The sequence below is a fragment of the Strix aluco genome, chromosome 1 (assembly GCF_031877795.1).
Source record: "Strix aluco isolate bStrAlu1 chromosome 1, bStrAlu1.hap1, whole genome shotgun sequence".
NCBI classification, from domain to species: domain Eukaryota; kingdom Metazoa; phylum Chordata; class Aves; order Strigiformes; family Strigidae; genus Strix; species Strix aluco.
Window position 1 is genome coordinate 151,641,065 of NC_133931.1, and position 246,942 is coordinate 151,888,006.

The 246,942-nt window shown below is 41.0% G+C and overlaps 2 protein-coding genes across 7 annotated transcripts; both read left to right on the plus strand.

Moving 5' to 3' along the window:
• The first annotated feature begins 43,929 nt into the window (after window positions 1-43,929).
• TMEM108 (transmembrane protein 108) lies at window positions 43,930-217,721 on the plus strand. 6 transcript variants are annotated; one of them, XM_074849673.1, is made up of 5 exons: window positions 43,930-44,052; window positions 127,816-127,897; window positions 205,461-206,573; window positions 215,787-215,941; window positions 217,380-217,721. In XM_074849673.1, the coding sequence occupies exons 2-5, from the start codon at window positions 127,858-127,860 to the stop codon at window positions 217,500-217,502; spliced, it is 1,431 nt and encodes a 476-aa protein (XP_074705774.1). In that variant the 5' UTR covers window positions 43,930-44,052; window positions 127,816-127,857; the 3' UTR covers window positions 217,503-217,721. The 6 variants fall into 6 exon arrangements, with proteins under 6 accessions (XP_074705774.1, XP_074705766.1, XP_074705780.1 ...); XM_074849665.1 differs by lacking the exon at window positions 43,930-44,052 and adding an exon at window positions 52,589-52,719; XM_074849679.1 differs by lacking the exon at window positions 43,930-44,052 and adding an exon at window positions 69,435-69,513.
• Window positions 217,722-221,256: 3,535 nt separating this feature from the next.
• Window positions 221,257-241,249, plus strand: BFSP2 (beaded filament structural protein 2). Its single transcript, XM_074849712.1, has 7 exons — window positions 221,257-221,712; window positions 230,104-230,186; window positions 232,108-232,264; window positions 234,569-234,730; window positions 239,454-239,585; window positions 240,069-240,289; window positions 241,101-241,249. The coding sequence occupies exons 1-7, from the start codon at window positions 221,257-221,259 to the stop codon at window positions 241,102-241,104; spliced, it is 1,215 nt and encodes a 404-aa protein (XP_074705813.1). The 3' UTR covers window positions 241,105-241,249.
• Window positions 241,250-246,942: the final 5,693 nt, after the last annotated feature.

Here is a 246,942-nt window from a genome sequence, read left to right on the forward strand (position 1 = left end):
GGCTGCAGCTACCCAACACAAAGCAGTGCTGTACGTAGGTATCTGCATTAGATCAAATACTAGAAATTATATAGTTGCATTCACCTAAAGGAGGAGCTGTGCTAATTACCACTGCTGAGACCAGTATAACATATCTATAGCCTGAGACCAATAAAAATGTCAGTCAGTAGGAACTGCAAAATTAATCCAGTCAGGAACCTGCCATTAGCAGTCAGAGGCCCCTGTCAACTGTAACCAGTAAGTTCCTGGAACTGATCGGTAATTAGCCAAATTGGCAATCTGTTTCTTCATAGGACATAACTGTGCAAGGCAGCCTGAAAGACAATAAAGAGATCTTTTACTGTGCATCAGTGCTTGCCATTCAAATCATACTTTTTCAGTATTTTCTAGCACTATATTTTATAGCATTGTTTATTCGCACTTCACCATGCTTTTTTATTGTTTCCATTTGCAAAAGCCCCAGAACAGTAGTAGAATTACTTAGATTTTGTTCTGAGAAATAATATGAATAATAACTCAGAAAAGGAGAATAATTTACTTGGAAGATTTTCTGATATTAATCAGGGGTGGAAACACCTTATTGGATCAGTCAGTTTGTCCCTTTCCAGATACAATAATTCCTTATCATATAAATACCAGTGTTGCAGCCATTTGAATTATAAATTGCTTTTATCTCTTCCCTGGATAGACTATTCCATGCTCTGGGAGAGCCCATGAACTGAAGGTATGTCCACTGCAGGAGGCTGACAAACCTGGACTCACAGCAGGATAATCATTAATTTAAAGTTGTATGAAACGGATTTGTGAAAGTATGATTTTGACCTGGATCTAGACCAATTTAAGTTCACTGAACTGAATGGAGTTACTACTTACCATGACAATGAAGAAGAGACAAAACAGGAAGAGAAGGGGAAGAGAGAAGATGCAAAGATAACAAACAAAAAGAGAAAGAGTAAGGGAGGACTGAAAGGCTTTTTAATCAGATTTTGAAACTGTTAATATCTGGTCCTAGGTAGAGAACATGCTTAGAGAAATCAGAAGGAGGAGGTCATTAAACACAGGACACTTCTAGGACTTTGTAAATGCAAAATTAAAAATCAAGCTGAATTGCAGAATGTGTTCCAAGTTTCATGGTGCTCTTTACTATCATGTGCTTTAAGCCTAGGTCAGAACCCAGCTGCTCAGTGCTCAAGAGTTCAGAATATTCCTCAGCAGTTGGTACAAGACTGTAGAAAACATCATCACAAATAAATGGAAATAAAAGCCAGAGCTTAAAAAAAAAGCCTTTTGTTGCAAAAACCTTTCATTCTGAAAGCTCTCAGAGACTGAGATGAGCCAGAGAGATGACAGAAAGCTCGAAACAATATAAATTACACTCTTCACAATTAAGAATTAAAACTGTGTAGCTCCTTCTTCAAGGCAGACGTAGAATGGTTCTAAATAGGGCATTTTTGTTCCACATAAAGTCACCAAGCACCCTTCTAACTAGTGTCCCCACTGGCACATCAGTTCAGTGCTTAAGAGGATAGAATGTTCAATTCTTAGAATAGTGTGTTATTGCACAATTACATTAATTGGGAACATCCATATTACACTTTAAAAGTCTCTGGTTTTCTAAGTCCTTCTGAAATGGGAACAATCTGTTTATAAAATGCAGGCTTCATTAAGAGAGATGACTCTTTGTAAAGATGTTTCCTAGAAATCTGCATCTTCCCTGTGGCAGCTTAATTGCAGAACAGCGTACTTAGTTATAACTAATTTCTTATTTAAGAATGAGGACACAAAATTAAACTCACGCCAAAATAAAGACAATTTGCATCTGGCCCATTTTCTTCTTAAGAGGTAAGAATTCACAGACTAACTAATAAACTTTATTAGAATTTCCCACTCTGTCGCTAGAAAGAAGGAAGTACTGCAAATAACTAATTGAAAAGTAGCGTGACTGCTGGTGAGTTATTTGTCTCCATAGCACATATCACATTTAAATATATGGTCTTTCAGCAAAGACATGCTCCCACAATGAGCTACATTATAATCCCTTACATGGTAGGTGGACAGAAAGGCTTAAAGCTAAGTTAGGATTTCCTTGTGGAAGAGCAGATGCTGCAAATATGCTAGGTGTCCTCATCCCCTAAACTCAAAACAGGTGAATGTGGTCATGTCTTCCAGGAGATCTAGTCTGCACTCTGACCTGTGAATTCAGTTCCAGTTAGAAAATTCATAGTGACTTTCCAAAAATGTTTCTATGCCCCACTGGAAGGGGCAAGAACAGAATTAAGGGTTCAAGATGGTAGAAATCTCTGACCTAAAACAGTAGGGGAAAGTTACTGCAGAAGCAACCAAGGGTCTGGAAAGGAGTTGCACTCAGGGCTCCTGGCTTTTACACCATGTCCATCCCATGATTAGTTACTGCTCTTCTGTAGAGTTAATGAGAGTCAGATGCAATTTCCCACTGACATCTCTGAGACTTCTCAGACTTCAATTAATAGGCTTTGTCCTATTGATCATAATGGGCTTAAAGCCAGGTGGTTTGTTTTTCTGAATTTATATTTTCAAGCAGGAGCCAGAGAGGCAGATCCATCATCACTAATCTGCAGAATACAAGAGTCTATGGAGAACTTTTTCCCTACCCTTTAGGTCTCTTGTAATCACCGGCAATGCAGATCTCAGGACACTGTGATATGATAATTGGTGCTTTAAGTCTCAGTTGCAAAGTAGACACCAAAAAGTAATGTCAACTAAGATAAATTGGGCCCAAAATCCCAATAGAAAATAAATGTAGACCAAAGGTTTCAGATAGATTATTTGTGATTTGACATATGGATTTTCTTCCATTTAATTATATAATTTGGAAATCCAAATATATCCAAATGAACCCCAAACACATATATTTTCAGCTGCTGAGACTTAAGAATTCTGTATCTTTGTCAACTCTGCAGCAGAGCCCATTTCTAAAGCTGAGCCTGATCACCTCTCTGTCACCTTTCTGAGGGTTTGGAAACATCTTCCAGGCATTAATTGCTGATATCCTGGGTTTTTTTGTGTACCACTGGATCTAGTGGCACCACATCTAGTGGTATGCTGTCTCCTGTCAGAGCTTGGCTGGCCTTAAAAATAGTAGAATCTTAAAATATTTTACGTTAGAAGGACTCTGGGAGGGCATCTGGTCCAACAGCTCCCACGCCAACAGCTTTCTTACAGCGGGGGTAACTTGCTAGCAGAAAAGATCTTGTGTGGAAAACAGTTTATATACACTGTTTTGGAAAAAGCATTTTGGGTACAGCCCTCAAGAAAGGAAGGTGCTCAGCATCTTACAATATTAGATCTAGAACTGTTACAGAGAGTGAAATTAATTTCAAGGGAATATGTTCATAGTATCCCAAGAAAAGTGACTTTCTACTCACATTAAAAATTTCATTATTTTCCATCAGTAGATGATGCTGGATTTCAAGTAAGTGTTATAAATATAAACTAGTAAGTCTGGCAGATAGATCCATCTTGGGAGTATAGATGAAAGAGATCCCTAATATTTTAACCACATGTGATATATTGAAAAAAAGGGGTATCTGCAAGTTTCTGAGCTACAGAATAATTAACTAAAATACAGAAGTGAACAAGAACTATTATCCAGCATTAAAAATATTAGCTATTTTATTTTCTCCCTTTGATATGTTTATTAAAATAATCCAAGGTGCTGAAATGGTTGTGTAACACTGTAATTCTCAGCAAGATATCTGTATTTTGTTATTAGTTCAATAAATCTTTATGCTGTACACTTTTAAAATGTTTTTTTCATAGACTACAAATAAACTCTGATTTCCTGTTCCCACTTCTAGACTTTAAGAAATCTCAGTAATGGTCCAAAACAATGAGTTGATAAAAATGGAATGCAAAGACTATTCACTGTATTATCATATGATCAAATTGGGCATTCATAATCTCTGCATTTTCATTAGGACTGGAAGAGAGTGAGTTGATTAAAAGCTCTAAACTTGTTTATAGGAAAAACCTGTACAAAGTCTATTTTCCCCCTCAGTTTATGTCTTAAATTAGGCAGCCAAATATAAAGCTACTTTCCACCCTTCCTCCCCAGCATGAATCTTGGGATAGCTTAAATACATATATTAGAGTTAAAATCTTGTCTAGTTTGTCCTTCTGGAAGGGGATGATTGTGATTCCATCTGAAGATGTTCAGACACTAGGGGTTCTCACCAGCATAAAGCTTTTGCTAAATGCACATTGCACTTTCAGCGTCCATACCATTCTGCTTGCCAGGACAAGTGGACATTTGTCGTGCAGCAGTTGTGTGTTTGTATTGCAGCAGTGATGGTCTTGTGAACACAATGAAATAGTTATAAATTAGCTAGTTTGTCTATCGTTGCCAGACTCAACACACAATGACAGTTTAGGTGTTTATTTTATTTACTGGGTGCTTTTTGTGGCACAAACTGAGCTCCATGTTATTACAGTTACACATTTTGAAATTTCCTACCAATCTTAAAGTTAGTTAACTGATTAATTTAAACTCATTTATATTAATGTACCTAAGCTGTCATCACCATCATTACAGCACAGAGGTATCTGCACTGTACCTATCTTGGTTTGCAACTATATTGATAGGTTCAGGAGACGGTGTGGAGACCATGACCTAGAGTTGTGCCATAGGGTTTCACAGGAGTTGTTCACCAGAACATTTGGGTACTCAGGTTGTACTGCAGAGCTAACTGGCTTTGGAGCAGGCATGGTCTTGCAGAGTTGAACACGTGCATTTGATTTCAAGGGTACTTACAACTTTCGATAAATGATGCTGTGGATCTATGACTCTCTGTAGGAGCCGTATCTGGGAACGTTTTCATATCTGAATAGATCTTATCCAGCAGAGTGTTATTGTGAAAGTAAGTCTTCTGTAAAGATACAGAAATCTCACCTTTGAGTACTGTTTTACAAATCTGAAGATCACCTGGAGATATTACATCATATTCTAGGTGGGTTATGAGGTTTTCACCATTGTATGCAATCCTCCCCATCTGAATTACATAGTCAGAGAAGAAAGAAATTATGTCATCCTTTTCTCCTTGGTAAAAACTATTGTAAAATGGGTTTTGTATGTATGAAGCGTGTTCTCACATGTATATTTTAAGCCTAAGAAAATAACTGCAAAACAATGGTTAAGCAACAGGGATTCAAAACGTGCTTGCCTGCAATTTGTAATGATTAATTCACAGAAAAATTGACAGACATTTTTGGAAATTCCAGAGTTGCCCTTACATCGATAATTTTTCTGTCTGAATTTGCAAAATGTAATTTCTTTTAAAATCTTTACATGAAGAGGGGAAAGTGATTTCTGATATCATTTTAAGGGAATGATATCAGAGAGCCCTTAAGTAGCTTTTTATACCTACAGTTCAGACTACAGTTCTATACATCTCAAAATTTAATATGGTTTTAATTAGGGTTTTAATTTCAGAGCATACATACTTTCTTCTTGCAAATTAGCCATTATTAGTGAATCATTTTCTACAGAGTATGCATTATAAAACCTGATTTTTGAGAATGGGTGATTCTGACTTTCTGGCTGCAAGCTTTTCACCTTCCACCGTATTTACTTATTCCTGTGGGATGCTGAGAACCCTCGCCTCCCCCTGTCTTTCACACAACCAAGCTCTGAGCATACTTAAATTCTTTGATTAAAAGTTTGTTCCTTTGTTTGCTTTGTGCTCCCAAAGGCTTTGCTTCCAGACAGCTCACATTCATTAAAGACTCTGGAAAACACATGGGACAAACTTAATTCAGCAGTGCCAGTCCAGAATAGCAATGCATGTTCAGTAAGAACAAGGTGCAAGACAGTTGGCTTCCTGGGAATTGTAAACCATCACCAAGGTCTTCAGAGACAGATGCATTTGCTGGAGACAGCACTGCCTATCGGGGGATAATGGATCTCTCTTCTGTAGAAACACAGGGATTTTAAAGGTTACTGTATGAGGTGAAATCACAGTGTCTCTTTACCCATTACAGATTATCACACCACTCTTGAACTATATACAGTATACAGTGCAGTCTTCATTCTATTGCTTATTTCAGATAGTTTGGGGTTTTTCCATTGTATGTAACTGAAATGAGCTTTGGTCCTGTTTCTGTATTTACTGAGGTACATGAAGTTTTGCCATCCACTTAAGCAAAGGGCAAACTGGATTCCAACAAAAATAATGTGTGTTATTTGGTGTGCTTAGTACTATATGTACTACCTAGTGTAATAAATACCTCATTAATAGCTAACAAGTACTTTTACATGTAAATTAGGAATGAAGGATAATGCAATTATTCATCTCTGATCTAAAATATTTACATTTCTTAAGTGAAATACAACTACAAGTGTGATTTGCAAAAAGCTGTCATAAATGTTGCTTAATTTTAAAAAAAGAAGTAAGTGTCAAGTAGATGTGCAGATTTCCTAATAAGGTGATTCAGAGAAGAATATTTGATCTTGGTGAAACAAATTCTGCATCTATTGCCCAAGTGACTTTAAGGAACTTCAGAATTAGTGTATTTAAATGTAAATTTTATTGAAGTTTTGTATTTTCCTTTAAGGGCTGGAATTTCTTCTCTGTGGCAAGAAGTCATAGAATATGATATATTTTATAAAAATACCTGTTCTAAATAGTTACATTAGAAACTGCACAGCTATTTTTAATCAATATGTAGATACCTAAAAAGTATACACAGTATACCTAAAAAGGGAAATTAGACATTCATATGTATATGTAGAAGATTTTGGTGTAGTTTTTCCATGTTTGCAGAGAGAGAGATTTTTGCAGCTTGTGACAGGGCCTATTAACCTATAATCCAGCCTTCCATTTTCAGCCTGGATCCTTGGCAGCATAAGATATGGCTCAAAGTGAAAGCTGCAGGAGTCCAGACTCATGAGACAACAGTCAGCAAATAAAACCCAAAGTCAGAAAAATCTTGAAGTATCCTAAATGCAAAAAAAAAAAAAAAAAAAAGTAAAAAAGAAAGGAAAATAGCTAGTAGGGCTGCTGACAACCACTGGTGCTACTGGGGCTGATTTGCCAGTTGGGTCACTGCTGAGACCTCTAGTGCATATTTTTTAAGCTTTATTTTGTTTCATAGGGTTTTTTTTACCTGTTTTCCAAAGAAAGATGGATTGAGAGACTACTTTTCCTTCTTCCCACAGAAAGGAGAGTGATGGAAAAGGTTGTTTCAAGACGTTTTTGAAAGAGAAGGAATTTGAGTTTGGTGTGTGTGGTTTTAGGACCAGAAGGGATGAAGTATGAAGCTGAGACCTTTCTGGAGTCTAAAAGATCTTGTTTAATTTTTCATCTTAAGACATGTGTTGCTTTTCTAACATAAAGAAATATCCATTAAAGAGCACTGCCCCAAATACATAAGCTGATCTCTGGAATTTCCAGCATCTATACTAAAAACAAAATTTGCAATGAAAAACACAAATATCACATTGTTTCTACTCTGGAAAGTTTTTCAATATCTATGGAAGCCATTCCTCCTCCCCATGTTACTGAACCAGCTACTAATGTTTGATGGATTAGGCATACGCTAGTGCCTTTGTCCTGCTGCTCTACTTGTAAAACTAGGAGTTGTTTGGAAGTCTATTCCATTTTATCTGGATTTCAGAGACGTTAAGAGTGATTTTTTTTTTTTTTTAATCAGAAGTTGTATCACCACCACAGTGAGTTTAAGAACAGAAATAGCAAAAGCTTGGTTGGGTGGCTATGCTTTAGAGGGATCCAAAAGCCATCTGTTGTGTAGGCAGTGCTGGGTGACTTTGATTACAGGTAATATTGGCAAAGGATAAATATGCTGTTGAGCATTTCACTTCTCGCTCCTCATTCTACTACCAGGAGTCAAAACCTCAGGAATAAGTCACAGAAACTTTTTATATGTTGTCAGCTAAACTGAAACCAGTACTGCCTTTAAATTGCAGGGATGATTGATATGGTCAGTTAAATCATCGCATGCTATATGCAGCTGACATTTTTGAAAAATTTCTCTGCAGTCCCACATTTGTCCTGTTCTCAAGAACAAACTTATAACTTTCATGATCTTGGACATGACATAAATAAAAGGAGAGAGAGAGCTTGTAGGGAGAATTGAAAATAACGTAAGTAAGTGTGCAAAGCATCCTGCATGGAGAAATTATACAGAATTTAAAACAGGTGAAGACAATATTCTTAGAATTTAACTGTTTCATGCATTTCTGAGTGGGGAATGACAGCCTTTGAATAAACGACTAGTGAACTTTTTTCTCAGATGTCAAGGCAAGAGTGTGATTTTCCATGAGTGAAACCTTCAGACTTTCAAGTTTCTTTGCTCAACATGTGTACAATTTAAAAACACATTTTCATCAGAAGTACTTTTAGTGGCAATAAAGGCAGAATAAGAATTACGTAGCTTGAACATTTAATCGCTTTCTCAGAGTTATTATTTAATATTGAAGAAAGTATGTAAGGAGTCCTAAGAGCCCTTTTTAGCACTTCATTGGTTTCTACAGTTTATTTCATTCCTTTCAGAAATTGCACATGGTTTTGCCATTCAGTTATGTTTGGTGGTGAGAATTTACTGTGTTCCTAGGGCATAACTTGCCTAAGTGAATATAGGTGAAAGGTCTTGCTTCCATGACAAGAAGCTGTTTTCTTAATGCTGTGGCTTTGCTGAGCCACAATGTCATGATATGTTAGAGGCCAGTAGACCAATGAAGATCTGATGTGGCATAAAGCTTGTAAAAGCAGTACTAAGAAATGTTTCTTTCTGCAGCAGATGTGTGTTGTTGGATACTTCAATGATCGTGACAAAGATTCATCCTGTTGGAAGTTTCAAAGTGCAGCTGGGCTGCAATTGTCATCTGCATTTGCTGCTTTCTCAACTTTCAACATCTTTCTCTAGTAGAAAAGCACTGTCTTCTCTGAAAACACTGACTCAAGTCTCCCATGGCTGGTCATTTGATGAAATGGGTTTATTATGTGGGCTTCTGAGTGAGAAAACAAAAACAGCAATAAAAAGCAAGCAGATTGGCAGTTGCTATGGTAATTCCATCTTTTGTTAGGGTTTGATATAAGTCTTAGGAGCTAGGGGAAATGCTCGGAAATGGTAATTAGTTTTTTCAAGGGAATGTAATTTTCCATTGTGAACAGAGATTATAAAGTCAGCAATTTAACTGATACAACTGGATTAAGGAATCTAAATTTTATATTCTCTGTTTCTTAAGGAGGGGGGACATTTTCTGCAAAATAATTGTATTGTTATCTGTAATTCTAATTATATAGTGTCAAATTTTATTTCAGAATATTGACTTTTATCAAGTGTATATTGGTTACAATTATTAATAATATTATCTGAGCAAACACAAACCCAATAAAGTGTGTTATTTGTTGCAAGAGGTCCATTAATTTCAGTATAAAACATGGTGCTAAAATAAGTTAGATTTTCCCAGAACCTGAGAATAAATCATTATGTGAGTTTTGGGACACAGTTTTGAGGGATGATCTCTGGTGGAGTTCCTGAAAATGAGATAAAGTTGCAATTATGTGGTATTTATCCATACCATACATTTAGTAGATAGTAAAGGACTTCCAGATTAGAAGGTTGATGCCAAACCATTTTTTCTGGAGAAAAAATTTCTGGTGACAATGTACATACTACTGCTGCTGAGCTTATGAAACACCTCTGGATTTTGGGTAGACTAATGGAGTATGTAATAATACTCTTCCCCATTTATTATTCCAGTTACACTGGCTACAGCACAGACTTCTAAAGGCTCTTGTTTATATATTGCTTTCTTACTCTGAGACTCTCCTTATTAGGCCTTATTAAGCATCTTCTGGTGATGGAATTTTTGTATTTCTAAGGATGAATATTGAATAGATTTGGTGGTTATTTTGAAAGTGTGATACCCAAAATTCTCTGTAGAACCTGCAGCACAGCCACAGCACACTAGTTGTATATCCCTTGATATTTTGATATCTGATAGAGTTGAATCTGTAGAAGATAATGTTTGTTCCCAGGAAGAACAATACATTCCTACTCTCTCTTTTAAAACCAGCACACTTATAAGAAATTTTAATTTTTTATCATTTGGGAATAGCTGCAGCCAATACCCTGTATTTTCTAACACAGATGTAACACTGAGAAACTTCCTCGAAATGAAATTGTCTCACTGCTGTGGCTGTAAAGACAAAGAAGACATTCTGGGCAAATGTGCTAAGACAAGAGTGGAGAAGACAGCCACTTAAAAATACTCACAGAAAAAAGCATCGAGTCTAGCTAACAGCTGAGTCACAGGATAGGCTGAAATGAACACAAAAATTCAGCCAAATAATCATATGGCTTTATTTTTCTTTCAGGTTCTCTGTAAGAAGATTTTACATGAAAGTACATTGAAGTGGTAAGTTAATAGTAATTTTAGAACCCCATTTTAAGTAAACTGTCATTGCACTTTAAATTATATGTTTTACAATATATGACAGCAAAACCCATTAAAATTTTGAATTATGCCTTTGTTTCATGCCAGATTAGTATTCTGAAAGGAACTTCAAAGGAGAGGGATACTATAAGTCACTATCTTCCTATTTTGATCCAAGAGATTATGATTTGAAAAAAAAATCCAACAAACAAACTGCAACACAAAGGGGAAGAAATTAATTAATTGCAAGGAAGAACACTTCAAAGGCTGAACATGATCTCTTTCTTGTTAATACTACTGCCTTCTGATTCACATAAATGAGAGAAAAAGCAATATTCTTGTGTGCTTCAGTTAAGAGGTACGTAGGAGTATGGTCACCTGTGTGGAGAGAAGGCTCTTTATGCATGTGGATACATTATCTCTCTGAAGAAGTCTACCTCCTATTATCACCAAATGTGTAAGGAACCTCAACCCTTTAGCTAAATGGTTAAAAAGACAGTGTAAATAACCTCCAGGTGCTGCACAGAGTCATATTTCTGAAATTAGGGGATATTATCCAAAAATCCCCATATACTTGCAGCATACTTGGAGGTTTTCAGTGAGGACTAGACAACATTCTTGGAACAACTAATACCCACTTTGTATTGATTATGGGTTATTAATTAACCTCAGAGATGACCCAAAGACGTGCATAACCTGCTTACACAAGTTTCCATACCCTAGTTTGCTCTGTAAGGAAGGCCCAAGCATAACTGAGGGCTGCACTTGCCTATTAACTGACCCCAAATGTAAAAGAGCAGATGTGTTCCCTCCTGGGGACTGTGGGCTGGCAGCAATGAAGGTGTTATATTTCACTTCGCAGCTCTGAGAATCCATTAGGAGATCTCACAAAGAATACTTCTCCGAGAGATCATCTGGCCAGAAACCTGCAGCAGAGCTCTTAGAGCTCCCATGGAATTACTTTGCATGCTTATGTGTCTAGACTTTTTTTAATAATTTGTGTTGTAGAGAGACACCTCCAAAATGAGTCTAGAGAAATATTTTCTCAAGAGTTTGAGGAGGAAAGCATCTATTCAATTGTGTTGATTAGCATTTTATTAAGTTTTCCTGGTATTACCAGCCAAGCAGTAAATTTATATTGGTTATATGCCATACTCCGTTGAAACAGCTTAGTACAGCTAAGCACACAATTGCCAGTATCAGGGAGAGCACTTTGTCCTCTGGCTGTCAGCATTCCGGGTTCCTCACGAACTGGAATATATATAGAAGAATGCAGATTTTCTTTCTCTGGCATGGTCACAGACTTGAATGTGCTGAACAGACAAGTTTGAAATGGTCTGCAGTATTCACACTAGACACAGAAGGGCATCCTTAAACCTATACAATTGTACCAGCATTCTTTGCCATCTGTCCCACCTGAAGGTGCAGAGGTGAAAGAGGCCAGTGATAAGATAGGACTGATCTAACAAGTAGAGTATACAAGTAACTGTAAGGTTGGAGAGTGAGCTTTCATCTCCACAGTCTCTGGCTCGACATGGAGGTGACCCTGAGCAGTAATCTAGACCAGGTCCTGATATTGAAGACTAGCCTAAACCTAGTAAGAGGCTGTGCTCTGCAGAGGTACTCAAGTCAGGGTTCTAAGACACTTGGCAAGAAAGTATTGAAAGTATTGAGTCTTCTCAGCCAAATGCAATCAGCTGCAGAGGTGTGTAACAATTATTCCTATCAGGAACATGACACATTGTCATCTTCCTTAGGGTTCTAAAATCTGGCAAAGCAATGTTCCCATTCATTGAGCTTGACCCTGTCTGCCAGGACAAGGGATGGAAGCATTCGGAGCTGTAGCCTGCATAAGCAAAGAGGCTCAAATCCTTCTGGCATCCTCTGTAATGGAAAAAGAGATAGAAGGATTAACAGTGGGGGAAGTGAAAGAGCCAATGGATGGAAGAAAACAGAGCAGTGGGAGATGTTATGGAGCATCTAAATGTATTGATGCAAGAGCATCAGCACCATGACATTATCTTTCCTGCCTTGGATAGTGGAGGTTGCCAAAGTGAGACATGGATTTTAACAACATTGGGAGAAACAAAGCAGGAATAGGCAGCATTTGCACACAGGCACATACTTTCTGAGCTATTAAACCTTTTTGGTTCTGCAGGTTTCTCTGTGATAATGTAATGCTGATACAGTTTGTCATATCTTTACAATGTGATAAACTTGGAGAGAACAGGGATTTCACGGTACATGGAGGTACAGTGAAAGTGTCTTGTAAGGTTCACACCCCATATATCAATGTATTTAAAAACCTAAGTAATTTTGGATGATATCTTACATTTTAATGTATTAGTTAAAATATGGTTCATGGTCTAAAATTAAACAGCCTAGGGTGATCATATGGTAGAGGATAAAATATTCATCTCATTATAATTACAGAACTTAAATATAAAAGATTGAAACCTAGTAATGTTGTATTTTGAAAAAAAGATTGTATTGTAAATCTGGAGGGTCATGTGAGTAACATCCACTCTAGGATTTTAAAATATTATTTCCTAGCCTTAATAAATGCATTTTGTGTTGGATTCAACTTTTTCCTCAGTAAAACAAGCAAACTAACAGTGTCCTTTCACTGAGTGGTGGCATCATGGTACAGAGAATTTCCACATTAAAATGTACATTAAGATTGATATATTTGTATACCATGTATACAGATTTGAAATACGGTGGGTTTGCAATAATACTATATAAGTAATGGAAGCAAATACTTTCCTCCCCACCAAATACATGCACACAGCAAAAAACTCCCTTGAAGTCTACACAAGGAGGGTGTGAAAAATAGCCTAGAGAACAGTAATCAGAGGCAATGTAATATCAGTTTTCAAACAGGCAAAAGGTTGTTACAAGAAGGGACATTCTGGGTCCACCCACTCTGTTATTCTAAATGTAGTACCCTCAGAGGACATAAAAAAGCCTGTTATTTGACCAAGTAACAGCAATCCACCTTGGTTATGTACTCCCTCACTTGTTTAGTGGACACCTTAGATTCAGCAGTTCTACATTATGGTTAGACTATATGGCTGGGAGCTATCATGGAAAGAACATTGTTATGAGAGAACTAGAGAACCTGCTTAACTATAAATGAGGACAGCTCCCATTCTACCTGTTCTTTACTCTTAACTGCAATGACATCAAGGTTTCCTGACTCAATGGCTTCTGAAACACAAGTTTCTGGCCTATATATGGCCATAACAAGCCATAATGACATTATAATAGGATTTTAGATTGGAGAAAGGAATATAGGAAGCAAGTTCAAATACCACTGGGCAGGTTCATCATAAGAGAACATATGGCTATAGGCAGAAGATCGAAACAAAATAAAATATACATAAACATAAACTTAATTCTGACTTCAAAAAATGTTTGTAAAGGAAGGGATACAGTCAGATAAGTATAAAAGAAACCTAAAGGCAGCTATTGCCAAACTCCTCAGCCTTTTGCTGCCTCTTCAACTCCAGGAGGGATGGTTTAAGCATCAGCTCTAGTAAAGAAATGAAAATGTTAAGGGGAGTTAGAAGTACATCCCTTCCCTCATTTTATCTTTCCATTACTGCAGACAGAAGCTGTTCCCCTGGAGCACACTTGTTTAATTTTGTTGCATTTATGATGCTTCCTTTGAATTTTTTTGCAATGTGAGCAATTCCTTCAGTAATAGTATGAGCTTCTGGGTCTGTTTTATACTCTGAATCTCATTAGAGAGGTGACACATACCTGTGTGGGAGGTCCAGATCAGTGCCCACTTAATAATGTATTAGCATTTTAATGGTCCTTTCTTTCACTTTGCAGTATTGTTATTTCATGGTTATAGCACCCAGCAGTGCTAAAGATCAGCCAAGCACAAGGCCCCGGCAGGAAGAGGTCTCTGTTTATAAAGCATTTTGATTATAGGATGCACCAAAAACTTTCACGAAAAGGTCCAGGTCCGTGCCTAAATTTAAGCATAGTGAAATTTGTGTGGATGGCACGAGGGTAGAATGAGGACACACAGATGATAAGGACTCCTCAGATATTCAGTTTATTGAGCTAATTCATGTGACAGAATCATGTAGGTGGATTTTCCCTGATCATCTCTGCGTAAGGTATTTCATTAGCTATGTTTGTGCTATTTTTGTTAACTTCAGAATGGTTCTTATATACAAAGGTTGGATGACCAAACCTCTAGTAATTTACTCTTCCTTGCCATGTTATTTAATTTGTTACCATTTCAAAATACAGAGGAATGTTAGATCTATTGAGCACTGAAACGATTTCAGCTCTTGTGAGAGTTACTAATTCACTTTAGCTTTGTAATGATGAAGGAAAACCTCTCCAAAAAAGTAAGGAATAAATTATTTTTAGTGAAAGAAAACAATTGTTCTCTTTTTAAGTAGGAAAATAAACACAATTATTTAGACATACCTGCGACATAGAAGTAGTGATCCATGATATCCTCACAAAGTAATTAATGTGAGTGATGCAATAATTTTTGAAAATCTTTTGATCAAGTCTGCAGAAAACATGTATTGGTCATATTCTACCTGGGTTTTCTTATGTTATATTTTTTAATTTGCTCTTTTGTTAGAGCAAACTAAGGTTATTTGTACATCTAACGTCAAGGTTTGGGGAATTTCAAGCCCCACTCAGCCCCAGCTGAAGACATTTCTAGTCTTCTGACAAGATATCTTGGAAATACCTTTTCCAATTTTGAAGAAGAAATGTTCCATAAGAACATATAAAGAAACATATATGCGTATATCAAATTTTGAACCTTTACAATAGCTAAAACATGTTGGTTTCAATCGGCACTGAGTATTAGCTTCTGGTTCTGCAAATCTATAATGTTATATTATACATACATTTAAATAAACCTGCAGAAAGTAATATATGTATATTGCTTTTTGTAAAAGTAATGTAAATCAGAGTTCTGACTTGCTTTCTAATTGGGGGGGGAGAAGGATCGGTTTTTGTTGTGGTTTTTTAGTATTTGATATTGGCTGTCAATCAGATTGTCATCAAATGTAGTCAAATATGATGATCTTTCCTTCAGTCTTGTCAACAAAGCAGATGGCATTCTACTCTTCATTGTTTCTCTAGTTTTCTGTTCAAAATGCTGTAAATTACGTGAAATTGAACATCTTCCTTGTATCAAGACTGATTCTTTTGGTAATTAGATATTTGAAAAGCCTCCAGCAACTTTGATTCTGTTCTCCTTTCCCTCCTTGTATAAATCAGCACAAATCAAATTAAAACCTACACTTGTGTCACAGGCTGGCACTGAAGGTCCTAAGCTGTGCTTTTCTGGTGTCATGAAGAACAGGAGAGTTTAAGGAACCCTTTCCCTCCTAACAGGAAATAAGTCAGGCTTTTTTTTCCTTCTGGCAATGGATTACTTGCTAGGTGAGGATAAGTGAAAGTGCTCTGACCTAACTACCAGTTCATTTCATGCAACACATTTGAACCACTTGCATTTTCTGGAGTCAGGAAGAGGTGTTAATGGTGCACACCCCAGGTGACAGAGCAACTGTGCACAGTGGAGTTCTGTAGCAGATGTGCATGTGGCAGTATTCCTGCTTCCCTGCCTTCTCCATAATGGTTGAGGTAAAACTTGATCCTGTGTCCGTTTAAACACATCCAGCTGTTAAATAACTAAAAAATGGCAGTTGTCAGAGCTGCATCCAAAGCTATGGTTGCAGCAACAACAGCAAGAGGGAAGAGATTGCACAATCTCTGTTTATAGACTGTCCTTTGGCTTTTCCCCATCCGCATACCAAACCAAGTAAACTGCTGTTAATCTTAACATCAGCAATCTGAACCGGAAATTAGACCTTGTCCATTATTTATGAGGATGGGTGGAAAGTAAATAATCTTTTTTAGCATTAAATTGCAAATTCGGAGAGAGATGTGCTGGTTTTGGAAGATATGACACAGAGAAATAAATCTTACTGCTCTCCCAATTTAACACATCAGATGCTAAAGGCATAAAAGTTGTTTTATTTCCTGAATCCCCTTTGATTACGTCCCTCTTTTTGTCTTACATGTTAATGCATTTAGTCTCTGTTGTTTTGCAAGAGACCAAAGTAACTCTTGGGTATACTATCAAGATGGAAGAAGGAAACTATAGGCCCTCAGCCTCTCTATTACACCAATGTAAAGGAATAATTTAATTGAAATCAATGACATTTCCTTGTTGTGAAACCTGCTGACAGTTATAAGCCCTCTATTAAGAATCTAGCAAAGTAAAAGATAGTTGATGGGTTTGTTGTTCACCGTGTGCAACAGCAGCACCTGCTTTTCCATTGCCAACATCTAAATACTAGGCCACAATAAAATCTGCTGCTTATATGGCTGCCATTGCAAATCTGGTGCTTTGATATAAAGTAGAAAATAAAATGTGACAATAAAGTGGTTGTCACTTTATTTTATTTGTCATTTTATTTGCCACTGGCAAATTTTAAGGATTTCTTATTTAACAAGAAGATACTTTCTTTCCCCACTCCTTCATGGTGTTTTTGGTTCCCTCCTTCACCCAGTGTCACTTTTAAAGCCTTGTTTCCTGAGTGATGGTAGGAAGATTAATTCTTCTGCAAAGAAATAAGGTCAAGTTCCCTTAACTGTACTGCAGGATGCTTTCCTTGTTGCCATCACTCTGCAACCACTCTGTATGAAATGGTCCATATTCAGACAACTTTCTGAATGTGTTGGAGACTATTGATCTTAGAAAAATAGGCTAGCACTTCCATTTAACTACTGCCCTGGAGTCTTCTCATTTATGTGTTATGGATCATTGCGTGCACAGAAAATCAAGCTTAAAAAAAGTAATACAGGAAAAGAGCTTCTTGCGTATCTCAAAGTGCATTCTGGGGATGATGATGTAAACTTAAACAGAAAGTCCAGTTTTCTAAATGTCAGTGGTGTAGCACACTCCCAACTATGCCTCCAATTCTAATTTTCGTAAGTAATGCTTGCTTCCTTCTGCCCCCTCCCCCCCAGATGTTTAGTTTTGATCCGGTAGCTTTTTAACTCAGTGTTTTCCCTGTTTGCTTTCCTCAGGGAAGCTAGACTCAGGAGTGCAGCCTGGAGTCATTTAGTTCTCTTTTACAAGATGATGCCTGTAAGAGTATATTATTATCAGGAAGATTTTTTTCTACTCCATGGCACACTTTTCCCTATGCACTACTTCCATTACGGAAGAATTCATTAGCTGATTGACTCCTATGTTTTTCCTCACAGAGGCTGGTAATGTTATCTATCAGCTCTCAGTCTAAATCTCAGTCCAACTCAGTGTTGTATGGTCATGAAAGAGCAGGCTAAGGCTGTATCTGTACTGAAGGATAGTGAGAACAAGCAGGAGAAAATTGAGTCTTTATTCAGGAACTACAAATTCCTTATGTGCAGCACTATCTCCCTTTGAGAAAATAAGTTAGTAGCACCCTCACACACATAGTAGGGCATATCTTCTGGTAATGAAAATGGACATTGATCCACTGATATTACTTGAGTTATTTGGATAAAAACCAGTTAAGGACCTGGCCCTGTAACCCTGCTTTTCCATGGTTTTTCTCATGGAGAGGCTTCCAGTCAGAATCCACTGGCAGCAGAGATGGTTTGTCATCACTGCTTAAAACAGAGACATCTCTGTGAGAAGCACTAACCAGAGCAGGGCATACCTGAGCTGCAGAGACCATCGATACAGGCTTCAACACCCTTGCTGTGGACGTGCATGAGGTTAAAGACCTGTTCCAGTGCCATATTATGCCTCTGTAAGGTTTTCAGAAGCCAGTTGCTATCTCCACCAGAGACTAAAGCCTGTGGAGCTACCAGCTCAGTTAGAGCTGTCATGGGGAGTGGTGAAAGTAAGGGTTACATGGCTGAGGTATACTATGCTTATCTAGCATTTAACTGTGATGGGGCATTACATATCAAGGAGGGAATTATCTTTTCTCCCACTGTCTTACTGCTGCTGTGAAGCAGCATTGAAAAGTAACTGCTAAGAGGTTTGTTTAGGCAAACTGCATATAAATTTCCCCTAAAATATAAAAGAATGGTGGTTGCATTAGTCCTTCTAAGAGCTGAGAATCCAAGGACAGGTGAAAAAAATTTCATGCAGATTGCTTAGGAATAAGCTTTTTCTGCATCCTTTGTAGGCTTCTGATCTCTAAAGACAACTAGGATTGCCATACAGTAGAGAAGATGTGGTTCTGTTGCTTTCCCATCAGAAAGGTTTGCTCAACTTCATTCTAGTGGGTTTTTTGCCCCATGTCTTGGGCCTGTTCACCAATAAAATCAGAGAAATTCCAGAAACATAATCAGCGGATTCATCTTTTATCCACTTTCCGCTATGCAGTCTTTCACGATCAACAAACCATTTGCATTTGAAATCTTCATAAATTCTTAACCCACGTGCATAATTTTAGACTGGCTAGAGGGTTACCAACTGCAACCTTTGGTATGCACTTGGACTTCAAACCTATGTTGTTAGTGTCATTCCTTCTCCAGGTGTATGCAAGTTACTGAACTAGATCTATTGGTTTAATAACAAAAGACAGGTTATGTGTGACTATCATCGATTTGCAGATGATGACACAGAGGATATTAGCTGAACTCTTGCTTATATTTACTGCTTAGCAAATATATTCTGCTGTGGATTGGAAATATCCTTCTCCTTTTAAGTTTTCTTTATTGCAGCCACAGCAGATCTAGGCTGATAAACATAAAAGGCAGACTGCAGGATGTTAAAAGGTCTTGAAATAACATTTGGAATCTGTATAAAATTATGCTATAACTATCAGATATAATGTGCCATATATCCATTTTTTACACAACTAGTTTATGTTTCATACTTAAAAAGTCCTTTAGCTAAAAGTTTTTAAAGTGAATGCCTATAATCTGACACTTACACCAGTATTCAGTCACATAAATAAAAGTACCTGACTAAATACATAAATAAAGGTATTGGCTTGGCATTCCTTTAGACTCACAGCTTACATGATGACTGGTGATTCTGTAAATAACATTCCTTACATAGAACAGCTACAGCAGGTCAGTCAAGAAAGCAACCTTCCCCAGTATCTTTGGTGATGTCTAATAATGGATGCTCTAGAGACAGCATTAAAAAATGACAAGCATATAGTGACATTTCTATCAGTACATCCTCCCAACTTCTGTCTGTTTAACACATTAAGGGCACCTCTTGGGTTGGAGTTTGCATCTGTAATAATATTTGATAGCCATTTAAGGATTTTTCTTACATGAATTTATCTAGTAATCTTTTCAATCTCTTCATAAATGTGTTCTCCTGTGGCCATGAGTTCCACTGCTGAATTATTTATTGTGTTAAATTGTTCTTCTCTTTTGTTTCTTATTTAAGTCCCTAGCTTTAAAAATAGTAGTCTGGCAAGCTCAATCCCTCCTGGTCTCTAATTATTGCTTCAATATTTTAAGAATTACTTAAGAGTGCAATTTCCGCTTGGAAAAAAATATGGTTCTCTTCTTTCTAGTAGTTCTTTAGTACTAACTAGGCTAAACTTTCCTCTCATGTAGATACCCTCCATTAGCTGCCAGGAGGCAGGCAATGACAGTACCATATGTCAGTTTGTAATGTTCCCAGGTGGTAGGTAAATGATTTCCAAACACAGGAACAGATTGGTGATGTTTTAGACTCCTTGCTTTCTAAGGAAAAACACTTCCTATATAGCTCATTGTTGTAAAAGCAAGTCAATTTCTTCAAATATTCTTAAAAAGTTGTTTCTCAAAATGCTAAAATTAGAACACACCTGAACGTTTCAGATAAACTACAATAAAGAAATGAATCCTCAGTAGGAGAATGTATTGCAGAAGCTCATAGATCTCTTCCCTTTCTAATTTCTGTTATACTGTCATTCATGGTTTTTAAAATTTATGTTTCTGACAAACAGGAACCCTCTGATGCCTATTAGAGATATGTAAGCAGCCTCTTCAAATGAGAGTGGTGTTTGCTATTTGTACACCAATACCTTTGAAAGTTTGCAAGGATTACCTGTCCAATCTACACAGCGAATTTCAGCACTAGGTGAGAAATACATTTGCTGCTGGTCTCAGTGTGCCAAACCTACTGTTCCTCCTTAATGCATCTCCTTCACATTTGTGCTACTATTTCAAAGTGCTTGTTAAGGAAAATATCATTATGGCACAAGTATGTCTTCAAATTTTAAACTATCAGTTCTTTCTGCTAGGGAAAAGGCACATTTGGGTAAAGCTGAAGATAAACAGGATTCCAAATTGACAGGTTATGATTTTCCTCTTCTTAAAAATGTCACAGCTGGCTAAAAACTAGATCTCTATCAATCTTACCACGCTAAAAAGAGAGGTTGAAAGAATTCCTCATCTCTGTATAGAGTTAACATCACTGCAGTTAGTCAACAAGTTTTTATTTTTGGGGGGGTTGTTTTTTAAAATTTCTGACTTTTTGACAGAGAAACAGTAAAATAGAGATGTGCCAGTTCTGATGAAAAAATATTTGGAGTTTTTTAGATTCAGGATATGGGCTTCTGCAACAGGGGCACATGTGGAGAAGAAAGATCACACAGCAGCTAATAGCCACTAACCAAGGCACTTGTTTGGGATAAGAACAGGTCTGGTTAAATCATCAGTATGCTGAATATGGCACAAGGACTCAAGCAAGTGCTGACATATCCTATGAGTGTCTTCTACTGACATGGCTGGCTTTCCAGGATGGGAGTCTCTCAGACTCTCCGGATTGAGTTACTGTGCTTTGTGTAAGAACTCCACCGCTCTTGGAATCAGAGTAACAAACCCTTGTGATGGATGGTTAGATTTCTCTCTTGTTTAGAATATGGGAAACTCAAGTTGATCTTCAACTCAAGAAGGGCGGACAGTGGAATTGTGCCTCTCACATGTAAGGTGTTGTATGCCTTGACATAAATAATCTGTGTTTGGTGTGTCTCTCATTCTTCCTGAGAAAATATTGGCAGTTCTCTATAACGAGAGCAGCCAAAGACTGAAATGTCAGAATTTTTCATGCGCTTTGGTTTCCTGACCAGCTGTACAAAAGCATTCATTATAGAGCCTCTGTTTGTAGAATCAATAAGTTTTAATTCTGTGGTACTTTTAAGAACGAGAAAAACACTGCAGTTTATTGGAGAAAAAGACCTGAGTATTGTCCTTAAACTTACTGCTGCATCTAGACAGAAATGTTTTACTCCCTAAAAAGTTTTCTAAACAATGCGATGAACATGTGAAAATATTTTCTGTAATTTGTGTGGCATATGCAATATGCAGTATGGCATGGATGTTCAAGTGGTTCAATATGGGATGACACTCCTGACTTCAGCACTCCAGAGTAACTAATCCTTCCCCTGTTCCTACTGCTTCTTATCACATTGTCAATCACATGTTCTTTCTTCTCTGAATGTAATACACCAAGATTTTTTTTCTGCTTCTCTATCAATCTCCTTTAATCAAAATATGAAAACAATATGGTTACAGTCACATTTTCAATCCATTGTATTAATGGGTTACAATTGTTCAGCACAGATTCTGCCCCTTCCTCCATAATTTAAACTAATCCTTAGGGGAGATCCAGAATATACTCGTATCTTCAGTAAAATGCCAGTGATGTCTGCATTACACAATGATGCAACAAGGAATGAGAAATGAATGATACATAATCATCTTCTAAAAACAGCACTTGGCATTGCTCAGAATTAACTGCTGACTGTTCTGATCTTATGATTTGTACTGGGTACAGTAGTGGAGGTCATCATGTTTTATATTAGTGTCTCCATGACCATGAGATGAGAGAAGTATAATTTGGCATCACTTCATCAGAAGGACATCTGTCCTGGTTTACAGCTATTATTTCTGTCCTGTGATATATTTTTGAGCTTTAAGGTGATCAGATTTCACTTAGTATGTAGACTAAGGGAAAATTGGCAGCTTATAGTCAGTGCACGAAACACTTGGCATCTACTGAAAAAGAAGTAAAAATGAATTCCTTTTTTTTCCGCTGCTAGTCTGCAGATGGAAAATTCATTTTTCAAAGTATTTCTGTGTAAAAAAATTCTGAGATTTTATTTACTTATCTTTCTTATTTTACTTATAATGCCTGTGGGACTTAGTCTGTTAGATATTTAAAATAGAGAGATAAATTAAATGAAATTTTATACCAGCCATGCACTGTGATTTGGGCTGAGTTGAAAAATCTGAATCTGGTTTCACATTCAACTCCCCTTATGAGTCAAAGACATATGATGGCACTGGAATCACAAATTCTGGAACAGCACACTATAAATGAGTGTGAAAATATTAAATTTAGTTTCAGAGTTTGAATCAGATATTTTGCTTCAGGTCAAACTCCCTTTATCTCTCTCAACTTCCAATTCAGAAATGTAGGTACTGTGATCCTTTTGTTAGATTCCCAGAAACAAAGCAGTTCCCACTAGTTGCTTTCCATTTTTTCATGCTTTGCTTCCCGTCATCATTTTCAATAAATCTGCAATGCAAACTGAAACTTGATATTTAATGTAGGGGTAAACTTGTCTATTGCTACCAAGATACTGAATTTAAAGCATGGAAAATTGTGTAGTCTCAATTCAGTGCATTTTGCCATTGATGCTATCTCTCAGTTTACACCTTAAATATTGGTGGTTGCTGCAAGCTGGATCAGAACCTGAAGTCAGTTCTCATTTTTCACCCTTACTTGGGCAACCTTCTCTGGAAATCAATAAACAAGCAGAAATTTAAGCAATACTTCATAATTAGGTTTGTTGGAAAACTGAGCAGTGTCTGGTAGCAAAAGGCAGTGCTGGTTTGTGCTATCTCTTAGTCTGATCCTGGCAAAGCTACTCCAAGGGATGACACATCTCTGTTAGTCTTATTCTCATGCAAAGCCAGTGGAAATGCTGTATGTTGTATAAAGCAGTGAAGGTAAAGATTACAATAGAACTGTGTAATAAAGCAGTAGGCCAGGTGCTGAGAAAACAGTCTGGTTTTACTTCATTTGTAGATAAAGCTGTGACTTACTTTAATCATTTCACTTGTACTAGGAATTAATTAGGACCTTAAGGTTTGACCAACACTGAATAATCACTCTAATAATCTACAATGTGCAACCTAGTTATACCATGGAAAGGGCAGTAATAATTACAGGTTATAAATAACTTGGCAGACAAAACATGGAGACAGAGAACTCTCATTGTGTTTTTTATATGAAATCACTACCTTTTGATCTTTTCCCTTTGATTTCTTATTGAAGAAAAGATAGTAATCTCACATTAATATACTGCCTTTCACCTCTAAGCACATCAAAAAGGTATACACACAGAGTAGCATGTGTGTATACTGTCTCTGAGTTTGTGTCTTACATAAATATAAGGTCTTTTATTTAATAGGAAGTAGCAAGGACATGGAGCCTTAGAGGATGAAGTGGAAATAAAGCCCAAATAACTATTTTAAATCTACTGGGCATTTAAGTCCCTAGAATATAATTATCCAGGTTGGACTGGTTCTGGGAAAGGGACTCCTGAACTTTTTAGGCCATGTAGCACTCCACATTTCTGGTTTCTCAATGCAAAGCCATCATCTTCATGACAATACAGTTGCACAGATTGGACACAGATCACTTACTGTGGCTTCCAAGACACTGGAAGTAATCTCATCAAAACCACTGGGATTTTCAGTGATCTGCAGAGGCCAAAAGGATCAGTTTTGTTTCATCATCCAGATGACAATCACACCCGTTGCCATGGTGGGCGAGGAACTGTGTAGGTGCTGATCTGGCACAGTAACTGTTGCAGGTCCTGTGGCTTTGGACTGGAGCTCCGCCTGTCAAGTACAGTGCTGGCCTGATTCTCCAGAGCTTGTGAAAACCAAATCTATGCCTCAGGTCTACTGTAGAAGAGAAGGGTAGAGAATAAAGGAGCAGATTCTTCCTAGAAGCAGCTTTCTAGAGCTGATTGCTGTGTGGCAGTAGACATAGCATTTAGGAAGAATTTTGTCATTCCTTACCTGCAATAAGCATTATACAGGGCAACCAAAGTAGAGCAGCATCAGATAGCTCAGAATGAATGGCCTGAGAGGCACATGCAATTATGCTAATGGACAGAAAAACCAGCTATTGTGTTCCTCATGATAAGAACAGAAGCAACAATGCATCATCACTCCAATAAATACATCAGAATATAGAAACTTTATGTCATATATAATAAGTTTCCTTCTTACTCTTCTTCATATATTAGAAATAAGCAGAAAGGAGAAGGCTGTGTGGAAATAATAAATGGAGAACTTTGCAAAGGTTGCCAATGCATAGATTTAGAAGACAAACTTTGTAATGGAAAATGATGTAATAGTCTGAGGCAAAAGGAGGAAGGCAGAGTCTAAGTATGTTTGGGGAAGGAGGGAAGGAACACCTTTCAGGGTGTGCTTTCAGGAAAGCAACATCAATGTGCATGGAACACAGGCAGGGAGTTTACAGTTTGATGAAATCTGTCCAAGCCTTTCTTCCTCCTCTGGACTTCAAAGAAAACATCATGTGTTACTCTAATGAATAACGGGGCTAGAAAGGTGAGCAGTAAATAGCATTTTTCTATTGTCCTATCATGTAAATCATGCATTACAAATCCTTTTAATCTTGGCTATGTCTACTGCATTATTGTGGAAAGGTATAAGCCCTGCCAATGTCAACCTTGGTTACAAAAAGCATTCATTTTCTCAGATGAGCCATTTCCTTTTGGCACAGGCAGCAGCTGAGCCATACTGGTTTCCCCAGGGCCCAGAGTAACTGTTATCTTTGGACTACTTTTTCCAGTTGGTAATTTAGCCTGATCCTATAATCAGAATAGCCAAGTTCTTTGGTTTTGGGTTATTTTTTTTTTTCATTAACATCATGAGTATCTCCCTTTGTTCTGTAAAACCAACAACCTGGGACCTACTTTGGAACCACTAGTCCAGTGGTCCAACAACACACCACAGTCTTTTGCATACTAAATATCTTCTTCCTTTGGTAAAACCTCTGCTTTAATCTGCATGGTAAACATAAGATAGAGATAAGATGCACTCTGTCTCAGACTGACAAATACAAAAAAAAAAAATCTTCCCTGGCTTGTCACCTACCCGGACAAGAATTTTGTGCTTTCACCAAAAAAAACCATTATCAAAAGCAGTGGGCCTTCAGTGGTGACAACTTCTCTGATGTCTGTGAGGGTACAGCCAAGTTTCTTGAATTTTATATAGTCACACTCAGAAATAGGTTGTATTCAGACACCTCTGGATCTTCTCTTGAAAACTGAAAACCATTCTGAGTACAATAACCAGACAGTTTTCTACCAGTGTTCCAACTGTCTTTTTCTAGCTGTGAGTACAGCACTTTTAGAGCAAGAGGTTGTGAAATAGGCCATGTATGTCTATCATAACTGAATTAGATGTCCATCTCCTGCCTCCCTAGTTACTTCTAATACTTTAGCACGTGCTTGTTTCTTGGCTTGCTTTCTCCAATCTATCACTTTTCTTCTTCAGAAAGAACCTTGGCTTTCATCCTCACTTCACAGGTCTTTTCTTTTTCCAGACTAGTTTCTTAACACTTCCAACACTTCCCATTTATTTCTCCCCAGCTGTCACACCATACCAGTCACAGAAGCATACAATACCAGGTTGGAAGGGACCTCAAGGATCATCTGGTCTAACTTTTCTTGGCAAAATCACGGTCTAGACAAGATGACCCAGCACCCTGCCCAGCTGAATCTGGAAAGTGTCCAATGTTGGGGAATTCACCACTTTCCTGGGGAGATTATTCCAGTGGCTGATTGTTCTCATTGTGGAAAATTTTCTTCTTGTGTCCAAACAGAACCTCCCCAAGAGTAGCTTGTGCCCATTACCCCTCATCTTTTCCATGTGACTCCTAGTAAAAAGGGAGTCTTCGTCTTCTTTGTAGAGACCCTTTAAATACTCGAACATGGTGATAAGGTCTCCCTTAAGCCTTCTTTTCTAAAGGCTGAACAAACCCAATTCTCTCAGCCTTTCCTCATATGACAGGCTTCCCAGTCCCCTGATCATCTTTGTGGCCCTTCTCTGGACCCTCTCCAGCCTGTCCACATCTTTTTTGTATAGCAGGGACCAAAACTGAACACAGTATTCCAGGTGTGGCCTGACAAGCACTGAGTAGAGTGCGATAATGACTTCTTTATCTCTGCCGGTGATGCCCTTGTTGATGCAACCCAGCATCCTGTTGTCTTTCTTTGCTGCAGCAACACACTGTTCACTCATATTGAGCTTGTGGTCCACCAGGACTCCCAGGTCACTTTCCACAGAGCTGCTCCCCAGCTGCATAGATCCCAGTCTGTGCTGCATTCCTGGACTATGTTTTCCCAGGTGCAAGACCTTGCACTTGTCCTTGTTGACCCTCATAAGGTTCTTGTTAGCCCAGTTTTCTGAAGTGTCCACTTCCCCACTCAGTTTGGTATCATCAGCAATCTTCATCAGGTTACACTTGATCCTGTCATCCAGATGACTTATGGAGATATTAAACAGCATTGGGCCTAATATCGATCCCTGGGGGACCCCTCTTGTGACAGGTTGCCAATTTGAAAAAGAACTATTTACCACCATCCTCTAGGTGTGGCCTGTCAGCCAGATCCATCGCACAGACCACCTGTCTAGACTGTAATGCATCGGTTTCTCTAGCAGAAGGCTGTGGGGAACTGTATCGAAAGCCTTGGAGAAATACAGGTAGACAATGTCCACCACTTGCCCCACACCAACCGAGCAGGTTACTTTGTTGTAGAAGGTGATCAGGTTTGTCAAGCACAATTTGCCTTTGGTGAATCTGTGCTGGCTTTTCCCAATCACATGCTTCTTTTGACTTGTGATAGCACCCAGGAGGGTTAGTTCCATAACTTTCCCAGGGACTGAAGTAAGACTGATGGGCCTATAATTTCCTGGATCCTCCTTTAAGCCATTCTTGTTGATGGGGGTGACATTAACCTTCTTCCAGTCTTCTAGGACATCCCTTCATCTCCACGACTTCTCAGAGATTATGAGAGCAGCCTTGCAACAACATCAGCCAGCTGTCTTAACACCCTCGGGTAGATAATGTCAGGGCCCATCGATTTGTAAGGGTCAAGCTCCTGTAATAGTTTGCATATCAACTCTTCATTCACTGACAGTGGGTCTGTGTTTGCATTGACTGGATTTTTGTTTCCAAGGCCTGGAGCCCGACAGTGCTGAAGAAAGTGTTGAGAACCTCTGTCTTTTTCAACATTGTTGGTGACCAATTCATCTCTCCTGTTCAACAGCGGGCCAGTTTTTCCCTTCTGTTTCTGCTTGTTATCTATGTACCTGAAGAACCCTTTCTTGCAGTTTTTGACATCTCTGGCCAATTGCAATTTGAGCTGAGATTTTGTTTTTCTAACTGCATCTCTGCACACCCTGGCAATGCCTATGTAGTTCTCAATGGGTTTTCATCTACTTTTCTGTCTCTGGTATGCTTCTCTTGTGGTTTTGAGCAGACTCAGAAGGTCGCAGTTAAGCCAGGGGGGTCTCTTGCTCTGCCTACTTCCCTCACCTTTAAAGAGGATGAACTGGTTTTGTGCTTCCAGAAGAGCATTCTTGAAAAACTCCCAGCACTCACTAACTCCTTTATCCTCCATGAAAGGTTCCCACAGTATCCCTCCCAACTAAGCTCTGAGTGAGCTGAAGTTTGCTCTTCTAAAATCTAAAACCTTTGTCTTAGTACTAACCTTCAGTGTGCTCAGCAGGATCCCAAACTCCACAATAATGTGATCACTGCAGCCAAGGCTAGCACTAAGGCATTACAAAGCAGGTTTTCTTGGTTTGTGAGTAGCAAGTCCAGCAGCGCCTCATTCCTGGTTGGCACATTGAACATTTGTATGAGGAAGCAGTCCTCTACGCATTGCAGAAACTTGATGGATGATATGTGAGCTGCTGTATTGTTCTTCTAGCAAATGTCTGGGTAGTTGACATCACCCATAAGAACCAGCTTCTGTTGACCCAAAGCTTGCTTAAGTGACCCAAATATTGCTTCATTGGCCTTATCGTCCTCATAAGAAACTAAATCTATTGTTCAGTTTCAGAGAAATGCAGTGTATTATCTCTTAATCATTTTTCTTACCTATTCCCCCACTCCCCATTTCCTAGATAAAAAACAGAAATGCCTTGCCAATAAATCCTCATTTGAAATGATTGTACAAGGCACAAAGAAATACTCTGTGTGTGTGTGTATGACAAAGAGAAGAAGCATTTGGAGAATGACATTAAACCAGCTAATACAGTTGGGACAAACAATTAGGCTTCACATGTTTGTACCCGGAAACTTGTCCATTTTTCCTAACTGTATCATTTGAGCTAATAAAAGGATGTGCCTGTCCTACAGCCCTAGCTTTATCAGATCTATAACAATACTATTTTTATGCATCATAGTTTCCTCAACTCATGACTTGCTAGCAAAGCCAACTCATATGCAGTAATTAATCTGGCACTGCAAACCTGTCAGCACAGGGGAAGTTTGAATGACATGAAGGAGTGGATGTGAGAGACTGAACTCAGAAACATCCAAATGATTCACTGAAAACTAAATGAAGATTTAAGAATACACCTGTTCATCAGCCCTGAAACAGCAGTGAATAAATGTGTTTCAGTAATGATCCAAAGAAACAACAAAACACAGGCCTCTATTATGAGGACTGACAGGAATAAGAGCAGAAGAAAAAATGCAGTGAATTGCTTGCTGCCTGTATTGGATTAACAAGTGAGTTATCCAAACAAAGATGGGAAACAAAGTGAACTGATACTTCTTTTTACCTGATGGGGCAGAAACTACATGCTTGACTTATGCTGAGCATGACCTATTTATAACCATGCTCCTGCAGACTTAGTGGAAATTCTTCTATAATCAGATGTTCATCACAGCATCTGGCCTTCAGTCAGGATGTGCCTTTCTCTTCTCCTTTAGAGCAATGGGTACAGTCAGGTACTTACAATGTGAATAAAAGAACTGTGACCTTTATTTTTAGCAAAGTGGATAAAAATTAGGGATTTGAGCCATAGCAACCTATTTTTATCTGATACATTACGTGCAGTTGGAGGTCAGTGTATTTCCTCTCTGATTTTATAAAGGTTTATGTAAATTCAAAGTGGGATTACATAATTCTATGCGTTGAAATCCACTACTACTTCTTTCATGCTGGATAGCTAGCAAATTGATAATAGCACTGTGTGTGCAGTAAATAATTCAAAATTATTAATGCAAACAATGACTAATATAACTATCTTCCTTTTGAATACAAAATTCCTCAAAATTATTTTCCCTTAAAATAAAAATCCATTCTTCTTGTGAGATAACTCATTCCTATTTCTTTTTAGTATTACTAATATTTTGCTCCAGATCTTTCAAAGATAAGACAAACAGGCAGCATTCACAGAAGCACGCAAGTAATAGAAACATTTAAATCCTGTCAGATAATTTCTGAAGAACAGTTTTTTAAAGCAACATAAACAAGGCAGACTGGGAGGGCAGAATTGTGTTTTAACAGCCAGGATATAGAGGCTGACAAAGTTAAAATGAGAGAGATGGAATTGAACTGCTTCTGGCTAGTAATGCAGATGGTAACTTACCTGTATTTTTCTGTTAAAGAAATGCATAAAGACTGCCTCACTTTATCAGCATATTGCTCTTATTTCCAGTAGCATATACTGTACATTGGATTAGACAGAATCTCATACTGAAACTATGAGCCTCTAGACTCCCCCATGTCTTCTTGCTGTACTACAACTTTTAAAATAAACACTCATTCATATCAATGTTTGTAAATCTGTCCAGGTTTTGAACAAACCTAGGTCTGTTTTTCAGTTGTGTCTTCCCTCACATTATCCATTCAAACAAGAGTAATGTGCAGAAAAACACAAGTGTGCTCATTTATATTTTAGTGAACTTGGGGAGCTCTTTAAGTAGGAAGAAACAGAATCCTTCTAGCCAAAACCATACCTTGTTGAACAGGAAATCCCTTCCAGATCATCCCCTTGAATCATCCCAGTTGCTAAAAAGAGTGGTTGTAAGACCAGGAAACTTAGTATGACCTGTGTCTTATCTATTTACTTTTGTAATCAGGGTGTCTGATGAAAAAGGGTAAGTATTGTTTGCTAGATCATACTCTAGGTATGCTTTCTTAGGTAGCTTTTTTCATTAAAAAGGCCTGTACACAAAGATTCACATCTTTACTATTTCAACATTTTCTGGTTTTCAAAACAGTCTTAAAAATAAAATTTGATTTTAAGCAAAATGCAAGGAAAGCTAATTTCACAAGAGGAATCTGTCTACTTCAAAACCAGTACCAAACACACTTTTTTTTGCAAGGGCATAATGTCCTTCCAGACGAAAGTCTGTTACCTTACAAAACTTGGGGGAATCTGCATCTTCTGAAGGAATTTCTTACTCTTTCTGCACAACACTTAGCACTGTTGGTCCCATGACCGACTGACACAGCTCCATGCTATTTTTAGTGTTTCCTTAGACCTTCATTGCTCAGTTCTCTTTAGTTTTTTCACATTATGGACAAAAAAACCTGAATATTTGTCTGCTATAAAGTTATTAACCAAGGCTGTTTGTGTCATGTAACAGATATAACTTCAAAATTAGGCGTGAACTTTAAAGCCAGCCGTTTCCCTCCCCTGATTTATATTCCTTTTATTTCCTACCTCTTCCTTGCCCTTAAGTCACAAAGTTGGCCAATTACAATTATACTCCAAAGGAAACTGTCCCTAACAGGCTTTGATCTAATGCAAAAGATCTCTCAGTTTTCATTTAATTTCCCCTTGTATTCAGGGCCATTAGTTATTTATAACCAGGTAATTATTTTTAGTCATTCTACTGAACAAGATAGGAAGAAAGCAACAGGTAAAGAGAAGATAAAACCACTTTTGAAGCTAAGAGAAAATATTGTTTAGAAAGCAAAATTCTGACTTGTGTCTGAAATAAAGTTTGTGATCCTTGGAGTCAACAGCAGGGCTTATACTGATGTCAGCTGGACAGCACCAGTGCCAAAGGTCTTGTGATGCCAGTGCAGATGATGAGCACACTGCTCAACAGGTTAGAGAGGTTGGAGGGAGACCTCTATTATTAACATCATGGTGTTTCTAGCCTGTGCTGTATAGCACAGTTAACTATGGTGACTACTGAGACGTCTTAGGGCATCAAGAGCAGGAGCAAACTTGCTTACAATACAGCAAGAAGCTATCTTTCTTTTTGTTATATTCTCCCTCTACAGTAATGGATCCATGCAGAAGAAGGAAAGAGTTTGATTTTTTTAACGAAAATGAAATCAAGCCCCCAAATCAAATCTGATTTTTAACTTTCTCAACTATACAGTGCATAGAATTGTGCTCCAAGCCTTTTTATCTGAAGCTCAGATCTGAACTTTGGCACAAATTTTACTGGCAGATCCAAAGGAATTTGTTCTGGAATTTACCTTGGGTAACAGGGCAAAATGCTTTTCAAGAGCTAGAAAAATACACTTCTCTAAGTATATGTTCTACATTAACATCTAGCACATTTATAAAGAGTGCAAAGGCATGAGAAAGCCAGTAGCAGCAACAGAAGTAGAAAAATACTGGTAGATCAGCATTATGTAAAGCATGACTGTGTCTTTAATTTCTAATTTATTTGTTTTTGATGATTTCTGGTGGTGTTCAGAAAGACATTGTCTCTTTAGACTAAATTTTCTTTTGCCTGGGTGTATTCTGTTTCTCATATACTCTTTCTTGCCTTGGCTAGGAGAGGAAGGAAATAAAAATCTGGAGGAAACAGGAGAATCAGTTCTAGCTTGCATTAATAGTGATGGAGTCAGATCTGACTTTAATATGGGTAATGTGAGCACAGGTTTTTCCTGACAGCCACAATAGAGAAGCTTTCGTGATTGGAAAAACCTGTAGTGAGTAATGAAAATATATGTATGTGCATATATGTATGTGCATGTAGCTGACAAAGAAAAACGGGTTCCTTCACTCCTTACTTTAAGAAATGGAGAATTGCAGCTGTCCATTAGGTAAAGCATTTCTTGGAGGAGATGAATAAACATGTGCCTAGCAAGGTGAAGGTTGAATAGGGCTGAGATGAGGCAGGTGCCACACTGAATGACATTATAAATCAAAAGGTACCAAATAATAAAATCAATGGTTGGAAGAAGTTGATTATAGGTTGGCTAAAGTTTGACTTTAGTCTGTGGTGAGGCTGGGGAGACCCATTGGAGGCTGGAAGGGCAGAGGAAAAAAGGGGGTTTGAGATTTCTTATTGAAGAAGTAATGGAGGATGAACTTCAAAGATTGAGTTGTCTGACACAGTGGTACTAAATAATTACAGCTGGCAGTTATCTAGGTTGAAAATGGTTACATCAAAGCTGAAATGTGGTCACTGTCTCCTAAAATAAATTCAGAAAGAAAAGGGGAAATCTTAACTTTTTGAATACAAACATGTGTTGCATGAGTGCTAAAATTCCATGGACAGATTATATTAGTCGGTCTTTTACAAATGTCCTTTGTTTTCTGTCCATTTCTTCATTTTTTCCTTCAATCCTTCCAGCATTAACTGCAGTGGGAAAAACTACTCATGATCCTCATTAAGACAAAGCAAATAGGAAAAAAGAACAGCACTAACATTTTTTTTTTTTTGACTGAATACAGTGTTGCATTTACTTTTTCCTTAACTGATTTTATTTTTGAATGGCAGTTTAGGAAAAATAAATTATATACTGAGGTACTACTCACACAAGTGCAAAATTCAGCAAACTGTTAACTTTGTGATTATGTTAAAATTTTGCCTGCTTCACTACATGCACGTGACTTAAGTTGAAGCTCAGCATATTTAAAAACTTGGACATAATTGTGCAATCCTGAGGGAGCAAGGCTTAATAAGTACTCATACTTCTTCCCACTTTGTTATTACTAGATTATTGCTTTCTCATTCCACTATCTTAACTTGTATGGCTTGACTGTTCAAATAGAAACTCATTGACTTGAAAATGAGCTGCATTCAGTTGGCTCTACAACTTTTGCCTCGGAGGATAATTTTTAATAATGTAAACCTCATGAAACTGCAGACATTTGCATAGGAAGAGAAAAGAATGAGGCAAGTATTTCCACTTTGTCTTCAAGAGAACAAGGGGTATGTAGGGACATTGTATTTTTTGTTTCTGTGTCTGCAGTTCTTAACCAAATGTTTTAACATTTCTGAAGTCCTTATTCAAGCAAAATTATTAACTTCAGAGTCTCAGAATATGGCCACAGGCCTGTGAAACCATTAGGATCATCTTGGTTGATGTGCTGTAGGGCTGTGAATTGCTAGAGGGTGGTTAATAACAAGGTTGAATTTAGCATTTGAAACAGAACCAGATAAATAGATTGGAAACCTCCATTTTCCATGTGCAGTGAGGAAGTTACAGGACAGATGGGAGCACTGTAAACTCTTAAATGGTCTTGGAAAAATCCCTTGCTTTCAAGATGAGAAACTTGCCACTAATGCCGAAAAAATAGTTGAGTCGGGCATACTGATGAAAGAGGACACAGACGCTACATTGGGATTGAGCTGCAAATCACAACATTTATTTACTGCTGCATGTGTGTACATACACACATGGACATAACTTGCTCTCTATACTTCAAATTCAAGACATGGCACAACACCCCTAGCGAGGGATTCCCAAGTCCCACTCAGGTTGGTTATTTTGAGAGAAAGGAGCCCTGCTCCTATCAGTCCAGGCTCAGCATCTACCAGCCTGACTTCTTACACTGCTGCCACAAGGCTGGGTGAATCATTACTCCAAATTCCACAGCCTGAATACATCTATTTTGTTTCCAAGGATTGGCCCGTTGCCATCCCAATGCATTGTGTTCTGTTCATTTCAGAGCATGACCAATGTTTGGCCAAATCCCTTGAAGTGTGACACATTATAAACAAAATCACCCACACTTAGGAACTTCCTTTTTACTGGGGGTGAATAAGAAGCCAAAACATTTGCTGATCCATCCTTTCCAGGAAAATCCCTACATGACTTTCTCAAATATCAGCAACTGTACTAGATACACTGAGTAATTTGTGCTTGCTTTAAAACCAAGACAAGGTGGATGGTGTTCTTGCTTTCTGTATTGTATCTTCAGAGGTGATGGAGCTTGCCAATAGGCTAAAGACCTGCTTACAGGCGTCTGCAAACCCGTCACCCTGCAGCTGCATCTGGTTGGCAATGGGAGGGTTATTATGAGTCCCCAAGGAGTGGCCTGACAGTGCATCACCTGAGCCCAGCGCTCTCCCCAACATGCAACCAGGGAATGGCACTCTTTGAGACTTGTTTCTCTGATCATAATGCTGTGTCTGGCAATTAATGTCAAAGTTAATTAATATAGCTAATTCATACACATTAGGAGATAGATAAATATCCACTAGAAATGCAGCTGTTTTCACCATCCTCTTTTATGCTACTAAAGATCAGCTGCCAATGTCGTAACAGTTGTTTCCGATCTGGGATGATATATAAAGTGTAAACTGGGTCTTAAAACTTCTATTATTTTTCCTTTACCAACTCCCTCTCCTTGCCACTCAGTCCATCTTCACTCTGACAAATGCTCTCTACCAATGCCAGGCATGCCCTTCCGTTAACAACTCCTGCCTTCTGTAATATTAACAGTCTCAGACAGCATAATTTGCACAGTGCTTAAGAGGGTTTTGTTTGTTTGTTTTATTGACATGTAATAGAAATAGATGAATAAAATCTGGCGTTGACTGATCAGAAGCTTCTTGTACAAAACACAGCACAAAATACAGTGGAGTCTGGACTGCCTCCAAATTGAATTACTGTGTTTCAGAACAGATGAGGCAAATCTAGGATTTGATGGAGATTTGTATCGCAGAGCTATGGGCTGGTCTTTCCAGAAGTTTGGAAGAGTCAAGGGAGAAAGTCAAACACCTGAACCCATTGGGAATTGATGGGCACAGATTTTTTTAGGAGGTTGGTCCTGTAAAAATGGCTGAGAACCTTTTGCAAGCAGGGATGAAGGCAGCAAATGGTAGGCAAAAGGAGAATGGCAAGTGGATGGAAAACAAAGACGGTTTTTTCCCTCCAGAAGACACTAAAAGAAAGGAAAAGCTCTCTCTGAAAGTCTTTTTTTTTTTTTTTTTTCCTATCTACGTAGTAAACAAAAAGCTAACACTCTGTGGACAAAAGCAATCAAAACAAATCAATATACTATAACAGAATTCACATGCCCGGTTTCAGTTGTTTCAGTGCAATACATATTTTTACTTCTTCTTTCTTCAAAGAAAACAGCCTTATTCTATTTTTTTGTCAACACTCTACATGTATTTTTAATAATAAGTAAAAGGCAGATACCTTGACCATATCTTATATTTAGCTGAAATCCTTCCATACTTCTATTGCAAGTTGTATTTAGAAAAAAGACCTTCTTTTTCTTTTCTTGAACAAAGCGTGGAAAAAATACTGTTGTGAGGACACGGGGGCTGTTGTGGAACCCTTCTGGAAAGCTGCTTTGTCCAGGGGATTTCCAGGAGTCACACCAGCAGACAAGTAATGCACTAGTGAATCAGGATCTTACAGTATGTTTTGCAACCAAATGCACTTAAAAATCTCTACAGAACAGTGACTTTTACAGGGCTGAATGAGTAGCCCTTGAAAAAGACCCACTGTATTGTTTTGTTCCAATACTTTCATCCAGCTATAAAGAGGAGATGCAGTAGGCTCTAACTGGTTACATTTTCGTAAAAACAGAAATATACTGCCATGATGGCAAGGAGATAGTTCTCTAATTGGATCAGGAAAAGTGCAAACAATTTCTATCAGACATTTTTTTTTAAAGTCTCACTTCCTAGACTTGTAAGTTATGTGACAATTAATTTTCATTACAAATCAGTCCCAACCTTTGAGGTTGAAAACACATGAGTTTTCTTTTCCTTCTCTCGCTGAAACGCACAATTCAGACAAAAATAAATAACATAGCTTATTTTAGTTTTTTCAATTTGGAGAAATATAATAATGAGTTAAACCAATCCCTTGCTAGTTTGGAACCTGATTGTAGTTTTAGAGATTTTTACGTTTAGGAATAAGAATTACACTATCTTTTCAGGGGAACTTTTAGCTTAATATAACCCTTTGCAATTTACTGAAAGTCTCTGACATTCACTGTACATTTAATTTCTGCTTCTGAAAAATTTTTTACAAATAAATGCATCCAAGCAAAAACTGTTGTGTGCTACTCTAAATCTGAACAGAACAACTCCAAAGGAAAAGAAAGGTAATTTAGGAGGAAAAAGCAAGGAAAATTTTACTTTACCTGTGTTTACATGACAGATGGTGAGCAGAATCCTGGGTAATCTGTTAGTCCTTGTGAGTGAAATCAATTAAGTTTAGAAAAGCTATTTATTGCCAGGGAGATTAAAAAGTAATTAGCAATTATAAAGAAATCTGCAAGGGTCCTAATTATAATGAAGCAATGAGTTTAGTTTCTGGACAGGAGGGAGATTCTAAATACAAGGGAAGTTTGTATCTTATCTGTTGTTTATTAAGAAAATAGCAAGCCCTATCTTTTTGCTGTTATGGTGATGATCTCTGGAAAGGCCTCCTGGATTTTTATCACGATGCTGACACAATAACAACTGCCCTAATATCAGTTTATTAAAACACAGCTGCAGGATTAAGTACTTCATTAAGAACATTTAGCAACAGATAGGAAAAGAATTGAAGAACTTGCTACTGTTGTATCTCATATTCTTTCATAGTTAATCAAAACTTTTCCTGCAGTTGCTTTTAGTTTTATTTAGTCATTTATTTGTACCATTACAATCATGGTTTTTTCCTCTGTTTCTAAAAGCTGGGCTTAAGATACTTCTGAGAATAATTTAATTGACACCACTAAGTTTCCATGAGGTGGCTCCCAGACAATGACTCAAAACTAAATTCCACCTATTTGAGCCACATAATATTTTGATAAGTTCTTGCAGTAAGCAAATCTTTTTCTTGTTTAAGAAATCCATTGTTTTTAGGTATGCATATCTTTTTAATGAAAGCACTCACTCAAACTTACATGAAGAAAACTTGCTTGCAGAGGGCTCTCCTTACGGAGGATGGCTGGATGATACACAAACACCCAAGCAGCTGTTTTGGGGTGCAAGGTGAAGTGGAACCTCTGCAAAGATGCTCTGAAGCTGTTTCCAGTGCAAAGCAATTTGCCAGGTGACCACCAGGGATCTTTGACTGCTGGAAAGCCCATATGAAACCTCAGCATAAAGGTGGTCATGGAACATTTCTGTCAATCATACAGATATAAATTAAGGAAACACCTAAGATGAAGGAAAAGACAGCAGCAACAAATGCTGGAGTTTATGGGGCATGCGAAGATGTGTCGTTTGTTGGAGAGGCTTAGACATGCCATGAGGGAGGTCATCTTGGTCACTTGCTGTCCAGAGTGCCTGAGTTTCTTTCCTGTTGTGCCACTGTTGTTATTCCTGACTCCGATAGACAGATGGTAAAATGGAAATTTAAGCCTCCACTGTTTTGGTGTGATGTGGTAACCCTTCAGGAAGACAGCTCCTGCCAGTAGTGACTGCTCAAACAGTAGTAGGAATTCTTTATAGCTGAGGCCTTCCTTAAACTAGATTTCTTTGCTGACATGTTGTAAGAAATGCTTTTCTTCATGCAAACTATGGCTCAGATGGCTGTGCTGAAGAAAATACCCCTATTTTTACTTCTAGTTACCCGTGATCATCCTTAGAAATGTGTTTCATTAAGATATGGATGAGGAATGTATATATCCTTGATATATCCATATATCCATATATCCACATCTCTGGTTTTGAATAGTATTTTCAGCACATTTATAAGAAAAACATCCGTATTTTGAAGCCTGATATGTAATATTTAGAGGAGAGAAATAAAATAATTGTGACAAGCAATGAAAATTTTATATTCTAGTTTACTCTTTTCAATGGTATACTCCATGCTTTTCAGCAGAATACCTAAACAGCTGCAGTCTTACCCAAGGAACAGTACTCTCAAAGTCTTTTGAATTCTTCTGTAAGGCTTAAGGGGTTTTCTTCCCTCTCTGAGAACTTTTAAAGCTTTGGTATTTTTTTTTTTTTTTGTTGAAGATTTTGTATTTTCAATATACTGCTTCTTTTCCATCTTTAAGATATTACTTGCTTAATGAAATGCTTGGGGACTCCTGGTATGTTCATGCAAGCAGCACAAGAACAACTTTCCCCTATTAACAGCTACCTTTTTGTAAACCCATCTTGATTAATATGCATCAAAATGAAATCTGTGAATGCTTTCCTCAAGCCATTCAGTATATAAGCATGTCCTATGTGTAAATGACTTTGGCATTCATATCTGATCATCTTTTCGTTCCTCTGTCCTTCCCTTTCTCTTTTTTACAAATTCTGGGGTGTTATAAGATGATTGTGAGAGACAAAAAAGGATAGAAAAACCCCAGATATGAAGTTTAAGGTTTTTGAAGTTTGTAGGCTTAATGTTAGACTTCCAGGACCATTTACAGAGATTTAAGTAAACATTGCTCAGTCTTAGAGCTGCTAGGTATTTATAGCTCCTATGACTGTCAGTGAAGCATGTGAATGTTCAAGATGCCTGAAGAGCGGACTAATTAAATATTTCAACGATGGATTCGGGGCCTCAATGTTAAACACAGGTGTAAATACAAAAAAAAGGCAGTGGTAAAAGAACACTCCACTGCCTGCTGTTGTCTGAACTCCCCATTAAAACCAGTCCTGTGAATGCAAAAGAAGCATTATTTTTAAAACTTTCTAAAATGGCACAGGTTGATGTTGTGGTCCTGAATGAATGAAAGTCCAATATTTTCCATATTCTTCCCAGTACTTCTACTGTTACTTTTATTGAATCTTCAAGAGGTCTTTCCTTCTTTCATACTACCTTATCCTTCGTAGCACATGAATAATTTCATGACTTTGTAAAGACCTAGAGATGAATTAAATTTGAGGTGAAAGGAAAATAGATTAATAGTGAAAAGGAAAAAGCTTTCTCCTTTAAAAAAGTGACTCTAATACTACAAATTCACTGCCAGTGCTTTTCCGAGAACTATTTATGATCACAGATGTTTATGAGCCAAGACATTTTTGTAAAAAACCTATGTGTTTAAGGGATAGTTTTATGCATGTAAGGAACTCATCTCCAGATTTTATTTTTAGAACAGTACCACAATATTTTAGTATAATTTATTAAAAGCTTAATAGGCTGTTACTCTCAAGTTGTAAATGAAGCATGTAGGAGGAGAGGGATTACTACTGTACAGCTCCTGCAACAGGGAATAATTATAGTCCTTCTAGAATAAGAAGGGGGTGGAAAAATACTGTGTAATAAGTTTTGTATACTTTTTCCTTCCGGTGACAGAGTGATTCCATTTTTAAAATTGCATATTTCTAAGCTCCTGCTGGATGTTTGCTACCCACTATGTGACTGGTCTACAGAGAGAAGGAATGGTTACAGTTGTAGAGTGCTCATCTCTGGTTCCTCATAGCTGTAGCTCTGAGAGTTGGCAATAGAATCACTCCTACACTGTTCAAGGGACCAGCCTCACTGGGGCACACTTTCAAAAGGAAACTGAAAAATTTGGAATTCATAAGTTTGCTGGCTCTGGTTCTGTAAATTTGGTTGTTTGTTTATATTGTACCTACTATAGCTAAAATTGGAACATTTTTGAGTCAGTGTGCTGTTTTTAAAGACTGTGTCTATACCAAGGAGCTTGAAGTCAAGTTGGCCAAAGACAGGAGAGAAAAAGAAGTGCCTGAGAAATGACCTGACTTGTCAGAAAAATGTAATAGCTTGGTGGCAGGCTCAGGAAGAGAAACCCAGCTTTGCCTGGCTCCTACATGAATATCTTATTCACAATGGATCGGTCTTGCTTGTGCACCTCATCCTGACCCTTTGAAGCTGATGCAGATGTATCAAGCTTCAGTTCTCTTGAGTGCTAAGGAGTACTTCAAGGACAAAGAATTCATGTATATATCCTTGTTCATCCCGCTTTACAACTTCCATCCATTTTACACAGACAAATTTTACTTTGTATCTAAACCAGCTCAATTTGGATTCTCTATACACTGAAAATTGCCATTTATTTTGCTTTGGAACTCCCTTTTTTATTTTTCATTAGGTACAAGGATGAATAATGTCTTGTGCTTTTACAAATCCTGTGAGGATTTTGAAAATTTCTTCTAACTATAGTTATAATATCAAAATTAATTTTGTACTAGTGAGGAAGAAATTCCAATCCTTCTCATTTGTTCTTTATAATTACTTATGAATTATAGTGCCTCAAAGGAGCCAAGCTTGCTGACTTTTGGCCAGAGATAAGCCATAACCTCTTTTTAAATTGTAGATCTCTGAAGAGGCTGAACCTTAGTCTTCTTCAGAAAACATCTTTTAACCTGTGAATAACTATTGCTGGCTGCTTAAAAACAAACTACTAAACTGCCTTGAAGTGGTTAACCTCAGGTATGTTAAACACAGACAAACAAGTGATTTCTCTAAACATGGTTTTCATATGTGGTCTGTGTGAACGCTAGGATAATGTTTTCTCAGCAGCTGAGATTTCCTCCTGAATTGCACTAAGCAACTATAAAAGAAAAGGCTTTTACAGAACAAGATTATTTTAAAAGGTTATCAGAGTTGATGGACGTTCTGCCAAACAAATCCTCTCTGTGTGGAGCATAGGGGTGCTTTTTAACTTTGGACCTTATTCCGTATAGGGCAGCAGGAAGATTAGGCAAACTGATGTTCCTTTTCTCTTTGAATCTGGACTGAAATTTAATTTCTAGCAAAAATAAATCTGTTCTTCTTGAGCTAAGAACAGTTACTCCGTTTCCAACACCACCTCTGCATCAGGTCTACTCTGTGAGACAAGCATACGAAGCCCTCTGTTATCCACCTCCAGTAATACTCCTGCTACTACCAACTTCACTGCTAGCAAAGGTACAGTAAGTGCATAAAACCTGGAAAAGGAACTTTTAAAGGATTTGTAGCAAGGAAAGCTTCCTCAGGGAAGACATGCTTGATCCCACTGATTACCAGAAAGCACTGCCTATTGCAAAGCTGAACTGGGCATTTACAGCCAGGATTTTCACAGTCCTTGATTGAGCACTTAATGTAGATGGAAAAGATTTATTTTACATATGCAGATCCTTTGTTGCCAAAAATTGGAGTACTAATTCTCTCTCCTCCTCTATAGCTCTAGAGGCTATTGACTATGTTATGGAGTCTATAAGCTGGTGATCAGTGTACTTAGTTTGGGCATTATAAACTAGAGTATCCACAAACTGGCAGACATAACTGAGTATGCTGATCTGAGAAATTGTCCTTATATCGCTTTGCTCCTCATATAGGAGGATGGGAATCTTACACTTCCTAGTTAGTAATGGGTTACTCCATTATTACAGCTCAATTAGCACATTTAGCCTAACTATTTAATATCTGTACTGTGATTTAAAAACATAACTGACTACAGAATTTGTTAGTTGTTGGTGTGTGACATGGACTCAGACATTCATTTTGTTACAAGTACGCAGCAACTCGAAGGAAATATCAGGCAAAAGAAGAAAAGAGACGGGAAAGCCATAAAAACAAGACAGTGGTTGATGCTCTTGCACTGACAAAGGCAAGTCTCATCACATAGTCCATAGGTTCAATGTTGGTAATATTTTACCAGCAGCAACTCTTTCTTTAGTCAAAAGGAAGACTGCAAAGATTGCAAAGCCTCTGGAATGAAATGCTGTGCGACCAGGCAGCAGGGTCCAACTCACTGCTATGACCTACCATGTACGTCTGAAGCTGTGTGTACCACTTTCCACTCTTAGGTCGTGGATTTCTGACACATTCCACATTTTCATTGAGGAGATAAGAAAGAAAAGGTAAGACAGCCTGCAATGGCAGAAGACAGATGAAGCACGTTTGTATTGGCTGTTAATAATTATATAGCAACAGAAAACTCAGGATGAAAAGGTAAGTAAAGAAGGTAGGATTTTTCCCTCTATTGATGAATATAGAAAAATACAGACCAATAATGATCATGATTAATGAGGGAAAAGGAACGAATGCTTAAGATTCTCAGCAAGCAGTAGTGTGTAGGATAGGTAAAAACTGGAAGGGAGCCAGCACTGTTTCTGGATCTGCACCTCCTGGGCCCGTTTTCTCCCGGAGTAGCCACACTGACGTCCTGCCTGCAGGATAAATCGTAACTCAGCAGTGGCAAATTTCCTCCAGGGGTCTCTTCCAGCCGGGTTCGGGATCACCAGAGCTGCCCTGCAAGCACACCGGCCCCGCTGTAAATCACAGCGGTAAAACACTGCCAGAATTTGAAACCACCCAGTGCTTGTGGCAAAACTGTAGGAGTTTCAATAAGGCCAAATGCCGGGTGCTGCACTTGGGCCACAACAAGCCCCAGCAGCGCTACAGGTTTGGGGAGGAGTGGCTGGAGAGCTGCCAGTCAGAGAGGGACCTGGGGGTGTTGGTTGACAGCCGGCTGAACAGGAGCCAGCAGTGTGCCCAGGTGGCCAAGAAGGCCAATGGCATCCTGGCTTGTATCAGAAATAGCGTGGCCAGCAGGGACAGGGAAGGGATCTTACCCCTGTACTCGGCACTGGTAAGGCCGCACCTCGATTCCTGTGTTCAGTTTTGGGCCCCTCACTACAAAAAGGACATTGAATGACTCGAGCGTGTCCAGAGAAGGGCAACGAAGCTGGTGAAGGGTCTGGAGCACATGTCGTAGGAGGAGCGGCTGAGGGAACTGGGGTTGTTTAGTCTGGAGAAGAGGAGGCTGAGGGGAGACCTCATCACCCTCTACAACTACCTGAAAGGAGGTTGCAGAGAGCTGGGGATGAGTCTCTTTAACCAAGTAATGAGCGATAAGACAAGAGGTAATGGCCTCAAGTTGCGTCAGGGAAGGTTTAGACTGGATATTAGGAAGCATTTCTTTACAGAACGGGTTGTTGGGTGTTGGAATGGGCTGCCCAGGGAGGTGGTGGAGTCCCCATCCCTGGAGGTGTTTAAGAGTAGGGTCGACATAGCACTCAGAGATATGGTGTAGTTGGGAACCGTTAATGTTGGGTTGGTGGTTGGACTGGATGATCTTCAAGGTCCTTTCCAACCTAGACGATTCTGTGATTCTGTGAAAAGGCACTGCCGGGAGCGACCCTCCGCGGCGCCGGCGGCAGCCACCTGCAATTCCATTTTAGCGCCCCATCCCTGCCAAGCAGCTTTTGTTGGGCGTTTAACCTCCCCAGCCTGGCCCCCTAAACACCGGACTTCCCCTTTCGGCGCAATTACCGCTAATCCAATACAGCCCTTGTAAAGCCCTGCCCCTAATCTCCCCCGCTGCCAAGGTACCGGCTCCTCAGTCACATTCGCTGCCCGCGCCTCGCCCGCCGCCGCCGCTCCGCGCCCCCGCGGCGGGGCCGTCCCCTCCGCCGCAGCCGGGGACCCCTCCCGGGGAGGCCGGGCCGGCGGGAGCCCCGCCCGCGCCGCCGGCAGAGCCTCAGCGTGCGGCGGAGCCCGGTAAGCGGCGGCCGGCGGCTCCTTCTTCTTCCCGGGGCCCGGCCGGCGGCTCCTTCCTGGGGCGGGCGCTGCGGGGCTGGGTCCGGCAGCCAAGCTGGGGAGTAAGGGCTGGGGGGTGGTGGCGGGGGGGGGGTAGGATGGGGCTCTGCTTCCGAGACGCGCTTTGCTTACGGATTTTCTTCTTCTTCTTCTTTTATGTGATGCGATCCGGAATGGCAAGTGCCTGGTGGTTTGCGGTGGTTAGTTTTAAAAGCGTGGCGTTCTAACTATCCTCCTGCCGCTTAGCGGGCTCGGTTATATGTGAATAAGCAGTTTCAGGGGCAGGCACGTAGTGGAGATCGCGTAGCGATGGTTTCCACTCTTTTTGAATGGGTGGGAGCTGCGAGGGAAGGTGACATTAATATCGGTTACTGCATGAAAAGCATCATATCTCCTCTAGAAGACAGAATATATATGTTGGGGGTTTTTTTAAGCAGGAACTACAAGGTGCTTGTCACGACCAGTGAGCGTATGTTTGCTGGGATGCACACTGGTAATATACAGCCGAAGGCATGAGACCGCTCCATATCGTAATGAACTGAAAGCCTGTGGCTTTGCATGTTGTATTTAAAGTAGAATGCTGCAAGAGAGACCTGTAAAAACAGGTCTTGAAGCATAGCCAGTTGAAAAAGCCTGTTGTAGTACCGTGATAGGCAGTACCTTTTATCTAGGCAGTTTACGAGAGATAGCCTTCATATATTTCTCTCAAATAGTAGGAGGGGCCAGATGACTGTTTCAGGAAAATATTTTAAAGCATAGATTGAATGCATGGGTTACAACAGAGATAAAGCAGCTATGGATAAGTAATTAGGGATTGAACTGACTTCTACAGGAAAAATTGGGAAGGAAGCTGGACTATGCTATGAATAAATGGCCGTGCTTGTGCAGCAGAACTACAAAATACATAATCTAACAGAGAAAATCCACCTCTCTCAACTGCAGAAAGCAGTCGGGCATTCAAGGTCTGTGGAGGGAATCCTTTATATGGAGAGGCTTCTGTGGAAAAAGCTGCTAATTAAAGCAAGTAGGATCAGTCCCTCTTTATCCTATTGGCAATTTAATGTTTAAAAATGACCCTTTGACTGTCTCGGGAGATAAATTAGCAATCGGAATGTTCTTCTGATGAATGAAACTGTCATTTTACAGGTGACTTGCAGGGGGCAAAATAGTAGATTAAGGAATGCAATTCAAAAGCGAATTTTAAGAAAGCTATAATTTTGTCGTAATGCTTTGCAGCAGTACCACTGTTCAAATCTATATTAAGTTCTGGCTCTTAGGTTTGCAGAGCAATTTTAACCAGATAAATTCCGGGAATAGATAACAGTATAGTAACAGTGATGCTACCTGTATCTGAAGATATTCTAGTGACTTTACTTAAAAACTATATTAATTAGACCTACACGTGCAAGCAACTGGCTATTGCCTACTGTGCTGTTGTCCCAGAGTGACCTGTCCTCCTTTAGTTTATGTAGCAGACTTACTGTAAGTACTAATCATAAAGTAATCTTTGGTGCAGTGAAATTATTATGGTGAATTTCTTACCAGCTATTCCAATTGTGGTGGACCATGCTAATCAACTGTGTGAACATCACCTATTCCTTTAAAAAAATATTTGTTACTTCTGAGGATTTGAAAACTGCAGAAATACCTTTAATCCTTTTAGGACTGATGGCATTTACCCTTGTAAACTGATGTTCTCTAGATTAATGCCACATATGGAACAGTTTGAACTTCAGTCTTTCTGCTGGAGAGATTAAAGAAAGAGGAAAGGCAATTACAAGTGGTGCAATGGTAGAGATGCAATTATGCGATTGTATACAGGATCCACGGTTACAGTAGCATAATGCAGGATAAAAACTCGAGTTTATTATTGACAAAGCCTTTTATTTCTGCTAATAAAACGGATGTGCCAATATAATGCTAAAATAGCTGCAATAATGTGCATACATTAAAGACTTACATATTGACACTAACTGCTTTAAAAAGTTTGGAAACACTGGGCAATCTTTCCTTTCCTGGCAACAGGAGGCAATATTCCTAAGTGCTTGTGCTGTAGCATCTGCTCTAGTGCTGCCTTCCCTTGGAGGTCTTGCCAGGGCTGAGTTTTGCCTTAACAGATAAGCTGAATCAGCACAGATTGCATGTCTTCACAGCCTGCAGCTGCCCACAGCAAGAGTTTAGCTAAGCCGAATCCCTCGGTGGGCATGCAACAGATCTCGGTTGCATCAACAAAACCCGACCAACTCATGCTCCAGTCTAGCTCATTGCAGGTAAACAAATTCTTCTCTGAGGACTATAGCTAGACCAGAGGTTTTGGCCATGCTGTAAATTGGATTAATCAATTGCCAGGTAAATAGAGGCAATTAATGTACACACAAATTCTAGTGTATGTACTTGCAAGTTGTTTATTCTGGTCAGAGTTAACAGATCTGTGTAAAAACTTCCACTGAATTGTTTCATGGCATCCTTGTTTGTGGAATATATGAACTGGAATTCCTGGCCATATTTACTAAACAACTAAATGAATTAATAACCAACAAATTTATGAATAGATACTAAGTTTTGTATCCAAAGCTCAGCTGTGTGGTGGAGCATAATTAAAGACAATGTGGTGTCTGCAACAGATCTCCTTTGAGTGATAGGGTGTGAATGTATGACTGTGATACTGAAGATGGTTAACTTAAAATCAGTAGAGATTAAGTGAGCCAAAAACTATCTCGTCATTCCTTGAATTATTCCAAGGAAACTGTTGGACAATGCAGTTACTGTGGTGTAACTGCAAATAACTCAGCTGGAGGCATGGTCTGGCCACAGTAAATATACAAAATAGGAAAAACTAAAATTGCTGTTAAGTTTCTAGTTTAGCATCCACAAAAAGAAAGCTTCATAGTTGACTGACTCTCTTGGCTGACTCAAGACTGAGTTCTTCTTCAAAAGAAATAGGAATGAGACCAGACTGTAATTGTGGACCTACGTTGTAACCTGTTGTAAATAAAGCTTTTCAGACTTGAGTTTGAGGTGCTAGAACTCAGAATGTTGAGGTTAGATATGTTACCTGTTAGGTAATTAATGACAGAAATATAGTAACTGTTGCAATAAGGAGCGATGAGCCATCTCTTGCTCCTGGCTGACCGAGGAACTGGATTATGCAGAATACTTAGCCACCTTTCTGGCTAAGAACATGATGCATCTCTGCTTGGTACTGCGTAGTCCTTGCCACTGATGACAATATATGTAATCCATAGTTAAAGCACTCATTGTGACCTTTGGTTTGCTGATAGCATTCCCTGAAAGAAGTGTATGAGCTGGCACACTTACTGGTTTTCATTTGCAAAGCTCTCTTGAGCACTGGGTAAGGATCTGATTTGTTCCTTACTATGGGGATGAATTCTCTATGGTCTCTCATCATTCCTTCTGCATCAGAAGGCAGGTTTTATCCAGTATGCTGTGATGCTGAGGAAAAGATTTGCTAACTAAAATTGCTTTGGCAGTCTCTGTTTGGGAGTGTGATATAAAGGGCAAGATATAAACATAATGCCACAAGTGGGCAATGTGTTAAATGCTGCAAGCAGAACTACTGCTCTTACTGCAAGCAGTGGTGACCACTGGAGCTTTTTCTTCTAAGAAAAGCACAAGAGGAGTTGTGTGATTCTTAGAGTAAGGAGCATCTCTAACATAGTTTAATTTTTGAAGTAATTGTTTCATCAGTCCATTCCACCCATAAAGTGTGGAGATCTCAAATTAAATTCTTGTCCCACTGTTCAGGATCAGGTTTTCAACTTGACCATGTCAGTAACATGCTTGTTTAAAAAAATAAATAAATTAGGGAACAGAACTCTGTTTACAGGCTCACGGAATGGCTGAGGTTGCAGGGACCTCTGAAGATGGTCAGGTTCAACCTTCTGCTCAAAGCATCTAGAGCAGGCTGCACAGGGCTGTGTTCCGCTGGGTTTTGAATATCTCCAGTCTCCGGGGATGACTCTGCAGCCTCTCTGGGTGACCTGTACCTGTGTTGGACCACCCTCACAGTGAGAGTTTCTTATCTTTAAATGGAATTGCTTGTGTCTCAGTTTGTGCCTGTTTCCTCTTGTTCTTTCACTGGGCACCCCTGAGAAGAGTCTGGCTCCATCCTCTTTGTCACAAGGATGTGCTTATGGTCAACTCGTTGTCCACTGGGGCTTCCAGGTCTTCCTCTGCAAAGCTGTTTTCCCAGCCAGCTGGCATCCAACCTGTACTGGTACAAAAGGAGAGAGAGGACAAAACAAGAAGGGAAGAAGAAAAAGAAAAAATGACAAAGAGAAGAGGGGTGGAGAAGGGGTTGGGGGTGGGAGTGTACAGAGGAACGCAGGCAACTGGAGCCAGTATGCTGACTGCAGCAGGCTGGTTTACCTCAGCCTCGTTATAATGCTGTTGGGAGAAGACCACAGTCTTGAATGCCAATCCACAAGTGCTCCTATGCTTAGTGATTTAAGCAGGATTTAATGCATCCTGCAACTATAACCAATGACATTAGTATGAATCAAAAAGAATGTGTGAGTTTTGTTCTGAGGTTGGTATATACACTTCCAGGATAGCCAGGATACCTTCCTTTTCAAGGGTCTTTGCAATGGCATAGTTCTGGCAGTTTAGGTATGATTTAATAAAAAGTTTGGCTGGGCAGCTCATGCTGCTTTATTAAGCTCTGTCTATTAAGTCAGACTTTTCCAGGAAGTGCCTTTGAGTAAAGCATCGTGATGCCTCAAAGGAGCAAACATAATTTTATGACAAGACAGTAGTACAGTATATTGGTTGTGGAAGACATAGGGGAATTGGTGGTGAAAGAAGTCTTCTGTGGTCACTTAAAGGATCACTGGCATTCAAATTGTAATCCAGCAGTAGTCCTCTAGAATAGATGATGCTTTATGATGGTCCTAAAATGGAGGTTGCATAATAAGATTGGTTGTGGGGTTTCATAATACATGTATGCATGTACATTTGAGCATATAATTCTTTCATGTTTGGAAATAACACGGGTGTGTATTAGAAGTTTTTCGTATCTGAGAAATAGTTGCAGCTTTGCCCTTTTCATTGGTCCAGATCCACACCCACTGTAAACAGGTCAATCAGCGTTAATGGAGCAGAACCTGTCTGCCCTTTGTGTACCTTCCCTGTTATGTTTTTTTCTTCCAGAAGATTGAAAGTCACCCAAGACACGTAAAATAGAGGGATTTTGCCTGATCAATGGTGTTCCTATTCAAAGACTTCAGAGGTGTGATCTGTGCCAAGCTGTTAAAGCAATGGTTTATAGCATGTTCTGCAACTTCAGATTAGAGAGGTGCAGGTAGAGTACTCTCTGTACCTGAGCACACACTGAAAAACTACGATCAGCTTTTCACATGGTAGGATTTTGAGAGGTAGAGTTATCATCTGTAAGTGGAGCTGAAAGCAATGCAATCACTTCCACATATTGCTAATCCTCCTTTGTTCAGCTTCATTTTTTTATACGTATGTAGATTAACAGTGTAACTGAAATCAGGACAGTAGCTAATCGAGATGTATGTTATCTCTCAAACAGCTCCCTTTGCTTTAGTTTCTGAGTAAATAGTTAAAGGTGTGTCATGTAACCAGACGCTTTAAAGACACTCTAAGAGTTTTGTTAATTAAACTGCACTTTCTGTAGTTCATGCAATGTCTATCATTATGTAGGAAAACATGGTAAAAAAAATAACAGTATTATATACAAAGGACTAGAATTAGTATGCATCCAAGGTTTGAATACAAAATAATACTGTAGCGTTCTACTTCTAATGGTAGGTTCAAGGGGATCTCCTGTGCATTTCTGTTTCTACCAGCATTTGAGCAGAGCCTGTGCATTGTGAGGGTAATTAATCTTAGTGATCAAGCAAGAAAAAACAGTTTTAGATGTCTCTTCACTCTTTATCTTGCTTGCTGCTGTTGACTTATTCGTCTTTGTTCTCCAGTGCAGGCTACCTCATATCTATCCCTGCAGTCACACAGTTTACATGATTACATACACAGAGTCCTTATTCTATAGGAATTTGGCACATGCCAACCAATTTTTCCCTTGAACTGTAATCAGTTCTTCAGTAGTGTTGTGGGAGTGGTACACCATCAGAGTTCTCTTTACTTACATCCAGGCACGTGCCAAAGCCTCTGTCCCAAATGTCCCTTTCCTTAACCTGCTGCCTCGTCCTGCCAAGTCAAGTGATCGAGTCCATGGCTCAGTGATGTGCCTCTCTGTCCCACCATCCAAAGAACAGCAGCCACTCACCTCTGTCTGGACCCTGCTTGCCTCAGGTCTCCTTGGTGCTACAGGGACAAGGAGATTGATCACCTTCTCACTGAGATAGTTGGCCACGTAATGCTAAAGAGACTTGGTGGCTGCCTGTCCTCACCTAGAGGCTCTAGTCTATCCAACAGGTCTGAGATGGCAGGAAGGTTTAATGTTGTAGTACCAGATTTACATATTTGAAGATGGCTGACATTATGTTGGATTTTGATTTAGAAGAGTGATACAGCATTAGGTCAAAATCACAACACCAGCATGATCCAGCCATTGTAATATACAGTGGAATTGCAATGCAAACTGATTCCCCGTGCCAGTCTCTACATAGTTCACTGTCACAAAGAGGGAGGTTTTGTCCCAATTAGAGAGTCCCAAACCATAGATTGAATAAAAATGTAGTCTGGAAATGTTCAGATAGCCTGCATAGTGAGGCATTCTTAGTATTATTTTCCTAGCAGTTTGCATTCTGCTGCTTAATTTGTAAGAGTGAATGTTGTAGTTTTTTCCATGTCCAGTCTTGGCTGTCATTTTAGCCAGTACTTCTGAAGGACACATATTGTGCTTCACTGAAATCAAGTCCTGAAAGTTGTCAGGGGGAAAAGGAGAGCCCACATAAGGTTGGGGGTTACCTGGAGATTCAGAGTCAAGGACTCTAGGGTAATTGTGCGCAACCTTTCAGGTCTGAGATCTGTCTGTATCAAGGAGGAGGCACAGCTCGCTTGAAACATCTCCCAGGATCAAGGCCTTTTCTGGCTCCATCGGGAGTTTTGGGTTTAAATGGCAATTAAATCAGATATACCTTGTGCCATCAGCCTGTGACATGCTAGCTGTGCCGTGTAGGGACAGGGTGGCCTTATGTGCCATCCTTTGCAGTGGGAATTTATACCAGGATGAAAGGCTACAAGTGGTTAATATAGTATAAAATGTCATTGCTGATGATTTTTAGGCATTCTGACTGAAGTGAATTCATTTTTCAATTTCCATGGTAAAAAACAGGGAGGGAGAGAGCAGCCTAGATAAGATGTGTATACTGCAAATCTTTGAAATACTTGTAAACAGTTACTAGAGAGCAGGGGCAGCTTTTAAGCAGCAGGTGTTGTGCATCCCATTTTCTGTGCTGTGGTACTGGAGCTGGGGGTGTCTGGTGAAATCTCATAATGAAACAGACAAATACTTTGAGAAGTTGAACACAGCTCAGCAAAGCAGATCTGAACTAATGTGAACTGCCTGTCTGCCAGTAAACAGATAACTGCACTCTGTTGTTTAATTGAACTTTCATGAAACTAAAATATGTTTTTGTAAAATCCACCATGAAAATGTGTTCTGCTTGTGGATCCTGCATATGGGGATCAAGATATTGAGGGTGGGGAGGGGTATCTGTCAGGTACACAGGTAATGCTCTATATGCTGAACAGTCTGCAGTGGGGAGTCAAGCATATTAAGTGGCTCTCTCATAGCTTTCACAGATGAAAACTGTAGTGCCCAAGCAGAGAACCTGTTGCTTGGTTTTCAGAGTTCTTTTTGGTTTGGATGACCAAATTTAAATACCTGGAAGGCACTGCAGCTATAGATACAATTGAGGAATCTCATTGTGATTCCCTGAGTGGTTCTACCAAAAAAATCCCTCTGACTGAATTTTCCTGCTGTCTCACTAATTCAGTCTGCTCCTGAAAAACTCTGAACAGTGTTCAAATTCACTTTTTTAGAAGGCATTTTTTTCTTTTTTTGTTACTTTAATTGCTGGCCATAAATCTTGGCCACTTTGTCAACCTCCAGTTTCTCATATTAGTAGCATTCCTATTTCTGTACAAGTATTTAGATGCAACTCAGTCCTTTTCCATAAGCATCAACCTTTAACAGATAAATTGACAAAGAAATTGACAATTCAGGGATGCAAGTTATGCTATTTTTTTGTACAGTAAAGTGTCTGAATTTCATAAGGTGGGAGCATGTTCTCAAACATACAAGATACACACATATGGAATGTGATGTTCTGGAAAGTCTGCAAAGAAATCCTAAAGAGTCCTCTACTTATATTCCCAAAAAATCAATAACCTACAGAAACATTGTGGTCTGTAATCCATTACACTGAAAGCTCTGGAGAGCAATAGAAGCCACATGGCACAGAGCCATATGTATTTAAATTGAATGCCATGTAGAATGAGATGAATAAACATATTGGAATAACACACCCACATCTGTAAATTTACAGGTTGCACCAGCTGGCAGATTAAAAATAAAAAAACAAGAAGCTGGAAGAATTGTTATTACCAGGAAGATCCGAACCAATGGACTGTATGGATATAGATATGTTTGAAGGCATCTGCTCTTCCCGTTACAAGGTAAGACACAAAAGGATTTTTCTGCTGGTTTGTTTCTCTTTGGTGCAGTTCACCCTTCTTTTGTGGCACTGCCCAAGATGGCAGTGGAGGTGTTCTCCAAAGTTTGTTCAGTCTCGTGGCTCACTGCTAATAACTGTGGCTTACAATTAATGTGTAACTGGACTATCTTCAGACCCAAAAAGGCCTCAACTTTCAAAAGTCAATGACAACTGTGGATCCTCAGGGCCTGTAAAATGCAACTTTTTATTATGTAAAGTATCTGTCAGATAACTCTACAGGTTGTCTATTTTTAGCATGTGCTAATAGGAGACCTTTCCACTCATCTAAGGCATCTTTTTCTGTGTGCTTATTAATTGCTGTAGATTGAAGTCGACTTGGAACCTGTACTACTTAGTGCAGGATCTTAATCAGGAGAAAATGTCTCTAAACTGGATGCCAGAAAATGTCTCTAACTGGAGATGCAAGCTATGCCATTTTCTTTTTACAGTCCTAGTGTTCTTTCAGGATTGTTATGTTATATGGCTTGTTCACAAAAACTGCTGTATTTTTCTTTTTTCTAGCTATTCCAATAAAAATTAATTACATATTGCTCTAAGCTGAGGGTGGTGAAGAGCTTGGTACATTTTCTTGGCATCTTTTGCATAATGACTGGGGATGCTGACACTTATTCTGAATGCTTCCTTAGTTTTCAGGGAAGGTACAAAACACAGATTTTTCAAAAACTTTTTTGAAACTGGTAGAAACACTTGAGAAAGACATGAAGCAAATTAATTGTAAAGTAAAATTTCTCATTTCCAAGATGATGTAGTTCTGCATGGCTGTGGGTTGGCTATGTGGGACGTCTTTGTGGTCTAACAATTCTGATCAACACAAGATTGCTGCTGAGAAAATGCAAAACCACAACACCAGCTCTGTGTTACTCAGGAGCTCAAATCAGGCAGCTGTGCCGTTGCAAAAAGGGGCAATTACAACTGGTCTTAGCTGATGTTTGCTTTAACCCAGAGAGGACTTTCAGCTGTAGTCAGTGTGACACTCCATTTCTCCATTTTCACCATCCAGTGTTAAATTATGGGGGAACCATCTGTGCTGGGGCAATGCACTGCCATTGCTTCTATTCTGTACAGAAATACTGGCCACCAGTGTCCAGTGTTACCAGTCTGCCATTTTCACAAGCATAAGATACACACCTCTCATTCTTCTCTTGTGGAAAAACTAAATTGAGGAGAGACCTCTTCCTAAGGTGGGGAAAGTAACAGGCTGGCACTGCATCCTCTAGAAACAGGAGTGCTCCCTCGTATGCTCAAATAACAGGAATGAAATGTGTGAAGTATGTAGAAAATGTGAAGATAACCAATAGCAAATACAACTTGCGAGGAAAAACGCATTCAAACTCTTGAGTACTTGGGACATTCCAGTAATTTTCCCGTAATTGTTGTTACTGAGGAATGTACATAGACCATAAAAATCTGTAAGATCTGATCTAGATAGCAGACACTTCTCAAGAGTTTTATTTCCCCTGCCAGATGCTTGTGTGACCACTGGTGTCCACACACAAGTGGTCCAGTGGAATCTGTATTGCCACCAGTTATTGCCAGCTTCCACAAGTATAAATGCTAGCCTGGTCTGTGCTTTCTTGTTTGAAGATATTTACATTTGCATGTTATGAAATCCCTAGCTTTAGTGCAAATAGCTAATATAATGGGGGGAAGGGGAACGACACCTTTGGTTCTGCATATGCAAAATAAGAATACCATTTCGTGTTGCCACTTTGCCTGTTTAATTGTGTTCTTCTCTGAATTGGAGCTTCTGAGTTTGTGCTTCTTGGCATGGGAGGGAGCCCGGCCTTGGACAGGGCCTCTGGCTGTTGCGTGGCAAGTAATCCTTCCAAATAGGATTTGCATTCTTGCAGCAGCCATTCTGGGGATAGAGAATGAATACATGGAGGCAAATTCTGCTTACACAGACATAGCTCAGGTCCAGTCATTCAGAACACGAGTCAATGACAAACAGAGTTGCACATAAATTGAGTCCTTTCTGAAAAGAACTGGTACTAGTGGCTAAGAAAAATATACAGAGTCAGAGCATCTGCAGTGTCTTAGTTAACTAGATTTATAGGCACTTATTCACAGCAAAAATGCTGTTAGAGCCCCGGAGTGGCTTTGTTAGTTTTCCTTGCCAAAGGCTGTCATCCCTGTAGAGTTGTTGTGTGGAAATGAGAGCTTGCAGCCCAGCTACTTCTGTGTATGGTCTTGGTCTCCACGTAAAACTTCCTTGCTCTTTCAGTGCTGTGTACTCTCTGCTTTAAAGCACCTGAGATGGTCTAATGTAGTGACTCTTCTATTTGGGATGATAGCCTGCAGCTGTAGGATAGAATAAATTACTGGACATAATAGTGGCTTAAATCAAAGCCAGACCTTGAATCCCTGAACTTTTATATTGCCATTTATTTGTGGGCATTACTCTTGATAGCCTTCTAGGTGTGTTTATCTTTTTTTGGCTGAGAAATTATTGAAACATCAACAACGTAGAAAGTGAAGAAACAGACTGCCTTCTGGTTTATACTCAACACAGGTATTCCAATATTAACAGAAGCTACGCAAGTTTCAGTTAACTTTTTTCAGCTATCTAAGTCTTAAATGAAAGCCTGAAGAAGAGGCACCTGAAAACTTCTGGGAAGTCATGTATTAGAAAAGTTCAAAACTGAATAAAAATTTCCTTCCACTCATGAAGATGTTTTGTGGCTCGTTTTTTTTCTCTGCAGAACATAAAGATGTGTTTGTTCTCTATATTGAAGCACTGGTAACTTATAATTGAAACATTTATTTTCAAACTTCAGGATAGCTGAATCAAAACCAGTTCATTTTGCTAGGAGATCACAGTTCAGTGAAAGATTTCCTTATAGTTAAATAAAATAAATTGATTTTGCTTATGACTTAGTCCTGTCTTTCTCCTTTCTGGTGCACTGAATTTGATGTTCCTATTATTTACTTTTACTAGTAGTGCTGAGGGACCAACTAGCGTTGGTGAGACCTCAGTTGTGCTGAGTACCACGCCAGGTCCAGCATAAATTGTAAATACACCTTTCTGCAAAGAGTATATGATCAAAGAGGCAAGAAAGATTAGATGGGTGCATACCCAGGAGCACAGGGGACAGTGAGATATTTTTCATCAGCATGGTAAGCATTGGTTTCAAGAACCTGCAGGCATCCATTTATATATGCAACTCTATAGCCTTAAGGTGATTGTGTTTTAAGGTGGTGGGGAATCAAAGCGTTTCATCCCTGCAAGCAGGGAGGGAACAGAAGAATTGCCCATAATGTCGCTATAGTACTCCCTCCATGATGTTTTGATTTGAATAAGAGCAGTTTGATTTAAATCAACTCAGAAATGGGAGCAGCAGCTTGGCAGTGGCAGGAAGCCTTTCCCTTTTGGAAGTGAGGGTGACATACAGCTCGCCTGTATGCAGTGTAATTTGTCCTGACATTTGCTGGCACAGTAAGTTCTTACTAACTGCAGTGACACTTGCCCTGTGTGACATAATTCGAAACACTTTTTCATAATACTTCCACTTGAACTGAAAGCAGCCAAACTGTCTTTTCTAATTTCAGCCATTTTGATCCCTTGTCCCCAGTGATAAGTTCTGCTTTGCAGTGTTTCCCAGCTGCCTGAAGTAAAACGATGAGATGGCAGCTAGCAATCCAGGGTTTTTCCCCTGTCGCTACTCGAGAGCATGCTGTAAGTCATTGTTCCTCCATGAGCTAAATCCTAAAGGAGTTAGCTTCAGAAGTCAGCCCTCCCAAAACAGCTGTTAAGATACAGAAGTCACAACAGAGCCAACTGATGATAAGGTGTGTTTGTGCTTGCCTTCGTGTATTACTACTAACATTGGACACTAGTCACAGAATATTATATTTAAAACCCATCAAAAGGAGAATGGTATGGAGCGAGATCTGAGTCTTCACAATCAAAAAGAATGCATTTTTCTAGTTCTGATGTGGGTCACCAAGTGGGAATTGTTACAACTTTATTTTTATTTTGTTTGTCCAGGGAGACTGTCTTTTCTTCAGTAAAGAATATCTAAACACTTGTTGCTACTTAGTCATTTCTTCAAGTTGTATGTGAGATGCTGTAATTATTTTCTGATGACTAGATGGAAAATACAGTTGTTCTGATAACATTTTGTTCATGCTGATGCAATTGAATATGCATAATTCACTCGATGATCTGGCCCTGACAAGTTTGATTACTATTCCTAATAGTAAGCAATAACATTTCTTTTGGGGTGGTAGGAGACTATTATGTACAATGTGTATGAAAAGTCTTATGGATGCAGTTAAATGCAGTCAAGTGTGGTGTTGAATTCACCAGTAAGTGAAGGAAGTTTGGGAATATGACCTCGTTTGATAGCTGGTATTAAAGTAAGCTGGTGTACTGTGTAAAATCAGGATGGGAAATCTGACATAAAGGTAAACTTGCTGTGAGACTAATCTAAGAGGGTTCATAAGTACTGACAAAAAGAAAGACGTGAGTACCTGGTTATGCAGGTTGCGTAGTGCTTCCTCTGGTTTCTTGCCAAGCATAGAAACAAAAGCTGGGACGCTTTTAGGTGACTACCTATGTATACTCAGGTTCCTCACAACCCATAACGAGTCATGGTTTTGAGGACAACCTCATAACAGCCATGTGAGGTGGGGAAATGTCTTTATCCCATGCCACCTCCTGCCTGCCCCCCCTCCATACAGATGGCTACTGAGTAGAATTTTGTTCCTGGCACAGGAACTAAATTCCACTTCTGATCCAAGCACCAGACCTGGATATTCACTCAATGCTCTTACACTAATGAGTTGATCTTTTTGCAGAATGAGTAGGCCTTGCCACTCCTATCCTCAGTTAGATTAAGGATTAGTCTGTTGAATTTCAGCTGCATGTTTTAGGTCAAATTTAAAGTGAATACAAAGGTCACACTTCGTTTCAACTACTTGCTGTTCAGGAAGAGAACTGAAAATAGTAAGTGGAGTACAGAAAGCCATAGAAATTAAGGAAAAACTCAGTTTTAGAGTTCAGCTTCTTATAAGAAAGAGGCCAAACTGAACTTTTAAACTCTAAATTAGTCTGCAAAGGTGAGGTTGCACCTCGTTGTGCTAAAGAGATCCCTGTAAATAGAGATCCTCATACTGGAAATTAAGTCAGTATAGAAAACATTACAAATGTATACAGTATGACTTGTGTATTTATTTCTGTATCTATGCTGTTAATTACATGTTAGACTACTAAAATTGCATTTTTAAAGCTCTTTGATATAACCTTTTTTGTTTTCATCTTTTTTATTCTTCTGTACACACACGTGCTGATTGCTTAATTTAGTTAGATGTACACTGCTTAAAAACAAGCCTTTGTAAAAGCAAATGCAAAGTAAAATTCTTTTTTAAACAAGTGTCTTTTGGCATTTAGCATACCAACAGCAGTGCTAAGAAGTCAAAGGAATGCCCGTGAGTAGGAAGGCAGAAGCACATCATGTGACGTTTCACAAGTGAAAGCTAGCATCCTCTTTTGCATGTAGTTGGGAGTTGTTTATAGCTGCAAAGAGCTAGCTGAGTGATGAAGTGCTTAAAAAGTGGGGAAGGATTTTGACTTCAGAATGTTCTGTAAAAGCCTGTTTTCATGCATGTCAGCATGGGATCCAAATTTAAATTGTTGGCATCTTTCTAAACGTGTATTAAAAGGCATGGGAAAATTATATGTATGAAAACTGTGTCAGAAGAAGGAACGGTGATTTCTTTTACTAGAAAGTGAGACAAAGATGGTCTGGGCATGGTCTTACCCACAAGATCTGACTGGGGTTTTTTGCATGGCTTTAGCCAAATTACCTAATTTATGCACCTTAAATCTTTCCTATGGTTAAATTGAGTAATAGCACTAGCTTTGTTTGACTTTGGGAACGAAGTGAGGGGAAAATGTATGTGCAGTTGCTAAAGATCCAAATTGCTAAAAGTGCAGAGTACTATTATTATATGACTTTGGTCTAGTTTGAACAACATAATCAGCAGGCAGCTTTGTCTAGGCATCCTAGTGAACTACTGTATAAGTATTTAATATCTAAAATCATCTGTTGGGGTTGTCTTTTGATTACATCAGTGTCATAATTCTTGCTTTCTTTTGTAGGTATTCAAAGAAGAGATTGTCTGGGTCTTTTTTGAAAGTTATAGTCTTTGTCCCAGTCCTTTTCTGAATGCTCTGAAGAATTGTACTTTTTGCTCGTTCAGCTGCATCCACTGCTGACTTTCCTTGCTCAGCTTAGTCAAATTTTGGATGTAGGGCATATTGTCTATAAAGTTAAGGTGTTTAGCTACTCTGCCTTTTATGCTGAATCTTTTTTTCTTTTCCACATCATTCTCCAGAAGAGATTTTCAAAGCTAAGAATGGCTTCAGAGAGTCACCTTGCACTATTCTTCTTTCTGGTTTGGTCTATTAGCTTCTCTGGTGTTATCTTATGGTAGAGGCAACTGTTCATCAAAAATAGTGCATGTAAAATCTTATGCTCAGAGCTTTTCTTTAAATTGAAGGGTGTTTTACCTATCACAATAGGCTTATTAATTTGCAATTGTTGCTTTTTCTTTTCAGATGTAATATTCCTGCCCTTGAGTAGAATTTCTCTTAATGTGGCTGTTGTCTTAGACACACATTGTTTACTTTATTTCCTGATTTTGCCACGCAACCTAATAGCTTTCAGAATGGAGGTTGTCAGGTACCAATTGCCAGGAACAACCACACTACTCTTATTTTGGACTTTCTCTGGCAATTTAATAATACTGATTCTTCAGTTTTCTCTTTCTCAGAAGTAGCTTACATCTTTCTTCATCTTTCAAACTCCATATGTTTATGTCTTGCCTTAATTTTCCCCTTTTGGAGAATTTGACATCTTCCACACTACCCCTTAGGCTGTTGAAATTCTTCCTTCATTCTGCTGTGCCTTTTCAGGTTAATTTTAGCTGTCTGCTTACGGGTGATCAATCTGGTTTTATCCAGCTTTACACTAAGTGGGATCTTCTTTCTTTTTCTCTCATGGGACTGTGTCATCCCTTGAACTTTTGCTCTGTAGAGAAGTAGAAATATTCTGCTTCTCAGTCACAAAAAAATCAAACACATTTTCATGTTGGTAGTTAGCATTTTATTGTCTTATCTAATTTCAGATCAAATAGATTCACATGGTGTCTCTTCATCTCCAAGGAAATCATGCTAGCATTCCTATTCTCTCATGCTAAACTTATTAGACAGGCGTGTGTAACATCATGCCTGTCTCTTGCAGCTTCAATTATGTATATATATGAAAACAGTGCTTTGTGCTCTTCACGCACTCGTGCTTAACTTCCCACTGACTTTCTGTTGGGTATCTCAAGAGTTTCCAGTCTTGTTTCATCCAGCATCTTTTCTAATTTAATGTTGCTGCTCTCATGATTCAAGCTGCAGGACACCTGACTTCCAGGTTTGGAGGAGTGAAGGAAATTTGGAACTTGTGAAAGAAATTCTGGCAAGAAATGGAGGTGATAATTTTCAGTAGCTCATCTGGCAATAGGTTGAGAAATCCTAATGTCTGATTTATCTCTGATATAAGTGGCACCACTTATTTTAAAGTGACCTCAGAAATAAAAGACCGAAATAGAATGACCTGAGGCATGTGCTATACACATGGCAGATCAGAGCAAAGTCCTAGTGAAATAGCCCTTCTTATTTCACATAAGCAGCCCCTGGGAAAGAATCATTGTGATTTTTCCCCTGCACAAGTAGAAAAGGCATAGGAAAGTGATATGCTGAAACCTGTTAGGGACATTCCGTAAAAATTTCCCTAGAGTGTTGGCTGTCACGTATGAAGACTGTCTGCACTGATCAGTAGAAGCGCCCAGGTATAGTGGAAGCCGTTCTGCCTATTTTCCTGCAGATCTTTCCCCAAAGAACTGCAAAAAATTTCTGTTTCAGGTATCAGAGGCACAGTCTCATCTAAGGTGTGTGTCTGTTCCAGTAAAGAGGAATGTGAAAAAATATGTTCCCCGAGAGAAATTTGTGTTCATATCTAAGATCCATTTTTTTTAAGATCCTGTGATTCTACATAGTAAAAGGAGTAACTGAATGCCAGTGAGGAGAATGGTTCTGCTGGCTTCTGACAAGTTTTCTCTATAACAGGCTAGTAAATGAACAAGTTTTAAAAGCTTGCAGGATCTCTAAAAAACACAAAATGTTGCTCAGTGTAATTGTCAGAAGGACTAAGCAGCTAGCCTTGGCTGGTTTTAAAGCTACTATTAGGACCTATCCACATCAATATGAAATACGGCAAGACATCTTAAAATCTGACAGTTTGTCTATAATGGTGTATTTCCCATGGAAGGTGTGGTGTTGCACAGAGATAGGTTTGGGAAGTGCTTTAAGATTTGTAGATGAAAGTTATTATATATGAAACATGCAAAGTGTTAGAATATCAAAGGAGTAGGTGTTTATACATAAGGTTAGAAATAAATACTCTGCTTCCCAAAATGTGTGTTTAGTTTTCAAGAACCATAGGGTACATTTTGCCAGCAGGGCTCCCTAAGAATTAGGTTTGGATACATGGGTGCCAGCGGTGACTTTTTCTTAAAAGAAAAGGCGATTTTAGATATTGGCAACTAATAGTACAAAACCAGTCTAGTGCTCAATCTGATAGTGCAGTTGTTGTGGTTTGGTTCTGAGGCAGGAGCTTGGGTGAGAGAGTTGGGGAAGGCGTTGGGGAAGGCATTGAGGGAGTGGGAAGATAATTTTCACACTCCGCACAAGTAGCATAAGCTCTTTGTTTAATCTAACATCCTGAAATCTGACGTGGGTAACTGTCCACGGGGGTTATTCAAAGACTGTAATTAAGAAGTTTTTATGTGAGGAGAGGATAGCTCACTGAAACATTGCAGGAAGGGTAGCTGTGACATACTTTCTACAGATTTTTTCAATGCTTTTTATCTCCAGTTTAACCTCAGGTTGTACTGAATCACCTTCATTTTCCCTGTCTGATATAAAATGTGTTAGTGGGCTATGGCAAATATTCAGATATATTGCAACAAGGGGATCATTTGCTGTTTTTCTTCCAACTACCAGTAAAAGTGCTCTGCAGCTGTGGCATGCTACCTTGCAGTGATGCAGCAAACTAGTCTCAGGCTTTCCAAGTATTTTGTGTGCATTAATTAAACTTCACAATACCCTTCTGAGGCAGTGTCTGACTTACGCTAGGCAGTGCTCTGAGAATAGTTATATTGTAATTAGTGCAGCTATTTATGACTGGAAGTATGGTGTTAGGTAAAATCAGGGAAGCTAGCCCCATCACATATCGTATCTCCTCCTCCCAAGGTCTTAATGCTATGGCAACAGGAATGCCAAAAATAGAAATCATGAATCTCAGCTCCTAAGAGACTGATGTCATCACTGGGCAGTGTTTTCTCCCTTAGGACCTTCTTCTGTGTATCTACTTTAACCCACCTTATTTCTACCTTTGTTGCAGAGAAACAGTCTGGCCCTAAATCGGCTTTTAAGTGAAGGGTAATTGCAAGCATAACTCTTTTCCACAGGGGTTTGGCACTGTCTTTAAGTTAGATACACTAAGAATCATACTGAACTGCTTCTTGCCACGTAGTCGTTAGTGCATGAAAATTGACAACATTCAGGCACCTTTTTTAATAGAATGCCCTTACCGATGTGCAAGGCAAATTAGTTTGTTGAAAAGCAACCGTTTTTTGTTTCCCTCCTATCCCTGACTCATGACCCTCTATTTTTTGTATAGATGCTAAAAGCTAAGATTTTCATTCTTCAGGGTATGTGTACAACTCCACTCTAATAATCGGTGGGACTATCATGTCAGGTCTAATACAGGTTTTTTGCTACTGTGTTATAAACGCTGCAAAACTTGCAAAATGTGATCACTAGCGGACTGGTCAAGTGGGTTTCTTATCACTGGAGTTTACCATCTGTAGCTGACAGCTGGGTAATCATGTAACTAGATAAAGGTCAGAAGTAATCCACCAGTTTGCATTCTGGCACTGCAGACCCTTTCTAAATACAGTAACTAGCTGTGGAGGTGGGTTCTGTTTGGAACTCCCTCATGGCATACACAATGTGATGAGAAAAGTAGCTAACGAAGGCATAGTTTCTTGTTTTGAGAGGGGTTGCCCAACTCCTGTTATTAAATAGCCATCTGCTCACTGCTTTGCTGCAACATCTCCAGCATCCAAAACAACAAACTAGGCACAAATACTGTTCAGGGACAGAAAAAATTAGCTGATATTGTGCTGTTGTGTGGGTAGGGATAAGAACTGTTACAGTGACGTATCATCTTTGCACAGATGTCCACGGGTTTCTGGGACATGTCCCATGGCTGAATTTATTTCCACTGTCTGCTTCTGTATTTTGATCTGTGAGGGTTTTTTGGTTTGGTTTTTGTGGGGTTTTTTTTTTAATTTTTAATTGGTGTGGAGCTATCACCTCAATGGAATCCCTAGGGGCATTTTCTCCCATTTATGCAGCATTTTCTGCTGGAAGAATAATCTGGTCTCTACTTAGTACAAGGCAATCTTCAGTAACTTATGCCTGTATCTTGACAGTAGAAAACAGACTATATCACAAATATTTTTGAAAAAGCATGAGGGATCACTTACTGAAATCAACAGTACGCTTTCTATTGATTTAATGGTTGAAACTGTGTTCAGTGTATTTGTGCAGTTGTTTTCAATGATTTGGACAGGACTGATCACGGGAGTATGACAAAGATTTGGTAGCAAGAAAATAGGTTAATTAGAAACTGTGTGGTCCTGCAGTGACCCTAGAGATCACTGAAGTAAGCAGGACTCTTGCTGGACGTGGTACTGGTTTCTCAGCTCCAAAACAGTGGTACCCTAAAGTGTGGATAAAGTTGTAAAATGGCCTTCTCCAGAAGGTATCATTCATTGAGATAAAGCAGCTTTTTTGTTTCTGTTTTGGAACTATTTGAATAAACATGGATCAGATACTTCCTCTCCTATTTACTCATGAGTCAGTGTGAGAGATTTTGGCCCTGTGCTATTAACGATCAGTTTTAATGACAATGGTTTTGTATGGTGTCTTTAGTTGTAACTTCTCTTGGAGACTAATTTTTTTGTTACTTTCTGTACTACACAGTACTGTTGAGCATATTTGAAAATTATATTTTGCCCAAACTCACTATTTCTTCTGTCATTTTTCAGTACAAGTGTGTTGTTATGTTGCCATGTTTTTAGAGTCTTCTGAAGAACACCATCCCTCGATTCCAGCATCACTTTTGTGTATTTAACAGGCTGATACATTATAGTCTACTTTAGATCAGAAAAATTAACAAACATTCCAGGAAGGACAGGGATGAATAGCAAGTACTAGTTAGTTCTCTTCACAGCTTTTCTCTCTACTTCCTTCCTATGAAGACAAAGAAGAATTCAACTATTAATATTTTTATTCTCTTTTATTCGGTGAAGATCTAATTCAAAATATAATAGCTAACTGAGGAGTGTCAGAAAAGTCTAATAAGATAATAAATTACCTTAGAAACTAGAGAACTTTCTGGTACTTGATTCAAGACCATGTAATTTCACATCTACATACTTAAGCCAATTTCCTCACAGATATTCTCCCACGTTATTCTAGTAGGTCAGTTTCAGCTGATTTACTATTTAGCGTAAACAGGCGTTATCAGAATATGGTTTCAAAATAATTCATCTGTTCTGATCTATTAAATGAAATACCAGTAGTTTCTGGTCTTTTTTTTTTTTTTAAATTAATAATTACAGTGTATTTATACTGTCTTTCAATTCACATAATTCAACAGCAGATGATGAAAAAGATCATAGATAACTTGATTCATTGGCATGCCAAAGCAGGATTGTTCCTGGTTTCATATTTTCCATTGCTTTGCCCAATACACTTTTCGGTGACTTGAAAGACAGATTGCCCACAATTTCCTCTTTCTAGGTAAGGTTCACATTCTTACATGAGTTTCAATAAGAGGCTCATTCTTTGTTGCAGTAAGCAGTTCATCAATGTAGAATGACATTTGCCAAGTTGATCAAGATGAATCTATGTATTTCATGTAATAATGGAGCACTTTATAAACCTTAATGGCTAGATGGTGAAATTGGAAGACAAAGCATATGACCCCTTGACTTATAAGGGCCTGAAAAGGTAGAGGCATTGCTTCTTAAAGGTTAGCCCTGTAGCTGTGTGACTCTCTCTTGCTGCAGGAGAGCACAACTAGCCAAGTGAGAAAGCATATGTTACAGGTTATTTAAACTAGCAGACCTTATAAAGGGAAAAGATGCACTTTGCTATAAGACTTCTGCCTCAAGTCAGCAAGACCTCCTAACTCAAGCTGTCACTGCTTACCCCCTTTATAACTATACAGAGTCTTTTCAGGTGGTTTATTAAGTTATTGGTTTTATGGCTCAGCAGTGAACACCAAGGTTTGCATTCCCATCTCCTGGGAAAATTCAGTGGTGAGAAGGTTGTCAGGAGAAGCTGTGGATTCAGTCCCTCATTAAGGAAGTGGCAGTGTTCCATAACCATAATTACTAAACTCCTTTTAATCTGGAGAGAGAGGCTGATCCCTAGTATGAGTCCTTTCCCTTTTTATAGCTCTTAATCTACATGAAAAAATTGGCAGTCCAGCCTAGTCATAGAAAGTCTTTTTAATCCACGTAAAACTTCTCCTTTCTCCTCTCTTCTTTTCCACAGTACACCAAACTTAAGTCCTCAACTAAACCTTTGTATTTAAATTCTTACTTTTATAGTGTTTCCTCTACTTTTCCCCAAATTACACTCAATCTGTGGAAGTGCTTCAAGTGAGTTCCTTCTCCAAATGGAAAGTTTTTATACACTCTTCTCTTATTTAATAGACCAGAACATATTGAAGAAGTATAAGACTTGAGCCTCTGTAGCTCCTATTGTCACTTAACCCAGCTAGCATAAGTGATTACTGAAGCATTTATCCTGCTTGATTAGCAGATCCATCCTGTCCCTGCGGAACTGAAGTTGCTTGCCCAGTCTTCTCAATTCTGGCCAGGTAATTATCTCTCTAGGATTAAAAAAGAAGAAGAAAAAAAAAGGCAAATGGCATATGCTTGGTTTTGAAAAGAGATGTTAGATGTTCATTCCCATTTGTTTTATTGTTAAGGAATTGTGCTGACAAAAGCACTTCACTCATAAAATAAGAAGAATGGAAGGGAGGGGGGAAGGCAAAATAAATAGGACTGAGGGATGTGCATGTGGCTTATCAAATTGAGCAGGGGGAGGAGGTGGGGTCAGAGTTCCCAACGTCACAGCTGACTAACTGATTTGCTCGGTTTAACTGGACTGATTCGCTCAGTATAACTGATTTGCTCTGTAACACAGAGTATCTTTGCTCTTCAGCATGCCCATCCATACAAAAGTTATATTACCTGATTAATAAAGGGTTCTGCAGATTATTTATAAAATGTTTTGGGAACTTCAAATGAAGAGTTATATGTAGATAGGTACAGATGTAGAAATAAATACAGACATGCATCTCAGCCTCGTGCAGTTACAGAGCACAGCATTACTACTGCCGTGGAAAGGACTGGAAGAAACCTGCTGGGAGCTGCTAAGTAATTCCTTGAGTCTTTTTAGACGTTTACTATATGTTACTTTGGCTTGGCAGCAAATGAGGGGTGATACTCAGCTTAATGCATAAGAAGAGTTCTGGAGGGAAGAGGGGGAAGTATGGGGAGGAAGGGTTATTTTTTGAGGGTTTTTAATTCCTTTTGTACTCTTACCCTGTCATTAGAGCCAAAATTCATTCTTTTCCTCTTCTAGAGCCCTAGCTATTTACTCAGTGTTAAGCCACTGGCATTTTAAAATGAAAGTTTTTCAGTAGCCAACGATTACATCCTGAGGAGAAAGACAAGGCTTTTTCAGGCATGGTTTTCCTTGAAGATAGAATACTGGGTAGATGAATGGTTGGTCAGCTTCAGGATGTCACTCTTTAGATTATTATAGCAGCTCTTCTCTGAACACTTGCTTTTCCTACTGCTCATCAATTCCATTTGCAAGTCACTCAATTTTTAAATCATTTAATGATTCTGTCTTGAAAACTGTTAAAGCTATAGTGATTTGGCAAAAATAACACCAACCTGCTCTTCTACAGCACTATAGGATTCATTCCCCATGCTTTGTATCTTCTGTATGTTTTTTTTCCTTTAGTTTCTTTTTCTGCCTCTTTTTTTCCTCCAGCTCAATTTCAGCTGTCCTTGTGACAGTGGTGTTCAGATGGGGTAGAAAGCAAGAAGGGAAATAGTTGCCTTTAATGCATTTTTTCTGCACAATTGAGAGAGAAGCCTGTTAGTATGTGTCAGCAGGGAGGTGGGCAAGAGGTAACAGATGGCATAAAGGGAGAGCTAAGAAGCCATGAAGATACAAGGAAGCAGTATTTCTCGAAGAAAGATAAGCAATGTTGTCAAAGCAATATGTAGGGGAGGGAAGGCAGTTGGGGACCTAAGGCAAAGTCGAGATCAGAGCTTTGAAGTGGACTAAACACCAGTCTTCCCAGACAGACCATTCTCTCTGGTGAGTGGCTTGCTGGCTACTGGGAGTGAACCTTTGGCTTCTCCACACCAAGCTAAAAGACCCAGGTTTCTAGATTAAGAGACATACAGATATCTCAAGTACTTCAATTCATGTTTCTTCTTGGATGTTCAGGATGGAGCCACAGCCTGTCCTATGCCATTAGGCCATGTGGCAAGGGACAAAGCTACAGTGCTGCAGCTGGAAGCTGTTTTATCTTACCTAGCCAGCATCGGTATTAATAAATTAAATGTGGCTGGCATGCCCAGAGTCATTCTTGGGCCCTGAGCCCAGCTAGCTACATGCAGCTCATCCCTATATAATTAAATTTTCTTGGCTTCCAGAAGATAGCCACATGTAAACTGCTTGCTTGAGGTGGTATCTGCACACTGCTAATTCCCAAAGTGTGCCTGAGAATTGTCAAAACCAGGCCAGTGACCATTTGAATGATTTAACTGCATTGATGATTGATTTCCAGCACCGAGGGTGCCACAGGTTGGCCTTCTCTGAAGGGTATGGAAAGGTTTGGAAAGCTGAAGTTAGTTACAGTGATAACATAAGGTCAGACATAGGCAGTGAGGATGCACAGTGAGACACATTGATCTTGACAGTGCCACTATGGTGTTTTGGGTTGACTTTACCCCACCTTCAGGAACTGAGAGAATGTTTTGAACAAGTTTTGCTTGTAAATGTCTGCAGTTCATTTGAGCCTGAGGAGCTCAGTTGGCAAAGTGAACAGGGATAGATTGCAAGTCTGCCTCCACAGAACTGCTTCAATTTTTCAGACCTCTCTGCACAAGGAAAACAAGATTCTTGGGACTTTATTCCGTGAGGACCAGCCATAAAACAATGCCTAGAAGAGGCCCTTTTCTGTTGACTGCACAAGGAATTGCACTTGCCAGTGCCGTTACATGAATGTGATCCTAATGCCTGTTTGCAGCAGCGCTGTAACCAAACTTATACCATGGTTTATTTCTAACTAATTAAAGGCTTATTTAGGAATGAGTCATTTGTACACCAGAATGATTTATTTATTTATTTCAGATCAGTGACAGGCATTTCATACTGAGGTCTGCAGTCTCTGTAGTGCAATTTATTATCCCAAAAAATGATCAGGGGTTGCTTCTTTCTGAATCAAAGCATCTGTGACATTAATGTTACTGCATTTTGTAATTGGTACTTGATAGTTTAAGTGGATAATCAGCTAAGACATAAATGCATCTTACCAGGAAACAATTGAGAATTTAGGATAATAAGGTGATTAGACACTGTGTTATGCCAGTATCATGCTAAGATAATTCTACTAAGTTGAAGTTGTACAAATAATGCTGCAAGATACACGGTGGTCAGGCCGATCCCCTTCATGTATGCTTGACTGCCTATCTTTGGGTAGTCACAGTCTAAATGGTAGTAAGCTCCTGTTAGTGAGAAAGATTAAATGCTCCTCAAGTGTAGGATTCTAGACATTGCTTCCCTGAGATACTTGCAACTTCTTTAATCAAGAAGTTTGAAAACCAGTTAATAATACCCCACAGCAGTCATTGTTTCAAGTACTTTTCTTGTGTTATCTAGGTTTAATATTTTAGATTAAAACATGAAAGAAGCATCATCTTGTCCAGCATTACATAAACCTGGTAGCTTTTAGCATTCATTGGGAGTGCTTGTTTGCTGCTAAAGCAGGTATTTAATATTCTGCAGAGGAGGGAACTGTGTGACTTCTGGTGGAGAAGCACAAGTCTGAGAATGCACGGTTTGTTCAGGCTCTTAATTCAGGGCCCAAGCAGTGGAACCACGTGGTCAACTCAAGAGCTGCTTGGGGGAAAGGTGAACAAATAAAGCTTTAAATTACTTTCATGACTCCCAGGCACAAGGCTTCATGGGGACCAATTTAGTCTCAGGTTCAGAAGATAAGTCTTACTGCCTGGGTATCAGAGGGAGGTGACACTGGGCCTGGTGTTGCTGGGTATTGTTTCTCATGGTGTTATTTGTAGCACAGGAAGGAGACCACTCACTCTTGTGTCCCAAGGGCTCATTCTGGCCCTGTTTCCTGTGCTATAGGGATGGAGAGCAAATGGAGAGAGTCCAGTGATGACAATACTAGTTGGTTTGGTTTTTTTCTAGAGTATGCAGTACTTCTCTGATACCACAAAGTACTTCTGCGAAGCAGATTGACCTGTCGGTGTCTTGAGTTGTTCTGGGACTCAGGTAACCTCAATCATTTGGATCCCTTTGTCAGATTCCTCTGTACTTCTTGAAATCCACATAGTCTGATGAACAGTTAAAGCTGTCTTCAAGAGTGCTTGGCTAATCCCTGAAGTGCCTGTTTGGCATGCCCTAGACAACTTCAATGTCATAGGAGCAGCAGCTGGAGCTGTATGTTCAGTGGCCATGTGATGGTTGGTTGGGATGCATTAGACATATGCTGTGTGTTCAGGGCTATTTAAAGGATTAATTTACATTAGCCATGCAGCTGAACTGAAGCTAGTGATCCTCAGTCTACGCTCATTTGTCTGCCATGCTTAAGCACAACAAACTAGTCATCTTATTCTATGTTTATCTTTTGTCCCAAACATTCACTGGGGAAACAAAAAAACAACCAACAGCCTCCTGTGGCTGATTAGAAGGGAAAGAATATGCATCCTCCAGGGAGGGAAATGCAGGCAGAACTTGCCTGTTCTAGACTCTGTCTTGCTGAAGCCAGCTGGCCAGTCAGTCTGGTTCACACCTCTAAATGAGCCACAGCACAGGCTTCTCTTACCCAGGGAAGACGTCAGGTTGAGGGAGGGGAGCTTTTTGGGGGTTATTAAAGCACAGGGGAAATAAAATGACTGTTTAGGAAACAGGCTACTGGTGAAATGATTGCTTTTTAAAGCAATCTGATGGAATGAGTGCTTTTTGAAATAACATTGACAAATTTCTTCTTTATCTATTGTCTATGTATTGGTTATTCTTTTATCTCTTTACAACAGACTTTCTTTTCCATAATGGTACCTTTTTTTTCTGGGTTATTTCACTGTGTCTCCTCTTTTGTCCAAGCATAGGAGGTTTCACTTTTTGCTTTCTTTGAACTTAATAGATATAATTTGTGGTTGTTAAGATGAGGGTTGTTTGGGTTTTTTTTTAATACATTGTTTGTAGAAGTATGGCAAAAGTCCTGAAAACTGTTGTCCAAGAGGCACTGTCTCCCATCTGAATTTTTGGTTTGATGCCAAAGTAATTTCTGTGCAGGGATAGCTCTGGTGTCTTCTTAGTTTTGTCACTGAGAACATGGCTGAACTGATTTGAGTAGTTTCTGGTAAAATTAGCATCATCTGTAACTCATAGAAGACGACACTTCACATCCTTGGCTTACTTCCTAATAACAGCACAATACCATTTCCATCAAGGTTAAAAGATCCTGAAGAGTTTCTGAATAAATATCTAATTGCAACTGTGTCAGTGGCTCATCATGGCTATGAGTCAGGAAGACCAAGATCCTGATTTCTGTCCGTTTTTTTGGGGTATCAACTGTAAATCTTCCTGATCTCCTATCAAGTTGCTGTTGCTGCCTGGGTTACACATTAAATTTCTAATAGACACATTTTTCCTTTTTCCTCCAAACCTTTCTGTAATTTTTTTATTTGTTCATGCATGTATTTATTCATTTATTATGCATCCAGCAAGATGAATCTGTCTGAAGAGCACCTGAAAGCTGACTGTAATTCAGCCATGTCCTTGCACATTTTTCCAAGAAGTGGAAAATCCCACTATGACAGTCATAGCCCAGCTGCACATCTTAAATCCTGTTGCAGCTCTGAACAACTCAATTGTACAATTTAAATAATGAAGTAGAGCTCAAATGTTTTTATTGCAACCAAACAAATAGACACACATTGAACATGGCCCTGCCACTGTTAACTGACGTAAAACACTAGGAAATGTCATATTTCATGGTGCAGTTAAAAACCCAACAGCCCTATCTCAGCATGGCTGTCACATTTATATTGTAACAGTTTTTTATGATGGCCACGTTTTTTATTGATGATCCTTACTACCCATATAAAATGTGTTTTCTTCTAGCAACTGTATTATCAAACTGACATCACCCCCCACCTCCTTCCCTCTCCTTTCCTACTCCACATCCAACTTCTCATAGTAAATTGATTCAGGCATTTCACTTGTTTAGGTATTTTTTTAAAAAAATCACTAGTTAAATATATCAGATGAAATTATAACATTTCTTATAGCTCCCCTCACACAAGATCATGTGGCACAGAACTTTATGGGAAGGAAACGTCAAATCCAAATGCTGATATAGCAAGAAAATCTCATCCAGCTCACATTAAAGACCAGAGAGGCTGTTTTGTGAGATTTGGGTATGCTCTCAGCTTTGGTAATGAACTGAAGACAAATCACTTAAAAAATATGGGCCTTTGCCTTGTTCTTTCAGAGAAACATACTCAGCTTACGGTTAAATAGCCATTTCCAGTATGGTCAGCCAAAGACAATGTTAAGTGAAGGAAGTTTGGTTAAGTTCAGAGAAGCCAAATTAGCAATAGTCAATAGAATAGGGGTTTTTTTGGATGATTTTGGTACCTTTTATATCCTAGTTCTAGCAAAGCTGGAAATACTGTGTGAATAGTGTTCCTATGGAAAAAAAAAAAAGAATGTATTTGCAGCCTGGCAGGAATGGAGAGCTCTATAAGCTGGTTAAAATGAAAACCAGAGAAAACTGTTTGGATTGGGTTGCTGCCTGAGGAAAGCTTGCTCTGAATGCTGGACTATATATTACTCTTAAAAATGCCCCAGTTATTCAAAGGGTGTCTTAGCTAGTAGATTTTGAGCAAAAATCCTACAAGACTGAATTTATTTAGGGATGTCAGCTGAAGCTGCATTGCATCTTTGGATAGGAAGTTATTTGGATGTTTTCTGGTAGGAAACCTGATTTGCTTAGGTAAATGAATTATAAATGACAGGCACACTCATGGATAGAGTTTGGTCTGGAAACCTACTGAATTTACAGTTAGAATTTAGTCTTAGGTCGGATGAGAAATGGAGCAGGCTAGATAATCTTTCTAGCTAGATGGATGAGCTGATTCTCTAGGAAAAAACAGCTGATGGATTTTTTGCTTTAAAAGTAGTTTAACGTTTTTCAGGGTCTCTTCCTCGACCTTTACAAGCAAAGCCTAAACAGTGAGGAATGAATCTTCAGTGCATCTGCTTCACGTCAGTCCCTAAGAAGTAGTATGCCTCTAAATGGATGCCTAACCCTCACTGTGCTGTAAGTCGTTGCCTGCGCACGTACAGCAGTTCTGCTTGTTTCTGGTTGTGTTGAACATACTGTACTTTCATGTGTTTAATCCACAGGGCAGGTCTTGCACAGTTGATCTGGGCATCTACAGTTGTCAATGGCGTTTTAGATACAAGTTAGTCCTCTCTGACTGGGGCTGTTCAGTGTCCAAAAATTCCAGAATTGGATCTATTTTCCCTTGTTTGTACAACTGTTCAACCAGTAAAAAAAGGACATAGAGGAAAACAGAGTAGCCCTAATTGAAGTGATTGGTTGCAGTAGGCTTTGATTTCAAAGCAAGGCTGATAATCTCGAGACTTCTGAGGTCCTCGACTGCAAGGAATTGCCCAGTCACGTTGACTGCATGCTCTGTCCCATTGCTTGTCTTTCCCCATGGGCTATGCAGTTCATAAATAAGATCACGTTCTCCCTCGCTGACTTCAGTTTAAGCTTGGTGTGCGTTCACTTGGAAAGCTGAAAATGAAAACCAGAGGTGGAGAGTAGAATGATAAGCGTTCTCACTTGTTTTGTCTGAAGAAAAGCAAGCTGTTTACCAACCTTTTCTTGCTTTAATGATCTCTGTGTTCCACATCTTATTCTGGGAAGCTTTGTTCATCTGCTGGTACGCATGACTAGAGATCATTATCCAGGACACTTGGATGACAATTGTTTATTTACCACCTAAGCAGCTGCAGTGTTGTAGTGCAGCCTTTGAGGATGAGAAGAGCACATGACGGACGCTAATTGGAAGGCTTAGACAACTGAGCAGTACCTGCCTTGAATTACAACCTTGTGCTGCGCTCCACACCAGATCCGTAAGATCAAGGCAGAAAACCTCATTGAGATCTAGGATAGAGTTTCAGAGACTGCAAAAAATCTACTGTTAGTTCTTGAAATGCCTCACTGAATGGCCACTGCCAGGGTTGTGTGATAAACAAGCCTCTCAACTGCATTGGCCTGAAGAAGAGGAAAAAATTTTGATGTGCTGTTGGGGAATTCTAATCTGTGTGGTGTTAGTTCTGCATGCATTGCAAATCTTTGTGAATTTGAGAGAGCTAAGCCTCAAGACCTGAACAGGCTGATTTTTCATATGTGGAGTTCTACAGAGACTGCTTTGTAGGTTGTGTTTTAGATAGCTACGAATGTTACAAGCCACGATACGTAGATTAATGGACAAAATGAAAACCAAATACCAAAAGCAGAGACAGTGAAAACAGTTATCTCGCCATGAGGCATAACAAGGGAACACCTTAGTGACAAAATTTGTCAAATGTTTACTTTTCCTCTTCAAAGCTTTTCTGGAGCAGCAAGGCTGTGAGTGTGGTATTAGGGGTTGAAACCAAGCATCAATTTTAGTGGGACATTCATGACAGCAGCGATTGTCACATGAGAGGAGATGGGATTGTCACATGAGAGGAGATGGTGAGAAGGCAACAGCCTGATGGAGAATTACCTTGTCATTTTCATAAAACGGTAACACTGGAGATAGGGGAACTAGAAGAAACGCTACTTGCATATCACAAGATGCATTCTTATTGTAAGGACTAATGCAGTGATGTTTGCTGTTTTCCTTTGCAGTGCTGTGACAGCCAGACTGGTCTCGGGAGCAGTATATTGGCTTGCAGCAGAGAAAGGGTTGCAGGATCTTGGTCACTTTTGGTGGTTTTACTGGTAGACACCAGTTCAGTGACATGATCTTGTGTTTTCTCTGTGTCCTCTTGAAAGGAGTCATTGCCCCACCCTCCTTTTTCTTTGTAGATGTACAGCAGTCTGTGATGAAACATAAATTTAGACTATTGTCCTGTGCCAAAAATCTGTTCAGTGTTTTCATAATGCAGCTAGAGTGATTTTAGGCATGTGTTTCTTTTCTTTAACCTGCTTGCAAGTCATCTTTATGCCTTAAAGAGCATAAATGTTCAGTGTACTGCTTGGCCATCTCTGTGATACCAGTTTTCAAATGTGTTGTTGGTTTGTGTCTAAAGACATGAAACTGTTTAGTCTTGGCCCTTCACAGAGGCATATTCAGTATAGATACCCACTTGGTAAATAAAGTACAAGGCTAGATGTCAGGAAGGAGTTGTTTGCTTGGCTTCTTGTTCCTTGGGCATAGGAACCCAAAGAGAGAACAGGCATCAAACCCCAGAGTGTAAAGGCTGTGTGGCTTTTCAGATGCAGGAGGCTTCAAAGGCAAAGTGCAAAGCAATACAGAAAGCCTAGCTGTCAGCCCAGGGAAATACCATGGAGGAAAATCACATGCACACAAAATGTGTATTTTGTGATATACCTCCTATACTTTTGTACCCACTTTTGCTAGGATTAATGCCTAAGACATTTTGATAACAGGGCTGATGTTATTTGGAGGCAGTGATTTTTACATAGGTGCTGCTAGTGCTGGTTGCCCATGTAAACAGACATTTAGCATAGGATATTCTCTTACAGGACTGTTTTGGAGATGTATTATATACATCTCTTACAATATAAGGGAAAATGGTTTTCTAACCCAGGTATCTGAAATACAGGTCTCGCTTTCATGGAAGTTCCAGGATTAGAGGCTCACATGTTCCTGTACAACAAAAAGCCCCTCATTGCTATGTGTGTCTCATCTCAGTATGAAATGTTGACCTAAAGCCTTGCTTGTGTTTCTCCTTGTATATCCTGGCAGCAGAGTAGCTGCTGTTGTTGCTGCATGAGTAACAAAGGCTTCCTATTACCATCTGTCATGTCATACTTAGAATTTTCAAGATCCAACCACAGACCTCCTGGTGCAATTGACTTCAAATCATGATTGACATTAATAGCTATTTTTAAAAGTCAAAAACCAGGCTTTATTTCTGACAAGGGGCAGGATGTTTGATTGATACTGAACTCATTACAATAATTTACTTGAGTCCAGGAGTCCTGGTGCAATGACATTTATGACAGCTTTGTTTCAGCATGCACACTTAGAACTGCATTCTGGCTGTGGTGGGCTTGGTCTGATGCTTTGAATTTAATGCTGTATTATGGGGGTCGAAGAACGAAGTAGAAGGGAAGAGGCACCTGCAGAGAAAGTAAACACTCTTATTAGACAGTTGTCCTTTTACAGAGTTGGGGAACATAAATGTAACCCTTAAGCATTGAGTTTAGCCAGTTTTTTGTTTGTGTAGATGGATGTACCTTCCTTCTTTAAGCTGTGACATGCTGGCAGTGGAATGTACAGGGAGTTGAGAAGTTTTCTGTCTGTTGAAAATATCAAAAAATGCTCTGCAATGGTACTAAATCCCTAGGTATTGCAACAGTCTCATTACATGCTTGAGAAAAGCAGACTTTTCAATTAGCCTTATTTTTGTCATTCATGCCTCGTCGCTTTTTATTTAATATACAGTAAGTAGTTATGAGAGATACAGCCAAAAAGTTCTGATTGAACTTTGAAGCCAAGCTTGAAATAAAATGCTTTTGCCAAAAAGGAAAGAAGGCAAACAGACTTGTATGAACTAAGCTGGCAGAAGTAAATATTACAGTAGCTTTAGTTTCATTGATTACAAGAAAAAGAAGGGACAGCTGTGAATGAAGTCCAAAGGACAACAGCTGTGGCCCAAAAAATCAATATATTAGAATAAATTGTATAAAACAATGGCTGTAGTTGAAAAGCATGTTCTGTTGAGAAAATTTTTAGAAGTAGGTATTGCGCTTCAGAACTTTGCTCTTCTATTCAGTAGTTTTCCTCCTGTACATTTTTAATAATTTATGAACAAACTAAAGGAATTTTGAAGCTGTGGGGGTTTTTTGTGGCAAAATTCTAGACTTTTCAGTACTCAGAACACAGGACAACTTTAAGGTTAAATGACTACACAGGAGCATCTAAGTCTGCCACAAAAATTGGTCCTACTATTTCTGTGCAATGTTAAGGAGGTTTTTTTGATGATTATAAGCCTGTTTCTGATCCTTATAATAAAGTTTTTAAAGGGTTCCCTTCCAGCACTCTGCCTCATTTATACAAGGTTATGAGTTTGAAGGGCTGGACTGACACCAAATTAAAACAGAGCTGTCATCTCCACTGTGTGACACATAGAATAAATAATAATAAATAGTAAAGACTGGATGAGCTCAGAAGTTCTGCATAAATAAATAAATAAATAATGGGATAAAAATGAAGTTTGTGCAGAGTCAGAGGCGATTTTGACTTTAAGCCAAGTGTCATAATTTTTAATGAAACACCTTACAAGGATGTAAGTTTATGGAACAGTTTGAGAACAGCAAGCTATGAAAGGTATGCGTTCTTATAGGACTGTCTAGCAACATGATACACGAGTAATCAACTATATCTGACTGTACCCAATGCAACTTTTAAAAGAAGGCAAAACTTTAAAGAGGTCTTTGTCATTACAGCCCTCTGTCAAAAGGTGGGACAGAGTACGCTCATCCTGCAGACTCTGAGAGCACCAATAGTATCTGGCTTACAAACACAACAGGTTTTCTGGCAAAATTATGCTGGTGGCTGAAAGAAAACAAACTCACTTTTAAGTAAGTACATTGGATCATGGTGCCTACAAGCAGATAGCACAGCCCTCAGGATGCACAGCCAAGCTTATTGTTTGTGTATGTAAAAGAGGTTCTTGTAACCAATGCATGAACACTTTTGTAGGTATTTGTTGGACATGCTTGCAAAAACCTCATCTTTCAGTTGGTAGCCTCATGAACTGAGATTGTATTTTTGTTTTCATTAAAACTAGACTTGACTTGATTTTGCAGGAATGTCACTGAAGGAAGGATGCAAACTATGCCCAGGCGTTTCAAATTTTGTCATTTTTTTCTTCTTCTAGACTGTGCTTTTAAAGAAAAGAAAAAATTAGAGTGTTTCTTGGCAGGAATTTGAAATTTCTTCTAAAGCAACCTTCCTTTTTTGAGCTGACTTAGTGAAATGCCCCAACTGCTCTGTAGCATTTATGTTCTGAGTGCAAGTTTGAAATGCAAAGAAGGTGTCTGTGTTAATACCACTGGCCAGGAGCAGTGAAGAGAGTGTAATTCTCACCTTCAGTAATTCAGTGCTCCTAGTTCTTGGGGAGAGGGTATTGGAAAAAGAGTCCTCAGCTTGGAAACTACTTATGGTTTGTCTTTGACTAGTTTTGATTTTAGCTCCATGACCATGATCAGGATGTAATGAGAGGATCATATTTTGAAGGGAGAAAGAAAAGTGGAAATAGCTGAGTAAAAAATTTTAAGCATTTCTGTACATAATACAGAATATTTTTTCAAGTACATGAGTGAGTGTTTTCTCTAAAATTTGTAATGACCGTTATGTTCTTTTTTTACAATCATACGTATTAAAAACCTGAAAAGTGAGATTCAGTAAGGCAAGAAATTTTGATCAGAGTTTGTTTTCTTTTATTTGAAAAAAAACCCTAAATAAAAGATATGAGACTTAGTATTATTCTCTGTAGCTGTGAGGCATGTTGAACAAGGCTTGCATAATTGTATCTATAAGGATAACCAGTTGAAGGTTTCCTACTCAAGAACACACCCATGCCAGTACGAGTAGACTCCTGGTGGCAGCACTGGGGTCATGGAGCTGATGGTCTGCAGATCCCTGGGTATCTTCTAAATGCTCAGCAGCAGAGATCAAACTAAAGTAAGTTTATTGTCAGGAGGCTTAAATTTTCTTGAGAGGCAGTCTCACCTCCATTGGAAAATACCTAGGGTGGGTCTGCAAATGGAGAAAGACTGAAAATCACTAGACTACACAATTATGTGTGTATGTTTGTAACAAGGAGCTAATCTAACCCCAGATAAAAGCTCTCAAGGTGGGTTATTTTAACAACTGGCTTCATATATATACTGGAAAAGAAAATTCTTCTGGTTTCTTCCGATGAAGAACATTTAAGCATCAGGTATTGACTTGTGGGGCAAAAAACCTGATTGCCCATGAGAGCTCTCCTACATGACTGATCTGTTCGGAACTATTTTAGCAAACAGACTGGTTTTTATGGTCAACCAACAACAAACAAGACTTTAAAATCAATTATTTAGATATCAAACACTACCTTGGCACAACTGTTACTTTCTAGCAATGAATTTTGAAGTAGATTGTACTTCAGAGAGAAATCAAAGTGTCTATCTGCAGTTAGAGTGATTTATGTTTCAAGTGTTGTGCATAACTTCAATAATAGTTGCATACACAATTCTAACTATTTACAAGTGAAGCTTTTTAGTAATCTTTAGTCACTTTTGCTTACATGTGTGACATGGTTAACAGAGACCAAGTTTTAATGGATGGGACTAGTTACAATACAGATGCTTTCTTGAACAGACTGTGTAATTGAGCTGAGTTTCATGCATAAATTTATGTTTAGATGTTAAATGCCTACTTCTGTCTAGAGATTGAGGTGATCACGTGTATAAATATTTGTAGACTCTTTCCTTAAGGGCATGTTTGGTTCTAAACTTTAAGGCTAGATTAGAAGCTACTAATAGGCTAGATATTTTTAGGAGATACTAGTATGCTGAATAATCTATTGTTTTACCTCGGTTTCAGTGCATTTGAGATACCTATTGTCATTTTTAGCACATGCATATTAATATTCTAGGGTGCTTTTTCTAATTGGCTTATTTTATATTCATGTTTGATGTCTGAATGAAGAGTACTTGTGAGCTCTGGCTTTTCTCAATGTCCTTTTAAAGAAACAGGTTACTATAATGTTGAGGCAGGTTAGTCCTATGGACTCTGTGCTTTGCATATATGAAGAACTCAGAGTACCAGAACTTTTGAAAGTTACCCTATGTCTTCATTCAGCTACCTTCTGCTAGAGAAAGAGCTTGCCATGAGAGAGGGGAATTTGCAATTACTGAAGATCTCTGTTAATCATCCACGTGGTTACATCTTATTTTGCTTCCTGAAGATATTTTTCTTAGTCCTGGTCAGCATGGGGAAAGTATTGTCTGCAACATCTCTTTTTTCTGCATACATTCTTCTAATGTCACAAGATAGTATCCTTCTGAGGGTGTTAGATGGCAGAGGATTCCAAACATATCCTTATAAAATAAAATCTTCCACTTCAAATTGTTGCCAAAGACTCTCCACTGGGAGAGGAGTGCTCTGGAAATAACTGTTCCAGGAGGAAGTGCCTTTTACATTTTAATCACCGGCCAAGTACAAAGTCATAGAATCGTATAAATTGTGGTTAGAAGGGGTCTCTGGAGGTCACCTAGTCTAGCCTCCAACTCAAAGGGGGCTACTGCCAACAGTACGTCAGGTTAACTGTGGCTTTGCCTTGCTGAGTCTTGCAAACTTCCAAAGGTGGAGATTCTGCAACCTTTCTGAGCAAAGTAGCACTCCAGCGTGGTCATTTTGCTCTTGGGCAGGAAGTTCAGCTAGTAATCAGTTAGCGTTTCATGAGCACACAGTTCTAGGCAGAAGAAGGAATTAATCTCTTAAACTGTGAAACCTACGCTGTAAGTCAAAACACTTCCTTCAGCACTCCTACTTACGGAAAACATAAAGGGGAAATTCCATGCTGGTTTCCTTTAATCACTTTAAAACTCAACAGAGAAATTTGAAAATCAATCACACAGACATGACTGCAAGGCAGCACAGCTTTTCTGGAAACAGCAGAATTTCTTCTCCTTGTTTTGCTGATCATGTCATGAGGAATCTGAAGTAGCAATCTGAACAAACTGGAGCTTAGGCAATGTTTTATCAGCAAAACAGTTATGGATTTGTAGTTAACAGTGCATCGACCACGTATTTTAGCGCAGTTGGCAGTTTTATCCTTTAATCTGCTTGTAAACCCTTTTCACTGGCTTGTAAGATAGGCTTTCTCAAAATATGTAAACTGCAGAGGGAATTGTGTGTAACATTATACTGAGGTGAGCACCTCTTGTGGTTAATATGATGCCATTTCTTCATATTAGGACTATGGATACAGTTTGATAAATAATGTAGTTATTGATTTAAATAAAAAGGACAAGAACAGAGTCAGGAGTGTAGATCAAGCTGGGCTGAGCTAGATATCATAGTAGTTGGTTTGAAAATATATTTAAAAGTTGGAATGAACCCAACAAAATCTGTATTGGGGCAAGGAAATATACTCAACGGTATTGCTTTCAGAAGTAATTCCTGATTTCTGCTAGAAATAAGACTAAGTACACAGAAATAACAGTGATAGAGATCTTTCAAGGTATGCTGTTGGTTTGCTGTGCATGGAAACTTGTCAAAATTCCTTCAAACTAATTTTCACTGAAAATTTTGTGTGCCTTTTGCAAGCAAACTTGCCCCTGTGTTTTAAGTTCAAGAATGTGCAATTATTTTAAGTTGCAGCTCTTAGATTATGGAATACACCTGCAAATTTACAATATTTGTACAATAATACAGCAGGATTTCATATCTAGTTGTCGGGAATTTGTCTGCCTGAGACGTGTGCCTGAGGGCAGGTCTTGCTTTGTGCACCACTGCCCTGGTGAGCCATGCAGTATAGGTCTACTTATCCAGAGATGGACTTCTGCTTACTGCAGTTGAGTTTGCAGGTTGCCATGAGCATTAAGAAGTTTGAAACGTGTTCTCACATTTTAATAGCAGTGAGTTCCTGCCCTTCCAGGTCTGGCTGATAATAGTTTCTGTGTAGAAATGGATAGAGGACAAATGAAGTGCTGCTAAAAAGCTACGTTGTGATAAGCAATGTGGAGGAATAAAACATTTCCAGGGCTTTAATTTGTGCTGCATTATGTGAAGTGGATGAGAAACGGTTTCTTTGTTCAGACAAGATTTTTGTTATGAGGCAGCTAGGTCACCAAGGTTGGCTTATAATGAAAACGGAAGGGGAACATTGCAGGATCCTCACTGATAGCCAAAAGCAGGAGTGAACGAACAGTAGTTCATTCAGAACTGAGAAACATGAAATGGCACAGAACACAAGCTTTCTGTTTTATGAGAAAACCTAGGTAGAGGACCTTTTGTTCTCATTAAGAATAGGCATCATACTTTGACTGTATGTACAGTCATAGATATTTCAAGTCTCAAAGCAGTATTGGTATCATTAACAGTGGCCCTCCCTTGCAATCCATGACAGCTCTGTAGTACTTGCATCCCTTTATTGCATTGAAAAGTAATTACTGAGAAGTCTGTGGTTTTTTCCATGTCTCTCTTGTCCTTCTAATGGGTTAAAAGTTTTCTTTGTAAGAAATGAATCAATACAAATGGCTGAAACTCCATGAAATGTATGTCATGGTTTTTTTTCAGTTAAAGGGGTTTTTTGATGACAACACTTAAGGTCTATTATGTAGTTAAGAATCCTAACCTTCCCCTAAGGTAGGTAAGTAATATCCTCTCCATTTAGAGCTAGTTAAACTGCAGCAAAGAGATAAAGTAGCTTGTCAAAAGCAACACAACATCATTGCCAGAGAGGATGCTGGGACTCACAAGTTCCTAATGCCCACTGGAGCATATTTTGAATGACTGGGCTGCTGTGTCCTGATATAATGACATGCACATGTGATTTGAATGTAGCCACACAAATGAACAAGAATGCTGTTTTCTGTATTTCTTGGCTGTTTCTTCATGCCAGTCATATGCTGTTTGCACATATGCACAATTTGCTAATATTTTGTTAGCCCATTGTGTATTTTTTCAGGTTTTATGAGTTCTGTGTCCTCGACACACTGAGAATGTCATAAATTGCTAACAAAAGGGCAAGAGTCAACTTCAATAAATCCCTTCTTGAGGCCTTTTCTTCATTGGGTACAGATCTCTCTGCACTGTGTACCAAAGGCTAGTTGATTGCTTGGTACAGGAAATCAAACCAGTGATGGAATGGGTAATGAAATTCTTCAAAGGGTTGAAATAATAATTTGCTTTCCCTGGTAGAGCTTCTCTTATGTATGTTCATTTACCCCTTTTCAGATTGTCTCCATTGATCACTGTTCAATGCTTTTTTCCTTTTCTCTTTTACTATTTAAAGGTTACTTTGTTTTCTGCAAACAAGGCAAAATAGTTGTGCATAAAGAGCAGTGTGGAGTATTAGCTCTGTGTTCAGAAAAATATGGAAACAAGTCTAACCAACTAAGTGTACAAAATTTTAAAAGGGAAAATACTGTGCATATATGTAAGCACATAAATGCATGTGCAGATATAAGTCACATGTCCATGCACACATTTCCTCAGTCACTCCAACTGCTCTAGATGCATCTTGTCCACGGTTGTATTTATGAACATATTGACTCATGTACATCAACACTTTTTTCTTCTTGTATCAGAGGCAAAAAAAATGGTGTGAGATGAAGCTGACGTTGTTTGATAGGTCCAGAAAGAAAGGGATACTTGTTCTGTGTGTTGAACACTGGCAAAACAAAAGGTCCTCCTAGCTTGTAGTTCTTCCAAACTCTGAGCTGGAGCTGCAGGAGTTAAGTCCCTACAGCACTCTGACAAGAAAAAGGGGGACATAGACATCCCAAACACTGGCAAACACATCAGAAGACCTTGATCCAGCACTGTTAAAACTGTTTGGAGTTTGATATAGGGAAAGCATCCAGCTGTTTGTGCCTGCCATAAGGAGAGAATTTTTGTTCTTGCATTGACTCATTGGTACCCACTAGCAGCCAGCTATGACTATGCATGCCACATGTGCACATGGCAGTGATGAGGCAAGGGTTAGTTTTTGTCCATGCTCATTTATTGACCTTGTGGACACCTATGGGCAATACTGACAAATCATGGTAAAGAGATTGCTGATAGCGGTGATGTTATATGTCTGGGGTAGCACTGGCATAGTGTGAGCTCTCAGCTCAGGGAGGAGGTTGACTGTTGGATTGCAGGGCAGATAATTATCTGCAAGATGTACTCTTCTGATGCCAGAACTAGTCAGAGGTAGATAGCAGACCAGTTCCTGATGTCTTGAAACTTCATGTGCCTTATTCCAAAATAATACATCAATTGTTAGGAAAGTATTCCTTGGAGAGGCAGGTGAGAGGAAGCTTACAGGCATTGTGGCAATGTTGTGTAATATCAGAGGTAAACAGGAAGCCCAAAGAACGAAGGAAGAAAAATATAACCCACCACTCAAACAGAAGATTAATTAACTAGTGGCTTCTTAAAAATCATAGAATCATAGTATGGTTAGGTTGGAAAGGACCTTAAAGATCATCTAGTTCCAACCCCCTGCCATGGGCAGGGACACCTGCCACTAGACCAGGTTGCTCAAAGCCCTGTCCGACCTGGCCTTGAACACTGCCAGGGAGGGGGCAGCCACAGCTTCTCTGGGAAACCTGTTCCAGTGTCTCACCACCCTCACAGTAAAGAATTTCTTCCTAATACTTAATCTAAATCTACCCTCTTTCAATTTAAAACTGTTACCCCTCATCCTATCCCTACGCTCCCTGATAAAGAGTCCCTCCCTAACTTACCTGTAGGCCCCCTTTAAGTACTGGAAGGCTGCTATAAGGTCTTCCTGGAGTCTTCTCTTCTCCAGGCTGAACAACCCCAACTCTCTCAGCCTGTCCTCATATGGGAGGTGCACCAGCCCCGCATCATCTTTGTGGCCTCCTCTGGACCAGCTTGTGCAGGTCCATGTCTGTCTTACACTGGGGGCCCCAGAGCTGAACAGCACTGCTAACTAATAAGGTATATACAGAGGATCTGGGAGTGAAAGCTAAGCATCAAAAGCATTCTTTCCTACCAGGGATGAGGATGACCTTAGTGCATTTCATAGATTTATAGCTGAAAATGGCACACTGCCATTGGTTTTTTGTCTCACTGGTGATTGCTGTTGGCCATGGGGTGCTTTGGCACTGCCTTTTTCTCATTTATCTCTATGACAGCTTCATATGGGGAGTTCACTCTTAAAAACTACAGTTGCTGTTCTTCCTTTTTTGCACAGAATATTTTGAAGACAAAAAAAGCCCCACCCCCAAGGTTTTAGTAGGTTCTGTGGGACAGCAGCTCGAAGTCAGTTTGTGTTTAGGGCAAGGTGATTGAAAGTAGTGTATTGCCCACAAGGACGGGTGCCTTGAACCCTTGATATAATGCATTATGTCTGGCCAGTGAAGATAAGACAGTTTGACAGACATGATCCTTGATCTAACTGCTTCTTGCATTAAAGATTGGGCATGGGGCATTGCTGTTGGTCCAGACAAGTCATGACTAGAACTGGTTGAGCTCTGATATCTATCCAAGCCATGCATGGCGCAGCAGAAGGTGAAGCTTATCTCCCACCTGTTCAGGACTGCACACTTTTTCACAGACCCAAGAACAGGATAAATCCTACAGGGATGTAAGTGAAATTCTTCTACCCCTCTCCCCCCTGATTACACGGTCAAGTCACAGCTTAATCATCTCTTAGCTGTGTAATGTGAGAGCTATTCAACACTAGAAGTTAAAAAATCCATACTTCAGTGTCACTCTTATGCCATCTGCTCCCCATCAGACACTGTATTCAGTGGATTGTACAGTGAAATTCTGGTCTCATACACAGATACTAAATCACTTTTCACTAAGCTGAGCAATCTCTGGAGTGGGAGATAGGAGAGTTTAAAGCACATGCTGTGGTTTCATAAGAGTATCCCTTTGAAACTGTGAGAGGAAGTCTACAGGCTGGCAGAATGTCATTTCTCAGTGAAAAAATTAACAGTCGGTCATAATCTTCCCAAAAGTACCTTAGGGTTTTTTCAGCCTGGTACCTGATTTTTGCACCTCTTCTAAAAGATGGCACTTCCAGCCCTTGGTATCACACTCATTTGCTCAGTCCTGACTGAGGTAAGACTGCCATCTATTGAATCCCCAACATTATCTCCTGCAAAATTCAGCTTTCTGTCCAAATGCTGACCAATTTAAATCCTGCTTTGTTTATGCGACCTGACAAGATTGGAGCCCTCTCGGTCATGCCTACAGGCTAAGTCACCTTGCAAGCAGCCATCAAAGTGTCAGAAAGCAGAAGCTGAGCAAGAGCTAGTACCTTGCTGCATTGATTCCTTTTACACTGAAAGAAGCCATTACAGATGCTTCTTTCCAGAGTTTGGTTGTCAGATGTATTTTTCCAGGGCTTGTCAACATGAGTAGGATGCAGCTGTCTTCCATCAAAGAGAATTTCAGGCACTTGAGGATAATAGAAAGAAAGAGACAAGAATAACTTTCAGAAAACACCAAATTGATACATGATTAAGAAGAAAAAACTTCCCATTCAGCTCATTGATTCCTCTCAGTGGTTTCTTTCTGCTTTCATTTATATGCAGGAGTACTATCTAGTGTAATAAGATTCATACCCTGCACAGTAGTAGCAGAAATTTTTAAAAGCACTGGCACTATGCAATTTTCAAATGCCTCTTCCCTAGACACCACTTCACCTTAATAGTTTGATAATGTGGAAATCCCATAAGCGCAACACTTGTCATTTATTCTTTTGAGTTTAAAGATGTGTTTTGTGATTAAGAGCCTGCCCCAAGGCCCATGGAGATCCTCTGTTGAATGCAGTGGACTTTGAATTGGACTCTGCCGTTTAAAAAACAACCACAACCCAAGTTAATTTGAACCCATGTGACTCAATGCTGTTTCCTGGATGCCAGCACAGCGGAACTATAGCAATTTACCTAAGCAAAGTCGAGGGGCCTTGAACACCATTGCTGAAGCATTCTTTGTTAGGCTCTGAGGACTTCTCTTACATAGTCAAGAGTCAATGTGTGCTGGTGGATGCTGAGGTCGCTGGCCAACTGTAGAAACATGAAGATCGCTATTAAACTAGCACCTGGTAAGTTTTCAGGCATTCCCTCTCCATGCACTGAGCAAGCCAAAGGTTCCTGGCTAAAAGCCTCACTTTTTGACATCTTTTGCATATCTGTCTAGAGGGCCTCATGTCTCCCTTGGGCTCCTCCACTGCGAGGCTTTCATTCTTTAGCAGTTTTCCTTGGAATATCCTTTTCAATGGTGTGTCATCTCTTTCCTCCAAGATCCTGTAGGGTGGAGCTAAGCCTCAATGTCATGAAAATGAAAAAACAAAGCTAAGCCTCAATGTCATGAAAAATGAAGAAACAAAGGTTAATGTAAATCTTATGCTAGCTTGGCATTCTTTGGGCATTGGAAATCCACTGTCCCCTGCTCACTTTCTACAGCACAAAGAGCAGAGGCCTCATCTTGTTCTGCACTTAGTAGTCAGATGTGGCGTTTACCCCGAAGCTGTATGAGCAATGAACTCCTAATGGAGCCTGAAATGCTCAGCCATTGTAATGTGCAATATGAAAGATGGAAATGTCCTCATCCTTGTTAGGGAGATAAATTGAATGGGCACAGAAATGAGAACAAAAGGTTTTGGAGTGAATGGAGCAGGTGATCCATTTTGCCACAAAGAATATCAGGACATATTGGGTGAACATACTGCTCAAAAGGGTATGTTAAAACATATGACTGCTCATGCATGGACACGTATGCTCCTGTGTTCGTTCTGCTGTTGTTCTTGTCACCTGTTTTTTTCACAATGCACAGGCAAACATGGGCTTCACCCAGCCTAATCCTGCACAGTGGTCCTGTATGAGGCCTTTCAGCACACTAAAATTACTCGTGCAATAACCTCTCTCTGAACTGCATCTTGTGGGGCTAGGACTGACAGAAAATGGCATCAAAACTGAAACATGCTTTTCTTCCTTGGAAAAAAATCTCCATTTTCTCTGTTTGCCTGTTATCCTTGGGGCTTTTCTTTCGGACATCAATAAACTTGTCCCTAAGCACCAGGCACCCAGAGAATGATAATGAACCAAGAGCTCATTGTGTGCTGCAGATGTCACCATCTTGTCCATGGCTTGACTTTGAAATCTAAGGGAGATCTGATTTCCCTGGGCACATTGGGAAAAACCTGGGAAGTGTAGTTGGCCATTTGCAAAAATAAATTTCCCCACTTTATATGTGAAGTATTAGCTGGGAAAAACAACTAACTAGTTAATATATGTGTTTTATTCTTCCTGGAGCAAGTATGAATATGGATCATCCTTTGTTTGTGCTGGACAGAGAATTTACATAACTTTAATAGGGCTTTCTATTAGTTTGTGACAAATAACAAAATGCTAATATATTAATCATTCCAAACTCATTAAAACTGTCAGCTTTGCAGATGATTGATAAAATACTCTGATTCAGACTTGCACATTTTATCCCTTACCACAACCACTGCTTCATGTATGAGGCACAGCATTCTCACCAATTTCTCATCAGGGATAAGTAATTGGCCAATTAAATCATAGGCCATAATATCTTGTAGAGTGAGTTAAATCAGTGATAGTGTAGCTCTGAACAATTTGAATCTTAATGTAGGATAAATTAAACTCTCCTTTGCAGTTGCCTTCATATGGAGTTCTCTGGTTTGAATAATGAAAAACCTAAATTAGTCAGGTAGGGTTTTAGTGCTCTTTACTCTCACAGATGTGTTGGAGGACTAGGTTCCACCTCTACTTTTGTTACTGAAAAGGCATTACTGGCTTGGTTGTTAAAATAATGCCTGCTTTATTTATGGCTGAATCCCAACATCTTGATAGCAGGAAGAGTTTTGTCAGTATGAGGACTGCAGGATTTGATTTTGGAGCTTTCACAGATTACCTTCTCCCAGTAGTTTTGGCTTCTCAGTGGTAATAGTTGAACTAATATTAGTATTCCAGTAGTGTCTAGAGGTTTTGAGCTGTACTAGAGCCCCATTGTATCACAGACACTGTATAAACCCGTAGTGGGGAAGAGTCCCAATCCTGCAGAGACTGCAGTATAAACAGGCAAGACGATGCACAGCAAAAGGGAAATGGTATCTCTTTTTTTCAGATGGGGCATCACTGTTCACGTGGGATAATAGAACAGTAACACTGTTTTCAGAAGTGTGGAAAATAAAGCATTTTGCCAAATGTCAAGAAGAAAATCTCTGTTAGAGTTGGGAGGGAGCCTAGGTTCCTTTAGTTGGAATACACTTCTGAGAAAAAGACAATCCTCCTTTGTGATTTCTAAATAAAATTTAAGACTACCTCTGATAGGCTGGAAATTAAGAAGCATTCTTCTGGTAGATGAGAAAAAGCATTGTGCTGAGTGGGTAAGGTGCAAAAAGTAAACAGAGATCATAAAAATAAATTAGCTTTTCTTTTTTCCTCTCAATAATTTACAGATGTTTTAGCAACACTACTACAAATGTAAGAGTTGTTTCTATTTTGACACAGTACACCACCTCCTGCTTGAAATATATATCTTTTAGCACTCAAGATTAGCCTGGATGCTTGATAAGTAGGAACAAAACAGGTGAAGTGTGTATTTGAGTGCCTAGTGACAAAAGTTGTGTATGTCACCCAGGTTTGGTGCTTACACTCTTGGATCACTTCTGAATTCCTGTGCTGGCAGTGACTGTTCCCTAACACAGGACTGAATGTTTTCAGGAAAGTCCCTTCCTGAAATATGCAACAAACTCAAATGCTATTTTTTAAATTAAGCCCATGCCTAGATATTTTTCCACACGGGGGCAGGAACTCCAGTACAGGATTTACAGAAGTGCAGTCAAACCCGTAAATTCCTTTAAAAAAATGAAATCCCTTTGTGTTCTTGAAGAAACCACTGTGCTGATTAAACATGGATTATCTATTCCTAGCCTATCCCTTGGGTACAAAGATAAATTTGCAGAAGCAGTGGTAGGACCATGAAAAGCCCTGCCTTGGGTTACATTCTCCACTGAATCTGTGGAGCTGCACCCAGCCTCCAGTAGTGAAGAATCTGAGCTGATGTATTTTGGCAGTTGCAGGGGCAGATGAGGAGGGCAGTAATATTGCTGCTTCTCCACTGGAAAGATTTCCTGATGACAAAAGCAAAATGTCAGCTTTGACTGTGGTAGGGCTTTTCCCAGCCCAGCATGGAAAAATGAGTGGTCAAGCAATTCTTTTTGGTGCTCTGTGAACTTTTTGTAAATTGATTGTGTGCCCGTATGTTGAGGAAGGAACAAGCTTGGCCTTTCACACCACATCAGAAGAGGTTGATTGCTTTTTTGGAGGGAAAGTGCCCAGACACCATCAGGGGATAAGTAGTAACCAGCTGGTGAGAGGTATTTAGAACAGAGACACATTTGGAGATTAAGTTTTGATTGTTGCACTGATGGCCTTCAGCCTCGTTGCCTTAATGGGGCAGACTTGGCAGCACAGAGGAGTAGGAACACCTGTCTGTTGGCTTCCCCAGCTCTGGCTTGAACACCGTATCATTAGAGATGCTGGACATCTGCTGCTAGACATTGCTCTTGTGAGCACCTGCATACATTTTCAAATAGTTGCATATGAGATAAATGCAAAGTTCAGCTGGGACAGCGTGTCAGGAAGCAAAAAGTGAAGGTGAACACCTTTGCTTCTGGAGTGATCAGTGAGCTTATTTAGAAAGAGCTGCAGGACGGCAGTGAAATGGGTCTCAGCTGTGATGCACACTAGACTTGTGCAGAATCTGAAAACAAGATGCAAAAAGCACCTGCATTTAATCAGTCTGGGGAGAGTTGACTCTGAGCTTTATCACTACTTCTCATCAACTGCTGGTTCCTAACAACACCTAGGGAGGCACTGGGAGTTGTTATGTCATAGGCAAGATATAATGGTGTTATTAATTTAATGCTCTTTAGATTGTTTAATTTGGAAATTCAGATTTAATCAAATGTCAAACCCACTGTCCAAATTCCTAAATTAAACATGAATTGTTTGGGAGCGTTTCCAGAACTGCTGTTAGTTGCATCAACCCCACTGTCACTTATTAGTTATAGAAGAAACCATTTTGCAACAAGCTAATTTGGCCCTTGCTGCAGGAGCTGGAATAGCTGCCTTGAGACATTCTGAGCCCATTTTCTGTAAGAACCTGCGATTTTTAATAACATCATCAAAGTCATTTTGAGGGAGGCTGAGCAGGAGTGGAATAAAAACCAACAAAAGGAAGGGTAATTCCCATTCTCATTATGGCATTCATTTGATCTCCGTATCTTGCTAGCTGTCTGCTTAATGACTGTCGTCTCCTCGATCCTCCTAAGGGTATTCACGTTTGTCTGCTTTTATAAGAAATGAGTCATCTAGGTTGGGCATCTTCATTGCATTAAAAGCATCTAAAAAGATCTAAATTGTAAACACTACGGTTTTGTTTCGCTGGTTAAAATCATGCTGTGGGATTCAACTCTGTAAGAGCTGTGCTATCTAAAGGTGCTTTGTGAAAAAGGGAAAGACCAGATTTAGAATGTAAATCTGTATGTTTTTTTGTTAACAGATTAAGTTCTAGAGCAACTTTTTTGTCTGATCATACTGGAGTTTTTGGTATAGCATACATGTCTGAGTGCTACATCACTGCAGTTTGGTACCTAGTTAACAACTGGTCTTGTGTGAGTTGTGTGCTGTTGAAAAGCTTGTCCCTCTTCTGTGTGTGAACGATTCACAGCTGAAATACAGGTGAGTCGGGGTTTTATCCACTTCCCTCCACTTTGGATCTTTGTAATTGCATTGAGGGTGGTCTGTAAGACAGCAGCTGTTCTGGATTAGAGCAAAAGCCATGTGTCTCCCTCCATCCCCTGAAGAGCTGAAGTATTTGGAGCAAGGACTTTGCATGGCCACGTTTTCATTGCATAAATGCACGTGTCATCAGAACAATTTTCTGGAAAGCATGATTTCTGATACTTTGTAAATCTAGAACAACTGAAAAAGATTTATTTCATACTTAAGCTAATTGAAAACATAATTTAGTCCTTAATGAATAATATATAAATGAAATGGTCATTAAATTCAGTCCCTTAAAATAGCAAGTGACATCGTGCTAAGTCCAAAAGGGCTTACAGAAACACTCTGCTGCCTCTTTCTTCCCAGGATCACGAATGATGCAAACCCCCTTGCTCCACTTAAGAAATACCACTAGTGTTTAGATTTTTATTGCATTTATGCCTAGCTGTTCCCTTTTTTAACCTTCTTTATTAGATAGTATTCAACAGATTATCTTTCAACTTCTCTTAATAAAACCAGCTGGGTATAGTTCACTAAATCAGTTCTTGGAGTTACTGGATAAAGACAGTTACAATTAGATTGTGTTAGTGCAGGATGGATTTTCACAGAATCATCAAAGTTGGAAAAAGACCTTGAAGATCATGTAGTCCAACCTTTAACCTAACACTGACTGTTCTCAACTATACCATATCCCTCAGTGCTATGTCAACGTGACTCTTAAACACCTCCACCACTGCCCCGGGGCAGCCCATTCCAGTGCCTAACAACAGCAGTTCTGGAAAGAAATGCTTACCTGGTGCAACTTGAGGCCATTACCTCTTGTCCTATCGCTCGTTACTTGGTTAAAGAGACTCATCCCCAGCTCTCTGCAACCTCCTTTCAGGTAGTTGTAGAGGGCGATGAGGTCTCCCCTCAGCCTCCTGTTCTCCAGACTAAACCCCCCCAGTTCCCTCAGCCGCTCCTCGTACGACATGTGCTCAAGACCCTTCACCAGCTTCGTTGCCCTTCTCTGGACACACTCGAGTAATTCAATGTCCTTTTTGTAGTGAGGGGCCCAAAACTGAACACAGGAATCGAGGTGCGGCCTCACCAGTGCCGAGTACAGGGGTAAGATCCCTTCCCTGTCCCTGCTGGCCACACTATTTCTGATACAAGCCAGGATGCCATTGGCCTTCTTGGCCACCTGGGCACACTGCTGGCTCATGTTCAGCCGGCTGTCAATCAACACCCCCAGGTCCCTCTCTGACTGGCAGCTCTCCAGCCACTCCTCCCCAAGCCTGTAGCTCTGCTGGGGGTTGTTGTGGCCCAAGTGCAGCACCCGGCATTTGGCCTTATTGAAACTCCTACAGTTGGCCTTAGCCCATCGCTCCAGCCTGTCCAGATCTCTCTGCAGAGCCTCCCTACCCTCGAGCAGATCAACACTCCCACCCAACTTGGTGTCATCTGCAAACTTACTGAGGGTGCACTCGATCCCCTCGTCTAGGTCATCAATAAAGATGTTAAACAGGAGTGGCCCCAAAACCGAGCCCTGGGGGACACCACTCGTGACCGGCCGCCAACTGGATTTAACTCCATTCACCACAACTCTTTGAGCCCGACCATCCAGCCAGTTTTTTACCCAGCAAAGCGTGTGCCCATCCAAGCCTCGAGCAGCCAGTTTCACCAGGAGAATGCTGTGGGAAACGGTGTCAAAGGCCTTACTGAAGTCAAGGTAAACTACATCCACAGCCTTTCCCTCATCCAATAAGCAGGTCACCCTCTCGTAGAAGGAGATCAGGTTTGTCAAGCAGGACCTGTCTTTCATAAACCCATGGTTTCAATATGCTCCCAAATGTTGGCCTGACCCACATACTCTTTATGCTGAGAACATCAAGACTTTCATCTTGCACATCTATTCAGAGACCTTTGGTGGTACCAAAAAGCATGTATTCTGGTCTGTGTAAAAAGAGGTGAATCTTCACTCCAGTCAGGTACCTGGGCTGCTTTGTTGTAGCAGTCGGATATTGATGGGACTATTGGCTTTGTGCTGGCACCTCTACTGCAGAAGGAAGTCTTGTCAGGAGCTTTAGGGCAATGGAAATGTAGAGAACCATAATTTTGGGTAATTTTTAAATTACTAAATTTACAGGATTGTTGTTTTGTCTGTTTATGTAGTCAGATCTATCGCAGCAGGATGTGATGGGAAATTTTTCAGTCTAGACCAGTAAAAGTGTGAGTGTGCTTGTAAGATGTGACTTCTCTGGGTTCAGCTGAGCTGTTGAACAGTTTTCAGAAGCCAGCAGACAGTTGCTGTTTACTTCTCCTCACTGGCTTTATAATTTTTGACCCATTACATTAATTTTGCTTCAGCCTTGTTTCCACCCAAATGCAATTCAGGCTGGTCACTGGCAGTTGTAGTACATAGAGGGGAAGGAAGCGAAGAAGGGAGAGGAGGAGGATGAAAGGAAGAGGAAAAGGAGCTGGCACTGTGCTCAAAAACAAACGGCACAGGTATGCATTTGGGGGATGACACCTTGCTTCCAGGAGTGTTTTACACCCTTGTTAATCTGTCTTTATAAGAGTCTGCAATTAATGTTGCGAACTTGTAGCAGCTAAAATGTGTTCCTTCTAGTGCTGTAGAGAGCTATGTCCCAACAGAAGTGTGAAGCGGTATGTCAGGAAAGCACAGGGACATACTGAGGCCTAAGCAAGACGTCTTTTTTCCTGAAGGGTAATGAAACCTTGACACTTGCTGAAAAACAGAGAAAGCTGTTTTGTTTTAATATTTCTTGCAAGTCCAGTAAAGGCCAGTGTGGGTATGCTGTGAAGTGAATGTACAGAATGGGTAATTTAATTTTGTTGCTGTTGTAATCTGCTGGGCATTTTTCCAAAACAAGACTAGGGAGTAACTGGCATATTTCATTACAACTGCCCAGATGACTAGGAGGAGATTAAGCCTTTAATTAGAAGATGGAGCATCCTGAGCCAGCGTTCAACTTGTGCCTGAAGCTACAGTCAATCCTAGAAAAACCTAGAGGGTCTCAAATAGATCACCCGCATGTATGCGGTAAAGACTTTCTGTCTTGCCTACTTACGTATTCATTTTATTGACATGATACATATATATGTTTTAAGAGGATTAATATTTTCCATGAACTGAAATAATTCCAGTGAGTCTGGTCTCCTAACCATGTGGCATTGCAACAAACTGACAGTCAGTTCTTCTCTGTTGCATATCAGCAACAAAATTTTTAATAGGTACTACCCTGTGTGGATAGGACCTTTAAACACCATAGTCAAATATCTTGTCTCCTTTTTGACTTTTCCCTTCAAATTTGCAAGGCTGTTTGTCATCAGCTGTTGTGAATGGTTAACGTTCCTGCTGATTTTGCTTGCCATCAGACTGTCAAGCTAGGCGATGACATGCAATAATATGTAAAAGTGGTAAAGATTTCTTTGGTATTTTTTTTTTCCTTGTAAAATGGGTAAAAAGCTGAATGGAGTGAACATCATGAGTACCAAGAAGGGTTGTCTTCTGAGAATCTTTCATTAAGCCAACCTGTATGAATGAGTGGATTGCTGTTTTACTCAGAATATTTGGAATAATGATCTTCCATTTGAATATTTTGGGTTTTAGGGAGCTCCTTCAGCTCTATTTGGCTCAACTTATTACAGGAAGAGACCTCTAAAATTACTGCTTTATGCACAAGACTTACATGATTAAATTTGGGATATGTCTGTAGATGGTGTTCTGTTCAGTAAAATATGCTGGAATAGTAGCCAGAACAGAGTGATAAAATTTATTCTACTACTTCAGATACATATGTTGAAGATTGGCATGGAAAGATTTATTTTGCTGGTGTCAGATGGTCTGCCAGTGAAAGGAAGGAGATAAACATTCACTGGCATTAATGCTTGGGTATTACAGACAGTACCTGGCTGTGAAGAACAGTTGTTCTGTCTCAGCTCCACAGAGTTGTAAGATGTGGGTAATTTTGTTACTCAGCTTAAGACCTGGATTGTGATCATTGATGCTGAATGGTCAGTTAGCTCCTATCTCCATCCAGGAAGTCTCAAAGCAGCTTGCCACCTTGGTAGAGCAGTGTTACTGGACCGTCCTGGGTTAGAACTGGTGTAGCCTCATACTCTGGGCATAGAGCAGTCATTTAGATCCAGCAAACCCTTTATGTAGTGGGACATTTCTTGCTCTCATTTGAGAATCCTAGTAGATAGATGGTGAAATAAGGGCTGTGAAAATTGGATATAAGGGTGCTTAAAGCTACCAGAACAATATGAATAGCTTTATTGGCTCAGAAAACCTGACCTTGTCTCCCATCTTTGGTGATGGGCTTCTATATTTGAAAAGGAGAGAGCTAACTGCTGTTTAACCAGTTAATTTTCACATAACAAGTCTGGCTTATTTTCAGATTATTGTGTTTTTCTGAGAGATGAGAACATATCAAATAAAGTTCAGGTAATACTGCTGTTATATTGGTGGGATTTTTATGCAACCGAATTGTCACTTAGTAAGAGAAGAGAGTATTTTCAAAAGTGAGATTATTTCTGCTAGCTTCTTTGGAAAGGAGTTTTATCTTTTTGAGAGCTTTGAAGATGACATTGCTGAAGTTGGTAAACTAGCAAGCATTTTGATTTATAGAGGTTAAGGATAACTGTTACAAAGTGGCTGGCAGAGAAAATCCAGGCCTTTTAGCAGTGGATTCGTGCCACCGTAAATTGTGATCAGGCAGTTAAATAGCCAGGTTATTTGCATCATCTGTGTGGCGCTGCTGTGCTATTAACTGTTCCTCCTAGGTCCTCAAAAAAAAATGTTTTTGAGGGTTTGTATTTAATTGCATATCTATCCTGAGGCCATCTTCTTGTCCTTGTGTTAGTGGCTTAGCAAGGATGCCAAGAGCTGCAGGCTAGGGCATTATTGCTTTAGCATAAGAAATCCAAAGACTTTTTTAAAGTAGCTCTTTCCGTTATTTGTTCTTACGTATTCTGCTTTCCATCCTTAGAGCATGACAGGAATTTTTTTTTTTTCAATAGTAATGTACATTGTGAGGACCGTATATGTCCCTTGGCTATGGCTGAAAAATAAAGGAGAGAACAGTTGCAGCTATTCCTTAGCCAGCGGCAGCAATCACTGCATGCTGTGTCAGCTGCTCGGCAGGCTCTACAGCTCCCTGCTCAGTAGCTAGTACAATTACCTTCATTTATTTATGGTCATGGGGTTATATAAGGAGTAAATTTGGGGAAAATTTCCATTTTCATGGTACACCTGGAAGTGTTAGTCATTGCACAAACTCAGCCACCTTACCTCTGTTGATGCAGAAGCTGAAATACCACCTGTTCCAACCCTGCTATGAACCTCTTTCTTGGCCGTGCTTCTATTGTCACCTGACATCTGGGTGTTTAGTGATCAACCCCACTGACAAAGAAAGACAGCCAGCAAGAGGATACATCTGCGTTAGCATTTTAGTTTGGTTGAGAAGTGTGCTTTTGAAATGAACCCCACCAGTTGTCTGCACTTCTTATGCTTTGGTTCACAGCAGTCCTGGTGCTTATGAACTGGGGTCCTTTTGGAAGAAATTAAACCAGAAGATGCACCTCACATATCCAACTGCTAGTTCTTATTCGATCCATGGGAGACTAAAGTAAAGTTAGTCCCAAGTAACCCACTCTGAAACATATATGGTGTGGTTCCTGGTCCCTTAGCACCACTGTTTGTCATACAAAACTATGCCTATTGGGCTACACCACTTGCTCAGTAAGATATAGCCTGGGACTACAGAGCTATGTAGAGCAACTCACTCCCTGGAGCTCAGCTCAAGTCTTCATGTATCTGCTCCTGCATGGAGGACTCCATATTCAAAACCTACGTTGAGGGAGATGATGGTGGTTGTTTAAGTAGCCCCTAAGTGCTCACACCTGGGGAGCGTGAGATCACCTTCTCAGACACCAGCAGCTGGGCAGCCACTGGCCAGGGAGGAATGGCTCCTTCCTCCTACAGTATCCGTGGTCCTTTGGAGATGGGTGATCCATATGAGCTCCATAATTCATTTTCCTTCCTCAGTGTTGTGAAGAAATGCCACCACCAAGACTCTGGATCTGTTAAGGGGTTGAAGACCAATTATATCTGCTTCATTTCACATACTGTTAACTAAAAAGTGCTGAAGACAGCGCAGGATGCAAATGCTTTATGAGTACCAATGTTTATTACTGCTGCTATCACAATGAAATGGAAGAAATTATTGTAGTTATATAGTTGATAAATGATCAAAACCAAACACGCTGTGTGGAGGCTGTAAAAGGTCAGAAGATGCCCCACAGCAGCTGAGCAAAAGATTGGAGTTGTAGCTCTGGGATGGATAGTAAGCAGTGTATTTCATCCTTGCCAGAACCACTCGGTGGGCTTCTTTTCTTTCATCCTGTACAAAAACCCCCTGTCTCTCTGGTAGCTGCACAATACCACCGTTTTCAGTATTATATTACCATAACTGAAAATACTACCGAAAACCTCCAAATTAAATGTTCCAAATAACCATGGTGCCATTTGTCTGACAGATAATGTTTGATTTTCTGAAGAACCATACAGCATGTAGAATTAGGCGAGAGGAAACGCACTGCATGGTTATTAATTCTTTAATACTCAAAACTACTTAGCTGTGAACATGTAGATCAAAGCTTTGCTTCAGAAGATTGAGCTTTCAAGACAGGAGATGTCTGGAGCAATATAACAGAATCCTACAGGATAAAAAACCCCACTGATTACATTTTCATTAGTTTTAAAATCTTCTTTGTGTTCAGTTTAGACATCTTCATGGTTCCTTGTATTGCAGGTTAAAGGTAACCTGCTAAGCACTTGCTCTGTTTTCTCAAATTGACAGGCCCTAGCTTTCCATTTTTAATAAATATACTTGGAATTTTGGTAGCCATCATTTAAGTAGAAAGCAAAGATGTTTGTTGGGTTTTGATTGTTACCTTAGATTATGAAAGAAAGAGACAGGTTGTAATAATCCTTTCTTCAATGAAACCATAAGGGGTATTTCAGACAGATCAGATTTTCATTACCTCAATTGCTACAACTTATAAAATGGAAAGAGGAGAGATAATCTTGTATTCCTTGTTGTGATGTGCATTTTATGGTCTGGTTCACATTTAAAGCCCAAGCCTACCGTAAGTAGATTTGCTATTGATTTAATTGGAAACAGAAATAGTATTTTATACCCCAAAATTGTATGTAAAGCCAATATCTTGACCCTCCTGAAGTCAATGACAGCTATACCAGAGACTTTGAAAAGAGACAAAATTTGGCGTCAGGCTCCTCTAGATACATGTAAGTCTTGGAAAATGAATTGGAGCAGTACTTCAGTGCAATGACGCAAAAAAGAAAATAAAACATTAAGGGTCATTTTACTCTCTCAGTGGCTTTTTAGCATTTCATGTACTCAGCAATTTGATAGTGTCAAATCTTCTGAGATTGTGTGCTAGTGTATATTACAATTTGGTGTTATTGAAAAGGATCAATTAAACAAAATACTGAAGCTTTCACTGCAAACCCATCATATTTCATTAGAATTAAAAGCGTTCCTCTTTGTGTAATTTTTAGTTATTGAAGAGCCTGAATTTCATCTCATGAAGCTATAACTCAGTTGAAGCAAATTAAAGTCACTACAAATCCTGGGTTAGTAAGAACAGAAACTGATCCAATGCATTCTTTATATTTCCTTGATGTATAACGTGTGTTTGTTTCTATAATTAATGCAAGTATAAAAAATAGCACAGATTAAGACAGTAAACAGTCCTGTTTACAGAGCTTTGACTTTGACTCACTGGGAGGGGAATGCTGAGCAATAGCTTAGTTAAATAGACAAACCAAGGAGTAAATCATCAGAACAGAAAAGTAGGTTTTAGGAGATGTTAATGCTACTTATGTTAATAACCCTCCATGTGATACAAGAAAGTGTATAAATGGTTCTTTTATCATTGCTATTTTTGCCTTTTGGTACTAACTGGCAAAGCTTCAATTAAGGAAAAGGTCACCAAAAGGTTAAAATCTTGGGGGGGGGATGTCCCTTCTTTTTAAATAAAAATCAAATTTTTCGCTTCCTTCTCTTTCTTCCCCCCATTTTCATCTCCTTCCATCGTTGCTAGTACCACTTACAAACACTCTTGGTTCTGCTTGATTTGGCTTTAATGGGTATAAGCAATATTGGGGCAGATTTCCAGCATGTATAAAAATTAATGCTGCTCCCTTGACTTCAGTAGACATACATAGATTTTGATTGAAAAAAGACCTGGTACTTTATTTTTACAGTGTCTTTTCTTCCAAAGACATGCCTGAACCTTGACTTTCTTTTTTTAATTGAAGTCTTACAAAAATGTATTTAACATTGCTAGATATCAAATGCCGGTAATAAAACAGTGGGAATAAATAACAATTAACAGAAAGTATAATATGCCATAACAAAAATGTAACTCTATCTTCCATGGCTAATTAGCAGTTGAAAGTCAGATTTTTACATTTAATTTGGATGTGAATAGAGCAAGTCTTTGTAATTGAAGGTTGTCAAAAGAGGAGATTTTTAACAGTTAGCTTTTAATTTCTAAGGTGATTTGTTTGTTAACTGGTTCATAGCTGCCACAACTTAGGATGCACTTGAGTCTGTGGGCAACCAACGCGCTGCCCTGTGTTTTAGCTGTGTACCTCTCCCCTGGAAGCACTGTCACGCTGGAGGCTGTCGTCCCTGCAATGAAATGCTGAGAGGTATGTAGAATAGATGACAGTGTATAGCAGTTTTAATGCTCTGCATGCATCACGCCCCACTGAACGTGCCTGAGGCATGTTGTGAAGCACCTTGGGGAAGGCTGAATGATTTTTACCTACCCAAAATGTGCATCAGTGGTGCATTAATCCATGCCCTGCATCAGTTCGTTGGTACTGAAGTACAGAACTTTTATGAAGAGGCAAATGTGTAAGATTGAAGATGAAGGAGTTTATACCTGGTAGGCTAGATTGCACCTTGAGGCACAGTGTGTCAGAGCAGAAAGGGAGACTTCTGGCTGGCAATAGCAGGTGTATTGAACTTTTCACAGGTGTGATCTGCGCCCCTCTCTGCTTTCCCCTCACTTCTGTTGGGCTGAAGGTGAGAGGGAACAATTGATCCCATACCTTTAAAAATCAAGTAGAAAGAGGTCTAAATTTGCCGATTTTTCTGCCCTGTTTTGACCTTGAGTTCAATGTTCCATGGTACCATTCAGTGTAACGATAGCATGTTAGCAGCACAGACACATTGAAAGCATTGGGAGAAAAATCTCATCTGGTGCCATTAGCTAGAATTGATGAAGTGCTACTTAGCAGAGCCCCAGCTATGTTCTCTTGAATTTTGGACATGTTACTCAGTTCTTGTGTGTACTTTGTTAGTATAGTGTTATAGTTTGTACCCATCAACTTAATGTCAAAGCAGTTGCCACTAATGTTGTCATTTTCACAGAATCACAGAATTGTCTAGGTTGGAAAAGACCTTGAAGATCATCCAGTCCAACCGTTAACCTAACATTGACAGTTCCCAACTACACCATATCCCTCAGTGCTATGTCAACCCTACTCTTAAACCCCTCCAGGGATGGGGACTCCACCACCTCCCTGGGCAGCCCATTCCAACGCCTAACAACCTCTTCTGTAAAGAAATACTTCCTAATATCCAGTCTAAACCTTCCCTGGTGCAACTTGAGGCCATTACCTCTTGTCCTATCGCTTATTACTTGGTTAAAGAGACTCATCCCCAGTTCTCTGCAACCTCCTTTCAGGTAGTTGTAGAGGGCGATGAGGTCTCCCCTCAGCCTCCTCTTCTCCAGACTAAACAACCCCAGTTCCCTCAGCCACTCCTAGCCTTTGTCTCTGCATGTGAAGTTTTGTGAGTCAGTACTTCTGTTGGCACAGAGCTTTGGGATTTGACCTCTTAGATATGAATTAGAGCAAGCCTGAATGTTCAAAATGCAATAAGCTTTGTCAGAAAATACTTTTGCATCGAAAGGAAAGCATTGTTTTACTAAAACATAGCTATTTCATCTAATCTCGGTTTCTCAAATCCAAGATGAAGTTTCTGGTCACAAGAAGAATGTTCCTCTCCACAATTTGTAATGCCCTCTTGATTTAGACACTCATGTAAGAAGCTGGAGCTATAGATTCAAGTCCCTGGTTGATTTGGACAAAGCAATGATCTGAGCTATTTTTTTTCTAGATCCTAGGTGAGCTATTGTTGAGGGGTTTGGGGTTTTTTTTAAATGAAAATTTTAGGTGTAAATTCCTTACCCCAGTGTGGAACTGAAAAATATTCAAAATGGTGACAATTTTCTGCCTTTAATACTGCATTGTGAGGAGTTCTTTCTTTAACTGATGCATCCTTTGTAAGGAAAACATGATGGGTTAGTTCAGACCTGTAGGACACTGTCTGCAGTATGTGCTGGTCTGGAACCCCATCTCGCTGGCAATCCCTGGAAAGTGAGGAGGAAAGCCTCCAAACACTCCCTGTTGTGACAAGGGAACTTCTGTGTTAGCATACCAGTTTTTGGAGCTACTACGTCCAGGCTGTTGTAAAGATGGAGAAATGTAGGAACATGATGTAAGCTCCTCTCTGCAATGTCTCCACTCACGGGCAGTGGAGTTTGCAGTTTGGGGGAGAGGGTGGTTCTCATGCTGTCTGGTGGACAAGGATATGGTTTCCTCCTGGAAATTGTGAAACACATGGGTGGGAGGGGAATGCACTTTGGGCTTCAGTAGGACTTTTACTACTTTCTGTTAGAGACAGAAGAAAGCCTTTGTTTTCTCCTCCTCCATCTTCCTCTCCATCCCCCACATAACAGTTGTGAAAAATCTTCCCATATAAATACTCTTTAAATATACATATGTATATTTAGGTATACACACACAGACCCATGTGAGTATGTGGGTATTTCTTGGATTGTCCTGGGGACGCACAGGTGGTCAGCAGGTGGAGAGCACTAGCACATAGCAAATGACCCGATTAGTTTTCCCCTGTTAGTCCAAACAATGCCAGCCCTGCTAGTTATTTCTGGAATGTGTTACAGCAGAGCCATGTTCAGCAGACTAGCTTTGTTGCTAAGGAATAGTGGCAACCACCAAAAAAAAAAAAAAAAGCTGATTTCTAAGCTTTTCAAAAACAATGTCTGGAGGGATTTCCCTCTGGACTTGCAGTACGTTAATCTTTCCATCTCTTATCAGAACTGCAGTGTATTCATGTTCAGGTATCACAGCTTGGCTGGGGGAACATTTGTAAACACAGACGAATGTGTCTTCTCTGAGCGTTAAAGGGTCTTTTCATTTCAGGAAAGTGATTTGGCCACTTCACATAATTCTTTACATCTTGTGAATTCAGCACTCAGGAATGCCTCTGGCTTGGCAACCCTAGGTACACGGAGCTTCTGTTTTGCCAAACAGCTTTTACTTAGGAAAGGGGGAGAGATGTCTTTTCTATTGTGTGGTGAGCAGATCATCACCTGGTCAACAAAGAAGGAAACCTGCATAATACAGCAGTAATGTAGAGTTTTTCATGATGTCTGCATCGACCGTATGAGCAGAGAGGTCTGCAGCATCCTTTTAAAACTCGGTGTGGTTAATTACAGTGGTGGTTGTACAGGGAGAATGCGAGTTTGCTATTGTTGCTAGTGAACTACAGTATCCCTTTAGTTCCAGAAAGAGACAGGCTTTGGTGCCTGAAGCCCTCTTGCTCGAGCTGCTGTAGATGGTCTGTGATGGTCATTCTACATTAACTTGTTAGAAGAAAATTGTGGGGGAGCAAAGTAAATCTGTGTGTGTATCCAGTCAGTTCCAAACAGCATCTCTAAACTAGTAATGGCTTAAAGCATCTCCAAGAGCCAGGTACAGCTTATACCTACAATAGAAGGGTGACAAGTACTGTGAACTGCAATTATCAATATCCCTTTCTGTGTGTGCTTATGTGGAATGGCCAGAAAGCTGGATAACTGTGATATTAATATCTAGAGACATTAATATGAGTTATTACTCAACATTAGCTCCCCACTTTGCCTTCAGAGATATGCTACAAAATTCATCTGCTTTCAATAAAGTAGGAAATCATGGAAACTTTGGTCAAGAAACTGTTTCCTACTTCAAGTGATAAATTTCCTGTAGCTAAAACAACATTTTTTTTGTCCCACCTAAAATTCTAAAATATACCAGACTATAGATTGTGTAATTTTTATTTTTATTGAATATTACCATCAGAGTAAATCCATAACGATGATTAAAAACTGGCGGCTTCTTTCAGCCCCTTTTATTTGTAAGGAAACAAATGTGCCAGTCTCAGCAAACAGATGTCCCCATTGTAACAATCATCATCACAGTTGGCTTGAAACGTTGTGTGTCTCATAAATGCATTTGAGGACCAAAAAGACATGGAGTTTTACCTCTCTTGGTCTCTCTAGGTCAGACCTGCGAGAGAGAGTAAAGAGACCTGTTTTGTTACTTGCATGTTATATTATATGGGTTTTGAAATCCCGTGTTTTCCATGCATGTCCCTTAGGTATATCACATTATTAAAACAGACACATAAACAAAAAGATGTAGGCAATATTGTGGTGCAGTGGTTACTTTACTCACACCATGCCTAGCCTGGGAGGGCTATGTATTCAAGATTTAGTACAAAAGGAGTGGGAGAAGGAATTCAGTTTTATCCCCAGACCTGGCATGAGCACTGGATCACTGTGAAGGAGTGAATTTATCAGAACAAAGAGTTGATCTGAGTGCTTTTGGGGTTTACTTTTGAGTTTTTGGGGATCTTTGTGTAAATTCTTTCATTGACTCCTATAAGTGTGTAAGTCAGACTCACTGGATATGCCTGGGATCTAGCTGTATATTTTTAAGATTCAAAGATTGCATGAAAGTGCAATTTTCTGAATCCTGGCTTTCCATCCTTTCTCTGGATAAAAACAACTCTAAGCCAAGAGTAAATTTATGGACAAAATAAGGTGTTTAGACCAATACTTTGTTGAGGAACAACTTAAAATTTGCTGTGAGCGCTATAACTTATCAGCCACCAGCATATGGAAGATATAAGAGCAGGATGTTTTGGGGGTGTATTTGTTCCTGAATGGGTTTCAGATTTACCAAAGACGGAGACGTCTGCTAGTCAGCGTTAGTAAGTAGTATCTCACCATAGGATAAGCATGGAGATTGCATTGCTGAAACACTTCATGGATTACGGTGCTGTTCGGTGCATATGCAAAGAAAAAAGACTGTACCTCAAAGCACTTTTAATGATCTCAAGTTGATTTTTTTGGGAGAGGAGAAGGTGATTTTTAGACGTTGTGGGTAGAGTCCTGTAATCCCAAACTGCTACAAACTGCTGTCTCTATTTTTTGTCAGAGTTGATGGTGCCACAAGCCAAGTCTGCTAGAGCATTGGGATGGGATGATCTTTCCTCACAGTCCTAGAAGTAGTCCCATAACATTAAAACAGAAGTGTAAGTCTGACCTGTATAGGAAATCTTGCTGTATGTAAGGCCGTGGCATGCTGTACACTGCACGTTTGTTTTGGGTTCTTGTGCTGTGACCTGGGACTGTTGAGTTTGAGGAGGAGAAGGCTAAGGGGAGACCTCATCACTCTCTACAGCTACCTGAAAGGACATTGTAGAGAGGTTGGTGCTGGTCTCTTCTCACAGGCAATTAGCGATAGAACAAGAGGGAATGGCTTTAAACTCCAATAGGGGAGGTTCAGACTGAATAATAGGAAAAAAATTTTCACAGAAAGAGTGGTCAGACAGTGGAATAGGCTGCCCAGGGAGGTGGTGGAGTCACCATCCCTGGATGTGTTTAAGGGTCGTTTAGATGAGATGTTGGGGGATATGGTGTAAGGGAGAACTTTGTAGAGTAGGGCTGATGGTTGGACTCAATGATCCCAAGGGTCTTTTCCAACCTGAATGATTCTGTGATTCTGTGACCTGCCATGTGTGTAGGATGGTGAGGGTAGGGAGAGGTGTCAGGAAAATGTTTGTCTTTCAAGAGGACTGCATCTTGCCTGTTTATACAGAAATGATAATGCTGAATTTTTTTACATCATTAATTTCCATGGCAACGAAAATAATCTCATAAATATGGGATTATTGCTTTCAGGATCAAAGAGGGGGAGAACCTGGGCTGTGAAAGAGAAAGTTATTTATTTAAATATAACAGCAAAAGGAGTAACAAAACAACTCCTGAGATCTGAGCATATTTTCCTTTTACTTTTTGATCACCTGCAAAACCAAGCCTTAAATATTAAGCAAATAAAAGCAAAAATGTCCAGCTCTCTTACTGTATTAGCTTGTCAGCATTGTTCATTACTTCTGAGTGCTCAGCAAACAATGAAATAATTGCAGTTGGAGCAATAAAGTATATCTGAAAGAAAACCACTCTGTCTCATAGCAGTGCCCTGGCATCAGTTGGCTGGAGGGTTAGAGCCCAAAAGAGAAAGTGATACTGTCTATGTTGTGAGATTAAGTGTTTCATCCCAGACTGCTCTTAATGGGAACTCCAGTGGAAATATTTCTTCTCATCAGGCTGGTTTTGGAGACCAGCAAAAACATACATGGGCTTGCTGAAGAATTCTAGATGGAGCCCACTGCAGTTTTCCCCACAAGAAGATTGCTTCAAGCATCTCGATGTCCTCTGCTTCTTTTCATCACATGTCAGTTTGAAGCTGTTTGTCTCCTGCATACCTATTTACATATCATAAAGTTACCAAGGAAATGTAGGTTTATAGAAGGGGCTCACCAGCTGCCATTTTTCCTAAAAGAAAACCTACAATTTAACATTAACCTAGCAATTAAGCAAAAATTTATGCTAACATGCTGCTTTCTTGCATAAAAATCCCTCTCAGCAACTCTACAAGAAAGGTAATAGAATAATTCCCAGCATCTTTGATTTGGAAAAGCCATTTTCTGGCATGATTGATATTTCCTTTGTGTTAGCATGGGAGGCCATAGAAAGAGGAGTAATCTCTCTAATGGGTGTACTCCACGCTGGTGCCTGGGGTCCATGATACATTTGTCAGGCTTTAATTAAAGCGCTGGAGTTGAATTTCCACAGTAATTAACTTTTATTTGCAGTTATACCATGTCTCTCATTTTTGACACTGACACTTTCCTGTTGGAGATAGGAGCAGCAGTTGGCACAAAAAAAAAAAGAATGTGGAAATGAGGAATAATTTAAGTGGTGACATTGTATTTGCCATGAATTCTGAAAAGAGACAAAACCCCGTTTTCTTTCAAAGCTGTTTTGTTGTTAGCTATCTAGTATGTTTTCTCTCCTGCATAAACACATACCCCATTACCTTGGTTACCCTTCCTTATGCAATGTCCGGTACTAAACAAGCAACTTTTGTTCAGTAATCAGCATGTACCCTGCATCCAAGTTACAACAGGTCTTTCTCATTATGTCTTGCAGAAATTTTTTGTTATCTTTTGACAAATGTTGACTTTTGAGCATGAACAATATATGTGCTAGGGGGGCTATTCAGCCATTATCCCTGGACTGAGACTTCTAGTTCAATTACGGTGTGGCTGTTGCACCCACCCTGATGAAAAGACTGTTGAGCCACAATATTTGCTAATTCTGGTGAGATATTAAAAACATCTGCTGACTTTGGTCTCTGGTGAGATATAAAAATATCTGCCAGTTCTGGCAAATATCTTTCTGACTCAGGTAACCACAATATCTGCTGATTTTAATCACAATATATTGTTGGACAACTATATTGGGCTATTGTTAGACCCACACTTTGGTTGAAGGCTAAGACCTTCAGCCGATGAAGACTAACATGACATATTTTGACCACAGATCAGATTTGACTAGGGTATAATGGAATTGGTCATCCTTGGAGCAGTGGGTCTGCAGTCAGGGATTCTCCCCTTGGGTCGGAATGCTGCCTAAGGTAACTCCTCAAAGTTGAGAGCCCTCATCTTGATTAGTGATGAAACGTGTTTTGGGTTAGTTCCTTTCTAGAATTTAAGCTTAAGTCAGCTGTGTAGTATTTGATTCCATTTGCATCTGGAACCTGTAGTTTATGAATGTTGTCAGAGTATTAAATGATTTTAATCAGAATAAATTCCCTTTGAGCTTATAACCTACCTAAGTTAATTTTGTAAGCCCCTGTGACGTTAAACAATTGGTGTGGTAACTTAACGAAAGGTTTTCCTTACTCTTTGTACCTTTCCATTTGACATAAACTATTGACCAAGTCTGGGACCTAGGAGTAGATCCAGGCTCACCTAGACTTCTCTCTGAGAAGGAGTTTAGAAAGCAAGGGGGTCCATTCTGAACCTCACGACTCAACAAGAGGGTCTCCTTGACAGTTTCACTGACCCTGTCCTCTATGCAGTAAATACCAGGTGAACCTTGCCATCGAATCTTGTTAAAACACTGTCACATTTACTGTCAAAATTTAAGTCGCACTTTTACAAATTCACACTAAAATCACTTTGGCAATACCTTTGACAGTGATTCTTTAAGCGATCTAAACCACTCCTCCATGACTCATGGGTAGGTTTTTTAAGAGTAAACATCACAGGAGTCTGTATTCTATTGTCATGTCTATAGTGGGTTTGGGTTGCAGGAATCTCTGTCTCATTGAACATACAAATTGCTTTTATTAATAGGTTGAGTCTGCTCCTTAGATTTCAGGTATCTTTCTTCTTCCACTTCTAATTCTTGTAGTTTTCTACTTATATTTCATACATATTCTGAAGTACTCTTATGCAGAAGCATGAGTAACAAAATAACAGGTCATTGTTATTTGGCTTGGCCTTAACAAAAGAGCCTTTCCAGAAACACAGACCTGGAAGCCAGTCCCCTTCTGTCTCAACTACTGTATCAATCACCCTTTGACAGACCCGCTGAGCTCCATTTTAAAAACTAAGGGTTTTTTTTATTCCACTACTACAGTCTGAAATCTCTGCTGCCCTAGTGATTATCTTCTGATTTCCAATCTGCATGTGTTCACAGCCGGCTCTCACCATGTCCTCACGTGTGCCAGCTAGCACATTCCTGTGCTCCCAGGTGAGATAGGTGAAAGCTTCCTTGCAGGGTGTTATATTAGAGTTAAAGACTCTGAGCAAAAATTAATTTCTCAGGTATCTGAATGTTGTCTTGTCTCACTCTCAGAATAATCTTAGTGCCTTCCAGAGAGGAGCTGGCTGCTTGCTAGCTTTTTTTTTTCCTCAAACCTGTTGGTGTAAACTAATATTGGAGCTTGCTTTCTGTAGTTTACAGCAGTATCTTGTTCCCCAAATACTTGAAATTTATCCCTTGTTTCTAAACTACAGATCTGGACTTGCTGCTATGGCTTTAAAATGGATGATGGGATGGTCCCTCTGAATGCAATATTACTAATAAAGAAACAGCTAAGAATAGTATCACTTCTGAAATAAAGCACTAGAGATAATTAAGTACAACAGTGTAGTAAATCAGTGTGGCACTTAAGGGCATGACAAAGACCATGAAAAGGAAAGGTAATAAATTGTACAGTGAGAAATGCTAACTGATCATTGTTTGCAATTTCAAGCAGTGTCTCCAGATTTCATTTTAATATTTCTTGTGGACTGAAGCAAGTGCATAATTGAACTGATGGTGATAAAATAGAAGCATGGAAGCTAGAGAGAGACATGGGCTACTGAAGCACCAAATTCCTGTGAAATTGTTCTGTCTGGCAATATATTTCCAAGTGTTTTGCCTATCTATTTTATAATGTGCTGTCTCTACTCACCCCACTTGTCTTGGAAGACTGTTCCATAACAGAAAGTGTCTGGGTATTGTGAAATCCTTTATGTTATTTTTCCCTATATTTTGCCTTTCTGAATTTGTCTTGATTCTTTCTTGTTCTACCATCTCTATACTTCATGTGTCTATACAGTATTTATCCAGTGTCTATTAAAATTGTTCCTTATAGATAATTTCACCATCTCTTTGATCAGTTTTATGTCTGAACTTCTTTCAGTGCTAGCATCTGTTTAGCAATACTGTGTCATGGCCTGAGTAGCATATTTTACATGTAGTTGCTCTAGACATATTATGGGGAGGAATCTCATCTATATGTTCCACTGCAGCACCCACTTGGAAGAGAAACTTGGGTTTTAAGCTAAGGCACTAGTCAGAGGCTGTGAAAGCCTTGGTTTTATTTCTGACACTGATCAAGTCCCCAGATCTGATTTTGGACTAACCAGTTAGGCTGAAATCTATTTCACTAAGTCTTTGTTCTCTAAAAAAAGGCCTGTTCACATGGGGCAAGGCACCTAGGCTTTCCACGTCATCAGTGAGGGGAGAAGGCCACCTGCAGGTCGTGAGCCATCCTATTTTAAGGTAGGGCTTCATCCCAACCTTGTTAAGATCGGTTATCACCGAGGACACCCTGTGTATTTTGCATTGATTAAAAAGAGCTTAGGCAAATAGCTTATATGAGATTCCTAATTTTTATATGGCTAAAAAAAGAGGAGAATATGCCTCAAGTCTGCTGTTAAGCTGGATAATAATTCCTCCAGACACCATGGAGTCTTGCAAAGCAAGAATTAATTGCATGGATTCTGCACTGGTAGAGAGGAATAGCCACTGATGAGGTCAAAACTGTGTAAAACGTATTTGCACTATTGCTTGAAAACTTGTCTGATGTGTTGTATTTTATACCGTTACTGCTGATCTTTTTTGTTATTAGTTCATTTCTGATGTTTCCTTCTTCTGTAGAGCATTTTATACCATAAATGTGTAATGCACTCCTTTCAGGATCTGTTTTCCACACAGAGCTATTACTTCATATTTTACAGATAAATCTCTTACCAGGAGTAGGGTTTCCTGCCTATTAATTCTCCTCTGATGGTGTTTTGCAGACCAGTCTGAGTTCACTTTGCTCCTGACTGCCCAAAAAACACAACCCTATAGCTGTCTTAACTATGCTTGATCCAGTGAGCTCTGTCAAGAGGCTGGTTTTATTCCCTGGAGCATAGCACCACACTGTATGGCTTTTGCCTTCAGCCAACTTGCATCTTCAGCAAAATATGTTTGCCCTTAAGTGCAAAAGGCTATGTAGATGTAACACAGATGTTTAGAGTGTATCTGTCTTGCCTGGGATTGCAAGATCTTGACTCCTTTGGGAGATACTTCTTTATATGTAGATGGTATCTAGGAGCAACAGTTCCTGTCATTCCCAAATCTTTAAACTGCTTGGAAGCCTGCCCTGCACATGGTGAAACTGGGACTGCACATGCATTCAGGATTCTTTTATGGCATATATGCAAGGTGAGAGCATACTGTGGCATTGACTGTAATCATCCCATTATATGTGTAGGCTTTGGAGGCACCTGCCAGTCATCTACAGCAGCTGTAGTCTTTCTTGACTCTTGCTGTAGCCAAACTATTGTCAACACAAAAGACCTTCATGGGCCTGTGCTTAATATCTCTGACAAAATGTGCATACATTTTTAACAGGGAATCGCTTGGTTTAATGTTGTCCAGAGATCTCAGACCATTGATGGTTATACATAGGTGTCACAATCAAGAAGTAGAACAAGGAAATAACTACCTGAGTTTTAAAGCTATGTGTGTCGGTTTATTCTTTTCACCCAAATTGTGAGTCAGCAGACTACAGAATCAGTGTCTCTCAGTTTGTCCTGCTATAGATGTTCTGCCTCAAATAGTTCAGTGTTCATAGCCAGAGAGAGCCAGAGAAACTGACCCTGTCACTTAGTGGATGGGGCACTCACATTACACATGGGAGACTCAAGTTCAGGCCTTCACTGTTTTTATGTCTTAATTATTTATACAAAATGGAAAAATAGCTCTAGCAGGGCATTGAGGGAAGTCATATGTTAGAGTACTCAGCAGAGTGATGGTTAGAGTACTTAGCTAGGTTGTGCATAACTAGCCTAACCACCAAACTACAGAGTGGAGCCTTATTTTTCTGAGAAAAAAAATGAAAGGCTGTTTTCTCATCCAAGAAGATTTTGCAAATATCTGAAACCTAAAAAAAAAAAAAAAAAAAAAAAGAAGATTGGTGTTGGAAACATGTCTAACTGATCTCACTGAACACCACTGTCGTACACACCAGCAGAAACTGTCAACATCATATGTCACTTCAGTTTTGCATTTCTACAATTGACTCATCAGAGAACGAGGCAACACTGCATCAACTCTGCTATCTCTGCAGTATTGTAGGCCTGTGAGCTGAGGCAGTAAAAAAACAAGCCAAAAAACTTTAACTCCTGTTTAGGTAATGGTTCTCCAAAATACACGAGTAGGTTGAAACTGGAGTAGGAAATTACATGAACTCCTTGAATTTGCAGTTTGTGGCTAGTGCTATTCTGATGTCTAAATACAAAGAACCTGTACGTATTGTAAGTTCACATATACACATTGTCCCCCTACTGACATATATAATGCTATTTGCATGGTCAGCCTACTTTAGGAGCAGTCAGTTGTCAGTAAAAGCATCACAAATCCTAGGTAAGATAAAGCTGAATATATGGGTCTCATCTACATTCATAGCACAATAGGAAAGACTGACAGTGATGAAGATGTAAGGAATGGAAGCTTGAAGAATGCAGCTACTCTGTGCTAGGTTACTTAGGCAGCCTGAAGATAAAGATATGTCCTGTTTCTTCCCAAATTCATGATAAGGATTATTCTGAGCTGCAGTTGATTCATGGATAATGCAGAGATAGTATATTTTCAGTGGAATGCGGAGAGAACTGGTTCATATGGATAAGTTATTAGGGAGAAACAGCACAAGCTTTTCTTTCCAAGTGAATAATCAAGCATTTGTATTGCCCTCAAAATATCTAATATTGACCTTTACCAAAAACAGAACATCAGATTCAGCGGAGCACTGCTTTTTGTGACTTGTGTCTGGTTTATAGATCCTGTGGATTGCTATCACTGTGACAAGTCCCACTGTTCTTTGGCGTGAGATGTTCTGTTTTCTCAAGAAAATGTTAAATGATTTATATGAAGTCTGTCTCCCTCCCAGCCCTAACAAACTACACCAGAATTGCTCTTTGTTTTCATCATTCCATGTTCATTTAGCATTTTGGTGAATAGCAAGTAAAAGAGTTTTGTTCTGCTGTGTTACAGCATGCTCAGTTGTAGTCCTACCTGGTGGGAACAGATGTATCTACTTCTCCTTCTTCAGAAATGCCTTGCAGGGCTTTGAGACTTGAAATGGCCTATTATCTACCAAATAACAGATGTCTTCACAGATTAGCCTCTCTGAGTAAAAACACAATCACACCACACAAAAGATGATGATTAGCTAGTTGAATAACAATAGGCAAACTCCAATGCAGATGTACAGGAAACAAGGAAAGGATCAGACACTTATATTTCTATTTTTCTGAGTTCATTATATACATTCATTTTTACAATAACATCTTAATGTTAAAGCTGCCATTATGCAGCTTTCTGTTTTAAAGCTTCTAACTTACGATTTTTTCAAATTAAAATAATGTATTAATATTTCCCCCAATTACATGCTAATAAAAGACTTAATTCAGTTTGCATACAATTAATGCATTTGTTGCAAAATTATTCTATATGTTATTTTAGTTAATTTCTTTAAATATTTTTCAGTTAAAGATTTGCATTCATATTTTTCAATATGAATGAAATTGAGGAACTCTGCAATGATAAATTCTGTAAATCATAATACACCTCAGAGTATACAGTCCAGCAAAAAACAGACAGAAGTTTTCTTGCATAATTTGGAGGGAAGTATATGAAGAATCAGACACATTTATCTACAGGACTTCCCCTTCTTGATGGTTTGATTGCTTCCTTGAACAGATTCAAGTGCCTGATGTGATTTGGTGGGTCAGAGTCTTCCTGAGTGCAGAACAGTATAGGCAAGGACTCTGTTGACCTTAAGTATGGTACAGGTTGCCTGATGCCTCACTCAGTAAAACTGTTTTGTTACCATTCAAAGTGAAATCTTCCAACCCAGAAAATGTCTGTTCCAATTTCAAGCTGCAATTTTTTCAGTTCGGTAAAAATAGTTTAGTCTCTGAGAAAAAAAAAAATACGGGGGCGGGGCAGAGGAATCGTGTTTCATGAAGTTACAGGACCTTCTATTATTTTGTGGGACGTCTATATCACAGATCAGGAAATTGAAATTTATTATGGAGAAAGAAGGATGCAGGACAAAAACTAAGAGGGATTTCTATAGTGGGAGTTAAGGTTAAAGATTTTTGCATTATAGTGAAAATCTGCCAGATTAGCTTGTGTTCTGGTCTGAAAAATCCTTATCCTTGTATGTTTCTTTAAGTTTTGCAGCTCAGCTCTCCTTGGATTTTGTCAGTAGGGAGTGTGCTGCAGACAGGGGATACAAAGGTTGTAACCATGGTCTAGGTGGTAGACTCGGAAGTTGATTAAGAAAGAAAGGACAGGGCTGGGGTATGGTCTCTGTGTAAGGGAAACTAGAAGAGAGACAAAGAGATGAATATGTGGAAATAAAGTGGTGAGACAGAGAGAGTAGGAGCAGAGGGGAAATGAGGAGGAATGGGTGGGATTTTAAGACGGGATGGAGGCAATACACAGAAGAAAGAGACATGGACAGGATTCTGGCAGAAGAGACCAGACTATCAATAAGGCAAGGTCAAGTGTTAGCTCAAGTGTTAAAAGTCTGGGCTGAGGACCTAAAGGCTCTGGTTCTCTGGAGGATTGTGTGGGTGTCTGTAGGGCTGTGTAATACAGTTTCTGAGTTGGGGTCTTTTTTTTCCCATTTTCCTTTTTTTTTTTTTTAACAGTGTAAGTTACACTTAAAAGCCTGTTAAAGGGTACAAAGCAAAGCTCTCTTAAATAAGTAGAGATTTCAGTCAGCACTGCTCAGATGAATCAATATTTTATTTTATCTTAGTAGTTCATTATGTCACCCCTTCCTCCCATAACTGTACATCATGCAGATCCAGCTTTGAAGCCAGAGTTATTAATTTCCTGGGGAGCACTTCTGTGGCTCTCATTATTGTGGCATCTGAGCACTTTACAAACATTAATGAATTTATCTTCACAATGGTACCGATAAGGTGAAATGACATTATACACCAGGGAAAATAAGGCACAGAAGCATAATGTCAAGAAGGGACATTTAATTTAGATGCCCAACTTGAGATGTTTGTGCCCTGATTTTCCAGAAATAATGTTTGATCGCCCTTTCTTTGTTCTCGAGTCAGCTTTTGCTGAGTCCATTACAGTTGGAATTGCTCCATGCTTTCACAGATCAGAGCGCAGGTGTTTTGCGCTCTGCTCTGAGTAAACAAGGAAGATGCAATTAATGACTGCCTGTGCAGAGCTTGGTTTTTGTGACTTCCTTGGCATTAGGTACTGAGGCAAAGAGAGAATCCAGTTCCCCAGGGCAGCTTTTGGCTGCCCTGGGCACGACCATGGTGGTTCTCCAGGCCCTTACCTCATTCTCATTGGACTGTCCAGTGCCATCAGTAGCAAGGCAGAGATGCAGTAAACAGCAGGTTCCTTCTTCATGTGACCTTGACTCACTGAATGTGTGTGGTCAGTCCCTGCTCTTAGGCTGAGTGAGGCTGGATAGTAGGCAAAAAACCAACGTTTGTGAGTTTATTATTTGGATTGTCACAGTGTGTACAGACCGTCACCAGTGCAGACTTTTGCACTGCAGGGATAGATGCACCAAAAGGGCTCTCATTGCTTCTTATTGATTCCTGTCTTCTGTAACTCTGTCATTGCAATCTTAGCACACAGGAGCAGGAGCTCTCGAAGCAAGAGAGAAGCCGCATTTTTATTTGAAAAGGATCCTTCATCACATCCCTGGGTGGCCTCATTGCTCAGTTGTGTGAGCTGATAGGGGATGAGGGGACAATCATGTCATACGATAGACCCATGGCTAGGCACCTCCCATCTTCCGTCCTTGTAGGGCTGAACTCATGGCTCAGAAGTGAATTGCACCCGGAAGAGACAACACATTTCCCCCAACTTTTTACAGCCTACAGAAGCAAAGCCATGGTGCAATCAAGCAAGGCATGGAGAAGGTAGACTGTTTCCCTGAAAGACTTTCCTTTAATAGGAAAACAGAGAGACTAAGATAAAGAGATGGTTTTCAGATGCACAAACAGGAGTTAGGGTCCATTAGCTTTCAGTATGAGAGGGGAGTCTCACTGAAGTTTGTACCCACAGAAATCCTGCTGTAATAATCCAGTGTCCCCCAGATCCTCTCCTGTGCTGTTCAGTACTTTACACAAGGCCATTCTTCCCCTTTTTCCTTCATCAGTTAATTTTCATATTCAATCGCATCATGCTATGACAGTCACTGGAGTTACTCTGGGTTTGCACTTGGCAGCTCAGAACATGGCCCATCTTGCTTGCAATGTAGGAAAAGAATATTTGGTGCACCTGAAACTATCCTCATCACATTTTAGCTGAGGTGAGTTATTCAGGCAGGTGTTTGTTTATTAAATCCACCTATCAAACATGAAGTCTTACCGTTTCTTATTCTTTTTGCACCTATGCTGTTTCTTACCTCTGTTAGAGAAGAAAAAAAAAAAAAAAAGAACAACCTTCTTGAAACAGTGGCCTTTGCTTGCACTGCTTGACAAATCCTGAACCAGGTGCTGGGGTCTGTACTGAAGCAAAGGTCCCATCAGGGTCAGTGGGTTTTGCTTGAGGAAGAACTTCACGTTTCTGGGCAGTAAATAAGAGTTTTCACTAACCTATTAGAATAAATTGTGCACTTGAGCATAATCTTACTTGACAGCATGACGTGTTTTCAGATGCTGCTTTTTGAGATTTCCCGTATTCTTTCATATGGATTTCCTTCTGGCTTACTTGCATGTCTATATATGCCAGTGTTTGAATCTTTTGAAGGAGGGAAGATGAGCTGTTTAGCCAATAGCAGTCTAGCTGGCTGTACAAAGTGAAAGGGAAGAAAATAAGACACAGAGTGATCAGTGTGCTAAATCCTCTCTAAAGCTAGAGACCTGTCATGTAGAGCTAAATCTCACACAGTGCCAGGTTAGCAGTGAATGTGCCCCTATCGCTCCTTCTCTTGCCTTCAGTCCCCCTCTCCAAAGCCTGAAGTTGTTGACATCACATTGACACAGAGCAGGGCATTATTATTCACAGTTGCATAAAAAGTGAATTTACATTGAGTAAAGCCAATAAGCTGCACTGCTCTGACATTTAATTTTCTTTGAGACTCTTCCTATTGAATCAGGCAGGACTACATACATTTTCAAATGAAATGCAGTGTTTGCACTACAATAACCTTGCATGGACAAGAATGAATAATTTGGAAATTATCAAGAGCCTGTTTCCTGCCACCTCCCTCCAAACCTAAATGTTTATGGGGCTATATTTCTCTTTGATGCCATGTAAAATTTTCATTTTATTCCCACCCACTGTGTCAAAATGATGTGCAAAATATTCTTCTGTAAAACGGGGCTGCTATTTATGACTGGGTCACTGGTTTGTAGTCCCCTGTTGTTTCTGAGGCCACTTCTTCCTTTGACATCAAACCCTGGGGCTGAAAGTTGAGGATAAATAAATGATGTCCCTTGAACTAGACACAGTCATAATAAACTCTCAGATGAAATGTCAAGTCTAAGCGAGTGTACTCTTCTACTTTCCCATGTATGTTGATCAGCCCTCCAAAGCCGAGCAGTCATATTTCAGAGCTCACTTTATCTCCCTTCTCTTTTTACCATATTGAATGTCTAATTATAAGAGAGGTAGTTATTGGCTCTGCTAAAAGGAGGTTTAGCCAGGGAGACGTAGGTCAAGACATCATCTTTCTGGGGCATATGACTGTGTACATGCATTTACATATGACTGTGTACATCCATCCATCCAAATCTGCCAAAGATATCTCTATTCTTAGAGCAGAAGTTGTTATGATTGCATAGAAAAAGCTACTTCAGACAGACTTAGTCTTTGAAGCGATAGACTGTATTTCAAGATGAACGTGTGCTCTTAAGTAACTGTACGAAGGAAACTAGCAAACAGTTCAGTTGGGATTGCCACAGAACTAGCACCCTGTTGTGGGGGCAAGAGGATCTAGCAAGGCACACGAGGAAGACTTAAAAAACCCCAACATTTTGTGTTTGTTTACTGTACTGATATTTTTACCAAAATATCATTATAGACTGTGTTGGTTTTGCTAGGAATTTATGCTCTGTTAAAAAAACCAACAGTATGTGTTACGATTAAATATATTAATGCACCATTGAGACTGAATGGTTAAGAATTCAGAAGGTGGTTATGCTCTCCTACTATGCTTTTTTCAACTATAATAAAATGTTTCTTTCAATCTTAGGTACTTGTACATGTCTATTATAACCTGTCATTGTGAAATTAGATCCTTATGCTATACTTACACATTATGATTAGAGCTGGTTCAAAACATTCCATCCAAAACTGTCATGGAAATATTCTTAAACATATATTTTGATGGGAAGTTTAATATGATTTTCTTTTCACTGAAACGAAAAAGGTGAAATGCCATATATGTTTGTTAATTGTTTCCTTTTTTCTTTTTTTTCTTTTGGCACTGGGAGAGGCATGCTAGTATAGATAGGGAAATAAGGAAAGATAAGCAGAAAATAGCCATCATCTGCTATATACATACATAAACAAACATGTGCAATTCAAAACTGCAGTGATGAATGCATTGATTTTTTTTTTTTTTTTTTTTTTTTTGGCAGCTGAGGTGTTTCTGTTCTTCTTAATTACATGATCTTCTTTGATACAATAGGATGGACCACAATCAAAATACACTGGTGGGGCACTGCAACCTAATTCAAAGCGCTTGTTCCTCACCCATCTTCAGTTTTCAAAAAGGCTGGTTTTGTGGACTGGATTCAGCATCTGATGGAGTCAGAAAAGCGTTATGTTGGCATCCTTCACTAGCGACTATTTCGTCTTTGCTTTATAGATGTAGACTAGCCAGGGAGTTGGGAGACAAAGCAGAATATATGGGTCATGCACTGGGCTCTTCTGTACTTATCTTACATCAGGTCAGTTGAAATTCCCCTAGAGATAGGCCAAAACTTAATTAGTCTATCTTGACCTTTTTCTTCTTGTGTATCTTTACAGTCTCTTGAGGCAAGTTAGTGAAAGGGACCCTCTTTACAGTTAAAGTTTTCAAAGCTAAAACCCAGTTTGTGAGATTTTTGTCAAAACAGTTACAGGCACTTTCCTTTCTTAGCTCACATCTTTAGTTCACTGTAAATCAGATAATGGTGATGCACAATGTTGTGGTGGTTTATTAAGGGTTATTTGTTTAGCTGGATAATTGTGGCCTTTACTAAAGGGAAGATGATCTTGCAGTTAAAATGTTATATTGAGATGTTTCCACCTCTACTAAGGATTTTCTTTAAAGTCATCTAGGGCCAGTGTAACAGTGTTTTCAGTGCCAAGTACAGGTTTTTGACAGCAAGGTACTTGTTTGCATTTTTCTATACTCAAGCATCTTTATGAAACTGGTATTTTGGCCTGGATTTCAGACATGCAGAGCATGCCTGCTCCTCTTTGTTTACAGTTGATGCTTTCCATTCTTGAAAATTTGACCCAATCAACCAACCTTAGGAATACAGTACCATATTGTAAGAGTGGGAAAATAGTACCTTCTCTTTTGCACCCTTTTTTCTTCTCTACTTGAAATATTTACATTTAATCAAGCCAAATAATGTGAAAAGCCTGTTTTCAGCTGTTTCACAAAGGTGCATCCTTTTCAGTGTTTATTACAGTGCAGGCAGAGCTATTTGCTTGCCTGTTATTTACATTAAGTCTTTCTTATTGTGTATCCTACACAATGGGAAGGAGGGAACAGTTTAACACAGCTGCAGAGAAGTTAACCCCATAAACATTGAGATCCCTGTAGCTGGAGAAAGCACTGGGTGGGATTCCTTTGTACAGATGTTGGGATCCTCATTTTCAGTGGTACGAGCTGAAATGAATGGTGAACCTACAGCCCTCTGAAATTCAATGGAGAGTAACAGCCCCACATAAGGGATGGGTCTCCTCCTTCCAACAGAGGCATTTTAAACAGGTCACAAGCATCAGGATTCAGAGGAGCCAATCTACCTGCTCTCTACAGAGGGAGTTTAGGTGAGTAAATCAAATGTCAGCATCCACATTGTGGACACCCTGAGGCAGGTGAGATGCCGTGGGAGATCCTCCCGGGAAAACATGCCATCACAAGAGTGATGGGGAAACAGAGCTTGTTTCTACATCCATTCCCTGCTGTGACTGACAAGAAAGAACAAGCTATATTTTCTTTGTTTTCCCAGAAGTTATAGAGATATCTTAACTATTGTAGTTTTGTGTGCCAAGAAAGTCTTTTAGCAGCAGAGCTTCCAATGGTTATAAAGTTTTCCTATCAAAGAGCAGACAATTTACACTGACTGCTGAATGCTTCCTGGGCATAGTGCAGCATGTGACATTTTCATCATGAACTTGATAGGATATTAAAAGATTTTCTTTGGTTTGGCTCCATAAGACCCATAAAGAAAATTTTGAAAAATTACACAACTTAGTCTTAAATCTATCATTTATTTTTTTAAAAAAGGTCTTTTCAAGAAGACAGTGAAAGGTTCTTTTCACTAAAGACTATTTCTGTACAATTTTCTCGACCCAGTTGTTTCACTTTTTTTTAATGTTGCAATGTGAAAGATGATCCTTCCCCAAACTCAGAGAAGTTGGACTCTTTTTCTTCAGTTAGTGAAACTAGCATGTTTCAAGCTGTGCAATAAAATTTCATCATCAAAGATAAGTTTCAAATGAAAAGAAAGAACTATAATGGAAATATTTATGTAGCTAGACCTTAATATATTATTATTAGTTTTCCAGTTGAACTAAATTTACAAAGCACATATTTGCATATGTGAGATTTCCTGAAAGAGGTTTGGAAGGCTCAGGTGTGTGTTTTATGTGTCATATTACTGTTAGATAATAGAGATTTTAATGTTATTCAAGTGGCAGAAGTCACTTCCTCCACCTGGAAAATGGCACCCTGGTAAAGTGACTAGAAAAAAATTGCCTTTTTAAGCAACAGAAGACAAATGGGCACCCAGAAGACCTTCTGTGGCAATAGATTTGTTGTAAAGTAAGAGTAACTAATAACACTCTGTAGTGCCTTAAAATGACTAGTGTCACAATCCAGTGTTAGGTTGTTGCAAAAAATAGACACTGACCTGTGGGACTGTCTTTCAGCTTTGATGTATAATAACTTGATAACAGTAACCAGCTGGTTAATTCGTTTGGAACAAATTGGCAAAAGTGAAAAAGTATTTTTATATGTGGTATAACTGCAACAAAATAATATCTAACTAATAAGCAGTGTAGCTTAAATAATGATGTAGGAGAAAAATAGAGCAAAAGAACTTATGTTACATAAATGCTACTTCATCCAAATTCATACAAGTTTTAAAATGCACACACAAGTCTTCTCCTCTCCACCTCCAATGCGTGTTAATGACCAAATTCTAATTATCCCTAGAGCTGCTAAGTCGGTTTGATCCTTATGACAATGTTAGCTTCTCAGAGCTCCACAGAGATGAATGATGAAAAGGAGAGGCTGCTTCTTATCTTCTTCTTCTACAACTGGAGAGACAGACAGACACACAGTCATGTCTGTGCACCTGTGGGATCAAGAAGCAACCAGAACAATTGATGTTCAGACTTCTCTCCCACTGGAGCTGCCTTCAAAAGTATTTGCTAATGGTAGATAATTAGGAACAAAATCAAGAAATAAAGTCCCTTGCACTATCAATGGAGTGTGAAGGGCATTCAGTAGCCTAGTGCTTTATAGTTATTCCAATCTTCATCTTTGGGACTTCTCAGTTATAATCAGCCAAGACAGTAACTCTGTCTCTCACAGCTTTTCCAAAAAGGTCATTGGGCTCAAGCTTGCTGGAGGGCAAGCATACATCAAAGCAGGGAAGTCTCACGTGAAATGACCTTTTATTTACACCCTTGTATTTTTCCTGTCATTTTTCCATACCCTTTCAACACTTGCCTTTGGCTGTTTCAGTGATTGTTCATAAGATTACTGCAGATGCCAAGGCATTAGACAGCCAAAAGCAACAGCAGTGTTCCTGGCATTTTCAGACTAAGTTCTTCCACTGACCATGGTCACCTGGAGATGAGGTTCTTCATGCCCACCTGTTTTTATGACAGTGAACCCCAAGAGTTTAGGCCTTTCCTCCCTCTCCCTTTCATCGACATGCCCTAGGTTTGACATGTGAATAAAGGAAGGTGGTGGAGAATCAGTTAGGTGACAATGTCCTCCACTCACCATGCTAATGACAGTAGCTTTTAAGTGATCATCTAGCCTAGGACTGTTCATGGAGACACTGTCACAGTTGGGAGGAGGCCTGTTGGAACACAGTCATTTGAACTATTATGTTAGCAGAGATGTGGGGATTGGGATTTCAAAAGTTAATGATGAAGCAGGGAAACTGGGGAAGAGGGAGCAATTACTGAAAGGTTTTCCTTGCGCGTTGACACTGCTTTCTCTGTGTGTTTTTCTTGATTTGTATTTATCTCTGTAGTAATGGGAAGGTATGGATTCAAACACTGATACAAGAATAACCACAACCAGGCTCAGGCCCAGTGGGGATTGTAGATGCTCTCTCTGCATCTGAATGCAGAGAGAAGAGAGGCTTTGGGCTGGTTGTTTTTTATCTGGATAGTATGAGATTCTCTGCTTGTAAGTTCATGTTACATAGGATGCAAGTCTTGTCTATGCAGAAAAGCATGGTAGTATCTCTAGTTCAGCTTCTACCTGACTATTCCTTATGCACATATGACAGATCCACACAACGCCAGCAAGACTGGTTCTGATCAGCTGTGATATCCTGAGGGTAGGGTACACCCTACTCTTTGGGGACTTCAGGGAAGTGAGAAGTATACACTTTTGAGGATAATTGTGGAAGTAGATGTGAATTGCTCTTTCTTAGATCTACAAAGAGGAATCCACTCCAAAGAGTGCTAAAAGATTTAAGTGTAAACGCGACATAAAAATAAAAAATGCTGCACTCAGAATGTTATGAAGAAAGATGGTAATGATGGTTTGCGTATTCCAAGCAGTGGGAAATAAATCACAGCAGACAATGTGGCACATGTTGAACAAGAACACAGAATTCTTGCTCGGAGGAATCTTATTGCTGCAGGTTAATCATCTTTTTATTAGCATGCCCTGAAGCTTTTTGGGATATAAATTTTGCAAAATAACAGCTGAGTTATGGAAGTATGGCATTGAATTAAGAAACAAATCAGACAAACTTGAAAACACAAAGTTGCGCTTGAGGCCTGTGTGCTCAAGAAGAGTACACCTGCTTCATTTTGAGGCACGCTTGAATACCCTCTAAGTGACTACCCTGTGGGAAGCAGTGGGTGAAGATCTTGGTGGTGGAGTTTATGCTTGGTGAGTAATTCCTGGGGGAGTCACAGCGCTCTGAGTTGTAAGTGAGGAGCCTCTGCAGTTGCTATCTTGTAAGGCATCTGTTGAACATCACAGGACAGTACAATACTGAAAGGATCAAGGCTGTGTTTTCTTGACTGGGGATTCAACAATGATTGGAGAAGGAAGAACTTGTAGGTGTGTCTTCTTTTTCTCTTTTATTTTCTGCAGAACCAGGAATAACATTGTTGAAAACTGTCAGTGATGTAGCTTTTTGTTCTTTCCAGAATGATCCATAGAGGAGAGAAGACAGTCAGAAATGACATAATAAAGTTTGCATGCTTCATGGGATGGAAGTGGCATGTCTTTTGCCTGTCTCCTTTTTCCATTACCATTTTTTCAGCTTCTTTATTTCAGGCTCCTGGTTTCTGTTTAACAGACTCACAAAGAAAAAGGGTTCTCCACTGATTGTTAGCTTTGCCTCAATGCTCATCTTTGGTTCTCCTCCATTTCTTCTTTAATTTAAGGCACCGATGGTATGTTTTTTCCCATCAGACATAACAAACGGCTGGGAGCTGTCAGCTCTTTTGGACTCTCTCGTCTTCTATTCATCATTATATCTTCATTGTCCTCTTTAATTTAGCTGCGACATTGAGGGGATCACTTAGTGTGAAAGACAATATTGCTAGCTGTCCATAGGGATTTCACACATCTATTCATCATCCTGTGTAAGATATGCAAAATGTTGTGCACTAGAAAGGGCAAGATATATAAGTCCAGACACCAAATGCTTAGCTTATATTTTCAAACACAGGTCTCTGAGGCAAGGCATGTGACACCTTTTCTGGATACAAATTTCCACCAATTTAACTATTGAATTTATAAATTGAAATTGATTTGAGTACAAACTTGCACTAGCTTTATTACTTTGTTTCAAAATATATCAGTAGGTACACCAATATCGATTACAATATAGAAAAAACCCAAAAGTCATAATTAGACCTTTATTTCCTGGTTTTCAGAGGAGAGACAGTGAGCATTCAGAGTAATTGGGAATGTGCCCATTTACTTGGAGAGCTAAACAGGGATCTAGGACATTGAGGTTAAGAATTATTATTTTTTTAAAAATCTTAATCAAAGATCTCATATATTTGTAACAAATAATTCCTTCAAATACTCAGAATGGCTTCTCAAATATTAAAGCAGAGTATTTTTTAAAATTGGAGAAGTGTACTCCCAAGAAAACTCAGGGAAGTGTTAAAGAATAGAGTGAGGATAAAATGGGTACAAAACTCAGGTACTCAGATTAGATTTTGGATTATTAAAGTTTTAACACACATTTTCGAAATTTTTTTTTTTTTCCAGGACCATTTCTGTTTCTGCTCACTCTTCGTATTTTTTTCTTCTTGTAAGTGACAGTTGGTGTATTTAAAACAGGTAGTAATGCTCTGGTTTTACATTAATCTGCCCAAGGTCAGGAACTGGCTGTGTGTCTGCATTTTCCATCTGCATGTGCGCGACTCTGCTAATCTATTAGTGCCTAAAACTGCATGCTTAAATACTTAAGAAATCGTGAGTTGGTGAACTGAAGCTCTCTCAGCTACAAGCCACTCAATATGTAACCTTTCTTGCTTGTAATAAATAAAAGTATTTATCACAGAAGACCTCCAAAAGATTTTCATAAACTAAAGGTTGCAAAAAACAGGTACTTCCAGGAAAATAACTTTTGGATTAGGTGTGCCTGTATGGCCATGAGGTAGTACTGTGATGGCTGGACATGGGTCAATACTCAGAAAGGAGGTTTCCTCTGCAGCTTTTCAAATGCCTGACCTTGAAACTTTTCTTTCTCAGAGATAAAGAAGATTTTCTGTGATTGAACTGTGATTGGAAGCTGCTGAAATTAGTATTAGTGTTGAAACTGTGGCAACTTCAGAAGCTGTTATATACAATAGGTCATCATAGGCCATCTCTCAGAAATGTCAGGGTAGTAAATGATTGGGTGGTAAAATGGCAGATGAAATTCAGTGCTGATAATTGCAAAGTCACATACACAGGCAAAAACCAGTCCTAGCTCTACATACCTGAGGATGGACTCCAGATGAATTATTGCCACTTAGGGATTTGTACCAGGCAGCTCTATAAAACAGTGGAGTAAAGGTCAGCAGCAGTCACAAAGGAAAAGAGAATCATAGACAGCATTGGGAACGGAGTAGAGAAGAAACAGGACACATCACTGTCCAATATGAAAATCCTGTACACACTCAAGTTTTGATGTCTGCATGCAGTTTTGTTCCCTGCTCCTCAGATCTGAACTAGGAGGGATATGTACAGCTTAAGGCATGATGATTATCAGACATGGGGTATATTTTCTGTATGACAGAAACAAGAAGATGAGAGTTCCTCAGCTTGAAGAAGAGATTCTAAATGATCTAATGAAAGACTGAAATTGTGTATGACATGGAGGAGATAAGTAAGGAATAATTATTGTCAAGTTAAAAAACATGGCAGCTCAGACACTTTATTCAGCTGGAAATAGAGCAACCTATGCCAGGGTGTAAGGATTACTTTACACTTATGTTGTTTCCCATGTTGTTTCCCTACAGTCCTGCTAGCAGCTAATGTTAAAGACAGGGTAATGGGGTCACTGGAGCTTTCCCCTGGGTAAGTGCAGCAGTGGGTCTGTTCTTATGTAGGTCTTGATTCAGGCACCTAATGGGCTGGTTCATCTGCCTGAACTTTGTGCAACATTGATAGTCTCAGAGACAAGTAGTCTCTGCTTTGGAAATCTTTGTTGATTTGGATTCCAAAGGTATACAAATAAATCTCATAAAATGTCTCTTGCCTTCCAATATCTGTAGAATAAATACTTGGTTTGCATGCATTTCCTGTACACAAGAAATAAAGTATTAAAAATTATAGAAGTTTAATTGCAGTGTTTTCCACCCATGTTTAAATTTAAATCACTTGGGCTAGATGATCATTGTAGGTCCCTTCCAGCTGAAATATTCTATTCTAATTAACCCTAAGTCACATCGAGGACTTTGAAGAAATTGAGAGGTTGTAAACTCATGGCAACACTTGGTTTATGCATCTTCACTGAGTTCTCTATGTATAATTATATGGCCATGTAGTCAAAAAGATAACTCTTCTAACTGAGGGCAATGGAAGAACATAGCAAAAGTTTTCCAGTGCTAATCTTTGTTTCTTTCCCCATATGCACACTAGTTCCTATTTCTTAGCACAGGTGAAATTACCATAAGAGTCCTGTCTAAATATATACACAAAAGCATACCATTTATTTTAATCACAGTACCAGAATTTGTAAGCAAATACCTTTATACATTATGGGTAGCATTAACATGGAGATGGAAGAGAAACATGAAAAAATTGTGGTTCACAGCCAAAAACAATATCACAGTTGTATCAGCTGTAGCACAGTCAAATTACACAAAGTAAATAATGTGGATTTAGGGTTGCAATTTAGGATTCTCCCTTTTTCCCATTGTATTTTTATAACTTCAGGATGGGTCAGTGCTTGTAAATCCTGTTTTGACACAAACTTACAAGCAGAGTCCTTGGGGCTATGGAATCTACATTGTCAGTGGTTTATCTGATTCTTGTCCTTTCCTGCATATATTTTTATTAATATCTTAATGGATGCTAAACATAGTTTTTTGTATATGCATCTTTGAAAAGTGATGTAATAGACTATATGATGTCTATTTATGCATAAAGACTGAGGTTTTTTTACTATGTCTGCTTTGCTGTTTCGTAAACCTTAAGGAGAAAGGGGTGAACAGGAGTCCCTCAGCAAGTTCTCATTATCAAACAACGACGTGAGTCTAATTCTGACTTTTATTAAAAAATAATAAATTGATTCACAGATGATTGCTTTCATTTAGGAGAAAACACCTTGCAAATACTGACATTTCTTCAAGTTACTCAGATGATTTTAAGGTCCAGTTTTAAATGGAAAGCATGGGAGAATCTAAAACCACGGTGTTTGTGTACATAAATTTCCATATCTAATAACAAAACCCAAAGACCTTTTGTTACAGAACACAGGCAAGAAAAGTCACGATTTTTCTGAGGCTTCCACATAAAAGTCAAACATAATTCTGTTTTCAGAAATTCTTCAGCATTTATTCAGTTCAAAGGTGTTATTCATGGGTTTGACTTGTTTATTTTATGTCTTCAAGTTTGCATTTTAAATAAGCTCTGAAATATTTGTATGGGGGCATGTTAAAATTACTCAGAAATGTCCCCAGGAGTTCAGAAGATGAAATTATGTTGAACTGAAAACTAGAGGATACTACATGCTATTTAATATTGAGGCATTTTAGGAGGATGATCTCAGTGTCCTATCTTTCAAAGTTGGTTATGAATCTTTAGCAAATGCTTTTTTATGGAATGAAGAGCTTAAATGCTGTGTTGTCTTTGGGTACTCAGTGAGACATTACTCACAGCACCACTTTGGAACTACATTTGCTTTTCACTTCTGATTTATGCATTTATTTTCCTCACAATGTGAATAATTAATATCAGCACGATTGGGATTTATTTTTTCCTAATAATTTTAAAACTGAGGTGAAAAATATCTGACAAGTATTTGAAAATACCATCTGAGGACACATAAAATGTTACTAGTCGCTCCCCAAGTGGGCAAAGGAGGGGAGATGAGGTGGTCAGATAGTTTTGCCACATCCCATTTTCAGGCAGCAGTTACAAGAATTATGAGATTCCCTCCTACATAAGATAGTTCAGTTTCAGAGAAATAGAAAGTTTCCAAAGACATAGAGAAGGTTCTCCAGTTGCAGCTCTAGCTGCAGCCCAGGTAGCTGGTGGGGTAGGTCAGGAGGTGACATGAGCTGCAACAGCTGCCTAACATGAAGCTAAAAATTCCCAGAACAAAGCTGCCCTCCCTGCTACCATTTCAGCACAGTTTGGGATCTCCACACTGTGGAGATTGGGAAAGGAGGGTGGACCTTCTCCTCACTGTACCTCTTGAGGGATGCAAAAACTTGAGACTTGGGGAGGAGACTCCATCCCTGTGTGCCTAGCACAGCTGCCGGGCAGGGTCCGCATCTCACATTTGCTCCTCCAGTGAGGACCCTTTCTCCAAACTAAAAAGACTCTTGTGAGGTTGATTTTTATCGAGTCATAGGCACAATATGAAAGTAATTCTCAGTGCCTGTATTTTGTATACTCTTGAGAATTTTTTGCCCTTTTTGGCCATAGCTCTGCCAAGCTGTTGGAGAGCATGGCTAACACAAGCAAAGTGCAGTTACGCAATTTCCCATTGCTAATCAATACAATTTTCTTGTGAAGCTTCATCTTACATTGTAATCAAGAGGTATAACAATAGAATAACATTTTGTAATAAATAATTTTCTTCTTCTCTTGATTTTTTTGACAGAATCATGAATAAACTGGCAGACCAGCAGGACCACATGATACCATGAAGAGAAGCTTACAGGTCCTCTATTGCCAACTGTTTAGTAAGTACATATTAATTATTTTATTCAGTAAGAAAGGAACAATTCAAATCCTTATATAAGATAGTAATATTTATGCTGGACATAGTTCAGGGAGGTACTTAACCATGTGCCTTGCTTCAGGTACCTGGAGGAACCATATGAAATTTAAATTATCTTCTTAACTCAGATATTTGGAGATGTGTTTAAAAAACGGGTTGAAGTTGATTCTGCAGGGTCTTGTACAGGAGTAAAAGTGATTTGCTGTGCCTTGCAACTGTGAACACCCTCAGAAAATTGAAACGTAGAAACAGGATGGTGGTTGGAAGAAATAATGCAACATTTTTGTAATTATGTTTTTTGTCTAGTTCTCAGTGGACAAAAGGGATCCATCCCACTTGGCATGTCTAGCAGTGGTCTCTCAAAAGATCTATGAGTGAAGGAAGAGAGCTCCAGACTCACAGAGACCTAAATTCTGTGTCACTTTCTGAAATGACTGGTTTCTTTTTTGTATGTTTTGGCTTTCAGAAGAGTCCATGCAACATGAAAGTCGAGCAAAAAGACTCAGGTGAAATTTAGACTGTGTTAGGTGGGGCTGCCTCCCCTGTTTATGGGAGCAAGTGAAACAGTATTGACACTGTTTGGGCATATCTGTAGACTGACAATTTTCAGTGTCAATGTCACAAGCAACAACTTTTTGTCAAAATTTTAGAGATTAAATAAAGTAAGTATAGATGAAATATAAGTGTAATCACTTGCTGTCATATGTTTTACGAAGGAAATTGCTTATTTTCAGTAAAAATCTAAAAAAGGTTTGATCTCACCAATTCAGCAGAATTTCTGACTTCAAGATACATATTTTCATAGACAATTTTGTACAGATTTCTCTTATTCTTGTCCAAGCAAAACAGAAACCAGACAATCATGCTTCACGTGCATGGAATGAGCAATACAAGGACTATTACTTTTATTGGCACATGTGGAAATTAAGTTTAACAACTGTTTTATGGACTGTTACAGAAATCTAGTTAATATCACATCTTTGCTTTACTCATTGCCATTGGGGTATAGAGTGAGAGATTTCTTTTGCTTTTCTAGGTTGGCTAGTGTTCCTGTTCTTATTTACAGCTTCTCCCATGACATAGGAGAAACTCAGCTGTGCCTTCATGACAGCTGAAGGGAGACTCTGGAGGTACACACAAGATCATTTTGCTCTCATGAGCATAAAGCTAGGCCAGATGTGCCCAGGTGACCTGCCTGGCAGCACACCTTTGGCTCCCAGAGGTTGGGTGCCTGGCTGGAGTGCAGTGGGGGAAGATCTCCTCAGCGAGGGCCATAACCAGAAACCCACTGGCAGCAGTGGGGGCTGTGGTGTTTTGCAATAGCTAAGGACCCAGAATGCTTTGTCACATTTCAACATGTTTCTGTGTGTCGAATAGTAACTTAATTCTAAAATTATCTCTGTTGCTGCAACAACATTAGGTTCATTGTAATGAAAACATGAAACTGAATCGTATGAATACATTTCTGCAAACATGGGAAAAAAAGGAAGATATACTCTACCTCCAGCCTATCACAGTGTTGGGTCTTTCTGTAATTTTTTTTTTTTTAGATATCATGCTTCCTTGCTTGGCATCATTCCCTATTGCTATCCCTGCTGTTTTAAACTATATTTTTCAGGATAATATGTTGAAGATCTAGGCAGCAAATAGAGGAACACTGAAAATGAAGAGGGAAAGGCTGAGCGAGCTGTATATACACATACACACATATATATATATTCACAACAATATTGTGAACTCCATGATGTAATTTGAAAAGATGGATTCTGAAAATCCTATTTGTACTGACAGATAAACGAACTGCTTTATTTCTTTGAGTGCAGCAAAAATGTGTACTAAATGTAATTAACAAATGCAACAGCTATAGCTATATAAGAGATATTTTGGGCATCTGGAATGAGTTTTTTTCACTGGCTCGTTGGTTGGCTGGTTTGTAAGAAGCCTATGGCAAGATCCACCAAGTTACTTAATTCCTATTAAATCAGTTTTCCTTTAGATGCCCTGTAGGCATGCTACCTAAGCTCACTTTTTCCCCAGTTATACCACAATGCTAAAAACAATCTCCATAGTGTGCATTCTGCAGCCAAGGAAGAGGAAATGACTTTAATGTGTTTCCTGTAACTGTTCTTTATGCTGTAAGAAGGGCCTGCAGCATGGTCTTACTTGTTTCATTTGCACAAAAGAGGGAAAATTGCTGCTACCATACAGAGAGGAAAAAAAACAAGCCTTCAAAGAAAGTGTCAAAAGAGAATGTTCTACTTTGGGCTGATTCACCAACGTCCTATGCCTGACTGCCTTTCTCATCTGCAACTGCAACAAGTCGGTCCATGGTGCTGCCTCTGTGATGTGGCAGCATTTTCATCTTGTCTGCTGTGTTATGAGTGATTAATTGAGGCTCAGGGCTATAGAGAGAAGTGCACTATGTATGTACTCTTGTGAGTCAAAAACTAGGTTGGCTTGAATGAAGTGTTGGTGATTTTTCTAGAAGCAGCAATGAGAGAAACAGTGGAGAGACAAAACTCTGCTTGTGTGAATGTGCCTGTGACTAAGAAATGTAGGAAGAAGCAGTTTCATCCCCAAACTGGTGCGTTGCTATGAGGCTTGTCACATCTTGGTTGAGACCCAGTGCCAGTGGGCCAGTAGTAGCTACACTCTTCTGTATTCGTTTCCAGCTCTGTTCATTTATGCTGTGTTCAGCTGTATCTGCGCAGTACATGAGACAGAGGGACCCTCGTACTCATGAGGACTGCTTGGCTTTGGGGCTGGAAGAAAAGACTTGTGTAGATATTTGTTTGATTTACAGAGTAGTTGGATTTGTTAGCTGTTTTTTTAAGCCAGGCCCATATCTAAATAAGATATTAAATGTAGCACACATCTTTTATTTTGTTAATTTTAGATGAGTTATGTAATCAGTTTATTGACATTCATATTCTTCTGCTGTGCTTTCCAGAAAGAGCATATTCCACCCATTTATGCAGATCAAGAATAGTATGTGAAAATGACACTAGCAGCAGCTGCTCTTTTGAATGTGGTTGTAGCTGGCTTGCATCTCATCCCAGTTGTCAAGAGGTAGACTTGTAAAAATTGCGGTGCTACATTGAGCCCAGGACAGGGGCTCAACTCTGGGCAACGCTACTTTACCTCTAGTCATTCATAATTTATGAATAAGTAATTAAACATGTGATGTAACTGTAAAGAAGCAGTGCTTTCAAAATGTATCTTCAAAGATTCTATTTAATCCAAAATCTGTAAGACATTTAAAAAAAAAAAAAAACACATAAAAAGATTAAAACACAGAATTTGGAAGAGGTTTCTTAGTGAGAGTTCTTTGAAGTCACTAGCTAGATTGAGTTGATGAGGACCAATTAAAGCAAAACATGTGTCCACAATTTGCTGCCATTTGTTCTAGGCACATCTTTATGGATGAAGTTTGTTGCCTCTGTAATGATGAAGATGCAAATGCCTTTCCCATGAGGCTGAGCATTCACCATTTTTTATAAAGACCTAATGTGATGATTTAAGCCCTACAGCATGAGCCACAATATGTCTGCATTTTCTGTAATAGAACATGCACATTACAATTTACCATGCATGCACTGTTCACTCTAAGGGCTTTCAAGTTGCATATAAACTAGAGAAAAATGCAGAGAAAGGTACCTGGTGAAGCCCTTGGCACATGAGCTGTATACAAGACTTTCTTCTTCAGACATTTATTTTCCTGAAAAATTGAAGGACTTTTATTTTCTATTTACTTAGAGAACCAGTGTCTGCATGAGGACCTTTCACCATAGCATCTGGAAATAAACGCCAGTCTGAGTGTTTCTTCATGCCGTTATCACTTAGTGCGTTCCCAAGCATCAGTCTTTCATCTCTGAGGCCTGGCACAATGCCCAGTAATATCAATAGAAAGAGTCTCCTATGTACAGACTTGTACCACTCTCTGAGCAAAAATGGAAGTGAGTGGCTGTGCCTTATAACACAGGCTGTCACAAATCTTGTATCCCCTTGCTGTGGATGCAGCTTGCCTTCCTCGGTTTTAACTGGCAGCCTGACTGCCTTTCGGTTAAGTCTCTTGTGGTGAAGTTCACCCTGTAGAAAGAGTTAGCACAAGCCAGTGCTCCATTCAAGTCTGAAGCAAGTCCAGGGGCTCATCCCTCTTTTCATAAATATTTGATAAGCAATGTGAGTTTGTCAAATTCCTGTTTTACCAAAGACCCAGTTCTCAGTGTCTTCTGAAAAGTGCTGAGCAGCATTATCTCCTAATGCTGATTGCTTCTAATAGGAACCAACATCCACCGACTCCTGTTCTACTGTTGCCAAGTACTGTCTGTGAATAATTACATGGTATTAATAAGACAGTATGCACTGATGGCTCATTTATACAATTATATATGGCTCGTTTATAGCAAGTGAGGAGGCAGGTCAACAGTACGAAAAAGACTACTGCCAGAAGCAGGAGAGCAACCTGTTCTCTGCCCATAGTAGTAGATAAGACATAAAGAAATGGATTTATAGAGCAGGTAGCTTGATGTTAGACATAAGACAAAAATACTTTAGCAGGTTAGGACATTGAAATGCTAGAACAGGCTAGTCAGGAGGATTTTAGTCTGCCAGTGAAGCGCTGAATGGAAAAAACATCTCTCAGGGGAGACAGAGGTCATCCAGATGATGTCAAAAGCTCTCATCAAACCCTCTGATCCTGTGACCGCTAGGTACTGTCCTTAGCACAAATGAGCCTACTTGCTTCAACAGAGGGCTCTCAGTTTGCATGAGCTATGTATAATTAATCCATGTGATAGAAACATACAGCTGACGTAGGCTTAAAGGTATTGGGGATCACTTGATACAGATCAGCAGAGAGTCTCTTCCTATCATTCGCAAGGACTTGCAAAGAGAAAACAACATTTTTGTTGTGCTCTGTTAGGCTGGTAGGTGTTAGCTTGAGCAGAGAGCGGCAGGGAGTGGTTATCCAGCAACAAATTCCATTTGGTCTGCTTAAAAATTAGAAAGGTAAACAGCCTCTGGGTATGCAGTGTTTCATGTACACAGCTTTTTGGGATATCACCGGACTGGAGCATTTGTATTTGAGAGTCACGTGGCTTGGTAACAGACTGCCCATCGGGCAGCTCACAGCAAGCAGTCCATCAACACTTGCTTTTCCCAGAATTCAATTAAAGGTTGTTGCTTCAGTTTCTCAGCTAAAACTTTGCCTTCTTGAAAGGAGCTGCAACTTTCCATTTTGTGATTCCTTCCTGGAAAATAGACCTTTTAAAAGAGAGCTTTGAAAGCAGACTGGTGCACCTTATAAAGAAACTAAATTGAATATGCATTTTCTTATCAGATGTAGGCTCCAGTGTCCTTGATGTGCCCTTTAGTGAGATTTCGGCTGCACACAGACAAGAGAGCATGTTCCTGCTCGCTGCCTGGATAAGCACAACTCTGTGAATCAGATGTCTCTTGTGATTCTAAAACTGAGATTGTTCCCTTGAATAGTTTACAATATTTATTTTAAATTTGTTGGTTCCATGAACATTCTTGCCCTTAAAGGCATTACAGTTTGGTAGCTTTCCACAGATTGCACAAACTCATTAAAGAGTTTGAGGTACATCTATTGGGGAGGAGATGTTTTGCCTTGTTCTGCCAAGAGCAGATACAAATTTAGGACATAGCAACCCCCCCCCAAACAACAAACATACTGTGAAAACTTCTTCACTGTTCTTGCAGATTTGATGAAACACAAAAGGATGTGGAATAGACCTGAGGCTGTAGAATTTCAGGTCATGGTTTAAGACCTTGACACTAAATTTGGGTTAAAAAGCCAACAGTTACATTATTATATTTGTTCTTTCTATTGGCAAGCAAGGAATTCGCACCTTTGCACATATCATTTGATAGTCTTCAATTTTCTGCTTATACTGGTACTATTTGTGCTAGAACCCTGTAGATTTTTCATAATTAATGCAAACATGGCTAACTTCCCCGTGCTCATGTTCATCAAGTATTCACACACCAGTTGTGGGACATTCTGGTAACGATGTCCATGACAATTATGCTAGAAGACCAGGAGATGTTAAATGCATACATATGAGTGTGGATGTTTACCAAAGTTGGAAAATACTGCAAGGATTTGGTTTTAAAATTCCTGTCTCGTTGAAAAAATAACTTGATAGGTCAAAAATGAATCCACAATATTATTTCCATGTTTTGTGAATTACTTATGTTTTGGACCTGAAGCAATCCCCATTGTATGACAACGTATCTGTCTAATCCTTTATTTTAGATTCAGTATTGTTTGTCTCCAGCCTTGAGAGAGAGGTTTTAGAGGGAGAGTAAATAGGCAGGGGTACAAATTTGACTTTTCTCTATTTTCCCTTTCAAAAGTCTATTCATCCATCTCTAATAGAAATGAAACTTCAGAAACAAAGACTTAGCAGCTTGTGCAATTTCATGTGTGTATCTGAGACTCATTGTCAAGTCAAGTGGAGGAAGAAATGTTACTGATATACAGACAGGAGCCTAGCGACCATGAAATATTTGTGCTATTGAGTTCAGTGGCAAAATTTCCACTGACTTTAGTAAGATTGGGATTTTATTCCCAGCCTTCATGTTCCGAGCTTGCTTTGATATGTTGCATTGAAAAACAAAAATATCCTGTCAAACATTTATTTCCTTTCCCAAAGCCTTTTCTTGCTGGCTGTGCCTAAGAGACATTGGTATGTTTCTGACAATATTGCAATCAAGCCCTAATCCAGCAAAGGCAGTTAAATATGTAAATAGAGCTCTTAGCACCAGGCAGACTGCTCCTACAGCAGCCACTAGCTTGAATTGTCATTGGACTGTGTTACAGTAATTTGAAAGAAGAAAATTTTTATGTCATCACACACACTGGTGTCTAATGGCCATGAATTATCCAGTGCCTGTGACTGTTTGCAAGAAAGACACAAAAATTGCTAACTGTTAGATACCTGATATGCATTGTTATCTGATATTCCCCCACGTGTGAACTGCCATGCACAGGGATGTGTAACACTGGTGTCAGTAATACAGTGATGCTTATAGCACTGTGTTTAAGTGCTGGAACTTTTATATGTTCAAAATTTCTTTGACTTTTTGCAAAGCCTTTGAACTTTTCTCCCTCCACCCACCTGTTGGCACTCTACATCCCATTATTTTTGAACAAGGAAGACCTAAATGTGGAGGTTATGGCAACTTCGATCACTCAAGTATGTGTCCATTGTAGCTTACCGCAGGCTATGTAAATAATATAGAAGAAATACTTATAAAACCAAGCTCATTGCAGGCTGTTGAAACAGTTTGGAAGAAATACGTATAAAACAAAGTGTCATCCAGTTTGGCAGCATGTGATGGGTATTATCCCTGTCCCATCTCTAAATAGCAAATATAAAGATGTCCTCTCCATTTCTACAATAGATCTCCAAAGAACTTGAGCATATGCCAAAATTTAGGCACATTCAACTCACTGAAAGACTTTGAAACTCCACCTGCAAAAAATATTGCTGTGAAGCATTATCTAAGTTAGCCTTTGGAATAAAGCCATTGCTTCTCAAAGCAGTGTATCCGGCTGGTCTTTATTTTGAAGATAGGCATCTGCAAAACTTCCTTGACAAATCAAGGCCTATACATAATTGGTATGAACATATTGTTTTGTAGTATATTATCAGTTTAAACTATGTATATCCTCTAATGCCTGAAACCTCAAGGGCAGGATGTGTTCCCAAGGTCTGGAAAAAGCACACAGTCTCATTTCACATGATTTTTCCCCTGCATTAATCTTGGATAAAGGGAAGGTGTTTGTTATATGTCCCACAAAAGATGTTTGAAAAGTGACCTTGGCAGGAAAAATACTCTACCCCTGCTATAGTAGCTTAAAACCGCTGCTCTACTAGGTTCAGAAAACGTTCTGGAAATTAGGAGAGAAAGTTTATAGCATGTTACATCCCTTCTCACAGGGGAACCTCAACCCCAAGGCTGTCTTTCCGTGGGATGGAGAAGCTGGGTGCCTGTGCTGGCTGGTATGTCTGTTGTTACGTGCACCATGAGTGCCCAGGAGGAACCCAGCACTCCAGGTTTTGAAGTAATAATGCAGTGTAGTCCTGCCAGCTTTCCCATCACCGGGCTTTTCTGCTACGTTGTGATGATGACATGGTTCTTGAGCTACTCTTTTCACTTAAGACCAGACTACTGTCATATCCATGGACAAGGTCAGGATTTTGGGGCCAGGTTTTCCAAATCAGAAAATGCTTAATAACTCACTTGGGTCATTAAGTGAGTTTTCTTAAGTACTAAGGTTAACCTGCTGTCTTCATGGTGGCTAAGTAGGAAACTTCTGCAGGTGCCTTTAAGAATTGCACTAGGCATGTCTCTCTGATACAGAATGCCAAGATACTTTGAAAAATCTGATCCCTTTTCTCATAATGTAAGGAAGCAGACTTTGTTTCAAAACTATATAATACTGTGCAGAACATAAGTCTTTTGCTTCAGAGTTGATGAATAATAATCAGTGCTTAATAAGACCAGGTTATAAAGAAAAAAAGAAAAAGAGAAGGGGCACTGAATCAAGTGCACGTTTACAGTTCCTAGTAGTGGTAACAAATGCATCTTACTCAGTATTTCATAAAGTCATAGCATTACACAGACACTATCTAATTAATTTAGGTTCCAGTGAAATTATGCAATTAATGTTACAACTGATAAACTGATCTGTCTCATGCACTAGGAGACACGTTCTGTCCTTTCTATACACTCCTACATGCATTTGGTCCACAAAGGCTGCTCTTGCGTGTTCATTTGGCCATGCAGCTTGCCATGGTTGGAGTAGCTTTCACAAGACATTGCTTACTAACTCTGCTATAACAGATTCCAGCTGCTTGGAGAAGGAGGAAATTAAAACTGTCTTGCATCCTGTCAGTGAAAGGATGATCAGGGAAGGAAGCAATGTGGGATGGGGAAAGAGATGACTGGGTATTCCTCTTAATAAAGCAGATATATTCACTGCTTATTGCAGGTATAGTTGCAATCTATAGGTGTATTTCATATACCCACTAAGACACTTGTGCTTATCAAATTTATTGGGTGCATATTCTGTATTCACTGTACTGTTGTTCTTACTCTGTACTGCTGGTGCATATAGATATCTTTCAAGCCACTGCCGTCATCTGTAGAAACACATGTGTGTGCTGTGACAGAATAAAGCATGCTGTGCATAGAAAGCTAAAATATTGCTTAGATGGAAACATTCAGACCATACCCCAAACTCTACCTCTTTGTGGTCCTTAACCCATAGACGTTCCTTATTGCTAGAAAGGGAACAAACAATTCCCTCTCATCCCTGAGGAATATTGGTCTTAAATAGCTTGATAACCAATGTCATCAGTAGTTATGAGTCATTGCGGGAGAACCTTAAAGAGCTTGAAAATCTGTGCACTTATACAACACCTCACATCATATTTCATTGTGGCTTTCAGAGTGAACCATGGAGTATTAATGACAGGACTTTTGTGTAAACTCATGAAAACACGGTGATTTCTGGCCAGATTATAAACCCATTTTGTAAATCCCAGGGCTTTGTTGCTGCTGCAGTTCCCTTGCAGCCAGCCTGTGAGGGGCTCTCAGTACTTTAACATGAAGATTCTAATTTATGCATTTGAAAAAGGCACTGCTTCTTGAAGTTAGCATCCCTTGGGAAGGAGAATGATGACTTTGCAGTATCTTCTAAAGCATTAGATACTACTGGCTCCTGTAGAGGCTACAAATTCATTATGTTATCACAGCTTCTCATTGCTGAGGGCATTAACAATTAACATACAGATACCACAATTAAGATGTCAAAGAAAAGAAAATGAAGGTAACAAACAACGAGAGCACCTGATAAATGGACAACAGTATGCTTACAGGGCAAACCACTTGTATAGAGTTAATTCAGAGCCTTAAAGCACAGGGAGAGAAAGAAAATAGTTTCAAACCCTGTGATCTTTTGGCCTTGTCTTGGAGGTAGAATGGAGCAATTATGTCCCTGTTTTATGTCTTTCACTTCAGTAGTGCACGGGTTTGCCAGTGTTATTTCCTTAGAGCCATTTCACCTAGTTCAAAGCTGTTTTGTTCTCCCATTTCAGGAAGGAAGAGCTGTTTTTCTGATCAAGGTCCTATACATGCTTGAGAGCCTCATGTCAAATCCCTGCCCCGGGACCTGCTTCTTAACACTGAGGTTGTGAAGCATAAAGTTAATCACATTACAGTCTGTGCTGCACAGAAGTGCCCTGAAAGTTATTAAGGATGAAGCCTGTGCCGGAGAAAGAGCAATAGGTGCTTAGGGAAGGAGGATGCTCCGAGACCGATTTCCAGGAGCATACAAGGAGGATGTGCAGGAGTGGAGTAGTTGCTACAGCTTAATAGGAATGGACACTAGCAGCTTTTTTTTCAAGCAGACTAATCCCTTAGGAGAGAGATAATCTATAAGATAGGGTAACAGGACCCTGGGCTTCAGCTGTGCATATTGCAGTGCATCTTTCCTGGCCCTTGGGACATTTATAACTGGGACCATTAGTTGCAAAGTCACTGCAAAGCATGTATGTGACTGACAGGGAATCAGATATAAATCCTCTGGCCTCTGAGGTGGAGATGGATAGACTGGAGACAGCATAAACCAGAGAATGCTTAGTGTACATTGTCCAAGGAGGGGCTTCTACAGGAAAAAAAGAAGGTCCTGTCCCCTTGTAGTTTACAGAGCCAGAGAAAACCTGGGGTGAGTGGTGTGCAGTGTACATAGACTTGACTAGCTCTTGTTTTGGGAAAACCTGTTCAGAAATCAAAGGCAATTCTGAGGAAAATATCTTGGTCTGAATCGTTACTAGGAGCATCTCTTAATGTTCCTGGCTGTTAAGCTTCTCTCGATTTCAAGGCATCTATCTTCACTGGTGTTTCTCAGTATGGAAAATATCCCTTTGTCTTCCAGAAGGTGATGATGCCTTTTCATGACTTAATGTGGTTCTTCGCAGCCTTGAGAAGGCCACTGCCCCTTCCTGTGTGTGTTCCCTGCTCCTGGCCTCATGTGAAGTAAGCAGGGCCATGAACCTGGCAGCAGGAAGAGCTGTGGGAATGCTGTAGCACCAAGCACAAACCAAGACATCCAGTTAAATGTGCTTCACCCCTACCAGAGCAACTTGCCTTTCCTGCAATGCTTTTCACTGGTGCTCCAAAATTTTCAGCATTGTTCCCCTGGTTCATAGGCTCTGTGGTGACCCAGAGCTGCAGGGCACAGTTCAGCACAGGAGCCTGTGCTTCTCTGGGCTCTAGGCTGGCCATGCTCCAGAGCAGCCCCATCACAGAAAGAACAGCTTGAGGGTTACATTCAATTAGCATAAATTGCCAAAGGCCCAAAATATGTTGTAGAGCTGGTGTGGATTGTTATACCTCAAAACATGTTCCCATTTTCTTGCTTCTTTTTCATTGCTGACTCTGTGGAGGAGAAAAGCTTAGAGCCCATTTTGTCATTCTCAGAGGAAGGATGGTCCTGATGCAGCTGCAAGAGTAAGGCCCAATCCACCTCCTAATATCAGGGAGACCTTGGGCTGTTATTCTTGTCGCTGCATTTCTCAGTATCTCCTGTTCCTACATGTCTTATCTTTTGAACTGAAAGCATTTTGGGCCAGGGATTGACAGTACTTGCATGTGTTGTATGGTGCTGAGCATACACTTGGCTCTTAGTAATTATAACAATTAATAAGTAATACCATATGGCTACAAATATTGTAACTCTCAAAAGAATTGTTGGGCCATTTATTTTTTGTGCATATGAATGTGTGCCTCATTTAAGCCAATTATTTTTCTATTAACAGGCATTGGTTATGCCATCCTTATGCTTTTATTTTTAGAAGTATTCAGATTATTACAGAAAGTGTGAAGAATGAATGAAAAAAGAAATCTGTCTCCTAGTACTTGTCTTTTAAAATTAAATTTCCTGGTTGAATAATCCTACATTTAATCCTCAAAGGGATATGTCCCCTATATGGAATGTTCTCTGCACCCTCGGGTGCCTGCTGTCAAAATGTCAGAGGATGGGAGATGAATCCAAATGAATTCATGAATCCAAGTATTCATTTGGAAATCAGGTGGTGTTTGATTATGACGTTAGCAACACCTATCCTAACATGTTTAATCACAAGTGTGAGATTTATGGAGTAGAGACATGTTACTCTCAAATTTTAATTTGCAAGTTGTATTCTGTTTCAGTGTGGCAAAGTTACGGTGGAGTCCCTCTTACTTGCTGTCTTGTGACTTATGGGAGACTGGGAAATCTCAGTGTTCAGTGCTTCAAGGTGAAATTTTTAGGTCTAGTAGAGGTGATGCTTTTCAGCATGGCCTGGACAAGTGTAAAGCCTCTTTTGTCCAGTGGATTGAAGGGATTCAAGCTTTATATCCATTGAGGAAAGCAGATCACGCATGGTCTTGCTGTATCTCCAAACTGCATGTTGTGCATCCTGTTTTTTGGACTGGAGGCATATTGTCACTGGTTGTGACAGGTTTCTGTTCCTGTTTAAGAGACCGTATTGATAGGGGTAGTATGTTGCCAAGCCTGTGATCTAGCGCAAAGGATGCATCCGTTTGTGTTTGCTCTGGGGCAGTGGAATTCACAAGGGAATGAAACTCAGATCAAGCATTTGGCTCTCCTCAGTGCTTAAATCATCAAAGTAGTATTTATAGTTGATTTTTAAAGTAATGCATGAGCTTATAGAGGTGTACTTCTCCAAAGTTAGCTGTGAGTAGAATATGATGTTTATTGCTGTTAAGAAAGGACTGTCATGCAGTATGTCCACTGCACTGATAGTTCTGGAAGAACTATTTCTTGTGTAGTAATTATTGAAAAGCTTTGATAGTACCCTTATGAGAACCAAAGCACATATAAATATATTTTTAAAGTGTGATCTGATGTACTGAGGGGGAATGTGTGGGAGAGATGTGCAGGATGATGCAGGTTTGTGTTAGTATATTTTTAAAATCAAGACTTTCTTTTGTGAAGTAAAGTTGTTTTGTGGTGCCAGATGTATAAAGACATTTGTTATTTCAACCTCAGGTGTCACTGCAGATGAATAACAAGGTAGTGAGAAGAATCGCAGATGGATCAGCAAGGCTGATTTTTTACCAGTCAGAGAGTTTTTGGAGATTACAGTGTAGCATGAAGAATTTATCAAGGTGATTTATCCACAGTGCTAGTGAATACATTGCATCGATACTCTGTCTCAACTAGTATAGAGCGAGTCTCAATATCTACAGATGTATTATTAATGTTACTTCGGGAAGCAATACATTTTTGCATCGTTTCAACATCCTTTGTGTTCATGAATTTTGAACATAACTCTAAAACTTGCAGTAAATCTTCTGCTATTGAAACAAATAAATTTGGGGGAAATATTAATAAAAAGATTTTTTAAAATGACATTTCATAACAATGCTCAGTCAGCCTTCCTGCTGCCAAGAGCCCCTGGCAACCAGAAATGGAAACCTCTGTAAAAGAGACTTCTGAAAAAACAAAGGGGGAAAATCACCTATTCTGATATTGCCTGTGGCGCTGTCTTCTCGTTTTGGAAGCTTCCATCATGAGGTGTGCTTTATAGAAAAGAAAAGCAAGCGGAAAAAAAAGCAATGGAGGAGACATTATTTCATGTTCAGTGCCCTGATTTTCCTCTGCATCCATCAGTTCTTGTGCTAAGAGGGAAGCAAAAAAATATACTTGGTAGAGGGGGGAACTGAGACCTTTTTTTACAGTCAGAGATAACAAGACAGTCATGCTAGGGAAGACTCTTCAGCTCGTGTGGTTTTCTCAATCATGGGATCAGTGAGGGTGAATTCTGCTCTCTGCTTCGCAGTGTCAAGCAGTTCTTCAGCCATCCACCTCCTGCTCACGAGAGCCACTAGCTGGCCACACTGATGCTTAACTCCTGCCCAACCTTGCAGGTCCATGTATTTCATTGCCCAGCATCTACAGCCAGGGATGAGTAACTGTATTGGGTTTGTGTGGCAAGGTTTTGGTAGCAGGGGGCTACAGGGGTCATTTCTGTGAGAAGCTGCTAGAAGCTTCTGCCATGTCCAGTAGAGCCAAGGCCAGCCGGCTCCAAGACGGACCCACTGCTGGCCAAGGCCAAGCCCATTGGTGACAGTGGTAGTGCCTCTAGGATAATGTATTTAAGAAAGGGGAAAAAAGCCTGCACAACTGCAGCCAGAGAGAGGAGTGAGAATAGATGAGAAAACCAACTCTGCAGACACCAAGGTCAGTGGAGAAGGAGGGGGAGGAGGTGCTCCAGGTGCCGGAGCAGAGATTCCCCTGCAGCCCGTGGTGCAGACCATGGAGAGGCAGGCTGTGCCCATGGAGGTTAACGGTAGAGCAGATCTCCACCTGCAGCCTATGGAGGACCCCACGCTGGAGCAGGGGGATGCCCAAAGGAGGCTGTGAGCCCGTGGAAAGCCTGCACTGGAGCAGGCTCCTGGCAGGACCTGTGAACCTGTGGAGAGAGGAGCCCACACTGGAGCAGTCTGTTCCTGAAGGACTGCACCCTGTGGGAGGGACCCACGCTGAAGCAGTTCATGAAGAACTGCAGCTCGTGGAAAGGACTCATGTTGGAGAAGTTAATGAAGAACTTTCTGCCATGGGAATGGACCCCATACTGGAGCAGGTGAAGAGTGTGAGGAGTCCTCCCCCTGAGAAGGAAGAGTGGCAGAAACAACAGATGATGAACTGACCGCAACCCCCATTACCCATCCCCCTGTGCCACCCTGGGGGGGAGAGGATAGAGAATTCGGGAATAAAGTTAAACCCAGGAAGAAGGGAGGTGGAGGGGAGGGAGGGTTTTTTAAGATTTGGATTTGTTTCTCATTATCCTACTCTGATTTGATTGGTAATAAACTAATTTCACCAAGCCGAACCTGTTTTGCCCATGATGGTAATTGGTGAATGATCTCTTCCTGTCCTTATCTTGACCCATGGGCCTTCTGTTATATTTTCTCTACCCTGTCCAGCTGAGGAGGGGAACAATAAAGTGGTTTGGTGGGCACCTGGCATTCAGCCAGGGTCAACCTACCACAGTTACCAAAAGAAGTAGCTCCTCTACAGCCACTGAAGGAGAACCCACACCTCGAATTTCTTATTGCAGCATTTCTGGGTACTCCTTGTGAAGTGCAGAGGATGGAGTCTGGCAGAGTTGCCCCTGTTGCAGCTGGCAAGCCCTTCAGAAACTACCCCCAAAGGAGAAGAAGAGCAGAGTGGGTGAGGGTAGCTCACCCAGCAAGGGTGGGGAAGACTGCTCTTGATCAGTGTGGTACCCTGCACGTCAAAGCTGTAGTAGGAAAGAAAATGAAGTTGTTCTGTGAGGCTAGTCATCTGTGGCTGCTTTTTCATGCAAGAGAAAGCAAAACATCTTTTCTACAATGCATCAGTGCAAGAGTAGGAAAGAGTCATGAATCTGGCAGTGAGAAAATTTTCCCTTTATAAAGTTATTAGCTGCAATGGTTTCACTTTGACAGCCCTGAAATGCACAAGACACTGAATTGAGAGTTTCTCAGGTTTGAAAAATTCAAAACTGGTAGTTCTGGACTGAGTTATGGCAGAATACTGTAGAAGCCTCTGGTGAATGAGCTTTAGAGATTTACATTCTTAGGTTTGCTTTTCTGAGTGAGCCAATATATATTAGTGTAGCAGGCAGTATTTTTTATGCAGGAAAGGTAGGATGCCAATAGTATTATACTTGTCATTATATAAGATCAAAAAATCCTTAATTTAGAATGCATATTCCAATTTTAAAACCCCATTAATTTCAATGAATTGTAGGGTTTGGTTTGAAGGACAACTGTTTTAATGAAGAAATAAATCATCAGTCATAAGCACCTCTTGCCATTTTCATGTATAAAATCACTAGCTGCATTAGAGGTTCACTGATATCATTCATAATGCTTCTGGCCACTATTGAGGATGTATTTTCATGACAGGTCTGGGGCTTTGTCACTTATATTAAACTGTAAGAGTTATAGATTGGCAACTGTATGTATCCAGGGGGAGACAGGTACCTCATAGTCTGCTGAATTTGCCACATATTTCAGTGTTTTAAAATATTAATTTATTTTTATTCCATTACTTAATCCATTTGTCCATTGCTCAGCATAAGAGAAGTTCAACCTGTCTGCCATACATGCATTAAGCACATCTACTACCCTATGGTGCATTCAACAGGCACTGTAGGTTGTTAAGATATTGCCCCTAGGGCAAGTTTGCATATGAACTGCATCAATCGTGTGGTTTCTTCCTCTTCTCCGACCCCATTTTCATTTGTAGAGGACCTTGGCACTACTGGTTGTCATAGGAACATGGTAGGATCGTTCAACAGGAAAAGGGAAGATGCATAGCTTTGCCCATAACTCATTCACCTCCAGGAGATGCCCATCAACATCAGCAAGGAGCACAACATGGAAATGGTCATTGAATTGTGAATTTGTGGTTGTAAGGTTGTAATAACATTCTGATGAGAGCAGTGTCATTTCAGTATTCCTGTTTCCAGCCTCAAAGCCTCTACAGATCCCAGCAAGGACTAGGAACCTGTTGTTTAGGTGCTCTGCAAACGTAAAGGTGATGGGTACCTGCAAGTGCACTGTATACCCTGCTGTTCTGTGATCTCATGGTGAAGACATACTGCAGTGATACATTTGACAAAAATACTGCAGAACATCTCAAGTAATTGGTGGGGAGATACTGAAGTTACCTAACTATATCTCCTATAGCCTTTGCAGAGAGGCAGAGGGTGAACTGTTACGGATGGCTAGTCTTTACCCCAAAAGAGTGCTTCATGTCACAGTTTAGAGATGATGTAAAGGAGAGACCTTGGAAATGTATTTCTGACTGCTATGCTTCTATGCTATTCCTGTCAGCAGCCTTCTAGCTATTTATTCAGCTTTGAACTGAATTATATTTGTGATGGCTTCTCTCTCCAGCCAGTTTTTGTAGTAGAGGGGATTAATGGGTCCCTTTTTTAAAGGAGCTTCACTTAGTTCTAAGTCAGTATGCTAAAAGCACCCTTAAGCTGTTTTTAATGTATGTTGGGATTGAAATACTCTAAAACACTTCTGGCAATGATGGAGCATCTGCAGTTTTCATTCCTTTAATTTTATTTCCTAGCATTTGAACAAGAATTATTCAGACTCTGAGGAGAATGCTACGAAGTTTAGGTAGAGCTGTGTCTACCCAAGCTGCTTCCCTCAAAAAGACAATGTCCGTCCATTCCTCTGTGACTGTGTCTATGCTGGCAGTCACTAAATCAAATGCTTAGCCAGAACAAGTGAATGGAAGGTCCAGCTCAAGAGAAGATCCAGAATATTTGAGGAAGAAAAAAAATAGTCCTAACTTCTCTTCTCTGAAAATTATTGTTACAACTGAGATAGAAATCATTAACATGCTTTGGTAAAGAGGAGTCTTAGCAAGTACAGGTCAGTCAACAAAGCAGCAGTATGTATAATGGAAAGCATTGTAAATGAGGAGTAATTTTTAGTATTGTTTAGGAAATATTTCACGCAAGTGAACAAGAATGCAAGAGCATGAAACATGCTGCGTTTACTCCATCTGGTGCTCTGAGTAACACTTCCAGGTTTCTTTCTGAACTTTCATCTTTTAGTGTATGAGCTGCTTGATAACCAAATTGTTTCATTGCCATAAGGAACAAGAAAAAGTAGTTTGTTTTTAATGCCTCTATAGTGGCTAAAGATCATACTCTACCTATATTTCTAGTAGAGTAAATCCAGAGTCACACCACTCACATTTCTTTAATTCACTGAATCAGCTTCTTAGTGCACAGAAATAAGTCCGTGATTAGCTCAGTTTAAGTCATTATCACTCCACTGAAATACTCTATTTTATATATACTTTATATATTATGTATTTATTTTATGTGTTAGTAAAATATGGAGGTGGTACAGACAAGTATGACAGATATAAACCAACTACTTAGGTGAGCTGTGACTGGTTTTCTTGTGTCCTTCTGTCAGAGTTCATGTTGCTGAAAATACTATTCATTCTTCAAACCCTTCTTTTTTATTAGCTTCAATGTATACAGTGTATGCAATATATGCAGTGCAGTTAGATAAAGAGCATAGTGACTGTTTTCACTTACAATATCCATGCCTGTCCTGCCAGCAGTGTGGTGAGTCCTAGTAAATAGTAGTTAATTTAAACATTTTGGATCCTGGTAATACTAGTAAAATTTAGATTCCATTTAATATTCTTGCTGGGAATGCTTCTTGCCCATTATGTCTGTAAAAGCTTTTAAGTAGTTAAGCCACTGATGTGCTGTGACTGGTGGTTTTTATACCAAAGAGAATAATTTTCTAGTATCCTTTTGTGGATTAACATATCCAGTAAGCCACAGTGTCCATGAACTCACTGTTTTATTCTTCTGTTATACATAATTATAAACTTAGGACATACCTGCAGTGCAAAAAAACCCCCACCCTGGATTAGTTGGTTAGATTCAGACAAGTGAAGACAAACAATGAAGACAAAGAAGGTTTTAATTCAAGTTAGGACTTGGTCAGGTAAAGCTCATCTTTTAGGCACAACAAACCCATTGATTTAGTAGAACATTTATTTGCAAAACTTCAAGCTAGTAGATATCCATTAAAGCATCTTCTTAAGGCTGTTCCTCCTGTTTTCCACATTAGTGTAGCCTTACAGAAGCGTATATGGAAAGTCTGTGCAAGTCCTTTTTCACATGCAGCTACTCACATGAATACTCCAACTGAAATCCCTCAAATATCTCTTAATTTATTTTCTGGTCCTTGACACCTTCTTCATTTTGCTAGTACAGGCATTTAGGCATTGTCAGAACACAACTGGTGCAATCACTTCAAGGTTCTCATCTTGGTTGCTCTGATAATTTAATTTTGAGGAGAAAAAGTTTAATACAGTAGATCATCTTTGGATTTATACTAGTGTTAAATGTTCCCTCCACATCTGTTCCAACAAGAAAACTGATCTATTGAATTATTTTAATATTTTCATATCCCTTGCTGCATTTGCTTTAAATTTTGTCTATTTACAGTAGTCCTAGATAGTAAGCAGCTATCTGAGCTTGTTGATTGTCATGTGAGAGACCAATAGCGAACACCTGGCAGGGGTAGGATGCTTCACAAGAAAATGATCCCCTGAAGTATACTAATTTTGCAGCTATACAAGTGGTGCACAGCCCAAGGAGGAAAGTTGTATGACATAACAGATGGATGCCTCTGGTCGACTTCTTTGTAGGTGCAGGAGGAGCAGATGGCAGGCACGATAATGTCCAGCGGTATGATTTTATGTACCTTTGCCCCCTCAGCATGGATGTGAATAGTAGTAAGACTGGGGTCTTGTGAGTTACTTTGCCATGGCACAATGTGCTTCTCTCAGCAGAGAAAAAAGAAAAAAAAAAAAAAACCAACCACCTTGCTGCCATGAATTGCACAGAAGACACAAACCTCTCTGGTAATTCAGATACAGACAGTTACGAACAATTATGAGAGAGTAATGTTGTGCATTATTTCTTCTTCTGAGGCTCCCGTGGTGTTTTGTGCAGATAAACCAAACAGCTCATACCTCATTAGTGAGATCCAAAAATGAATTGCCCCTTAACTACTTGTGTGCTTGGTGTACTATAAACACTTGTTGTAGGTAGAAATAGGTAGTGTAACCAGGTGCATAATTAGTTTCTCTGCCTGTTTCCCAGGTGGGAAGCCAAATCTATGCAGGAAAGAAACTTGCAACTTACTTGAAGACCCTCAGCAAGTCAATGGCAGAACAGAGCTGGAGTGCCATCTCCAGCCGCCCCACCAGCAGGCCACCCAGCTACGGCAGTGCCATGCAGCAGCCTATGCACAGGGTCCAGGCATCCCCTAACTGGGGGCTTTTAGTGCACCTGAGCTGGAAGAATCAGGTTGGGGTTTTAAGTGTGGCAGGATGATTTGACTTACATTGCAGAAACATCTGGAAAACAGTCTTTTCTATGTAATTCCTGGTTGTTGTACGTTTTTGGTCAACATGGACTCAAATTTTGAAGTTTTCCTCAAAACACATTTTTTTTTCCTTGACTGGACTTAGTTCATATGATGACTTGATCAAAGCCAGGAGAGTGATGATTTGATCTGAGTTTGCTTTCATTTCTCTGAGTGATGGCTGAGTAGTTCTCCATCCTTCTTGGATGAAGTAATGCCTGATCATTAACAGACATTAATCTCTATCAAGAACATTTTGCATAATGGAAAATGGAAAGAAAACAAATCCAGGCTTTTTTTGCTGCTCTTGGCTTTCTTCTTCCATAGCAAAAAGAACTGAGTGTTTTATATGAAGGGTCCCAGTTCTCCCTTTTTTGGCCCCAGCCAGCAAGAAGCTAAAAGGCTAGATATAGCAAAGTGACTGTACAGTCAGGGTATAGTGACCAGGCTAATCTCTGGTATGACAGACCCCACTGACTGCTGGGGAGCACTACAATCTCCACATCAGCAGTCTTGCCCACAGTAATGGAATCACATAAGGAAACCTTAGGTTCAGGAAGCTTCTTCATCTCACCTATGAACAGACCCAACAATCTCTCTCTCACCTTTCAGGAGCCACTGGAAATCAGTATGTACACATAAATGGGGCTATTTAAGGTGAATAGGGTGAAGTTACTACAGCCAGAAGAGTTCCTCTCAGATACGACATTGTCAGCGTTATGCTGCCCATCCTCAAGTGCTGGGAACAAGGGCACAAAAGCTGAGGAAACCTTTCTGTAGTTTACTATTTCTAGTGATAATAGTCCTGTTGTGTTCAAGCAGAAGGGCTCATTTTTCAAACCCTGTACACACATGCACAATACTGTCCTGGATCCTAATGCGTTCAAAATCTGAACAGAGGGAAGATGAGCAAAAGCATTATTTGAGCCTTGGAAAACTGAAATTATGTAGGAATTGGCTTCTGTGGGATTGCAGGGAGATCTGGTAGATCCAAACTCTACCCTCAAGGCCTTGCCCAGTACTTTAGTGCAAGTTCTTTGCTCATTTTATCAACCAATCTAGCTTACTGAACTAGGGGAAAAAATGATCCTGTGTTAATTTTTCTTTCTGATCTTCAGGTTTATTAAAAGAAAAACTAACTAAGTAGCAAAGAGTAAAGCAGTTGATTTTTTCACTCAGAACTGTACAGTAAGTGTAAGGCACATAGGTGCTGTGTAAGTGATTAGCACTCTGCTCATGTAGGGAGCTTATCTTCTGGGGAGGTAGAAGTCCCCTGCTGTTTCCACATAATCACTATGGCTTTATGAGGGAGAAAAGCAACATGTAGTTTCTATTCAGAAAGGGAGGCTTTGTACTTATCACCGAAGTGGATGAACTGCAGTGAAATGGTAGTGCCTGTTGAGCACGTAGTAGGACACCATTGCTTGCTGCAGGGCAATGAAATAGGTATATTTCTTTCCCTTTTTAGTGTACACTGAAAGCTTTGCCCCTGTTCTTCACTTGTCATCCTTATTAGACACTGGCCAAGAATATAATATAATATAATATAATATAATATAATATAATATAATATAATATAATATAATATAATATAATATAATATAATATAATATAATATGATATAATATGATATGATATGATATAATATAATATAATATAATATAATATAATATAATATAATATAATATAATATAATATAATATAATATAATATAATATAATATAATATAATATAATATAATATAATATAATTTCGGAGTACACAATAGGTAGACTGAGCACACACTGAAATGGTCGTGTGCACGTCTTCCTTACTCACTTCCTCTGGAAGAGATGAGATTGCGCAGATCAATACATTTTCACCCTATTAAGAATCACAGATTAAAATCCTTTATGTTTATACTGGGTGGGTTTGGCTATGTTGGGTTTTCGTACTGTCTCATGTACTTTTTTTGACCGAGTTTCTTTATCTTTCATGTATTTTTGTTCTTGTTATGTGGATTCTTTTTGCCTCTTACATTTGCTCAGCTGGCCAGTGGCATTACCATGCTGAGTAATGCCCAGCTAGGAGGGATGTCTTGGCTTAAGCATGGCAGAGCAGGGCTCAGATGTCGTTCTGAATAACTGGCTCCACTGCTGACTTCTTCAGTTAAATTTGTCATTTAACCTTGACAGACTTCATCCATCTTTTGCCTCATTTCCCCATCCCTGCACCCCGCCTTGCCCATGTCCTATGCAGAGACTGGGATGTGCAAACATAGCAGAGGTGGTGGCCGTAAGTAATGTGGTGGCTTAATGTCTTCTTGTGGGTTTTCTTTCTAAACTGAAGCCAACTCCCCTTCAGCAGTGCTTTCAGATGAAAAGGCCTTTAAGAGTCAGTGAGCTTTAGCAGGAAAGAAATCACTTATTCTGTGTGAACCTGAGCATGCCCCGGAAGCTCCTCAGAATGAGCACATTTGAAGAAAACAACAGTTGTCTTTTCTGAGAAAATAAAGATTTCAAGTCTGATCAGAGCATCCTCTGTGAAATAGACTCGGACCTGCCCTGTTCCTCTGGTTTGTATTGGTTTGTGAATAGCAGTTAAACAAGCTTTCATGCTGGCCCTTTGGGATCACCTTTATAAACCAAACCCTAGACTTGTTTTTTTGTGCCGTATGTGCATAGAGCTACTGGCATGGTTAACACCTTGCATGTATGGAGACAGAAACAGGTTTGCTTATCAGCTCAGGAGCGATGTCCTGCTCTGTCTGTGGCTTCTGGGGACATGCTCAGTGCATCAGGAATATGTGAGTGTAAGAGGGTTCACTGTACCAGGGATGAGCACATACTGTAACTGTGAGAGAAGGGATGCTTCTTCTAACCTTATGCTTACAAAGTATGAAGTGCCACGTGACCAAGCAGAGTCATACTCATTAATTTGATACTCTGCTATTAAAAGCTGATTTTAGAAAACTGCTTGTTAACACAGAATCACAGACACTGGAAACATTAAAAAAAAACCATTCGGACATATAGTCTATTTTTACACTTTTCCAATTGTCTCCAGCTGTTTCCACATCATATTTTCCAGCCCTGATACACTCCTCTCTTTAATCACACCTCTGAGTTTAAAAGTTACCAAGGAATAACAATTTAAGGCCTATTATTATCTCTCCCAGTATCTCATGACTACGCAGGATGTGAAACCTAAGTTATATAACACAGAGCTAGAATTATGTGGAAAAGCCCACAAAATTTGTCCCTATCTCCTATTTCTTCTTTTCTTCTCATCTGTATACCTTTGATTTTGGAATTGAGCTCCATTTATTCCACATTGACCCACATGTTCCTCTCCTGGTGTGTTGTTCACGTGCAGATGTAAAATGCAATGAGCAGATACCCTAGTGCATTGCAGAAGTTGTCCAGAGAAAGTTAAAGGTTACAGTAAATAGACTACATCTTTTGGGACTTTTGATACATCAGGTAGTGTTTGATATTGATTAAAATTGATTAGGAGTGAACGCCCCCTTTTGTTCCTTCTTTACACAAAGCTGGAGGTTGCTTTTAATGTATGCTTGAGGAACCTTTTGTAATAACAGATTAATATATTGCTTCATATATATAATAATTACTACTATCTACTGCTAGTGAAAAAGCACATTGCACTTCTTCCTGCTGATAAGATGATGAATATCTTAAAATGATGATATTTAATTTGTCAGCATTAGTATTCAGAGTGAACACAGTTTTGCAATGAGTCATGACATATCACTTGTAGAGCTGGAACTGCTGCTTATGCATTGCACTGGTCAAATTTAGAAGGGTTTTTTGTTTGTTTTTATTTTTTTCTCTACTAGAAGCACTAGTAATTTTAAACCAAGTCTCAGACAGGCATGAAGCTAAGTTGTAACTTTAAAAATGAGGCATTCCTATGACTCTTTCCATCCTCTCCTAGCCATAAGTAAGTGGAATTTGATTATTTTCTTTCCTTGCACTCTTAATTCTCAGACTGTAAAGTCCCACTAACTGATTCACTGCTGCCTAACGTGCCATATGTGTGGCTGCCAGAACTACTGTGGTGTCCCTTTACAGGCCAAGAAAGAGCAGGGTCCCTGGCACCAGGTGCTAGCTCTACAGTGAGAAATAGGTAGTCTGTATCCCCCCATCTATGTACCTTCACCTCCCGTCTTACTAGGTATTTCAAGAAATTAATTTTGAAATTTGGCAAGGGAATGGGAGATCATACATGGACAGATTCCTCTGCACAGATAGCAAAGCAATTAGTTCCAATTTAAGACGACAGTCATCCAAGCTGCTCTGCACAGAGCCAAACTGAAGTATACCCAAAGCAGACTGCAGGATGTGAGCCTCAATTTGAAACCTCAGTATTCTTAGAGCTTTTCTTTTTTATTTAATTATTATTTACTATTTTTTATTTTGTAGCAGTTCTCCCCTCCTTCATCAAGCAGAGCATTTCCATTAAAATCAGCCAGTCAACTTGTGTAAACGTGGCAGAATCAAGCTTTCAATATTAGTAATAAAGAATATGTTTATGGGACATTTTTTCCACAATGTAATGCCAGCACTTCTTTCCACCAGGAGAGATTGGCTGTTCCATGGCAACTGGAATAGAAATATGGTTTTTCAGTTGAAACATCCTAAAGAGACTCATAACAGTGAGGCCCACTCAAGACTGATGAGAGGGAATTGGTGATTCTGAATAAAGTGTTCCAACCATTTTAGACGGGGCTATTTTCTGAAACAGTAGGGCAGCAAGTCTCTGAAAACCTAAATACAATCAGGCAAAGAATTAACTTCTGCTTTATAGCTGCTAAATTGAATTATCACTGGAGGGGAAAAAAATACCTCAATGGTTTACCCAGACATTGATTCTCTGTTGTTGTGAAACCCCAGCTGTTCTGTGAAAAGTAATAGTGGGGTTAACTCATTGCTCTTGTTCCACACGATGGAGGATCAATACCTGCAGTATAGTGCAGGTATTTGTAATTACAAGGTCTTGGCAGATTTGCCTGCAAGTTAAATGACAGTCAATGCCAAGTTAGTGGATTTCTTTTTCCTGAAAGCCCGAACATGTGTGGGTTTTGCTTCTTTTCTAACAAGAACGGATCTTTGATTCCTGGCATTATTAAATTGTGTACTCTGCAGACTGGCGGGTCTACGGAGGGTGGGTGTGTGGGGTTAACTCTGGCACCATTTATACCAAGGAATCACATTTCTTTGCTTCTCATGCAGCTTCTAATTACTTCTATTTTATAATGTTAAGAGAAACAGATTCTGTGGGTCATGATGGGAATGGGGAAAGGCCTTACCAGTGACTGGGACTGATTTCGCTTTCACAGGAAGGATAAGGCTGAGGTTTCCAAAGCAGCAGTATGTGCTAGTGGGTGGGATGGCAGCTCTGGAGTCAAATCACCAACTCTCCAGCAGATGTGCTGGAGAGCTTTTGGATGGATTGCTGCTGCTCCTGGGTTTCAAGTGCTGTCTCAAAATTCTCACATCAGCCGTTACTGTGGATTAAATTATTCCTGTTCTCACATGGCCATAAAATGGGACAAACCATAAGGCTCCTTCTGTACCTACGTGCATGCCTACATAATGCTCCTGCCAGGCTGCAGAATTACAGACCTTGTTGTGAGCTAAGCACAGGATCTACGATAGACATTTTGACCCTGAGGAAAAGCTAGTGAAAAAACTCGGGCATTGACAGGAGATGTGGTTGCCCTTGAAGTGCTGCTCTTCTGCTCGGCACTGCCCCTTCTCTGCAGGTTGATGCACTGTTACCATCAGCAAGGTGGAGGGCAGAAGCACAGGTTTGGGTGATGGGACTATGGCTTTGAAGGGAGCTGTCATGGTGTGCAGAGGCCAGATGCAGACAGTCAGCTTCCTCGGCAGCACTTTTCTGCCCTCTGGCCAGTCTTTGGTTCCCAGGTTCAGCTGAGCTCTTGCTGGGCAGGGTTGCAGAATGGGATGGTTGCTCCTGCTTTACTCCAGTGCAGCTCAGCACTGCTGCTCAGCCATAGGCAGTGACTCCCATCAGTAGGAGGAGGAGGATGGTACCCAAGACAGCAGGAGTTCAGTGGGACCAATGGCCATCCTATTGCCAGGACCTGCTTGACTGGCCCTACCTGTGAAATAATACAGGCAGCACATCATGTGAAACAGTGTAGGTGTGACTATATGTTAAAAATGGTGGTGTGGGCTAATCAGCATAAAATAAAGGCAGCATGGTCTGCTGCCCCAAGAGACCCCTGTGCTGGGGCAGTTGGAGCCCAGCTGTACACAGGCCAGCTCTGCTGGGCTGACTCGCAAGAGCCCCAAAACTAATCTAGTGGGTATGGATTGTGGTATCATGCATGCATCAGTTTGATTTCATCAGTTTGAAATTTATAGGCACTGCTGAATGATCCAGCTTATATAGCATTAAGGAGGGGAAAAAAATCCTGAGATACATTATTTTGTGAATGCTGAATGCTTTTCCTGACATTCAGTACAATCTGTGGCCCTGGAAGTGTCTACAGACTGATCTCCTTCTACATACTCTCTGGGAATATGTTCATGTTGAAAGTTTTATACTATGGTAAATATTTCAGCCTGCATTACATGGAAGAGCAAGTAGATTTCTTGCTTCAATCTCCCTATCCAGAACCTCTCAAAAACCTGATATTCACCTAATATCTGATGTGATCTTCCAACAGGGTTTTCCCTGTCTTCGGAACAATGCTGCAGCTCCAAAAATTTAGTTATCTGTCATGACAGTACCTTCATCTGGAGGGACATAGAGCACAAGTAGATATGGAAAGAAAAATTCCTGAACTTCAAACAAAGATACATTGTTAATTATTACCAGTGATGGAAACTGAAAGAAAATCCCTGGCTCACTGTTGTAAATAATATTTATTCTCCTGCCTTCTGTTTCATCTGAAAAAAATAGCATCCCTAGCAGCATCTAAAAATCACGCTCTGTACTGACAGAGAGGGAAGTGTGCCACCCAATGAATAACAAATACAACTGTCAGCAGTACCCAAAACCTACAATTTTTTAGAGATCTGTCATCTCAGAATTCACTAGACCAAACCATACTTAGCGGGTGAGACCAGATGAGATAATAGACAAGCTACAGACTGTCCCTGCTGTGGACAGCTGGTAAAGTCATTTAATTTTTAGCTGGAGATTTATCTGCAGACTTTCACTTAAATGTCCCTGAATACAGAAACACAGAAAAGGATTATATCTATCTATCTAAAAATACATATATAATTCTCACATATTTTAAAGAATGAGAACTTACTTATGAGCCAGAGTCTTCAAGCTTGTGTTGTTCTAATAAAATATAAATTGCCTAATATATCAAGCTCACAAAAAACCTGGAGTACAGTGCGAGCAACATAACCTCAGATTTTCCATATGGATTGGGAATGAAGCGGTTTAACAAAATGGAGACATCTTTCAGGAAAAATATTTTTTTTTTGAAGTTTGAAATTTCTGTAACTTCTCTGCAGTTATAGGATAGACAACTAATTGGTTGAAATTTTGATTTTTACTTACACAGAAAATCCACCCTGCTCCTTATTTTCACTGAAATATTTGGTGTTGGAATTATTTTCGATCTCCTTTAGCTAGGAATGCCTAGGACAGGATTTTCAATTAAATATATGCAACAGAATGAGGAAACAATGTTTACAGGAGTCCCTTGAGTCTAAATCAAAGCATTAGCAATTGTTATTGTAATAACAAAGAAAGGTGCATCCCCTCTTGGCAAATTCCTGTTCCTTGCTTATCTCATGTGTGGCTCTCTGGTGTTTTATTTGAAGAACATTTATTGATCGTTCCTCATTAACAATCATTTTGTATTGAATGAAAAGAGTCAAGTCATGTTTGATATACTGCCCTCAAACCCTTAAGATTAGCACATCCATCCTGGTTGCATTTTTTTCCCCTATGCTTCTATTCATTAGTTTTAATGGACACTTTGAAAACTGCATGATTAGAAGCTGATTGTGCTTAGTTCTTTTTTTTTTTTTTTTTAAATTAGGAACATACCAGCTCCAATTTGACACATCTAGCATCTAAAGATGGGTATATCTAATCTGATACTATCTTCCTGAGAATGGCCAATATACTAGACAATGCAGAAGAGAGAATGGCAGGCTGCCTAGGGAACAACTGCTAAGTTAACTTTGCTTAATAACTGACTTCTGTCCTGAAATAAAAGAGTTTGTTGTTCCATTTTAAGCTATTTAGATTAGCAGTGTGCAGTCTTTTTTCTTCCAGGTAGAGCTAGATTAGCTCTTGTTTGAGTGTTATTAAATTCCCCTTTCTACAGGAGTAATACAGACTAATTGTGGTCACCACTCTATTCCTCTCCCCTTCTGTTCTGGACCAAATCAGTTTTATTTCTACAGCTTCTCAGTTTTCACATATCTCACTATTCTAGATGTCTAGGTATTGAATTCCCACACAGAACAAGTAGAAATGTCAGATGTACCTTTTCTGATTACTAGTGTGCAGAACTGTCTCACAATCCTTTCTGTGCATGTCTTCTCTAAGCTTTAAATCTTCATCTCTTCAATTTATCCTTGTAAATACTGTAACGACTTTAATTATTTTTAACATCCTTCACATTTTGCTCCTGCCAGAAAGCACAAGGTATTAATAATTTTGGGGCTCAACACAATACTCTTTACCTGATCATATCTATTCCTGATTCATATGTCTATATTTCTGCTTCAGCATATTTAGCAGAATATTGGCTACATAATTAAAAAGGAGAACAGGACAGGTTGTAATGTTACTTGATAGTTGTATAAACAAATCATAAGCCTGAGAAGTGACATTTTAACAATCATCAGCTAATTGAACTGAAACTTGTAAATAATTGGGGAGGTATGACCTCTGCTTGAAGAATGTAGTCCTGCTCCTTCAGCGTAACCATAATTCTGCTGCCTGAGTCATCAATTCCCATGCTGCCTGTTGTTCTCTGGATGGTGATGCTGTACACATGCATCATGCAACAGTGACACAAATGCAGTTTATTAAGCCACTTTCATCTCTCGTGAAAGTAAATGCTACTGCTGATGCCTGCTGCAAAGTCATCTATATCAGCTGAAAAAGTTCTGCTATTGTTGTCATATTATGGGCCATAATCCTTCAGAGTGCTGGAAAGAGAAAACAGTGCCAGCTACTGGTTGAATTGAAAAATGGGCTGTTTTGGGGGTGCCTAATATGCATTTTGCTTTTTTTTTTTTCTTTAATTCCATCCTCAGCAAAACGTCTATTCTATAGCAACAAATTTTAAATATATAGTTTCATCTCCTTGGCATCAGTAGGACTAATGCACAAGTTTACATCAAAATGCTGCCTGAATAGCAGTCAGGTGTGGGTAGATGCCCTCCATCCCATGCATGTCAGTTCTTTGTTCCTGATACATTAAGCAGATACACCTTGTAGAATGATTGTACTCTCTAAACCAGCTGCAAACTAATTGCATTTTGCTCTCCACTGTCAGGTCATTTCTTTCTTATTTTATTTTTAGTGGGAACTGCAAAAGGGCCAGGTGGTGCCTGACAAAGAACAGGGTTGTGAGATTTTGTCCAAACAAGATCCTAGAACATCCATTTCTGAGCAGACAATTTCTTTATATATGACTTTACCATGCATTTCAGTGAGCAAATTCAACACCTGCTGCATTTACCCTTAACCACAAAAATTGTCCTTCAGGGGCTCAGCTTAGACTTCCAAGAAACTTTCTAGCCTCAAAAATTGTGGGAAAAGCTCAAGAATGTGACCTCAATGTCACAGGACACCCCACTGTGGACAAACCTTTTAGGTGACTGATCTCGTGCTCTCTTTTGGGATGCTTTGAAGCACCCCCAGTTTGTACACTGACCCTACTTGGAATGTCATTGCCACTCTATGCAGATGGCAGATGCTTTCCAACAGACACATATGTGTGTGGATTTTCCTAGCTGGATTTTACGGGAAGGTTTCCTGGCTCACTGGTCTCACCAAACAGTCTCTTTTTCTTGCCTTAGCAAGGTCTTGCCCCTGGGAAACGCAGCTATTTCCAGCTTCCATCCCTCTTTGAATTCCCAAGTTACCAGAGGCTGTTTCACAAAAGCAGGATCAGGTCAAGAGCAGTATCTCACACCAGATGTGGCACGCTGTGGCTCGGTGCTCTCAACTTGTGCTGCTTTGGAGCCGAATGCCTCCAGCAGCCACCAAGGTGGCCAGCTCCTCCTGGGAGCCAGAGCCCTGAGCTGAGATCCACTGCTCATCACAGATTAAGAACCAGCTATCAAGGGTCTCCTGAGCCAGTCTGCTCCATGGTACTTTTAGGAAGCCAGTAAAAAAGGTGGTTCTTGCACACACGAGATAATGTGTGCTGATCTAAGCTCTGTTATACATCTCCACAGCTCCATTTTAGATGTAAGCTAGAGAGTCAGTCACTGGGGGGTGAATGTATGACTGAGACAACTCAAAAACTGACTATAGTGTCCGTATAATAGGCTTTGTCTCTGCCTGAATTTGCAAATAGCCTGAAATATTGCCTCTGAGGAAATATGAACTAGCCCATTCACCTTACTGGGATGTTTAGAAACAAAAAGCACAAAATGAAACACTGAAAAAATTGAAGTACGATATAAATAAACCAAAATTGTCTCAAAATAAGCAACAGTAATAATAGTGCCCATGTTGAATGATTCATTTTCCTATTTAGTCCAATACTTGTATATTTTAAAATAATCTGCAGCTGTCTCACAAATGTTGTAGTATTTAGGTGCTTTGCAACAAAGCTTGAGCCTTGCCACCTGTCAACTATTATGGTCGTGGCTGTGATTCATATGTCTATGGTGTATGCCTGAATTTCTCTGAGTGTATGTGAGTATTTGAAAATCAGACTTTGACTTACAAGGTAACCATCCCAGAGGATCCAAATCCCTTGACAGAACTGTTGAGCAACACAGACCTGCACAAAAATCAGACTAAACAGACCAACTCTCTAGAATCCCAATCTCTGCCTGATTCTTCAAGACCTCTCTTACATCAGTGTTTTGTGAAGGATAACTGTTTGTGATCTCTGTTGACCTTCACAGGGGAGAACTCACAGGCAGCAGGAATGCAGTTCCCTGCCCACTGTAATTCTCAACAGCAAGCTGGAAGCTCTGCCATGGGGACAGGTATACCATTCATCACTCACAGAATCACAGAACCATCTAGGTTGGAAAGGACCTTGAAGATCATCTAGTCCAACCGTTAACCTAGCACTGACAGTTCCCAACTACCCATATCCTTAAGTGCTATGTTGGCCCACCTCTTAAACCCCTCCAGGGATGGGAACTCCACCACCTCCCTGGGCAGCCCATTCCAACACCCAACAACCCATTCTGTAAAGAAATGCTTCCTAATATCCAGTCTGAACCTTCCCTGGTGCAACTTGAGGCCATTACCTCTTGTCCTATCACTTATTACTTAGTTAAAGAGACTCATCCCCAGCTCTCTGCAACCTCCTTTCAGGTAGTTGTAGAGGGCGATGAGGTCTCCCCTCAGCCTCCTCTTCTCCAGACTAAACAACCCCAGTTCCCTCAGCCGCTCCTCGTACGACATGTGCTCCAGACCCTTCACCAGCTTCGTTGCCCTTCTCTGGACACGCTCGAGTAATTCAATGTCCTTTTTGTAGTGAGGGGCCCAAAACTGAACACAGGAATCGAGGTGCGGCCTCACCAGTGCTGAGTACAGGGGTAAGATCCCTTCCCTGTCCCTGCTGGCCACGCTATTTCTGATACAAGCCAGGATGCCATTGGCCTTCTTGGCCACCTGGGCACACTGCTGGCTCCTGTTCAGCCGGCTGTCAATCAACGCCCCCAGGTCCCTCTCTGACTGGCAGCTCTCCAGCCACTCCTCCCCAAGCCTGTAGCGCTGCTGGGGGTTGTTGTGGCCCAAGTGCAGCACCCGGCATTTGGCCTTATTGAAACTCCTACAGTTGGCCTTAGCCCATCGCTCCAGCCTGTCCAGATCTCTCTGCAGAGCCTCCCTACCCTCGAGCAGATCAACACTCCCACCCAACTTGGTGTCATCTGCAAATTTACTGAGGGTGCACTCGATCCCCTCGTCTAGGTCATCAATAAAGATGTTAAACAGGAGTGGCCCCAAAACCGAGCCCTGGGGGACACCACTCGTGACCGGCTGCCAACTGGATTTAACTCCATTCACCACAACTCTTTGGGCCTGGCCATCCAGCCAGTTTTTCACCCAGCAAAGCGTGTGCCCATCCAAGCCACAAGCAGCCAGTTTTGCCAGAAGAATGCTGTGGGAAATGGTGTCAAAGGCCTTACTGAAGTCAAGGTAAACTACATCCACAGCCTTTCCCTCATCCAATAAGCAGGTCTCCCTGTCGTAGAAGGAGATCAGGTTTGCCAAGCAGGACCTGCCTTTCATAAACCCATGCTGACTGGGCCTGATCATCTGGTTGTCCCACATGTGCTGTGTGATGGTACTCAGGATGAGCTGTTCCATCAGCTTCCCGGGCACCGAAGTCAAGATGACAGGCCTGTAATTTCCTGGATCATCCTTCCGACCCTTCTTATAGATGGGCGTCACATTGGCCAGTTTCCAATCTGTGGGGACCTTCCTGGTCAGCCAGGACTGCTGGTAAATGATGGAAAGCAGCTTGACGAGCACCCCAGCCAGCTCCTTCAGCACCCTCGGTTGTATCCCATCCAGTCCCATAGACTTGTGTGTGTCTATGTGATGCAGTAGGTCACTGACTATCTCCTCCTGGAATGCAGGGGGGTCATTCTCCCAGTCTCCGTCTTCTGGCTGGGGAGGCTGGATTCCCTCAGTACAACTAGTCTTGTTATTAAAGACTGAGGCAAAGAAGGCATTAAGCACCTCAGCCTTCTCCTCATCACTTGTTACCATGTTTCCTCCTGAATCTATCAGGGGATGGAGGCTCTCCCTGGTCTTTCTTTTGCTACTGACATACTTATAGAAACATTTCTTCTTGTCCTTGATTGCTGAAGCTAGAGTAATTTCCAGCTGGGCTTTAGACCTCCTGATTTCCACCCTGCATAGGCTCACAATCTCTTTGTAATCATTGTGAGTCACTAGCCCCTTCTTCCAAAGGCTGTAAACTCTCCTTTTCTCCCTGAGTTCCAGCCAAAGCTCCCTGTTCAGCCAGGGTGGTCTTCTCTGTCGCCAGCTTCTCTTACAGCACCTGGGGACCGCCTGCTCCTGTGCCATTAAGACTTCCTTCTTAAAGAGTGTCCAGCCTTCCTGGACCCCTATACCCTTCAGGATCATCTCCCAAGGGATCCTTTCAAGCAGTGTCACCTTGCCTTGTTTCAGAAAAACAAAAAAACCCGCAAACATTTCTTCATAGCAAAACCACAACAAGTTTTTGTTTGTTATTTGTGGTGACTGTTGTCAGTTTTGATTGTGTCAACAATTTGGAGCGCTTCTAAATATCGGTCTCTGCTTCACCAATTGGTGACAGCTGCGAGTTTTATGTTCTTCATGTAGACCACGCTGTATCATCAGATAAAATGGCAATATTGGCTCCTAATAATGATCTATTTAGCATCGTGTCCTGGTCAGGCCCATATCAAAATATTCTAAAGCTTGTTGATACATCACGGGTTTTTTACATGGGTGAAGGTAGCTCTACTGTAGATCTTGGGATTAGTATCAGAGCACCAGAGCAAGCTTTGACGCTTTCATCCCTGAGTATTTTCTCCTGTCCCCAAGACAATTTATCTTATGGCCATGTACAGACAGTAGCACACTGATGGATAAACAGTATTCCTGCTGTGTCCTGTTTGGGAGCTGTAATTATTACTCAACAAATTACTGGATACCCTGCTGGGACAATATTTAATGTTACCTCAGGTGCACAGGAACTGATTAATTGAATGCCCCTGTAAGCAGGCATTACATTTCACTGGGATTTTATTGTTTTGTCTCCCCTCTGTTGGGTACTTGGAGGGCTTTCTCGTTGCTTAACTATCCCATGTCACGATCATTTACATCTAAGGCAGAGGGAGGAGATCTAGCCCTTCAAAGTCTGTCTGGCACCGTGACTTGGCTTCTGCGAGAGTGTGCACCATGTCAATTAACGTAGATCATGATGGTTAGTTCTTAAACTGATGTGACTAAAGGTTTTCCTCCCTATCTAACCCATACATCAGATTAGTAAAGCCATTTAAAATTACTCTTGGTCACAAAAGAGAACAGTAATCAGGGCACTTTAGCCTCCGAATCCAGATGAATACATCTGAGATGGAGCTTGCCCCTCATACAGCAGTCAGGATCTTGCTAATCAAGATGGGTTAATGGAAGTCTGAGTTTGGACTGCTTGTGAGTTAATCCACAGCAAAAATCTAAATTAGCTGTCTGGGTACAGAGAGCATTAGGATATTTTATAAACCTTTAAACTGCTCATGAAGTTCATGTATTATTCTGCATTTTAAATCAGTCTCATGCAAATCAGCCCCACGGGAGGAAAAAGGGTTAGTTAGATCCTGATTTCTAACCAGCAGTTTTGCTTAAATTGTGTTTTTCCGGCACTGATTTACAGTCCTGGAATATAATTCTATAAGCAGAACTTCAGATGGACTAAAACAACATGGTTGTTATGGCTAGAGGAGTACCGTAATTCGGATCTGCTTCCATTTATGCTGCAGTAAAGGAAGAACTATTTTTGTTCTTTCTGTTTTATTTGGTGGACTTCATCCTGCAGTGGAAGTGGATCTACAGATAACAAGAGATAATTTGGAGCTCCCTGAATATATTTCTGTTAAAGTATAAACATGTTCATACTTTCAAAGTAGTTTTATTAGTGTCTGGCTGCCTAATGCTGATTTCTAGTGGTTTTCATGCAAGGGACTGTGTCCCTGTGTCCCTTGTGATGGTTTCTCAATTCTAATTTCTCTCTCAGGTAACCAGGATTGTTACCTGGATCGATTACCTTAAGGTTCATGATCAGATGTATGCCTGCATGTGTTCATGCTTACTTCTCTTCTCAGTATATCTCAGCCACAACTGAAAATTAGCGACACACACATGGAAAAATTAATCTGATGAGCAAGTCCTCTTTCTTCTTTTCCCTTGTGCTCCTTAAAGACCTTAATTGATCTCAGTGGAGAAAAAATAATAATCAACACTTAAACAATGAGTTTTCGCTTAAGACCCAGGGGGGATATTTTTTAAGCAGCTCATGGTGATTTAGTCATGTGCAACTCGTTTGAACTCAGTGAAAGCTGCAAGCCTAGAACTATGCAAAGCAGTTTGAAATTTGCACATACAGTAATGTATAAACATTAAGTATGAATGCTGTCTACTTCCAGGTAGTTTTTTATCCCACATCTTGTACATGAAGGGGCACCAGTTCTGCTGAGATGTTTAGATGGGAAGACATCAGAAATTACAGTGTTTTACTGCTGGCACCTTCCCAGACAGGACAAAAATCTGATAGTTTCTGTGAAAATTTCCACGTCTGACTCAGTATCTTTTCCTTTGTCTATTAACTTACCTGTAAAGTCTTCTAACTGTAAACAAGTAGTGTCATCAATTTCTTGATTTCTTGGGTGCCTAAAGCAAAAGTGGCTGCCCTTAATGTGGCCTCAAAGTACTGTATTTAATTTGTGTCCTGTTACTCTGCCCAAGAGCACTCTGGATTTCAGTGAGTGTTCTCATTTAGACTGTCAGTCTAGACTTGGTCAGCATTTTTGTTCAGATTAGGAAGATATTTTTGAAGTGAATCTCCTGCCTGTCCCCACTTACTGCACTTTGGTTCACATCAGGGAGCTTTTTCCATGTGCAGCAGTTTGATCCCTGTGGATGAAACTAGGCTGGAGTCTGCACCCTGGGAGCAAGCACACTGATGTACCCCAGCTGCTGATGGGTGCTAGAGCTAATCAGAAGTAGCCCCCCAGAATCCATACAGCATGGACATTGGGCCCTCAGCACCTCCTGCTCCGCTCTAGATCTCCCCATCTATTGCACCACATTGTTTGCTAATGTGGATGTTGATGCTTGTTTCTGGAGTCCTCTAGTGCTCTGAGTCAGATTGGGTTGTGCATGATCTTCACTCTTAGTCAGCATTTCTGGGTGAGACAGGTGGCTACAAACATGTCACAGTCTCAAGCTTCATGGCCACACCAAACCCATTATCGTTCCATAACAAAAACATCACTAATGTAAGGTTTACTACATACGAATGCACAACACAAAATGAAGATCAGAATTTTTCCTTTGGAACTGGCTTGACAAGAGACTTAATGAATAAATGTGTAGCTCCTACTGACACTGGATACCTAATTCAAAAGTCATCCTGCCTGTATTAAAATCATAATTACCAGTAAATGAGAAAAACTTATCCATTTAGCTCATGTTACATTTATTTTAATTTGCTTACTTCTCAGTTTTCGTGCACTGTCAGATTTCGAGTCCCCTGTTGTCAGGTATAATTACTTCAGAGGACTTGGTCAGAAGAACCAAATCATGAAATTTTCAAAATCCCTCTTGATACAGTTCTTCAAACCCTTTTGCCTGTGATAGGAAATTCAGTTAGGGTAACTTGGTAAATGCTTGAAATAATTGAATAAAATCCTACTTTGAGTATAGAATACAGAGGTTCAAAGGAAATTATTTCAAATTTGGAGATTAAAGTAGGAATGCTACATAATGGATCTTGAAGGAGCAGGAAGAAAATTTCCTTTCATTGTGGTGAAATGCTGAGTTCTTTCACCTTCCTGTGCAGTGATTCCGATTTTTTCATTGTTCTATGCTTTAAACCACATTTTAGATTTAATACTATGCCAAATGAGATAATTTATCTTTGACTGCATATTTCTACTTAATCTACTTAACATATTTCTGCTAACCCTGTCAACCATAAATATGACTCTACCCTTATACAGATTTGTTCCAATGCTCATGGCTGTGAGATTACCTCTCCCATCTTTGCTTCTGTAAGCTTTCTTCCATACATAATGACTTACAGCTCAGTCGTGGCTTCTCCAGAAAAAAATTTTGTATGCATCTGATTATGCTGTTGGGAATATAGCATCCCTTCTTAATCAGGAAATGTGTTTTGAGTATACAGCACAACTTCTACCCTAAAATACTTTCCACTGATACTGTATTTAAGCACCTTACAACATGGAGTGTCTGGTTCGCAGGGGTTTTTTTGTGATATAAATAAACAAGAATAGTATTTTGCATATTCTCAAGTTGTATAAATATACGTGAAATGTATCACTCAGGTCCTGTTTCCCCCAGCCTTGCTCCCACTCAGCATATGTTTAACATTGCACCTCTGGAAGTGGTTCCAGCTGGTCTTAATCTTATTCCACATCTCTCACAAGCACTTCAAACTATGCTAGTATTGACACTAATAAATTAAGCGTGCCTGAGAACAATCCTGAGAGCTGATGCCAACTGGCATGAAGCAGTGGGCTGCTGAGGTTTACTGACATCTTTAGGCGGGGAAACACTCCCAGCCTGCAGAAGAGGGTGGCTGGGTCCCCACTGTGCTCAGTAGCAGTTTGGTAGCCCCAAAGTGGAGCAGCACCAGTCCTATGCCTGGGAACCCTTTTGCTTATGGACCATGACAACCCAGGACTTGGAGATCTTCCTGAGTCTTATTTAACTAGTACAGGCATAGCTTTATTCAATGTTTGTGTGCTGTTTTCCAAGGAACTTAATAAGTAGAATTCCCTACAACTTAAGATTCATGTTTCTCTGAGATGGTAAAATTTCACAGCGTTTCTGATAGAAAAATTTAAAAGTTTTCATGCTGCCTAGTTGTCATCCAAGTGAAAAAGTACTAACAGTGTAAAGGGGATAGAATTGAGATGAGATTTTGCATAGCTGTACTGTGGAGTGCTCTAATACTGAGAAAAATCAGAAACATTAGATTTGGAGATCAGTATCAGTGCTGTGTGGTAGAAAATGATTACAGAATTACTTCTTTTAGTTGACTTACAGTGCCAAATTTCTGTGGAAATGCTTTACACTAGGACCCAGCATGAAAGACTGAGAAAAATGTCTGGCTTTGTACCAGAATCAAGGAATAAAGAGGAACAGACATAAAACAAACCTCACTGATTTCTGTTACAGAGGTCTGTTTGCTGTTTTCTATTGCAGTGCTATGATCGACTTTGGTATTGAATTAGTGAATAGTAAGAGAGCTCAATGTAACAGTTTTTGTCTCTTGGATGGGGGGGTTTGCACTGAGATAACAAAAGAACGTAGAAGTGTTACTTTCACTCAGTCTGCTTGAGTAATGGTTTTAGTTGCCAAATCATTCTTATTTTCAGTAGGGAAAGGAAAAAAAAAATCTTTAAACATAAATCAGAGTATATGGCAAATAGTTCTCCCTTCCAAATCAATTATTTTAACACAATGCATTTTTTAGAAATAGTTTCCATTGATTAAACCATATGTAGTGAGACAGAAAGTTCTGACTCATTTTTTTGAAATGATGTATTATAATAAGGGTTGTTCCTGTTTGAAATTAGTATATGTCAACCGAAATTTATTTAATTTAGGCAAAAGAATTGCAACAACATCAATAGATCATACTCTGTTGTGTTGCATTTTTGGCCCACTGAAAAAGATCGTAACAGGAGCTGGTGGTGTTTTTTACCAAATAAAGAAAAAAAATGCCAATCAGTTACTGACTGGCTCATCGGTTTTGGATGGTATCACCTGTGTTCATCATCTTTCCATAATGAACAATATCAGCTGAGAAAAATGGAGAATTTTTCTGCATGAAATAAAAGTGAGGAGATCAGCTAATGTTCTGCTGTTAAACATCCTCTCGATAGGGAGCCTCTGGCTCAGTTCAAGATAATAGACAATGAAGCTCTAAGACAGGAGCAATTTAAATTACATTTTAATCAACTCTCAGGAGGGAAGGCAGCATTATGTGAAACCATTAATAGAAAAACAGCAATGTTTCTTACTCTATCATTTGTGTGCATTATGCCTGAACAATCTGATGAATTAAAAGATTATCTCCTAATTCATTCAAACACTCTTCTGTGATGCTTTGACAAAAATCCCATCCTGCCTTCATGATGCCTTTTCAGAGCAATAACATCAGATAACCAGAGTCTTTGATCGAGTTTCATTGCATTTAAAATCTGATAGAGGGGTGAGGGTTGAAGGCAGTGTAAATGCAGGAGGCAATGTTGTTCTCACCGCTGCACAGTGACATTGAAAACAGATATTTTGGCTTCCTTAGACTTTTACGCACCCTGTCTGTGTTGCTGGAAAGACCTATAATCTGTGCCTGCACTAGAGACTTGGCCTAGAGCCCAGTGACTAGGCTGCATTTTTCATATAGCTTGTTCTTCCAGAAGGCAAACTCAATCAGCAAAACATACCAAACGTAAAAATTATTTAGTGTGAGGTATCACTGACAGAGACGAAATGGCAAGTATGCTGTGTTAATCCCACCTCCCAGGCTGTAAATGGAAATTGCTGATTAAGAGCAGCAAATCAATTTGCTAACTATGGCTCTAAAAATAAGGTGAGCTGCAAGTAGAAAACTAATGGGAAATGGATAATGTGGAATGGATTGATCAATGGAAATGTGAGAAAAGACAAATTATGTGTAACTTTACTTTTCCCTTGGCTAATCAACTTCACGCCCATAGGTAACCAATAAAGGGAGAGGGAGAGATCACATTAATAAAAATTAACCAACCACGCTGAACACTGCTCCTCCACAACCCTGAGAAATTAGTGCAGGAAAGAGAAAAAATGTTTTACATGAAAAAAGCTTGTATTGCCAATAGTCTTGGTTCAGCTGAAATAGATCCACTGTTTGCCTTACGTTATCCCCAGACCCACCAGTCTGTAGTGAGGAGATACTGGGAAGGGCAAAAATGCAGCGAGGGAAGTTACTGGAAAGGGAATGGGTGATGTCTAAGGAGCTTATGCTGAAATATAGGAAATATTAAAGGGTAACCTCTTTAATTGCTCATTGCCGTTACTGGATTTAATTTGTGATGGTGACCATGATCCTGGTTTCACCTCACATGCTATCCCAGTGACTGATTTGGGATTACTTAGGGTGAAAGAAAGTGAAGAACTTTGCCTCTTAAGGTTAGTCAATCTTAGTGAAATTTGGAGGAAACAAAGCAAAAGTAGAACTCCACAGCTCAGAGATGCATTTGGGCTGTCACCCAGATTAGTCTGAACATCTGCAGTTGTGCTGTCTTGTTTTCAGTTCCCTCCTTCTCCTTCTAGATGAGAAACAGCCAGGTGACTCCTGATTTCTTCTGGAGTCAAGCAAATATGTCTGCATGGGGCTCCAATGCTGTTCTTACATCCTTGAAAGCTCGTGTCTCTATGTTGCGCTATGTCATGTCTCAGTTCTTAATCTAAAAACTGCATCAGCGTTTCTCATTCTACCCAAGCATGGGATGGCAGAGAGTCCAGATTGAATCTACACTTTTTAGAGCAAAGGTCTATTTTTCAGATAGTTTTCTTTCATAACAATGGAGGATTTGAACATACTTTTCATTTAAAATGTTGATTTAATAGGTAGTAACCTGTACTAATCTCTATAAAACTGAAAACACTGAAGACATTCCAATTTGGGGAAATCTGGGGGATGTTTGTCTTCAAGAAAGTCAAAACTAAATTTTTTTTTTGTTTTGGCATTTGAAGATCCCCAAAATCTAGTTGCTTTTTTCCTTTTAAATGGAAGGAAAAAAAATATTTTATGCAAAGGCAATTCAAAGCCAGTCCCCCATTTCTTTCAGGAAATATTTACCAACTTCTGACCAGGAATTCCTATCATCAGGAAGTTCAGGATTAAGTCCAGCAGAGAGAGAGGTCCTGCCAGTGTGGGTGCCAGTGCTGTCTTCTACAGGCTGCACCAAGCACTCCGGCCGCTCTGGGCAGCTGACAGCCCTTTTGCAGACCAAAGATTTCACCAGCCCTCCCCTCAAAGCAGGCATGTCCTGATGAAGGCTTGTTGGCTTTGGGCCATTGACTGTAATCATCACAGCGTAACTTCATGTTAAGATCATCCCGTTTTCATGAAGCAGGTCCAATCCCAATGCCATCATGGCAGGTCCCATCCCATGACCATCACAGCTTTGCACAGGCTTTCCACAGCCAGGTATATTTATCAGTGACCGGAGTTCTTTGACAGAACAACATGTCCTCACCATATCCGATAATCTTGCTTGTGGCGCTAATAAGATGTGCGAGGCTTAAAGAGCAGTAATTGTCTTTCCAATAAACATTTAATTGTCTTACATGTAGAACCAGTTTGTGATTAATCCATAATTGGTTTGGCGTGCTGAGGTATATTCTGTGGAGAGATGTTTGTTTATTTGCTTTCCTAAGCATGAGTGAATATAATAAACATGGTCACCGGTCTGCAGTGTTGATATCCAGCACAGATCAAATCCAGCTTGCATCTAATGCCATCAGTTTTCATGGGGCTTCGCTTGATTACTTGGGAAACAGAGAGAGAACTGCGGAGAGGAAGGTCTGAGATGGAGATCCAGTTATGTGTGTGAGATGAATGGGTGACCTTACAGGTGATATGTTCAGTCGAACAAACCAGACGGCCCTTAAACAAAAACCTGAATGATTTTGGAAGCTCTCCCTAGGAATGATGCTTTGGGAGGGTATATAAGTCCTGACTCTGGCTCTAAAAGCTAAACAACCTTGAGGTCCCTGCATCAGGAGGTGACCATACTAATTAGCATTTGTGTTGCATGAACTGTCCGTGTTATCACCAGCGTCTGGATATACAAAGAGCTTTTAATCTGCCATGGCATGTCACCCAAGGAGAACACTGTGCCTGAATCTTCAAAGATGCTCATCTCATCGGCTTCCAGTTGTGTTTATTGGCAACCTGCAGCGTGTTGCCATGCAGCTGGCACGCAAGCTGAGGAGAACATAAACAGCGCAGTTGGGAGACGACACACGCTGCTCCCAAAAAGAAAAAAAAGTCTGAAATACAGCAGCAGTAGCAGAAAAACACACGTTTTGATGAGAATTCCATATGGAAACAAAGCAAAACAGAGAACCAGTCTCCCAAGTGATTATTTTTGTGGCAAACCTTTCCTCTTCCCTGATATTTCCTCTTCAACAAACTTCAGCTGTAATTCCTCACCAGTGACTAAGGTGTCTGGCAGCCTACAGGCATGGGTCTAGCCTGCAGCTGGCCCTTTTGGGCCACCATCCTGCAGGGAAGGGGTGCCAGGCCCACCGTATCTTTACTTTGCCTTTACTAATAGAGGCAGCTCTAGTAGTCCTACAACTCTAAGTCAGCAGCATCCATCAGCTCAGGGCTGTGGCCAGGGCACCCCAGCCATGCTCTGCATACACAGCAATGAACATTAGAGCACAGGCTACTGGTTTGGAGAGCAACAGCAAAGTACGCTGCAGGCCACGTTCTTCCCAGCCTGTTATGCTGGCAAGAAGCTTAACCTCCTGGTCGGCTTTCCTTCCTGTATCCCGCACTCTTCCACCCAGCACTGGCTTTTTTGCACAACATCCAGGTCTTAAGGCGCATGTTTTCTTTTCTAGATGTCACACCAGTCATTCATGAGAGCTGGGGTTTGCTCCAGCAGATACAACCTGCTGACACTGAAAGCACTGCCTGTTTCTTTCCACAAGTTGCATGCAAACTACTCAATCTGCTTTACTCTCCTGCTTCCCTCTGTCTGCTAAGGACTGCAAATCAGGTGCATGCCAGGAAAAATAGACAAGAGGTCATATCTAAATTTCATCTTTCTGGAGAGACCAGCGTGTCAGAAAAAAACAGGAGGTCAAAGGCAACCTTTGCCCCCTCCAGTGTGCTTCAACCTTCTTGACTTCAGAGATGGCTTTTCTCTTCACTGCTTGACCTTCCTTTACTATGTCAGCATCTTTTGCATCCCTGGGCCAAGCATGTCTTACAGTCGTCTTAAGCTCTGCTTTGTGAAAGAGGTATAGTGTCAGTGCTCTGTGTCTGGATCAAAAAAGTACTGACGGAGGGGTCTGACTGAAGTGAGTCAGACCTGGAACAGGCTTGGGCTCTGCTTTTGTAAAACCAGATGTCAAGGATCAGACGTGAAATGGCAAGCAGTTGTTATAAAGTCATTTAGTAAATAAAATAAGTGGATATCACATCCCCAGCTGGAGTCCTTGCAGTCCTAAGTGCTTGAAAATCATTAGTCAGGCTCCAAGAAATCCTGAGATTATCTTAAATAATATGAGATTAGAAAATGCATTTGGGGTTCATTTAGTTGCCTTTTGATATTGAAGCATTAAAGCCTCACATGGGTTATAAACATATTTTTATTAAAAAGCAAAGCAAAGCTTTTCAGCGGGGCTGCTTCCATGTTTAAAGAAAGTGACAAAATGTGGCAGGAATTGCTGAAACAGTTCCCTGAGTTTTTGATCTGGGAAGGAGAGCAGCATCAGATTTTGATGGGTAAGCACCTGGATCCCCTAAATCCACAGGAGCCAAGGCAGCTGCTCCAGATTTACACCTGTGTGAGACCAGAGTCAGAGTAGACTTCTGCTGGCAAAAAATGGTACAATAAATTTAAAATTAAACTTTTGTTTGTTTACCTTCTAATTCCCTCACAGCCCTCTCCATCTTCTATGTCAGTCAGCAAAGCACAGGACAAAAAATGTGGAGTGTTACATAATGAACATGATGTTCATACACTTGGGGTCATGCTTTTTGCAGTAAAGGTGATTATTTGTAGTGAACTCCATTTATACACTGGCATGAAGATCCCATATGAAGATGAGGATTTTCTTTTGAGTTATTCTCGTGTCTTCACTAATGATAAAATCTGTTAATTGATGTAAACCCTAAGTAGCAGCACTGAGGTGTGTTTTGATTAGCCGGGTCCGAGAATTTTAAGAAAGCTGTATGTTCCTTATTGATACACACTATAACTAAATGCACAGCAGTTTTAATTAAATTGTCAGTGTAGTGACAATGACGTTGAGAAGGTTGTTGTACAGTCATTCCTTTTTAATCATGTCTGTTCTTGGTAATTGGGGTAATTCCAGATTTATGAGGATTAGAAGAGCCGTATACCCTAAATTCTTTCTTGGAGGTTCTTGTAAGAGACTGAAAGTATTGTGTCATTGCAGTGAAACCAGAGGCAGGGTAATGACACATAGGTAATTCTCCCTTTTGGAAATCATCTCTTGTCTCTTCTGGGACATTTTCACATCTGTTATATGTGTGCCTAGAGAGAGTCCGGGCTGCTCACAGACGCAGAGACTACACTAGCATGGAGGAATGATGGAAGAGTGTTTCTGAAGCAAAAAAGGGAGACTGCTTACGATGGTAAGACAGTCTCCTACGGTAAAATATTGCCTGTTTTTTAAATGGGACTAATGATTTGGGGCACTTCAATCTAAAACACTGTGAAGGTTGGGGAGTAAGTTTTTAGAGGACAGTTAGTAGCAGCCTGTTCAAAGTCAGAATGCTGTGATGATTCTGACATTGATGCTCGGAAATGGAGGCATCTGTAGCCAGAAGAGGGGTCGGTGGGTGTGTTTGGCGAGTTTGCTTCTTTTTATCCACCACATTTTGCTTCACAGACCATGTACAGAATTTCTATTCAGCCTGTACGCTTGTGCAGGCCAGCGGAGGAGGCGAGGCGGTGGCGATGCCATGTGCCCCTGCCTGCAGCCCCGCTGCTGGTGCCTGCCCTGGGCAGGGTTAGCTCAGTGCCGCTGTCCCCCATGTGCCAAACTCGGTGCTGCCTGCCTGCACCAACGGGATTTTCATTAATAGCCGTACAGTGATTCATTGCTTCTCCCTTAAACAGCAGTGTGTAATTAAAGCTAGTAGAAAACAGGCCTTGAAACATGACCTGAGAAACGAGGTCTCTGGGTGGGATGAGAGGGAACGGCCAGTGCTGTGGCTCTGTCTTGCGTAGCAGGGGGCACCACACACTTAACGCAAGCCCTTACGTCTCCTGACTCCATCTCTGGTTTGAATAACAGCCTTTTTCATATATCAAAGTGAAGGAACGAGGTATTGCTGTATAGATGTCATTCCTGTTCCTCAAGTGCCCGTCCCTCCTGCATGGGGGGATAGATCACCCTGTACTCACCGTGACATGCACTAAATTACTTTATAACTACTGCCTTTTCACAAGTCTGATTCTTGACATCTGTTTTTACAAAAACAAAGTCACACCTTAACTATCTGGATGGTAACACATTCACATGCTGAAATCCTCAGCCCAGGTAAAATTTCCACTGATCCCAATGCAACTCTTATTTGCGAGATTGAGGGTTTAATTCCTCAACTTAATAAACACCTGCTGTAAGGGGTGGAAGTCAGGAGAGCCAGGCGCTGTGCCGGGAAGCCCTGGGTTGCAGGCAGTGGCAGCACAGCCCTTCCCGGTGTCACTGGGGCTGAGGTCGCATCCAGCATGGCTGGAGCTGAGCAGGAGCGCAGGGTCTTCCGCCTGCCCTGCACAGGGCCACGTTTTACCCACCAGGCCAGTTAGCTTATGGGTACGGACACCCTTTCAACAAAAATCTCATTCACTCAAGATTGCCTCATGTTTCTGAAGGAAAATGCATAAATGAAAATATAAACAGCAAGCAGAAAGGAGTAATTAACGTCCAGTGCACATGTGCAGCATCGCTGATAATGTTGCCTGGTAACAGAGGAAGGGATGGCAGAGCCCCACCAGGAGCCAGCAGCAGCCTGCAAGTCCTCTTCAAGGCTGAGCTTTTGCCCAGGGGAAAGGGAGAGCCCCATAGACAGCGCTCTCCTCCTTAGCGACCCTCATATACAGACGTACATGCATGCATACATGCATACATACATTTCTTTTGGGGCTGCAAAATGCCATCCTGAATAAATAAATACATGCGCTCTCTTTTAATCTCATGCTAGACACTTGTGTTTTGCTATGAGGTGCCTACAAAGGGCTTTGAATAGCAGTATGTTCCAGCGAGGAAAATTTTCGCATCCTGTTCCTTTGATCATGATGGCATGGTGAGAAGGAAGCAGACTGTCTTCATTTCTGTAACGAGGTAGGGTGCCCAACTTGACAAGGAAAAACAGTTCTTACCCTACCAATTTGCTTTTTATGACCTAAAGAGCATTAGAACGATTTATGCATTCGTAAGTGCATTAGAAAGAGGCTTGAAAAGAAAATTGCCAAATTCCTCGGGAATCAGCATTCTTTTTCACTCCTTAGCATATTCCATTATATGAAATTATAATATCTTTTCCCTGGTTTTCTTTCCTATGTTTTCCACAGTTACAAGGCTATTGTAATTTTGTATTCCTCCTGCAGTACATGAAACTGTTACCTAAAATTTGAATTCAGTGAATAAGCAAAAATATTTTATTATTACAGCAACTACCAAGGCCACTCCTAAATTTACGCTGCTGGCAGATCCCAGCAAAGATTTTTGGTTCAGCCACTCTCAGTCCCACCCAGTGCTGAGGACATGAAACCCAGGATGGAGTCCACCCACAAACAACATGCATTGTCAAGTCAAAAGTGTGCTTGGAAACAAAATTTCGATCTCATAAGGACAGAACTAATTGTATTCGTCTTTGATGCTGAGGCGAGTCAGTCAGATTATAAATGGTTCTCATCAGCTCTCCCAGAGGTCAGAATCTGCATCTGAGTGGCACCCCAAAAGGATGTATGGCTTTTTTCCTTTCAAAACTATCTTGTGAATTCAAATAAATCCCTTCCTGCCAGAGATGTGCCAGAAAGTGCTGGTGGCCAGCATGAGCTTGTAGAAACCATCTACATACGCATCTATATAAACTGATTTTTGCAGTTCATTCAAGAAATAGTTTAATTCTCTCAGTAATACCTAAATGTTTTATTAAAATGTTGATGGCATTGGCTGGAAAGGAAATAAAAGGATTTCTTTATTTATAAAAAGCCTGTAAGTAATTACCAGTTCGTGCCTAGGAAACTATGCAACTGCAGTTAAAGCTTCAAGACCTTTTTTAGCATATACCTCTAGCTATTTCTTAGAGTGTAGAAGATCAGAATTAAGAAAACCTATTAAACAATTTAATGGCAGGTTTTACAGTAACTGTAATCTAATAAAAGATTAACCCCTCACAGCAGATTTATATATGTTGCCAGTAGAAGGTTTTTGACTGAGCCATTAGAGGTGTTGCTTCCATCACAGGCTAATGGCTAGATAAATAAAACAAGCTCATCATAAAAGAATTTAAGAAGGCTTTTTTATAGTAATAAAAATTAATTGTCTACAATCAAAGTGAAAATATGAGTACACAAGGGAGATCCATTATTTGAAGGGAATCATAAAAATTGGTAGGAGAATGAAAAAGTTACAACACATGCAATGTGATACCTTTCATCACAATCCTAGTATCCTATGAACAGAAGAAATACCAGCTTTGTTTTTAAATTATAGCAACACTAATTGAAGACAATAAAGAATAAAAATGTAATCTTTTAAAGGAACTTTCAATTTATAGACTGCATTATTCAGAGGTGGAGTGCTGAATCCACTGAAAACCATTTCATGTTTAAAATCCTGACCTGTACAAGTTTTCAGAAATGATATGCAGCCCCAGTTCTAATTACTTGTGGTACACGGGATCAGTGGATTTTCTGTTTGCTTGGGATTATCACAGGAGCAACGAACAGGGCATTTCCAAGCAAGAGACCTAGTGAAATATTACCTAACGCATTGAGTAGCCATGAGATTGGAGGGAAGGTTAGATACCCTGAAAGGTGCTTTTCTGCAACTCTGAAGCCGTGAAATTGAACAGCAGCCAACCCCTTTAAAAGACTACGCAGTAATGAACTGTAAAAAGGGGGGGAGTTCAGTGTGATGCTGCTTTATAAACAGTAGGAGAGAGATTTTGGCTAGCAGACAAACTCCTTCTAGCATCGTGATGAAGCACACATCATCTTCCTGCTGGGATGCTGCCCATTAGCATCAATCCAGACCACAGAGCCTTGGGTCTTCCAAAGGAGTCTTTTACGCTAATGACATTAAGAAATATAAATTCAGATAGCACCTTTTAACCTTGTATGGCTTCTTTGTGTGTTTTATTATTACTAAACACAACTGTAATCACAGTAACAACTATCTGGAGGGGGCAGTAAAGTTAGGACATGGAAACACAGTGCACCTCCACAAACTGGTGTCAGGTTGATCATCTGATCTTAGTGGGAGCATCAAGGCATGGCAGTTGGGTTGCTGTTAATAATGAAAAATACAGCTCCATGACTTCCTATGCTGAGGAAGAAAACGTAACCAGCAAAGCCTGTTTATTTTCCCCTTCTTTATTTGCTGTGGTCCTACGCTCATGTTTTTTCCAGAGCTGCGATTGCCACACAAAACACATGGCAGTGTTGATAGCCGTAAGGAAGGGATTCAGTGGAGGTTGTGAATGGTGTCCTCCCTCGTTCTCAATGTAGAACAGAACCTGGTTTGCTAGGGTTTCTCCCTGACCACCTGCTCACTTCGAATGTTTTCTGATGATGATCTAGCAGACTCAATGCCAACTGTCAGAACTTTTGTTTAATGTCATACTATGAAATGGATTGAGCCATGGCAGCCATGGGGAGTGACAGAGAAAAACAAGTAAGCACAGCAGGATGGACTTAGGTACCATCTGGCTCCAGGAGTTTTTCATTACCTGGGTTTTCTCGTTTTCTCCAAATTGCTTCTGCTGGGGAGGGATTACCCCCCTGGAAATCAGATCACTTTTGTAAGGTGCTAGAACACATATGAACATACTTACAGTGTTCACATTTTATGATCTCTGCCTAGGAACTTTCAGTTTGAATAGGGGTGGGATAAAACTTATGGACAACTTAATTTTTCTTTCACATAAAATCTAATACATTTCTAATTTTGGCTATTTTGTTAGAACTGTGCTCTTTGGACCAAATTTTTCCATCATTGTACATCAAAACATTAGTTCCTAGGAGCTGAATTTAGTCCAAAAAAGGGATGAGTCAACAAATAAAAAAGTGGGGGAAAATTTCCTGTAAGATATTTCATCCTGGGTATTGAGATGTGAGTAACCTTTATAATGCCAAATTTAGAAGCACATAGACCCTGTTTGCCTCCATTTTACCCGTGGTTGGTCCAGCATATTTTGCTTAGCCAGGAGTCATTCAAATAACCCTTTAAAAGTTTGGCCAGTTTCATCAGTCTTCATGAGCCTACTGGGCCCACCTAGTCGGTTTGGAAAGCACCAAAATCAGATCCTCAGGAGATCTCCAGTATGGTTTTATTTCTCAGGAGCTAAAAATTCTCACAGATAGCAAGGTTTATCTACTGATGGCTAAGGTATTGTTTCACCTTAGTGAAATATTTGAGCCAGAGTCTTGGCTATTCCAGTTCTTCCTCGGTGCTGTTATCTGCAGCACCACTTAAACTGAAATATAAACCTGATGGTGACCTTATGCGCAGCTATGAATTTCATTTATCTTACACCTGCATTCTCAAGTGCCTGTGATTTTATGGCATACTAGAGGAAACATGACTCATAAGGATCTTGGGTACCCAGATCTTTGTGTTCGCTTGTATGAAAAGCTGTTGAAACTGTAAGGTTTCTCATGTGTCATGCGTATCCATGTTCCATATACCCCCTCCACTTATAGCATAACAACAAGAACAAGATGCAGTCCTAGAAACTGACAAAAATGCAAACCTCAAAGCTGCCAAATTAAGTAAATTTGTCAAAGAAGCAGTGAAAGCATCTGCAGGCTGAATCTCATGAATTTCATAAGGAAGAGAATTCCACCAAATTGGGGCCAGGCACATTCCAGATGGCACAGATGGTTTAGCAAGTGACAGATTGGAAACAGAACCCAAATTATAAGCAAGTACATAAACAGAAATCAAAATTTCTCCAATAGGTAGGAGTCAAAGTCTGAAGGGTCTTCAGAAACAATAATAACATGTTAATTTTAAGCCTCAAAAGGTAGCCAAGTGCAATGCCTGAATAAAGATGGAAGATGACAAGTTGTGAGAAGAGTGCGCAACTTTTCAGTAGCTGCCAAGTTTGGAGTAGATTCTCAACAAAACAGAGAGGCAGAAAATGGCCCCCCAAATGCAGCTATAATCCAACCTGGAAACGGCAGATAAACAAGTCAAGATTTCGTTAACTGGCTCATTGAAAAACCGGTCTGAAAGCTGGATGGAAAAAAATGACATTGTTATGTCCTTTTTCAATCAAAATGTAATTTTGACTGACTCGTATGAGAGCAAATTTATAGATGGATGAAAATGTGCAAATCATAAAAACAGTAAGTACCCATGACCATGTGAAGAAAATGTGTGAAACCAATAGGAGCAATGAAAGAAGAATCAGAAGTAAGAATATTTCAATATCAATAAGGGAGGGAAGGAAATCACAGCAAAGCTAACCCTCAAAACAGCATATGGGGAAAAGTGAGAGGAATCTTAGCTCAGAGTAAAACAAAGACTGATTATTTTATACTCCAGTAATACAAGCCACCATATGTGCTATCTTTAAATTCAAGACAGCAGAAAATTTTAATTACTAGAATAATATACTCATTAAATTGTGGGGGCAGTATGAGAACTTATGAGTGTGAAAATACTAATTATAGGTTTGTGTGTGGCTACGTACATATGTGTGCACATATATATTTATACACACAGATACGTAATATGTATGCATAAAATTTTACAGCTGCAAGTGTCTCCTACTCCCTTTAAGCCATTGGTAATAAAGTTTCAAAAAAGCCATCCTCTTGGTGACAACACTGTCATCCATTACTGATGAATTCCTGGATTTTAAACACAGGCTATGGTCCTTATTCATGTGTGTGAATTGGTTTTGTGACCCAGTAAAGGATTTCTGTAGAGCCAGAGTGATGGGGAACATGCTGTGAAACTGGCATTTTCCTGGCGTTATGGACAAGGAGCATTTTGCTGGGAAAAGGTAGTAATGGTGGTGGTTTGGTCTTTCAGGCATGATTAGCTCTTCCATGTGATCCTTTTGAAGAGGGGCTGCAGACACAGTCTCTCTTCCTGCTCTTTTTTATGGAGCTGAATATGTTCCACCTCCTAGAGCCACCAACAGACACGTACCATGAAGAGGCTGGAGCACTTCCATAGCTCTGCTGTGTCCCACCATGCACATGTACATTCCCCTTCAGTTTTCAGGGTTGCAGAGCATCATTTAATCTGATAGGTTTTGTTTATGCTTTTATCTGGCCAAGTGCACTAAATGCGCATCCCTGGAAGCCAGGTCAAGCTCTGGATTTGTTCTGAAGACATTGTTCAGAGGAACTGTTTTACAGCAGGGATTGCTCCATAGTACTTTGGTGCAAAGCTGTATCATAGCTCTTCTGTCACCCAGTGTCAGAAACCTCTTTCAAGAGGCTATGTGTAGCCTATGAACAGACCATAAAATGTCTATTTGAGAAAATTAAGTAGGAAAAAATAAGCATATTTAAGTTGAGCAGTTCTGCCTGCTGGCCAGGCATGTCACCTCTTTTTCTCAACTTTTTATCTGGTCTATCTGCAATACTATCTCTGTACCACCTCCCTGGTTTCTTATTTTCCTGTCAGTCTCTGCCCTACTCCTTGCCCCACTGCCTTTATGAATTTCTTTGATATTCAGATCAACTCAAATATGCTCTCAGATCAAGCAGTGGAAAAAAAGCAGTAATTTAAGTCACAAAGGCCCATGCACATTATAAATCCCAGATGGATGCTAGAGGTTTCTCTCCATATCTGCCTGCCTCCCCTCCAAACATCACCAGAATGTTTTCAGGGTCTGATACCACCTGCCTTCTCTATTTTTCCTGAATAAGGGAGAAAAATCCCCTGTGGGGAACCCAGAGACCCCAAAGCCTCTCGTCTCCTCTGATGTGCAGCACGTGCCGATCGCGCAGGACGGAGGGGAGGGAGCATTGCCAGGGGGAAGCGCGCGCTTCACTCCTTGGGTGCAAGCAGCAAGCCTGTAGCTTAATGAATTGGTGGCTTTCATCTGAAGAGGGGCTCGTGCAACGTTCTTAATTGGATTTCTGTGAAGAACTGTAGGTCCTAGATCATAGCCTGGAAGGGGAAGCTGGTGACAAACATGGACATGCAATATATGGCATTGCTTAAAGGGAAGGCGAGGCACTAGGTTTGTGACAGGGCTACAGCCTGTCAGCGCCAGCACTGTGTGACAGCTGCGATACAACAGTGGGCGCATTGCACAGAGCCTGCCTCAGTGACTGTGTCTCAGGCACAGCAGGAGACCCTATTAAAAATATAAGAAAACTGACAGCCTTCCTGCAAAAACACAGCCTCCTGTGTAACAATTTGTCCGACCCCAAAGGGTTGGCAGCATCACTGGGGGAAATCTGTATTCCCACCTCATTCCCTTATCTCTTGACCTTGCTACAGTAATGCCGTCCATCCTTGGGCCATACAGGGCTCACCCCACTAACCACACTGCCTCCTCGGGGCACACGATGCGGATGCTGGGGGCACTGGCATCCAGTCCCCAGGGATCACCTGGTCATGGGGTAGGAGCCTGCTTTAGGGCTGCCCCAGGGAGAAAACAACTGATTGCTAATTAAACATGGCTTTAGGCTGTGGTCACTACACCTTTGAGAAGGTGATTAAAGGAAAAATGCAGCAGCGTGTTCTCTGTTAAAAAAAAATCTCCATGTCCCACCCACCATCTGTGGAGGTGGTGATGTTCTTTCACTAGAGGCTTGTGACAACATGCAATGGGCTTTCACTAAGCAAAAAGAGGCAGATGCTGAGAAACTTTCTTGATGGCCGGGAATTCTCCTTCAGTTCCTGGAACAACCATATTTTGCTCCCATTGGAATTGCTTCAGAGGAAGCAAAGAGACAAACTGGGGTTCTATGTGTACAAAAGGGTGGTTTTGCTGGCACCAGCTTTTTCAGAAACTGAAAGGAGTCTTCATACCAGGAGTGGATAATCTGACCTGTCCATTTTTTTTTTTTCATTATTCCCTCTGTTATGACTGTTAATTTTTTTAAGAAATTTTGTTCTTTCCCAATTCCACTCAGATGCTTGATCCTGCCTAATACTTTTTCTCTGACCTCACAGTCTGTTGCCATGGAAATTCCGCTTTGTATCTTCGCTGATGGATTAGGGAGAAGACAAAAGATAGACTGGGTAGGAAATGAACCTTTATTTGCTAAGAGGGCAAGACTGTTGTGGTGGCTGTACTGCTACCAAGCCTGAGGAAGCCGCTGAAAGCAGAGTCCTGACTGGATTTGCCGCACCATGCCTGAGATCGGGCTCTGGCCTGGCTCATGTGTGGCAGCACCGGGACAGGGGTATAACTGGCAGCCCAGTGCTGGAAGAGGGGATTTGGTCTGTGCCTTTGCCCACCATGGGTGGTCATGTCTTGGTGGATTGCAGACAGGTGCCAGAACTTCATCAGCGTATGTGCCCCTGCTGGGAGCCAGGGCTGCATAGGCTCCAGTAGTCTATATGGCTGCCAAGTCAATCCTTGATTTACCCAAGCCAAAGCACATAAGGGTCCCTGAAATGCTTGCATTTCAATAGAAGGTCTTAAAGAAATCCCACAGGAAAAAGCTCTCTGTTAGCAAGGTGAGGCCAGATGTCCGTTCAATATTTTGGCTTATTGCACCTCATATTTGCTGTAGAAAATTGTGAAGGGTATCTCTTGGCCTGCTTGCCCTCAAGGGACAACGCAACGATTTCAGTGGCTTTCCAAGAGGGTGTGTGAGCATTGCTGCTGCCCCTGCGCAGTGCACTGCACGAGCTGCTGAGGGAGCATGGATCCAGCCAGGCACAGAGACATGCAGCAGTTTGCTGTTCAGCCCCTGAGATCCCTGCAGCATCCAGGACACTGTTTGACATTTTGGTAGAATCTGACGACTTGCAGCGTGTGCCCAGAGCACTGTATTGATGTCACTTTGCTGGATGTGGGCCAAGCATCCAAAGGGCAGTGAGTTGGTTAACATGATAATCACGTTGCATCCTAGTCTCTCCAGATGACAGAGCTTTCCATTCCTGTTCATGACGCTGCCACAGTTTTCTCTGAGGGCAAATGTGACTTAAGCAAAGTGGCAAAAGGGAAAGAAACTAGTCAGCATTCATCAGGAAAAAAAAAAAAAATCTGTGGTGAAAAACAGTAATACTAGTAATGATAAACATCAGGGGTGACTGCTACCACTGTGGGATCCAGTCTGCTGGGTCTGATAAAACTTTGAGGACTGAGAACCCCAGTAAGCAATGGGAGTGCTAGAAAATTAATAACCTGATGAGCACCAAGACACCTTGGGGTCGGCAGGGACTTCCATGTCCAAGCCAGCAAAAATAAGGGGGAACTGCCATATCACCAAGAGGTGGTTCCTATTCTCAGAGGGAAGATGAGAGCTGCAGCAGCTGGTGAAAGTGCAGCTGGCTACAGGCAGCATTTAACAGCTGGCTTAGCATCCAGCCCTACTGAAAGGCAGAGCGGTCCTCATGCCATGGGAGTTATTTGAGTTCCCAGCACGATTTCATCCTCTTGCCAAGGATTAGAGCAGTGCGGGGTCACTGCCATTCTGTGGGGACACAGTAGGGCCCAGGTGCTTGTACAGAATGACACCAAAGTAAAGCTTTTCTCTAAAGCCGCTTTAGATTGGTGGAAATCCTTCCACTGATGGTGGTGGCTTTGGAATCAGACCCTGAATCTTTGCATCTTGCCTTTTTCTGATTTCTTGGTCACAGTTTGGCCTCATGAATAAGGCAAGCACAGCATAGGGAAGGAAGAGGGCCATGATGCACTCACCCTGTCCAATCTCTTCTTTATCGAATGGACAACATTAACCAACAATTCTTTGCTATTGAATCAGATGTTGTATTTTAATGGAGAATATAGTAACATTGCTCATGCAATACATTGCTCATGCTATACATTTCCCATCATCAGTCCGAAATACAAAACTGATTGATATGATCAGTGTTTGACTGGCAAAGCCGTAATATCACCAGATGAACGAGAAGCACTTTCAGCTCAATGGCAGAGTCCTTTCTTAATGTAGCTATACAATACTTCAAAAATATTTGCAATGGATTTATTTCCAGTTGGATCTAAATCCTCCAGCAAACTCTAGATTTATTACCTCTATCGTGTGTAAAATACCTTCTTTATACCTCACATCAGCTTTCTTTCAAACCAGACTGTACTTACAGTTTATGGCATACTACATTATAGTCATTTACCATCATACATATTGTGTTCTTCCATGGCTTTAAATGTTAAAGGACACCTTTCTGCCCTATTTGAAAGGAGGGGGAGAGCAGAAAACCCATGTATTAGCAAAATTGCTGTCATTTATTTCATCACATCAAGGCAAGTATGGTTGAAATAACCGATCCATTATAAGAGAGGTAATACATCATTCATTATTTGGTGCTTGCTATGGCAAGCCACTGGCTCAGCACATATAGACTTATGGATTTGGTATGTGGAAAGCTATAATGAATGTGCAGTTGTGATGAACAAAGTTAATGCTAATATTTACTGCTCTACAGCAACTGCTATGTATCAACTGTTTCCCCCTCCCTTCCTATTTGCCCCCCTCTGTACAGGCAGGCAAATGTTCCATCTATTTAATTTCCATCCCAGATATCACTCAGTAGCAAGCTAGTCAGCCGGGGCTCCTACCCTTTAGCAGAACAGAAATAGAACAGAAACCTGAGGGAGGTTGGTTTGCCATGCCGCTGTGCCCTCATGTCTTTGGCTGCTGTCATGCCTGTGTGTAAGGACAACTGCAGAAAGATGCTGGCTGTGTACTCCCTCCACCAAATATTTTAATCAAAATATATTGAGTCAACTGGAGGATGTCTGGCTGTGCAAAGCAACAGTGAAATTTGGCATCAAATGTTTTGAACTACTGTAACAACATAATGTCTTATACTGGTGTATATATATTATACTGTTTATGTTTATTTCTGTATCTAGATACATAGATATAAAACAGTACATGTAGTAGGTAGGAAGGTAGATAGACAAACAGATAGGTATGTTACTATATCCTTAAAAAGACAGCTGGTTGCAGCATCCTGTAATAAGTCCCTTTATTTAAGCCCCTGCCCCATTCATTGCAGGGTCAGAGTGGGGCATAAGGGGGCTGAAACAGCTGTGTCCTGCCCCACTTTGGGTGGGAGGAGGCCAAAACACCATGGGGACACAACAGACCCTGCATGTCCCCTCCCGGGAGTTGCAGACAGTCCTTCTGCAGCTTCACCAGAAGGGTCCTTTGGCAACTCCTGGAAAGGCAGAGGAAGGCAGGGCAGCAGGTCTAATGTCCAGGCTTGAGTGGCTTTCCTTGTGTGTCCTGATCTTCCTTTGCATGCAGCCTCTGAGATTCCTTTTGAAGAAAAACAGAAACATCCATGTGATATCCAAGTTTAGCTCTTCACAGTTGCTTATCAACGCAACAGGGCATGCTTGAGGCTTAGTATTTATGGTTTCTGGACTCATTAATGACATGTTCAGGAAGTGAATCCATAAAACAAATTAACCCAGAGCGATGCATCAGTACTCCCTACGCTGCAGACATCATTTCTGTATTCTTATTTTTGCTGTATGGACAGCAAAAGCACATTCCAGGACTGCTGAGTCCAGGCCAGGACATGCTACTCCACATGAACATCCCAGGCAGGTGAGCCTACACTAAATCACCTGCCCACTAAGTATAACTCATTTCATATGAAGTACAACTAAATCCTGCATCTTCTCTAATGGTATATATCCCACAGCCCTGATGACTGCCTGTCTCTTCTGCTCCTCCCTCAAATCTGTCTGATCTTCTTTCCCACTTGAAAAAACTTTTTTTTTCCCCATTAAAAAAAAAAAAGACCTTCCTCATCCCCTGTGCTCTAAGTCCCTGGACAAGATTGTATCTGCTTTTTTTGAATTGTTGGTACTGTTGCATCATATCATTATTTTCAGGGTTTGTAATGTTTTTCTATTTAAATTACTGTTTTGCTGAATACTGAGTTGCATAAATACCATTATTCTTTTATTTTTAAATAGGAATGCTGTATGTTCACTGAAAGTCTGAATGGTAAACTTCCTCTTAATTTGTCTCTCCACCTCTCAGCATTCTCACATCAGCCACGGTAGCTAAATGGGAGTTGTGTGTATGCACCTTGGGGAGCAAAGCCTGATAAATATGCATACTCTGTAACCCCTTTCTAAAGAGGAACAACTTCACTATTAATTTCTCAAAACAACCAAAAGATAATGGGTCCAAATCTGCTCCTGGCTCTGCTTTTGTAACCCCTGTGACTTCAGTGCATTGCAGGTGCCTTGTGGAAAGGCAGATCCTGCTCCCCCTTATGTGTCATTATGTCCTGATCATCATCAGAGCATCAGGGCAAGGCTGAACCTGACAGGGAATCCGGATGACACAGGAGGGCTATGCAAGCTTTTTGTCATAGAAGCATGAAGCAAAAATGGCAGAGCAGACACCTGGGTCCTTGAGAAACTGCTGTCTTCTGCCTACAGTGCTTGCCCTTGATCACAGACAAAAAAAAGTGTATCGGCAGCTTGGCAACCCCTATTTCTGGTAATCTAGATATGGGCATTTCTGTCTCAGTATTTCTATATTTGCCAGAAGAGCTTGATCAGGAGCAGAACAAGTCATTCATGGCTCACTAGAGCAGTGAGTAGTTGCAACTTTTGACAGCGTGACATCTGAGTAATAACATGTTTTCACATGGTGGCCCCACGTGATGTCCTCAGTGGTGCATGCTGTACTAGAGATTCCCTGTCCCAGGGAATGACATGTAAAATGGGGTAGTTATGCAGTGTTTTATAACCACTGCCTTTGGCTAAGGATGTGCATGCAGTTAGGCTGGTCAGAACGCTTTCAAGTGCAAATAATTTTTAGCAAAAAAGGGACAACTAGGATTAAAACAGCTTTTCTAGCCAGTCTGTGTATCTTATATGCAACAAAATAAGTTGGCTTTTAAGCACCAAACTCAAATTCCTCCTTGAACCCTCCATTATGAGCATTTGGAGTTGTGGCTTTTGCTTCCAGTGTCTCAAATTTTTTAAAATCTACTTTGCTCATATCAAAGCTCAGAAGACAAGCATGGGTGCAAGTGTTCGTTGGAGAACACATGGATGACGAGAATGTCCCTGCAATGCCTAGTACAGTGAGGGCCTCTCAACAGATCTATGTGTTTCAATTTGAAAGCCATAAATATATTGGATGATGAGAAAATCCTTGGGCAGGCTTTGTGAGCAGCAATATGGAGTCCTGATTGTGTGGTTCTGGTTGTGGCCTGGGCTGCAAGGCTGAACTTGAAAGATGGGGCTGCCAGAGCAGGCAGTGAGCAAGGATCTGGGTAGAGTCTTGCAGACATTCCCAATAGTCATTGTGGCAAGGTTCCTGTCTGCCAGACATAAGAAACAGATTAAAATTATCCTAAACAGCCTATGATTATCTGATGCTAAGAGCAAAAATGTCTCTTCTAGGAAAGAAGAAAGCCACAGTCCCGCTCAGGAGCATGTAAGCTCTTACAAAGCTAATTTGTGATGGAGGCGTGGGAACTCCTAATTACTCCTGTGGAAACAAACCATTGTTACGGGTTCAGTTCGATTTCTGTTTCCAGGCTTACCCCCATTTTCCACTTGTGTCTAATTTTCTCAAGAAAGTTCCTCAGGGGGTGGCAGTGTACTTTTCAGACTTGGCCTCAGCCTAAAGGTGAATATTTTGAGAACTCTCAGCAAAATCAGCCTGGTTGTTTTTATGATATGTGGGCGTGAAGAGAAACCAGCTATTCCTATTTGTTCCGGTTGCAGCTTCTCTGCCCTCATAACTCAAGAACAGCTGACGCTAGGAAATTTGAACTCAGCTTGTTTTATAGACCTCGGTGATGAAGGAGAAAACAGTTCATGTCTGAAGAAAATCAATTCAATATTTCTAGAGTTGGGAGCAATTAGAGTCGAAGCCCAAATTTTGCTTTGAAATACAGCAGCGCAGCCCCACTGAAATGCCAGTCCGAGGGCAGAACTCGTCTTGGCACATTTTGTACATATTCATGAAGAAATTTGTTTTTCCTAGAATGTTAAACAGGGGTCGAAAGAAGGAATGTCAGATTTGTTCTCCATGAAAGACCCAGTTCCAGCTCTGATGCCAATCCATGGGCTGAAGTGTAAATAATGTGCATTCAGCATGGAGTAAATATCTCAGCCATGTCAATGGGAGGTTTGTGCAATGATCAGAAATAGGATTTGGCTGTATATAGCAATTAACCTTTGCAGATAACATTATTTATTCTGGACATGTTTCTTGTATCCAGTATCATTCAGTAAGAAAATATGTATACTCTACCATTTTCCATTCCTATTTTTCTCTGCTCCCCTTTTTGCTTCCTCTGTCTTTCTCCCTACTCCTTGTCTTAGGATCTCCTTTGTCCTTCCTTCTTCCTTTTCTTCCTTACAGCTATGCTCTAAGCCTGCTATCTGCAGGGGTCTCTCTAATATCTTCCCCATCCAGGGAGTGAGAGTTAATGCTGCCCTTTAAGTGTCAGATTTGGGCTTCAACTTGACATGTTGGTGACAGTAGAGAGAGAGAGACAAACTTTCATTTTTTAGAAACCCAGAACACAAGTATAGATTACATCTCATCAAAATTTTGTGGGATCAATCATGTAAATCCATTGAGTGAGTTTGAACCAGCCTTTGACTTGGGTTTTTTGTTAGGTGAATTTTGTTGTTTCTGTCAAGCTGAGCCCTTGCGTGAAATTACGTATAAATTCCACACAAAATTCCACCAAATCTATGCCTTCATCTTCAGATAGCTGCTTGACTGAAGAAAAATCACTGTAAACTGTAAATGGTTAAAGGGAACAGACACATTAAAACCCCTTAAACCCATAGCGTATTTACAGACCAGCCCTTGCTTGTTACTGGATTGTCATGTGCTGTATCAGGCAGACTGCAGATGAACAGCAGTTATGAATTCGAAACTTCCTACTCCTAAACCATCACAAGAAGCCTGGCCAAATGGCCTAACTAACCCCTGACATCTCGACACAACTCCCTGCTTGGTCCAACAGGTATGTGCCTCAGCAAGGCTCTCTGGGTTTAGCTGAGGTCTATGTGTCAACCAGGGATCAACTCAGTTCAAGATGATTTTACCTCTTGTGAATTGGAGTCAGAGCACTGAATCCTTAAGCCTGAGCTGAGCTTCAGTTGTCGTGACATACATTCAGAGTTAAGCAAATGTGATTATGGCTTTACTTTGCATGAGCAGGCATCCTTTTAAATTGATTTTATCTTAAGCTGTATGTCATGCATACATGGTAGGAGATCTTGCCATATGTCGATATGATGCCTCCACATGAGATGATTTTGCCCAGGGTCTGTAACAGAGACTAACAAGGAGCCTTGCAAGTCTGGATTTGTATCTCCTGTCCCAGTGGAGACCATGCTGTATGGACATTTCAGACCACCTCAGCATGCTCCATCTGATCCATGGTACTGTCTTTCTTGGGCAGCCTGTGTCAGTAGTTTTTCCTAACTTCTGACAAATGAAAGACCTTGATGTGTTTACTGGAAGAGGAGCCTAGACCTAAACTATAAAAGATTACATTTTTTTCTAATCTGTTTATCGATAAAAAGATGAACAAAAAATAAACATGAAGTACATAGGTATACGTTAATTAGACATAACACTGATATGCCCAGACTTACTCTCCCACAACTGCTGCCATAGCATGCCTATGCCTGTGGGTACACAGAAGGAACAGCTTGTCAGTCCAGAGATTTCATCTTTGGACAAGAAGACTCTTCAGCATAATCGTACACACATCAAGGAAGGACATGTAAATGTACACCATGAAGTGTATGCTAGGAATGGATTTGCATAAGCAATCATTGCCATCAGCAACTCTTACTCTGTGGAGGGTGAGTTTGATCATATTTATGCTTGTGAATGAATGAATGAATGGGTGATTCTTTTTTTTTTAAAGGGAGATTACAATTGGTTATTTTGTCCTACCATCTAAAAATACTACTCCGTTTCTCTCTTCCCCTTCTGTCCTCCCTTTCCTCCTCCCCCTTGCAATCAGCATGTTTGTTTAAGGCTAGCAGCTCAACAACACTGTCTCAGTAGGGTGGTGTAGGGAGAAGCACGCAATGACATGATCCTGTTAATGAACTGTGCCACCATGGTGAGGCTGGAGCTTTGGAGGGGTTGCTCTGTACTGCTGGCTTTAAGTGTGTTTTAAAAAACAGAGTGTGCTTGGCCATGCAGCTTTCCAGGTTCAGAGCCAGCCTCAGGAGGGCTCCAAGTTGGCAGTGCTTTTTGGGTTTCAATGAGGACAGACGAATCACATGAGCTGAGGGTCTGGTCTGTTGCTCTAAAGTGCCTACAGGATGGTCAAGCATGAGTGTTGCCTGGGCCAGGAATCGAAAACGAAGGGCTAAGTGGGGGCCTGCTCACCCCACAAATCCTGCTGCAGGAAGAGTCAAATGAACCTTTCCTAGCCAGCCAGCCAGCCAGCCATGTGGCTAGAGAGCTGTGATCCACTGGCTCTTTATCTCCATCTTTTGTGGAAAAGTTAAAGTCCCCTAGAGTTAAAAAGCCTCTGTGGAATCAGACAGGACAAGCTTTAGCCTGTTGTAGAAAAAGATCTGAATCTTTACTAAAACTTAAAAGATTTTAAAGAATAATTTCTACAGCAACCCACTTGTTTCTTCCCTGCTAAGATTTCCGCGTGATTTTTCTCCTAGGCCCCCATATGACTGCATAGCAGCAAGTAGAAAAACAGTGATGCTACGTGCTTCTGATGCCTGGCCTCAGAGCTTGTAATGCCCTGTCTTTCTCCCTAGACCGTTGTTCCGGAGCCACAAAGGGAGCAAGATTTAAAACGTTTCCCTTTCAAGCAGCAATGAAGCAGAGTAGCTCTCTGCGAAGTGACTCAGCCTGCCCTTGGGCATGTCTCTTTTGCTGCTGTTCCAGAAACCAAGAGGCAGAGCTTTCCAGCTGCACCCTTTCCCCTTCATCCCTGTCCCACAATCACATCAAGGTCTACAATAGGCAGCAAGATAGAGCTGTTAAGATAACTACTCAGACAGTCCTCTTATATCAGAAGGGTCTTGTGGAGGGAGGTCGTGCTCTCCCTGTGCCTCCAGAGCCACTCTATAGGTGACTGGGCAATAAAGAATCAGCAAAAATCTCCTGCTGACATTAAAGCTTGGTGTCAGTTTTGCTTTCCAACAATTCCACGTAATGTTTTATTTTAAAAAATAAATATGTCTTCTATTTTCAGGGGTCATTTTTAAAATAACTCATAAGAATTGTTGTCATCATATTCAGTTTTTAATCGTGCTCTGCCAAGAGCAGCTCCTCCAGTGGTGTTTGTGTCCAGCTGCTCCGGAGACCCTAGCAAGCCGAGACAAGCACTGACTCTGCTTTGGTTCAGGGCTGAGCCTTACATTACTCCTTCTCCTCCTGTCTTCTGGAAATATCACATCTGGACTGACTCCAAACCTGTAAAGTTTTAGCCCAGTTAAATAATTATTGTGACAGTTATGTGTCTCTCAAAACCACAGGCTTATTAGGGAACCATAATTTTGGTCAGTGCCCTAAGTACATTCTTCCCTTTTGCTATCTCTTCAGTCCTTTCTAAGCTATTCCACATACATTTTTAACGTGTGCCAAAGATTTTACATATAAAAAAAGAGAAAGTTTGGAAATAGCAGTGGATAAGTTAGGTAATATGATGTAATTTCAAGGAATAAGTCTGGATATTTTTTCCCCCTGCATGGTGTGTGCCACGTAGCTTGGAAGATCAGTTACTGCCTTGGACACGCACATGGGTAGCGAGATGATTTTTCAAGAGATGTGCTGAAAAAACAAAGTAGCCAAGCCTGAGGCCAGTGCAGAGAGTTACACAGCCTTTGACTTCAGTTAGTTACTAAACCCAAAGACAAATCTGACTGTAGAAATTAAAAATGTGTCAGAAAAAAACCTGTAAAGCGCCTAAGGCACTGCTGATAAATATGAAGCATTTGCGTCTTGCTAAATGTATTTTTTCATAATTACCAGTATATGGATTTGTATTGTTCAAAGCCCTAACAGTGAATCTGCTGTGATGGATGCGCAATAAAACAGGACTAATTGGAAGCATTAATTTAGACAGAGGCAGAAGCTGACACGGAGCTCTGAGTAAGAGATGCTTTATATTGCCATAGCAAGTACAAAGTGTTTGCCTGTAATTTGCAAGCTCAAATCACACCATCTTCACAAACAAATTGTTGCAAACTGTTGCTGTGTCAGTTTTTTCTCTTTTTGTTTTATTACTCTCATGATAAATATCTCGGACCCAAGGTCATCTTAAGGAAATAGTTGTAATTCAATAGAATCATTGCTGTAGGTGCTGCTGTTTCTGGCAATGTAATTGACAGTGAATGAGCATGCAGGAGCAGTTCCCAGCAGGGGCACTTTTGAATAAATATACACTAAATAAGCATGGTAGAATGGGAGAGTAATGTATCTGCATAAAGAGCTGCATGCTGAATGTCCCCTCAAAAATCTTCTGTGGTTTAGGCCTGTAACAGCAAAGGTACGTGTTGATTTTGCTGCTCCCTCTGCTTTATCTGCCTGCTCCCACGCTGGTATGAGGCTTCTGGCATGTGGGTGATACCACCAACATCAGATGGAAGCAACTTTTCCTCCAGTGTCTTGCTGAGGCAGCTTGCAAAACAAGAAGTTGGATTCTGGCTGCATCAAAATACAACCTTAGGTGGGTTTCTTGTTATCTTAGGCATTTCAGCCACTGAACTTGGTTCATGCCAGATAACTTGTTTTTAGCAACTACATACAAGTTACTCATTGTGAATAATCTTGGGCCAAGCAGCTGCTTTCCTCATCTTTGGTATGCAGGTACTTGAGTTTTATTTCAATCTCCCATTTGACTGAAACAATGATTTCCAACAAACCAGGTAAAGGAAGGAATTAAACACCCAAGCAGTGGTTGTGCTGAACTGTCATGACAGCTTCAGGTGGCCCACCCAGCACCCAGATTTGAAGAGAACAAAAGATGAGCCCCTCCGCTCCTTCGACTACTCCTTCCAGTTCTTAATTGCCATTAATCTTCAGATTGTTTCTTACTTCTCATTTGGTCATTGGTCTTCAGCTCCCAACCATGTTTTACTTCTGCTGGTTTCTTTAGTGTTTCATATGATCTCCTCTCAGAGTCACTGGTATGCTGAAATATTTTACTAATTGCAGAGGAGTTGTCCTGGATTTACACTGGTGCAGCAGAAGCCACCATATGTCCCAGTGGACTTTTCCTGATACTGCTATCAACAGTCCTGGAATTGGTCCTTCAAGCAAGCCTTCTATTATTTATTTCCATCCCGTCCTTTCAACTCATATTGAGTGGGGCTGAAACTCAGCACTTTATCTTAAAATTATGTCCTTCATATAATGCTTCTTGATATTCCTTCCTCTCGGTGTCCTGACCTTTACTAAGGCTGTTGTTAATATATTCTCTTAGTCATGGTATTAATGTTAATGCAAAGACTAATGTTCTCCTGCAGCTTTAACACTGAGAGGCCACACTTAGTGCTCTGTCTCCAAACAGAATTGCTTTCCGATATTGCACTTTACTGTGAGAATAATTTTACTGCTTGGGTGAAATGACAGCTGAGAATGCTTAAAAAGAGAGAGAGAGGAAAGGGAAAATGTAATAAGGCAAAAGTGTGACAACAAGACACTTATGTCAGTATTATCATTGCATTTCATGGGAATGTAACATCTGACTGCCACACAGCTCTTCCAGCATCTGTCTGTTGAGGACCCAGAGTGATGTTTAATTGTAGTTCATTCAAAGTGCTGTAACAGAAAGTTCTTCGTTTGTCATTAGCTCTGCTGCGCCCTAGTTTCAAGGTTATGTTTTGTATATTAATAAATGAAGTCCAGACCAAGGAAAGCCTGGATCAGAGCAGTGTAAGCAGTAAAAACATGTTATTAGCTATTTCAGAGATGAATTTGTCTTTCCAAATGCACCACTGGGTATATTTGTACTTGCATCATTTCTGAGGAAACAACCTACAGCTGTGTTTGAAGTTTGTTGTTGATGCGTCAGGAAATCTCAAGCCCTCCCTGGGACCCAGACAGTCACACATATTAAGGGCAGTGCAGTGAAGCCAGGTGCCGCTACCTCTGAGGTTGGCACTGAAACTACCAAAAATCAAATGTTCCCATTAGGTGGCTGGCATTTCTGCCCTTCCACCAGAAAAAGTCAATAGCCTTCAAGAGCAGAGCAGTTAGATCACAGGGCTAGAGACACATCACACAGCAAAGCATTAGGACAAGCACCTCAGGACTTCGCTCCTGCAATGCTTTCTCAGCACGGGACACCCAGGCTGCACGTTTACAGTAAAGGCAGAGGTGTCTGAGAAGTTGGTGCTCTCAGTAGCCACCCAGGGTTGCTTTGCAGCATCGCACAGCCATGGTGCTCCCAGAGGGAAGATGGTGCAGGGGAGAGGTAGGAGAACAGCCCCTTTCTGGTTTGCCTGTTGACTCCAGCCCCCATCAGCAGTAGCTGAAGAGTAAGTACCATGCTTTGGGAACTATGTAATAGCATGACTGAAATAAAATGAGGCTCCCAGTGTAGTTGCTGGAGGGCGAAGGAGAGAGATAAGATGTCCGTGTCATATCACCAACAACATAACTGGTATTAACGAAACAGAAGTCAAGGATGAATGAACATTGAGGCTGAGCTAACTTTCACATCAAGAGAAGATCCCTAAAGGGCTGTGTGCTGACAGGGCAACATGCAAAAGCTGGTACATTTAATCTCTTCACAAGGGCTGTTCTGTGAATAATCAGAAGTTGTTAGGGTTGTCAGTCCAATTTCCTTCCAAAATAAAATTAAGCATGGAGGTGATGACATTTCAGGGGGGGGTGAGGTAGATTCTCTCCTGAATATAAATAGAGGCAGGTTTAACCAGAAATGAGAGACAAATAAAATATCTTACTTGTTAAGTACTGTGCAAATAATGCTGTGATAAGGGTTATGTTCATTATTATTACTGTTATTCCAAACAATGATTCTATGTTGATGGTATAAAGAAGCGCATACAACAGTTCCAGCCTGTCACATTTAAGGCAGGATGAAACTCTAATGACCTGAGTCCACTATGAACACTTAAACCATTGAATGTAAATGATGTTTTGGATATGCAATGTGTTCCTCTGAAAATGGAAGACCAACACATGTCCAAACTAACATTTCAAAGGACACACATATTGGTAGTGGGATTTTTTTTAAAAGATGCAAATGTGCATGTAAAAAGAAACCATCCACGCAGAAAGATGAAACATTTTACTTTCTTGTGTAACTGCATTCATGCTGAATAGGAAATAAGAATTGCGAAGTGAATGAATTGTAGCGTTGATAGAGTATATTTTTATAAATTGAGATCCTCTTCCTAACTCCATATGTATTTCCACTTGAATTACTGATCCCCTGACTAATCAAGTACGCTGTATCACCATGTCATCTCACCCTTATGTTCTTTGTGGATAGATATTGCATATCTCCACCTCTTGAATCTAATTCAGGAGCAATAACACTGAGTGAAATATAAGCAGCAGAGTCCTGCTCTCATTAGCAGAAATTATATCCAGCTGCTGCTCTGACCTTACTTGCAAGAACATAGGAGTTCTACACCAAGTTGGACCATCATTCCTTCCAGACCAATACCCAGCTTCAAAGGATGGCAAAAAATCCATATCTCAATACCTGTGCAATCTTGCAATTCACCTAATGGAGCCAAAACCCCTTTCTTCATCTCTGCAGTGAGCAGCTGATATTTTCAAGATGGGAATTTGATCTTTCCCTTTTATCTTTGTGTGTCCTAGTGCAACATACATGCCTGACACTCTTGAGTTTCAGGCATGCAGCTCCATTTTTTGCAGGCTGTGGAGGGGCTTCACTGACCCCCTCGGTCCATCAGCAGACCTCCTTGAAGAGCAGTTCACGGGGCACCCATGTGGCTCAGTGCAGCTGGGCAATGATGAACATCTAGGTTATTCTGAAATCAGCTGTAGCTGAAGCCAGGTTCAACTCAAGACAGCTAAGAGGCAATACAAACTTTTGTTCCAGAAGCCAAAAGAAAGCTGACACTAGTCTGTAGGAAGGGTGAGCAGAAATGAAAAGTAACAGCTCACTTCTTTCCCTAGCAACCTTACATCCACTCCAGAGGCTTTGCTAGCCCTGTATAACCCAGCAGATAATAAGAGCAGCATGTTACAGCCTTTCTGGATGATTTACGTGTAACCTTACATCCTCGGACTGTGTTCACACAAGAAAATCTGGGCATGGAAATTCTCACTACCTTGTATAGCCCAAGTCCACCTTGGGAATTATTCCCATTCACATCTGACCTTTTGTACCCCCAAACCAGTAGCCATACTGGAAATGCTGACTCCTTTGATCCTGACCTGGTTTGGTTCTCACTTGTCCAGATGATAAACTGAGACAATGAATACTTGCATAAGCACCCCCACCCCCCTCCCCATTTACTTACTCTGAGGCACAATGTCCCTTTTCCTTCAACCGGGCAATGGTCAAAACATCAGAGTAAAGCTTTCCTGCAGGTAAATATAATAGTCACTTTCTAATTGTGTGTTACCTGCTCACATAACAGATCACTGCGAGCTCCTCATTGCAAGCTCTCATTGGAGATCAAGCATAAGGATAACCAGGCACTTGGATGTAATAATGTGTTTAAAGGGGGCATAAGTAATAAATCATCCAAATCACTTTTGGTGAACAGATGAAATGACTGGAATACCTTCAGGATTTTTATAAGTTAGTCAGCCTATGCAGAACTGTAACATCCCTTCTGGTTGCAGTATCAACATTTCTGTACCTGCAGTTGGAGAATTTAAGCACAGCTTTTGCAAGCAGAGGAAAAAAAAAAAGTCTGCATCATCGAAGCAGAGGGATCCACGAGTAGGGCGCTCTGCTCTGCCTCCTCGCCAGTTGTCATACAGTGTGTTACAATATTTGAAATGAGCCATGGATCAGAAGTTACTGGGAAAGACAGACAGAGGAATAGACAACCTGTTCCTATAAATGTTTCCTTAGAAAAGACAACCTAAAAATGACTGTGCTGTAATGAAAGAGAATCCTGAGTCTAGAATAAGCATCCTTGATTGATAGGTAAGTCAGTGTAAATTACTTAGAGCTGGAGGCTTAGTCATGAAGAAATTAGGTTTAGAAAAGACATATCATCGGGTGCTGGAATCAAAAGCCTCTGACTTGGTTATCTCCAACTGCAAGTGGGAGGATTTTGAAAGGAGTGCAGCAGGTCTAGGAGCTGTGATTTTTTGGAAAAAGGCTTATGCATGAAGACATGGCTCCTACTTCCTCATGCTACCTGCCGCTTTCCAGTTCAGCAGGTGCCAGACATCTTGCCTTGCAGGGGTCAGGCGCAGCTGATCAGTAGCGTGCTGTTTCTTTGAGAGGCAGCAGCTCCTAGCTTCAGCTGAATTAGTTCTTGCCCACTTATCCTCTAATATCAGAAAGAAAAATGCTTCCTAACACTTTACGATGGAAAGGCTGCCAGGCCCTGCTCTAGTCTACTCTTCATGCCAATGAAGTGTTGCTCTCTAAGGCTTGTTGTCTGGTGTTCAGTAGAAACTGGTTCTGAATGTCGAAAGCAGTGGGATTTCCTCTCCTGGGAAGTATTGCAATACAGAGACTACATTTCATCTTTTCAAACATCACTTTTATTTATCCCTTTATTGCACTAAACAAATGCTTGGTTTGCTTTATGATGATGCCATCTAAATAGATAGAGGGATACGAGGTGGGATTCATCTCACCTAATTTTCATCGCCTGAAAACTGGACATCTAGTTAAAGCTCATCCTCCTCTATGTGACCTCTTTTCCTAATGGCAGGAGAGGAACCTCTCTGGGGTACTAATCAATCTGTGGACGGAGTGAATTGCCTGCCAGAACCATGGCTACCTTAGACTAAACGTGTAACTTCTACATATCTGAAGTTACTCGCTGTTTTGGGGAGTTGTCAGAAACCTTTTTAAGATAGCTTTGAATCCTCCTTTCCCCCTTCTTATTGTTGCTAGTGAAATGGATACCCTTGCTTGAGTCAGCATCTGTGACACCAACTACATCCTCTCTTCGGCAAGATGCTATTTTAAGCTTTCCATCAGAGGCCACAGCTATTTGTGTCATTGTCAAGACTCTTCAAAAGGTCCAGTGACATTGATGGTAGGTCTCTTAGAAGCCAAAGGTTCTGCAGTAACATAAATAGGATCAGCAGCACTAAGTGCAGGTGAAAGAAAAGCCAGCTGCACATCCTTTCTGTCTCCCTTGGCAACAGCATCCTGCCAACAAAAACTGCTGCCAAGTAAAGGCTGGATATGAAGGGATGTGCATTTGCAAAGCTGGGGCTGGACAAGCTCTGTGTGAGGGGGGAGCTGTCAGACCAAGGAACACTTGTGTGCTCTTAAAATTATTTTTGGTTTGTTCCATGTGGTTTTGGACAAGGGAATGCACAGAGCTTCTGTCCTTATGAAGAGTTTTCATCTGAAATTCCAAACCATGGTCTCTGCAGTTTTGAGCCATGTGTTTCCATCCATGACAGCACAGAGGGAAGAAATCTGTAGTGAGTTACTACTTACAGATGTGGCGAATCCTCCAGCAGAGGTTAAAATATGTGGCATGGTTCTCTTGTTACACCAGCTGCAGCTTCGTGCTAAATCATTGTTTCAGCAGCCAGCTCTTGATCAGCCCTGAGTTCTAGAAACTGCTAAACAAGCTGATATTTGTAAGGACCAATTTTTTTTTATAATGCACTAAATATCTTTATTTAGAAAAACCTTCAGACTGGAAACAGTAAGGATGAAAAGTAAACTGCAAATGTCAGGGAGAAAAGGAGCATCATCATGAGAGCTGCAAAGCACATCCAAGATTATTATTTGTACTCTGTCTTTCCATGTTCTCCTTGAAATGATCATGGCTGTGAAAAGAGATTTTGTGTAACTATGGGTAAAATATACTTGTGCTACAATATATGTACCTGCCTAGCCTTCCTGATAGGGACTTCAGTCCCCAAAAATCAGCACTGGGGTCACTGTCGGAGGCCCTGTAGCTGCTAGTGCTGCTGAATCTTAAACCTATCATCACAGCATCGTTCCTTTCTGATTTGGCCACAATGTCAAAAAAGAAGTCTGGCTGCAACATGCTTGTATCCAAGGCCTGAAAAAAGAAGGATCTTCTCAGATAGTAAGGTATGGTAAGAGAGAAGAAGGAACTGGCTTTTCTCTCTAGCAAAATATTAGGAATGAATTTTGTGAGGAGCCCATATAACCTACTGCTCGGGCTGTTGCAGCACCTCTGGATACAACAGGGACTCTGAATCAAAGACTGAGTAGTGGGGATTGCCTGCTGGCTCCAGGGGGATTCCTACACTGCTCTCAAGAAGCCCCCAACTTGTCGCTGTTCTACCGTTTGCCTGTGCCTTTTGAGGGATTGATAGTTGGCTGCACAGGGCACATTTTTGTGCTCTTCAGGCAGTGTGTTCTTCCAGACACCCAGCTGTGCCAGAAAAAAAAAAGAGAGAAACAGAAAAAAGAAGAAATGGAAGAAGGGACTCAGGATTATGGCTTTAGAAATCACAGGATCTGTGGACTTCTTTATGGTTACAAAGTAGAATTTTCCCATTTACCACTGAGGAGTGAAGAAATAAAATACAGAACATGCATTACAATGCCAGGGAAGGAGAAGGAGAGAAGAAGAGCGCTATTTCATTCCCCATATTTTCCTCTGACAGGAATATTAATATCATTAGAGATAATTGAATGAAGTGGAAAGTCTGGTGGAGGTACAGAAGCAGGAGGTAGATCTGTAAAATCCATCCACACACAAAAAGCTAAACATTGCACTGGAGGGAGGGCACTCTGCCTTGAAATAGGGACTGAACAGCCTCACAAGGGCGTGCAGCTGGGGTGCGTGTTGCTGTTTTGTTCCCAGAAACCGAGAACTGCCAGCAATCCTCTGGCATCTGAATAGACCCGTGTCAGACAAACTGTATCTGGACTTGATGGAAAACCAAGCTGGAATACCAAGCAGCCCTTCTATCTACTGGCAGAGAGGGGGACTAGCTCAGTAAGTAATCTTGCCTTGCAGTTGCAAAGGTGCTCCATAAAGGAGCGAGCCCTCTTGCTGCACAGCCCCGCAAGACACGCCTGCCTGGGCTGTCTCTGTCCTCATTCCTCCAAACCAGTTCCAACAATAACAGCAACTCCTGCGTGCTGCTGCCTCATTAGGGAGATGTATTTTTCCTTTTTCTACTGAGGGATGAAGCTTCCAAATCTGTGTGATGTGAGCAGGTGAGGATGTCTGCTGACAAGTCCAAATGATATTTTCAGGTAAGTGATTGCCTTGAACAAGCAGCTAGAGTCAGGCTCTTTCTTTTTATTACCCTCCTCTCAGTAATTACTGTTGTCCTAGATTGTCAGTAAGTCTTTTCACAAGGTTCAACAGCTCGGATGTCTGTATATATTTAGCTGAATAGGGGATCTGAAGCATTTCTAAAGCACTTATTCCCACAGTATCTGCGAGTCTCTAGTGCAGTGTGAGAATGAATTGGGAGCTGCCTGCTCTGTAACTGCACGACACTGTCCTATTTGTATCACCCATTGTTTAACTCCCTGGAGGACCAGAATTTAATTCTGATTTACAGGCTCACTCTCTCAAAGTCTGTGATGGAAGTGCATCTTAGAAGCAATAATAGTGTTCTGCAATGTTTTTTATCATTAAAGGACCGGGACATCTTGCCACATAAAAACTGTAGCTACCATTACTTGTTGTTGGACAGGGAGTGTCAGCGAGTACCGTTTAATTTGTGTTTGTACATGTGATTTCCAGCACTTCTGCTGATGCTGTTTTATGTTACTGCAAAGAGGGCTGCTGTTCTTTGTGTCTCATTCCCTGTATTTTACCAAATACCTTGTGTGTTGAAGTTGGGGGTTGATCATCCTGTCTAATACTTACAAGGGAAAACATACAATCACTTGTAAGTTAATATCTGGGAGTTCTGGCATGACAGCTACTGATAGGCAGGGAAGAGAAATCTTCTGTGCAGAGTAACCTACTTTTTCTTCCCTCATTTGCTTAACTCTTTGTTTGTACAAAGGCTGCTTTATTGTGAGTGAAAATCATATTGCTTTGACAGATTATGAAGAAATGACCATAACAAAAATGACCATAACAAAATTAATAATATATACTTTCTGCACAGTTTCCATGTATTAAAGATTCATTTTGCTCCCTGTAACGTTTTAGGTTTGCTGAGAGACACATGAGAAGTTAATAGTGTTGTGAAGAAAGCTTTCGTTACAACGATAACATTGCTGTTGCTTTGAACAGGTTTTGCACAACCTTCTCTCGCTATTAGTAAGTCAAGACTGTTAGTTGTACGGCGAGGCTTCTGCATCCCATACCCAAGCCCTGGGTCTGTAGATAATGGGTCCTTTGTAGGATGGCTCCCTTTGCTTCCCTTGCCCACAGCAGTCCGAAATAATGAGTCCAGCAGTAGGTCTCTGCACAAAAAGCTCTTCTTGACTTCCTAGAGCAAAAATGTTTGCCAAGTACTGCTCAGGGTGGCTCTGTTTGTCTTGCTGCAAGGTCTGAGGTAGCAAAGGCCAGAAGGGGTCAAACACCAGACCGAGCTCATTGTGCATATTCATTTGCTGTAGAAAATGTGAATGTGCAGCTCAAAAGTTTCCACTGTATCTCTGGCGATTAGGACTTGGTCCAAAGCCCAATAAAATAATTGGGAACCCTTCCACAGGCTTTAGATCAGAAGTTACATAAGTTTGTGTTGTTTAAAGGCATTGCCCCGGGGAGGCTGAACGCGTGAGCTGACTTGACAGCCGCATGCCTGCTCTGCCATGTCATGCAAAAAGGCTGTTCTCGAAGTGCTCATGAAGTGCCCCATGCAGCACTAGGTGGTATTAACTGCTAAATGAAGCCTTTAAATGGTGTCCTGTGCCAGGATACTGGCTCCTAGTGGGGGTTCCTGAGGTCCTGAGATAAAACAGTCAAAGAACATCAGTTGCTGGGGCCCAAATCACTTTGTTTTTCTGGTTTGGAGGGAGGTAGTTCTGCCTCCTGCATGCAAATAAAAGGGTCGTGAGGAAGTTCCCAAACGGTAGTACCCTGCGGATTTCATAGTCTGGAAAAGCAAACTTCTCTGAGACTGGCTGAGGACATCAACTGCAGTCTTTTAAAACATTGCTGTAAAGGCATGCCTTCATTTTCTTCACGTACACAACTGTACACCATTTCTGGACTCCCCGTGTGAGTGTACAGTGGGAAGAAGCACTGCAGGGAGATCCTGTTGAGATGTGAACCATTGCACCATGTTGTCAAGAAGTTTTTATGGCTAAATGCACATTGGCACCCTCTGTGTACACTTTGCTGTCACTCTGCTGTGCTTCATCCTGGAGTTAATTCATTTTGTATTTAATATTCCTTTCTTGGTGCACTATGCAAGACCACAGGATGACACAGTTCACACCGCAGAGATGTCAGGTCAATCAGCCTTCTCACTGGGGTTGAATGGTTTTAATGTAGTCATAAAATTAGACTCCAGAAGTGGGAATTTGACACACAGCATTTAAAAGCCAAACCCATTTGACCCCTTCTGAGCATGAGCTCCTATACCTTAGAAATGGCCCCTTATGAAAAAACGGTGTGAACCATTATGAAAAAATGGTGTGAACTTACCTTTGAAAATATAATTAATTATTGTTATTTGCTATAATGTGCTTACATCAGTCTCTATTACCATTATGCCAGCAGATAGTAAGGACTGCCAGTCCCTACCCCAAAAGGCTCATGCTCTAAGATCAATCCTAAAAGTCTTAGGCAGCCAAAACTGAAGGATTTTGGCAAAGAACTGTAGGACAGTGCTTTGAACTGACCAAGAGCATCTGCTATATACCATCTCACTTGGGATATCAAAACTTCAGCCGTGACAACTTGATAGCAACCAGAAGGGTTCCTTTCAGTGGTAGTCTGACTGAGGGTAAGCTGAGGCAGCAGGGGATGATTGGCGTAGTACCCACCATGGCCCTTTTCTCAGTGTGGGTGCATTTGTGAAGCAGAGACAGAGGTTGGGAAAGGAAGAAATTGGAAGGGGTTGGTTAAGTCTATTTCTGTGTCAAATGCCTCCTGTCCCTTAGTAGAGAAATTCAGAATATCATTTTCTTAGGCTTAAGCCAAAGTTGCCACACAGGGCAGTCTACTATCAGGGACCTCAATAAGAATCCCACTTTGTAAGACATTGCATATCCTCAAATTACAGAAAAGTAAGCGGGAGCTCTGGGCAATCAGGTCACCACAAATCCAGCCAGAGCATGCTTAGGTAATGATGCAGAGCATCTGAAAATACCAAATCCAGCTTTACTTTTGCTTTCCAGTTGAATGTTGATCAATTATAAAGCCAATTAAGTCTACTTAAAAGGGCCAGCAAAGCCCACTGTGAAGTCCTTATTAGTTGCCCAGAGAGTTACATTTAGCTAGTGCTTATGTAGAAGATGGTTCTCCCTAAATATACAGCACTGGCTATTTTTACAGTGATCTACTAAGCTGAATATCTTTTCAGTATTTAGGGGCACAAATTGGCTCTGCTTGTCACTGAAGGAGTTACTCTGGTCCATTCAACCAGTAAAAAAAAGTCCTAAGAAGCTGTATCTTATGGGGCCACAGTGGCTCTGCAGAGACTGTTAAAGGGAGTCCAGCATGAGCAACACCTGACGGCCACAGCCTGAGACAGCCAGATGTCATGGGGGATATTGTTTATTGTCAGATAAATTACCTCTGATGTAGTGTTGCCTTTGAATAATTATTCATACTATACAAGCCACCTAAAGGTACTAGCTAAATGCATCTGGCTTCCTGTGCCTGATGTGTGGTGACCTGCTACCACAACAGACTGCCCCAGAGACATTATAAATCTTTATAGCAGCAAGCTTCTGATTTATCAGTATTCCAAGAAGTGGAGATGGATATTAGGTAGGTTTTTAGCCAAAGATCAAGGTTTCTAACCCCAGGGCACAATATGCAGAAAAGCTGACAACTTCCTTATTCCTTAAGGAATATCCTGAATAACCGAATAGAGATGTTCTGTGCGTGAGGCGTGAGGGAAAGTAGTTACACAAAGAACATCCAAAAATTTTAGCTGGAATTACAATCATTATAATCTAGTATCTCATAAGATCTGCCAATGCACTTTATCTTGTGTGCTCAGAACAGCAGGCCTAAAGTTTCCTGAAACATTATCTCCACACACCAAATCCAAAATAAATCATCATCCTTTCCTCTTTGAATTTGTTCTGTGGCAGCAACTTGTCTTGGCATGAAATATTAGCCATATGGACACTAGAATATCTGCTTTGACCTTGACCTCAGAATAAGTGCTGCCAAAAATGTGAAGATAACTCCTGCCTTTCATTTCCAAGACTGATGCTGCACGAGTATAGCACGATCTGCTCTCCTGGTTGCATCTCAGTGTACAGAATATGGTTTTTTTCTTTGAGTAGGTGTTCTGCTAAAAGCATATTGTCTGTGGCTGGCTAGGGACTGGGAAGCAGTATCCCAGGTGATGATTTATTTGGCAGAGATATTTATTTCAGAAATTAAAAAAAAAAGAGCTAATTTTATCATCAGGCCGTGGAAAGTGCATTACTTGTAATTGTCTATCACTACATTATCCAGTCAGTTTTCATCTTCTGGATACTCTGTGAAGTAACAGGAGGCTGCTGGGGGCAAGATGAGGTGAATTTTGTTGGTTGCAGAGCTCTGTGCTGTTCTGGTTCAGAAAGTATGGTTAGTGACCAAAGTAGAGCATGTAGGTGGGTAGGAGGAACAGGTACTGTTCCTTTGGTGAGATTTTGCTATGTGTATTGCACTGCTTGTGAATGGGTGTGAATGATCCACAGGATTCAGAATACACACATTTCATGGCATTTGCTTCTGCCCAACATGCAGCAGAGCCCAGTGGACACCTAATCAGAGATCTTCTTTCATTTTCTCAAGTCCCTGTCTTCCTTTTCTGCTGGTGCCCATAACAGATATTCCCAAGTAGGGTAGGACTAAATGGCATAATAACGCTCACAGAGAAAGCTGGCAAGCCTGGGAAGGGTGGAGAAGGGGGCAGGCAGGAAGGTGCACCATAGTCTTGGCTGGAAGGTGATCTTTACCCAGTTTGGAGTCCTGCAGCTTTGACAAACTCGTCTCCCTCATTTGTTAAGACCATAACAACATTTTTCACCTTGACACTGCTGGTTGAAATTCACACTAGCACAGTGCTAATGGTGCCATCTGATGATGCTCAGTGGACTGTGCAAAATGGATTTATTCCGTGTGCTTCCTAGTGGGCAGAGATCCACATTACACTCGACAGCTTCAACATATGGAAATGGTGACGTGTGATTGATGTGGTCCCTGCAGGTCACGCTAACTCACGGTGTATTAGCCCTGCATCCCGGGGAGGCTTATGCTACTGCAGCTGCCCACGTCCATTATCCGGACTAGGAATAAATGGAAAAATTGATGCTCCCAGCGGTGTGAATCTGGCACTTCATGAAGTGGTGTGCACTACAGAGGGTGGTGGGAGGCAAATTTCACACAATCCAATCCCACAGCACATGTGAGCACAGAACAGATTACAACCAAACATTTGTATATGGGTGCGAAGGGCAGTTGTGTTAGATTGAGTCAAACCCCTAATAATCACGTGGCTTTTGAAAATGCTTGTGTTAGCTATGTTTTCTTGTTCATTTTTAACATTTGGAGATTTTCCACATCTCATACTCTAAAATAAGTGACTAGATTTTCCAAAGCTGCTAAGTAAAGGACAACATATATAACCCAGGAAGCCCTCTCATCAGACATCCCTTCTTGACCTAATTTTCGGCAAGGGCTAAGCAGCTGCTCTCCCAAAAAACAGATTGCTTAATGGCATCCAAGACTGGAGGCAGCCAAATTTAGGATTTTGCAGCCAAAAGAATGAGCAGACTAAGGTTCCCCATAATGATGCGGAGATTCATCTGGAGGCTTCCTGGCCAAAACAAAAATGAAAACGTCTTTTGTTTCTACCCCTAAACAGTAGGATGCTTTGTAGCTTCTACAGGGAAATCACTGGCCTATGGCACTTTAAAGCACTCTCCTGAGTCCATACTGCAAGCTCCTCTCTCTCTTTGCCGCAGAGATTCCCTGCAACCTTCCCATTCCCACCCCGCCACTCACATGGCCACAGGGCCACCGCAGCCCCTGCAGATTTTCCTTTCTCTTCCTACTTTCCCAGAGAAGCTGACAAAGTTGGAATCTAACTCTTCTGTCCTTCTGAAGAACATGGAAGGTATTCCTTCCTGCCAGACGCATCAGCCGTGCTGTTCCATGTCAGCTGGTCTCTCCCTGGTGTCTCACCATCTCTCTGTGTTTTTTCCTCCAGGTGTTCTACTGATCTTGGCACTGACGGAAGAGCTGGTGTTTTCTGTTCAGGTATTGTCTCCCACTGTCTCCTCCTCTCAGGGCTTCCTGATGGACACTACCACTATCACAGCCATGGGAACAACACCTCACCACAAAGACCGACACATGGCAGAGCCCCTTCCCACGTCCGCTCGCGCCATTCCCCATCCCGTCAGCCTGGCAGAGAAAGCCCCTTCCACCGGGCAAAAGCAAGCGAGTGGCCCTCGTGTTGGCGAAAAGGAAACGTATCATTTATACAACCAGAGTGCTTTGCACTCAGGACAGACTCGCCCCAAGGGGAAAATATTCCAGGTTTTCAAAGGCAACTTCACAGAGTCCTCAGAGCCTTACCTAAAGACGACCCTGCACTCTCCCTTCCCTACCCTGAGGAGCCCTTTCACAGACCACCCATTTCGGTCCCAGACCACAGCGTCCAGCGATCCGAATGGCAGAGGGCTGGCAAGAACTACACACTCGGACCCTTCTCCCCACCGCAACGCCTCGGGAAGCCTTAGGGAAGCAGAGCGAGGGGATGGGGCTGAGCTAGTGGTGCAGGAGGCAGATTTTGCCACCACAACTGCTGGACCATCAACTGATCCTGAAGCAGTGTCGGTGCCTTTTAAACCCACCCACTATGGTGTATGGGATATGCTGAGCAAAAACAACTCTTGGGTAACCTTGAATCTCAGTACAAATGTCCCTCTGTTTGCTGGCCCTGGATCTGCAACAGCAGCAGCGGGTCACTCGGTTCAGACCAGTTTTGACGTCAGCGTCTCCTCCCCAGCAGCAGGAGACCCCAAGGGACCTGCTCCGACGCAGCACGGTGCGGTGACTAATGTGACCTTGCTGGGCAGTGCTCTCTCCGCAGCACCTTCCACGAGGTTGTCCAGCTCCATTTCCACAGCTGGCTCCACCGCCACCGGCAACTTCCTAAACAGACTGGTTCCTGCCGGGACCTGGAAACCCGGGGTGCAAGGAAACATCTCTCATGTCACTGAGGGGGACAAACCCCAGCACAGAGCAACGATCTGTCTCAGCAAGATGGACATTGCCTGGATCATTCTGGCTATCAGCGTACCTATATCCTCATGTTGTAAGTTAATTGCCACTTTATTTTGCTTTCTCTTTCCTTAAAATTTGGATTTTGGTCCATGATTCAAGGACCAGGTCGAGAGCTAACAGAGGCAGGGTGCTTGGGATGGATGAGAAGCAATCACTAGACAGAGGTCACATTCACTGACCAAAGTGCGTAGCTTCAAAATGCAGGGCTAAAATGTTTACACTCACAGCATACTTGCTCTGTTGCTATTAGAAATCACTTAGTCTTTTGGGGTCCTCCTTTTGAGGGTGTAACACAAGGCTGAACAACTCTAGAAGGTGAAGCAGCTTTACTTCAAGGCATTTAAGCTGGTGAACAAAACCTGTAGAAGTCTTTAATCTGGGAACTGCTATATGCTGCCCTGGAATTGGATTTAAAAAGCCAACTGCTAACCCAAAGGATTAATGACAGTTGTAATGACTAATACCTTAGGAAACACCAGTTTTCCAGCACAATAAAATATTTCATTGCTTACAGTTCGTGAGCTGTCAGATTTTAAAATCTGATAAGCAAAGTGCTGGTTTCCTCTATTTTAATTCCAACTTTGCAGCTGACGAGGGAGCAGGAAGAGTTTGAAATCCTGGCCTTCAGACACCAGGAGGCAGCCACCTGTGGGACCAGGGCAGGCTGAGTTCCCAGAGCTGGCTTAGGGTCTCGTCACTTGACTCAGTTACAAAAAGCACATGAGAAATTATGAGAAAGCTTGTGAGTAGATGCCGGGGTGTCCCCTGCTTAGCTGTATTATATCAGCAAGGTGGGACAATGTATTCTCTGGGGTTTCGCTATTGCGGGATGTGATTATGCTGATCTGTCTGGAGTGAAACAAAGCCAACATTTCCTAGACTTTGGTGCATGAGGAAACATAAAAGGGTAACAGCCAACAATACTGAATATTAATTCTGTTATTTACAGCTACAAGCTGAACTGAGGACAAGGCTAGATGAGATGACCAAGCCAGTCTCGCACACAGCTTACTCCTGCCAGAAAGGACAGTGCTGCTCTCTCCTGCCCTCTCCCACGTGCAGCCACCTGATCCTTCCCCTCTCCTTCTGCCTGGGCCTGACCTGACACCTCCCTGAGACACTTTCAGATTGCTGAAGTGGCCAAAAAGTATTCTCTTTGCTCTTTGGTACTTTCTGTCCACCCAGTGAGCTGGATCAGCTCCACGCAGGTCAGAGACCTGGAGGGGATGAGGCTGCAGGAATATACACCTGGAGAGGGAGCTGCACTAATCCTTTCAGCAGCTGCAAACTGTTGGGTTGGCTTAGCATATCTGTTAGGCTTGTACCTCTGGGACCATCGGTTCTGCTATTGCCAACGTGGTTAAAACCACAAGTGAGAACAAAGTTTAAACCTAAATGATAGACAATCAAAATAAAGAGAAACCAAAGCAGTAGCGTGCATACATACCTCTGCAAAAGATGGAGAGGAGAAACTGGGACATAGCAAGCACATGAGGAGAAGCAGCGAAATTTGATGATTTGATGAACAGTGCCTTGTCTATCAATCAGTAGAAATAGAGGATCAAATAAATTATTCCAAGCATTATGTTTTGGGCCAATATTTAGAAAGAAAACTGATCTGGATAGAAAGCGTCCAAATACAAACCACAAAACACAATAGCATACAACGCAAAGCATAGAAAGCATAACCAGTGTGTAAACTGGCGTTTGTTTCTGTCTGCAGTGTGCCATATATGAGCTAATAACTAATGATAGTTATTATTATTAATAATAATAATAATATGAAGAGTCTGCTGGCAGGACTTCTAATGCGCTATTCATTAAATAGTGGTGTTTAAACTTTCCTTCTTATCATATGTGCCATAACAGTATATGTTCATATGACTCTGCCTATTCTGTTTCTTTGTTTGTAAGCTACATTTTTTTAAAAGGCAGATGTTATTTTGAAAATTATCTATACCACCTCTAACACAACTGCGTGTTTAAATGATTCGAATATTTAAGTCCTGCTTTCAGGACCAGATTTCTGAGTATGGTCTTCAGTAGGACTCTGCCTTTAAAATCTGGGGATCCTCAGGTGTATTTCAGAGTTGACATGAATGGTAGGCAGGCATTTGAATAGGATTATTTTGGATCTGGCTGAAGTGTCTAGGGAATTTCTTTCATCCAAAAGTTATGCTGTTTAAACTATGCCACGATAAGCCCTGTTGTACAGGCATAGGTTATTTCTATAGGAGAAGAAAAAGAACTTACAACAACCTAAAGCACTTTTACCCAGATGCACATGTATGGGTCGTGCCTCCCCTCTGTGCTGCACACTTTATTTCCTGACCCTCAGGCATCTGTATACCTTCAGACATGGGTGTACGGTGTGCAGTGTATGGCGTGCAGTATGGGGTGCGCGGTGTGTGGTGTACAGTGTGCCGTATGGGGTGTGCAGTGTGGGGGGGGTGTGGTGCGTGGTGAACGATGTGCGGTGTGGGGTGTGCAGTGTACAGTGTGCAACGTGGGGTGCACAATGTGTGGTGAACAGTGTGGGATGTGCAGCGATACAGTGTGCGGTGTGTGGTGTACAGTGTGCGGTGTGTGGTAAACAGTGTGGGGTGTGCGGTGTGCGGTGTGAGGTGTGCAGTGTGTGGTAAACAGTGTGGGGTGTGCGGTGTGCGGTGTGGGGTGTGCGGTGATACAGTGTGCGGTGTGGGGGTGCGGTATGGGGTGTGTAGTGTGGTGAACAGTGTACAGCGTGGGGTGTGCGGTGTGTGGTGTACATACAGTGTGCAGTGTGGGGTGCGCGGTGTGCGAAGGGGACTGTCGCCACCTCCCGGGCACAGGCGCCTGCAGCTGAGGACAGAAAGCCCCGTGCTGGCATTTGCTCATCACTTCTGGTCTAGAGAGGGCTGATGCTAAGAGGCAGTCGAAGAGTACAGCCATTTGGATTTCATTTCATTTTCGAGGGATGAAAATGTTTTCAGTGGGAGACTGTCACAGCTGTTGTGGGCATGGACTGAGAAAACACTGTCCTGCTCCTGCCTTGGGATGCTGAAAGGTGGAGATATCTCAGATATTGAGACTCAGCCCCATGCTCTTAAATATCTGTGCTGCCTTAGGAAGGAACAAGCCACAGAGAAAGTCACGGAGGACTCCTATCATGGGAGGTTATTGCTGCTCCAGTGCTGCGGGCTGGCGGCTCTGTGCTCAGGCTGACACCTCCAAGGCTGCTGGCCAGACCCGCCGAGGGGGACAGCAAGCCCTGAGCTGCTGCTGAGACACCTGTGAGAAAGGATAAAGCCCTGCACCAGTGGGAGAGGCAGTCCCGAGGCAGGGAAGTTAGCGGGACACACTGGAAAAAAGTGTGAGGAGGTGAGGAGAGGCAACCAGAGCCTGTGCATGGCTGCAGAGCTGCAGGAATCTAATTGACTCGACTCCCTCCTCCTGCTAATGAGGAGTGCCCCTGAGCCAACTCGCTGACCTCTGGGCTGTTTCCAGAGCCCTTGCAGAGCTGCACAGTGGCCAGCACATCTCTCCTCTGCCAGGAGTCCTTGTGCCTTTCCCCATAATCCATCCCCTGCGTGAGGGATGGCAAGGAGGCTGGAAAAGCCTTTCTTCTCAGCTTGTGCCACCCAAAATCCTTAGAAGGGAAAATGTACCACGATGCTACAGAGACATGTCTGTCCCTCTCTGATGCATGGCACAGTAGGGCCTCAAGTGCTGCTCGCTGTCACTCCTTTTACTGACAGGCACCTGTTAAATGAAAACCTGTGAGCATTTTAACTTCCATAGCAGGGGAATTCACCTGCTAGAGAGTGACTGCAGGACCGCTTGGCTCCTTGTCCGCACTGGAAGAAGTGCCTGGGATACTGCACTTCTCCTCGTGGAGGAAGGACCCTGCCGGGGCTCCTTGCTGGCCCATCCCTGCCGTGGGGATTTGCCTCTAAGAGCAGGAAGCAGCAGAGGGTTTGTTCAACATCACTGTGCCCTGGCATCTGAGCCCCACTGAGGACTGGCAGGTCCCGCCAGACGTGCTGGTGGCACAGCTCAGTGGCTATAGCACCAGCCTGAAGATCTAGGCCTCAGGAGTTCACCTGCTGAAATAAGAGATGGGATTTAGCCTCCCCATCCTTACAGTACATATTTCTTTAAGGATGCACAGGTTTCTGAGTCCCACTGAAATCCCTTAAAATGCTAGCCAGAAAAGTAATGCTTCAAATAGGAATGTGCAAGCCATGTCTGCTGCGTGAACCTGGGGAAATCATTTCACCTTTTGGTACCTCAGTTTCATGGTATAAATAATGGGGGTAATGTTGCTAACACAATTTGTGGGCTGCAAACATGAAGGATTCTGTATCATTGGGTTCCCAGATAAGCAAAGTTATATATAACACTAACATCAGTATTTTCTGCATGTTACAGTTTGAATTGTTTTGCAGTGTCCTTCAGGCAGCCTTGAACATTTTTGTGCACGTGCATTTGTACGTGTGTGGGTGCCTGTCTCTGCAATGCAGAACAAGACACAATATGAATTCATTTTAGAACCCACCATCCCAGTCCTTGGGCTCCCAATACTTATGTCTCTGTAATTACAGAATGACACGATAAAACGTGGAAGAACAGAAACTTGCAAATCAGATGCGCAGAAGTCAATTCATTCAGTCAGTTCTGCTGACACGGGAAAATGCGAGAGGAAGGCTGAGCCTCCGAACGCAGGCGTCAGCAGAACTCAAAGAATATATGAAGAATTGCCTTGGACCTAACCCCACTTAGCTCACATTTCATGCACTGGGATGCATTCCAAAATTATCTCACCCACTTTCTCCATCACAAAACCTACGAATGTTTGCTTCCTGGTTTGAAGCAAGAGAGATCCCAAGCCCTGAGTCTAATCCCCAGGTGTGAGCTGAGACTGAGCTGGAGAAGAACCTCCTGTCTCCAGATGTAAGCAGCTGTGGTCAATAACCAAACCCACCATGATACCTGTATTACAACTAAGGCTGTACTACTATAGAAAGCCACAGTAAAGGAGGGAAAGTGAAAAAAATATGGAAAAAACACTATTTTAGTCACTGAGCCAAGGGTTCTGTAGAAGCTTAGTTTATATTATTATCCGCAGGCATAGGGAGAAGTAAATTAATATCCTTTGGTCTGAATATCTCCTGACTTGTGCTTGCAATTTTCAGGTCTGTTAACATCATGTTTTACGTGGGAGCTGCAGAGTGGAGGAAGGCAGTTTGCAGCTATATAAGATTGGTAAAATATTTGAGTTGAAAGAAAAGAGACAGAAGACTATCAGGAAACCGTAGGGAGTTAGTATGGTCTCACTGCACTGCATTTATGAGGCCAGTATTGAATATGGTACGTAATCCTGGTGGTTTATGTTTTTAAAAAAAAGATTGGAAGATTAGGATAGAGCCATGCAAATGATTTAAGAGCTGAGAAATGCAACATAACTCCACTCGTGTCATCATGTAATCCGAGAAGAGGCTGAAGCCCACGTACATGGGGGACTTTTCTGATAGCATAGTGGAAGCTTTTAATAAAAAAGGCAAAAGGAGATCGAGGAAGTGGCTGATAAAGCTGGAGGTATTAGACAACAAGGGGAATGTAAACATGTTCCCAAAATGGAAATTAAGCATTGAAACAAACTTTGTGGGAATGGGATAGATATCTGGTTACTCCACGTCCTGAATGAAGCTGGGTATTTTCCTATGAGATATGCCATGCTTAAATACAGCTTATGGTTAAGCTAACAGGTGAAAGTCTCCTGGTGTGCAGGTGTTGTGCAAGTGAGAGTAGGTGATGGACGTGTTCCCACCAGCCTAAAAACCTGTAAATCTGTGAGACTCTTGTCTCTCTCATTTGTGAGATGTATTATTTCCTGTTTCATGGGTGGGGGGACAGATAATGCAGACGTAATTTGCCTTAGGGCCAGAAGGAGGCCAGCATCACTGCCAGAGCTCCTCAGCAGCTCAGCCCCTGAGCATGTGGATTGACTTTTCTCCTGCCAGACTAGCAACAGGTGAAAAGATGCGGGTTACAAATGCTTCTGAACTCCCTGAACCTCCAGTGTCCACAAAATTGCAGAGACTCCTGGTATTTCCTAACATGTATTGTAACCTCTGCATGGGGAGCTTCAGCCTGACACAGGGACAATGCTGAAGTGTCCTTCTCATGGTACTCGCTCTTGACTTTAACATGGAGCAGGCAAAGGGAAAAGTCAGTTTAGCTTTTCTGACTCCCAGAAAGCATCCAGGTGAGTGCTTGAAAACCAGAGAAGAGTTAGCCCTTTTTCTGCCCAAAGGGTTGTCTATCTCTGAAACAGAGGTGTTACATAGCAGCACTGAACAACAGCACTTTCTTGTCCTTACGAGGACATGACATAATATACCAGGAAAGATAAGCAGGATATTGCAGCTACTGTTTCTCTTTTCAGCTCTGTTGTTATTATTGCCATTTCTCCCTTCCAAACCATCTCTGCCATCTGTGTATTTGATCCACTTAATATGTCCTCACTGGCCATTGCAACTGTCTGTCTGGAAAGAGTTTTTTCTGTAATACATATAATTGTATTTGTGGGAGGAAATAGGTATCTGAGAATGTCAGTAAAGCTGTACCCTGTTCCTAGTATTGTTCTGGAAGTGAGCAGTCCTATGTTAGCTACATTAATTTCCCTAAAATATGCCCCAAAAGGGTAGTTAATATGAGATGAGGAGGGAACAGCCCCATTCCAGCCCTGCTGTCCTCTCTCTCCCTCTTAAATCAGGTCTCCTCTGCTTTGAATTGGTGCAGCTTAGGTAGACAGCCTTCTGCTAAAATATATTATATTCAAGGAAGCTCAGGAACCCATTTTCCACAGTCTTCCATCCATTTGTTTGTGTGTGCACTAAGGTTGGAAGCCAAAAATGTAATTAAGGGAGAGAGCATTATTGCTATATAGCAGCCATACCTGCACACGGCAAGGCCATTTCCTCGACTCACTGGCTTTCCAGCCCCTAAAACTCAAATCTGACACTCCTCTGTCAGCAGCCACAACATTTTATAAGCTGTAAAACCTCAGGCTTTCAAATATTTGCACAGCAATAGAGTTGGCTTTATCGGGGCTCTCGTATCCTCAGGCACCTTTAGAAATGTTCTGTGCCTTAGGGAGCACTTGTTGCTCCAAGGTCTGTTGGCTCTCTACAGCAGTGGGGAGGACTACATGTAGGTCCTGCTTCACCTTCTAATCTTAATGAGCCTGCAGGTTGGGCTGGGACACAGAGAGCGTAGCAGCAAGGTAGGGAGCAAAGCTGCACCCCTCAGGGGGATGAGCACTTCCCCGGGCAGGGAGGGCAGCTCTGGTGGCCCATGTGGGGTCCCTGCCGACAGGCACAGCATCAGGAGTCGTGCTGCCAGGCTGTCAGCAAATGAAGTTGTTGGGGATAGAAAGACTGAAGCAATATGAGTCAAAGATAATAGTAAGTTTGATGATGACCTGCTTTTCTGAAACAGACAGGAACAGTGCGGAAGATTTTTCCATTAGTTTTGGAAGATTTATAGCATAAGCTCACCTTTCCCTTTGAATGAGACATAAACCACCTGAACTCAAACCCATTGATTTTTTTTTTTCTTGGTAGCTTATGCTTTTGTTTTAAACAGAGCTCTAGCCTTGTACTTTTGTATTGACATTTGATGTGAGTAGATGGGATAAGAAATTAGACCCATGGCATATGGGTAGCTGCAGTGTTTGTCAAAACATACAAAGGAGCTTTGACCTCTCCACAGTCTTTTCTTTCCTCTGGGCTATAATTCTAATAAATAATTTTGGCTGTAGCTGAGAAAATAATTTATTTTTCTGCTTCATGAATATTTTCACTCTTGTTTTCTACCATGAGGGGTTTAGAAATAATGGAGTGAATTTATGGCAGGGCATTCCCTATTTCACAGGTACAAATCAAAGTAAGTACATGTCCAGCTACCTGTCTGTCTGCATAAATCAGGTAGATTACAAGCACAACTGGTCGATTAATTCCACAGGTGTAAGATAAGCATGGAGAGCTTATGAATTACTCCTCTGAACAAACCTTCGTACACGCCTCAGCCTTTGCCTGAGCAAGGACCAGTGGGAGCAGTAAGTTCATTACAGTGGGTTTGCCTGGCTTTCGTAAAATTGCCAAGATTACCCATCTGAATTGCAACAGACATGACTAAACTGAAAGCAATTCCAGAAAATAACACTCAACCAGCTTTGTGTTTGGCCTGCCTGCTGCGACAGCGTTGTCCTGGCATCTCTGCAGTCAGGGGGGTGCCTGTGGCCTTGAGACCAGACAGACAATTGTATCAACACATTTCACTCGCTGGTCACTCCGTCTTGCCTAACTGCTCTACTTTAAACTCAAATATTTCAGATTGCAGAAGCTTAAGTGTGCTTCACAGAGAAGAAAAGAGGCCAGGCTCAAACACCACCAATGTCCAGGGCAAGTGTGGGGAACGGATTACACTTATCAGTAGATCCCGCATCCTGATTCGGCTGATGAAGACAGGCAGGAAAACCCCATCTCTGAGGTCAATGCTACCCTGGAAGCATAAGCTACATGAGACGGGTGCCAGAGGTGATCTCCATGCCACCTCACCACTGTCTCACCCCTCTCCGGAGCCCTTGCTGGTCACTGATGTTTTGGAGCATGGTCACAAAGTACCCAAAATCCAAGTTACAAATGCAGGGGCAGGGATCAGTGGCACTTCAGGGCAGAAGCTTTTGGTATTGAAGACATGCAGCTACATGCATTTATGAATTTGGTATTTGAGCTTAGGACAGGTGTCTCTCACTGCCCACTTGCTAATGTGCTCATCGCTGCAGTGTCTGAACACGCTAGAAGCAGAAAAGATCTGTGCAGAGGCATCCTTAGCAGTCCCTGGGGAGTACCCTCTGTCCTAGAGGGTCCATAAATCCCTGCTTAGGTATTAAAATACCATCAATTACAACACCAAAGCTTTTCATTATCTAGACAGCCACATCTTGAAGATTATAAACTCACATCAAAAAGAAAGTAAATCTGCATATTCTGCCAAGCCCAAAGCCTCAACTGCTTGACCCAGATTCTGACTTAATTGTGTGGGGTTTGTTAGGAGAGAGCTAGATCTGACTGAAAGTGAATCATATGAATGAAGGACACCAGCCCTCTCCTGAAGTAACATAAAAAACAAATCCATAGTACTGATGAGTCCTCACTGAAAGGAAATAACCAAATTTTTGACATGTTTCTATTGACAGCAGTTCTGCTGACAGTCTGCTGCATGAGGAGGAAGAAAAAGACATCTAACCCAGAAAACAACCTGAGCTATTGGAATAATGCTATTACCATGGACTACTTCAACAGGCATGCTGTAGAGTTACCGAGAGAGATCCAGTCCCTGGAGACTTCAGAGGTACCTCACTTGCAGAACTAGGGTCTGAAAACTGTACCTGGAGCTGTGCTGGGAGAAGGGAGAGGAAGTCATATTAATAAAGCCTTGAAATTTCTATACATATTCAGGGAAACAGCTTTTTGAGAAGGACTCACCCCTACACATGTATAAAATGGGATAAATATGTCGCCAAACTGGATTGCCATCCTATTCCCCACCATTGCTATGTGTTAACGGGAGTTAACCACCTCTAGGTGAATTTGTTCCCAGGTTTCTCTTCCTTTTGAGCCTACGGCCAATGTCTAGCCATACCATGACTGCTTAGGAGAGCTCTTTGTGCTGGCTTATTACTGACAGTCAGTCCTTCTGATCTGTCTGTTGTGCGTGTCCTGCACAGTATCAGATAAGGCGGGTAGTGAGAGTTAATAATGCAAAGAAATTTTGTGCATTTATGTCTCAGGAGCTGCCTATAGCATCTCAAATACCAGTTCAGGGGATGAGTGTTCCTAGTATATAAGCAATCAAACCATCGATATATGAGAGTGTGTGGTGGTGGTGTATACTCATCAGCCTTAAGGCATCTGACTCGTTCAGTGGGATTATTCATATATGGGCAGGTGATCCTACTGATAGAAATGTATTCCCTGGCCTCAGAGATAAAGAAGAATAATTTAGCTTAGTTCAAAGGTATTTAAAACCTAGAAACAGTGGAGAGTTTGGGTTTATGCTAAAGTGATTTTCAGATCAGCTAGCTGACTAACTCATTAAAAAAAAGTATTTAGAAAGGAACCTCTGAGATGTGATTAGACAAGCACTCACAGTCACTTCATTAACCCCACTTTGCTGGCAATCATGTTCCTCAAGCTAAGGTAGGACGTGGTCTAGATTTACCAAGAATCAGATGCTAGGCCTATTCACATATTGGCTGGTCTCCAAAATCTGACATCTGAGTCGCTGAAACTGATCAGAACATGACTGAACTGGGGCATGCTCAGGTAGTTTGGAACCATATATGTGGTTTTATGATCTTAAAAAGAAGCTGAAAATGCATCTTTGAGGAGTCAAGCCCAGCTGATAGACAGGAAACTTCCAGTGTGTCATGAAAGTGAAAAAAAAAAAAAAAAAAAGGAAACATGAAAGCTCAAATTCTGCTAAGGGACCTGAGGTTTGGTGTGTCTGAATTCTGGCTCCCCAGACTGAGAAAGAATCAGCCTGACTATCAGAGGAGCTCTTCTCTCACAGCTCCTACTGCCTGAAGAAGAGCAAAACGGGCTCACCAAACTTAGCTCTCCGGGAGCTGCAGCCCCCAAAATTCAGGCACTTTTGGAGGATTGGGAGAAGCGATAAAAATAGCTGTCCGTTCCTCACATACATTCGCATAGGGCAGCGGAGTGCCCTGTGTGCTCATGGAGGGTGAGGAGTGTGAAGGGCTCATCCTGCTTCTCTGTCTTTCTCCTAGGACCACCTCTCTGAGCCGCGCTCCCCTGCCAACGGCGACTACCGTGACAGTGGGATGGTCCTCGTGAACCCATTCTGTCAAGAAACACTATTTGTGGGACACGAGCAAGTCTCTGAAATATGACCCCACAGCTGCCCGCATATTGCAGTTTCATATCTACTGTCTCCAAATTATAAATAAATATATATATTATAAATATAACCTTTGTGTAACCCTGAATTACAAGAAACGTTTTCAGCTTTTCTTTTCTCCCTCAGAATTGTCAGCCCTTTTTTTATAAGTGTGGTAAAACTTTACAGAACAAACTGTGGCTTTATAAAATAAAGGTATTTCTAAGCAAAACACCTGTCAGATGGGCTGTTTTCTTCACTGTGATTTACAATCTGCTGCTAAATATACTTGGTCTGGAAGAATATTGGGTAAGGCTGGTTCTGGTGCAGGCAGCATGTGTTGGATACAGCATTCTGCATCCCCATGACATCACACAGCCTGGCTGTGGGCATTCCTGCTCAGTGACTGTCCCTTCTCCTACTATAAAATGACTTCAGTCACTCCTTTCCTTTAGGCTGCCCAGCTAGAATACAAACCAGACAGGACCAGCTCAGTTGCCAGAAGCAGTCCATATGGCATGTGGCAGTCTTGTATCCTTTGTGTGACTCCGGTACTGCCTAAGCACTGGCTGGGATGAGCCCTTCAGAGTCCCCCTTTCAGTAGAAAACAGCCAACGTCTGCCAGCTTGGCAGGAGGAGAGCAGGGAACCTGGGCTACAGTGGGATGATAAACAAACCTGATGTACCCATGAGATCCAGGGCCACTCAAGACATGAGCAAACCCATTGGGGTAGTAATGTCGCCCCATGACTTTTTTATGTTACCTTCTTCAGACTTACACAGGAGAGCCAAGTTCCAGTTACAGGAGCAAGGACAAGAGTGACTTTTTTTCCTGCATAAATGTCCTAACCACATTGCACCTTGGACTCACAGCTGCTCGGTTTCAGTCCAGTGAGTCCTGAATTTTTTCCTGCAGAGCAAACAGCCTCAAAAGAAGGCACGTAGCATGTCCCCTTCAAAGGAAAAGAAACCTTTGAATTTATCAGAAATCTTGAAATCTGGTGACTAGGGACTCTCACCGAGTGCTGTGGCTTTGACCACATTGCCACTTCCCCACTATTCTATTTATCTTGTGTGCTTAGACTGCTAGTGCCATTGAATCAAGTTTCCTCATACCCCCCTCTCCTCTCTGAGACTTTCCTTCCCCCCTTAGGAATGAAAACACAGTGTTTCAGAGCAAAATGGCATTTCAGTCCTACCCAGTTGAGCGCTAGATTGCAGGCTGTAATAGTGTTAGGGGAATAGTAGGGGTGAACAAAGCTTAAATGATGGATCAAAAATAGGTTGTTACAAGGAGAGGCTAACATGGAACACGGAATGACTTTGCCTAAATCACTGCTCTCTCTTTGAGTAACCCAGCACTGGTACAATTTTCAGTTTTGCTTCTCAGATTGCCTTTTTTGTATCATTTGGCAAGTGAAATGGCCTCTGTCCTTTGAGGTGTCGGCTGTCCTCTCCCCGCCTCTGTCCGTCAGTCCTTGGAGATTATTTCTACCTCTCCTCACTTCATCAGGAGCAGACTGCGAGGCAGCAGGGAGTTTACCCCCTTCTTCAGCTGGCTGCTCTGTGCCATTGGCTGCTCAGGTTTATTGCTTGGTTGCATGAAAGGGAAGTTTGAGAAGGATGTGTTTAGCGTAGCATCATTAACTATATTCCTTGTTCAAGGTGAACCATGGCTGGTACCAGAAAAGGGAATTATAGCAGCAGCACATCTGGTCCAGCTGTTCCCACCTGCTGGCGGTGTCCTGGTGGCTGCGGTTAGTCAGAGCAATCTGACAACTTTACTAAATGATGGCTGGAATCAGACCAAGATGTGGCTCCCCCTGGGACCAGGGGGGCACAGAGGCATTGTCACCCCTCCTCTCTCCCTGTCCCACACATGCACTTCTACTGTGCTGAGGCACAAATCTGAATGTGGGCCACAGGCTTCCTGAAACTGGAAAATTTAATGTTATAGGGGCTCTCCTAGATATTTGATTTTCTGCACAGCATCAGAGAGTAATGCACCGCTTCTCTACGAGTGGACCAGGGCAGACAGGAAGATGTGGCTGTGTACGGACATGGATTGGCACTTTGGGAATATATCTTTTCACTGTGGGATAAACACTACGCAATATGATATTTGTGATCCTCATGATCAAATACGAAACAGCTTCCTGGAAATCACTGGTTGATTAGAGAGGAAAAACTTTCTGAGGGTCTTGCCAAGAACAAAAGCAATCCCATGAGAACCTTCATCTTTTATTTCAACAGGGAGGAGGAAAGAGAGCACGAAGTGATGGAGAGCTAAATTCAGTTCTTTACAAAAAAGTCCATATTTTTACATTTGTTTTCTGTGTGCTGTATTGCTTTTGCAAGGCAGGGGTTTTTTTTTATTTGACACAGAGCAAATACACTGAAAATGTTGTGTAAGAAATACTGGAGGATTCCTCTCATTTAGCCAGCACAGTTTGCTTGGTAATCTAAATGCAGAATGCCTAGAAGCTAGCCAAAAATATTTGCAAAGCTGTGAGATGCTGCGCTATTCCTAGCCTTCACACAACTGGGAAATGGTGACCTGACTGTAGGCAGTCTCGCAGTTCTCAAAGTTAAAAAACAAGTGAAACAGACTCCAGCCACCAACCCGGCGAGCCAGGATTAGGTACCCGTGGAAGACAGGGATATCTGATTGTATTCCATCTCACCAAAGACTCACCACCGCCCCCGTACAAACCTACACCACATTAGGGCAATGCCCAACATCAGCACATTACAGGCATGCCTACAAAGACGCACACACGGTAATCCTACATTCTGGCTGTGAAGCATCCCTATGTGTAGGTAGAAAAAGCTATACCTAGTGAAGGATCCCACTGCACCATAAACAGATCCTACTTACATACCTAGAAACTACCCACCTGATCACTAGTCACTAAAGAGCGGTGACATAAAAAGAAGAGCAGCAGCAAACTCCCCCATCCCTTGCAATAAGTCTCAGGGATTGTTTTGCCCTTTTCTTTCAGTTCACAGATGCCTCACTTTGTTGCCCCATTATGCAAAGTGAAATGGGCCCTTGTTGAACAGACCAAGTGCAGTTGATAACGTGACATTAAACTGACTGAGCAGGGGTAGACATGAGGGTGCTTGTCCCTAGTTAAAATCTGCTGGGTTTGGGGCAACGTGCCTTGGTCGGGTGGTGAAGCCAAAGCGCAGAGAAATCCAGAAGCTGCAGCAGGGCCGAGGGAGTATTCGAGGTGCTGCGGCAGCGAAAGGCTGGCTTGGCTCGGCTCAGCCGTGGCCCTGCTGGCTCCTCAAAGGTTTGGGGTTTGCTGTCTTTAGGTAACGTCTTGCTGCAGGAGACTCTGTATGGAGAAAGTGTGGGTGTTAGCAGCCAAGGCGTTTGTAATATATGTCTAGATACCTGTGGGTATAAGGGTAGGAAATCATCTGAGTGTCAGTGTAGAAAACACCGCTGGTATTTTAAACACGTACGTTGCACTGAATCCCCATTCCGCTGTCCCTGTAAACACCATTGTGCTTTTCATCTGCCACATTTGCAGCAGCAGCAGCAGGGAGATTTCCCCTGAAATGGGATTGCTGACCCAGCGGCCTCCCGGACAATGTGACGGGCGCTCCCGGGCAGCACAAAGCCCCCCTTCCAGAAAGCCATCGCACAAAGCCGAAACCCTGCGCGAGCCCCAACCTGCTGGGCTCGGCACATCCCTCCCGCCAGTGCCGGGCGAGGCGGCCGGGCTGAGCGGTGACGCTCGGCGGGCTGGAGCAGCATCATGCCCTTGCCGAGGCGCCGGTCGTCCTTCTTGGGGCAGCAGCCCTCTTCCTCCACAGCCGAGAGCTCAGGGCCACCCGGCCGCCGGGTGAGCATCGGAGGTGGAGGGAGCCTGTCGAGACCCCCCGGCGTCTACGTGGGCACCGTCCCCACCGGTGGCGTGAGCAGCTTGGGCACCCGAGTGTCCCGCAGAGCCCTGGGCATCAGCAGCGTCTTCCTCCAGGGTCTGCGCAGCTCCTCCGCCGCTGTGCCCCTGGCCCCGGGGCTGGAGAAGGGCAGGGGTCTCTCCTACGAGAGCCTGAATGGCTGCTTGGTGGAGTACATCGAGAAGGTGCGAGCTCTTGAACAGGTCAACCAGGAGCTCGAAGAACACATCAGAGTCTACCTGGACAAGAAAGCGGCCAGCGTGGGCAGCTGGGGAGCACTGCGGGAGAACTGGGAGGCAATTTACCATCAGGTGAGTTCCGGAGAGCTTTCGGCAGCAGCAGGGACGGGGGGAGCTTCACGAGTCATTAGCAACCCTGAGCGGCGAGGGTTGATGCTGATGATGAATGCCGCCTGATTTCAAGGCGCGGAGCCCTAGACAGAGGGTTTTAAATCTATCTTCATGATAATTAGCATTATCATTTCACAGTGTGTTGTGGAAAATGCCTATTAAGCAGGAGAATTGCCTCAGGCATCCTGTGCATGGGGGAGATTGAAATGCACCCCAAGGCGCGATAGTCTGGGCTGATTAAAATGGGTGGGGTTTTTTTTCTTAATTTTTTTTCTTAGCTGTGGCTATTACACTAGGCATCAAAATTATTAAAAGAAAACTACTAGGACTGAATTAGTTTATCCCTCAACATGATATCATTACAAGCACGTTGGTTTTTTTTTAATTAGCAATTCAGATTTTTACTTTATTCCCTCGTTTTCTTAATCACATTTTCAAAAGCTCTATTTATTTTTAAAATAACAATTATATGGCTACAAATGAGTGATTTCTTTCCTTCCCTTTGCCACCGCATGATTCCTTACTCCCACCAGCGCAGGTTGCGGGTTCTTCGGGGAAGTGTTTATTGTGGGAGTGCAAAATGGTGTTTGTATTGACCTCATGGACAAGAAGCAGTTCCATTTGCTGACCAGTAAGGCCAGTAAGACTTTGCAGGCTGATATCCTGCTTGAAGTGAACACAGGGCTCTGTCCCCTGAGGTCTCACCGCACCTCACGAGTCCCGGCTTCTTGACTTCTAGCCAGCAGGAGCAGACGGGACCCCAAAGAGCTGGATCCTGGCATCTTCCACATCTCTTCCTGGCAGCACTTGTGCAGGCACGGAAAATGCTGTTGGCAGGTCTTCAGAAAGCCTGAAAGACAACTTTAAGTTCCCCAGGACAATTGTGTGTTCTGCCTTGGGCTGACCAGAACTTTACTCTGGCATAGGAAAGAGGGTGCATTTTTATAGTGCGCTGCATTTTTAGGGCAGGTCCTCAGCCAGAACGCTACAAGTGTCATCTGAACCTTGAATGTGGCAGCATAAGCTGCTGTACAAAGATCATGTCAGCGGAAATGCCCAGTTCAGCACTGACTTTTAAAGCTATCTTTTTGTATTGGTAAATGACATTGCCACTGCTAATCCTATAAAGCTTCCTGAAGGGACTAGCTGCTGAAGGCAATGGGTGCTCTGAATCTGGGATGCTTACGCAAAACCATACGCTCGAACCTATCATCTCACTGAGGTAGATGGGGGACTTTGATGTGAGATGGGGGTTAATGCTTTGCAGCCACCATCCCATGTTTTCCAGACGAGTGGCCATTTTGCAGTTGGAGACCTCACCTGTAAATCCTACCAGGGTTTATGGTTAAGACCAAAAAAGTAGAAGCATAGGTACTTTAGGAAGGACTGTTTGATTCTTCTTTATATGAAACCCCAACATTGTAGTGCAGATGAACTTATTCATGTAATAATTTTTCACCCAAATTGCTTTCCTTTTCACCCTTCTTCATATTGTTATCCTGCCACATTGCCTCCACCTCCCCTTCTTATGAGTAAATCAGAGCAGCTCATAATGAAATCTAGCTTGAATATTGGGCTCTTCCTGTATAAAATCAGAAGAATAAAGCTATGTAGTAATAGCATTTGCAAGTATCATAGAAAATAAGAGAAGATTAGCATCATTCATATCTAACTATTAAAACACATTAGAGAATACATAAAGTTTTCCAAATTACTGCAATTAAATCAATAAAAGAGGCATCACTTAGTGGGTTTTGACTTTCTCAGATATAATCTGAGCTGCTATGTACAATTCTGACTAATAGGTTTCTTCTCTTTTTTTATATTAAGCACCTAACCAAAAATGAAAGTAGGACCTCATCCAGCCCAAACACCAATTAAATCATTCATCCTGGAGCTAATTGGCAAAAGTATGCCAGCATCAACACTGAAACTGCCACATTTATTAAAATAACATCAAAATCAATTGTTGCAGAAACAGCTGCAATCACCCAAAGTCAGTACCCTCCTGCCATGATGCATCCCAGTAGGAAAAGTAAAAGGTGTTCAGGAGCAAGGTGTAACAGAAATGAGACATACCTGGCAGATACATTTCTAGATGTAAGTTTTGTAAATATATTTAGATTTTCTGTAGACGTCCACATCTACCTTAATGTGACATATCCTTTTTTCAACTTCCTGCAAAATCTGAGGATTCATTTTGACTCCCAGCCAGTCCCGCACATTCAGCCGGGAGGGATGCCCAGCAGCCATAAAACCCCTTGGTGCCATTCGCATGAAGCAGCTGTTAAAGTTTTGGGGTGGAAAGCCACTTGAGCAGTCACCCACTTTAACCCAAACACCCATGATTGGAACAATTTTTGAATAAGAAGCAGTGGAGAAAAATACACGGGGGGGGGGGGGGGGGGGGGAGTGTCTAGACAGGAGCCCCTACTTCTTGCCCTGCTAGTGAGAAGACAAGGATATGTCCACATAGGACTCTCCTGGCCCCAAAATCAGAAATGTGATGGGCCATCTCCACAGTGGGGTAGGAGAGACACCAGCGGACCAGAGGTCCCGTTTCCCTCCTGCCCTTCCTGCAATGTGCCCCAGCATCCCAAATTTGGGGTAGTTGTCCTCCCAGCAATAACAACAAGGTGCCAGCATTTCTCCCAAACATAGAGCTAGGGGAAAAAGCGTGGCAACAAGTGACTTGGAGGGTACAAGTGGAAGGTCCCCCAGGGGAAAAAAAACACTTGTGATTCATTGCAATTGTCAGAGCTGCAACAGGGGATCACTGACAGGAGCTGAATGATGGGAAGCCACTACCCAGCTCACAGCATTAATTATCCACCTGGGCAGCTGGTTTTTAGCAGAGCAGGTGGACACACACTAACTGAGACAGGCACAAAATGGGAGGCCTTTTTCAGGAAATAAGAAATCCTTGCAGAGAGGAATTCATGTGTCAGAAATACAAATTCATCTCACTTTACTCCAGGCATAATCCTTTTCTCCAGGCTTCATCCTGGTCTTCTTGTGGAAAATTCTCTCTAATCAAATGTGTCTCCTCTGCAGAATAAGAGGTTGTTTGTAATGGCAATTCCTTCCCAGGGAGCAAGACAGTACCTGGGAAAAATGGACGCTTGAAATAATCTCAGCAAGTTTACAGAGAGGAGAGGGTAGCTCAGCCTCCATGACCGTTCAATTACGGCTGCATAGGAGACACAGAGATTTATTTTGTCTATGAGATGGCAGGCAGCACAGTTCAGGTCACAGGAGTAAACACAAAAGCAGAAGAAGGAATCAATGTCCTGGACCAATTTTATCACTGCTGTGACTCCTGTGCACAGTTGGGAGCATTTGAAAGATCACCAGAGTTTTTCTCCAGAGTTACTTTTATTTGCACCTGGCCTTACTGTCAGCATTTACTCAGTGTTAATATTAAGCCTGGAGAGTATACAGGACTGACAGCCCAAGGAATCACCATATTTGGACTCGCACCCAGTAATTTATTTGCTGTGGGGCCAGGAGAGCTGCTGAGTATTATCTGTAACACGCTGTAAGGCAACACAGTACATGATTAGTGTCTGTAAGTAGGTGAAACAGCATTCTGCCGCTGATCTAAGGGCACAACAAACTCCCACAAAATGGCACAGAGCTTGGTCAACTGCCATACAGAGGATGGCAATAAATTAGCTTTAATTATGTTCTCTCAGCCACCTCCAACAGCATAACCTCGGACTACCTTCACATACAGCTGTGAGGTGGGAGGGGTGAGGTTGTCTTCTGGTGCTTAGGCAACACTACTGTTTTTATAGATTGTTTCTTCAGTAGGTATCTCCTGCTTTGAGAACCAGGAATTCTTTGATGCAGTCCTGTTTACTCATAAAATATTCGATCTCTAAATGAAATTGTGTTTTCCTGGAGGCAGCAGGAATTGGCAAAGGACCTATCAAGCTTCCCCGCCTCTCTCTAGGTATTGCCTTTCCCAAGGCGATGCAACAAATGTCACTCTTGCTACCTTTGAGTTTTTCTCCTTCAGGCTCTGAGAAAGGGGTTCAACACAGAAAGTGTAACCAAAAGCGTGACAAGTTTACTGCTTGGCATCTGAGCAGCAGGCACTGGGTTGCGTGATTTTAGCCTGATTTATCTGTGAATTACAATGTGTCGGAGGCAATGGGCTGATACCAGGGAATATGGTATTTCCTTCCATGGAAGGAAAGACTAGACTGGTATCTTCTGATCTTTCTCCACGGAGGCATCATTTGCTTTAACTGAAGTGAACTTAAAAGCCAGATAATTTTCTATTACATGAATAATTAAACCATGAGATTCATTATCACAGGCCACACCTGAGGCCACAAATTCATCAGCATTCAGAAAGGGATTAGGCATTTGTAAGAATAGCGAAAGTATACAAAGCTATCGATAAAGCATAGCTAAGAATTTGAAAGGCATAGTAAAGTTTGCAGTTCCAAACTTGGTCAGATGTCTGTTAAAAATCAAAAATTGCCAGCCATCAAGGATAAGTTGTCCTCATAAGTATCTGTACCACATCATCCTTTATCAAGGCTGGAGTCTGCAAACTCCCTTGAAGTGGCTGGTTTTCCTCATTGCCAGTCATAACCCAGTAAATGGGCCATACGTTGACGCAGACTTTGATAAGGGTTTTTTTTCCTAAGAATTAAAATTGCTTTCATGTCCATAAAATTGCGGTAAAATCAAAGAAAATTGTTGCTGCTTTCTAGTTAAGATGCTTTATACCACAAACATTCAGCGTTAATTCAAGAGCTAAAAAAAAAAATCTTGTTCAAAAGGTGTACGTGCATCACAGATGCGAGTGTTGAAAGACAATACGTGACTTAAAGGAGCTATTATTAGTAATAATATTTGCATTTTGATAACACTTCCCACCTTGACCATTTAAATGCCACACGATCATCAGTGAATTAAGCCTCTCAGAAGCCTGTGAGGCAGGACAGCCGTTGCCTTCTGCTTTACAAGCAGAGGAGGTAATATCCAAGTGCTTGCAGCATTGCGAGCCCTCTCATTTCCAATGGACACAAAGAAGGGTGTTTCCTAAACGGCTGCATCATGCATTTTAGTACCTGCGTCAGCAAAGTGGCTACGAATCCATCTCACTAATGCTGCGTGTTTGCATCCAGCTGTTTGATTATTAGGAGAATTAAATCAAACAAAAGATCCACTAGATGGAAGTCTTACATCTCTTCTTCTCAAGCTTAGAAAAGGACTTTCACAGCTCATGCAAGTCAGGGAGAATTTTTCAGGAAACCAGGTTTCTAGATAGAAACTACCCTGTAATTATTTATCCTTCAGGTTCCCTGTTGGATTTAAAGCATACACAGCTGATTTCCACAAGGGCTGACAGGCTAACACCTGCTGACTACAACACTCATCCCTGAAGCCTTCCAAACATCAGACTTTTTTATACCATTTTTACTTACATAGCACAGTTCAGGTTTGTGTGCAGTTTTGGAAAGTCCTGGACTTTCTCACTGAACATTTGGCATTAGCTGCTGATCCATGAAGAGGGGAGCTGGGTATTGACAGAGTCCTCAGGACTATGGTACCAGGGTTCTGGTAAAGACATCCACTGAGGGTCAGGTAAAAAGTCACCTCAAATGCCTCAAAAAAACCCACAACATTACTACTGAAAAGCACTTTTAAAAAACAGTTTGTCTCCATATACAGGCAGAAATCCAGGCAGTGGCAAATCGTCAGCTATTCCCTGCTTCTGCTTTTGTTGCAGCCCAAAAGCCATTTTACACACGATTCAGCCTCTAAACTTAGCCATTAACATACCTCTGAGTGACACTGTGCAGCTCACAGGATTTAATGTTACTTTTGCTTGTGGGGTGTTCCAAATTCCAGCAAAGACATTAATTTTCCTCAGACTTTAGGTCAGATATTGTAACTGTGTGGGCTCACTTTCGCAGGCAAATGGGTTTGTTTTGACAGGGCAGGGCAAGTCACAGGGCAGCGTTTCTGCTCCCTGATTTGAGTCAGGGAAGGAAAAAAAAAAAAAAAAACACAAAAAACCAAACTTCTGTGAAGATCCACACATGTGTGAGTTGACAGGAAGACTTCTGAAGAAAAAAAAAAAAAAAAAACAAGAAAAAAAACCCAAAACAAAACAAAAATTCAGAGCTTCAGTCAAAGAACTGCCTCTACCTTCATGCTGCTGCCATGTAAAAACTAAATGTCTTTTCTCCGTCTTTCAGGAGAAAGTCAGGTCTCCTGATGCAAGGGGACCCAAGGACAGCAGAGCAGTACTCCTCCAAAGTCCTGGCTCTGCTCAGCCCTCTGAAATGCCACAGAAGTGACAACCCAGGGGTTGGGGAGTTAGGCCAGTGCTGGTAAAGTGGGGTTGCAAAAAAGCAGAGAGAAGGAAATAAAGGTTTGAATGATGAAGAAGAGCCAGTTCTGTGTGCAAGAGAGCACATGAAAGTCTTCTGTGCTTGTGTGCTGCACAGCAGGGTGGGCTGGTGTGCCGTCAGATACCATCTCTTTGCCCACACCTGGGGCTTTCGTAACATCTCTGGCTCCTACGCATTCGCTGTGCTCTCTTAATTTTCTCATGCCAAAACTGGGGCTTTTTTTCCCAGCAGCAGTATTCACAGGACCTCTCTTCTCTGTCTAGATGCTATTTTCATGAAACGCTAGAACTGCATGTCTCTGAGATGGCCTATCCTTCTATCATATCAGTTGGAATTGGCCAAGAAATCCTACATTTATTAAAGAAAAATTGGCCACCCATGCAATGGCATGAGCTCTGTTTCCTTTGGAAGTCAAGCCCCAAGCTGGAGCTGGCAGGAATGGAGATTCAGCCCCAGGCTTCCAGCCACAGCCACCTTCCTTTTTTGTTTCTAACAGTGGGTGAGAAGTAAGCAAACCACTTTTTTTAACTCTCATGCCTCCTCAGATTTAAAAGATGCAGAGTGCTTTTAACTTCATGATCCATTATGGACTTCTCAGTGTGGGGAATAGGTTATTCCTCCAGATCTCTCCTTATCAGATGCCTTCACATATTTCACATTTGTTTGTCCAAACATCTATAAGATACTTGGAGCAGTGAGCCACTTTTTGTGAGGGGGAATGCTAATTACCACGTAGAAATGCTTCAGCTGTGCATGTCCACCTTCACCCCATCACCAAGCAGCAGGCCAAAGAACAGGTAGGACCATACTAAGGCAACGATCCCATTTGCGATACTTGAGATAACTTGTCTGGACGAAGCCTTGATGTCTCCACATTGCATGGCCTGTTTCACCTCAGGGGAGCTGAGTGCTTCAGGGGATTTGCAATCTCATTTAGTTGCAGACTTAATTATCTAAAGAAAGATTTCTGCTTCAAGAACTCTCCTGGCCCGCTTAAAAAGCTGCTCTTACTCATGCGGTGGTTTAGATTCAACTGCAGATCTCCATGGGTATCTCCTGAAAAAAGACCAAAGAGATGTTCAGTTTAGCTCCTCCAGAGAGACGGCATGGACCACGGGATGGCTGGAGCTCCCAGATAGTTATTTGCAGAGATGATTGCTCTAATCATGGTACCGAATTCAGCACGTCTTCGGTCATAGTTCAGTGCACGTGTGACTCCAGGGCAAGCAGTGGTCTTTTTTTACCTTTTTATCATTTTATATAACCCTCTTGAATCACAACAAGCTGCTATGTCACAAGCCTTTCAGGTTTGGTTACCCCTCAAGTGTCTCCTGGGCATTAAAGAAACCCCCCAGAGCCATAGCGATGATACCAGTCTTATTTGCACAATCTTTCCAAAGCATTTCACATTCGGTGTAATAATCTTTGAAGACTGCCTGCTTCTCAGGTCTCATATCTATCGCAAGAGCTTACAGGATCCCATCAGAGAAGAAAAACGACGCTCTGGGAGCTGAGGACGGCTCGCAGGCGGCATGAGCAACAAGTATTCCTTGGCTCACTGAAGAGGACGACCCTGAAGAGGACTGCTGATATGGGAAGTAGAATAGGAACTGCATAAGTGCTACTTAAACTGTATCTAGAAAATATAAGTGGGACTTAAGTGATGAACATACCTTGAATTTTGCCCCTTGCAACCAGCTGATGATCAGAATAAATCTGTTTCCACAAGAAGATGAATGCTTAGGAGCAATGAACAGTTTGATGAAAAATTACAGACTATTTGCAGAGAATTTGTGAATTTATATGTACAAAGTTAATTGATTAAATTATCTGGAATGAGTCATTTGAACAGCCCTAGGCTAAAGGTTTATTTTCAGAATCAAAGCTATACATCTGCTTAAGATACATGTAGAGTGCATATAGCTAATATGCTGAAGTTCTTCATTGCTTGAGCTCTGTTGTCTCTTTCTTCTAGGTGGGCGAAGCAGTTCTTGAAAATGCTCGTCTTATGCTGCACACCGAGAACATTCAAGCCTGTGCTGAAGATTTTAAAGACAGGTAGTCTTGTGGTGGCACCTACCTGGCCACTTTCTTTGAAACTTTGCATTGGCAAACGCTTACTCTATAGGGGGGTAATGCTTAGTGAGTAGTATGGGCTTGTTATTTTAAGTTGCATATTCAACCACCTGACTTGGGAGAGGTTTTGTAACAGCAAAATAATTATGATGCCAACATTATTTTGGAAGATTTTGAAGATCTATAGTTAAAAAAAGTGCATTGACAAAATTACTTAAGCTATTCTTTGATATACAGACATTGATCTCTTACTGAGAGGTCAGTATTTATTCAAATTTGGGTTGACATTTTATAAAGGCAAACTTCCATGTGATTTTTAGTTTTTAGTTTAGATTTTAGTTTTAATTTTCAGTACCACACAAGTGCTAACAGTCATTCTCCTGCAGCAGCTGGAAAGCAAAAACTGCAACACTACAAACGTCAACATGGAAATGTTAGATAAGAAAACACAAATGGACTGCTCTGATTTTTCTTGTCTTTATTGACATAAATGAATAGTAAAAAATCTTAAATACTGGCAAACTACTACTTTAATGTCTTTCTGTTTGCAAAGCCTAACATTCATGTGCATGAAGCTCTTTAAATTTTACTCAGGAGACATGATCCTTCTAGCTTTTACTCATAATGGACTCTTTCATTTACAAATAGCTTTTTGCAAGATCTGTCACACAAACTGTATTTCAAAATAATTGATTTTTTTTTCTTATGATTTTTATCATCCCTTCAACTTCTGTCTCCCTGGTGTTATTTTATTTAATCATATCAAAAAGTGTGTTAATCATGTTCTTAGGTTTGCCTTTTATTTCAGAAAGGTACAACTCTGTTGTACCTTTATGGCTTTAAGTCCAGCAAGCTACACTCATATTTTAAGTAGTTTTAAAAAATATTTTTAAAAAATGTCAGCTGACTTGGACAAGCAGTCTACATAACAAAAACAATGCCAAATCAATCCACTGCATACTAAAAGCTCCTAATTCTCACTGGGATCAGCTGCCACTTTCCCAAGCTGTTGAACTCCCAGCAAGGAAGGTGGCTCTCAAGGGGCAGAGTGCAGGACTTGTTTATGAAGCCAGCTCCCATCTAACCTGCCAACCGCCCTGTCTAACCTCCCTGGACACCAGGTCCTCAGGCTGGATGGGCTTGACACAAAAGCCTCCCACCCAAGGAGATTCGCCATGCAACCCAGCCACATTTTCAATGGAAAGCTTAAAATGAAAAGGAGCAAATGGGCACGATGCAGCAAGCGATGCTGTAGAATAGCAACTGCCTGCCACAATTTTCCCTACCATTGCAGCTACAGTTTAGAAATGAGCCGTTTGCGTTAACAGCAATTCTAGTTGACAAACCAACCATTCAAATTTCCTCTTTATTTTGATACTACTGAGATTTGTTCTTGACTGGGACCCTGGAACATAGGCCAGATTTCCATCAGCATGTCTGTTAGTAAAAGTAATGCTTGATCTGTGCATGTTTTCTTTAACCATAGCTCTGAAAAGTTTTTTTGTAGATGAATGAGCAGTTATTCTCATTTTACAGCCAAACAAACAGAGAAAAAGCCACACATAGTCATACTGTATATAAATACCAGATCTAGCAAGAGAGCATGTGCCTCTCTGTGCTTATTCAGGAATCTTATCAGGCTGATAACCACTGTAGTGCAGACTGCTAACTTGGCCTATTTTATTACACTCTGAGTCAATGACAGGGTACTTCAGGCAGTTAAATTCAAGTATAGCAAGACAAGGTGAGAGCAGAGTATATCTTCTGTGTTTCTGTGCCTTTGTCTGGGACATACAAGATAATTAGCACAGTGTCATTTCAAAAAAAAAAAAAGCAGTGTTTTTCTTGATGAGTTGTGCTGTATTAAGGTTTTGTTTGGTTTTTTTTTTTTTTTCCTCTGCAGGTATGAAAATGAGCAGCCATTCAGAAAGGCAGTGGAAGATGAAATTAATTCCCTATATAAAGTGATCGATGATGCTAATTTAACGAAAATGGATCTGGAGAGTCAGATAGAGAGCATGAAAGAAGAACTAACTTTGCTGTCAAAGAATCATGAAGAAGTAAGTCCAGACTCAGGACACTGCAAAGCCAGCATGTGCCTGTTTCATCCAGTTGGTATCATACATCTAATGCAAAGCAAGCACTAAAAAGCTCCTCCTGCCACATCTGGGTGGAGGGATTCTCCTGAAACCTGCTCTTATTTCTCTCTTCTCTGTTAACTTAAAGCACTAACCTCTGAGGCATGATCAGATTTAAGTTTTAATTCCTTTTGTCTGATAAATATGACACCACATGATGGTCGCGGGGTTGCACAGTCACGTATGTGGACATCTCAACAGTGAGGTCTGATTCTCAGCCAGAGAGGTAAAGAGAATACGTGTGTGCAGGGAACAAGCTCTGGTCCTGCTGCACCAACACTGAGAATTAACCAGGTTCCTCTGAAAATATCCTGCTTGGCTCATCAAGCTGCTCAGTTCCTGAAACTGAGTCTCACCTGAGCAATGTACCACTGAAGCAACTCACAGGGACAGGCACCTAGAAGGGGAGCCCATTGTTACCTAGTTTTGCAATACCTTCCCACATACTCATTACATTCACCATCATTATTTGCATGAAGGTAGTTTGTTCCCTTCAGCAGGGGTTTCAGGACTGGACCCAAATCAGCATCTTTAACGATGGGGGCTCAAACATGGAGCTACTACTAATCCCACATAAGGGACAGCAAGCAATTGTGCTGATGCCTCAGAAGTAAAAGAATTGAGATGGCTCATGGAAGCTAGGCGCTATCCTATCTTACATTTCTTACAGGTTATTTCTACAACCACAAGATTTCAGCAACATTGGCAGGTATATGGAGACTTGGCTTGCCAAGATGAGGTTACTTCATCCCCTCCGTACTTTCATGAGTCTGATCCCAAGGCTGGCATTTTGCAGAAAATAACCAGTGGCTTCAGCACCACTGCACAGCATAGGAAAGATGGAAGTTGTTTTAGATAACAGAGAAAACATAAAATTGATAGAAATACACAAGATCCCCTTTAAACCTCCGTGTATTGCAATGATTGCTATGAAACCAGAAAAGCTGGCACTGGTGCTGTTCTCTGCCCATATACATGGCATAACGAGAACACCTTTGTAACTGATCTACTCACTCCACATTTAGCCAGCAAGGAGCCCTTGCAGCGTGGAAGGATGCTCCTTTCTTTACCCCCAGCACAGACCTGGTTTTCCCATGGTAGCAGTGACAGGGGAAGCTGCTCAAGAGAGGTCACAGAATAAAGGCTGGAAGCAACTATTGCAATTACTGCAGCTGAACTCTGGCACAATAAAGTCCCAAGGACTTTCCTGAACTATTTCAAACCTTTCTTTCCTTTAGTGTGTCCACTAGGAAATCCGTGTCAAGTCCTTTTATGAACTCGGAGTGGGCACATTTTGAGGCTTTCATTCTTGCAGGTTCATAATTCATATAATGCCCATCCATTTTTTTCCAGTATTGTCAGTGTCAGGGGCCATTGCTTACAAATACAATTCCCAGATGCTTTTACACTACTTTTTTTTTGCTTATGCCAATAGCACATATAAACAGATTGATGTAAAAGGATTGTGGTGCCAGACTGTTCAGATACATGTTCAAATCTCATTTATTCTTGCATTCCTGAATACAATGTACAACTGATGCACTACCTTTAAATGTGCAATTCTAGACACACTAATTCTCTACTGCTTACATGTTTTTGAAGCACCTATATGTAAAGAAGGAACAGAATGGTGTCACAGAGAAGGATAGTGCTCTTCATCTAACATGCACAGGCATAAAAGCGCACAAGTGGCTCACACAAGCTGTGAGGCTGTAGAGATCCTGCTGTTTTGCGCAACTTGTTGTATCTCCCAGTAGATGCATGGTGCAGCAGAGAGGGAAGAGCAGGGTTTGATTTGCTGCAAGTTGTTAGCTCCTTGACCCGAAGTCCACATTGCAGGTTTACTGGCAATACAGTTGTGGTGGTTTCAGGTCCCGGGTGTGCAGTGTGCATGCGTCAAACTGACTGCTGGAGGAACTTGCCACTGTGAGAGGGCTGCTCCAGGCAGCGCCTTGGTGGAGGGCTTTAGTCTCCTTCCACCAAGGGGGAAACCACTTCCAGTACCCCAGATCTGCAGCAAGACTCCCCATGCAGAAGCAAGGCAAATCCACATCTGAAAATTAAACTCTCCAGTGCACTAAATCATTAACGTAGAGACACCTTTTGGGACCAAATTTAATTACTCTCTCTGTGCGTGGCACCAAAAGAGCTCTTCCTCGAGCCTGCCTGAAGCTACCATTCAATTGTCCAGTTCACCTTCTTTTATGTCTGTTGTTTTTGTTTAAGGATGTGAAAGTATTATACAAGCAGCTTGCTGGATCTCAGCTGGAAGAACTTGATGTTCCCATGGGAAGTGGCCTGGATGACATACTGGAAAAAATCAGAATCCACTGGGAGAGAGACATTGAAAAGAATCGTGCTGAGACAGGTGCCCTGCTCCGTACCAAGGTATGCACTCTGTAACCCACTCCAACATTACAGGATTTGAAGCAAACACAAAATCTGTCTAATACTCTGCAATAACTTTGAGGGTTGAGTGTTTGTTTTTTTCTTGAAACAAAAAAGATAATAAGAATCTAAAGGATTTTGGCCCAAATCCATGGGAAAATATGTTCATAAATATCAGTGGCTTTCTTGGGATGCACAGAGTTAAACAATGGTGAAAATGGTCCTGCTGATATCACAGGTATACGTGGGAGCTTTCTAAGAGATCTGAAATGTTGGCTAAGAAAAACAAACTTAATCAGTTGATACCTTCTGCCTAAGATAAGCCACAGTCATTACCCTTCTTACTAGGGCCATTCCTCCACTGAACAATTTACAGGGGTCTATAAATCAAAAGGGCAAAACACATTGCTCTACACTAATTAGACAGCCTTGAAATTGTTTCTTTTGGCAGCACTAGGAAAATTTGATATTAACTTAGAAATTAAAAGTGATTATAATAGCCATTCCCTTTAAAAGTCCTCTCCTGACGCTGAGTCTGAAACAGCCTTTTATATGCAGCTTTTTCTCATCATGAAAGATCACTCTTTTTCCAAAGTGGCTGGCTGAAGTAAGTATTTTTGCAGAGCTGAAGCATTAAGTTCAGTGGACAATCCTATATGTTAGTAGCCATCTCATTTTGAGTTGGCTATTACAGCAGAGCATGGCACAGCAAAACGTAACTACAGCTGTGCTATAGAAATATTTAGCAAAAACATAGCCGCACCCTGTTCTATGGTACAGAGTTGCCATGAGAGGAGTAGGGGGTAATGAAGGCAAACAGCAAGAAAAAAAAGCAAGAAATATGTTTGTAAAGATATATACAAGTAGGTGTTTATTTTCAAAACAAAGAAGAAAAATCCTGTGACAAGTGATACCAAAGGTGCTAGGGAATGTACAAGAAGCCAACCAGAGGAGTTTATTCCAGAGGTTCCATCAAGTTTGTGAGCCTGACAGACTGCTACTAAGCAAAGTTTTCGTAAGGTTAATCTGTGGGGGCCTGATTTTCAGCTCGTAGAGCCCAAAGGAAGTCAGTGACACAGTAATAAACTGCATGAGCCCAGAGAGTGCCTCCATACAAAGCATATGCAGCCCTGAAAAGTCAGAGCATCCTCAGTAGCCTCCTAAGCTTTCCCCAGAAATTCTGTTCCTGGCCCACTGCCAGGTTTCAGCAAAATGAGCATTACTCTGATGGCACCAAATTCTTCAGTGTCCCCACTTTCCTGTCATGATTGTTCCACCTCCTCATCGTTCTCCTGTGCAAACACACCCTCACAGCTTCTTTCTTCCTATTTCTTTCATACCTTCAATATCTGCTCTTTCAGCTGCTTAGAGATATCGTTTGGGGAAAACTGCCAGCTCGTACTAGACTGATCACTGGAACCCACTATCGTGTCTTTGATACTTACCCCTTCCCTACTTGTCCATCTTAGTCTAAGTTCTTCCTAGTTCAAGTTGTTCCTGTTTTGTTTTGTGATTTTTTTAATGGGAGGAAGAATCAGAATATCACAGATTTATGGGAAGATCAATTCTGGCTCTGAGCAGGTTCTGGTATGACATTCTAGGGGGGTTTGTCCCCAAATATACCTCTCTTAAGCCCAGATGATGCAGTTTTGTATCTCATACAGTTTTGTATCTCATATGGATCTATTCAGATTATTACTATTTATACAGATAACAAGAGTTCAGCTTTTCTCAGATAAGTTTGTGGACTTATATCATCTTATGTGGCTAAATTGCACCATTTAGTTATCCACACTGTGAAAAATTTGCCCTCACTCTTTTGTGACATCAGAGTAGGGAGAGCAGTTCCCTTCTCTCCTTTGCTCTTCAGTACTAGTTTACCAATCTCTCTCTGTGAGGTTTTCCTCAGTTCCTAATATTTTCATTTCCTGTCTCTGGACTCACTCTTGGGGTAGTTGTGACCAGGTGAGCCCAAGGTATTTCAAATTACATCCTAGCACTGACTTAGACATCAGGGCAGTATTTTTGTTCTTTTCTGTGTAATTCCCTGTGTCGCTTGCTTTGTTTTATGACTAGATTTGCAGTCTTGGCTAGATTTTTCATGGGTATTCAGGCACCAAAACATACCAATTAACATTCATACCTAGTGGGGTTTTCACATGGGACTTTTTTAGATGAGTAAGTAACCTCAAAACTCAAGGCCATTGGTTTGATCTCTTCACTTTTTTGTCCATAATGCTCAAAACCTTTCCCTGAACTGACACAAGTGATTTAAACCCTTGTAAGGCACGCAAGATATTTAATATTTTCCCCTGAAAAATGCTTTACTTAATGATGTGGTGCTGTTCACTCATGTAGTTCAATTCCACAAAACCACCCCTGCTCATTGCTAACCTGTATTGTTTTCTGCCATCCATAAATCCTTATAGTTCATGATTCATCCTCAAGGCAGTAAACCTTGACACATCAAGCTGTTAAGTATCTGTCATAATGGAACTAGACCTTAATCCTTCTCTTCATGTCCTGTCTCTTGACCAGCTGTTGATCCATGGCAATGCTCTGCCCTGAGCACATGATTACACAGCTTCCTCTGTCATCCCCTATGCTAGATCTCGTAAAAGGTTTTGAAAAATCTTGTGAATTATGTCAATTGTGTCACTCTTCTTTGCTAATTTGCTACCACATTCCCAGAACTCTTAAGACCTTATGAAAGACACTTTTCTTCTGCAGATATCATGCTGATCGGACCCTGGATGTTGTTGTTCTATCCCTAATCATCCTTTAATTATCTTGATTCCATGAAAAACAGACTAATGAGAGATTCGGTGCTCTTGCACAACTCCTGGCTCAGAACTGTGCAGACATGCTTGAAATCTACACATTCCTAGGGAGCTCAAGCACCAAAATGATAAAGATTTAGGAGGATGATTTCACCCTCTCCCTCCATCAATCCAGTTGCTTGTGGGCACCACAGTTCAGTATAGCCTTTCCCTTGTGGAGCATCTCAGGAATAGGAAGGGCAGAGCCCCAGAAAACAACTGATTGCTTAGTGAAGAGGGCACAAAGACTACATCTGCACTTTTCACAGAAGGAACGCCAAAGCTGAGGCCAAGTGTCATGCCCAGCATCACCCTCCACATGGACTGTTAAAATGACTCAGCTGGTAATCCTGGAAGGAGGATGGGGAAACCCTGTGTGTACCAAAAGCTTTCAAGCTCATTCAGTGTGTGCTTACTCGCTGTGTCATGCCCCTTTAGGGCCTGATGTGGCCACCTCCATTGACTCCATCTGCCTTTTCTGTCATTCACATTACTAACATCAGGCAGTCGTGACAGCTTCGGGTAACTCCTGGAGGAGTTTCAACATCACATGTGGTGAGGGCAAGTGGGATTTACAGGTAGCATTTGGGCCATCAGCAGGGTAAATGTGAATGAGAGATGCCAGGCTTCGGGTAATGGGTGTAGGCTGTAAATATAGATGCAAAGGCACCCACCCTGCCCTATGTATCTCTTTAAAAAGAGGCATTTATAGTCCTTGTACCATAATAACATGCAGAGTACATTCTCAACACAACTTAGGAGACACAAATTACTCCAGAGTGGCAGGTCCATTTTCATTAGGCTGGGTTCACCAGGACTAGTGAGGTGAGATTATGTCTCTCTGAAGCACAAGCCCCCTGTGAAGTATTTCTGGAAAACACAGGCTCCGTGCAATTTGCTGGAAAGGAAAGTTTTGGTGTTTGGCTTGAAATTCAGCCCTCTGCAACACAGGTTCATAAATCCCAAATTCTGTTTGAGACTTAACTGGTACTTAAATGACCTTTTGCACCTGAGGTTATTTCATTCACAATGACCAAGGTGTGGCGTTCACATAATGGTACAAAAAACAATTATAAAAATGATTTCTGGTGCATGGTCCCAGATTTTTTAAAATTTTATCTTACTTTTAAAATAAATGAATGCCTAATCAGGAAAGCAGGACAAGGTCAAGATGAATTTTCAGAGTGGAATGGAAGTATTTTGCATAGTTTAACTTTAGCGTCAACCAGAAGAAATGTAGCTTTTGACTGAAGAATTGTACTTGCTAGAGAACCCAGAGCTCTGGATTGAAAACCTTGATCTCAGACCTCATTAAAAAGTATAGACATTTTATTTTTACTAAGGTACCTTTTCCTTCACCTATTTTCAGGGAGCCTGAACTACATACATATAAAAACCCACAAGCAACAAGAACCTGCATAAGAATATCTTAATTCAATTAACAGACATTATTTTTCTGATCTCTGTGATATGACTTATAGACTCATAGAATCCTATGTGAAAAATCAAGGTGTGACTACTTCTGAAATCCAACTGACTAAATGAAAACACTTAACTTCCAAAAAATATTATAGTATAGCTACAAAATGAAGAATTACAGCACCATTTTCTTTTTATAGGTCATTTTAAATGTACTAGTATGAATGCTGAACAGCTTTTGTTGGCATAGATAAAATATATACACTTACATGAATAAGCCATTTTACAGTAAATGCATAGAAAATATGATAATTTTGACACTAAGAAGTATCCAGAATTGTTTAACCACAGGATTTAATATACAGGAATCAAACTTAAAGTCAGAATTGCCACAAGCTGTGAAAATATTAACTGTCAGTTTGGTATGTAAGGAAACTAAAACATAATTTGAGTAGGCTGTGACAACAGTCACCATCTTTTACCAGCAACAGGCTGAAACGACGGCTGCCGTGCGAACCCAGGAGGAAGAGCTGGTGGAGGGCCTCAGAACCGAGTTCCATGAAACAGCCTGCAAAATACAGAGCTTGCAAGCAGAAACCGAATCTTTGAGAACCTTGGTAAGTAATGTTGGGTTTTCAGTGGGTATATTCTGTACGAATTCAACATGCCTTCTGAGGAAAACTTTCCCATCTTGGGATGCAGACTTAAGAATAAATCCCATTTTCCAGCTGATACTGTTTCCAGAGATGCCAGACATTTCTGGGCTCTTCTTGACTGACGTGGTACACTAAATGTACCACATTTAACAACCAGGTCCCAAATTTCAATCTTCATTGTCTTCATACTCAATAATAATTTCACCGAAATTGCTGGGTGGGTAGTACTTGACAATGTGAAGAATATTTGTCCCTTGTAACCAAAGTAGTTCAACCTTTGTAATGATCATACACATTTTTCAAAGTGTCTAAAGAAAAGAATTCTCAAAACACTACATCTCCACTTAAGCATATTCCATAGAGATATTGGCCAAACCTGAATAAAAATCTCTATGAAGCATATGAAAACTAACTGGTTTAATGTCTGCTGTCCTGCCCTTACAGAAGAGGGGTCTGGAGAACTCTTTATACGACGCCAAGCACTGGCATGACATCGAACTGCAGAACCTAGGCTCTGTCATTTCCAAGCTGGAGGCAGAGATGGGAGAAATCAAAGTAGAAACCGAGCAGCAGCAACGGGATCGTGAAAATCTGCTGACCAGCAAACAACAGCTGGAAAAAGACATTGCTGCATACCACTGCCTTCTGGATGGAGAACAAAGCAGGTACTTGTCCTTAAAAGCAGGTGTGCCACGAGGATGGAGAACATGTGCTCCCTGGGAAGGCGGTTGTGAGGTTGCTGGAAGCAGTAGGACTATGGTGGTTCTTGTGTTTCATAAGGCTGGGTGGTAGATGGTGAGGTTTGGAGAAGTTGCCAAAGGGGAATAACACCCCAAACCCAGTCGTGCAGAGATTCCTGATGTATTGGAGATGGCGTTTCTAGCACCGCCATGGAAGGAGGAGGTTTAGGAATACACCAGTAGGTCTATGAGTGTCACTTCCCTGAAGATTTGAGATGTGAAATTAAAAAGCTACTACAGCATCTGGTGGCTACATTAGTGGCTGCAAAGCAGCTGTGGTGTTGTTTCCTGCCTTGGTTACATTATGACTTCCCTCCTCCTCCCACTATACCGTCTAAATATTAGAGCTGTGATCTTGGGGAAGCTCCCTTTCTAAGCACGCAAGTTCCCCCCTGAAGTCCAAGGACAGAATCTGGCCCACCGACTGTACCTTTTGTGAAGAAACATAGTTCAGACTCTTAACATTTGTCCTCTGGGAATAATCTGTAAACACCTTTACAGTGGTTGGGTTGCTTGGGCTTTTTTAAGATCCTTAATCACCATTAGTCATGAAATATCTGAGAATCTGATCCACAGATTTTGGCTTGCTCTTCCACTCAGGTCAGGGGTAAATTGTGTTATAATCAGATCCTGCTGCAGCTGATATTTCACCAGCTGAACTAAGGATAGTTCTTGGTTCAGCAATTTTCTGATTTGTATAGTAGTGACCAATTTTTATTTATTTTTTTACTTTCAGCTGATTATGGAACTCCCAGCCCACATAAGACCATTTCCATAAAAGCAGAAGAAGATGTCACTGCCAATTATGTTCGTGGAAGCTAAAAACCCATCAAAGCAGCCTGCTTTATTCAGTTTGATTCAACAATCGAAGTAGGTTGTAGCTTGAACAACTTTATTAGACCCTCCTCATGTAATTGCTTTGCTTACAGATTTCAATTTACTCATGTTGTTAAAATTATAATAAAAATAAAGAATATCAGGTTTTTCGTTTGACTTTTTTTCCTTCCAGTATTTTTCATGATAGCTGAAGGGGGTTGGATTAAGAACACAGGCCTTCACTTTCCAGCAAGTAACTGCTTTCTTTTGATAGTACAAATATATCAAGACTGAACTTACCCCGCCACTGTGCACACAGCATCCACATTGAAATGGCAAGCGCACTGTTGTGTCACAAGACCACCAGCTCACTAGTGTGAAATCTAATTAAAATCATGCTGAAGCAGTTGAAGTGTGCTATTAACTTGATGCAATATATAAACCAGCATAAGCACTAATGCGAGCATCCCAGCAGTACTTAAGAAACACATTTTAACTCTAGACTAAATTTCTCGAAAAGCTGAAGGTGCAGGAGAGCAACAGCAATTCTGTCTGCAGTCCAGGTCACATCCTTTTACTGTATACTGAGAGTCCTAGCCAGGGTGTCCGTTTGTGCAAATGTGATACTTTTTGATATATTGATGTAGTTTTTATTTTTTATATGCTTGGCTCTTTCTTGATATCAACATCCCTTAAGGCAGGTTGGCCAAACTTCTTTTCAACAGGCACCCACACAGCATCAACGTGTGGGTGATCCTAGGTAGTTTCTCTTATTTTGATGGTAACGTGACCAAAAAGATTTGCCACCTCTCACTTTTGACTTTCTTTTATATTTTAATTATTGATATCCTCATTGTATTGCATTTGCAGTATGGGCATATAAAGTGCCCAGATGGATCCTGCATTTTCAGAGAAACATACTGAACCTTGGCCCCTATCACACGAAATCTTAGGCAGGTGGCCGGCTTTCCTTCACAAGTCCCTGCACAGGAATGAAGCTAACCATACAGGTGTTTGTTGGATTAGGACTTTACAATATTGACAGTTATACAGGCTGACAACACAGCTCATTAAGTGGGCTCAAAGACTACTGAGAAATGGCATGTACTAGAGAACATAATGGCATACAACATATATGAGAGGTGTCTATAGATAGTTTGATCTTTAACTGAAACATTAGCTAACAAAGCTGCTTAGTTTTAATGACTGATAAAATCAAATACACTCCAAATCCACTCTACTTGATCCACTGGTGAATAACAAGAATCAGCACACAAGTGTCATGCCTTTCCTTACACATTCCCCTACAGATGGAACATCCTTCCTTGGTACAGTTACTTAACAAACAATTCCTCATTTAATTTCTGCAAAAAGGGCATTTGTCATGTACCGCCTGCAAGATTTTGATCAAAACCATACTGGATTAAGAGATTACCCAACAACAACCAAAAAAGAAAGACAGATGATGGCAGATTCCCTTTTTTTCTCACAGAACGTAGGCTACTCAGAGCAGCAATACCTTCTTACACATCACTGCAGAATTTACCAAGCTGAGACCCCATCAAGAATAGTGATGATGACAGAAAATATACACAAACGGTGGTACAAGAGGTGTGATGGGCACAGACGCGTGGGTTGTTGTTAACTGGTTGCTGTCCAGGAATAGTCACTTTTTGACATTAGTGACACATAACCTCCCTCTCATTCTTGATACATAGGAAAGCAGTTTATGATTTGAGAAGGAAGAGGGAATTTACAAATGATTTGTGTATTTCTTCATGGCAGCCTCCTGATAGGTTTTCAGGTTTTCTTTCTGTCTCATGTGTGCTGTAATTATAGACAGCATCTTCTATCAATAATCTAATTAATCCTATAACATAAAAATATACAATCTGGCATCAGATCTCCATTATTTTCTAGTGATGCTTCAGGTATGAATAGACACTGCTGGCTATCCCACTGTGAAACTGTTCTTTATAAATGTCACTGAAGAGATACACCTGGTGAAACTATGAGTCTACAATCATACTGTGATGTGAAAGGAAGGATTTTTTAAAGTTTCTTATATGCCATTCCAAGTTCTTGTTGCAACCAAACTTGGATCGTACATTCAAATGATTGAGCATATTTCATAAAAATTAAATTAGATCTCTACTGAGATGTTTATTCATTGGAATGGAAATAGTTTCTTGCAAAATCATCAAGGTATTCCAGTATGGGGAAGTGGCTGGAAAAGGAGGAAGCATCTAAGCATAAATAATGAATTTGCAGCAGCTTTTCTCTCTATCCCTAGCAAAGACCAAAAGCCATCGAAAAGATTATTTTCATGAATAGTTCATCAGAAGTCAAATGTAGCTCATCTGGCCCTTCTAAAACAAAGTGCTTTCATATTAAGTGCTACAGCTTTTCTGAAGAAATCTCTTTTACACAAGATTGCTGCGAGCTACCTAGCTAGCTCCACAGTCCCTCCAGCGTGCCTTGCCAGCCTGAATGCTATCTAAGCATGTGAGATGGGAAATTGAGAACGTGAGAGCCTAAAGGCCTTCACAACAATTCGTCAGTGCTAAGGTTCATGAACTGGTTTATCTATATATTCATCCTCTAGTCTAGCCGTTGATTTAAACACACGTGAACGTTTCCAACTGGTTTTCCTAAGAAAATGAAAACCAGAAAACAGATTTTATTATCTCCTACTGCAGTATCTATCACACCTACATTCCCATGAAGGGATCTGTGGCATTTGCTGTTATGAAGACTAAGGATGCAGTCAGAGGGTACAGATAATATGATCTAACAGCCAGCTGCTGCATGAAAGGACATTTCTACTCCCCCTCACTTGCTATGTGCTCCCATCACCCTGTCTTGTGTTAGCACCAACACCTGCCTGGTGTCTCAGGAAACAATTCAGGAAGCTAAATCAACAGGAAATTAGTCCTGCAAAATGCAGGGAAACTTTCCTGCCACTCAGCTCCCTGAATCAGGCCACTACAGGGTCAGACATGTACCAGTAGCTGCACAGGGATGGGTGGGGGAGAGAGACTAATCAGCACTGTGAAGCACGGCCGCCCGCCTTGGTGACAGCTAGTCGCTAGGTCGGATTAGCTGTACCATCAAACCAAATGCGTACTTTATCCTCCTCCACCACCAGGCAAAGCTGCTTCTGCACCACAGCTTGAACACACGCTGCTGCATCCTCAGGGGAAGCAGAGGGTGCCAGCCCTATGCTAGCCCATGCTTCATTTCAGGATTCACACTGAGTAGCAGCATGCCACACCAGCTAGGAACGGGTACTCTAGCTTCTCATTCTACTGTTACATTTTAGCATGAGCATTATTATACTGATTCTAAGGTTAAAAGATTATTTTTAAGGTGACTTCAAACTGACATTGTGTAAATTTAATACTTCAGCAAAACATCATGCACTGCTGCCACCACTGCCTGCTTTCAGATGGCAATTACTGGTGGAGAGATGGGAATGATAACCCTTCTCCCTTCTAGCTGTAGAGGTCTGAAATTACGGCAAACTCTTAGCAACCCAAAGCCGACAGGGGGATTAAGCTCCTGAAGAGAACTGAGGTCCATGCGGTGGCAAGGACTCCACCAGAACCCTTTTGCAAGCTGCTCTACACCTAAGGGCAACTTCTCCGATTTCCTTAAGCAGGCGTCTGCTGAAGACTGATCAAATGAAGCGTTCTTCTGCTTGTGCTCTGCAAATGTCAAAGCAGTTTGCAGTGCTATCAACTTCATGTCGCAGAATGGAGATAATTATGTACGAAGAAGTAAGAAGACAAAATACCAGACGAGTGGAAATTTGTTCTTGGGTAATCTCTTAATCCAGTATTTTTTTCATCAAAATCTTGCAGGCGGTGCATGCCAAATGCCCTTTTTGCAGCAATTAAATGAGAAATTGTTTGTTAAGTAACTGTATCAGGAACTGTTTCTGATACACATGTGGGGGAATATGCAAGAAAAGACATGACACTTGTGTGCTGATTCCTGGTATTCACTGGTGGATCAGGTAGAGTGGATTTGGAGTGTATTTGATTTTATCAGTCATTAAAACTAAGCAGCTTTGTTAGCTAATGTTTCAATTAAAGATGAAACTGCCTACAGACACCTCTCATACATGTTGTATGCCATTATGTTCCCTAGTACATGCCATTTCTCAGTAGTCTTGCTTCAGCTTTCCTTTTTTCAGTTTCCCCACATGAATAGTGGCTCCTGCATCACTTCCCCTACACACAGCAGTGCTTCATTCCTCAACCTTTATAAAACGCACCAAGAAGCACAGGGAATAGCATCACGGCCAGACTCATCATAGCTACAGGACAGAGACAAGTGGTGACCGGGCACCACTGTACGCCACGACAGGCACGCTGCAGCGTGCACTGCTAACATGGGGGAGGAAAGAGACAAAGTCCGCGGAGTCCTCCAGGTAAATCTGTACCCGAGCAGAGGCACTCAGAGCACTGCGTCTTGCCAAAGGTTGGTCGCACGGGTCAGTGATACGCAGTGTGGTAGAAAGCTGTCTGCTGAGCGTGTGCTTTCGTCATGACAACGGGGCGTGCTGGGTATAGTCTTTGCATTACAAACGTTACTTCTGCCAGTCCATGCCTGCGAGCCGCTCTTCAGCCAAACGTCCTCTGCGTAAGTATCGAGGATTGTTGAATTTGAGAGAGTAAAAGAAAAAAAAAAATAGAAATACTGACCTTTTGTTCTGCAGCTAACATTTTACATGGCAACAATCTTAACCATAAAAGCTACCGCAATGCATTTGCAGAGAACTACAAATACTGTGCATCAGCGCGTTTTCACAATTTTACATAAAAATAAAACTAGAGGTGGGAGGCAAATCCAAGCATAACTGCATAACTAATGCTTTCTTTAAAGTGCCAGCTGAGACGTGTCTTTAAATCTGGATCTAAGGCTTCCGAGGCCTAAAACGTTGCTGCTATTTTCCATGGTTTCCACTGAGTCTGTTCCAGATTTAACAGCTGAAGTGTTTCTTGGTACTGTGCTCCTGACAGGTATTAAGTTTCTAATCCAGAGTTGGTCATTCCAGCCTTACAGCACTGGGTTTGCAAGGGACAAGTGATGCAAATGCTAAAAGCAGCAAAAAGGCATCAGGTTTGCATTCTTCAGCCTGATACGAGGGGTTATCCATAATAATGCAATGAAAATACGTTACCAGCTGCTGAAACTCAGAAAAAGTGTAGCTTAGAATCAGACACAGCACTGTACTTAGTGGCCATTATTAGCTTATCTCCCACAAAAGCTGAGGGATACAAATTGTCTGCTGAGTTGCATATTATTATCAGTGCTGAGCCTGCAAGTCATGGCATGGTGCCGTGCAGAGGGATGTCAGCTCCCTGGGCAGTAATGGAGCGCAAAGGCAAGGGAAGGCAGCGCCTCGACGGGGGAACGACACCCATGCGTCCACACCGAGCTCTCCTGTGTCACATCTCCCACCCAACCTTCTGTCAACCGAAGGGGACAGCAGGAGAGGAGCCCAGGTGCACCAAGGGGGCACACAGAAGGAGACTTGGCTACCGAATTTGCTTTCTACTTCAGTAATTATTCCTGCCATCGATCACGTGGTGTTCTCAGTGTTGCCAGATGAACTCTTATGCCTGCCATTTTTAGTTCTCAGGGCCTGCTCTGGGCGGGATAAAACCTGGAAGTGCACAGAACGTGAACGGTAGTAGAGAAATACAGGGAGAATGCAGCACAACAGACATAAATAGTGTTGTAACAAATTTCCC

Excerpts from the sequence above, each read along its gene's own strand:
- TMEM108 (XM_074849673.1), top strand. The coding sequence starts at position 127,858 with ATGAAGAGAAGCTTACAGGTCCTCTATTGCCAACTGTTTA. Across the intron at positions 206,574-215,786 it reads CGTACCTATATCCTCATGTT|CAGTTCTGCTGACAGTCTGC; the intron begins GTAAGTTAATTG and ends TTCTATTGACAG. Across the intron at positions 215,942-217,379 it reads AGTCCCTGGAGACTTCAGAG|GACCACCTCTCTGAGCCGCG; the intron begins GTACCTCACTTG and ends TCTTTCTCCTAG.
- BFSP2 (XM_074849712.1), top strand. The coding sequence starts at position 221,257 with ATGCCCTTGCCGAGGCGCCGGTCGTCCTTCTTGGGGCAGCAGCCCTCT. Across the intron at positions 221,713-230,103 it reads GGGAGGCAATTTACCATCAG|GTGGGCGAAGCAGTTCTTGA; the intron begins GTGAGTTCCGGA and ends TCTTTCTTCTAG. Across the intron at positions 234,731-239,453 it reads GTGCCCTGCTCCGTACCAAG|CAACAGGCTGAAACGACGGC; the intron begins GTATGCACTCTG and ends ATCTTTTACCAG.